Source organism: Microcaecilia unicolor, chromosome 6 (assembly GCF_901765095.1).
Source record: "Microcaecilia unicolor chromosome 6, aMicUni1.1, whole genome shotgun sequence".
Lineage (NCBI taxonomy): Eukaryota > Metazoa > Chordata > Amphibia > Gymnophiona > Siphonopidae > Microcaecilia > Microcaecilia unicolor.
Window position 1 is genome coordinate 85,337,573 of NC_044036.1, and position 242,807 is coordinate 85,580,379.

A 242,807-nucleotide genomic window follows, 5' to 3' on the forward strand; every position below is an offset into this window, starting at 1 on the left:
AAATGGCCTAGTAACTGTAGAGAAATTAAAAAGTCTCAATTTTTAGTCTAACGTCAATTGGAGATAACTCTAAAGCTTTGTATTGGGTGTACTGGTTCAGATAAGCATCTCCACTTTACTAGCCATACATTAATAGAAGCTTCTTATCTGTTTGGCATATTCAAGGTCATCAATTCATAGATCCAAACAGCACTGTTACTTTTAATTATGTTTAAATGCAAATTTTGGCCTACGCTATTTAACTGGGTATTGCATATGTGAAATATTTTAAATATTTAATATGGGGCCATTATTGTAGATAAGCAGAAAATCTATATCTGAATTCTCCTTCAGTGGATGCAATACTGGGCTGCTGAGGAAGTATGTTCCTCCTTTGAGGGCTGGCAGCTGAATGTGGCTTGGATACTTCTAGTTGATTCAAGAATGGTGGCTGTATGTTTGAAAAGGAAAAAAGATCTCTTATCCAACCTTCTGTAGCTAGGAGATACATATGCCTTTTTACATAGATGTCAAAAGATCGGATATCATCAGGAGAAACTGTGCCTAATGACGATCTGCTGCCTTACCTGGAACTTTCTTGCTGCCCAGATCTGTAATTACACCTTGCACTGGTACCAAGGGCTGCAGGGACCCTTGGAGGTGGGTGTGTGAGGATCAAGAAGTAGCAAACTGGAATGGACTGTAAAAAAAGAATAATGATAACTTCACATGCTCAGAAGGATTAATCATTCTGTATTTTCTGTATCTAAGAATGTAAGGATTTATACAACACATTGGAGTAAAACCCCAAGGTAAATGGGTTTATTTTTGTCTCACATGCCTACTGTGAAAGAGTAGATGATATCTTCACAGTCTGTATGTATTTTCACAGTATATTAAAATGCTACAAACCACAATAAAATGCCATATAAATCAAATCAAAAGACATAACACTGCTGGTGCTTTCAAAACTCAAAGTATACACACTCTGTGCAGTCCATTATTTGTCCTCACCCAGCTTCACCAACACTGCTCTTTGTGCAGTATAATGAAATCCAACAATCCTGCTTTGTGCATACCAGCAGTTAGCAATGCATCAAGTTGGGGCTCCTTTCCACCCTTCCCCTTCCAGGAGGAGTCCATTTGCTGCTGGTGAAAGAGGCAGAATGGAGGAGACTTCCGATTACCCCACTCCCTGAATGAATCCTGATGCTGCAGAATGGATTCTCTCATGAGGTAGCTGCCTGGCATGCCAAATGTCGGCACAACATATGGCTGTAAATGGTGGCGCTGCAAGCATTTTCAAAATTCACCAGCTGGGTGTGCCCATCTCATAATCATAAGATTAGCACTCTAACACCACAGGTTTTAAAAAGTTTACAGGGCAGCACTACAGCAGCACACAGTGTGGACATTTAGTATCCTGGTATGGATGCTGATGGATGATGACCTTTGATCTACACTACTTCCAATTCTCTGTCTCCAAGTTCTCTGCCTCATGCCTTCATCCACTAGGGATCCTCAAACTCTTTTCTCTCTTTGGTTTATTACAAAGAACAAAACAAACTGTGATATAGAACAGGACTGCATCTTAAAGTTCTGTTAATGATGACAACCTAAAATATTAGGCTTCCTTGCATTTTTCTCCCTCTCCATTCAGACGTGACCGATCATTCAGCCATTTAAGGCTGCCCATCAAAAGGAACGATGAAATGCAAAGAAAAAAATTCAAATACTTCTTACCAGCAATGTTATGCCACATCTATAACATATAGTGTGTGTATGCTTTAAAATGTATACAAATTCAGTATTTTTAATTTTACGAGGTCATGATTGGTTGAAAAGCTGGTCAAATGACCAAGAGTAGACTGCACTATTGCCTAAATACAAATTCAGAAGGTGATGCAAAAGGACAATACATCCGTGCCCATATGTTAACCTTCACTGGTCTGATGAAATGGCAGATGCAGCAGCATCTGGATTTGGTGAAAGCAAATACACATTTAAATAAAAAATAAATAGTGATTAATTATTTTGGATAATAGCTGTAAAATCTTGCCACCGGGACAGTAAAGCCTTTGGCTCCAAGTACTATATTCTGCAATCCCAGTTTTCTGTCTCCCGGTCACTGTTTTACTGATATTATCTTCACTCACTATTTATACTTACATTCATACAATAACTCAGATAAAAGAAATAAAAAAAAATCCTGATTGGATAATATACTTTTCGTCTATGTTATAACTATTATGGAATTAATTCTGCCCATCTGGGATTAACAGACTCATAGTACAGGAGACATGTGAGCCATCTACTTCCTGCATCCCGGAGTAGCTACATTCCAAAAGCATTTTAGTGTAAGCATAGACTTTCACTGTATATGGAAAAGTTAGAAGATTGCTTTAGCCCTACTTGAAACATATGCCCTTCTCAATTGTTTATATATATAAGTGTACCGCTACAGTATTAAAAGGTGAAATACACTTAAAACCCTGTTATAACATTACTTAGTGGGCTACACCGAAGCTCTGTACATTCCTTATTATCTTTTTAATTAAAAACAGGGGTACTGGCTCTTAGGAATCCATTACCTAGAGCAAGATACATGTTTAATTATTATTCCTCAGATAACATTGTTGCTTAGCTGTAACAGACGTTCTCTGAATGCAACCACTGAAAGCATATGGATAAAATCATCTGACGGTACCAGTCACAGAACACATTTCCAGAGCTTTCTAGGAAAGGACATTCCAAGAATGTGCAGCCAGTCCCATGCCTGATGCAATGTGCCTCAAGTCTGTAGTGAAGCAAATAAAGTCAACTTGGAAAGAGGAGGGACGGGAAGGCCTGTGCGACAGGTAAACTGCCGTCTTCAGAGAACATCTCTTACAGGTAAGCAACTTTGCTTCCTCTGAAGACAAGCAGTTCAGAGAGACAAAGGAATCTCTAGCAACGGTCCACCTTCACAAAAAAGAGGGAAACTATCATCAACCTGACAACAAAGAAAACTGTTTTTATTTTCAGAAGGGGGAGGATAGATATTAGAGCCCTATTTTTTTTAATCATAAAAATGAGTCAACAAAAGCTGAAGTTGGGCTATAACTCCAGATAAGTCACTGAATAAAAAAGTGCCCAAACTTGCTGTCATGCTGAAAGTGAATAGCCAAATAGTAATGTAGCATGAATGGGTGGAATGAACTCCAGGTCAGAACTACGCAAATTCTTTCTTTAGAGGTTGACCTTAGGTGGGGCCTCTGAAGCAGCCATAGTACTAATGTGGACATGCAATTGTGAGGTCAAACCTGCTTGGGCAGAAATGATATACAATCTATAATCTAATTAGATAAAGGGGATCATTTTTAAAGCACTTAGATTTACAAAGTTAGACAGTAACCTATAGAACTTTGTAAGTCTAAATGCTGTGAAAGTACAACTCAAAGTCATCTTTCACACAGTAATCTTAGGCTAGTTGGAAAAAAAGAGAACGAAATCTGGGTGGAGATCTTTTATCTACTCTACATAATGGGTGATGGCTGTCTTGTAAATCAAAGTGTGAAGAGCTTACTGGCAAGTGGACTTTAAAAAAAAATGTTGGTGGTCACTGAAATGTGATTAATGCAGAACCATGTCTGGGCTATACTTATACTTGTTCAGGAAGGGCAGCTCAGGATGAAAGGCAGGTGGTGTGGCTCTAGCCCCTAAATTCTATATATGGCTCCTAGTATTATGCACTATTTCTACATCGATTTGTTTGGTGCAGGAAAACATTATAATGAAAGCAAGGTGCCAACACTGCCCAAAAACAGCAGATCCGCATGGAACTACACTTACATGCCCTGTAACAGAATAGCATGTTTTTGCGCAGATTGAAAAGGGGGTGTAATGATTGGAGGGTTGTGGCAGGTCAGGGCATTCCCTTAAAAATGTGTGCACTGTTATAGCATTCAGGGGATCAGCACCTAACATGGGTGTAGATTCCGGTGCTATGCACTATTCTTATAAAGAGTCCTCATCTCAGATCGCCCTTTCTAGAATACCATTCAACGCTGATTTTTTTTTTTTTTGGTGCCATATACTAAATCTAGCCCTAAATGTAAAAAATATCAAAGCAACAGAATTACAGGGCTTACAGATAAGGAGGTCGCTCTGTGGGTTAATCCAGATAAAGGGAATGGGCCATCTATCTACACTAGTGTGATATACAGACTTTATTAGGGTACTCACTAAATTTATTTATGCAAAACTGTGTTGAAGGCTTTGATGAAATCTGAGTACATCACATCTAGCACTCTCCTTTGATCCAACTCTCTGGCCCCTCTAAGGCCAATCTCCATAAAAGGATGAAGGTGAAAAAGGATAGACTCAGGAGTAATCGAAGGAAAGGGTGGTGGATGTGTAGAACAGCCTCCAGGTGGAGGTAGTGGAAATAAAGACTGTAGCTGAATTCAAGAGAGCATGGAATAAGCATAGAGAATCTCTAAGGGAAAGGAAGGAATCGCAGTCAGTATCGACGAGCAGACTCAGTAGGAAGAATGGACTATGTGCTGTCATTTTCTTTGTTTCTGCATTTGACTGATTAAAATGGAAATCTATTACAACCTTACGCAGAAACTGTGATGGTGAAATTTATAGTTTAAGTTATTAAGGCTTGAGGTTATCAGACTGTGTGCCTAAGTTATGGTTCAGAGGTTCAAATAGGACTTTCATCAGCTGTGTTAATATCACATTCAGTTCCTATAATATAGTAGTGTGTGACTTGATGGAAGGATTTAACTAAATCAAGATCCAAATGAATCTTACAACTGAAGGTTGATAGAAATCAATCTTTCTTCTATGTATGTGCCAACTGCTGCACTGAGGTATATTCTGAATTAGTTTTGAATACAGACTGAAATGTGGATAAAGTATTCAAGCTGTTTTTGTATAGAGCAGGAAAAGTCTAGGTTTTGCCTTCACACCACACGGCAAATTTCTTCATAGAATTCAGAAATTCTTGAGACAACAGCTCAGAGAGACCACAAAACATAATACTTTGTTCTCAACATCCAAGCATTAAAAACAAGGGAATGGAGATTCGGGTAAACTGCCGTGGCTCTTGATACAAGGTTTAGAAAAATGTTCAATTTGATTCCTTACTGGATATATAAATCTCAAATAACTGGAAATCACAGTTGTCTTCACCTAGAGGCACCTAAGGAATTCAAAGTCACCTGCTTGCTTCTAAGTTTTATTAAGAGTTTTTGCCACTAGAGGGATCAGAGGATATAGAAGACCTTTTCCTAAACTGAGTTTGACAGAACAACTGGAATTCATAGCTGTCCTTCATACAGTTCTAGATCCAACAATTTTTTTTTCTGCTGTCAGAATCTTGGACCTAGAATCTACAGCAGAGGAAGTAAGGCAGAGGCACCCATCATACTAGGCCACCCTGAGGATCTGGGCCTTACAACCTCAACAGTTCATAAAATTCTCATAGCCCATCTCCATATGAGATATTCAATGGACTTTTAATTCTCAGTGTATCAAGTCACTCGAGGACTCCAGAAATGAATCTGAGTGACAGAGAAGCTCAGAGACTGTTTTCATGGCACTCTGATTTAAATTTGACCAAGAGTGTACCCGTCCACATTCAACCACACTTCACTGGATTCATCCACAAATGAATCCATGCTGGGTTAAAGAGCTTATCTAAATGGACTTGACCACTAGTGGCTCTAAGAAAATAAGTCTACAAATCAATTTTCCGTATGGTAGGGCAAGTCACATCATCTTGGATGGAAATATGTTTCAGAGATTCTTGACTTCAACATCTCCTGGAGGTGAAGCCTTAGTCCAAGACAAGTACCTAAAAGGATCTAAAGTACTGTATAAATATCTTGTTTTGATGTTATCTTCAAAGAGAGGAATAGTGAGTGAAGTAAAATTTGCTGACACAAGATGTTAAATCACAAGAGGACTGTGAGAAAGTACAAGAAGAACTTACAAGACTGGGCATCCAAATGTCAGATGAAATTTGATATGAGCAAGTGTAAAGTGATGAACTCAGGACAGAGCAACATAACCTACAGCAACATAATGCAAGGTTCCACATTAGGAGTCATCACCCAAGAAAAGGATCTAAGTGTCAATGTCAATAATATGTTAAAATCCTCTCCTTAGTGTGTAAAGAATATCATGTCTCTAGATATTGCTCCTGAATAGTGTGTACAGTTCTGATCATAACATCTCAAAAGAGAAATGGCAGAATTAGAAAAGGTATAGAGAAGGGCGACCAAAATGATAATGGGAATGGAACGAATCCCTTAAATGAAAAGCTAGAGCTTAGGGATCCTTGACTTAAACAAGAGATGGATGAGGGGAGACATGATAGAGGTCTATAAAATAATGAATGGACTGGAAAGGGTAGACATGAATTCCTTGTTTACTCCTTCAAAAAGTACAAGGACTAGGGAGAACACAATGAAGTTAAGTAGTACATTAAAACAAATTGGATAAAATATTTCTTCACTCAATGTATAATTAAGCTCTGGAATCCATTGCCAAAGAATGTGGTAAAAGCTGTTAGTGTAGCAGGGTTTACAAAAGGTTTGAACAAGATCATGGAAGAAAATTCCATAAACTATTATTGAGATGGACTTCATTTGCTCCCTATTCTTGGGATAAGCAACACAGAATCTATTGCTCTTTGGAGATCCTGCCAGGCACTTGTGACCTGATTGACCACTGCTGCAAACAAAATATTGGGCTTGATGGACCATTCATTTGTCCCAGTAAGGTAATGCTTATATACTTATTTTATGTACCAGTAAAAGGCACATCAGCAAACTTTTCCAATGTCTTCAAAAAGATCAGATATAAACAACCAAAAATTTCATTCATCTATAGCCATTACTACTACTACTTATCATTTCTATAGCACTACTAGACGTACCCAGCGCTGTACACTTGAACATGAAGAGACAGTCCCTGCTCGACAGAGCTTACAATCTAATTAGGACAGACAAACAAGAGATAATGGAATATTAAAGTGAGGATGATAAAATAAGGGTTCTGAACAAGTGAACAAGAGTTAGGAGTTAAAAGCAGCATCAAAAAGGTGGGCTTTTAGCTTAGATTTGAAGACGGCCAGAGATGGAGCTTGACGTACTGGCTCAGGAAGTCTATTCCAGGCATAAGGTGCAGCAAGATAAAAGGAATGGAGTCTGGAGTTAGCAGTGGAGGAGAAGAGTGCAGATAAGAGAGATTTACCCAGTGAACGGAGTTCCCGGGGAGGAATGTAGGGAGAGATGAGAGTGGAGAGGTACTGAGGAGCTGCAAAGTGAATACACTATAGGTCAATAAGAGGAGTTTGAACTGTATGTGGAAACGGATAGGAAGCCAGTGAAGTGTCTTGAGGAGAGGGCTAATATGAGCATAATGACACTGGCGGTGGTGGGAGGCGGGGATAGTGCTGGGCAGACTTATATGGTCTGTGCCAGAGCCGGTGGTTGGGAGGCGGGGCTGATGGTTGGGAGGCGGGGATAGTGCTGGGCAGACTTATACGGTCTGTGCCCTGAAGAGCATAGGTACAAATCAAAGTAGGGTATACACAAAAAGTAGCACACATGAGTTGTCTTGTTGGGCAGACGGGATGGACCGTGCAGGTCTTTTTCTGCCGTCATCTACTATGTATGTTACTATGTAGTCGTGCAGCAGAATTTTGAACAGATTGAAGAAGAGAGAGATGGCTATGTGGGAGACCTGTGAGAAGCAAGTTGCAATAGTCTAAGCGAGAGGTGATAAGAGTGTGGATCAGGGTTCTGGTAGTGTGCTCAGAAAGGAAAGGGCGAATTTTGCTGATATTATAGAGAAAGAAATGGCAGGTTTTAGCAGTCTGTTGAATATGTGCAGAGAAGGAGCGGGAGGAGTCGAAGATGACCCCAAGGTTACGAGCTGATGAGACAGGAAGGATGGGAGTGTTATCCACAGAAATAGAGAATGGGGGAGGAGGAGAGGTTGGTTTAGGGGGAAAGATAAGAAGCTCAGCCTTGGTCATGTTTAGTTTGCCAACCTTGCTTGACTCAAAAGTCAAAGCAATTCTTCTTAATCTTCCTGAGTGAGGCAGTCAGTGAATCCTTGCATTCTTTACAAGATGGAGAGTGTTAGACTCTTGTAAGTCTGCCAGAGTGTAATGCAGCATTGTAAGATAACATTTTGAAAGATTTCTCCCATAATGGTTTCAGATATATTCCTTGTGTCCTGGAGGAACTTTTAGGCTTGAGTTCCAGGCTTATTGGAACATTTCAGGGAAATTTGACCACACAGATCATATGGCAGTTGGGTTCAGTCAAATCTGCCTCTCTCTTGTCTTCCCTCTTTCCCCTCCTCACTTTATGGTGTGCCCTTTTTCCCTTATCTCTCCTTCTTTCATCTTTTTTTTAATTGGTTTTTGTAAACTGCATTGAACCCTTTGTTAGGCCCCATGTGGTATATCAAGCATGTGAAATAAATAAATAAATAGATCCTTCAGCTAACTGTCTTTTTATTCACTGGGAGTACACTGTGTGAAGTTTTCCATGCTCTTTTCTATATATCTTGGTAAAGAGGGTGGACAGGTATTGTCACCCAATCATTTAAGGCATTGGGTATGAGGAAGCTAAAAAGGGGTACTAGAAAAGACCCGATCATTTACTTATTAAAGGAAAGGTCACTGGACACTTTCTTTTTGCCTGTGGAGCAGCTAAATACTCTTCTTTAGAACATATCTCATGTGATCCATAATGGGCTGTCATGAATGCTTATCACTCAATTTATACTGGAAATGAGTTCTGAGGGTACACCAATCCACAAGCTGACTTTCAGCAATGAAAACTAGCTCTTAGGGCATCAGATCCAAATGTTGCTGATGGCTTGCAGAGGCTTCCCTTTCAGAAGCTACTTTCTGCAACAGGAAAGGCTATAACACGTGGATTTTTGGATGCTACAGAGTTGAATGAGTTGATGGTGTCTGCCCAATAGGCTACATATTCCTGGTGACTGCTACTGCTATTTGCCTCCTGAATTCTCACTCACAGATTTCTACATTGAAAAGCAGATGGGTCTTAGCAAGAGGACTCTGGGATATCCTTAGGGGAGCTAAAAACTTGAATCTGGACCTCTGGAAACTGGTGAAGGAACGACACTGAATGGTAACACTTTCTTCTATGTGCAGCCACTGTGAGGGGAGCACACTCCAGAATCTTCCTGTTGTTGGAGCCTGCACCAAATACCATCTGGGTCAATTAACCTTCTCCTTCAATAAGCCCTCAGAATAGTTCCTCCTTGGCTCTGTGCTGGAAGTTTCAGAGCCAAATGCACAAGATCTGTCTTGACCTTTGAACTTACACTTAAGGCTTCAGTGCTGAATCAAATTGATAGATCCAGACTTTTTCTTCAGTTCTTTAAGATAAGACAGTAATCTTAGCTTGTGGATATCAATGGGTCTTGGCAACATCTCCAAGCAATAGCTGCAATGGGTATCATCATGATGTTTGCTCACTTATGATAGTCGGTGATATACATCTTCTGCTCTGTACTGTGGGCAAAAACTTGAAGCTGCTGGTTGCACCATCAGAAAAACCAACAACGTAAACTCAAATGGAGAGGGCATTTTTGGAAGACATCCAAAAATGAAAAGAGCACCATCACATCACTGGTCGCCACATCTCAAGAAAGATATAGTGGAATTGGAAAAGGTGCAGCGAAGGGCGACTAAAATGATAGTGGGGATGGGACGACTTCCCTATGAAGAAAGACTAAGGAGGCTAGGGCTTTTCAGCTTGGAGACGAGACGGCTGAGGGGAGACACAATAGAGGTATATAAAATATTGAGTGGAGTGGAACAGGTGGATGTGAAGCGTCTGTTCATGCTTTCCAAAAATACTAGGACTAGGGGGCATGCGATGAAAATACAGTGTAGTAAATTTAAAACAAATAAGAGAAAATGTTTCTTCACCCAACGCGTAATTAAACTCTGGAATTCGTTGCCGGAGAATGTGGTGAAGGCGGTTAGCTTGGCAGAGTTTAAAAAGGGTTTGGACGGTTTCCTAAAGGACAAGTCCATAGACCACTACTAAATGGACTTGGAAAAATCCACAATTTCGGGAATAACATGTATAGAATGTTTGTACGTTTGGGAAGCTGCCAGGTGCCCTTGACCTGGATTGGCCGCTGTCAGGGACAGGATGCTGGGCTTGATGGGCCTTTGGTCTTTTTCCAGTATGGCATTACTTATAAGTACAATATATAAATAAATATTTACAATATATAAATAAAAAGATTTTAACATCTCATAAGTACATGAGATGTTAAAATCTTTTTATTTATATATTGTAAACCACTGATATTTTTGTTATCAAGTTCAAGTTTATTTATTGACTTACTACCCCGCCCATCAAGGGGATGCCTGGGCAGCTTACAGACAACATAGTATAAAGGAGGAGGGAGAAAAGAAGAAGAAAGGGGAGGGGTGGAACTAAAATAATTTATAGGAGATGGGGTAATAAAGGAAGTAGGCTCAGGCTGATCTGGTAAACTTTCCAACCAAGAAGTGGGCCAGAATATTTCCCAGCTCTAGTAAGCCAAAATGAAGATACCTGCAGTGAAACATAAGAACACCCATACTGGGTTAGACCAATGATCCATCTAGCCCAGTATTCTGTTTCCAACAGTGGCCAATCCAGGTCACAAGTATCTGGCAGAAACCCAAATAGAAGCAACATTCTATGCTACCAATCCCAGGGACAGCAGTAGCTTCTCCCATATCTACCTCAATAGCAGAGTATAGACTTTTCCTACAGGAACTTGTCCAAACCTTATCTAAAGTCAGATACACTAACCGCTGTTACCACATCCTCTGGCAATGAGTTCCAGAGCTGCATTACTTATTGAGTGAAAAAATTATTTCCTACTATTTATTTTAAAAGTATTTCCATGTAACTTCATTGAGTGTCCCCTTGTCTTTGTACTCATTCTACACCACTCAGGATTTTGTAGACCTCAATAATATCTCCCCTCAGTTGTTTTGTGGAAAATGAATGAACTAAAGGCTCACTGCATAGCTATAAGAGCTGCTTCAGTCTTCTTTGAAGGTCACTGGAAATGTGTTCCATGTGGGGCCTGTTGGTTGATTTCCCCTAATTTAAACATGACTACAATTAACTGCTTGTCTTCACAGAAAGTATTTTAATGGAGTCTTACCAATGGGTCACATATGCAAAAATGTGCATTGTAGACTCCAGCATTCTGGTAGTTACAACATATTGAACATATTACTGCTAAGCTGTGTGACTCAAATACTAAATCTGAAGAGCAAGACTTACAGGTAAATATAAACCTCAGGGGTGTGGGAACCTGGCATTCCAATTGGCTGACACTATATACTTATAGCCTTTTTACTTCAGAGGTTCTTTATCTCACTGGTAAAGACATTGGAATGTAAATGAAATGCTTATGTCAGCTCTGAGAACATTTTTAAGGAAAAACATTTCTTGAGCTGTAAGTCAGATGTATGATTGGTAGCTAACCACATACTTGGGTCAGCAGAGGTACATAGCAGACGTGAAGTGGAAGGGAAGGTAGCTGCCATTACTGGTACAAAAACCTGCTGGCACATGAATGGTAACAAAAAGCTCAGACTTGGATGACAGGTACACTCCAGCCCTTGCCAAGTGAAGTAACCTGAATTCATTCACAAAGTCACTGGGAAGGGTAGGATAACGATAGAGAAAAATGGCTAAATAGAATATTTGTTTTCTAAAAAATTTCTTTTACTATTGAAAAATCTCAGAAGAAGGTTTAAAATAGTACTAATTATTTCCAATACTGAGCACTTTGTATTAATACTGGTGGGTAAGGGGCCCAAGACAAACTATTGTCAGGTCACTGGTTGCCAGTAAATGTCCTTTTTAACTCTCTATTTGTATATCTTTTTCCAAAATATAAGCATTTAATTAGAGTCACACTGTCAGCTAGAGGGATCGCTAAAATAACTAAAGAATATAAAATGTTTTCTGTTTACAATTTGCTTTTATAGTAAAACAAAATAAAACAGAAACTAGTTTGGCTTTCCTGGAAAAGCCAAGAACAGAAAAGTAGAGCTAGATAGATGCAATACTGTATTAACGTAGGACAGTTTGGTGAATGTGTGGGCAAGCATTTATATTTCAACTGTGTAAATCTCATTAATGTAGACAGAAATTGCAATGGCTCAATAGCATGGACTCTAAAATATGCCTTCAGGATCAGGTCTTTCAAAGTACAACAGGGAATGATTCAGTTACACAAAAATTATTCATAGGCTGACCAGGTCTGTAAGTGGCAAAAAAAAAAAAAGACGGATGGAACGGCAGACCCTATTTCAAACAAAAAAGGAACAACTGAAACTTGAAGTGCCTGTCAAACCTGTTTCAGATGGAGATCATGAAATGAAATGTAGGGTCAAGCTATTAAATGTGAGATTTTGTTTTCTAATGTAGCTGTGGTAACATTTTATCCCTAGGAAAAACATAAATATGAACTAGCATAACGAGGTTGGCCGCTCCAAATGTTTCTATATATATTTTGTAAACTGAGTTTAAGCTGATTCAGTCTAAAAAAGCTATAAAAGCTGGTTACTCTTTAAGGAGTTTATCGCCTGAACATAAAAAGGAAGCTGTTACAGTCTAAGCTCTAGAAAGGCATTTTGGAATGCGAGCATGCAGATGAAAAAAACCCCCCATTTTGGAAGGAGGAATTCAGAGAGCTTTGTATGCAAGAGAAGCACCATCTTGACTTTGTAATATTTGTAGCTATGCAAGATTTTGATGGCTCCAATAGAGGCTTTAAAAGCCTGGCAAAAAAAATAAAGATGTCTCATAATATAGTGGGATCCTTGAAATGAGAAATGCTCAAGTGACCAAAGAGAAATCAGCCTAAGATCAAATGAGCTCTAATACAGCTGGCTATAAATAGGTTCAGATTAGTGTAAGAGGTATTCAAGAAGTTTTTTGTGTAAGGTCCTATTATACGAAATGGAAAACTGCTTTTTTGCAGCCAGTCAAAAGAAACAGGGACACTTCTGACATGCCAGATCTGCTATTTTCTCCCTTCTCGGTAACCAGGGGCTGGAGGTTAAGGTTGCTCTATATATCTGTTCAAGGGCTATTTTTCCCACTAAATAGGAAAGAGTCATTGGCAAAGAACCTTTATATTTTACCAAAACACTTCTATTCAGAAGAATAAAACAAAAACAAAAACAGAACCACCTAATTTTTCCCTCAAGTCAAACCTTGCTCTGATTCAGGGACCTCATAAGATTTCACTAAACCTTAGTCAATTTTTTCCATTCAAGTTAAACTTTCACATTTTGAGATGATATCTGCCAACTATGACTTATTTCTCTGTGAAGGCAATGATTGCTTTTGAAAGAAAGACCATGATTTAAAGAAATATCTAGCAGAAGCTCGAAATGGAGTAAAAGGTTGAGCCGATACATATAAAAATTGATCATAAGCTTAGTAACTCCTGCACCTGGACATTAATTCACATTCATCTCTTGGCTCTTGCCTGCATAGTGTCCTTAGGTAATTATCCAGATATGAAAATACGCACTCCTAGACCAGTCGTTCCACAATTAAAGCTAAAGACTGAAAACATAGAGAATCACTGTCAAAAGTGTTGCCTGCTATTACAAATCTGAAATAAACCTTGCAATGTCTAAGTAAGCGTATGCCTCTTCAGATCTAGATAGCACATTTAAGTCTTCTTGATTCAGGATGGGAAAAACAGCACCTATGATACCTAATGCTGAACCTTTTCTACACCAGAAAGAAGTTTTGTGTCCTCAGGGCCGTCTTTAGGACGCGTCATATCTACTGCACCCTCCTCACTATGACAGGATAAAATGTCACTGCTAACAAAGCTTCTGGGTATATCAAACTGCAAGAATTATAAAATATCTGCCCTGACAACCCTTTTACTTTTCAAATTCAAAGGAATAATCTTAGCTACATTTTGTAAAAAAAAGATTGGGGGGGGGGGGGGGGGGGAAGAGAGGTATGATCAAATTCAATCACCATCTTGTTCCAAACAGAATTCTTTAAGAATAGAGCATTGCCTAAATCCTGTTCGGAGCTCAGAATAAAATTCTTATCAGAGTGGTAATTCGAATATCACTATGTGGAACTGCCAACAAATGAAACCTCGGATTTGATGTAGGCTGACAGGCCAAGCTGAAAAAAAAGCTCATTCTGGGAGGAACAGCCAGGAGATCCAAGATGGCAGGCAGGCACTTTCTGGATTACCTTTGCAAAGATGGGCAAACAAATGGGCGGCCAAAGACAGAAGCCACTGGTTGTTGGTCTTATTGACTCTTTTTGAGGCAGCAAGAAAGCCATTTGAAGCGGAGTCCACTGGAGTTGTCTGCCATTGGGGGGAGGTCTGGAACACTTTCTGGAACCTGAGGTCAGCTTGAGCCCAGATAGGAGCTCCCCACTCAACTGGCAGCAACTAGCTCCCTGGTCAGCATGGATCAGTTCTCGCAGTTGAAGGAATCACAAAGGATCAGTTCAAGGGTTTGACACCAGTGCAGGAAAGTGCACCAGGGGGAGCGGTTTCAGAACAATCAGCTGGTTCAGCTGGAGAGGTGTAGCCTCTAGTCTGTCCAAGAATGAAACAGAAGTAGGCCTCAGTGCTTTGTGTGAAGCCTCACAAATACTGCCTGAAACTTTGTTGGTTAAGCCTACGGAGATGTCTTTGGAGTCAATTTGGCTTTCTATTTTGGACTTAGCCAAGATGATTCTTCTGATTATAAATGTTATGGCTCCCCAGAATAAGAGTTTGGAATCTAGGATAACTAAAAATGAACAGACTCAAGTAAACAGACAATGGGGCTCATTTTCAAAACAAAAAATTGTCCACCCTGCTTTTAGACATTTTGCTCCACAGTTTGTCCAAATTTCAAGGAGGCGTGTTTAGGACTAAAAGATAGACATTTGTCTGCAATAAAGGAACAAAATGAGAGTGTTTAGGGCCAAAATTAAGACTTTTTAGCTAGACCTATTTCAATCACGAATAACTGACCAAAAGGTGCCCTAAATGACCACTGGAGGGATTAAAGCATAACTCCCCTCCCAGCCCCCTACATTGTGACAGTGACAGTACATACCAGGCTCTATGACAGCTTCAGATATGATGGCCATTCCTACTATAGCAGCAAGCAGGTCCCAGGAATAGCCTAGTCGTCAATGAAGTGGACTGCAGAGAAGGGGACCCATGCCCATATCCTACTCTAATCGGTACACTTGTGGTAGAACCTGTAAACCCTCCAAATTACACTAAATACCTACTGAACCTACATATAGGTGACACCTGCAGACATAAGGGCTATTATAGTGATGGACAGTTGGGTACAGTAGGTTTTTGGTGGGGTTGGGGAGATCATCATACAATAAAGAGGGTAACAGTGATGTGTAGATCTGGGACCTTATGTGAAGTCCACTGCAGCCCCCTCCCCCTAGGGTGCACCACTGTTCTGCTAGGATATCTGTATGGCCAGTCTACTAAGAATGCTGGCCTCCCATACATCCCAAAGCTTGTTTTTGTGCATTATTCCCTTGGATTTTTTTTTTTTGAAAATGGTCCATGGCCCTGCAAGATAAACACACTAAGTATAAAAGTATCTAGCAAATGGCCATTTTCGAAATAAAAAGTTGGATGTTTTTCTGGTTTGAAAATGGCCACATTCGCTACTGGATTTAATCAGATTTAGATGTCATATCGAAAATGCCACTTAACATCTCATTGCAAGCTGCTTAATCTGCATGCATAAAAGATATTTCTAAGGTAAAGTTTAAAATTAAAGTTGTAATCTCAGATTTTTAAACTTTCCTCACTCTATAAAGAATTCTCCTAAGGAAATACTACAAAAGTATTGTGTAGAAGTTTTATGCTTAAAATTGGATATTATACCAACTATAGTTCATGCATACTATCTACCTGAGACTACATTTTCTGAAGTATTAAGCTCTGGTGAAATTACTGTAGACTCGTTAGAACTTAAAGAAGGACTATTTAATTCCGGTAATCCTACTGGGACACCGATTGCTACTTTCCTGGAATACAATGCTTAAATATTGCTTTAGACCAGAGATTTTCAAGCCAATCCTCAGGGCACACCCCATCCAGGCAATATTTTCAGGATGTCTCCATTGAATTCAATGGGGATATCCTGAAAACCCCAACTGGTTGGGTGTGCCCCGAGGACTGGGTTAAAAATCTCTGCTTTAGATTAAAAAAAAAAAAAGAATTTTTTTGGGAAGAAAATATTGATTTTCCCTGATGTTTCATGGCATACTCAGAAATGGTGTAAACAATTTCTGTTACTGAGACCTGAGGTGCTGTTTACTAAGCTGTGCAAACTTTTGTAGCGTATGCTAAAAATTAGAACGTGCTGATAGTGACACCCATTATATTCCTATGGGTGCCTCTAGCATTAGTGCATGCTAATTTTTAGCGTGCGCTAAAAGGTTTGCACGCCTACAGTGCGGTTTAGTAACAGTGCCCCTGGTGTCTTAATATGTGAGCCTTTTTATTTAAAGTTTCCTTGTACGTACATTGTGCACCATCAGTCACATAAATATCTATTTTGAAACCTACTCATCTGACTTCATTCCTGGCAGTAAAGGGATTGTTAGGTAACAGCCCCTCTAATGGGTCAGCTAATAGAGTTTAAATTTATATTTGCTCCCTGCAACTTGTCTTGTGGCTTGTAGTTTTCCTTTATTTTTCTTATAAACCTTCATATTTAGTATTGGATCTCCAAGTTATGGACTAGAGCTGAAAGTTTTTTGTGTTTAAATTTACTGTTCTTTTCCTATGACATCTCTCTGTACAAATTTAAAGTTACTTAATTGTTCGCATGCTCCAAGCATATATACGGACTCACCAGGAAGCAGAAGCCTAACAGAGATGGGTGGGGGGAGGGAGGGGAAGAGAACTAAGAGCTAGTTAGTGGATCACTAGACAGTAATTTAGGGGTCCTTTTACTAAGGCGCGCTGATAGGTGATGAATATAAATATTTTCTAAAATACATAAAGCGGTGAAAGCTTCCTACAGCAACATGAGCCTGCACTATGTGACCCAGTGGTGTGACTCTATTCAAATACATATCATTTAAGAAAAAGTTTTCCTATCCATATGTGATGGAAAACACAAACATTTAAACAAGTCAGATTTTTATCTGGATCGCAGCCAGGAATCACAGCTAAACATGAAGGTTAAAGAGGACGGGAAATAGGTGCTTTCATAAAAGCGTTAAGTACAAGGGTAAAACGTGATCATATGCAAGACCTGAAAAACTTCCGATTATTAACTTAATGAAAGAAGGAGTACCTCTGGATTTAAAACCTCAGTGCGGCAAGCGGTCAACCTTATCACAAAAATAATAACGTCAAGAGACAAATTAAAAACAAACAAAAACCTAGCCTTCTCTAACATGGTGGCATTGTGGAGTGTTTCAGATTTTTGTTTCATTTTGTAAATTATGGACCTGCTCAACATCTTTCCAATTGTATTCATGATTTAAAAGTCTACTGAAAAAGTCAACTGCCTCTTTCATATGTTTCTCACCAGCTGAACCAGTCTCTAATCTCTATAAAATAACCTACTGGGCCATTACTTTTTTGTGTCTGCTTTATGTTCTTGTCATCAATACTTGGGGGGCGGTGGTGGGGAGATGGGGGGACACGGTAATCTGCAATACTGTTTTAATTTGATATCATTTCTAATGAATTGTGTATACCTTTACACCACAGCAAACAATTTGAGTTACCTAATATACACCAACCTTCGACTCAGATTCAGTATCATATTTTAAAAGCAGTCCAGGATGGATGAATATTTTTTGACGGTGTCTACATAAGGTTGGAAATGGGACAATTTTCCCATTTGTGATCCCTGCAGGCTCACTACTACAGTACTTGAGAAGATTGCAATACTTATTATAGTTATGCTTCCCCTTTTGTGACTACTATATTTATTAGGGGTGTGCATGGCCAAAAGAAAGTTTGGTTTATACTAATTTCTAACCATTTTGTGTGTTCATTTCATCTATTCAATCTTTGCGTGTGCACCGTATATGTACTATAACTAAGTGCACAAATCAACTGTAGAACCATTCATAGATATACATGCATAAAAATGATTTATGCACACTTTAAACATTTAGATGCCCACATGAACTGAATGTATACCCACAAATGCACACCCCTAATATTTTTGTCTTTTTATTAAATTCTGGCACATACAGGGGTCCTTAACTAAGGGTGCGTTTTTTCTAGCAAAAAAAGGTACCGGTACTGAAATGGAGGGTCACCCTTCAGGGGTGGGGTGATCACTGTGGGACCCACCCCACAATAGCCAGGCCCCCTGCAACCAGTCACAGAATCTATGACAAGGCAGAATTGGTGTGTAGAGCCTGAGCTCTTTCAATAAAACTTGGGATCCAGGGTCAATTTTAGCAGATAATGGAAAAGGTGCCGGTACTCAGTACCCCCAAATACCCCCTCAAAAAAAGCCCTGGCTAAAGGATTTAGTGTGCATTAAGTGCCAAAAGGCCCACAGGCATTACAACGAGCTGCATGGCATTTAGTATACACTAATTGTTAGTGCACCTTAGTAAAAGGACACCAATAGTCTTGCTTGATAAAGAAGAAAAAAATTATAGTCTATGCTGGGAATGGAGGTACAAAGCCAAAAGTGGTCTGAAATTACATTTAGTAGACGCGTGATAGTTTAGTTATGGCTCAATTAATTCAGCTAACGTTGCTACAGATAATGCTGACTTACAAAAACCAAGCTTGCTTCCGTCTTATCGTACAGCAGATGTCACTGTAAGCCCAAAACAGACAAGCAGAAGGGCCTGAATTAGTCTGGGTATTAAAGCAGCAGTATTAGATAATTCTTTCAATATTTCAAATTTGCTCATTTTTTTAAATCTCTTCTCCCCTGTTGATCTGCTTTGTTTTATTTTGTTTGGTTAGTCAAACCTACTTTCTGCACACAGTCTTGGGTTTTTGAATTAAAAAGTATGCAATTTTCAATACTGTAGTACTCCCTATAAAGTGCTAATTATCTCTCAATGATACTTGTAAACAATGTAATGTCATTTACACTACACTCTCTCCCACCCACTGTCGTTTTTAATTGCTTGCAACTCTGTGCCAAATAACTTGGGAGGTAAGGATGTTGGAGGTCAATAACCTAGAATTTACAAAATGTACAAAAGGTGCACATTTTGAAACAGAAAAAGGAAGCATGCAGTTTTCTTGAAAAACAAAACAAAATAAAAAAACACTCAACATGTTATAAGAACAACAACAACAAAAAAAAAAAAACTACCTAGTACTGCTGCTTTTCAACTCAAAGTGTTAAAATAAGGGACCAACATATTTATCAGGGTTGAAATAGGCACCACAGATTTCTATAGGGTGTAACTTTCTGGAAAGTATGGTGACCAGAAAAGGGCATATGGAGGAGATACCATACTTTGTATCAGGAGCTTGTGCTCTCTGCAAACAGGTGATCCAAGCTGGAGGGGCCTGGGTAGCAAAATCTTTATCAACCACGTGGCACAATATGTGAAGCCCAAGAAGACAAGATTGCTTCCCATCCTGGATTAGGACTAAATATATATGGTACCCACCTAAAAAATGTCCCCTAACAATTTTTTTAAAAGTGCCAATCCCTGACATCTAAGGCGATTTATCCCCTTCACCCCCACCCCTCAAAAATGGGGGGGAGGAGGACTGAAGGAGGAGGAAAGTGGGAATCGCTTTTAGCACTTTTCATTTGATCCATGATTTTGGCAAAATCTTCTGTACTTTTCTCCAGTCCAGTGGGGAAATTTTAACACCAGCCCACTACTCTGGTGTTGATTGCTCACAGCAAGAGAGAGACAGTGAAATAATACTCCCTCCTTCACCTCCATTCTCACAGAAATGTTCCCTTTCAGTCTGGACCAGTTGTGGATACAGAGCCTTGAACTGTTTCCCCAACTATGGTTGTAGCTTCCTCCTGTGGGGGAGACTCTTCCTCTGCCTGCCCTCGTGACGTGACGGTCGTTTCAGGAGAAATACTGTGTGAACTTTCCAGTGGCACACACCCTGGGTGGTTCTTACGAAAGTGCTGGTTCAGGATGGCTTGGAAGGGGAAACTCTTGCCACAGACATGGCAGTGGAACGGCTTGTTGCCTGTGTGCTTGCGAATATGATACTCCAGCTGATCCTTGCGTGTGTACTTTTTGCCACACATGCGGCACACAAAGGGCGTTATACCCATATGGAGTCGCATATGCCGGTCCAAGCTGCCTTTCTGATTAAAGGATTTAGCACAGTAGATGCAGGTAAGGCGTGGATTGTAACGGAACCATCGTTCTGACACTTCCTGGTCACGAAGATATTCAACATACCCGCTCACTCCAATCATAGAAGAATCTTCCCCCTGTACAGAAATTAAAACACACAAAAGACACATTAGGAAACATCAAACATACAAAATTTGTTTTTCCTCATATTCCATAATGCTGCAATTTGTTTTCTATCTTTATTGATAATCTAAGAGCAAGGATAACTGATATTACTTCAAAATTCAAAGAACAGGCAAGTAACAGTGAGAACATAAGTACAAAACATCAACAATTTGACCCGAATGACCCCATCCCTACTAAATGGCTTACTATTTCTAAATCTGGCTTACTACCTTTACTACTATCAATGGTTAAGCAAAGCCTTTCAAATGGATGGGTACCTGATCTATGGAGCATTCTATCATAAAGTGACCCTTTCTACATCAGGGGAGGGAACTAGCTTGGAGTGTTAGGGACAATCTGCACCTTTAAGCCCATCATCGAGCCCTGAACCTGCTTCCAGTATACTGAGGCAGACACAGACTCGGATGTCCTATGATGACTATTTTGCTAAGCCTGACACAGACCACTCCTGGGCTTCTGAAGGGTCACTGCATTGGTTGGTGCTGACACAGACATCCGGTGAAGCACCAGCATTGATGGTCACCTGACAGGCAGTGCATGAGCCTCTAGGATGGGCTGGAGCAGTTCCATGGCTGGTGCAAGTGCCCTCACCGCCTCTGCACCATGCCCCGCAAGGAAGTGCCTTAGCTCCTCTTGGAGCATGGTTTATTATTTATTGCATTTGTATCCCACATTTTCCCACCTATTTGCAGGCTCAATGTGGCTTACAGACAGGCACTGGAAAAGACTGGGATGGTGCCAGTGTGGAGGCAGCCTGAGAAGTTGCTGGTGTTGAATTTTATTTTTTTATTTAGATTTTGCTCACACCTTTTTCAGTAGTAGCTCAAGGTGAGTTACATTCAGGTACTCTTGCTATTTCTCTGTCCCAGGAAGCGAGGTCCAGGTCATGGGGAGATTGGTGAGGCAGCACCGCAAAATCACAGAGGGAGAGAGCTCCTTCTAATTCCAATGCTTCTTGGGTGCAGATGAAGCCAATAAGCTCAGAACTCCTGGCACCATGTCTGGAGCAGGACCAAAGTTGATGATTCTTGGCCTTCACCCGATGCATGGCATTGCGGTCCCTCAGAGCCAGCGAGGATATGTCCTCGGTGTCAGCGCCGATGCAGACCAGTCTTGAAGTCTACCACCAGCGTCTGATGCTGAGGCAGGTGGTGTCATCCTTGATGCTGGTCCACTCCCAGTGTCCAATGTAGATCCAGAGACCATGGATATCAATGTTTCTGATGCTGAAGTTGATGAACTGGACTCGGAGGACACAAAATGTTTCTCCTGTCGGGCCTGTCTCACCCTATGTGCCCCATTCTGTAGAGAACAGTCAGAGGCATAATGATCAGGGTCTAGGCACCCCAAATACCAATCGTAGGGGTGTGTGCTAGAAATTACCCTTTTACAAGGCACATTTTTTTAAGCCACTGGGGGTCTTTTGGGCCATTGTGGAATAAATAACTGAAGCAAAAATCAAAAGGCTCAAGTATGCCTCACAAAAAACTCCCGGCCAGTGTTCAGGCCTAAACGGACCTCAGAGCCACGAAAATAAGAAAACTTCAAACTACATTAATCTGGACAAGGAAAAGAAAAAAACCCCCAAAAAATCAATGGTGCCCGCACATGAGGGGCAAGGACAAAATCAAGGACAAAGACGTGCTGAAGAGAGCTCACAGAATCATGACCTCTCTGCTGCATGGAAAAACAAAGTGCTGGTCCTGCACACATGTTGGGAAGGGAAGGCACTCACACATACAAGATGGGATGCTGTCAAAGGCTTCTTAAAACTGTAGAACGCTGGGTAGCAACAGCACCGGTCTCACCCATATGTGAGAAATGATATCCTGCTTATCCTTGGAAAAATAAATTCTTCATTAGAACAATACAACACTCCCTTCATTAGCTCCAGTGGAACAATTGTCCTATGTAGATGGGCAGACTAACAGAACACACGTTTGAGAAACTGCTACTATTGATACAAAACAAGGTTTAGAACAATTTTACTCAAATCTTTGTCAGTAGTAGCTCAAGGTGAGTTACGTTCAGGTACACTGGGTATTTCCCTGTCCCTGGAGGGCTCACAACTTAAGTTTGTACCTGAGGCAATGGAGGGTTAAGTGACTTGCCCAAGATCACAAGCAGCAGCAGTGCGATTTGAACAGACCACCTCTGGATGTCAAGACTGGTGCTCTAACCACTAGTCCACTCCAAAGATGATTTTAGATTTAAAATAATTTGTTGACTGATTTTGATTTGAAATCACAACTGGGTTACTGATTATTATTTCAAATTTATTTTGTATTTAGAGATTTTGATTTGAAATCTTTGTCAAAATGATTTTACCCAACACTGGCTGGCACCTATGATAGGCACTGCCACCAACTATTTAGCCCATATGCTCCTGAGCCCCTTCAGCTTCTTTGCTCTGAGAGAGGAGCAGTCTGTGGCCACCAGGGCCCATCTCTGTCCCCTGGACTAGAGGCAGCAGCCCTCTGGCTGCACGAGGATGAAAGGGGCCCCCGAGTGGATGCATGCCCTTGCAGAGGAGTGCCCATCTCCTTGGCGTTGACCCCCAACCAGGAGTAACCCCGGACTATGAAGGCACTGTAGACCCATGCCCAAACTCAAAAAATGTTCTTCCTTTCAGTCTGAAATTTTTGTTTTGTTTTACATAATATATTTATAGAACGAAAAAGAAAAAGGGATGTGAAGTACCCCATCCTCTCCTCCTCCCAATTCCCTATGGAGCTCCTGCAGCAAAAAGAAAAGAAAAAAAAGTGTGTGTCTCCTTGCTTGTACTTTATTCCCCTGCTTGAAGTTGATTGAAATTGTATATATATATTTCCAAGCACTAAAATACTAGCAAGAAGGAGGGAGGAAGTGACGTCACAAAGCCGAATGGACGCTTGAGACTTTAGCTCCTGCACTTCCCTGCGACATAATAGCTTCATCGGCTGCCATCTGCTCCTGATTCCCTCTCAGATTGCTGGCAGAAATTCGAGGCAACTTTTGGGTTGCAATGAGTAAAAGTTTGGCGACGCAACTCAGGGAGGGAGAACGATGTTCGGCGAGGGACCTGTTTCTCCCGCGTGGGACCGTTCGTCCGGATCAGACTTGGCCTCCTCACACGTTGACACCAGGCGAATAGCACCTAAAAAGGGCTTTTCCAGAGAACTGGCAAAATATTTGGATGAGATACGAGAAGATATCAAGACATCCAAGCTGGAAATTCTAGAGCACATGGACGCTATCAGAATTGATATTCATGATCTGGGGGGCCGAGTGGAAGTCCTGGAAGATCGCTTAGACGAACAAGAGGAGCGAGCTGGGCTGCTGGAATCTCGTGTAAAGCAATTGGCTGAGCAAGCAGAAGAGTTCCAGTATAAACTAGATGACTTAGAGAACCGAGGCCGGAGAAATAACCTCCGGTTTCGCGGAGTTCCTGAGAATGTCAATATGGAGGATATACCATCTATTGTGAGGACACTGTGTGTGAAAATATTGGGAGAAAGCTTGGAAGCTGAAGCTGTTGAGATGGATCGTTCACATACAGCATTTGGAAAAACTACAGATAACCGACCTAGGGATATTATATTATAAATGTGCGATTTACATCCTATGCTCTTAAGGAGAAAATATGGTTGAAAGCCCGCCAATTACCATCCCTCGAATACAATGATGCGAGGGTGTCGGTTTTCCAGGACTTGTCTTTGTTTACCTTAGCCCAAAGGCGGGCAATGAAACCAGTGCTGGAGATTTTGGTAAAGGAAAAAATCAAGTGGACTTTCCCATTTGCATTATGTTTCCCATTCAGTGGTAAACAGGTTCGGTTTCGCAGGATTGCAGAGGCTTGGCAGTTTTTGCATGAAGCTGGCCTGACTGGTTCTGCGGTACCGCCGGGCGACCTGGCTCCTGCGACAAGAGCTGTTACAAAAATGGAAGAGAGTATCAAAGAAGCCAAAGAAGCAAGGGAAACAAAGACTGTGGTTGTTATTGATAACCTGTCTGTCTCTGTCAAATTAATGATATAGAATGGGTGGTATAGTAAGGCTATAATATGTTCTCAGTGGGACCATAGCAGACATGGGAGGAATAAGGGTAGTGTGTGAGTGGGAGGGTGGTTTGATGATATGTGTTGAGGTGCATAATGTTTGAGTGGGGGGTGTAATTGGGGTATGTGTGAGGTGTGTGGGGGTCTATTTTGTTTGAGTGGAGTGCTTCCTGGATTTCCCAGTCAGGGCCTTGGGGCGCTGTCTGGTGGGGGTATGATTGTGGGTAGAGGGGAAAGGGGAGGTGGGGGACGGGGGTGGGTTGGGGTTTGGAGGGGAGGTTTTTTTGGGTTGCCTTCTTGGGGAAAGTCTTGTTTGTGCGGGTGGTGCTTCGGGGGGGGGGGGGGGGGGCTTCCTAGTTTAGGTGAGTTTTTGATGTACCTGCTAGGCAGAGATTTGACATGACTGCAGATTTACAATTTCTATCCTATAATGTGAAAGGCCTAAATTCTCCACAAAAGCGTCAGAAATTGTTTAAAGAACTAATGCATTTTCATCTACAGGTGGTGTTTTCTCCAGGAAAGTCATTTAAGAAGGGATCATGAGAAGTTCTTGTGCCACCCTCATTATCCCTCTGTATTTTGTGCTTCTGCATTAGACGGCTCTAAGGGTGGCCATTATGTTACACTCCACTCTACAGCTGCAGGTGGTGTGGGTGAAGAGAGACATAGAGGGGCGGTTTTTACTTCCCAGTGTGGTATTGGGAGACCAGGCTGTTACACTAGCTTCGATCTATGCTCCTAATGAAGGGCAGAAAGGATTTTTGACTTAAGTTGGTGGGTCACTAATTCTTGTCCTCAGGGGAAATTTATAGTGTGTGTGTGTATGGGGGGGGGGGGGGGGGGCCTCAACGCTACGCATAATCCAGTGCTAGATAGGTCGGGTCCATTGTCTGGGGGGAATGCCTTGCTCTCTCAGGCTTTGAGTGGGTTTGTTAGAGATTTAGGGATCTCGGATGTGTGGCGAGTTTCCCATCCGGGGGCTAGAGATTACTTGTTTTATTCCCATTCACATGAAACGTATTCTCGAATTGATTATATTTTTGTGGACGTCACATTGACACGATAGATGGTCTTCTGATATTGATACTGTTACCTTGTCGGACAATGCTCCAGTATGGGTCAGTCTTCCCTCGTTGGGTGTAGAGCAGAGGGAGAGGAGATGGTCGCTGAATACTCTTCTTTTAAAGGAGGAGGAAATTTTGGCTGGCTATAGAAAGCTTTTTCAAGAGTACATGGAGCTTAATGTGGACTCAAGACCTTCTCTGGGGATTGTATGGGATGCGCTCAAGGCAGTTTCCAGGGGATATTTCCTTCAGAAAGCTAGCTTTAGGGCTAGGCAGCAGAAGGCAGAGGTGGCTAAATGTTTAACACAATTGACTGTTATCGGAAAAGCATAAATCATTTCATTCTGTGAAAACGTTGAGGGAAATTCAGGCGTTGCGCCTGAAATTAGATCAGGTCTATTCCAATCAAAGTTCTTTAATGACCAACAGAAGTATTCCCACTTTGTTTTTAGTAATAAACCCAGTAGGACTCTGGCGCTTAAATTGAGGCACTCAAGAGTTGATAGAACTATCTTGAAGGTGAGGGATAGGGTGGGGGTGGGGGGGTTGGTGACTAGTTCACGGCAGACACGAGAGAAATTTCAGTCGTTTTATCAATCACTTTATACTTCAGAAACCGTGTCTAGTACTGAGGAGTCACAAGAATTTCTATCGGTATGTTCTTTCCCTACACTTACGTTAGGTCAGAGGGAGGCATTGAATGAGAAGATTACAGTGGAAGAGGTTGTTAAGGTGATCAAGGCCCTGCCACTTGGAAAGTCGCCTGGTCTGGATGGGTTACCAAATGAATTTTATAAGGCTTTTAAGGGGGAACTGGCTCCTATTTTGACGGAAATCATAAATGAGATTCTAGTAGGAGATGAATTTCCTGCTTCTATGATGGAAGCTTGGATACCGGTAATACCCAAATCGGGTAAACCTCTGAGTGTGCCTCATATCGTCCCATTTCTATACTAAATTCTGATATAAAAATTATAGATAAGGTATTGGCTAATCGTTTGGCAAAGGTTATGCCGGACTGGATTCATCCAGACCAGATGGGCTTCATTCCTCGTAGACAGGCAATGGATAATATTCGTAGAATGGTTAATTTACTCCATATAGCACAGAAAAGCAATCTTCCTGTTTGTTTATTAGGGTTGGATGCCGAAAAGGCATTTGATAGAGTTCATTGGCCTTTTATGCTCCAAGTGTTAGACTGATTTGGAATAGGTTTGGGTTTTATTCGGTGGATCCGGGCCTTGTATACCTTGCCTAGGGCCTGTGGTCGGGGTAACGGCGGTAACTCTCCAATGTTTTCTTTGTACCGTGGGACCAGACAGGGATGCCCTCTCTCGCCTTTGCTTTTTGCATTGGTAATGGAGCCACTTGCATTGTATATTAGGTCAGACCCTAATATATCAGGAATTCAGGTAGGTAACAGGGAATATAAATTGGCATTTTTTTGCTGACGATGTGCTTCTCTTTTTGACAAAGCCTCTAATTTCGTTACCTAATCTGATGAAAGGTCTGTCATTATACTCCGCTGTTTCAGGTTTTAAATTAAATGTGAGTAAGTCCGAGGCTCTTGCGGTTGGAATTTCTTGTTCGGTTGTGGAATTGCTCCAGCACTCTCTTTCATTCAAATGGGTTAAGGGAGGAATAACTTATCTGGGGGTTACACTCACTCCTCATCTTTCAGAGTTATTTTCGGCTAATTATCCTAAATTGTTGAAGGTGGTCAATAGGGATTTGGAGAGGTGGGATAAAACTGATTTGTCTTGGCTGGGTAGAATTGTGGTCTTAAAGATGAATGTATTGCCACGAGTGATGTATTTGTTTCAAGTTCTTCCTATTTGGGTTCCTAGAAGTTTCTTGGCAGCTGTGCAGGATAAGTTGGTCCATTTTGTTTGGGCCAATAAGCGCCCTCGTTTGCCTAGGACTTTATTTGTACAAGGATATGAAGAAGGGGGGTTTGGGAGTGCCAAATGTTTTGTGGTATTATAAGGCGGCTCAAGCGCGAGCGGCTTTTGAGTGGTTTCAGGATCAGCCCCATAAGTTGTGGGTGAAGTTGGAGAAGACTGAGGTAGGTTCTTGTCCGCTTAGGGCCTTGATGTAGATTCCCAGTAAATATAGGTTGTTGCGTAAAGATTTGTGTCCTTCAATCCTTTCAACTTTCACTTATTGGGATGGATTGTTTACTAGGCTGGAAGCGGTGTTATCTAAGTTGTCGCCCATAGCGTATAATCCACTCTTTCCCCCTGGTGTTTCGTCAGGAATATTTTGTCGATGGGGATCCTTGGGTCTGGTTTCTTGGGGTCAGTTATTTGAAGAGGGTAGTGTGCTTTCTTTTGAGTCTCTGAGAGAACAGTATATTGTTCTACCAAATTAGATTTTTGCCTATTGTCAATTAAGACATTTTCTAACCTCCAGGGAGATCCAGGCCACTATAGTGCGGGAAGACTCTTTTATTGAAGACCTTTGTGAAGATTCTAAAACAACAAATGGTCTTATTACTTGTTTGTATTCCTTTTTAAGGGGTAGGTTGGGTCCTAATCATGCTCACCGGGAGAGGTGGCAACAGGAGCTGGGGGTGTTTATTGATGAGGATGACTGGTCTTTCATTGAGAATAATTGGTCTAAGATCTCTGTCTCAGTCCCTTATCAGGAGAATGTAGTTAAGGTGCTATACCGGTGGTATTTGATTCCGGTTCGGTTACAGCACATGTTTCCTGGGGTTTCACCACTGTGTTGGCATGGGTGTGGCCAGAGGGGAACGATGGACCATATTTGGTGGACTTGTATTAAAATTAAGGCCTATTGGAAAGCAATACAACACAGACTGCAAAGGTGGATTCAAAGACCTGTTAAATGGTCACCGGAGTATTTTCTATTCTCAAAAAAACCACCAGGTCTTACAAAATCTCAAGTGCTGTTAGTCAGACAAGTAATGGTGGCGGCGAGAGTTGTAAATGCTGGTTGTTGGAAACTGCCTGCAGTCCCACCATTGACAAGGTGGTTAAATAAATTATGGTATATATGTGAAATGGAGAGACTCCGGGTAGTATGGGGCCATACGGAGGCGAAGTGGAAGGCTATATGGGAGCCTTTTCTGAAGCACTGTGAATGTTAAAGGGGGGGGAGGGGTGGAGGTGGGGTGGGTTGGTGAGGGTTGGGGGAGGGCTATAGGTGATGGAGGAGCTTGGGGGCAGGGGGCTAGGCAACATTGTTAAAAACTTCAAAAACTTTGGAGTCACTTGTTGAGTAGTTGGCAGATTTGGATTTCCTGTGGGATATGTATTAGTTAAGTGATGTTATACAGGGGTATTGATGTTCTATTTTTGTGATTTAACTCTGGTCAACATGTAAACAGTTATCTTTGATGTGCACTGTTCATTGTACAGGAACCTTTTTAGTTTTAATAAAGACTCTTTTCAAATTAAAAAAAAAAAAGTACTAGCAAGAAGCTAGACTCTTTTTTGCTTTAGGAGCTCCAGAGGGAATGAGGGGTGGGGGTAGGGAAACTACCCTTCTCTCCCCCACTGGCAATGGCCTTGCATACTTCCCACATCTTTTGAAACCACTGGACGTTTTCTGCTTCTGGGACGCTGATAGAAAAATAACTATTGCAAAATCAAACAGCTTAAGAACATAAGACAAGCCATACTGGCTCAGACCAATAGTCCATCTAGCCCAGTATTTTGCCTCCAGTAGTGGCCAATCCAGGTCACAAATACCTGGCAGAAATCTAGTTAATAGCAACATTCCATGCTAACAATCCCAGGGCAAGCAGTGGCTTCCCCCATGTCCATCTCAATAACAGACTGTGGACTTTTCCTCCAGGAACTTGTCCAAACTACTACTACTACTTAACATTTCTAAAGCGCTACTAGGGTTACGCAGCGCTGTACATTTAACAAAGAAGGCTATTCCCTGCTCAAAGGAGCTTACAATCTAAAGGACGAAATGTCAAGTTGGGGCACACTAGATTCCCTGAGTAGAGGTATAGTGGTTATGTGCCGAACCCAGATATCCTAACCGCTGTTACCACATCCTCCGGCAATGAGTTCAAGAGCTTAACTATTCTTTGAGTGAAAAAATATTTCCTCCTATTTGAGTATCCCCTGGTATTTGTACTTTTTGAATGAGTGAAAAATCGATTCACATCCACCTGCTCCACAACGCTCAGGATTTTGTAGACCTGAATCATATCTCCATTCAGCCTTCTCTTTTCCAAGCTGAAGAGCCCTAACCTGTTTAACCTTTTCTCATACGGGAGCAGTTATCATTTTGGTCGCTCTTCTTTGAACCTTTTCCAATCCCACTATATCTTTTTTGAGATACAGCGACCACAACTGAACGCAATACTCAAGGTGAGGTTACACCGTGGAGCGATACAGAGGCATATTATTATTTTTGGTCTTATTTTGCATCCCTCTCCTAATAATTCCTAGCACCCTGTTTGCTTTTTAGGCTGCCACCACACACTGGGTAGAAGATTTCAGTGCACTGTCTACAATGACACCTAGGTTTTTTATTGAGTACTGACTCCTAAAGTGGACCCTAGCATCAGAAATCTCGATTAATGTCACTCTATACATCCAAAATGATGCATATTATCACTGTGCCAAAAAAAAAAAAAGTTATTAAAAAGAACTGTGCCAACAACAATGAAACTGTTTAGTACTATAAACTATATACACAAATAGCTCATACAAAATAAGATATGATTTCAAATTTACTTTTATAAAGCTAATCCCCCCTTCTCCGATGCCCCTAGGCCTCCCCCATACAATGCTTTACTACAGCAAAAATAAAACAAAAAAATGTATTATAGTCTGGTTTGGTGAGATTCCATACACCAGAACAGATAGAACAACACAGTAAAGCATATCTTAGAATTTATCACCAAGTGACAGCAAAATATCATTGCCTCAGACTATGGGCCCTATGTGGTATGACAGTCCAGACTGGTTCTCAGATTGCTTGATACAATTTCCATTATGCAGGGTTATTACGCCCCACCTTACAATGTTCCATAATCATTATAGTATATAGTAGGTTGTACCACTGATTCAAAATAGGGTGTTCCAACAGTGGCCAGTTTAGCAAAATAGCTTTGCAGGCTAGAACAAACAAAATAAAGAAGCTGTTTTTGCTTTTCAATCGAAGGAAAGGTGAAAGCCCAAAAATATCAGCCAAAATTAAAAGTTGTGGGTACATGGGCATATTAAGCATAAGTTATGATAAATAAAAAACTGGTCACTTCTGCCCAAAGTTTTATACTGGGGCATGTCCAAAGAAGGAAACTTTAAAAAACCAAAACCTGTACCTATGAGATTTCAAAGAGGAAGAAAACAAACTGAGGCACACAACGTGAAACAGAGTTTTTAGATTACCCACTACACAGAAAGTGCAGCAGAGATGAAAATAAATGGCCAGTGGGCTTCTTAGAAAGATTGAACTGGGGTGGCCTCATAGAACAGCACCAGCATGCTCTTAAAGCTTTGTGTACTTCCCTTGGGGCTGGGCTCTGTTAGATTATATCATTATTTGTGTGAGAACTAAATATCCTGCTTATTTTCAGAGAATTCATTCTGTTGCCAAAAATTACATAATAATCTTAAAGTATGAAAAGAACTTACATTTTAATGTCAAGGAAAATTTTGATTTTGAATAACTCAAGTTCATATAATCTTGTGTCCTGAGCTTAAAGTGATGAAGACAAGCAGCAGCACAGGGCTCTCTCAAAAAGATAGATTTAGCTACTGTATAATTATAGTACAGCAAGAGACCCTCACTGGATGCCCACCGGAAGGGTGGGAAGGCCAGATTTTAGGACTCAGGCTGTAAAAATACCAGCCAGGTTTAAAAATCTATGACTGGCTGCGCAAGGACTTGCTTTTCCTGTAAGTTAATATGTGTCCCCGCTTGGGATCCATCCACTGGAATAGTGATGGGTCAATTTACATACCTTTAACAGCTAAAATAACTGAAGAAGTACCGACTAGGCCAAATAACAAGTACATGATTTAATATTTCAGAATCTGTAAAAAGCAGGTCTGAACAATGAGTCCTGACACAAACTGGTACAACTGTCACTTTAAATCAGATGAACAAAATGGAGTCTATTAGTTTTGTATAGAAGGCTACAGAGGTTATACAGGGTTCTTAAGATGGTGTGAAAGTATTGCGACACAGACAGATGTGGAACTGTTATCTCAAAGCTTCTCAAAACATGCTGATAAGACTGTGTGGGAAAGTATCATCTCAGAAATTGAGAGCTAGGTATCTCACCATTGACTTCTATGGAGAGTTTGTGTATAAAAGAGGGGACAATTTGCCATAGCTTTGGTATCCGCCCCAACGCTTATCTCAGACGGCGAAGCTCTGTCCGGTTGTACCCAGAATCTGTCTGCTGAATGTACCTGATTAAAGTCTGTTGTGCAAATAAAATCCTTATTCCAAATGATGATTTGTGGGCTTAACTTAATGATGAAAGGCTGTAAGTATAAATGCTTTTGTTGCATCCAGCAGCTATCTCTCACTGCATTGTATAACTTGTAATCTGGTTCCAGTTTGTCATAAGGCTGGTACCTTTTCCTTAGCTCTAGTGTCTCTCTCAGTAGCAACTCCTCTTAGAACTTCACAACCCCCTGATTGCCCCAGTTCTAGGGCTATTTAGGGATGGAGTCAGATTAAGGTCACCCTAGCCTTCTTGGGGAGGGGGCTTGGGACCCCTTAATTTCTAGACACTACCATACCTGGGAACTGGGTTGCTTCAATTCATCCATTCTCCCTGGAGACTCGCTCTTTGCTCTGTGTCGCTCAGTCATGGTGACCACACTGCCTGATGGACTAAATCTGTAGATAAGGAAAGTCAAAGTATATGAAAAATGGCCAGTGAGCACAATCAAGAGTTATCAAACCTTTTCTGCTGGTTAAAGGTTGATTTAAAGAAAAAAAAAAAAACCAACCCACAAACACTGAACCATGGACCTAAACCTCATTAGCTAAGCACAGTATATATTATAATTAGGGCTTCTAATTCTAAGGATTTATAAACTGCATGCCCGATATTCATATTCAAAGATGTGTATCTAGGAAGTAGCAACTGTTAGCTTTGTAAAAGAACCTCTTAGCTAAGTGGCAAATGAGAGGAAGCCCATAGGAACTGAATGGGCTTCCTCTCATTTACCTCGCAGGAATTGCTAATGTGGCTTTGTAAGAGAGGCCTTAAAAGTCTTAGCCACCAATATGTCAGCAGTATTATCTACATAGTTCTGCTGAATATCCTTCCAGACAACCTCTGCACTATCTGGACTGTGCTGAGGCAGTATGTGGGCAGAGCCACAAGTTATCTGAAGAGCAGCAATATTCAAATGTTGTCCTAATTTTATCTGGAGAGCTAGCCAGGTAGTAGCTTGAAGACTGAATATATCTATGTATAGCAGAAGAGTCGTTTGCGAATCTGTACAGCAGTGCTGAATATCCAGAATATTTTTTAAACGTCACAGCTGGTATTTAAAAAAAAAAAAAATACTGATTGCAGAATTTAAATAATAACCCAAGTAAATTTAAGTATTTATTTTTGAACCAACCAAGAGTTTTGTAAGGGGACTAAAATTCTATGCTTATCTGTGCTTTCATATTGCAAAATTAAATTTTAGGCACACATTAAGGTTTATTCCATATTTTGCATTCCCTTATTAAAAATTAGTGCACTCTCAATGCCCCTTACAATACCCACCTCTCATTTCAACCAACTAGCTCCCTTTCTCAATCCCCCATCTCAGTAGTTATCCCGTCAGTGACCTCAACACTATTCTTCCACTGGAGATAAGACAATATTTTTTTAATATGGAGCCGCCAGTATTTACCCAGAGAGAACAGATGGAGGACAAATCTCTCCTCATTTTCTCCTTTGTTGGTTTTCTGTCTGTGAGCAGTATAAAAGCCTTTGAGGACCATATCTTGTTTGGAAGTGAATTTCTGAGCTTCCTCTTGCTCTGTATAGTGGCAACTGTGGCTTCTTCGTGCTCAGCGCAATTGTGCTGTACTCATGCTCTGTGTGGCAGCTGATTCCACCAATTCTGTGTGGTCATGACTGTCTCATGGGGGAGGGGGTAGAGACATATCCCACTCTGATGTCATACAGTGTGACAAGTTAGGATAAGTTTCAGTGCTTATTGATTGTAACATGAAAACCCAATTTCCCCATGCTGAGCATTTTATTAAGGTTTTCTGAATCAGAAACCTTAATTTACTAAAGTTTTAGTGGAATTATATTTTTATATAATTATGAGGAAGGAAATACTCTACAAAAAGACAGAATAAACACAAAGAAAAGTAATGGGACAAAGTAGTATGAATTATTTATCTATCTTGTGGATATTTTATAAGCTACTGATCATGTTTATTTATCCTTTCAAACTTGATATTCTGAAATGCTCTTACACAGCTTTAATTTGTTAAGATAAATTAACTTTAAACATTTTCAGAGAAAATTTTCAACACATAGTAAGAACTGCTACTGTAGACTACTGGTTCTCAACTCTTTCACTCGTTTTCATGCTATCCACCATGAAAATGTATGAGAGAGATTTGCATAACAGGGGCAGATCAAACAAACAACAGAAGTAAATCACAGTACACCTCAATATACTACTCCAGGGGGAATTCTGCATAACATTTTTGAAAATTCTAAACACAGTATTTAAAAATTCCCTCCTGCTTTTTCCCTCCTCAAGCTCTAGCCTTCCCCATTCCATCTTTCACTCCAGCTGCAGTTCTTTCTCCCTCTTACTCCCACAGCAAGACCCCTAATTCTGTCTCCTCCCCTCCCCAAAGTCTTTTCTCCCAGGCACACTCCCCACCTCTCATTCTTTCAACTCCTCTCCCCAGTTATCACTGTGGGCCAGATGCATTAAACTTAATGAGCCATTAAGGAGCAAGTATGGCATGCACTACATGCTGAGCCATTTTCCCATCATGGTAGCAGCTAACGAAAACGGAATGCAGATGAGCAAATTAGTAACCCAATGTGTATAAATCGTATTGTAATGAGATGCACTACCCTTTTCCAATTGCCTAACTGTGGAAAATCTAATGGGAGGTCTGTACCTCTCGTTGGGGCTGTGCAGCCTCTAAAAACTTCTATAAAAATGTAACAAAAAAAAAAATCAGGAAAAAAGACGTCCAAGTGCTCGTCAAGGATGTCCTTTATGGACGTCCTTCACTGCCTAGCCACGTCCAAGTGCTCGCCAGGGACGTCTAACACAAACTGGACGTCTTCCTGCAGCTTCAGTGATGGGCGTCCTTCTTGGATGTGTTTTTCTTACCTCCAATTAGGAAGGACTTCTCTGAAAAAAAAAAGAAAAAAAAGGACGCCCCTGTTTTTCTTACCTACCTAAACTGACCACAACCACAGTTCTCTCAACAGTCCCCTCCAAGGTTGTTTTCAGCTTGTGCCCCCCCCCCCCAAAAGATCGGGACGTACGAGGACGTCCAAATCAAAACTTTTTGGATGTCCCTCCCTCCAGGTCTCTCTCAGTCAATCCCAGCGCGTTTAGACGTCAGACTCACAGAAACAGAAGCCTGCGCAGCCGCATTGGTCATCTACAAGGGCAGGCTTCTACATGGAATGTTGCTAGTGGAGGAGTAGCCTAGTGGTTAGTGCAGTGGACTTTGATCCTGGGGAACTGAGTTCAATTCCCACTGCAGCTCCTTGTGACTCTGGGCAAGTCACTTAACCCTCCATTGCCCCTGGTACAAAAATAAGTACCTGAATATATGTAAACTGCTTTGAATGTAGTTGCAAAAACCTCAGAAAGGCAGTATATCAAGTCCCATTTCCCTTTCCCTTAAATAACACAAGTCAGGATCCCTGGGGTAGAGCTAAACTATAAATGCTGATCCTTCAAATCCAAATAAACTTCAGGAGCTGCCCCTAGCATCTGTGACAACCACATTGTTTCTCTCCATACAAAGACAAGATAAGTCTTGTCATAGTGGTTCATGCCATGATAATACCAAGGCTGGATTACTGTATGCATTCTATACTGGTGTAACTAAAAAGACTTTGTACTAGCTCCAAAAGACAGCTGGCCTCGTTGAAAAGTGAGGTGAAGGAAGCAATTAGGGCTAAAAGAAATGCCTTCAGAAAATGGAAGAAGGAACTGTCTGAAAATAACAAGAAGCAGCATAAGGAGTGTCAAAGCAAATGCAAGGCGCAGATAAAGAAGGCCAAGAGGGATTACGAAAAAAAGATAGCATTAGAGGCAAAAAAGCATAGTAAAAATTTTTTTCGGTATATTAAAAGCAGGAAGCTGGCAAAAGAATCGGTTGGGCCGCTGGATGACCGAGGGGTAAAAGGGGCGATCAAGGAAGACAAAGACGTAGCAGAGAGATTGAATGAATTCTTTGCTTAGTGTCGGAAATTATATTTCAAGCGGACGAGTCGGAGAAACTTACTGACTTCACGGTAAACCTGGAGGACGTAATGGGGCAGTTCGGCAAACTGAAGAGTAGTAAATCTCCTGGACCGGATGGTATTCATCCTAGAGTACTGATAGAACTGAAAAATGAGCTTGTGGAGCTACTGCTAGTGATATGCAATTTATCCTTCAAATCGAGTGTGGTACCGGAAGATTGGAGAGTGGCCAATGTAACGCCCATTTTTAAAAAAGGTTCCAGGGGAGATCCAGGAAATTATAGACCGGTGAGTCTGACGTCGGTGCCGGGGAAAATGGCTATTATTAAAAACAAAATTACAGAGCACATCTGAGGACATGGATTACTGAGACCAAGTCAGCATGGCTTTGTGTGGGGAAATCTTGCCTGACCGATTTACTTCAATTCTTTGAAGGAGTAAACAAACATGTGGACAAAGGGGAGCCGGTTGATATTGTGTATCTGGATTTTCAAAAGGCGTTTGACAAGGTACCTCATGAAAGGCTACAGAGGAAATTGGAGGGTCATGGGATAGGAGGAAATGTCCTATTGTGGATTAAAAACTGGTTGAAGGATAGGAAACAGAGAGTGGGGTTAAATGGGCAGTATTCACAATGGAGAAGGGTAGTTAGTGGGGTTCCCCAGGGGTCTGTGCTAGGACCGCTGCTTTTTAATATATTTATAAATGATTTAGAGATGGGAGTAACTAGTGAGGTAATTAAATTTGCTGATGACACAAAGTTATTCAAAGTCGTTAACTTGCGACAGGATTGTGAAAAATTACAGAAGGACCTTACGAGACTGTGCGGCTAAATGGCAGATGACGTTTAATGTGAGCAAGTGCAAGGTGATGCATGTGAGAAAAAAGAACCCGAATTATAGCTACGTCATGCAAGGTTCCATGTTAGGAGTTACGGACCAAGAAAGGGATCTGGGTGTCGTCGTTGATAATACGCTGAAACCTTCTGCTCAGTGTGCTGCTGCGGCTAGGAAAGCGAATAGAATGTTGGGTATTATTAGGAAAGGTATGGAAAACAGGTGTGAGGATGTTATAATGCCGTTATATCGCTCCATGGTGCGACCGCACCTTGAGTATTGTGTTCAATTCTGGTCGCCACATCTCAAGAAAGATATAGTAGAATTGGAAAAGGTGCAGCGAAGGGCGACTAAAATGATAGCGGGGATGGGATGACTTCCCCATGAGGAAAGACTAAGGAGGCTAGGGCTTCACATCCACACAGGTGGATGTGAAGCGTTTGTTCACGCTTTCCAAAAATACTAGGACTAGGGTCATGCGATGAAACTACAGTGTAGTAAATTTAAAACAAATCGGAGAAATTTTTCTTCACCCGTGTAATTAAACTCTGGAATTCGTTGCCGGAGAACGTGGTAAAGGCGGTTAGCTTGGCAGAGTTTAAAAGGGGGTCAGACAGTTTCCTAAAGGACAAGTCCATAAACCGCTACTAAATGGATTTGGGAAAAATCCACAATTCCGGGAACAACATATATAGAATGTTTGTACGTTTGGGAAGCTTGCCAGGTGCCCTTGGCCTGGATGGGCCGCTGTCGTGGACAGGATGCTGGGCTCGATGGACCCTTAATTACACCTTCTCCTAAGAACATCACACAATGCGATACCTGGTAATGAGCCTTTTCTGGAGTAGCCCCCCACACTCTGTGATCACAGTACCAGAAAGACTTGTTGTCAGCAAGCAGACAATAGTTTGGCTCTTCTTGAAAACCTTTAATGGAAGAAGCAACTAGCTAGCCATCCACATGACTAACACCAGCTGCATATATATTGTAGCAAGACTTTCTTATCCACTCCGACTCTAGCTAAAATAATTTTCCTGCACCTTTTATGACTTCATGTGCCGTTTCTCCTTAAGAAGTCGCCCTTATTTCTATTTAACTCCTGTTAGTCTATCTTATGTCTATACTAGTAAATCAGGCCCGTTTGACACAAATGAAACGGGCGCTAGCAAGGTTTTTGTCGTAGTGTGTATGTTTGAGAGAGTATGTGTAAAAGTGACTGTGTGTGAGAGAGAGTGAATGTGCGAGTGTGTGTTTGTGACAGAGTGAGACTGCTGTGTGTGAGTGTGTCTGCTGTGTCCCCTGCCTCCCCTCCAGCGACCCAGCAATTCTCCTCTCTCCCCTGCTCCCCCTGCAGCCACCCAGCGATTATCCTTTTTCCTTGCCCCCCCCCCATATCCACCCAGGCATGCTGTTCTCTCCCCTGCCCCCACTCCCGCCACCCAGCGACTCTCCTCTGTTCCCTGCTCCCCCTCCAGTCGCCCAGTGATTCCCCTCTCTCCCCAGCCCCCCCTCCAGCCACCCAGCGATTCTCCTCTCTCCCCTGCCCCCCCTCCAGGCACCCAGCGATTGTCTTCTGTCCCCTGCCCCCCCTCCTCCAGCCACCCAGCGATTCTCCTCTCTCCCCTGCCCCCCCTCCAGCCACCCAGCGATTCTCTCTCCCCTGCCCCCCCCTCCAGGCACCCAGCGATTGTCTTCTGTCCCCTGCCCCCCTCCTCCATCCACCCAGCGATTGTCCTCTCTCCCCTGCCCCCCTCCAGCCACCCAGCGTTTCTCCTCTCTCCCCTGCAGCCACCCAGCGTTTATCCGTTTTTCTTGGCCCCCCCTGTATCCACCCAGGGATGCTCTTCTCTCCCCTGCCCCCACTCCCGCCACCCAGCGACTCTCCTCTGTTCCCTGCTCCCCCTCCAGTCACCCAATGATTCCCCTCTCTCCCCAGCCCCCCCTCCAGCCACCCAGCGATTCTCCTCTCTCCCCTGCCCCCCCTCCAGGCACCCAGCGATTGTCCTTTTTCCTCTAGCCCCCCCTTCACCCACCCAGTGATTCTCCATTTTCCCTTGCCCCCCCCCCCTTCCGGCCACCCACCCACCGATGCTGTTCTCTCCCCTGCCCCCCCCTCCAGCCACTCCATCGAATCTCCTGTCTCCCCTGCCCCTAATGATACCGGTGAAATCTCTCTGTTGCCGTGCACAGCTCAGCGTGCAGTTCCTGAACGGTGGATCGATCCACCGCTGTGCACCTACCCTCCCAGGCTCCCACCTCTGGTTGGTCAGGTTTTGCTTCTGCCCTCCCACCTCTGGTTGGTCAGGTTTTTGCGTGTGACGTACCCGGAAGTTCGGTATGTCACTTCATCAGATGGATGCAGGAATGCCTCAGCCACGGAGTCAGCTTCAGAACGTTGGAGGTGTGTTTTATTATATAGGATGTTTAACCTCCACTTACACCCTATGCTACCTGTTAAGATGTTTTAATGTATATTGTGCTGATGTAAGTAGCATACTATGCACTGTTATCTGAATATGTTTACTGGTATAATTTTCTATTGTGTACATTTGGCTTATTCTTGCTCTATACCACCATGGCTGAATTTCTTAAAAAAGGGTGGTAAATAAAGACTCATAAATAAATCAAACACCTTGATATGGAAAGTGCTCTAAGTGAAACAGACTCCATTTGTTCAAATGACAGCTTCATAAGAGAAGTTAAAATGAGACTAAGGTCCCACAAACAAGGGGCTTCTGCAGTTGTGGTCTGACATGAACTCCTTTCATGAAACATGACATTTTGGAACTCATTTTCAAAGACTTACAAAGTTTCACATGTTACTATGGAACTTTATATGTCTAACTGCTTTGAAAATGCACCTCAGTGGGTCACTGTGAAGCCAGAATACTATTGGAAAGAACATAATACCTGGGATCCAAATGGTGGAACTCAATATCAAAAGCTACAAGAAGCATCTCTATCTCCAGTTCAGAAAACAACTGAAAACATAGCTCTCCAAAAAATTCTATAGCTAACCACATAAGTTACAAATGACCTAAGTCATAACTGTAAAACACTACTGTAATTTTACTGTAAATTATAAGCCACTTTGAACTGAAACTTGTTTTGGGACATAGTGGGATACAAGAATGCATGCATGCATAAATAAATAAGAGATGGAAAGAGCAGACAAAGACATCTGGAGGCTGAGATGATATAAAAGGCAGAAGTACTGGCGTATAGTGGTAGATGAACACATAAGAGGGTTGTGACCATTTGTGAAACACCAAATGGAAAACCTTGCCCACTTGTATATAATGCTGTTAGTCCTAGAGTAGAGACTAAATCAGGGTTGTCCAACCTCGGTCCTCGAAGGCCGCAATCCAGTGTTTTCAGGATTTCCCCAATGAATATGCATCTATCTATGAATGAGTTCCTTAACCTCTTCCCCGGTTATTCTATTATAATTACTAGAACTAAAACCAGTTCCACAATTATCTTTATATTTCTTTATTTTCTTATACTCTGAATTCTTTATGTATTTATACAATTATAAAACAGTGCCACATGCCTATTATTCATTCACACCACCATTCATTCTCATTCGTGCCCTCGACGGGTTCCTATTAACCACTATTAGAAGGGTACACGTCAACTTGAAATACAATGACACAGTTTAAAGTCTATTATCACAGTCCTCTAATATGTTACAACCTTCTGTATGTTTGTAACAATTCTATATAAATAGTAACCATCATAGTCTGTAGAAATGTTCCCAGTCTCCATCTGCTGGTAGGCATGTATAAGCCCATCTGAGCCAGTCTAGATGGACACTACAGAATCCCAAATTTAAGGTTTTCACACAGAGTGCTCCATTTCTTTTAAAACTTTCTGATTCCACTGATATTTTTGGTACTTTGGCCAAAAACACTGCTGAAGAAATTGCTTCATTATAAAACCCAGACTCAAAGCACTTATACATCTATCTATACATACTATATAAAAGTAATCGTGTCTCTTAATGATGTAGCAAGAGTATAAAGTTCAACATTGGCATAGGATGCTAGAACGCAAGCTAAATAAAGCCACAGGAGGATGGCAGATGGCATACCATCCAAACTGCCCTCTGAAGCTGGATGTGGGGAGCAGAGCTGGACTGATGGAGACGGCCAAGGACAGCCACAACTGACCACGAAACCCAAGACAGCTTTAGCCAGGACACATATATGGAGAAGGGTGACATGACAGGAAAGGTGCCACAGTGGGAATAATTCTTGCACAAGAGGTAGCTCAGCAAAAACATGTGTCTCTGGAAAAGTCACTGTCTATTAAAGGGGGGGGGGGGGTAATAATTCACAGACAGACTGCAATTGAAAACTTGCAGGTATTGTTCAGCAGTTTGCAGTTTATTTTAGCTCAGGAGTTCTCAGCCTTCTGTTGTGACACCTGACAGTGTTCACACACCTTGAGGAGATCACACACCACCCACCTCACGAGTTTCTGCCCAGGTGCGATTTTCTACTTACAGCCAACTGCTTCCCTGCACCTCATCGGAACCGCTGTTCATTTTGCACCCAGTGCACTGTGTAAGTTTAGGGCCTTCCCCCCACTTTTCCTTACCAAGTCTTTGCCTGGCTTCTGCCTAGCTTCCTGTAGTGCCACACCTCCTTCACTGCTGGCAGTCGCTTCCTATGGGGTCACATGTGGCTCACTTATTCTCTCTCAGCTCTTCCATTGACTTCTTAGACTGTTTTTCTGGGGGCCAATAGCAGTTCTGGTACACATTCATCACTCAGCCTTCCAGAATCGCTACATGAGTGTTACTCAGACTGCCAGGCTTCACGCTCGCTTCACTGGCCACCATTGCACATGTGACATACACACCCTAGCCCGCTACTCGACTACTGCTTGCCAAGTTGCTCATGGAGAGGAGATAGCAATGAGCCTGGGGTCCTCTGATCATTCTGCTATGAAACTCTACCATTGTCATCTAATTTGTTCCTCTTTTCACCATTTGGGCACCATTTCTGGGGCTTAAATGGAGGGGAGTCCCCAGAACTTTTTTTTAGCTTTCAGCCATCTTGTCTGTGGAAACTCTAACGAATAAAATGATGGAACACATAGACAAGCATGGTTTAATTGGATAGAATCAGCATGGATTCAGCAAGGGAAGTCTTGCCTCAAAAAGTTACTTTATTTCTTTGAAGGTCTGAATAAACATGTGGATAAAGGTGAGCCGGCTGAAGTAGTGTATCTAGATTTTCAGAAAGCTTTTGACAAAGTTCCTCATTGAGAGACTCCTGAAAAAATACGGGATAGGAGGCAATGTTCTTTTGTGGATTAGGAATTGGTTATTTGACAGAAAGCAGAGGGTAGAGTTCAATGGCCATTATTCTCAATGGAGGAGAGTGAATAGTGGAGTGCTGTAGGATCTGTATTGGGACAAGTGCTATTTAACATTTATAAATGATCTGGAAATTAGAACGACAAGTGAGGTGATTAAATTTGCAGATGATATAAAACTATTAAAGGTTGTTAAAACACTTGCGGACTATGGTCAAGTTAAAACACAGTAAAATGCCATTCAAAAAATATAATCAACAATGTGCCAATTTTGCAGTCACTGTGAATGCTCCATGTCCACCCCCAGCTTTAAACACGAGCTTTCAGTCACATTGGGAAGTTCTTAACAGCCTTGTCAGCCAGTCCCTGTGGCAGGCTGTCCCAGATCATCTGCAGCGCTTCAGTTCAGTGATTGTGGCTTTGGGTGGAGCTTGTGATATGCCTCCTACATTGCTCCCCAGACAAAAGTCTATGCCACTGTGATGTCATTTAACACTAAATTGGTACTCCTTTTTTTCCCCCAAAATAATGGTCGTTTTACAGGGCAAACATTTTTGAACATGCAAAAATCACTGGGTGGTCATGCTAAAAAGTCTAACTTTCGCCATGTTTAAAGATAACCTCATTCCTCTAGGCACATAAACAGATATTAACAAATACAGCTATAAAATTTCAAGTTAATTCCAAGTGGTTGCTGAGAAAATAGTAAAAACTGGCCATTTTAACTACAGAGACTACAGGCAACAGCATAGGAGGGATCACTCCAGCCCCAGCTCACCACTGGACCACAGGGCTGTAAGGTAGGCCTGGGGAGGCAGCCTATGGTAGGTCCAACAGGGGGGTGCTCTTGTTACAAGGAGGGACTGAGCATTTCCAATTTGGGAGGGGTGGGGGCAGAACCGGCCACAGCAGGAATGCCGGATGCTATGGGGGAGGTAGAGAGAGGATTACTGGTCCTTTTAACCATCGGTTTATCTTCAAGTTCACATGTTTCCTCTAAAAAAAAAGGGGGGAAATTTATTTCTGTTTATATGCAGATGGGTTTATATTTGAGTATATTGGTAATTGATAATGGCAAGGATGAATTGACCTTTCTGGTCTGCCCCATTACTCCACTCCAGACTGCAAGAACATACATCCCCACTACAGATTATTTAATTGCTTGAAGAATATCACTTTTCCCGGGTCAGGTTGCTGTTGATCTCCCTCATTGGTTTCTATTGTTCCACATAAATGAGTATACATGTTCCTGTATGTAATCCAATAACCAGCAGCACTCCACCCATGTGTTACCACCAAAACTTGTAGTAATTTAGCAGCTGGTCATCTGGGTCCTGTAACCTTGCTGAATAGTACCAGGCCACCATCAACCTTCCAAACATCAACTTAATATGACAAAACTCCTCAGAAACCAATGCACACAACAATTGCTTCAAAACCTGAGCCATCAGTAAGCCATGTTTCATTTGCTTTTTCTTCTTTTCACCTTACTGAACAATATCCAGCCACTGATTGGTAGCAGAGGCGTTTCAGCCTGTTAGTAACAACCTAAGCACAAAGGTTCAACAAATCTCAGGCACCAGGTCAGCCTGATGCATAGAAATTGCCTATTGGAACCTGAGGTTTTGCGCTCCCAAGTTTTTTTTATTCTTAACTAGCTACTGCTGCAAAAACAAGGTTTCTTCTGCAGTCTGCACTTCATAGCTCTCAGAAATCTTGAGCCACATAGCACAGGAATGCCTATGCTGGTCTTGCAATCTCAAGGCTCACAAGATTTCTATAGGAGTTTCTGCATTGCACAGATCAAACCTACTAAGAGCCATGTAGTTTAGCCTACAGCATGAAACAGCAATAGCAGACAGCAACATTACGGGGAAGTATTCCAAGCCTGCTGATTGGCTAGTGATGGAGGAAGGCAAACTAAGTTTGTTAGCTGAGGGAGTAGGGATGCTGGGTGAAGACAAGTTCTGGGAAACAAGAGAAAGGGAGACTGGTGAGATCCCAGGGTATGGTGATACATGAAACAGTGCAGCTATCAGCATACTTGGAGGAGAGGGGGCAGAGAGAGGTGAAGCTGCTGGTTTCTGCAAGCATTCTGAGGGGTGCATTAATAGCCTGATTGGGATATGGAAGCATTAATCAAAAATACACAATGGAGAAACAATCTTAGCAAAATCAAGCCTAAAAGCAGAGCAGCCAAATTATCCAGTTTCATAAGGGAAACTTTTTGGCTAGGTCTGCTCTTGCACTTAAATTCCAGAGAAACAAGGTATTTGTAACTTCTGATTACTCCCACTGAAATCAGTGCTGCAGGTTCCATTTTGAATGTCAGAAATCCAGGACGGTTCCCCAACTAAGGTGTGGGTGCAAATGGAGAAGCACTGGATGGGCTCTGTCCCATTGTGAGCTGTTCCATGGATGCCTAATAAGAAGCTTCTGGGCTGCGTCTGACAGGTGCCAGGGAGGGTCCTCTTCAGACCTGGTACTGTGTATGGAAGCACTTTTTCCCTACTAGAACATGCATTCTGCACACAGTAATTCGATATGCCCCAGGATTTTGGGTGGGACGGGAGGATGGGGTGTACCGGACCTGGGAAGCTAAAGGGCTTATGCGCCTTTGGGTCAAATGTGGGAAGAAGGGAAAATTTATACTTATCAGGACCTTAAGGAGTATGGCTTGCCCCCACACCAGGTCTTTCACTATGGGCAACTTAAGGATTATATTTTAAGGAAAGCTAGAGGGGACCTTAGTTTGAATGAGACCATTTTAGAGAGAGCTATGCATGGTGGTGGGGGACAGGGCTGTATTTCCCATCTTTATCAAGCTTTACTGTTGGCCTACTCACCTTTAGAGTTCTATAGCCACTGCTAAGAGCGTGATTTGGGGGTCACATATGAGGGGGAAAAATGGGAAATGAGCTTTACATTTCTATTTAAATCATCTGTAAGTAGAGCATTGATTGAAAATGGCCACAAAATGTTGTATTGTTGGTATTATATACCGCACCATTTGCTGTGAGTTTTTAAATGTGGGACCAGCCTCTGCTGGCGCAATTGTGGGATGCCGGAGGATATGTACCATGTTTGGTGGACCTATCCCCTTGTTCAACCATATTGGCAGAATGTCCACTCATTGGTACAACAACTTACATGAGTCCCATATCCCTTCAAAGCTGAACACTATTTATTACATCATAAATCTTATGGGATACAACCCTCACAACAGAAGTCGACGTTCCATGTGTTCACAGCGGCCAGAATGATCTTGGCAGCGGTGTGGAAGACTAAATACTAAAACTAATTTTGCTCCTAAAATTGAAAAAACAGATGCTATGATAGAGTTTCTTAATTTTAAATAACTTGAGCCTTGATGAGGTTTGGGACTTTGAGCAGGCTGCCACTGAGACGTTCTGGATCTTTCTGATGTGTATTAAAAGAAGAAAAAGCATACTGATAAATTTTTCAGATAAGTGATATATATTGTTTTGGCAGAGCTCTAGCCCTAGAAACATTGTGTATTCAAAAAAATGTTTTTTTTATTAAAATTGAGTAAATTTAGCACTAGATTTTTTAATTTAACGTTGGTAGCTGTTTTTTCTGTACTGATTTTTTCTCCTACAAACAGAGGTTACACAGTAACATAGTAACATAGTAGATGACGGCAGAAAAAGACCTGCATGGTCCATCCAGTCTGCCCAACAAGATAACTCATATTTGCTGCTTTTTGTGTATACCCTACTTTGATTTGTACCTGTGCTCTTCAGGGCACAGACCGTGTAAGTCTGCCCAGCACTATCCCCGCCCCTCAACCACCAGCCCCTCCTCCCAACCACCGGCTCTGGCACAGACCGTATAAGTCTGCCCAGCACTATCCTCACCTCCCAACCACCAGCCCTGCCTCCCAACCACCGGCTCTGGCACAGACCGTACAAGTCTGTCCAGCACTATCCCTGCCTCCCAACCACCAGTCCCGCTTCCCACCACCGGCTCTGGCACAGACCGTATAAGTCTGCCCAGCACTATCCCCGCCTCCCAACCACCAGCCCCGCCTCCTGATCTTGACTAAGCTCCTGAGGATCCATTCCTTCGGCACAGGATTCCTTTATGCTTATCCCACACATGTTTGAATTCCGTTACCGTTTTCATTTCCACCACCTCCCGCGGGAGGGCATTCCAAGCATCCACTACTCTCTCCGTGAAAAAATACTTCCTGACATTTTTCTTGAGTCTGCCCACCTTCAATCTCATTTCATGTCCTCTCGTTCTACCATCTTCCCATCTCTGGAAAAGGTTTGTTTGCGGATTAATACCTTTCAAATATTTGAACGTCTGTATCATATCACCCCTGTTTCTCCTTTCCTCCAGAGTATACATGTTTAGTTCAGCAAGTCTCTCCTCATATGTCTTGTAACGCAAATCCCATACCATCCTTGTAGCTTTTCTTTGCACCACTTCAATTCTTTTTACATCCTTAACAAGATACGGCCTCCAAAACTGAACACAATACTCCAGGTGGGGCCTCACCAACGACTTATACAGGGGCATCAACACCCCTTCCTTCTGCTGGTCACACCTCTCTCTATACAGCCTAACAACCTTCTAGCTACGGCCACCGCCTTGTCACACTGTTTCATCGCCTTCAAATCCTCAGATACTATCACCCCAAGATCCCTCTCTCCGCCCGTACCTATCAGACACTCCCCCGCCTAACACATACGTCTCCCGTGAATTTCTATTCCCTAAGTGCACCACTTTGCATTTCTTCGCATTGAATTTTAATTGCCAAACCTTAGACCATTCTTCTAGCTTCCTCATTATAGTTTTTTCGGTCTGCCATTGAGCCAGTAATGAGCCCTATGGGGATACATACAGTAAAAGTCTGACTTGTCCCAGGGCAGTTGAGACTCAAGTTATTTAAAATTAAGAAACTATCGTAGCGTCTGTTTTCTCAATTTTAGGAGCAAAATTAGTCTTAGTATTTAGAGTTTTCTATTTGACCCTTCCAATAATTACCGTGTGTGTATACAAGTTGCAGTGTGGAGACACCAATGTGCACTTTATACTTGCGCAAGTTGGACTACTTGTATTTAATGTCAGAGTTAACAGCCATAAACAATAGACTGCTTACCAGCTTTCGTACGGTCTGGGACTTATCAAAAGTGAAGATCTGCTCCCCAAAATTAATTACGTGCAAAACTACATACGTAGACTATATTTTTGTTCCTTGTACCTGCAGATTCTGACAGTTATGTTTTTTAAGATAGAAATCCTATTGGGCATTAGTGGGGTGAGGGATTGGGGGTTGGGCACTGGGAATTTGGTTTATCTGTACTTGTTACTCTTTTAATTAATCGCTGTATCATGTTTTTTTATCAAAGTTTTTGTTAGAAAAAAATAAACCCAGGACGGGTCCAAAATCTCCTCCTAGAAATGGTTAATTTTGCACCTCTGTAGTGAAGCTGCAATAGACCTTGAACTTTTGTTTGGAAGTATGAGAGGGGAGCGAGAGGCTTCAGGCACTGGATCCTAAATTTCTGAGCTAGCTCTGATTCAAAGAAAGTGTCAAGGACTATGACTACCCTCTGGCATGACTAATAGTAGTAGTAAGCACCTCCTCATGTATCCTTCCATTATAATTACAAGTCTATTTTATAAAAAAATCCAGTGTTCTTGACTTTCTGTACATGGTTAATGATTATATATAGTCAAATTGAGCCTTCACATAAATGTTGTAACGGCTTTACAATCACTAAAATCAAAAATCAGGGTGTTACAAGAGAGTTAATGAAACACCACCTCCAGGGATGAGTAGTTATTTCCATACCTTGAATTCTTTAAGAAACAACCCCACAGGCTGCCATCTAAAGTGTCAACTGGAAGTGATTTTGGTGATCTAGACATATTACCAGGGTAAACACCTTTCTTCATACTGGCCACTCAATAGTCTTGAAGTGGTAACAACTTGACTGGGATGAAAAAAAAAAAAAAAAGGCAAAAAATTCTACACCTGCCAGCCTACCCCTTCCAGCGTGACACATAGAAAAGGAGAAGATAGAAGAAAAGAAGGTAGAGAGCAAGGAAAAATTAAGATAAAAACAGAAACCAAAATGGGGGGGGGGGGGGGAGGGGGGATCTCATCTGCACTTGACAGACATATTTTAAACCACAATTGAATTTTAACAACTCTTCTTCACCTAGTCATTTCTACCATAAGGGGTTGTACAGAAGGGATGGCTTTCTCACCTTTGAGTTCGTTCCTTAATGCTCACTTGTTTTAATTATTTCTAACCATCATTTTATTGTAAACTGCTTTGCTGTATATTTACAAATGTCAGCACAGCAAGTTGTAAAACTAAAATACTAATATGGATCAGAAAAGCTGAGCTATCTGACGTTCCTTGACACTCAGAAATATGCAGCAGGAATATGACCTTATTTAAACGGGGCACAGGAAACTTACCTGTCTACTTCACTGCTTGTTGGTCTGGCCACTTTGGCTCCCGATGACCCTAGAGTGTAATTCTCCTGTTCCACTGATCCATGGCCTGTTGTATCAATCACCATGGCTGTAACTTCCTCTGCACTGCTCCCATCTTCCCCAGAAGGCTGGTTCTCTGGCCCAAGCCACTCTTCCAAATTCTCCGTTTTGATACGCAGCCCTCCTAGGACCCTGACATCATCATCACTCCGTCCACTGCGGTCTGCCATCCCTGTCTCAACATACCACTGTCCTGCTCGATTAATCCGTAGAATAGGTTCCCTACTTTCTACATCAGAGCTCTGTTCAATTATTTGGGGGCTTGTGGACTCTTCTGGGGGGCTAAGCTCCTGAATGTCCAACACTGTGCTGACCTGCCCCCTCCGACTTCGAGGTGTGCTGTGGCGTGGTCTCAGGGATCTGTTTAAACTCTGTGTAACCCTGTGGGATTCTGGAGGTGCCTCTTGGTGTTTTGTCCTGCTTGGGCTTAACTCCTCTTCCACGTCAGACACATTAATTTTGAAGTGAATTCCCTCCAGGACCTGTGTACACTTATCAATGATGTGCTGCATCTGCAGGAAACTGGCTGCTGTTAGATAGCTGATGATATCTGCTAGCTGAAGGCATATTCGTCCTGTATAACAAAAGGAAAGTAGCTGCTCAAATACTGTAGGATTCTTGATGACCGAAAGGGAGACTGCACTCATCTCATTTAGGGACATATGGTCACGGAAGTAGGGCGAGCTGGCAGCCAGCACCACTTTATGAGCACGGAAAGCTTGTCCTTGCACGTTAACAACAATGTCACACAGTCGTCCTTGTATGCGCAGCTGGTTCAGATGGCTCAACACAGAATTGCTGAATTCAGGGATCTCCAGTTGGATGTTGCCACCCTTCTCCATGTTTTCCCAATTTAGGCATACAACCCTGCTGGTGAAAGAATAAATATTACACCACAGTTTCATAATCAATGGAATATATCTTAGAAAAATTAATACGGCCTATTTCCACTAAACTACAAAAGGTAGGCACAGATTTGATTAAAACTCAAATACTGATCCAACACAGACTTATAAAGAACCAGAAAATGATTTTCTCCACTTATGAAACACATTAGAAACCATTATCTCCTGCATTATCCCCAAAAACGTGGTTTAGATAAAATCAAATGTCTTTAAATTTATAATAAACTAGGATTACTGAATTGTCTCTTCCTTGTATCCTCTTTCACTGTAGTAGGGTTTCATTCCACTATTGTGCTTATTTTCAAAGCACTTAGACATACAAAGTTCCACAGGTTACCATTGGGCTCATTTTCAAAAGAGAAAAACATCCAAAAAGTGGCATAAGTCTGCATTTGGACATTTTTCTCACAAAAACTGCCAAATCAATATTGACAAAACCTATTTTTAGACATAAGTACATAAGTAATGCCACACTGGGAAAAGACCAAAGGTCCATCGAGCCCAGCATCCTGTCCCCGACAGCGGCCAATCCAGGTTAAGGGCACCTGGCAAGCTACCCCAACCATACAAACATTTTATACATGTTATTCCCGAAACTGTGGATTTTTCCCAAGTCCATTTAGTAGCGGTCTATGGACTTGTCCTTTAGGAAACCGTCCAAACCCTTTTTAAACACTGCCAAGCTAACCGCCTTCGCCATGTTCTCCGGCAACGAATTCCAGAGTTTAATTATGCATTGGGTGAAGAAAACTTTTCGCTGATTTGTTTTAAATTTACTACACTGTAGTTTCATCGCATGCCCCCTAGTCCTAGTATTTTTGGAAAGCGTGAACAGACGCTTCACATCCACCTGTTCCGCTCCACTCATTATTTTATATACCTCTATCATGTCCTCCCCTCAGCCGTCTCTTCTCCAAGCTGAAAAGCCCTAGTCTCCTTAGTCTTTCTTCACAGCGAAGTCGTCCCATACCCGCTATCATTTTAGTCGCTCTTCGCTGCACCTTTTCCAATTCTACTATATCTTTCTTGAGATGCGGCGACCAGAATTGAACACAATACTCAAGGTGCGGTCGCACCATGGAGCGATACAACGGCATTATAACATCTTCACACCTGTTCTCCATTCTATTTTTCTCTGAAGTCCGTCATAAGCGTGTCCAAATCTCAAGGGGGCATCTCAGGGGTGTGTTCAGGGCAGGACTTGGGCGTTCCTAAGACTTAGATGTTTTTCAGCCATAATGGAACAAAACAAAATCGTCCAGGACTAAAACTAAGACATTTTGAGCTAGACCTGTTTTTATGACAAATAAGGCACAAAAAGGTGCCCTAAATAACCAGATGATCACTGGAGGGAATCAGGGATGACCTCCCCCTTTCCCCCCAGTAGTCACTAATCCCCTCCCACCCCCAAAAAATGTGATGAAAAACATTTACTTGCCAGACTCTGTGACAGCCTCAGATGTTATACTAAGGTCCATTAGAACAGCATGCAGGTCCCTGGAGCAGTGTACTGGTGGGTGCAGTGCACTACAGACAGGTGGACCCAGGCCCACACCTCTTCCTATCTGTTAAACTTGTGGAGAAAACTGTGAGCCCTTCAAAACTCACCAGAAACTCACTGTACCCACATATAGGTGTCCCCTTCACCCGTAAGGGCTATGGTAGTGGTGTACATTTGGGGGTAGTGGGTTTTGGGAGGCTCAGCAGAGAAGATAAGGGAGCAATGGTGATATGTGTACCTGGGTGCATTTTACGAAGTCCACTGCAGTGCCCCTTAGGGTGCCCTATTGCTTTCCTGGGATGTGAGGGGGACCAGTCTACTAAAAATGCTGGCTCCTACATCCCAATGGTTTGATTTTGTGTTTTTTTGCACTTGGACGTTTTTTTTTTGTTTGAAAATAGACCAAAAAGACAAAACGTCCAAATCACAAAACCTTGTATTTTCAGAAAAAAAAAAAAGATGTTTTTCTGTTTTGAAAATGACCTTCTTTCTTATTCAGATTTTGGACGTTTTATGCAAAATGTCCAAAGTCGGACTTAGACGTCATATTGAAAATGCCCCTCCACGTAACTTTGTAAGTCTAAACTTTGAAAATCAGCCACATAGAGGGGCATACTCGAATGGGGCCGGCCATCTATAAGGGCGGCCATCTCTAATGACGGCCCCGTTAAGCGGCATACCCGACCGTATTATTGAAATCAGATGGCCGGCCATCTTTCGTTTTGATAATACGGTTGGGGCTGGCCAAATCTCAACATTTGGGCCGCCCTTAGAGATTGCCGCCATTGGTTTTCGCCGATATATGGAAACTAATGGCGTCCATCTCAAACCCGGCCAAATCCAAGGCATTTGGTCATGGGAGGAGCCAGCATTTGTAGTCCACTGGTCCCCCTCACATGCCAGGACACCAACCGCGCACTCTAGGGGGGCACTGCAGTTGGCTTCACAAAATGATCCCAGGTGCATAGCTCCCGTACCTGGGGTGATGAGCCCCCCAACCCCCACTCCCAACAATTGTACACCACTACCATAGCCCTTAGGGATGAAGGGGGGCACCTAGATGTGGGTACAGTGGGTTTCGGGTGGGTTTTGGAGGGCTCCCATTTACCACCACAAGTGTAACAGGTGGGCCTGGGTCCGCCTGCCTGAAGTGCACTGCATCCACTAAAAACTGCTCCAGGGACCTGCATAGTGCTGTCATGGAACTGCATACGACATTTGAGGCTGGAATAAAAAAATGTTTTTTATTTTTTTGGGTGGGAGGGGGTTGGTGACCACTGGGGGAGTAAGGGGAAATGATTCCCGATTCCCTCCGGTGGTCATCTGGTCAGTTCGGGCACCTTTTCAAGTCTTGGTCGTGAACAAAAAGAGACCAAGTAAAGCTGGCCAAATGCTCGTCAGGGCCGGCCTTCTTTTTTCCATTATCGGCCGAGGCCGGCCATCTCTTAACCACGCCCCGTCCCGCCTTCGCTACCCTACCGGCACGCCCCCTTGAACTTTGGCCGGCCCTGCGACGGAAAGCAGTTGAAGACAGCCAAAATTGGCTTTCGATTATACCGATTTGGCCGGCTTTAGGAGAAGGCTGGCCATCTCCTGATTTGTGTCGGAAAATGGCCGCCCTTCTCCTTCGAAAATAAGCAGGATAGTAACCTATGGAACTTTGTATTTCTAAGTGCTTATCACTTGCTTTCTTTCTTCTGAAATATTTTATTAAACATTAACATACTGTAGTTCAAGCATATAGATCTGAGTAGTTGTGCTTTCTCTGCCAGCGTATGCTCCCACAGAGCATAATCTCAGTTATATTTCAGTATATATCATTTATTTTAAAATAATCATAACCAAAATCAACAGCAGGAGACTGATTATTCAGGAGACATTCAGACATAGTATTCTGCATTTTCCCCATTTGTGAAAACCTTGTTATAATATACTGAATGTGATTCCAGCTATGAAACACACAGCATCAGCACATTTTGCAGTACACACAACCATGTATGTATGTATGTTTTTTTTTTTTGTTACGTTTGTACCCCGCACTTTTCCCACTCATGGCAGGCTCAATGCGGCAGGCAATGGAGGGTTAAGTGACTTGCCCAGAATCACAAGGAGCTGCCTGTGCCGGGAATTGAACTCAGTTCCTCAGTTCCCCAGGACCAAAGTCCACCACCCTAACCACTAGGCCACTCCTCCACTCCATTTCAATCCTAGAAGAGAGTCTGCCCCTCTCAAGTTTAAACTAAAGTTTCCAACAGGATGCTTTTGGTAAAGCTGATATATGAAAGTACAAAAACAAACATAAAATCAGATATTACAGCTGCACAGAAAGAAGCATTTTCTTTGTAAGTTTACTGACCACATGTACTCCGCATCTATGCTGTAATATCTGAAAATTCAGCTCCGGCATATTTGATCTTGGCAGACTAATAAAACTGTCCTCATTCTGGCTAACATTCACGAGAAGTTAGAAAACTGTAAGCAAGAAAAAGGTACAAATATTTTATACTGCTAAATGGTCAATGGGCAGTTACAAGACTACACAACTCAATTACAACTAGTGTGTCTGTTTTCTTCCTCTTCCTTAAGGACTTATACAATCCTAGTTGGGTTATCAATTCCAGTTTGATATTTGATGTACTGTGCTATTACACTACAGCCATACAAATGAATACTGTGACACTGAAATAAGTCAGGGCAGGACACAAAACAAGTAAAAGGAGCTAATCTTTATTTATATATTTAGAAAGAAAGTTTGCAAATAAATGCAAAATAAAACTATTGCAGTGATAAAACACCGCTAGATTAAAAAAAAAGAAAAGTTAATTTTTGTCTTTTGAAAGCTTATGTGATATCACCCCTCATCAGCATTAGGCATCAACAGCTGTGTAATTCCTACACTGCTTTCTAGGACCCTTCAAGTTAAGTCATGTTGTTTGGGGGCAGTCCTTACAAAGGAATTACTGAAGTCTAAACTTGGAAATTAGACTTCAATATGGTATAAAAACCCAATGTGAAACACAACTGATTTTGTAAGCTTAGTAATTTGCATATATATTCAAACTTAATACTTTAGGGTGCACAAGAATGCTCAAACTTGATGCCCTAAAAAGCGACAGAATGAAATGCATTTGCTTATTTTTTCTTTTATGCTCTATAAGTGAAAAACAATAGATAATGGACAGAAGAATAAAAGATCACATTGGCCCCTCTCTAGTCTTCCCAAACTGTAAAGAATACATCCTAGCTGCTAGCCATAAGGTGTGACTAATTGCAAAAATCTCTTCTCCTTTTATGCAAGCCGAATTTTGTTATCCTCCTAGGTCCTTTGCTATCTGAAGTAAAGGAGCATACAGCCCTCCTCTTACCTCCCTCCAGAACCTCATCTTTCTCGTATCTAAACAGTTTTCTTATAATTCAAATAGTCCATGCTGTTTAGTATCATATTGCTATATTGTTGAAAACGTCAGATTTTTAAAAAGTCTGTTATAACAATCTTAAAGGCAGGCTAATTAAGATGACCTGAAACTAAAGTGAAGGTATTACAATGCAGAGATACCAAGAGATCTGGCACATACGCCTAGCATCTCTCTTCACATGTATTCCAGGAGCCGGTAGCCCCTTCCCTCTCCCGCCGCTGTGGTCTACCATCTCTACTCCCTGTCCGTGGTCCGGCATCTCGTCCCCTACTCTGTCCACCCCCACCCACTATCCATCTCTTTCTCCCTCAATTACAAACCCCTCCCTCCATCCTACCTTCAAACTTGTCTTTGAGGTCGCCGGCAAGAGCAACCGTCCAAACTGTTTCCCAGCGGAGGCCTGAAGGCCTTTCCTCTGCCCCGTCCCGCCCCGCCGGAAACAGGAAGCTGCGTCAGAGAGAGCGGGGCAGAGCCAAGGAGGTTAGATTGACCTCCTTGGGCGGAGGGAAAGAAGTTGCGCCGGAGAGGGAACTGGCAGAGGTAGGAGAAAAGGATTTTTTAGGCAGGAATGGATTGGGCTTAAGTGAAGTGTGTGAGTGTGACCTTCTGTTGGTGAGGACCTCAGGCAAACTTGAAGGTAGGAACGAGGGGTGGGGTGTTGTTGAATATTTGTTTTCTCCACTTTGCCTCTAATCTATTACATCTAGCCGATTTCGACCTCTTTAATGTCCCAGTGTAGCGGTTATGTGGGAGCTGCGTGCGTGAAAGAAGGACCTAGGGGACCTATCCTTTCAAAACATTAAGGAGAGAGAGTTCCCGTCTTGTTCAGAGCCGCAGTTCACTATAAGGAGGTTTTAGCAAGTGGTATTCTTATGCAATAGTACCCAAGTTTTACGCAGGCATGAATGCATGGATTTGAACAAGTACTCTATGCACCCACCCTTACCACCTTTGAATTTGTAAATGCGAGACTTTTATATGTTTTACTGTTATTTGGATTTTGAAAACAAATGTTAATCGCTTTGAAAATAATTAATTTCTTAAAGCATTTTGAGGAAATTGATTTTATAAACTTCTGTTGGTGTATGTATGTGCAAGTACTCGTACCTACCTGCCGGTGTTTGCCGGGGTCTGCATTTGGATGGAGTTGTATGCTATTTAATTAAATATACGGGTACTTGCGTTTTATTATAGTACTAGTAAAAAAGGCCCGTTTCTGACACAAATAAAACGGGCGCTAGCAAGGTTTTCCTCAGAGTGTGTGTGTCAGAGAGAGACACAGAATGTCTGTGTGTTTGTGTGTGAGAGAACATGTCTGTGTCTGTGTGTGTGTGACAGAGATAAGAGTGTATGGGAGAGACAGTGAGTGTGTGCCCCCACTCCCACCTGTCTGGTCTCAGGACCCCCTCTCCACCTCCCTCTCCCCTGCCTCCCCCTCCAAGCTTCCATGTCCAGCGACCCTCCTCTCCCCCTCCAGCCACCCGTGTCCAGTGACCTTCTTCCCCCCCCCCCCCGGCGCATCAAACCCCCTCGCCACCCGCAGCTGCCACTGGTAACGCTGTCTGGCCGCTGCTGCTTCTCCTGTTGAGCAGCAGCGGCCGCTACAAAAAAAGAAAAAAAAGCAATAAATGTTTTTAAACCTGAAACGCGGCACCATAGACTGCCATCAGGCATTGGCTGTCAGCTCTGCAGTCGCTCCTCCTCTTGCCTCTCACGGCGCTGTGCTCCTCCGTGGTCTTACTCCAGGGGCAGTGACGTGGAGGCGAGAGGAGAAGCTGGACATCGATGGGAGAGGAGGGGAAGACAGGGAAGAGAGCATTGCTGGACATCGATGGGAGGGCAGGGGAGAGAGAATTGCTGGACATCGATGGGATGGGAGGGCAGGAAAGAGAATTGCTGGACATCGATGGGAGGGCAGGGAAGAGAGAATTCCTGGACATTGATGGGATGGGAGGGCAGGGAAGAGAGAATCGCTGGACATCGAGGGGAGGGCAGGGAAGAGAGAATTGCTGGACATCGAAGGGAGGTCAAGGGAGAGACAATTGCTTGACATCGATGGGAGGGCAGGGGAGAGAGAATTGCTGGAGATCGATGGGTGGGCAGGGAAGAGAGAATTGCTGGAGATTGATGGGAGGGCAGGGGAGAGACAATTGCTGGACATCGATGGCAGGGGAGCGAGGCGAATTGCTGGACATGGAGGGGAGGGCAGGGGGGAGAGAGGAGAATCGCTGGACATCGAGGGGAGGGCAGAGAAGAGAGAATCGCTGGACATCGAGGGGAGGGCAGGGAAGAGAGAATCGCTGGACATCGAGGGGAGGGGAGGGAAGAGAGAATTGCTGGACATCGAAGGGGGCAGGGAAGAGAGAATTGCTGGAGATCGATGGGAGGGCAGGGAAGAGAGAATCGCTGGACATCGAGGGGAGGGCAGGGAAGAGAGAATTGCTGGACATCGAAGGGGGCAGGGGAGAGAGAATTGCTGGAGATCGATGGGTGGGCAGGGAAGAGAGAATTGCTGGAGATCGATGGGAGGGCAGGGGAGAGACAATTGCTGGACATCGATGGCAGGGGAGGAGAGAGGCGAATTGCTGGACATGGAGGGGAGGGCAGGGGGAGAGAGGAGAATCGCTGGACATGGAGGGGAGGGCAGGGAAGAGAAAATTGCTGGACATGGATGAAAGGGGAGGGCAGGGGAAGGAGGAGACATACTGGACCTAGATGGGAGGGGAGGTCAGGGAAGAGAGATTCGCTGGACATGGATGGCAGGGGAGGACAGGGGGCAGAGAAGAATTGCTGGACATGGATGGTAGGGGAGGGCAGGGGAAGGAGGAGACATACTGGACATGGATGGAAGGGGAGGGCAGAGGATAATCACTGGACATGGATGGCAGGAGAGGACAGGGGGCAGAGAATTGCTGGACATGGATGGCAGGGGAGGACGGGGCAGCGAAGAATCACTGGACATGGATGGGAGGAGAGGGCAGGGGAAGGAGGAGACATACTGGACATGGATGGGAGGGGAGGTCAGGGAAGAGAGATTCGCTGGACATGGAGGAGAGGGAAGGGGAGAGGAGAATTGCTGGGCATGGATGGCAGGAGAGAAGAGACGGGGACAGAAGAGAATCACTGGACATGGGAGGGCAGGGGAGAGAGGAGACATACTGGACATGAATGGAAGGGAGGAGAGAGGAGAAGTGCTGGACGTGGATGGAGGGGAGGAAAGAAAAGAAAAAAGAAGATGCACATGGATGGAGATGAGGGAAAGGGAAGAGAGGAGAAAAACTGCACATGGATGGAGAAAATAGGCAAAAACTGGATCCACGTTGTACCTCCTCCAGTCAATTCCACGGAGGAGAACCCAGCTTTTACTTATGGATGTAGGGCAAGAAATGAAGAAGAAAGGAGGAAAGTAAATAAATGGAAAGGAAGCCCTGGAAACGGTGTTGAGAACAGATAGAGAGCAACAGAATCAGAGACTGGGACCAATATGGATAGAAAAAGAAAGTCACCAAACAACAAAGGTAGAAAAAATCATTTTATTTTCATTTTAGTGTTTGGAATTTGTCCAATTTGAGAATTTACATCTGCTGTCTTATTTTGCACTGGGTATACTGGAGCTGTAACAGCTTACAGAAATTATTTATAATGAAAAAAAAAAATCACCTGGGAGAGTGGTAAGATGGCGACCTGAAGTTCGTATGCCCAACGGCCCAGCTGCCCTCTGAAGTTTCATATTTTTTACGTAAATTTTCTCTCTGCAATTGCAGTTACCTTAACTGACAGGAAGGGGACAACCAGCGGTCAGCTGCCGATGGCCAGCGTTTTGTCCCCTGAGCAGCAAGTGCGGGACCGCTGCGCGACGAACTGCCCACAGATGAAAGGGTTGGCGAGTTCTTTGATTAGCGCCGGCCAAGGAGCGTCGATGCTCTTGGACCTGGAAAAAAAACAACTCCATTGCTCCCGAATTATTCAACCACCATGTCCAAAGGAGTGGAGGAGTGAGTTAGAGGCATATGCTGAAACGGAGGATGTTTACAGCAGAACCCAAATCGGCGGAACCACTCCTAAGCACCTAAGAGAAATCAACTTGGAGTTTTTGCCTCCCGTGGAGGTTACATTGAATACCATCTGGAAGGCGCTTCAGGACCTAACGGTGGCAGTAAATAATTTTGTTCCAGATATAATTTTATTAGAGAGTTACATGGACAATTTAACTGAACCCTTTGAGAGTGAAAAATTGATACAGCAAATGATTCTACACGAGCAAGAAGTGGTTATGATTTTGAAAATGATAATAGACCAGAAACTTTGAATAATAAAATGAACATTATTATAGACTAGTAAAAAAGGCCCGTTTCTGAGACCAATGAAACGGGCGCTAGCATGGTTTTCATCGTGAGAGTGTGTGTGTGAGAGAGACTGAGTGAATGTGCGAGTGTGTGTGACAGAGTGAGGCTGTGTGAGAATGAGTGTGTGTGTAAGAATGTGAGTGTGCGTTTGATATATGTAGACTTTGTGTGTGAGTGATTGAGGGAGAGAGTGTGTGTGTTTGAAAGAGTGTGTGTGTTTCTGTGTATGTGTGAGTGTTTTAAGCAGGTGGTGCATTCCCCTCCCCCTACCATGCCGCTGTTCTTTCCCCTCCTCTCACCGCCCCAGTCACCCTCCAAGTTCCAGGCCACCCTTCCCACCCCCCTCAGAGTGAGTGTATGTGTGAGTGTTTTAAGCAGGTGGCGCTGTTATGATTCTGCCGGTTTGGCTGAGGGGGAGGGGGGACGTCTCTTCTGATTGGCTGCCAGGGGTTGTGCTGACGTCAGGGGATAGTACTTTAGCCTGCAGCTGAAGAGTTTCTCTGCTTTTGCGTTACTTATCTGGTGGTAACAGGAAAGCCTGATAGAACGTGCTCTAGGTTCTGACAGGGATCTGTGTTGATTTAGAGTATTCTTTTCCTTCCCTCTGGGTTAGCTGCTGCTGCTGTGTGTGTGTGTGTGTGTGTGTGTGTGTGTGTGTGTGTGTGTGTGTGTGTGTGTGGGTAGCTCTGTAATCAGGGTCAGCTGCTCATTTGTTTAGTGGGGGCTGGGCATTGCTCGGGCTCTGGGCTGAGTGAGCGTTCTCCTTTGTTTGTTTGTTTTAAGGATTTCTCTTCCCAGTGTCCTGGCCTGCTGGCTCAGTGAGTTTAACCCTTTGTGTACTGTGTATAAGTTTGTGATGGTCTACTTGGACGATATTTTGATTTTTTCAAGGGCTGAGGAAGAGCACCAGGAGCACCTGAAGACCGTATTGCAGCGGTTGAGGGAGAACCACCTCTATGTGAAATTGGAAAAATGTGAATTCCATCGCTCCGAACTGCTCTTCCTGGGGTACATCATTTCTAACTACGGGCTGCGTATGGACCCCAGTAAGCTGACAGCCATCCTGCACTGGCAGCAACCTACGGGGCGTAAGGCTCTACAGCGCTTCTTAGGTTTTGCCAACTACTATAGGCAGTTTATTTGGAATTACTCGTCCCTGACTGCCCCTCTTACTGCCTTGACTAAGAAGAACGCTGACGCTCGCAACTGGTCGTCTGAGGCGTGTCAGGCCTTTGAGAATCTGAAACAGGCATTTGTTGGAGCTCCAGTGTTGCGCCATCCCAACCCGACAAATAAATTTTTCGTGGAAGTGGATGCATCATCGGTTGGCGTAGGAGCAGTGCTGTCCCAGGCCCACCCCAGTGGGAAACTTCTCCCATGTGCATTCTTCTCTAAAAAGTATACCCCTGCCGAGAAGAATTATGCCATCGGGGATCAGGAGCTATTAGCCATTAAATTGGCCCTGGAAGAATGGCGTCATCTGCTGGAAGGGGCGCAGGAGCCCTTCACGGTGTTCACGGACCATAAAAACCTGACTTATTTACGAGAAGCGAGAAGGCTGAATCCTCGCCAGGCCCGGTGGGCACTATTCTTCTCCCGCTTTGATTTCATTCTGACCTATCCAGCGGAGAAGAACATCAAGGCAGATGCCCTCTCCAGGTCCATGGAGGCTGACCTGGAGGAAGAACCCCTGCAGTATGTAATTAAACCTGATGTCATTGTGCCCGCGATGACGCTAGCAGTACCTGCAGGTATGACCTTTGTGCCACCCCGGCTGAGAGAAAAGACACTCCAATGGGGGCATGCCTCTCGAATGGCAGGACATCCCGGGATCCTGGGAACCAAGCGGTTCATCTCCCAGCAGTATTGGTGGCCTTCACTTGATCGGGATGTGCAGGAGTTTGTGGCTGCGTGTCCTGAGTGCGCCCAGCATAAGGCTGACCGTCGGAGACCCCAGGGGTTGCTGATGCCTTTACCGGTACCTGAGAGACCGTGGACCCACATTGCCATGGACTTTGTTACGGATCTGCCTAACTCTGAAGGGCACACAGTTGTCTTGGTAGTGGTGGACCGGTTTTCTAAAATGGCCCACTTCATACCCATGCCTACCCTTCCTTCGGCGGTGAAGCTGGCACAGTATTTCATCAGCTCTATTTTTCGTCTCCATGGTCTGCCAGAATCTATTACCTCTGATCGAGGAGTACAGTTTGTCTCAAAGTTCTGGAGAGCCCTGAATCGGGCCCTTGAAGTAAAGCTGAACTTTTCGTCGGGATATCACCCACAATCCAATGGCCAAACAGAACGAGTGAACCAATGCTTGAAGCAGTTCCTACGGATGTATGTCAATGAGCACCACAACAACTGGAGTCAGCTGCTGCCTTGGGCAGAATTCGCTCATAACAACCGAGTGAGCTCAGCCACGGGCGCGTCGCCCTTTTACATCGTATATGGACGACACCCGCGGATACCAGCCCCTTTGAAAACCAACTTGGATGTCCCGGCAGCGGTTGATGCGGTGACCTCGCTCCAAGCAATTTGGTCATCAGTTCAGAAAGCGCTGCGAGTGACCTCCACTCGTATGAAACGCCAAGCGGATCGGTCTCGCAGAGTGGAACCGCACTTCCAGCCTGGCGACTTGGTGTGGTTGTCCACGCGTAATCTTCGTCTGAAGATTCCCTCCTCCCGCTTTGCACCTCGATTTGTGGGCCCGTATCCCATTGTGAGGCAAGTGAATCGGGTCTGTTATCAGCTAAAGTTACCACCTACATTACGGGTACATAACACCTTTCATGTGTCCTTGCTGAAGCCTGTGATTCTGAGAAAAGGGGCTTTGCCCGCGTTGCCTGCTAGTCCAGCCATCTCAGCCTCCCAGGGGGAATACGAAGTCCGGGATGTCTTGGATGCAAGGCGCTTCCGGGGACATCTCCAGTATCTCATTGCGTGGATGGGATATGGACCGGCAGACAATTCCTGGGAGGACGCTACTCATGTCCACGCGCCAATCCTAGTCAGACGGTTCCATCGCCTTTTCCCTCACAAACCTAAACCTCGTGGACGGGGTAGGGGGGGCCCTTGAAGGGGGGGTGATGTTATGATTCTGCCGGTTTGGCTGAGGGGGAGGGGGGGACGTCTCTTCTGATTGGCTGCCAGGGGTTGTGCTGACGTCAGGGGATAGTACTTTAGCCTGCAGCTGAAGAGTTTCTCTGCTTTTGCGTTACTTATCTGGTGGTAACAGGAAAGCCTGATAGGTTTCTCTCAGAACGTGCTCTAGGTTCTGACAGGGATCTGTGTTGATTTAGAGTGTTCTTTTCCTTCCCTCTGGGTTAGCTGCTGCTGTGTGTGTGTGTGTGTGTGTGTGTGCGCGGGTAGCTCTGTAATCAGGGTCAGCTGCTCGTTTGTTTAGTGGGGGCTGGGCATTGCTCAGCCTCCGGGGCTCTGGGCTGAGTGAGAGCGTTCTCCTTTGTTTGTTTGTTTTAAGGATTTCTCTTCCCAGTGTCCTGGCCTGCTGGCTCAGTGAGTTTAACCCTTTGTGTACTGTGTGTATTGTATTCCTGCCTCTGCCAGTGTGTTTGTTTGGATGGGCCCCACTCCCTCTCGGGAGGGGAAGCGTTCTCTCTGATTGTTTGTTGATTTATGGCACTCTCTCTCTGCTGGCTCTACAAGCTTAACCCTTTATGTTCTGTGTGCCTCTGTCTACAGTGGGTTTGAGGCAAAGGCTTTCTGCCTTCCTTTGTGTTTGGTTCCTCTGGCTTCTGCCTGGGGCTCCTACCCTGGTGGGGAGGGGGTTGCTGTGTTAGTTCCCCTGTCCTGCGCTAGTCCCCTGCGTGGGCGTGGCCCGCTCTGGTCCTTTGTTTCCCCCTCTGCCCTATTGCTGGTGTTCAGCGCGTGTCTGGCATCTTGGGGCCCTCTGGGTTCTTTCACCCCTCCCTGTGTGTGATTGGGTTCCAGTTCAGCCGTGAGGCTCGCACGAGTGGCTCTGTCTGCGTGGGTTCCGGTTCGGCCGCGAGGCCCGCCTGTATGCCTATTTCCCTTCTTCCTGAGGGACTGGGGGGAGGGGTAGCTTAGGGGGTATTGTGTAGCTGGGGTGTGCGGTGGTGGGTCGGTCTCCCCTTGGCCTGGGTCGGCGCCCTGCTGGCCTCGGCCAGGGCCCAAGGGCTCACGACCAACCCAACGGATTACAGGCGCATTCCCCTTCCCGTTCTGTGCTCCTCTTCCTCCCCCTGTGCTCACCATCGACATTCCAGTCTGCTGTCCCTCCCCCAAGCCCCCCTCTTCATCCCAAGCCCTCCTCTCTCTTTTCTGTGCTGCCTCCCAGGCAGTGCATGCAGCATTCATGCATTGATTTGTGTGCTGTGCTGCTGCTCCTCTCTCCTCTTTCTGTCTCCGTAGGAGCGCAGGTACCAGGAAGTTGTTTTGAAGTTCATGTTCCTGTGCTCCAGGGCCAGTGAGAGATGAGTGGCTGCAGCGCAGACAGCCAATGGCTGAAGGCTGTCTGTGTTTCGTTTTTTGTTGTTGTTGTTGTTAAGATTAGCGGCGATCTTTGAGAAGGGAGGGTGGATATGTGAAACGGCAACCTCGGGGGGGGGGGGCTTGAGAGAGGAAGCTGCGAACTCGAGGGGGGGGTTGTGTTTGAAAGAGGCGACCTTTGGGGGGGGATGGGGGAAGCAGCGACCTCGGTCGCGGGCGTTTGGAGAGTGGAAGCGTCAAACTGGGGGGGGGGGGTGGAGAATTGAATAGGCGACCTTGGGGGGGTGTGACGAGGGGAAGCTGCGTACTTGTTTTGAAGCCTCCAAAAGTCCCTAGCAACGTGTGTGTTTGATGTGTGCTCGTCCCTCGCGTCAAACTTGATGACATTGAGGGCGGAGCGATGCGATTGGTTGAGTGTCATTGCTCCGCCCTCGACGTCATCACGTTTGACGCGTGGGCGGGGCAGACACAAAGCGATCTCACCCCCTTCACTTTTAGAACGTTGGGTAAGTGAGGCTTCATTAGAACGTTGGAGGTGTGTTTTATATAGAGATAATTAATATCGAGATTATTGTTTTTCCCAGAGTTCCGGGTATGACCTCCTAAAGTTTTCCTCAGAAATATTTCCTCAATTATTACTTTAAAAGGAGTGAAGCCTATGAAAACTGGGATTACTTTAATCAGTGGGATTTGAATTAGAGACTTAAGTATATGTATTGTTAAATAACTTCTGTTTTTTAAAAAAGAAAGAATGTGAAATGATTTGACTATAAACCGTATTGGCCTTGAAGAAGCCAACCAGATGATCAATGTGGAATAATTAATTACACAAGTAATGTCTGGGGATAATCAGGTTAATACCACTTTTTTTTCTCTGTTTACTGTTTAATTGATCTCCTTGTCTTGTTTCACTCTCCCTATTCAGTGGTCTAAGGAAGAGAAAAGAATTACCTGACTGAAATAATTCTTATGTATTACTTTCTCTGTATTTCCGGCAAGTTGTTTTATTGCTTGTAAAAATTTAAATGGTTATAAATAAAAAAAAATTTTTTTTAAATCACGTTATTTTTTTCTCCTTTACTAGTATAATATTTTCAATGATGTCTGTTTATATGTGCCATGGCTAGTATAAGGGGTGTGGCTAATGTGGGTGTGACTATAAAAGGGGTGGGGCCGTATGTGGTGACCCCGCCCATAATGAGTACCGGCACCTTTTTTTCTACAAAAAAAAGCACTGCATATATACCACAATTTAGAAATCCATCATACCAATGAAGGGACCGTGCGTACTTTCCAGTGCTTCGCCAAATTTAGACGAGCAGCATGCAAGGCATGGCGCACCAATAATGACTACTGAAGAGTAAGTCCCGCTGGCTTCCTACCCAATAAAAATACAGCTGAATGCCACTGTACCAATCTACCCAAACTTAACTGGAGATTGGACTTCCCTCCAGTAAGCCTGAGCTTTGGGACATGACCACCAGATGTGACCCATCGTCCCTAGTACTAAACAACCTCGCCAGCATTTAGGGGATTCATTGGGAAACATATGATGTAATCTCACCGGAGTAAGGTACCAACGATAAAATACCTTGATTGCATTTTCCTTTAAAGCAACAGCCAGAGAAGATTTTAAAAGTGCTTTCTCCATGACCAACCAGTTATCAGCAGGTATTGTAACCAGGGGCGTATCTGCGTGGGGCCTCAGGGGCCTGGGCCCCCGCAGATTTTGCCCTGGACCCCCTACCGCCATCAACTCTCCCCCGCTGCCGTTCTTACTTTTGCTGGCGGGGGACCCCAACCCCCGCCAGCCGAGGTGTGCTTCCACCTGCCGCTGCCGTAAAAACTTCTTCTTCAGCCGGCGGGGGACCCCAAACCCCCGCCAGCCGCCCCGCGGTGTTTAAAATTCATCTTCGGCCTCCGTGGCCGTGCTGCTGTGATAGGCGCTGTTGAAATCCACTTCGGAGTCTGACGTCGCAGCACGTACAACGTACAACGACGTCAGACTCCGAAGTGGATTTCAACAGCGCCTATCACAGCAGCACGGCCACGGAGGCCGAAGATGAATTTTAAACACCGCGGGGCGGCTGGCGGGGGTTTGGGGTCCCCCGCCGGCTGAAGAAGATGTTTTTACGGCAGCGGCAGGTGGAAGCAGACCTCGGCTGGCGGGGGTTGGGGTCCCCCGCCAGCAAAAGTAAGAACGGCAGCGGGGGAGGGTTGGCGGCGGGAGGGGGGTGGAGAGAGTCATTGGTGGCGGTGGGGGCTCGGCGGTGGGGGGGGGCGGCGGCGGCGGGGGGGGGGCTAAAATGTGCCCCTCCCTCTGGCTCTGGCCCCCCCTACCGCCGGAGTCCAGATACGCCCCTGATTGTAACACCCAGTTTCTTTTCCCAATTCAGCCTATGAAGAATATAGAGTTTAGTACGCCTAGCCAGAAACCCGTACAGGCATGTAATCAGCCCCTGAGTAGTCCTGGAGTCTTCACACAGATCTTCTAAATAAGAATCCTCCCTCACAATACATGTCCTGTAAACTGGGGTTTGCAAAAAGTGTTTCAGCTGGGCATAAGCGTAACGAACACTAGGGCGAAGCCGATAATTCTCCAAAAGAGTCTCAAATGAGAGAAATTCCCCCTCATCGTATAACCACCCCCACGTGTCCAAACCCCCCTGCGCCCACCGCTTAAACGGAGTCACCCGGTACCCAGTAAAAACAATGGGTTAACAATTGGAGTATGTCGTGACAGAGGAGTATTATTAGCTGTAAATATTAAGTCCCAATAATGAAAAGTGGCCAACACTGTGGGTAGTAACTGTCCGGTAATTCCCCTGCGTTTCTCTGGGAGCCACATTGTGTCCCAACCTGTGAGGTCCTATCAGATGTTGCTCAATACATACCACAATTTGTGTTCCGCCTCATGAAAGCACTCGATCGCAGAGTGAGACTGCAAGTTGCCTAAACAAAAAATACCACATCCTGGAAATTAGTGGTGAAAGGAGCTGAAGTACCAGCCTCCTCCCCCCTGCCTAACCCCAGTACAAACGCATCTAACACTATCCCCGCGGTCCCAAAACAAATAGGTAATTCAACGCTAGAAATACGCCGATGAGAAGGGATTAACTGAAGAGCGGGCTAGAGGAAAAGAATCAGGCTGCCATCGAGACCAGTGATGTCACTTCCTCGGCTCATTAATATTTTTAATATGTGTTAACCATGTACACGCCTACAATATCTCTATAGGTGCCTACGTGGTTAGTGTGCATGCTAAGTGTAGGCGCGCTAAAAACACTAACGCACCTTACCGTAAACAGGGCCTAAAGCTGTTCCAGTTGGGTAGGCAGTGGCTTAAAAAGTGAAGGAGAATTTTTTTTTTTTACTTATTTGACAGCTTTTTAATTTATATGAAAGCGTCCCATATGTAGATATAAATATCATGAAATAAAAACTGATTATCACTAAAACAGCTTTAAAAATTATTGTTCTATACAATACAGTAATACATAGCAAAATTTCAGTGAGGATATCCTATTTACTGATGGGTTCATCTTAACTGTTGTAATCTGCCTTGGGAAGCTCAGTTGATTAATAGAGCAAATAAGTTTGACTCGGCAACATTTTTGCTGAAAGGTTTACATTGGCTGCCAGATTTGAATTTAAAGTGCATGCTTTGTTTGTAAAGCTTTACATGGTCTCTGTCCATTTTCTACAATTCAGCTTTTATCGTTCCTTTATTTAGATTGTCTTCACATTTTTGCTCAACTTTGAGTTTAGGTTTTCCAACATTTAAAGGTGCTTTGCTGAAATGATTTCATGAGAACTCATTCTGGGCCCTGTTTACTAAGCCATGCTATAGGCACGCTAAGAATTAGCATGTACTAACACTAGAGACACCCATAGGAATATATGGATGTCCCTAGCATTAGCATGCGCTAAAAACGCTAGTGCGCCTTAGTAAACAGGGCCCTCTGTTATCAATCTAGCAATATGTGGAATTTGTTACCTTTGTTTATTCAAAAAGAGTCTAATTATGTGTTATTTAGGAAATTATTGAAGACATATTTCTTTGATAAATTCTACAGCAAAGAAAAATAGTTCATTTTTTCTTTTTATTATAATCCCTACTTGATACTGTGATCTGCTTGGTTCCTATGGATATAGGTGGGATATAAGTGTTGTAATGGAATGGTGTTATAAAGATTGGAAGTAAAATTAAGCCCTCCTTTCATTGGGACACATGGAATCACTTCTTCACCTTATCTCTTTTGTACAAATGGATTATTCTGTTTTGAGCATGTTTCAGGAACAAGTGGTCTTCATAACTCAAAATAATAAAAATAAATATTTTTTTCTTACAGATCTCTCATTTATTTAAACATAATTAAATGGGCTATAAGCCCCTGCTACAGTCCATTTGTTTTCTTATGTGTTGTCCTTATGATGAGTTATACTATGCCAAAACTGGAAATACAGTGAGACAGAATAATAGAATTCAGTAACATCCAAAACGTAACATTATAATTGTGTTTGTATTTGGGTAATAACTGAGAAAATGCTGTTAAAATATTTATGTGCCCTGTTTACTAAGGTGTGCTAGCATTTTTAGCGCATGCTAAAAACGTTAGTGCACCTTCAGCATGGCTTAGTAAACGGGGCCTTTATTAGAAAGCATGACGTTAACTTGGTTAATGTCTGCTGTATATCAACCAGTTGTAAATAGTAGTAATAACCAACATTAAGTGCATTTTTATAATATACCACTGCATTCCACAAAACAAAAGGAGCAGGTTCCCACAAACCATTTTTCTATTTTGATCTAGGCACAGGAAAAAAAGATTTTAAATGCTCTCAGGTTTCAACCTAATTCATGTTTATTATGGGATATAAATGTCATAAGTAAGGGCCTCCTTTACAAAGTTGTTCTACCAATTCTTGGTGCGGCAAATGAGAGGAAGCCCATTCAGTTCCTATGGGCTTCCTGTCATTTGACGCACGGACTCGCTAGCACGGCTTTGTAAAAGAAGCCCTATATAAATAAATAGAAACTTTGAATGTTGAGCACTTGATTCTAATAACATGATGTCTGTGTTTAGTGGCCCTTTACCAGGAAAAAAAAAATCTCTGCATGAATATAACACGTGCTAGAGTGTCCCTATAACCAGCCCCTCCAAATGAAACACTGATTACGATTTATAGCAAATTACTACTCTACCTATGAAATGTTATTCCGTTATTAAACTTCCTCTGTGTATATCCCCATGCTGCACAAGCCTGCATGTTTAAAAATATATGTGAGATTCAGACCTGCCAAGTCTCCCGCATTCAGCGGGTCATCTCCTGCACTTCCGCCAAAGCGTGAAAGTCTCCCGCTAGACACCACGGCGGTAGCTCCCCCTTCTACCCGGTATTCATTTCCTGGCCACTGCTACTTCTGTTGAGCAGCAGCAGCCGCAACCCAAAAAAGAAAAAAGAGCGGGCACACAGCAGCCTTCAGGCATCCGGTATCGGCTCTCCCTTTCCTCTCTTTGCACCTGTACTGGAGCAGGAAGTTGACATGGACTTCCTGTTCTGCTCCAGGGAGAGAGAGAGGACTGGCTGCAGAGACGACGGCCCATGCCTGAAGGCTGCTGCAGTGCTGCGCTTGGTTTTGTAATTTTTTTGTTAGCTCTTTTTTTTTTTTTGGCTGCTGCTGCTGCTCAACAAGAAAAGCAGCAGTGGCCAGGAAACGAATATCGGGTGGAAGGGGGAGCGGGAGGCAGGAGGTAGAATGGAGAGAGTGGGAAGATGGGGAGAGAAGGAGGGGATATGGAGGAGAGCTGGAGAAAGAGAGAAGCTGCTGGAAATAAGGGGGGGGGGGGTCCTGGCTGAGAGCAGAAAGAGGGAAGATGCTGGAGGAAGGGTAGGGAGAGAAACAGGAGAGACATTGAAGGATGGGGAGAGAGAGGAGGGACATGATGAATGGAAAAGGTAGAGAGCGAAACACTGGCTGGAAAGACGGGGATAGAGAGAGAGACGCTGGATGGAAGGGTCGGGAGAGGGGGTAGACAGATGGAAGGATAAGTAGAGAAAGAGGGAAGACGGATGGAAAGATAGAGAGAGAAAGACGCTGGATGGAAGGATAGGGAGAGAAAGAGGGAAGACGCTGGGTAGAAGGATAGGGAGAGAGGGGAGATGGATGCAGAGAGAAAGGGGAGAGACTGGAAGTATGTGGAGAGAGAGGGGACACTGAACAGAAAAGGGTAGAGAGAGAGAGACACTGGATAGAAGGAGGGGAGAGGGTAGATGGGTGGAAGGATGGGGAGAGAGAAAGGGAAGACGCTGGAGGGAAGGGTAGGGAGAAAAAGAGGAGATGCTGGATGGAAGGATGCAGAAAGAAAGAGGGGAAACACTGGAAGGACGGAGAAAAAAAGAGGGGAGCTGTGGGATGGAAAGGGGGAGAGGACAGAGTAGTGAAAGACTGGAGAATAAGAGGAAGGGGCATGGGGAGAACAAGGGTGAGGAAAAGATGAAAAGCCATAAGTAGATGAAATTAAAGAATGGATAGTAAGAATGAATTAAATCTGGACAGAGAGAGAGGCAGAAAATATTGAAGAAAACAAAGAAAAAGGAGAGAAAAATGACAAATGGACAGGAAACCCTGGCAAGAGAGTTAAGAGAAGACGAAGGAAAGCAGAATCCAAAGACTGGGAGCAACACAATTAGAAAAAGTAAATGGCCAGACAACAAAGGTAAAGAAAATAATGTTATTTTTAATTTAGGATAAAGTAATGTGGTAGTTGTGTTTAATAAAGTTTTAATAAATGCAAATAAAACACAAACTAGAAAATAAGGTGATACCTTCACTGATTTTAAAACATTTTTTATTAGCTTTCAGAGACCAACACTTCCTTCCTTAGGTCAGGAGAGGATACCATAACAGCATTATACTGATCTGAGGCAGAAGGTGTTGGCCTCTGAAAGCTAATTGAAAAGGGTATTAGGCTATTAAATATTTTCTGAAATGGCCGTGGGTTTGAGGTGTGCCAGGGGTGGAGCCATGTAGAGTGGATGGTGCCAAGGCAAAGTGGGATGGGGATGGGGCTGGGGGGGGGGCATGTACTAAAATCTCCCTCTCAAAATTTGGGACCCCTTGGTAGCTCTGGAGATTAAATAAAAATGCTACCAGCAATAAAGAACAACAACATTTTTCTGTGTTTAACATGGATGCAGCAGCTCATAGGTTTGTTTGGTTTGTTTTGAGAGTACGAGGATGATGGCTGCGTGGGGTGGGGGGGGGGGGAGAAGAAACAGAGATTTATCTAATTGACTTCAGCTTTTTGACGTCATCCCATCTCCTGTTTTTATCCAACCTCCTTGATGCCATCTCCAGTCTCAATCTTACCCCTTTGGATACAACTCTTATGAGGGTCAAGTCAAGGAGGTTGGTTAAAAACAGGAGATGGGAAGACGTCAAAAAGCTGAAGCCAATTAGGTAAATATCTGTTTCCCCTCCCCCGCACACCTATCATCCCTGTACACTCAAAACAAAGCAAACAGACCAAAGTTGCCAATTCTGCTGTAAAACCGCAGAATTGGGCTATTTCCCACTCCTCCCACCAGGATTTTTTGAAAGCAGGCGGGCCACGATTTTGTGGGCTATTTTTGTCGTGGGTTGAGCGATTATTATTATTTTTTTCTTCATCGCCGCAGCCGTATCACCTTCCTATTGGTCCCAATTGGACCAAGAGGAGGCAAGATCATGCCCTCTTTAAAATGCTGCCCACATGCATCTTTCTCTTTTTTTCTCTCTCTCTCTTTCTCTTTTTTTTTTCTCTCTCTCTCTCTCTCAAGAAAACTCTGACGTGGCCCGCGGCGACCGTGCTTTGACCAGAGGCACCTGCGAAGCTCAAGGCAGGAAACAGACGTTGGTCACGTATCATCAGGAGAGGGGGAACTGTGGCTGCCACCAGAGAGAAGGAGGCGGAAGCTGGTGCAGTGAGTAAGTCAGGTCGGGAGGAGGGGGAGGGAGTCCGGCTATGAGCTGCTTCATCCACGTTGCCATGCTTTATTGTTGGTAGTGTAGGCGGTCGGTGACTCAACTGTTTGGGGAGGCTATAGTGGGTGGGGTTAGGTTAAGTTCCTTAGTGTATGCAGCAGATGAATCCAAGAACTGGCAGGTTGTGTCCATCTACCAGCAGGTGGAGATAGATATTAGAAAGCTGAAGGCAGTGATACCAGACGGCCAGCTCCTCCTTCACCTCAATACATGTCTGTACATCTTTATCTCCAGCAGGTGGTGGACGGCTGTTCAGCAGCTCCTGGATTTGTCTGTTGGGGATATTCCTGGGTCCTGTGGGCCAGTTGCGTTTAGGGGTGTCTGCCTGGTGGTGCCAACTTTGGGGGCATACTCAGTCTTCTGGATCCCTTCTTCACCCTTTCCCCCCTTGCCTCCCCTCACCTTCCTCACCAGTAAAAAAAAAAAAAAAAAAAAAGCAGGCTCTAAGCATAACACAGAGACACTCTCAGTGAAGGACAAGTATGAGTGATAAGTATTCGAGGGAGGGAGGTTACAAAGGGCAAATGAGGGATAATTGGAAAAAATACCAAAGAAGCAGAATTATGGGAAGATGACCTTAGAGGTCAGAGTTGAAGAATACGAGATAAGTAAGAGAGAAAATATAAGGCATTAAGTGATTGGACAAAATTAAGCTTCAGTATTCTGGCTAAGTACATCTTGTACCAGTCAGATTCTGGTAGCTTCCAAAGGAAACAGAGAGAGAGAGATTTTATTTTTCTTATACTGACATTTAGACTGATGTAAATAAGAATTCAATTTTCTTTAACATCGGGATAAAATAATTTTTATTGTAACCATTTACTCTAATAACTTTTAGCATTATTATAAAAGAGAAAAACTGAACTCTGGAGTGTTTTTCCTTTGCCAGAAGGGCTTTCTTTCAGTCTCTTCTGAAGTTATACAGCCCCCCCCCTTTAGAGGCAAGGGGGGGCTATACAGTTCATTTAAAGAATGTGCTTAAATGTGGAGGAAAAACCCTCAGAAACCTAAGACCAAAAGTTGTCTAAGGTTTAGAGCGGGGTTACTGAAATCACAGGTAACTCACGCCCAGATTCTATCATAGGGTAAAAAACTCCACTAGTTTGTTGAACAAAAATGCTTGTTATTGTTATTATTTTGATTTACCAAGCATAAGAAATTACGGTGAATGAAAACTTTGTCCTTAACTTCTTTAAAGTTGCCCTTAAGCAATGCAATACTTGAAGTTAATGTCGTGATTATCTTGAACCGTAATTTCTTATGCTTGGTAAATCAAAATAATAACAATAACAAGCATTTTTGTTCAACAAACTAGTGGAGTTTTTTACCCTATGATAGAATCTGGGCGTGAGTTACCTGTGATTTCAGTAACCCCGCTCTAAACCTTAGACAACTTTTGGTCTTAGGTTTCTGAGGGTTTTTCTCCACATTTAAGCACATTCTTTAAATAAACTATTTTTGTTCTAGGGTCACAGCTTTTTTGGTATTACATTACGAACTTAAGACTCTAGCTAATACTGCAACAATGCAATTCTTTCGTTTTTTGGGGCTATACAGTTCCCCGAGCAGCCTTTTCCCCGTGCTAAAATGGCAGGAACGTGCGCCTTTTTGCTGGCGCGGCCCTCTTAGATTGTGAGCTCTTTGAGCAGGGACTGTCTTTTCATGTATGGTGTACAGCGCTGCGTATGCCTTGTAGCGCTATAGAAGTGATAAGTAGTAGTAGTATATCGGCTCTGATCCTGTCTCGCCCTGTGGCCTTGATGTGGGCAGGGGGAGGGGGGCGCTTCTCCTAAAGGACCTTGTGTTCCATTACAGACTGCTGGTACAGGGGATTCCCCTTTATTTTCTCCAGGCTTTGGTTTCGTTTATCAAAATCACTGTTGAGTCAGAAACTGTTCGCATGTAGCTGGGGCAGTGGCACAAATTCTTCTCAAACTGCTCCTACTATGCAAGGGGATCCAAGGGAATAACAGAACTACTTTAAGCTGCTTCTATATCTTCTGAGCAGGATCTCCTCTGCTCTGGGACTCTTAATTTGAACCTTTCTTCTTAAGAGAACTTGACCTCAGTAGCCCTTTTCGTGATTGGAGGAGTTTTTATGCCCATCTCGGGTAGATAGGTTCTAGATGGCTGTTTTCCAGAAGGAATCTGATAGTAACATAGTAGATGACGGCAGAAAAAGACCTGCACGGTCCATCCAGTCTGCCCAACAAGATAAACTCATATGTGCCACTTTTTGTGTATACCTTACCTTGATTTGTACCTGTCTTTTTCAGGGCACAGACCGTATAAGTCTGCCCAGCACGATCCCCGCCCCCCAACCACCAGCCCCGCCTCCCACCACCAGCTCTGGCACAGACCGTGTAAGTCTGCCCAGCACTATCCCTGCCTCCCAACCATCAGCCCCACCTCCCACCACCGGCTCTGGCACAGACCGTATAAGTCTGCCTAGCACTATCCCTGCGTCCCACTACCGGCTCTGCCACCCAATCTCGGCTAAGCTCCTGAGGATTCCTTCCTGCCTTAGAGTGCTGATTTCTCCAATAAAGCAAAATTACTTACCTGTACTGTGACCACCAGAGATTGGACCAGTATACTGAAGGATATTACAAGCTGTGTAATCGAGGACTGGATCTCAATCCACCGACAAACTCTACTGAAAGAAAGTTTTTGTGGCTATGTTCGCTCGATCCTTCTAAATTTCCTCAACATTTCTCTATTGGAACAAACACTTTCACCTTTGAATTCTGTTGTAGATGGTCCTGCAATGCGCCTTTGTTTTTTGGGGGGGATGCACGTCAGCTACTCTGGGGCTTCTCTGGGGCAGAGGGCTTCTGACCTCCCCCCCCCCCCCCCCCCCCCCGAGCTCATTCTGCTGCTCTGTATGTTGCAGAAGTCTGGTAGGGGAACTGACAGTTTCTTTTAGTTAAGCCTTTGGAGATTTCTGGCTTGTTCCCTGTTTCAGTCTCCACTGATGGACCCTGCCCCGAAGAAGGGATGTTTACTCTCCAGCTCAGCAGTAGGGTCCATTGCTCCCCTGTCTTCCTCTATTTGGAGGGAGTCTTTTCAGGGCAGTCTATTTCTGCAAAGAGGCAGCAGGTATCACCTGATCTGGAAAGCCATGTTTGCCTAAGGGGGTGCTTTGAGGGCAATAGACCTCACTGTCTGTGGTGAGTTAAGATTTTCTTATAGTTCCTGCATTGGCTAAAGGCTGTTCCTGGTGTGGGAAACAGTGAACAGCATCAGAGCAGGGCTCCTTGTGTATTGGGCCTCTGAAAGGGCCTATTTAGTATTTTTATTTATAGACTTTTCTGTTCCCTCAGTTTTTTTCTCTGAAGGCAGTTGCTTGAACTTTCCCTCACATCATTTGTGGAACTCTTTTTATACTGGCAGTACAGGTATTACCTATGAGCACACCACCCTGAGTGGCCTGATCGGCTCCTTTTCTATGGGGCATATTTAACTTCCCTCTCTCATATTGCTTGCCTTGACAAGCAGCTGTTTGCATAGCTATGCTACAGTGCCAAAAGTTAGTGGTTTCCCACAGCAGCTCTGCTTTTCTAGTTTTACTCTCTGACACTGATCAAACTATTGCATACCAACTCCAGCTTCCACTGTATCTGTGGCACCTCTAGCTAACTGTTTGTTGCAGTGTCTCGAAGGCTTTTATTTCACTTTTGCACTTTTTCTTTATATTGGACAGCTAGCTATATTCAGAGCTACTTCAATTTAGCATTCTTCCCTGCACTTCTCCCTTAGGAAGCGTTTCTTCTCTTTCCTCTTTGGCCCCCCTCATCTGCAGTTTCTCTGTTTGGCCGTTCTGGGCCCTCATGTTCAGTTCCAGGCTTTGCCTTTCAGCATGGCTATGGCTCCATTCACCTTTTCCTAGGTTTGGGAGTTTTGTGGCATTCTCCGCAAGGACAGCATCAGAGTGCACCTTGCTGTAGACGAGATCCGAAAGTCTATCTTCCTGGATCTTCTCAGAATCCTTGGGCTGTGTGGTTACCACATGGGACCAGAAAAAGGGCTCCTTTTATTCCTTTCCAGAACGCTTCACTTAGGAACTTACAAGCAGGGTTCTTGGTCGCCTATTGTTCGACGCGCAGAGTGTCTGAATTTTTAGCACAGCCATGCCGAGCTGCTTTTTCTGCAATTTGTCGAGTCTGACCTTGCTTTCGGTTCCTTCTTTCCTTTCCAGCTGTGGTTTGGTTTTTCTTTTTTTATTCTCGCTTTCTTCCTTCCTTCCTTTTGGGAGGGGGATTTTCATACGGAGTACACTGCGCTTCGTCTTCTGGATGTTCAGAGGGTTCTCCCATATTTGCAGATGTTACATGTTTTTTTCAGCATTCAGATCTTCTCTTTGTCGCTGTTTCTTGCCATTGGGCGGCAGCCTCTGGTCTGATCTAATTTTTTTTTCTCATTGGATTACAAATACTTTGTGGATTTTTTGGAAAGGTTGCATTCTGCCAGTGGCATTGCAGGCTCGTTTCATGAGATTGCTATCAACAAAACACATGAAAATGTGATTCCATGTGCCCCAATGCAGTTCTACTTCCCTTTAATTTCAATATATTCCATCATCTTTACAACACCAGGCTTCCCAAGGCAGATTACAATAACAGTTAAGATGAACCCATCAGGAAACAGGCTATCCTCACTGAAATTTGGTCATCTGTGTTGTATACAGTGTATTTATTTAGTTTTTAGTGTAGAAAAATGAGCACAAAATGCAGAGTTTAAAATTGATGTTTCTACCAGCTATAATAATTTTTTAAGCTGTTTTAGTGATATTCAATTGTTATTTCATGATATTTGTATCTATACTAGGAAAAAAGGCCCGTTTCTCAGCGCAATGAAACGGGCGCTAGAAAGGTTCTATAATGGTAGGGGGCCCCCTCCCTCCGTCCCTCCGAGCTGCTTGCCTGCCTCCGTGTGGTGTGACGGTGACCGTCAGACGTTGTTTGTGGTTCGCTCTGTGTGGGGAGGGGTTTTTTTTTTTTCCCCCTGCGCCTCCGTGCCTGTGCCGTTTCCGTTTCGGCCCTCGAGTGTCATTGCTCCGCCCTCGACGTCATCACGTTTTGATGCGAGGGCGGTGCAGACACTCAGGGGTGCACCGGATATCTCGGGCGCCTCAACTTCTGTGGAGGCTTCATTAGAACGTTGGGGTTGCCTTTTATATAGAGAGACGTTGGGGTTGCCTTTTATATAGAGAGATCTGGAAAGCTTTGAAATAAATGAAAAAGCTGTCAAGTAAAAAAAAAAAAAATCTTTTGTCCTCCACCTTTTAAAGCACTGCCTAGCCAATTGAACCAGGTTTAGACTTACTACAGATGGACCAACAATAAAGAACGACAACGTGGATACAGCAGCTCATAGGTTTGCTTGCTTTTGTTTTGTGTACACAGATGACGGCTGCGCGGGGAGTGGAAACAGAGATCAACCAAATTGGCTTCCTTGTTTACAGTGAATGGACTAGATATCACTTCTACTCCCGTCTATTAAACCTCCTTGGGTCAGGCTTCCTGTTTGTCTCGTGTGCTGCGCCTGCGTGGCTATAATCTCACTTCCGGGGACTATATAAGGAGACCTCGCGTTGGGGTTCTCCCTTTTCCTCCTAGTTGTGGTAGCTGTGATCTGAGGTTAGTATTATCGGCTGGATAGTTTTTATACTCGTCTCGCATTGATTTCCACTGTTACTTGCGGTGATCGCTTGTTGTTTTCTAAGGTAATATAATGTGTAAGGCGATGGGGTGTTTTGGGGGCAAGGGTGAGGAGGATGGAGGTGGATTGCGTGACTGGCGGTTGGGCCTTCCTCCTAGTCTGCTTCTTGAGTTTGGGTGTAACAGAGGATTTGAGTCCGCAGGTTTAAATTCGTGAGGGCGGGAATAGCATATATTGCGCTGGAGTTCATTTTTGACCCTCGATCGTGACCTTGTGTGTTTTCTAGGTTGGCGCGGTAGAAGTTCTTTATTTTGTTTTGTGTATTGTAGTTGTTGTTGTAGTTTTATTTAGGAAAAACTGTTTCAAAATACAGTTGGGTCGGTTGTTTGGCTTGTTTTGCCAGCCTTATATGTCGGCAGTGCCGCTGTGATGACCCTTATTTGCTACTCTGAGAATGAGATTTTTCTTCCACCTTTTCACGCTAGGTGACAACTTAGAACTCTGCATCCATTCTCTTAAGGCCATAGCTTCTGACACACCCTGGTGTATTTTTTTACTCGTATTTACTAGAGAATGATGGTGTCACGGAATAAGACCCGCGATCAAGTCCTTTGCTGGTAAGTACTAGATGTTGGTATAGCGTGAGTTATGGTTTTTACATAACATATGATTGCTTCTAATTGCTGACAAGCTACTTAATAATAAGCATAAACACGAATGAACGTGTCTTTTTCCTTGGATGGCAGGTGAATTAAATATCACAGGGCTATAGTGCTGCAACCAATGAAAGTGTTACTCAGTTTTTTTTTCTCTTAATGCTTTTAGTATCTTTTCAAAGCCTAAGGATTTGAGCGGTAGGTTGAGAACTAGAGGAGATCTGGGTTCAAATCCTGGGGGCTGATATAAAGCATTAATGTGGCATGGTTTCATTGTGGATATTGCACTGAAACATTACCATGGAATGCATTAGAGCAGTAACCCACAAACTCATTGCTATATGCGTTAAAAGCAAACAGCTTACTGTGTAAAATAGTAGTGTCTTCCATTCTGACACTAGTCCAACGGGCTGGAAGGTGTGGTTCTTTTTTTTTTCCACTTTTTTTTTTTTTTTTTTTGAATAGGCTTTATTTAACTTGGCAGCCCTCGGTGTGATATGAAACCTTTCTTGAAACCCAAATTCTTTGTATACAATATAGTAAATGAATTGCTCTTTTCAAGCAGTGTTCCTCATCTGACTTGTGGTTACATTCTATGTGCCCACGCCTCATATTTTGGTTGTGGCACTTAAGACTACACTCTGATTTTGTTCCTGTAATTTTAAAGAAAATACACACTACAGTAAAGTCTACATTATCTGATATAAATGGGACCTATCTGTTGTCTGGTAATAGGGAAAGCAATGTATAAACGAAGGCGGTAAAAGCAGGGTCCAGGGTCTCAGTGGTGTTGTCTTGCTGTAAAAGCAGCGTCCAAGTCTGAATCCAATTGTCTCAGATGCAAAACTTCCCTTTGTGCAATGCCAGAAAACAGAGGTCACCTGGGGGGAGGGAAGGAGGTCAAATAGAGACTGTACTGTATCCAGAACTGGATATCTGGAAGCTATAAGTAATTTGTAAACCAGGGTACAAGTAATTAAATCGGTATGGTGCTAAATCAGCTTTTGTACTTCTGCCAGACTTAATTTTAAAAGGGATCTTGCATTGTGCTCTTACACTTATTTAGGACACCATTATAGCAGTGTTTTCATAGCGTCCCACAGGTCAATCCAGAGATGAATGGGTTATGTCCCTGTACCAGCAGGTGGAGGTAGAACCAAGGTTTGCTATATGTGGACCTGTGTCTCTGTCTTAACCTTGGTATATTCTCTATTTCAGCAGGTGGATGGACATAATCCTGTGCTGCTCTCTGGTTGAGCTTCGTTCCTTTAGGTTTAGTTGAGCTGGCGTTTTTTGGCTTCACTCTGGTTTTTTGGGGGGTACATCTGGTGGGTGCCAGGTCCCTCCCCTCCCCCTTTCCTGACAGCATGTGCTAATTTTGATATTTTTGCTCTGCCTCAACTGTTTGAAAGCAGGGAGTTCATTATTCTACAATACAACTGGTGAGGAGACATCTATGAGTATTTAGTTATTTTGTTTTTTGGTTGGTGATTTTGTACTCCTTTCATCTCCAGGCTGGGATTCTTTGTGCTGTTGCTCGATGGGAGGAGCACGGTGTTGGTGGTTTCTGCGGCTATTTGATTGCTGTTAGCTGCCATTTTGTGAGTAGGCTTCAACAGTGGAAACAGGGTCCAGGAAGGATATTTGTTTCTCAGGCAGGTGCTCTTATGCTTCCTGGGCTGTCTGTCGCTCCCCTCAGGCTGTTGAAACTCCATGCAGGGGCGCTGTGGTGGCGGTTTTGGTTTCCCACACTCCTGGTTTCCACAGCTTTGGTGCACGGGCCGGCATTTCAAGGGAGGTGGCCTTGATGTTTTAAAGCTTAAGCTAGCCTGCATTGTGTGCGGTCTTTTCTGGTGCTGCTGCTGCCCAGTTAACAGGGACTCTGCCACTGGTTGGACCGGGTAGCCTTGTTTCTCTGGTCTCTTCAGGACCACATGTCGCCAGCTGAGCAGTTGTCTCGGCTGCTTCTGCTAGCGCTGGACGTTTAGCGTCTCTGGGCTATAGCCATTAATGTTTGCTTAGTTCCATCTCTGTTCTTGGAGTGTTGATTGGAATCTGTTTTAGCCGATGGCAGCTTGTCACACTCCGGAGCCTTGCCTAGCTATGTTTATGATCAGGCTGTGTGTGTGTGGTTTTTTTTGGTCTAGCCTCTGTTTCACCTATGGAGCTTGCCTAGCTCCAGCTCAAACAGTAGAGCCTGGTTTGCTCTTGGTTTCCGCCATGGGATCTTGCCTAGCTCTGGCTTTGTCCATTGAGTCCGACCTACCTCTGATTGCATGCAGAGAGCTTGTCTGACCCTGCTTTGGCCAACGACTAGAGACCTGCCATCACTTACTATGTGAATATTAAACCTCTTTGCTCTCGGGCTGATGCGCAGACCTCAGCTTTGACACAGTCACGAGCATTAGATGTCACCTGACCTGGTGCGTGCATGTGGCGACTTCTCAGCACACAGTGCCAGTGAATCGGAGACAAATCTTACATGTGTGCACCAGAGTTTTCCAAATTCTATTCCTTTCCTGCCTGTAGTGCTGTGGCTCAAATCCAGAGAGAGACTGAGAGCTGACCGGAATTTTCTTCTATATACCATTAAATTCTTGTGGGGATGATAAGATTCTATTGGGGATGGGTGGGGACGGGTAAGATTCCAGCAGGGACGGACGGGAATGGCTAAGATTCCTGTCCCCGTGCAAGTCTACCATGGACCCTTGCCGGGCTCTGGCTGTGTCTGGGCAGCCTTGCCTATCTCGGACGTTGTCCGAGCTCCTTGGCTGGGAAGTTTTGCCTAGCTCCGCCTTTGTCCGCGCAGCCTTGCCTAGCTCGACTTCGTCTGTCCTTGGCTAGCTATGGATTCAGTAGGGTAGTCTTGCCTATCCTGCTTCATCTGTGGAGTCATGCCTAGCTTCGTAAGAGGTGCCTTGTCAAGTTTTGATGGCATCTTTAGAGCCATGTATAGCTTCAGCTGAGGTGGGGGACCTTTCCTGTCTTAGCCCCCCACTGTGGAGGCTAATTCTGGCAGTGGAGGAGTGGCCTAGTGGTTAGAGTGGTGGACTTTGGTCCTGGGGAACTGGGTTCGATTCCCACCAGGCACAGGCAGCTCCTTGTGACTCTGGGCAAGTCACTTAACCCTCCATTGCCCCAGGTACAAATAAGTACCTAAGCCGCGTTGAGCCTGCCAGTAGTGGGAAAGCGCAGGGTACAAATTTAAAAAAAAAACCATTGTTAAAGAATTCCGCCCTCTTGGGTAGTACAGTCTTCTTTTCTGACCACTTCGGTTCCAGCAGCTGAGTTCGACTGCGTTGCCACTTCGACCATCGTGATGGTCATGGCTCCATCTGTGGTGGACTGGTCCAAGTGTGCTGCCTTGTGCTAGGGTTGGCGTTCCTTGGAGTGGAGTAGCCTAGTGTTTAGTGCAGTGGACTTTGATCCTGAGAAACTGGGTTCGATTTCCACTGCAGCTCCTTTTGACTCTGGGCAAGTCACTTAACTCTCTGTTGCCCCAGGTACGAATAAGTGCCTTTATATAATATGTAAACTGCTTTGAATGCAGTTGCAAAAACCACAGGTGGTATATCAAGTCCCTTTCTCTTCTCTGGTTGATCTCTTAGGCTTGTTTTCTTGGTCCTGGCCTGTTCCGCTGGGACCGCATTTGGGGCTGGATTGGTTTTGCCCATTCGGGTCTTGTGCTGACTAGCTGGTGACCTTTATTCTGGCATGGTTACCGGGTTAACCTCCATGTTGATGGGCCTAGCTCAGGCTCTTTCTGGGAGCGCATCGGTCATGCTGATTTCTTCCGCCTTACATGGTGTACACAGTGGAGGCTTCTCTATGTAGGGACTTCCTTTCTCCTGGTGGAGGGTCCAGACCTGGATCTTTATTTCCCTATACAAGTAGCTCCTGCTTGTTTCTTGGGCTTTTCAGCTTGGAGAAGAGACGGCTGAGGGGAGACATGATAGAGGTAAATAAAATAATGAGTGGAGTGGAACAGGTGGATGTGAAGCGTCTGTTCAGGCTTTCCAAAAATACTAGGACTAGGGGGCATGCGATGAAACTACAGTGTAGTAAATTTAAAACAAATCTGAGAAAATTGTTCTTCACCCAATGCATAATTAAACTCTGGAATTAGTTGCCGGAGAATGTGGTGAAGGCGGTTAGCTTGGCAGAGTTTAAAAAGGGGTTAGATGGTTTCCTAAAGGACAAGTCCATAAACCACTATTAAATGGACTTGGGAAAATCCACAGTTCCAGGAATAACATGTATAGAATGTTTGTACGTTTGGGAAGCTTGCCAGGTGCCCTTGGCCTGGATTGGCCACTGTCGTGGACAGGATGCTGGGCTCGATGGACCCTTGGTCTTTTCCCAGTGTGGCATTACTTATGTACTTATGGGTCATGGACTGGCCTAAGAGCTACCCTGCAGAGCCCTGCTCCAGTTGGGTTTATTTTTTCTGCGCATTCCCCGATGGTCCAGGCGGAGTCTGCCATAACCAGCTTAGGGTTCGCACTGTCATTTGTGTGTTCTTTTCTAGTAATCAGAGGCTGCGGCTGGATACGTTCCCTTGCCTGCTACCTTTGCGGTTGAGTCTTGCTGTTTGTTGATTCTGGTATGGGGGCCTTTCCTATGTGGGTTTTTTCGTCGTATGAGATTCCATGCAGGTGGTAGATTTTGGTGTTTCTTCCCTGGTTGAGGGCGCTCTGATGGTCGCCAGGCAGCGGAGATTTTGGTGTTTCTTCCCTGGTTGAGGGCGCTCTGATGGTCGCCAGGCAGCGGAGATTTTGGTGTTTCTTCCCTGGTTGAGGGCGCTCTGATGGTCGCCAGGCAGCGGAGAGTTTTTCCCAGTTCTAATTTCTCATAGGCTTGCCTGTGGTTTTCTGTCCTTGACTTCCTCTTGCTGGCTGTGTTCTGCATAGCCTTGAGAGTACTTCCCCTTTTCCTATGTGGCTTTTTCTGTTTTTTTCCTCTGTGGCAGCAACTATGGTGGTGCACTGATCGTCATCCGACCGTGGCATGCCTCTTTAGGGATTTTGGTGTTCCGCCCTAATTGTGTACTGCTCTGGTACATCCCACTCGTCTGGGATGCTGTGAAAGGTAAAATTCTTGCCTGATAATTTTATTTCCAATAGTCCCAACAGATGATCCAGAGGCCCCCCTCCCGTCATTGATGTTGGTTGTCTATAGTTTTATTGAACAAGCCATTTTGGATATTTTCCTCCGGCAGGAGCAGTGGAGGTGTTGCCTACTTGGGCTATATAGAGACAGGAGAGGGCTTTCATGTTGGATTTATTTCTTCCATTCCTTTGGTATTGACAATACTGAGATTAAGATGGAGGCACAGGTCCATATATAGTAAACCTTTGAGGTTCTCTCTGTCTTCACCGGCTGGTAGAAGGACATAACCCACTCATCTGGATTGATCTGTTGGGACTAATTGAAAGAAAATTATCAGGTAAGAACTGATTTTACCTTGGTCATCATACAGTTGCCTTTACTTAGTATCTGCAGTACCATGTAATGTTTGAAGTCTGCAGATACTTTCGTTCATATCTTGAGGTATGACTACTTTTGAATAAAGGCATCAAACTACTAGTACTAATTAAGCTGATCTCTGGAGCTGCTTTAGCACACTATTGTCTGCTTTTTAAATGGCTTGTATTCCTTAGCGTCCCTCCGGACCGGACCAGGATTGGACTGATGGGTTGTGCTCGCCTACCAGCAGGTGGAGACTGAGAAAAAACTCTGACTCTAGAGAGCCAATAGGAGCCCTGGCCATGTGACCTTAGCCTCAGTATTTTCTCAGTCTCCCAGCAGGTAGGAAGTGAGCCCATTAGTCTCTCTCCTTTTCTCTTTAGATATTACAGATATTTGTGATAATTCTTCTGTGCCTGGAATCTTATTTAGAGGCTTGACAGGGTTTCCTTTCTCTTCTTTCTTTGACAGCCTCGGGGGTGTTAAACTCGGGTGTCTCGAGTCCACCCCCCTTCCTCCCCATCTCCCTGGCTTAGCAGGGAAGGGCCGTCCCTTTCTCTGGAAAGGTGTACCGTCTTTGGGAGAGGCAGCCACTTTTAACAGGTAGCTGCTTTAAAAGAATTAAATCAAATAAAAGGAAATTCAAAGAAGCAGCCTTTCTTTCCCCAGACTTCTAACGAGCAGGCAGCTCCAGTGTTGTATTATGATTGAGGGGTTATAAAAAAAAAAAAAAAAAAAACAGAAGAAAATAATTCAGTATCTGTGACTTTAAACAGCGATTTTTCTCATCAGATTTAATTTCCTCCATTTTCTTGCGTTTTGGCGGCGGCAGTTTAAACAAATGAAGAAAAAAAAAAAAAAAGAAATGTGCGAACCGCGTAAGCGCGGCCACCTGTTTTTTCCGATATGGCTTAAAAGTTCAAACAGCTGCTGTCGGTCAGCGTCGCGCAGTTCACGCAGCCGGAACGTGTAAATTTTGCTCTCCCTTCAAGGTTTCTTCGGGTCCGGTGCTGCCTCCAGTTTTTTCGGGGCCTTTTTCGCCGGCTGTTGTTTCTTCGCCGTTCCACTGGGCTCCGCTTGTTCGGAGGTGTCGGGCGCGCTGTCGACGATTGCTACAAGGCCAGTGGAGCGAACGGCGGCCATTTTGTTTCTCCCTCCATCTTATCAGTCGGGGATCTCTCTGCTGAAGGTAAGGCTGCAGTTCATAGAGCAGTTCGGCTCCAAGATGTGTACACTTTTGTATGTGCTGAACGGCGTATTCTAAAATGCTCTTCACATCAGCAGGCAATATTTGGTTGAAAGGGGGCTCCTTTCATATATGAATATATAACAAGCTTTTCTTCTTTTAAATTTCTATGTATCACGGGGCTGTTAACACTAGTTTTTTCTGGTGCTCAGTCATTTTTCATTGCCTGGTGGAAAATCTACATCTTATCATAATATCATAATTCATTTCAAGCATTTTCCTCAATAGCTGTAGTATTATACAGTGTTTTAAGAACTTTAGAAACTTTCTCTATAGGCATAGAGTAAATTTCTGTCTTTCTCATTCCCTGGTGAATAGGACTACATTGTCTAAGAGTCAATTGATTGGTACTTTGCAATTCTGACCATAATATATTAGTTCCTTTCAAGCATTTTACTCCATGCCTATGATGTTATATAGTGTTTTAAGAACTTAACAGACACTCTCAATGGCTGTAGTGTTATACAGTGTTTTCTTTTTCCGACTTTAAGAAGCCTTCTCTAGAGGCATACACTATATTGTTCAGATGCCATGGGGATATATCAGCTCTTTCATATTCTCTGAGGGACAGTCCTGTCTACCAAGCTCCCAATCACTCAGCTGCCTTAGCAGGCATGCTTTATTCATGTCTTCCCTTCTTTTCCAACTGCCTTGAAGCCTCTCATTTTTCATTTTAGCTTTCTTCTGGTTTTTACAGGACATATGGTCACTTAGAGAATAAAGTCATCCTTTCACTTAAAGATAGTGGACGGTCCTCAAACCATCTACTCGTGTTTGTCTCTACTCTATCAGTGCAGCATTGGCAGATTATAAACATCCTGGTTTGGTCCAGTATGCCTATACATACCATCTGCTATCTCTTCCTCTTCCTTAGAGACCTGATGTTATATCAAGCTTTCTTGAATTCAGATACAGTCTTGTCTACACTGCCTTCACCAAGTGGCTGTGGCACAACTTCACTTTTTTCGTTACAGGTAATTTCCAAGTTTGTCCTTTTTCATTTTCATTCTATGCGCCTTCACTCCAGAGTGTTCTTCCAATTGGAAGGGGATTCACTCACTTCCTGTGTATTTATACCATAGGTACATAAGTATGGTTATGCTGGGTAAGGCCTAAAGTCCATCAAGTCCAGCATTCATATCTAATGGGCATAGGTACATAAGTTTTGCCATTCTGGGGAAGTTCAAATGTCCACCTTTCTACAGCCAGAACAGCATTAAAGAAAAGAAAAAAAAAAAAAAAAAAAAAAAACCTCTCACGAGAGTATCGAACAGAAATCTCTGCTCCAAAAGCAAGGCTTTGCAGTAATTCTGCAAACTAACGCATACAATATTTGCCATGGCTGTTCACCACTAGGAACACCGGGGACCCTGGGCCTAGGTTCGGTGTTTTAACCTGAAACAAGCTCAACATTCATATCTATTGGGTGTGAGTCTGGTACTACTACTACTACTTAACATTTCTAGAGCGCTACTAGGGTTACGCAGCGCTGTACAAATTAACAAAGAAGGACGTTCCCTGCTCAAAGGAGCTTACAATCTACATCTCAGTGAGGGAGGACGCATGACCGTGGTACGTGGATTAGTGGTATGTGGATTAGGGAGATCCAAGAAATTACAGGCCGGTGAATCAGACGTTCATACTGGGACAATTTTTTTCTGTCCGGAGCGTACTACCATAGCTGGTGGACTCCTATATTCAGAACTTTCTATATTCAGAACTTACCCAACTATGGAACGCCATAGAGATAGGGTTGGAGTTTGTAGCCCTATTTAACTGGTGTCCTTGGTCACCCTTCCTCTTCTCCTCAGGATCCAGAGAATGGCTAGTTTTTTGCTTATGCATTAACCGGTCATTTTCAGCAGTACTCTCTCTTCCGTTCTTTTATAGATCTAAGAGGATGTTCATTGCGCTCTTAGGGTCATTTCATTCTTACCTAGACGACTGCCTAATTGGAGAAAGTCTTATCAGCAGAGTTCTCAGGTCACGCACCGGGTGTTGCATTTCTTACAGTCTCTAGGTTGGGTGGTGATTGTAGCCAGGCCTCTCATTTGATCTCTCATTTGATCTCTCATCAGATATCTCTGATTTTCTCTTTGTTTAGTCAGGTTGGCGCACAGTCTTTTGTCTCCTCTTCAAACATCCCAGTTTATATTTTTCTTGGTGACCTTGGGCCTTCGGCCATTTCCTCGCTCTATTCTGCAGAATGCAATTTTACTTTCTAATGCCCAAGAAGGAATTTTCCTTCATCCTATTGCGAATCTCATGGTCATCAATCGCACTATTTAAGTGTCATCTAGTTATCTCAAGAACCTTAGTTCTGTCATTGGGATGCTTCGTGCAGTACACTTTTTGGCAGAAGCTTGTTTGTATATATTTTTTTTCTGGGGGACCTCAGCAATTCGTTTTACCTTCGGGTGAATTTTGTTTTCCCTACTGACAAACAAGGCGGAGAGAGCTATGTTGGTCCTTGCCATGGCAATGGGTTATGTCATCCGCCAAGGAGGAGTTAAGAGTATACTCTTGAGTTTGTACTCATTTTTTCTTAGTTGTGTCACCCTGCATTTAGGTGAATGGACTCTCATTTTTTTCAGCCTTACTTCCTCACTGCGACACTTCAGGGCTATCTCTTTTTGCCTTCAGGCTCACGAACATTTCTTGCTTCTTCCGTTCAGCAACAGTCTTGACGGAGACAGGGACAGATGCCAACGTCCAGCAGGGGTTTTTCAGCCTTCTTTATGCGTTTCTTCCATCATCTCACTAGGTGTTTACGCAGAACCAAGGCACCCTTCTACATCCGGACCCCCAGTCACTCAAACTTATGGCGTGGTTACTGGGTCTGCAACATCTTTGATATTTTCGCAGGAAGTACTTCAAGTTTTAATTGCTTCCAGACAGAAATCTACATTAAAGTCCTATGAATCAAAGTGGCGACGGTTCACTCTGTGGTACTCCTCTCGCCACTTCATTCCACAAACAGTATCCATTTTGCATGTTTTGGAATATCTTCTGCATCTTGCGAAATCTTGTCTGTCTTACTCATCCATTAGAGTTCATTTGGCAGCTCTATCAGTGATGCATGATACTGTTGACAACCGCACGCTTATGCAGCATCCACTGTCAAAGCGGTTTCTTAAAGGAGTCCTGCACCTGTACCTCCCGCTTCGTCCACCAGCTAGGTGAACTAGGTGAACAGACTCTTAAAGTTCTGTTTTCTAGTAGCCATAACTTTTTCTATAAAGTTTTCCTCTTCAAGCAGTGTTTCCCAGTAGCCATTGCAGCAAGTAGATCTATGTGTGGAATACTTCTACGGTTGGTAACTTCTTTTCGGTCTGCTGTAGTTTAAAGTTTTCACCTTTCCCAATCGTTTTTTTCTTATTGGTTTTGTCCTTCTAGCCAGTAGGCGTAAAAGTTTTTCAATGTTTCTAACCCGCTATATCGCGAAGGATCAAGGAAATGAGAATGTCTATTTCTCTTCTCGCTGAGAGGGCAGTTCCACAGCGTATTACAACATATTCCACAACTTCAGAAGCGGGCTCTATTCTTACTACGGCGATTTTTGGTGCTCTCGGTGCACATTGGTAAGTTGGCAACTTAGTCCTAGTTTCATTTTATTTTGCTCATTGGGACACACTACATGTTAGTTGTCGCCAGGTGGCCTATGCAGCATGAACATTTCTCTGCAGTTTTCATAGGGTCCCTCCCTTCAGATTACTGCTTTGGTACTTCCCATCAGTCCAATCCTGGTCCGGTCCGGAGGGACGCTAAGGAAGGAGAAATTAGATCTTACCTGCTAATTTGCTTTCCTTTAGTCCCTCCGGACCGGACCAGGCCCCTCCCATGTTCTCTCTACTCTTTAGCTTCTTTTATTAAGTAGGAAGTGTATTCAGTAGGAAGTGTATTCATTCCTTTACGATTCGTGGAACAATACTATATATATACAGAACTTTACGTGGTCTATACCACTTCTCTGGTGGTTGCTGGTGAGCTCAATTGCTGGAATCTATCTATAAAACCTTAAATACGCCATACCACTTCTCTGGTGAGTTGTGGCTGAGCTCAGTTGCTGGAATATCTATAAAACCTTAAATATGATTTACCACTTTTCTGGTGAGAGTTGCTGGTAAGCTCAGTTGATGGAATATATATAAAATCTTAAGTGGGCCATACCACTTCTCTGGTGAGAGTTGCTGGTGAGCTATAAGACAAGTGAGCCATACCACTTCTCTGGTGAGAGTTGCGGGTGAGCTATATTATGCGTGAGCCATACCACTTCTCTGGGGAGAGTTGCGGGTGAGCTATATTATGCGTGAGCCATACCACTTCTCTGGGGAGAGTTGCTGGTGAGCTATATTACATGTGAGCCATATCGCTTCTCTGGTGAGAGTTGCTGGTGAGCTGTAATACATATCGGGCCATACCACTTCTCTGGTGAGAGTTGCTGGTGAGCTCTGATACTTGGCATTGCCGAGTGCTTTGTGGCTGCTAGGATTCCATACGGCACAGAAGGTCTTTCTTTCTTTCCTGCTTTGTTATTCAAATACTGAGGCTAAGGTCACATGGCCAGGGCTCCTATTGGCTCTCTAGAGTCAGAGTTTTTTCTCAGTCTCCACCTGCTGGTAGGCGAGCACAACCCATCAGTCCAATCCTGGTCCGGTCCGGAGGGACTAAAGGAAAGCAAATTAGCAGGTAAGATCTAATTTCTCCTTAGCTGTAGCTTGTTGCCTGTATGAGGCTGGTGACTTGTCTATGAAGGTCTCTATCTGACTGGTGTAAGGTTTAGATTTAATGAAGATCCTTATTATCACCTTAAACACTTTTTCCCTTCCTCCTAGGACTGAAGGACTGAGCTTGGACTGCTTATATCTTCGAGAACCATTCCAGTGCAGGTAATGTTTTTGTGTTCTAGCTTCTAGGGTTTGTTAGATTGCCATAGGCAGTTGCAGGAATCTTCAGCAACAAACTAGACTTCACGATACGATTTTCACAGAGATAAACATTTACCGTGTTTCCCCGAATATAAGACACTGTCTTATATTAATTTATCCGCCCCAAAACACGCTAGGTCTTTGGGGGGGATGTCTTATTTTTCTGGGATCGTGGTCGCCCCCCACCCGAAGTCGCCGGGACCCCCTTCCACCCGTCACTCCGGAACTAACCTTAAACTCCTTTCTTCTTCGCAACGCAAGTTCCCAGCAGCAAGCAGGGCAAACCTCTCCTTCCTTCTATGCCCCGCCCTCGCCTGACGTACCGTAATGTCATGCGAGGGTGGGGCTCTCTGTGGCCCTGCTGCAAAAAAAAGTTTGCTAGGTCTTATTTTCGGGGGGAGGCCTTATATTTACAAATGTAGCAAAATCGCTACTAGGTCTTATTTTCGGAGGATGTCTTTTTTTCGGGGAAACACGGTAGCTTTTATTTCTGATAAGTGACTAATCAGTAGGGCTCTTTAGTGCTTTAATTCAGTAAACCGGAGAGTAGGTTTGTCTAGCTCATAGCTTTTTGTTGGTAACTCAGATGAGGTACATAAATATATCCCTGTCCCTAGATGCCTAAGGGGTTTATTCCTTAAGGTGGTGTGGTGATAACATGCACTGTTTGCCTGCTGTATAGCTTAATGTTGGAGTTTTTCAGAAGTTCATGTAAAATAAGTTGCAAACCATGCAAAACAGTTCATTATGCAGAAAGGTCATAGCACTAATTGCACACTTCTGCCCATATCTATACATTTTTGTGGCTACATAATACAGAAATGTTATGCAGAAGACAATACTGCATGAATCTGCACATAGAACACTGGGACACAGCATGTTAAAACTATTGTTAATAAGGCTATTGGGGGGGCAATGCAGAGAAGCATGCAGAAAAATTAAGATGCACACACTAGAACTTAAATACCAGGTTTGAGGATTAGTTGGAGTCCGAAAAAAAAACTGACTTAGAATTTGCAGATACTGTTGCAAGGATTCAAAGACAGAGGTGTGATGGTTCTGCCCACTGGTCCAATCAGATGAGAATTGTATTAACATATGTACTGGAATGACTTCTGTGCATAAATGTTTGGCAAATCTTTGCAAGGCTGACATTGTAGAATAAAATTCTAGCATGTTCCTAGATTGTACTGTAACTTTGCTCAGACATGCATACAGTACTAGCTGTCCTCCATGCAGAACTCTGTGCATGTGTCTGGTAGGCTTAATGTTGATTAGTACATTCTTTGAATTTGCATAAGATTTGCTTACTGTATTGGGAGGGAAAACTTCTCAAGCTGTTCAAGTGTTGGACTAATGCTCCTAGGGAAAGTTAACATGTACACCAGGGAACAAGCTAAAGGGGCTGATGTGGTAAAAATTCATGCCCCCTTGTAGTCTGATAATAGAAAGTTATGGCGTCCCTGTACGGAATCTTCTGGCCTGGTTAGAGAACAACACAGGGATGGGGATGAACTTTGCCCCACCCCTGTATTGTTTAATGCAGATAATGTTTTGTTTTACAAAAATGCTGGCCAAAACTTGCACAAGGGCTCTTAGCATTCCAGCTAACAGCTTTTTCTTGAGGACATTTTTCTGTTGGGGGGGGGGCGTTATTACAGTTGGCTTGTTCTTGTTTTCTATTTGTGATTTATAAACAGTTGTACAGCATATATTAATACTTAAAAATTTTAAATATAAAATCATAAGTGATCATGGCTTGTGCTGGCAGGGACAGGCCAGGGATAAACTCAGTCCTCGTGCCATTCTCTAATCCGTTCTTTATAACCTACTCCCCACACCTGATTTCTTATTGAAAAGTAGGCATCCCTTCATACCTTTTTTTTATCACATTGCATGTTCATGAGTATGTGTGGGTATCCCTCTGTCACTCTTCACAGCCTGCAGGCTTGTGAGTTCTGGGAATAGTGTATGCTGACTTGAATGCCTGTGGGTTCTGAGTAGGATGGGAATAATTTCTATTTCCATGGGAGTTCATTCGCAATTAATACTTTTTGACATGCTTTATTGGGACATTGTTTTGCATTTGAGGTTGATGCTGTAGAATTTCTCCATAACAGAGTGATAAGTTGTGTGAGAGGGGTGTTGCATTTGTGTTAAGAAAAAAATGGTTTTAAAATATTGTAGAGCAGCCAATAAGTTTTGTTCTGTTCTGATTTAGATATCAGCTGTGCCACAGTGATGACCCTTATTTGCTACTCTTGATTAAGAGAATGATGAGATTTTTTAATCCACCTTTTTCATTTTACTCTGAGGTGGCAATTTATGGCTCTGTATCCATTCACTTAGGACAATAGTTTCTGATGCACCCTGATATTTTCTTACTCTTATTTACTAGAGAATGATGGTGTCATGGAAAAAGACCAGAGAGCAAGACCATTGTTGGTAAGTACTAGACATTTAAATAGCATTGAGGATTGGTTTTGGCTGTTCATCTAAAATGCGATGGGCCGTGGTGTTCTGACCGTCTACCTAAATTTAAATATAGGGAAAGTGAATGACGGTCCCATAGGAACCAGCTTTTCAAAGTTATGGTACTAAGTTGAGCACCCGCCCAAGTCCACATACTACTACTACTACATAAAGGAAATTAAAATATGGGGGGTTGTGAGCACAACTGGCCAGGTTGACTTTAAGAGGAGTACAGCAGGTGCTGCACAGACAATGAGGGCTTGTGTGCGCTTTTTCAGGGAAGAGGATGCTGCTCTATTATTCATTCGAAACATTACTATTTTTAACCAGTCAGAGCAGCGACCTCATTTCTTGGATTTTCGCTTGGCTGCTCTGTGCATGCTCGACTGGCCAACTGTTTAACGATGGAATAGAGAATGCAAGTGAGCTACAACGAGCAGCTCATTTGCATTCCTATTCCTTGATGCATGCCCGTTCCTTACCGATTCGCTAAGGGAATCGGTAAGGAAAGGGCTTTAACGAGTCTTTAGTGCATCATGGCCTTAGTCCAACACCTCTGTCTTACTGTATTTCCACTATTCCCTATTCGAGACTCTATCATAGGTCTCTGCAATTTTAAAGTTTGTGGGGTGGGTGTTTTGTTGTTTTTTCTTTCAAGACCATGGCATCGAATACTAGTACAATATCTCCTGTTTCCTAATGTCGTTCCAGTAAAATAACATTAATTCTGGTCACTACAGAGCTGGAGGAGAAGGGCAAAATAGTTGTCTACCCTTGCCCAGCTGGCACAGAAATCTTTACTAAAAACTTAAACCACAGACAAAGTTAGAAAGCTGTTTAACTTCTGTCCTTTGTCTCTCTACTTGTTCTTAGTTGTCTGTCCTAGAGTTCCTTTCATTCAGCCAGTTATTTATATACCGCTTAGACTTAAGTGGTTTACAGTTTTTCATTTTACAGGTAGTGGGCTCACAGGGCAGCAGGAGGGTTAAGTGACTTGCCCAGGGTCCCAAGGAATTGCGGAGGGAATTGAACCTGGCTCCTCAGGATATCAACCCACTTCTAATAGGCAGCAACAGGAATTGAACCCAGATCCCCAGGTCTGCAATCAGCTACACTAACCATTAGGCCACTCCTCCCCTCTTCCTTATTTCTCTTTCATGTATATTTGTTTTTTTTTCTACAGCTTCTCATCTCATTTTCTTAGTCTTACTCCGTCCTTCACGTCTTGCCCCCTTTCTTACCTTCATGTCTGTTCTCCAACATGACACTTTTTCCCCCAGCTGTTCTCTTCCCAGTTTCCATCTGTCAGCTTCTCTACTGTCTGCAACTTGTCCTCTCTGCCTGTTTTTCTTCCTCTCTCCCAGATCATGTGTGTGTTGCCAGCAACCTCCCCACCCCCCACAAAGCACATGCTCTCCTGAGTTCCTCTTGCACTCACAGCCTGTCTACTCTTGTTCCACAGTCCCTCTCCACATCACCCAGCTTCTCAATTTACAGCTGCTTTCTGCCTCTTCAAACATCTTTTTCCCAGCCAGTAAAACCCTTTAAAGTCCTTCACCCCCTTCCCAGCCCCCTTTATTCCTCTCCCAGTAACTTCTGTCTTAACTATACCTTTGTTGCTAAATACCTGTGACAGGTAATCTGAATCTGTCTGCTGCACTTGCCTTTCCATTGCCTAAGCCAGGGGTAGGCAACTCCGGTCCTCGAGAGCTGCAGACAGGTCAGGTTTTCAGGATATCCACAATGAATATGCAGGAGATAGATTTGCATACCATGGAGGCAGTGCTTGTAAATTTATCTCCTGCATATTCATTGTGGATATCCTGAAAACCTGACCTGTCTGCGGCTCTCGGGGACCGGAGTTGCCTACCCCTGGCCTAAGCTACAGCAATGCCCTCTTCCCTCTGCAGTTTATTTGACATGGGGAGGTGGGAGCAATAACTAGGATACAGAAGCCCTTCCTGTGTTCTCCTGTAGCTCTGCAACTTGGAGCTTGCTGCCTCCAGATCTACAGACCTGCAGGGGAAAAATATTTTTTTTTTTTTTTGGGGGGGGGGGGGGGGGGGGTCAGGCACCCAAGGAACCAGCGCCTATAGACAGTGCTTACTGCTCAGATGACAGGGCTGTACTACTCAGTTTGACTTAATGTTCTTCTTTTAGTAGTGGTTTTCCAAAGCCTTAGACTGAGAAACAGGGAGGCCAGGATTCAAATCCTAGTTGCTATCCTTGTGATATTTGGTGAGTCGATTAACCTTCCATTTCCTTGGCCACAGAGATCCTAAAACCTGGGGCAAAGGAGGACTTTGGGGTACTGCTATTTGGCTGCAATAGTATAGGTGCTGCCTTTTGGACTCCTTACACATTGGCACAGGACCTCTGGGCACCCAAATGGAAGGTGTCTTAAAGTCCCCCCTTGCAGTCATAGGGATCTGAGCAGGAGGCCTTCTCGGCCAGCATACAGGTGCTGCTGACAGGGCAATCCTTTTGACACCAGACAAAAGTGAGGTGAATACAAAGAGCATTATTGATATCCAAGGACCTTTATTGTAGTCACATCAGCACACATTGATAACACTTTGAGCATAAGACAGAGCACAGTTCACCAGGAGGCACCTGTGAGAGAAGACAGAACGGGCAGCATCCTTCACAGGCACCACCTAGGGCAGCTATGATCTCTTGCAGCAATGGTCCTCAGAACATAATGGAGATCATAACTGCCCCAGGTGGTGCCTGTGAGGGAAGACACTGCCTTTTCCATCCTTGCATGTACCTTCTGAGACAGCAGTGCTCTCCATTAAGCTCAGAGACCACCCCACCCACAGCACCATGTCTCTGCCAGCCCAGACAGCAGATCACTTCTAGATGCTGCCCGTATGGGTACCCAAAAAGTCTGATGCCAATATGGCAGTGCTACAGTCACAGGTGCAAAAGTAGCAGTGCTCAGACTTGCATCATGCACCCCTGTGGTGAAAGGAAAATCTCCTGTACCTGCCTTGGAACTGCAATTGAATTATTTAATATCAAGTAGAATTAATGCCAAGAATAGTCTCAGAAATACGAGTATTCTATTAACATTTGCTTGTGAGTCCCCTATTCTCCTCTCCCACAATTTTCTATCCACAGTACTCTTGTGTGACATTCTTTCCTTGGGGTTTTTTGGTCGACTATTCAGTTATCCATTTGATTACACAATCTTGATTCAAATAGCATGTTGTGCTTCGGTGTAAATTCCTTGTATCCAGTCAAGGTATTGCCAAATGTGTGGATTTAGAGAATACCCTTAGAGTTGAATCCTGTCTTCCAGAACAAGGAAACATACATTGCAGCGAGGCCCCTGGTCAGCACTTCAGGAGGCAGGGTAGGGTAAGGGCCTGCCACCCCTTGACTGACAGGACAGGCCTGGGCCACCTTGCCTCTTCGCAGACTCCACCCCTTAGGTGCACAGACTTTCCAAGGAATGACACTTTTTCTGGGAGTTTTCTCCAACCAGCTTTTTTTTTTTTTATTTAACACTAAGCTCAAATACCAGGCTGACTCCTAGGCAAAGTATTGAGGAGTCTTCAGCCCAACAGCCACAGCATCATAGACAGGACAAAGCTCAACATGACCTTAACATCATGTCCCTTTGCTGTTCTATTTCAAAGATGAACTCTGTCCATGGTTATGGCATTAAAGGTACCTCCTTGGATCAGCTTCTGTGATTAGGCTGTCCTTCCTCAATGGGGCTGTGGGTCCTTCTTCCTGTTTCATTCTAAGGAGCTCTCTTTATGGGTCTTAAGCCCTTAAAATGTATTCTATTTGTAGCTCTCTGAGAATGCCCAGTGACACAATTTTTTGTAAACTGCAAGGAGCTCCATTGGGATTTTGGTGGGGTATAAGTGTGTCATGGAAATGCCATTTCTTTTGTCTCAGCTTTACCATGAAACAGGGAGCCAGTGCTCCCTCCTGTGGTATCTTTGTGACAGAGCATCACCTGTACGTGTCACAATGTGTAATATGTACTGTAGGACACTTCTGAAGTTCTGAAAAATCTAGCAATTTGTAAGAGCATAAATTACTTGTTTACAATTTAGAGGTCCTGTTTACTATGTGGAGCAGGAAGGTAATGGTATAAACTCAAATATAAACTGATTTTTTTGACCAAAAACTGCGTCTCAGCTTGTAGTCAGACCCACCCTCCCTCCTGGTGTCTGGCATTATTCCTGTTCACTTCTCCCACTTTCCTGCTGAGCAGAAGAAGCTGCCTCTTCTCCCCCCCCCCCCCCCCCCCCGTCATACTTGTACAGTCCTGGGTGAGCTGGGGCATGTGCCATGTTTGTTAAGGAGATGGCTCCAGCTCACCGGTAAGCCCAGGGTGGGGGGTAGAAGTCTGGTTCAGGGGAGAGGCAGGTGGCAGAGGAAGGATACCATGGGAGAGGGGGGAAGGAGAGGAAAAATTGAATAAAACCCCTTGAGTTTAACATCACATCACTCCCCTTTTTTTTTTTTTTTAAGAGGAAAAATATTCTGTTTATATTTGGATGGGTTTAAGCTAATTTGCTGTAGCTTGAGTTCAGCATCCACTTATAGAAGATAAATCTGTTCTGTTAATGATGAGTGATCTTTATCAATGGGAATCTCTCTGAAAAAGAATGAGAGAAGAACTTACACTGAAACAGTACAGAGTAACTTCTGTTGTAGCTGATTAATCAGACTGAGTTGATCATGTAACTTAAGTTTGGGATTTTGTTTTGTACAGGAGTATTGGATAGGGGAAAAGGACTCTGAAGGATGTGGAAGATCATCTACATGGGCCTGAGAATAAGACATGGATTCTAGTTTCTGAAGGTAAAACTTGTAACTGCTAAAACATATAATAAGCAAATGTATGCTGCCTGAATAGTTTTAGCTGTTCATGATTGGGTGTATTTTAGACTGCTTTGCTGTTCTTTAGCATTAGTGCCTCTTCAGCATTCCTAACTTATTTGCATGCCTCAGCCTTGGTGGATTTCTGGGCTTCCAGCTTATACAGCACTGGTCACCTACAATTTAAACTCCAGGGGGAATTCTGTGGTGTCAGGCAGCACAGCCGGTTTGTGGAATGGGAGGGGGTGGGGGCTCTGGTCTGAAGGTCTGTGGGATAATGGCATGGAAGCAGGAAATATCTGAGGTAGGATATGAAAGGTGCAGTGGAGGATTTAGGGCAGTGACTTTCAACCTTTCATCTTTGCAATCATTGTTAAGGCATACCACTGGAATCTAACCCATCCCCGCTCAGGTCCATTCCATGTCTGCAGTCCAGAGAAGGAAATGGTAAATGGATAGTCTGGGCAGAGACTCGAGTAACAGAAAAGCAAAGTTCCTTGGGAGAAAGCGGCGATATCCTCCCTATGGCCAGTAGGATTGCTGAAGTACAAAATAGCTAGGTTGAACATAGACATCTCCTCTCCCCTCTTGGTATTGGTGCCATGGACAGGAGTGAAACCTGGGTGCTGACTGACTGGCTTGAGCTGAGCTGATTTCATGTGATGTGGGGGCCCAGGTTTTTTCTATCACATATGCAGCATTCCCAGTGATGAGCTGGTAGGTATGCATGAGTCCAAACCATTGAAAAATATGGCAGCAAAGTTGTAGGACTATGGTTTCCAAACCTGGTCTTCGTCCTGAGAATGTATCTGCACAGGCCTTTCTGCACGTACATAGTATAACAAGGAACAATGCCTGTTCCCTTACTGAGTGCTGAGAAAGCTGCAGTGGTAGAGTTCATTAGTGTACTGAGTTCTCTGCAATAAAGTCCATAAGTAGCTTGACTATGTACAGGCTGTTCTATAGGGGGATGAGGGAAAAAGAAAACCTGGTATGGGAGATAGGAGGCAGATGGTATAAAGTTTTAAAAGGGGGGGGGGGGAATTCAGGATTTGAGAGAGTAAGGGAAGGAAGACACTACATGGCAGGAAGAGAGAGAAAAATGAATCCAGTCCAAAATTACTTGTATTCCAGGTATAGGCAGATTCAGTTCCAGACAAAGGGGCAGGTCAGATGGCTTTAGGACACCAGTGTAGTACGTGGTAGGCAGCACCCAAAGTGGAGCCTCCTGAAAAAGCTGTAGCTTCTGTTGTGCTGCTGTTGGTTCTGAAGTGTGCTTCTGTCAGTCAGCAGCACTAGCTCTGCTACTTTGAGGTGCCAGTTGTGATTGAAAACAGAAGAGCAAAGTACAGCCAGAACTGCTTCTATACCTCCCACTGAGTTACAAAGCTTCCTTGGTCCCCCTGTGGTCTAGGTGAGCTGGCTTTCAACTAATGTTCTTGTGCCAGGATTGGCTTGGATTCTGGTTCCTCTTCTTAACCCGGGGAATTCTGCATTATGTACTGAATTCCCCTGGATTAGCTCTAGATGCCTTAGCTCGTAGACTTCACTCACTAGTTAAGGGATTTTCTCCTTTTAGTTCTGGAATCTATTGATCATGGCCATATTGATTTGAGGCAAACCATAGCTCTTTTCAGACCCTTGTATAAACAATTTATGGCTAGGACTCCTGCCAGGGTGACTGCAGTTTCCATAGTGTCCTCCATTCTTGCTGGTTCATTGCTGTCAGAAGTCTACGTCATCTCCTCTCAGGTGGTATGCAGTGCCGATATTGAGCTGTCAGACCTTCCCTGTTTTTGCTTCATATTGTGCTGAAAATGGAAGGGATGTGTGAAATGAAATGGAAGAGGTACTTGTGCTTCTCCTACAGCAGGAGTTCTCAACCCAGTCCTCAGGACATTTATTTATTTTATTTATTGCATTTGTATTGCACATTTTCCCACCCATTTGCAGGCTAGATGTGGCTTACAGAGAGAGTCTTGTTATGGTTTTGCCATTCCAGGACATACCCAGCCAGTCAGATTTTCAAGATACCCACAGTGAATATACATAAGATAAATTGGTATGCACTGCCTCCATTGTATTCAAGTCATTTTGTGCATATTCATTGTGAGCAGGGACGTAGCCATGGGGAGGGGGGCTTTGTGCTTAGTATTTGTGACTGAGGCCAGTTACTGCATAGAGTTTCTATTTTAAGCATCTGTAATATTTCAGCTTGTTCAGTTTCCCAATAAGCATATTGATCTAGGTTCCACTGTAATATTTACTGTGTTCACTCTTCCTAGGTAGAGTTCTTGTTACTTCGTAAAGTTAGTGGTGTTATGGTAAAGTAGATTAGCTCTATAGGTCTGGGTAACTTTTGTAGGTTTTATATTACAAGTACTTCACAAGCTTGGAACTGGAGAGGGTTTATGGTTTTTACTGAAGACACCAAAATCAAATTTTTTTTTGTATGAGTTCCTGGGGAAATGCCCTTGTTCTGCTTTACATAAGACCATAAAAGCCATACTGGGGCAGACAGTCCATCTAGCCCAGTATCCTGTCTCCAGCATGGGCCAATTCTGGTCATGATATTAAAATTTCCAGGCTACATAATAATACAGCTTTATAAGAAGTTTATATTTAAGTTGAAGAATATGTGCCATTTTGGTAATTATTTTACAGGATACTATGATATTGTTGAGATGTTGACCAGACACAAGTCTACTATAATGGCAAAGTTTAAATTATGGGATAATGCTACTATATTTAAAAAGTCGGTGTTTCCCTACGTATGTATGGAGTTTGTTGATGCAGGACAGGTTTCTAAGTAAAAAGTCTATCAAGTGAACTCTGTGGCATTATTTAGGAGTATATCAAGAACTACTCACAGCTGTATGCCTAATACCCCCCCTCTCCCCCCAAAATATGTTAGGTCGGCTTATACCACTGATTGTGAGTATCCTGAACTTGACTGGGTGTCCTGAGGACTGAATTGAGAGCCTTGGTCCTTCAGTGATGGGCCACACTGTTTAGCATGTTAGACTTTTGAATGTAAAATCATGTAATACTACCTATATGCTAATGGTAATGTTCTCTTCCCATCATAGGAGCAGAATGGAAAAGCTCAATATTAAGAAGGTAAGGAGCATGCTTAACTAATTCAGTGGCCTTTCTTCATCTGGGAATATGGCTCCTGTTAATTACATGGACCTCTTCCTCTTTTGAGTAATTTCTGCCATTTCAGATATGCTTTAGCTCACCTAGTGGCAACTTAACTTTCTGACTTTCAGCTTCTGGTTTATGGGGCATTTTCACTTGTGTACAAACTAGCTGGTTTTTGAAGTATCCAACATTTTGCATATTGATCTGTGCAGTCAGCTAGCTTAATGGCTCTCATGCAGTATAGAGTAAAAACGTTTTCTTATCAAAAATTAGTATGCACAGCGTCAGTATCCTGTATTCTGAATATTTTTGTTCTCTAAATCACTGGAGGACGAATGTTAAGGGTAAAGCTTTTGTGATGAGGTGAAGGATGCAAATGATGAAAACATAGTTCAGCAGAGATTCTGTGATGAACTTAAGCTTGTCTTTCGCTCCTATCTGATGCATCCTTCAGTTACTACATGTTCCTGCTATCACAAGTGTTTTCACAAGACATAACACATTTTTGGTTGCATACACTGGTTGATTCCAGTGCAAGTAATGCTATGCAATACAGTTTGATCCATAGGGACTTTGACTATTCAGCATTGGAGCAACTTTTGTCATGGAGTTCACTGTGGGCTGTTCTTGCTTTACACCAATGTCAAGTATCTGAATTTGAATATGTGGGAGAAGGCCATAAGGTTTGCAATAGCATGAGGTGGAGTGGATAAAATGGTCTGTCTTAGCTGCAACTGCCACCCTAATAATAATTTATATAACACTACTTGTACACACACATAAGACCCTGCTGAACAGAGCTGAGCTTAAGACAAACAGCGTGAAATTGGTTTTTTTTTTTTTTTTTTTAAATTCTGGAAAGAATTAAACATGGGTTATAAACAGGTAGTAAAGGGTTGAGATTTAAAAGCAGCCTCAAAAATGTGGGCTTCTAGCCTGGAAACAGTGCCAGAGAGAAGCATAACATATAGACTAATAACCTATGAAGTCAAAGGAATCATATTTATGCCCCACAAAATGCTATGCCCAAGGTAATTCTTTTGAGTTTTGAAAGACACTGGATGGGGACAGTATTGTCTGTCTCTCCCGAGTTTTCCTCTGGCACGTTCTTATTCTTTTAGCTTTCTTTATCAATGCTTTACTGCCTTGGAATGTTAATTCTTATCCCCTTAAAACTGCAGTGCCCATTGGATGCTTCTAAGTTTTTAGAAGGGTACAATCCCCTGCCATGTTCTCTTTCCTGTGTAAATTTGCTCTGTACTAGACTGTTTTGTTAATAAGCTTTCTTTCTTATAGAGTTATGGTGGGAGCCTCAAAGATCAATCTAATACTAGAAAGGTACGTTTGAAAATGTAGTTCTTAACTTCACAGAGTTTCAGCTGACAGAGAAAGTGCCTGCTTTATAATATGCAATCTCCATTTTGAAGTTGCTAAGTGGATTATAAATGCCAGAGTTTAAATTAGATAAGATGTGTATGGTCTACATTCAATTTCTCTATGCAAACTTGATGGTAGTACAAATTGGGTTGTAGCTTAGCCCAGGGTAGGATGAGCTTTCTTGAGAGAAGTATAGAAATCTAGATGTGTCCTTGTAGATTCCATTTTCATATACTTATATATTTTACTGCTTTTTTTTTTTTTTTTTTTAAGGAATTACTTGGGGCAGTGCCTGTATATAGCAAGATTAGTATGGCCAGTTCAGAAACCAAATTCAGGGTGCTACATTTATAACAAATTTTGTAGGTAACTTATTTGTGTCTTTTTTTTTTTTTTTTTTTTTTTAATTAAGATATCAAGATGGTATACAGTACTAGGTCTACAGTTGGACAAAATTATGTCTATTGTGATAGCATAGAAAAAAGTGTACTATTCCCCAGGGCCACAATCCCAACTGTACAAAGTATGACTCTGCCCTTCCCCCACCACACCCCCACTTTTAAATTCCTTTCTTCCCAGTATACTTCAAAAGGTAAACACAGATAATTGCAGGACTTGTTCACGCTACTATGCTGCAAGTAACGTCAGTTAAGCTTAATCCCTTGAATGATGACTAATCATACTTGATGTTAGTGTCCTGATATATCACCTCTGTAATGGTGTATTGCTTTTGTTTTTAACTAGTACTTCTGAGGCGCAGGCTTCAGTGTTCATTTGCATTCATCACAGCTTCCCTCTATTATAGACTGGGTTACATTTAAACTGCCTCTTCATACTATATTACTCAAAACATAAACCTTCCTATATATTCCTATAGTTTTTAAATATCCGTATCTTAAAATTCAATTCATCATGTTGTATTTTAGGGGCCAGTGGCTGCTCTTGGCATAGTTCTGGGTTCTAATGATGGTGGGGTATCTGTGTTCATTTTTCAGTGTTAACCAGTTTGAGGGTAGGAGAATATCGGGTAAATTTTAGTTATGCTTAAACTTGGCAGCCCCTTGGTATGGAACCTTTATTCAGATCCAAAGATAACTGGAAAGGAATGGAGGAGAGAGAGCAGAATAATAAAATATAACAGTATGGGAACAAGTTTGGCGTGAGGAGGATAACCAATAAAGACAGCTCAAAATGGGCCATATTGGATTAGGGGTTCCATAAAGTCTCCAAAAAGTAAATGGATTTTTTAATGGGAGACAGCTCAACTTTGCAGTATACAAAACAAACCTACACAATATAGCAGTTAAGGAATTGATCCTTTCATGCTGCCTCTCCCTTCTCCACTCTTGTAGTTAGACATGGTCTGTGCCCACCCCTGACGTTGTTATGGTTGTGGCACTTAAGACTACACACTGTCAGAGCTGCCAAGTTACCCATTCCAGGAGGGGGACTTTTTATTTTGACCAGTTCTGGATTTCTGCCAACCTCATCCTAGTACATTATGGGACTTGGCAGCACTGACTTCAATAGGTAGCATTATGGACTTCCAACTATTACATTGCTTTGGAGTGTATATTTTTAAAACCAGGACTGACCAGAATGTCTCCTGGAATGGGTAACTTGGCAGCAGAGATTTGAACCTGCAATACAATACCTATTGAGAACTGGATTGCTGGAAGCTAAAGTAATTTGCAAAAGTAATCAGATCAGTGGCACTAAATTGGAGACCTTTGTGCTGCTGTTGGATCTAAAAGGATCTTGCACTGTGCTCTGAGTACACTTATTTTGAACATAGTAGCTACAGTGTTCATCTTCATGGAGTTGCATTTATACCCAGTACCTGAAGTATCATGTAATGTTTGAAAGTCTGTAAAAGCTCTTGGATTCATGTTTTGGGATATGACTATAATCACTTCGATGAAGTTATCAAGTATGTCTTGCAGCACTAGTACAAGTGAATTTTAAGTTGATCTGTGGAGCCGCTTTAGTACCCTTCTTTCTAAACAACCTGTATTAGCTGCAGCTTGTTGCCTGTATGATGAGGCTGACAGACTTGACTTGTCCATGGAGGTCTGTAATTAGCTCTATCTGACTCGGGTGCGTAGTGCTTAGGTTTTCTTAATGAAGATCCTTGTTGTTGCCTTGACACACTTTTTTTTTTCCCTTCTAGGACTGAACTTTGACTGCTTACGTCTTCTAGAGCCAAACCAGTGCTGGTAACATTTGTTAACCTTGTTCTAGCTTCTAGGGTTTTGTTATAGGGTCATAGGATGTTGCAAGAAAACTTTTGTAGCAAACTAGACTTCACCATAGGATTTCCATAGAGACAAATTTAGATAAACGCTTAACATTTATTTCTGATAAGTGGCTAATCAGTAGGGCTATTTTTTTTTTTTTTTGTTTTGTTACATTTGTACCCCGCGCTTTTCCCACTCATGGCAGGCTCAATGTGGCAGGCAATGGAGGGTTAAGTGACTTGCCCAGAGTCACAAGGAGCTGCCTGTGCCAGGAATCGAACTCAGTTCCTCAGTTCCCCAGGACCAAAGTCCACCACCCTAACCACTAGGCCACTCCTCCACTCTGTAGTTTAGTAAATTGGGGAGCCAGGTTTTCTAGCTTACTGCTTTTAGTCTGTAACTCTACATTCAAGTGCAATAAGTATTTTCCTGTCTCCAGAGGTCTAAAGGGTTTATGTACCAAAGTGTTATAGTGATAACATGCATTATTTTACTAATACTGTAACTTAATGCTATTTTATTTGTCAGAAGTGCATGTAAAATAAGTTCTCCGAGGACAAGCAGGCTGCTTGTTCTCACGACTGGGTGACGTCCGCGGCAGCCCCCACCAACCGGAAATAAGCTTCGCGGGACGGTCGACACGCAGGGCACGCCCACCGCGCATGCGCGGCCGTCTTCCCGCCCGTGCGCGACCGCTCCCGCCAGTTACTTTTTTTCCGCGACTGAGAGAGTTGTGTTTTCCCCTCTCTCTCGTTTCAGCCGCCGGATTTTTTCGACCGCGTTTACGCGGATCGTCGCTTTTGGCCTGTTCGGCCTCTTCTTCTTCTTCTTTCTCTTTTATTAAAAAAAAAAAAAAAAAAAAGAAGAATTTTGCGCGTGTGGAGCACGCGCTCCTTCTTTTCCCTCGCTTTCTAGCGGGGACGCCTCGTTGCGGCCTAGTGGCCGCTCGGTCGGTTTCAGTTTTCGTGGTGTGATTTTAGCCACCATTGCCGACTTTGACTTCGCCGACGCGATTTTTCCGTCGATGTCCTCGAAGGTCCCGAGTGGATTTAAAAAGTGTGGTCGCTGCGGCCGGCCGATCTCGCAGACCGACACCCACGCTTGGTGCCTCCAGTGCCTCGGGCCGGAGCACAATCTCAAGTCGTGCGTTTTGTGTCTCGGTCTCCGGAAACGGACTCAGGTTGCGAGGCAAGTTCTGCGGGACCGTCTTTTTGGAACTTGCGCCGGCCCCTCGACGTCGACCTCGACGGCATCGGTATCGAAGACCGGTTCTTCGGTACCGGTATCGATGCCCGAGACATCGGCACCGATGGCAGCGACCCCAGGAGAACAGGTCCCGTCGGCCCGCCGGTCCGCCGGCGAGAGTGGGGTAGAGAGACCGCGTGGGCAGTCGGCCCCGGTCACTCCCTCAACTCGTGAGCCACGGGACCGAACCCTGTCGGACCCGGTACCCCGAGACCGAGGGGGATCGACCTCCTCCTCCTCCATGCCCTCCGGCACCGGTGACGTGCACCGGAAAAAAGACAAGAAGCGCCGTCACCGGGAGCCCTCGGTGCACCCTGAAGAGGAGTCGACGCCGAAGCGTCATCGCAGAGAGGAGAGATCTCCGTCGGTGGTGGAGGTACCGACGCGTCGGGGTTCCGGCACCTCGGTGCCGTCTCCTGGCCCCCAGCAGCTTCCGGCACCGACACCCTTACCGGCCCCACCGCCTTTCCCGGCAGCGGGCCTGGACGAGTGCCTCAGAGCCATCCTTCCGGGGATCCTGGAAGGGCTGATGCGCCAGGCTGTGCCGGCGCCGGGGGTGCTTGCGCCCTCGGCGCCGATGACTGTGGCGCCGGCGAGCTCTAGCCCGGCGCCGGGGCAGTCGACACCGCCGCCGCTTGCGGTGCCGGTCTCGACAGCCACGCAGGTGGAGTCCCCGTCGACGTCGATGGAGGGAGCTCCGTCCCCGCCGGCGCGGGAGTCCACCGCTCGACGACACCGAGACCTCGGTGCCTCGACGTCGAGCCGGGCCCGGTACCGGACGCAGCTACATGAGCTAATGTCCGATACCGAGGATGAGGACTCGTGGGGGGAAGAGGAGGACCCGAGATATTTCTCCTCAGAGGAGTCTACGGGCCTTCCCTCGGACCCCACGCCGTCACCGGAGAGGAAGCTCTCACCTCCTGAGAGTCTCTCCTTTGCCTCCTTTGTGCGGGATATGTCTATAAGCATTCCCTTTCCCGTGGTCTCTGTGGAAGAGCCGAGGGCCGAGATGCTCGAGGTCCTCGACTATCCATCACCACCTAGAGAGTCCTCCACGGTACCGCTGCACAATGTCCTGAAGGAGACGCTGCTCCGGAACTGGGTGCGACCACTAACTAATCCCACCATTCCCAAGAAAGCAGAGTCCCAGTACAGGATCCACTCTGACCCAGAGCTCATGCGGCCCCAGTTGCCCCATGACTCAGCGGTCGTGGATTCTGCTCTCAAGAGGGCACGGAGTTCGAGGGATACCGCCTCGGCGCCCCCGGGGCGGGAGTCTCGCACTCTGGACTCATTTGGGAGGAAGGCCTACCAATCCTCCATGCTCGTGACCCGCATCCAATCTTACCTGCTCTATATGAGCATCCACATGCGGACCAATGTGCAACAGCTGGCGGACCTGGTCGATAAGCTCCCGCCGGAGCAGTCCAGGCCTTATCAGGAGGTGGTCAGGCAGCTGAAGGCGTGCAGAAAGTTCCTGTCCAGGGGGATTTTTGACACCTGTGACGTGGCATCTCGTGCTGCGGCCCAAGGTATAGTGATGCGCAGGCTCTCATGGCTGCGTGCCTCTGACCTGGACAACCGCACCCAGCAGAGACTGGCTGACGTCCCTTGCCGGGGGGATAACATTTTCGGTGAGAAGGTCGAGCAGATGGTGGACCAACTGCATCAGCGGGAAACCGCTCTCGACAAGCTCTCCCACCGGGCGCCTTCAGCACCCGCCCCCACGGGTGGGCGTTTTTCCCGGGCACGGCAGGCTGCACCCTATTCTTTTGCAAAGCGTAGGTACAACCAGCCGGCCCGAAGGCCTCGCCAGGCACAGGGACAGCCCCAGCGCGCTCGTTCTCGTCAACAGCGTGCGCCTAAGCAGCCCCCTGCGCCTCCACAGCAAAAGCCGGGGACGGGCTTTTGACTGGATCCACGGGAACATAGCCGCCCTACAAGTGTCCGTACCGGACGATCTGCCGGTCGGAGGGAGGTTAGAATTTTTTCACCAAAGGTGGCCTCTCATAACCTCCGACCAGTGGGTTCTCCAAATAGTGCGGTGCGGATACGCCCTGAATTTGGCCTCCCTGCCTCCAAATTGTCCTCCGGGAGCTCAGTCTTTCAGCTCCCTTCACAAGCAGGTACTTGCAGAGGAACTCTCCGCCCTTCTCAGCGCCAATGCGGTCGAGCCCGTACCACCCGGGCAGGAAGGGCAGGGATTCTATTCCAGGTACTTCCTTGTGGAAAAGAAAACAGGGGGGATGCGTCCCATCCTAGACCTGAGAGGCCTGAACAAATTCCTGGTCAAAGAAAAGTTCAGGATGCTTTCCTTGGGCACCCTTCTGCCAATGATTCAGAAAAACGATTGGCTATGTTCCCTGGATTTAAAGGACGCATACACTCACATCCCGATACTGCCAGCTCACAGACAGTATCTCAGATTCCGCCTGGGCGCACGGCACTTTCAGTATTGTGTGCTGCCCTTTGGGCTCGCCTCTGCCCCACGAGTGTTTACAAAGTGCCTCGTGGTGGTGGCAGCGTATCTACGCAAGCTGGGAGTGCACGTGTTCCCATATCTCGACGATTGGCTGGTCAAGAGCACCTCGGAGGCAGGAGCCCTCCGGTCCATGCAGTGCACTATTCAACTTCTGGAGCTGCTGGGGTTTGTGATCAATTACCCAAAGTCCCATCTCCAGCCTACTCAGTCTCTGGAATTCATAGGAGCGCTGCTGAATACCCAGACGGCTCAGGCCTACCTTCCCGAAGCGAGGGCTACCAATCTCTTGGCCCTGGCTTCGCAGACCAGAGCGTCTCAGCAGATCACAGCTCGGCAGATGTTGAGACTTCTGGGTCATATGGCCTCCACAGTTCATGTGACTCCCATGGCTCGTCTTCACATGAGATCTGCTCAATGGACCCTAGCTTCCCAGCGGTTTCAAGCCACCGGGAATCTAGAAGATGTCATCCGCCTCTCCACCAGTTGCCGCACTTCACTGCTCTGGTGGACCATCCGGACCAATTTGACCCTGGGACGTCCATTCCAAATTCCGCAGCCCACGAAAGTGCTGACGACGGATGCATCTCGCCTGGGGTGGGGAGCCCATGTCGATGGGCTCCACACTCAGGGTCTGTGGTCCCTCCAGGAAAAGGATCTGCAGATCAACCTCCTGGAGCTCCGAGCGATCTGGAACGCACTGAAGGCTTTCAGAGATCGGCTGTCCTGTCAAATTATCCAAATTCGGACAGACAATCAGGTTGCAATGTATTACGTCAACAAGCAGGGGGGCACCGGATCTCGCCCCCTGTGCCAGGAGGCCGTCGGGATGTGGCGTTGGGCGTGTCGGTTCGGCATGCTCCTCCAAGCCACGTACCTGGCAGGCGTAAACAACAGTCTGGCCGACAGACTGAGCAGAGTCATGCAACCGCACGAGTGGTCGCTCCATGCCAGAGTGGTACGCAAGATCTTCCGAGCGTGGGGCACCCCCTCGGTGGACCTTTTCGCCTCTCAGACCAACCACAAGCTGCCTCTGTTCTGTTCCAGACTTCAGGCACACGGCAGGCTAGCGTCGGATGCCTTTCTCCTCCATTGGGGGACCGGCCTCCTGTATGCTTATCCTCCCATACCTTTGGTGGGGAAGACCTTACTGAAGCTCAAGCAAGACCGCGGCACCATGATTCTGATCGCGCCCTTTTGGCCCCGTCAGATCTGGTTCCCTCTTCTTCTGGAGTTGTCCTCCGAAGAACCGTGGAGATTGGAGTGTTTTCCGACTCTCATTTCGCAGAACGACGGAGCGTTGCTGCACCCCAACCTCCAGTCTCTGGCTCTCACGGCCTGGATGTTGAGGGCGTAGACTTCACTGCGTTGGGTCTGTCTGAGGGTGTCTCCCGGGTCTTGCTTGCCTCTAGGAAGGATTCCACTAAAAAGAGTTACTTTTTCAAGTGGAGGAGGTTTGTCGTGTGGTGTGAGAGCATGGCCCTAGAACCTCGTTCTTGCCCTGCACAGAACCTGCTTGAATACCTTCTGCACTTATCAGAGTCTGGCCTCAAGACCAACTCAGTAAGGAATCACCTTAGTGCGATTAGTGCTTACCATTATCGTGTGGAAGGAAAAGCCATCTCTGGAGAGCCTTTAGTCGTTCGATTCATGAGAGGCTTGCTTTTGTCAAAGCCCCCTATCAAGCCTCCTGTTGTGTCATGGGATCTCAACGTCGTCCTCACCCAGCTGATGAAACCTCCTTTTGAGCCACTGAATACCTGCCATCTGAAGTATTTGACCTGGAAGGTCATTTTCTTGGTGGCAGTTACTTCAGCTCGTAGGGTCAGTGAGCTTCAAGCCCTAGTAGCTCATGCTCCATATACCAAATTTCATCACAACAGAGTAGTGCTCCGCACCCACCCAAAGTTCCTGCCGAAGGTGGTGTCGGAGTTCCATCTTAACCAGTCAATTGTCTTGCCAACTTTCTTCCCCAGGCCGCATACCCGCCCTGCTGAACGTCAGTTGCACACATTGGACTGCAAGAGAGCATTGGCCTTCTACTTGGAGCGGACACAGCCCAACAGACAGTCCGCCCAATTGTTTGTTTCTTTCGACCCTAACAGGCTAGGGGTCGCTGTCGGGAAACGCACCATCTCTAATTGGCTAGCAGATTGCATTTCCTTCACTTACGCCCAGGCTGGGCTGACTCTTGAGGGTCATGTCACGGCTCATAGTGTCAGAGCCATGGCAGCGTCAGTGGCCCACTTGAAGTCAGCCACTATTGAAGAGATCTGCAAGGCTGCGACGTGGTCATCTGTCCACACATTCACATCTCATTACTGCCTCCAGCAGGATACCCGACGCGACAGTCGGTTCGGGCAGTCGGTGCTGCAGAATCTGTTTGGGGTGTAAATCCAACTCCACCCTCCAGGACCCGAATTTATTCTGGTCAGGCTGCACTCTCAGTTAGTTGTTCTTCGTAGGTCAATTTCTGTTGTTCCCTCGCCGTTGCGAGGTTCAATTGACCTGGGTTCTTGTTTTGAGTGAGCCTGAGAGCTAGGGATACCCCAGTCGTGAGAACAAGCAGCCTGCTTGTCCTCGGAGAAAGGGTATGATACATACCTGTAGCAGTTGTTCTCCGAGGACAGCAGGCTGATTGTTCTCACCTTCCCTCCCTCCTCCCCTTTGGAGTTGTGTATTTCATATTTTTTGCTAGTCATTCAACTGGCGGGAGCGGTCGCGCACGGGCGGGAAGACGGCCGCGCATGCGCGGTGGGCGTGCCCTGCGTGTCGACCGTCCCGCGAAGCTTATTTCCGGTTGGTGGGGGCTGCCGCGGACGTCACCCAGTCGTGAGAACAATCAGCCTGCTGTCCTCGGAGAACAACTGCTACAGGTATGTATCATACCCTTTGCAAATCAGTTATACAAAATACTGAGGCTGATGCAGAAAGGTAACCATACACTACTGTAAGAACATAAGACACGGTATGAATCTGCAGATGTGATACTGAAACACAGCAAATTAAAACTAATGGTAATAAGGCTATTCTCTGCAACAAAATATGAGAAAAAAATACTCAAGGTGTCTATGTTAGAACTTGAAAACCTGGCAGGTCAAATGTGTAGAATGTTTAGTTGAGTATTCAGCGCAAGTTTTTTGTTTTGTGTGTTTTTTCCGTCTGAGTATAGCAGTTCCTGCAGACGTCTAAGACCGGAGGTAGTGATTCTGCGCATAAGTCCAAGCAGAAGAGAATTGTATTAGCATGTGTATTGGAATGTTATACACACAAAATTTGACATCTGTTATATGCACAAGGAATCTTTGCAAGGCTGGCGTTGATCTGCAGAATTAACATTCCAGCACGTACACAGATGTGTTTCTTCAACGAAGTGTCAGTACATGGTATTAGCTGTCCTCATGCAGAATCCAGTGTGCATGTGTCCAGTAGGCTTAACCCTGATTAGCACATTAACTGAGAGTCGGGCCTCTGACTGGGTGTTTTTCGGTGCGGCGACATGTTGGTCCCTGCTGAGGTGATGGAAGCGCTGCTCCTCCTATGGGGGTAGACGCTCCTCCTCGGGCCGCTGCACAGTGTGCAGACCAGTGTTCCCGAGTGGAGGAGGAGATCCTGGTGGCCTTTCTCTGGGGATAACGGGCCTGGATCAGCGTTCTGGGTACCCTGAGGGATCTCTTGGCAACTCCTCTCTGGCGGAGGCTGGAATTTTGGCCATTTTGTCTTTCGCAGTCAGGGAACGTGCTCTGCCAGTGGCAGAGAAGCCTGGCAGTCGCAGCAGGGTGCTTACCTGATCAGGGTATGCCTTTTATCCCTGAATTTGTCTTCTTAATGCATCATATAGATAGCTGGGTGGCTGGTGGACGTGATGATCGCCTGGTCACTTGCCTGCCTGGTGTGAAGGTGGCGGATCTCACGCGTCACCTAGATAGGATTTTAGATAGTGCTGGGGAGGAGCCGGCTGTCTTGGTATATGTAGGTACCAATGATATAGGAAAATGTGGGAGAGAGGTTCTGGAAGCCAAATTTAGGCTCTTGGGTAGAAAGCTCAAATCCAGATCCTCTGCTACCCGTTCCACGTGCAGGGCCCGAGACATGCAGAGCTCTGGAGTCTAAATGCGTGGATGAGATGACGGTGCAGGGAGGAGGGTTTTAGATTTGTTAGGAACTGGGCAACATTCTGGGGAAGGGGGAGCCTATTCCGAAAGGATGGGCTCCACCTTAACCAGGGTGGGACCAGGCTGCTGGCATCGGCATTTAAAAACGAGATAGAGCAGCTTTTAAACTAGAAACGGGGGGGGGGGGGGGGGGGGGGGGGGGGGGGGAGAGGCCGACAGTTGCTGAAAAGCGCATGGTTCGGGATAAGGTATCTTTCAAAGATATCACCAAAACAGGGAAGATAGGGTATCCTGATAGTGAGGTTGCAAAAGAGACCGTAGTAGATCAGGTGTCCTAAAATAAAAATAAAAAGTATTAAGCATGATGTAAATGGGAACAACAAAGTTTGAAATGTCTATATGCGAATGCCAGGAGCCTAAGAAATAAGATGGGAGAGTTAGAATATATTGCACTAAATGAAAAATTTGATATAATGGGCATCTCTGAGATCTGTTGGAAGGAGGATAACCAGTGGGACACTGTAATACCAGGGTACAAATTATATCATAGTGATAGGGTGGATCGACTTGGTGGAGGGGTAGCATTGTATATTAAGGAGATCCTTGAATCAAATAGATTGAAAATTCTGCAGGAAACAAAACACATCTTGGAATCACTATGGATTGAAATTCCATGTGTAAAGGGGAAAAGGATAGTGATAGTGTACTACCTGTCTGCCTGGCCAGGATGAACAAACGGATGCAGAAATGTTAAAGGAAATTAGGGACGCAAACAAACTGGGCAACACAATAATGGTGATTTCAATTACCCCGATATTGACTGGGTAAATGTAGCATCGGGACATGCTAGGGAGGTAAAATTCCTTGATTAAATCAAGGACAGCTTTATGGAGCAGCTGGTACAGGAGCCAGCGAGAGAAGGAAAAATTCTAGACCTAGTCCTTCGTGGAGCGCATGATCTGGTGCAGGAGGTAATGGTGCTATTCGGATTCGGTTATTACTATCCTGCTTCAGGCTCACAAGCGGTCTACTTGGTCTATGCCCGCGTCTGGCGTATATTTGAAGATTGGTGTGCGGAAAGGGGTTTGGATCCCTTTAGCGCTTCAGTGGGCAGCATCCTTGATTTTCTGCAGCAGGGGGTGCACAAGGGCTTGGCTTAGCACTGGGGTCCTTGAAGGTCCAGGTGGCAGCCTTTGCCCGCTTCCGAGGGCGCTTGCGCAATTCTTTGCTGGCGGCTCACCCGGATGTGGTCCGTTTTCTGAAAGGAGTGGGTCGCCCTTCCGGGCTCCCTGCCCTGACTAGGATCTCAATCTGGTGCTTGGGAGTGCTTCAGCATCCTCCCTTTGAGCCTCTTTGTCAGGCTTCCCTGAAGGATCTTACTGTGAAGGTGGTATTTTTGGTGGCTATTGCTTCGGCCCATCGCTTTTCTGAGCTCCAGGCGCTCTCTTGCAGGGACCCCTTTCTCTGTTTTTTGGAGATGGCGGTGTCTCTACGGACAGTGCTGTCTTTTCTGCCCAAGGTGGTCTTGGAATTTCAACTTAATCAGTCGGTAGTGCTGCCTTCCTTTCGTCGGCAGGACAGAGGGAGCCGGTATGCGTCCTTGCAGCTTCTGGATGTTCGAAGAGTTCTTATCCAGTATCTGGAGGCGACTTAACGAGTTTCGTCGCTCAGATAGATTGTTTTGTTCGGTAAACAGAAGTTGGGCCTAATGGCCTCCAAGGCATCCATTGCCCGCTGGTTAAAGGAGGCGGTGTCGTCCGCCTACCTCCTGGCAGGGAAGGCTTCGCCTTTGGGTTTGAAGGCTCACTCGACTAGGCGTGTGGTGATGTCGTGGGCAGAGACCTCCGGTAGACATTTGCAGGGCGGCAACATGGTCGTTGTTGCATTCTTTCAGCAAGCATTATAGGGTGGATGTTGCTGCACAGTCAGATGCGTCCTTTGGGGCGGCGGTCTTAAGAGCAGCAGGGCTGATGTCCCCACCCTCGCAGGGATTGCTTTTGAACATCCCACTTGTCCTGGAATAGTGGGATAGAACGTAATGGAAAGAGAAATTAGGTCTTACCTGATAATTTTCTCCTTCAATAAAGAATACAGCTTAGCACTAATGTGCCTGGGGGAAATTAGCGTGCATACCACAGCAAGTTAAAGGGTCTGATGTAAAAATTGCAGCCCCCTTCCAGTCTGTTTATAGAAATGTATGGCTTCCTTGTACCAATTACACTATCCTGGTTTTGGTTTCTTTATAATCTACTCCCTTTACCTAATGTTCTTTAAAAATGAGCCCCACCTGTTCCACTTTTATCACTGACAGTGTACATAGCGCAGGATCCATGGATATGGCAGAATTCTGAAGGGGGAGGAGGGTTCTTGGAGAAGTAAGAATTACAGGGTGCTATAAATGATGTGTACAAATGTCTGATCTGAAATCAGTTTGTGGATCATCTTTTTATACTGATAAAGACCCTGTATATTCGGCACTAGCCTGATATTACATTCTTTCAATAGGACAAGAGATTTAAATAAGACTTTAAACGTCTTGGGTTATAATAAAATGCCAATGTGAGGGTGTTAAAGACAGGGTTGTTTTTTTTTTGGTTACAACTGGATTAGATGAGTTTCCAAAATATGTTTGACAACTCTAACAGCTGGTCAAAACTGGTAGGGTGGAGGGGGAGCAGTCATGCTGATGGGGGTAGGACTTGAATGTACTTGGTCTTTTCCTGGTAAGAGGCCTGTTTTCTAATGACATGCTCTTAATTTCCTTTGCAGCAACTGAATTGTGCTGATGACCTGCCAGGTAAGGGTCTGTTTGTGCTCAAGTCAGTGCATCATCTTCTACTTGCCTGCATTTTGGGGGAGGGGGATTGGGGCAGAGCATGTACCCAAAATGAGAAGTCTCCCCATCCTTTTATTTCTTAATAGAAGTATGCTTTTCAGAGATAGTAGCTGTGAGCCTATTGAGCTAGGTCTCAGTCAATTTTGTACACTAGATTTGTCGATATTTCTGTGTGTTATACATTTGTTCAAACTCTGAAGTTCCTTGGGGCCAGATCATGCTGCATTTTCTTTTGGTTTACAGTTGGAGCTCTAGTTGAGCCATGTAGTCCCTTAGCCACTCTGGCTGTGTTCTGTTTTCATGCTAAAAGGGTGAACTTCTGTTCCAGTTTTCAGCTTCCTTTCAAAGGGCAGTAGGTGCCCTTCATGGAATTTTTGTACTTTTTTTTTTCTCTTCTTCACTGCTCCTTATGTCGGCATTTAATTTACCAATCTTGGCAGCCACAACCTTCATAGGCTGCTGAAAGCGTATGACTCCTGGCAGACACAGGACAATAATATTCTATATATTACCCACCCAGGTCACAATCCAAAACTTTGACTCTCAGTTTGGGAAGCTCTGTTTTAAGCCACAATCCTTGCCATCCCTATAGCATGTTGCTTCACAAGTAGAAATGACTGTACTTTTGAGATTGACAGGTATTGGATGATTGGCACTGTTGGAAACAGGATGCTGGGCTTGATGGATTTTTGGTCTGACCCAGTATGGCAGTGCTTTGAACTTGCTACTATATTCCTGTACATGCCTTGCATTTTCACTTCATAAATGAGTTTATTACTCTAGATGATAGAATATGGGTTTACTCATCTTTCAGGGAAGACTAAAACTCTGCTCCTGCCATGGAAAACTTCATTCCATTTCATCAAGCAGATCAAGCCATAGACTGGTGGTTTGTGTCCATCTACCAGCAGGTGGAGATAGTCTATGGATTGATCTGCTATGATTAATGGAAAGAAAATTATCAGGTATGATACATAATTTTACTGTATGGGAGAGAAAATGGCCTAGAGAGAGCACTGGGCTGAGCACCAGCTTCTGATACTGATCTTTGGCAAATCACTTATCTCCCATTGCATATTTCTCGGGATTGTAAGTGCTTTGGGAAGTGACCTATACTTGAATATTTACCACCATCCTGCTCACCAGAATGAGTCCACCAGCTGCTTACATTTGCAGTCAGCCAGCAGTGTCAGCGATTCACACAGGCCAGCTCCATGGCCTTCCTCCTGCCAAGTCCCATCCTCTCTACTGCAACTTTCTGCTTAGTGTCAAACAGGAAGTTATGGTAGGAAGGCTACGGAACTGGCCTTGGTGAGTCACTTCTGGCTGGCTGCAGGAAAGAGTGTGCTTACTTACCTTACTGACTCTGCTGGCGGACTAAAAATTGAAGGACAGCGGTGCAGGGAGCCGAAAGGGAGCGAGTAAGAAAGAGCTGACTGAGGAGGTTAGATTGAGAAATGGAGACGGCATGATGGCTGAAGTCCATGAGGTTAGTAATGTTTCCCCCTCCGCGCAGCCATCATCCCCGTTCACCCAAACAAAGCAAGCAAACAAACCATTGAGCTGCTCTGTCCAGGTATCATTCTTTATTGTTGGTAGCGTTTTTATTTGATCTCGCTTATATTTTCAAGCATGCCAGGTTGTGCAGCATATGGATGTACAAAGAGGAAGCATTGGTTTTCATCCAAATTAGTTCTAAATTGTAAATCCTTGTGTTAATTTGGAGGGGCTGGTTATAGGAACTCCCCTGTATTCATGCAGAAATATTCGCACCTAGTAAAGGGCCACCAAGACATGTTATGACTATCAGGTGCTTAACAATCAAACTTACTATTTATAAGTACAATTTTAAAGAAATCATTTAATTAGGTTGAGACTTGGGAGCTTTTAATCTTATCGATGTGCCTACATCAAAAGAAGATGGCATGTGGGAACTTGCTCCTTTTTTATTTTGTGGAATGAAGTGAGGCATTAAATAATGAGGGAATGGCTTCCTTCATGCAGAAATTCTGAGTCAGTCTTAAGTATGGCAGCATTGTCCAGTTTGAGGCTTGTGCAGATGGGAGTCTGAGCTTGTAGGGATGGGGACAAACTTTGTGTCATTCTCTACAGCACTTTGAGCATTTGATCTTTTATAATCTGAGCCACTTAAGGGTCATTTTGTTACTCTGAATTTGGGGGGGGGGGGGGCTGATTTGGAAGAGAGATATATAGGAACTGTGCTGGTGCTGCCTTGTTTCCTTCTACTTTTTTTTCTGCCCATGGTGTTACAGTGCCTGCATATGATGAAAACTATGTTGGTAGGGACATCTGATTAAATCATGATGTTTACCAACGTCTCTGAGCAGGTCTTTAGTGCTGAAGTTACTTGGGCTATGTAGAGGGTAACTGGTGTCTACTTAACACAAAGTCCAGATACCTATTTCACTGTTGTAGCAATAGGTTTCTTGACAAATCTTATGAGATTCATTAATTCAAACTGGGGTTATCTAACCTTCATGAAGAAGCACTTCCTGTTCAGTGTTAGGAGAGCGCATCTAAAACTGAGCTGTGTGAACTTAGTTTATGTGCTGATCTTAATTTTACTCTCTTCCCTATTAATAAGTTTCACATCAAAAGCTTCATCAGCATAATGGTCACTTTCTGGTTAGAAAGCAGTTTGTGTCAAGTGTCATGAATGTGTAAACTGACCGTCCACCCCAGAGCTAGCTGTACCTGTTTAAGGTGCTATTGGGCATTGCTAGATGTTTGTGATATCAGTCCAATTCCCCCCCCCCCCCCCCCCCACTAGATGTGCTGTATACAAAGTCTGTGAAACTTGCTATGCATAGTTTGAACCTAGGTATGTTGACCTTCCTATCTAATCTAGAATGTGTGAAATGCTTGCTTATCCTTTCCCATAAACAATCATTTAGATGAGAGCTCTTATGGGATAGAATTGCAACATTATACACTACTGCAAGTTCTAGAACTAAAATTGATTGCCATTATCTTGAAAAGCGTTCCTTGCTGCAAAAACCTACCATGTTTTGGCAGCCTCTCTCATCAGAAGTCAGCAGTATAGCTGATAGCATAACTAAATTACTGCAAGGAATCACCTTTGCCAACATATTCCTCCAGGAATCATTGAAACTAGCCTATTAAAATTTACAAAAAAACTGCTAGGTCATTGATTTGCTGAGGAATGCTTATCTCGTCTCCCTGATAATGTGCTATATGTGATGAGCTGTAGGTCAAAGATAAAAATGATAGACTGCAGTAGTGCATGAATGTTTTAAGGCATTATGGTAGTATTCTGACTCATTTTTCCTAGGCTCCCAGAGGATTCCTGTGTTTTCAGTTTCTATACTGATCAAATGGCTTAGTATGAGACAAACTTGACTAAAGAAATGCTTTAGGGGCTTACATTTATTTAAGTTTGTCCCTGAGGCAATGGAGGGTTAAGTGACTTGCCCAAGATCACAAGAAGCAGCAGTGTGATTTGAACCAGCCACCTCTGGGATTTCAAGACCATTGCTCTAACCACTAGGCCACTCCTGAACAGATCTTGAAAACATCCTTTCCATGTTTTAAAGATTTATTCAGGAGATAATCTCTCATGTAAGCCCCTAAAGCATGAACTGAAAACACAAATGGGTTATGCACGCCAACCAGCAGATGGAGACTTAAGAACAGCTGACTTCTGTGTTCACCTATAAGCATTCTGTACAGTCCCCAGAGAGTTGGTAGTTCAGTCACCAGTAGGTGATGGATGTGTTTTGCCTGTGCAGTTCTGGTACTAGGCTGCCTGAGTCACTTTAATTTTTTGTTTTTTTATTCTAGACTTTTATTTCCTCTCAGGGCTTGCCAGTCAGTTTTGTTGTGCTGGACAGGCCCTCAGTAGTTCTTGCTCCCTGGCGTGCCTTTTCACTACATCCCTTTGGGGCAAATTTGGTGTGAGTTCCATGGCTGCTTTTTGCTTTGCAGCAGACAGCCTTGAGTGCCAGTGTGGTCTGCTTCCACAAAGAAACTGAGTTCTTGCCTTCCCCTCACAGTGCTGATTTTAAGCAGTGTTTGCTTCTATTGGCCTTCATTTAAGGTTGGTGGTGAGAGAGGTTTGCCAGCTTTCAAGAGCCTTTCCTGTGGAAGGAAGCAGCCATGATAAACATGGAGAAATTGAAGAAATGCTTGGCCTGTGGGTGGCGCAGTTTTGACTTTGTACAACTGTAAATTTTGCATCACCTGCCGGGGGCCAAGACTGGTTCAGCAGCTCTTGGGTCACTCTAAACTGGAGCCTTGTGGGGATGTGGCAGAGATGCTGGGCGCACAGGAGGCATCAGTAGTGCCATCTGGGTTAGGGACAGTTGTTTTCACCTCTTGATCCCATGCAGTCTCTGCAGCTGGAGCTCATTGCTGGCTTGCTGAGTCAGAAGGGGCTCAGGAGTGAATTTTTCTCCAGAATTTATCCTAGCAATGTATCAAACATTTTGCATGAGGCAGAGAGGTGGTCGGACTGAGCAGGTACCGTGGGGATCCCATCTTCTCCTTCCCCCCCCCCCTCCCCCCCAAAGCCAAAATCAGAATGAGGAACAGGTCCTTGTGGAATTGGGGTTCCCTCTTTTTCTAAGTAGTAGTTTGCAGAAGAGAATGAACCGCTGAACAGCCTAGATGGAAGACTTACCTCATGGAGAAGATTCTTCTGTGCTGAGGGCTTTTCTATAGGGAGGAGTTGCATGAGCTCATCACCACATATCTGCAGTCCAAGTTTGAGGAGGATCCTAAATCTGCTCCATGTACTGTACACTGCTCAAAGGGATCAGGGAGGTCTTTCCTTCTCTCTCTTACCCAGAACCAGTGGAATTCCCCTGACATCTACGTTAGGGCGGCGCTTTCTATGGTCTGCTTCTACCCTATCTTGCAGCAAGATGGTCTTTATGTCATCCAGTAGTGGATGCCATTGTTTTGGTTTTCGCTAAGAAGAATATGGTTCTGGTGGATGGCAGTATAGTATTCAGGGATCCTCAAGACTGCAGAATGGAAGCCCTGCTGAAACAGAGCTTTGATGTGGCTGTGCTGGCAATACAGGTAGTTATATACAGAGATCTCATGGCGAGAGCCTGATTCAGCTGGTCCAAGCAGATCTTGGATAGGTGTTCAGATAATAACAGCCTCGGTGGACCAAAGAAGTGGCAAAGATTGAGATGGGGTCCTCGTGTTGTGCCCTGCATGGCTACCTTAGAGCGTCAGCAAAGTTCATGATTCAGTGTAGCGGTCACGTCTCTCTGGTTGCATGGATGGATGGCAGATGCGGCTCCTAAGTCAAAGCTTGTGTCAAAGCAAGGGATGCTTCCCAACTAGTTCATCTGGTGTAATCTGCAATTCAAGAACTGTATCAATCAATAGTCAATAGTAATGTATCTTTCACAGGTTACATCTCAGATGTGGGTAAACTCCATTCGAGATCCCATCCACAGGAGTTCTCCCTTCTGATTGGTTCTCTATCTCCTTCACACTATTCTGCAAAGCATTATCTCCTGGATATTCTGAGAGCATACCTAAGTCTTCAAATTAAGCTCTTACGTCAGGGTCTTGCCTCATTAAGACTGTTATCCTGGCCCTTTGCAAAAGTTGAGCGGATTTTGACTTTACTGTCAGGGAAAGCTTGAACCCCCCCCCCCCCCCCCCCCCCCCAAGGTTTATCCTGCAATTTCACTGCCTAGTCCAAGGATTTTAGAAATCTATTTCCTATATTTTTTCCATCTTGGAGCCATATATCGGCTTGCAGACTTCTGACCATTAGTGCTTGCTTGTAGTTAGAGTTTTTTTTCCTTCTCATTGTTTCCATGCTAAGGTCTGGAAAGATCTTTTAAAGACCAAGTTTCATATTCACAAACTTTGTTTCCTGGCAGTGTTTACAATATATTCCACCTCTGGGTATCGCAAAAATTTAACAGTTAAGGCCCTGGAGGGGATATTTGATCAGGCTTTGTTTGAGCGGGCACACTGGGAGCTCAGTCCAATTTCGAACACCGGTTGGATCAGAGGAAAATGTCACCCAACACCTTCAGAATAAATGCTGTTGGGTCAGGACCATCCATACCTTCTAGATTCATATATACGCAAATTCAATCTGCGTTGTCATCCATATCAATATTGTCTTGGAGTGCCTGCACATGTTTAGCTTTTGAGGCCACCAGTTCAACTCCCTTTTCGTGCTCCAGCTCCACACCATCAAGCATCCCTCCAACATATCCATTTTCTCCAACAATTCTGCAAAGCGAAGCTGCAGTTTTGAGACAACCATCAGACTGCAGCTTGCAATTATTGAAGAACCAAAGTGTATGCATTGTCATAGTCCGGTAGTTGAGCGCACAGCAGCAGTGTTTTGACTCCTGAACCAGCACTTCCGGTTGGTCACAGGGGACTGCAGACTCCCTGCTTGGAGGTCTTTTGCTAATATAGTTCTTTAATGGTAGGAGTACCTTTTTCTTTTGAGAACCCTAGGGTTTTTTTAGTCTTCGGCAGTCCTTAGTTCCACCCCTGCAATCCAGCACGGCAGCGAATTTTCATGGGGATAAGGTAGGGGAGACATGGAGTACTATTACATGCATCTGCCTAGCATGGTGGCTCCACTGGAAATCACAGTTTGAACCTTGCTTCAGTTCTACTGCCTTCAAGCCAAAGCTGCCTGCATATGCTTGGCTCAATGGTACCGAGCCTTGGGAGGTGGGCCAGAGCTCACAGACTGCTTCAGGAAGCTCTTTTGATGTGGTCCTTGGAGATGAGGATTCTGCTGGGGAGTGCTGCGATGCCTAGCCTAGCATGGTGGTTGCAGTCTTTCAATCTGTCTGGGTTAGGACCTTGGATACTCCCAAGTGGATAGTCCTGACTATGGATGCCAGTCTGTTTGAGCCATGTGGCTCGGGATTGCTGGATGCTGGAGATGCGTTGGGGTTGCTCAGTGGGCTGTACACAAAGGCAATTCATCTGGTGCTTTTGAGGCTCCAGGATCTACTTCAGGGGAAAGCCATTTGAGTCCTCTCTGACACTGCCATAGCAGTGGCTTATGTGAACCAACAGGGATATACCAAGAGTTGATTATCGGCAGAGGAGACGGCTATACTCCTGGGCTGGACAGAGCAGCATCTGGAGGATTTGTCTACGGCTCATGTAGCAGGTGTAGAAAATGTTCGGGCAGGTTTTTTGAGCAAAAATTTGCTAGAACTGGGGGAGTGGAACCTTGGACACTTGTGCTTTTGGCCTCTCGGTGCACAAGTGAGGGTTGTCCAGTGGTGGATCTGATGGCATCCTTCAACAATGCAAAGGTCTCCCATTTCATCAGTTGGAGAAGACATTACATGTTGGAGGGCATAAGATGCCATGACGCAGTGTTGGCCCTTGTTGGGTGTCATGCATGTTTTTGGTTATTTTTTTCGCCAGAGAATAGAGCGTCACATGTTGTGACAGTTTGCTCTCGTTGGGTCTCCTGTATTTTTTTTCCCCCTTTAGAGAATAGAGCTTCACAGAGAACTGGTGGTACTAGTGGCACCAGATTGGCTGTGACGTCCATGGTACGACCACTTGATGTCTAGCAATAGGCCTTCCATTTCAGCTGCCCGTCTCATAAACTTTTGAGTCATGGGTCAGTGATAATGCCTGACCCCTTCTACATTCTTCGTTTGGTACTTCCCATCTGTGCCAGTCTGGAGGATTGCTATAGAAGGATGAATTAAACCTTTCCTATTGCTTTCATTTGGTCCCTCCAGATTGGTACATGACCCACTTTGTTTTCTGTTGAGTCACGGTGCTTCTGGTTTGATGCTCCTATTTGGCTGTGAGGTGTTGGTAGTATTCTGTTGTAAGTACTAAATAATTTAAAAAGTCTTAATGTTACACTGGGAAGCAGCAGCACTGGGTGCCCTTAGAGGAACTCCCATAGTTAGTTTTCGGTTTCTTCTGCTTGGCTATTCGATTACTGTCTGTCTGGGAACTGCACAGCATGGTTATAGGTGAACTTGAAGTAGGTGGTTCTCCTGCTACGGTAGTTGGAGTGCATAACCCACGTGTGCTGGTCTGGAGGGACCAAAGGAAAGCAAATCAGCAGGTAAGGTCTATTTTTTTCCTTACCAGTATGTGACCAGAAGGGGTATTATTCAGCTGTCTGAAGACAGAAATAAGTTTTACATTATGCAGACAAGCAGCATTCCTTGTTGCTATTTTGCAGGTGTAGCATAGAAGCACACATAACATAAGCCATTTACTGATTCTGTGCTGAAATTCCTTTCCTGATCCCCCTGCCATGTATCCAAGGATCTTTTTCTCACATCACATGGAAGAACTTTCCCAGGGAGGCTAATAGTATCTTAAAATACCTTTGCATGAGGAAATGCTTGTTAATTCATTGTGAGCCACATAGTGTGAAAACCATTAAATAACTATTGAAAATTGAGCAGGTATATAGATTGGTATCAAGTTTAGAACAGTTTCATGTTTGGCAACAGGAACTTTTAAGTGACAGTATGATGGGTGTTCAGTCTTAACCAGTGTTAAATATTGATTCTGCCATATGAATCATGCTGATTTTAATTTCTTACCATTCCATCTGAGGTTACTTATGATGAGATGACGAATGCAGCTGGATTATTTTGTCATGGCTTTTTTTTTTTCCCATCCCATTTATAGGTGAAGAGGACTAATTGATTTCAACTGTGCAGAAGTTCAAAGGTTAATGTCTTTGTTTTTCTGGATGGAGGAATGAGTGCTTGATTGGATGAGAACAAATGATGAAAAGATCTTGAACTCTCTCACTGAGCCTCGGGATGACCAGAAAACGCCTGATCTTGTCCAACAAAAATTTTGTATCTTTCTTCAGTTTGTAGGCTGAGATTTTTAATGTTTGTCTTTTTCTTGCAGGATGGAGGTACTTCCAAGACATAATGGTGCAAGATGGCTAATAAGAGCAGAGAGTAACAGAAATTCACCATCAGTTCCAGGCACTGGGGCATCCTAATATCTGAAGCTTTAGTTTTATATGCATATTCACTTGACAGTGTTGTTAAGAATAACATTTAGTAGAAAGCTTTTAGAAATGCTGAAGATACCAGTTTGATATCTAGTGGAAGAGACCGTAAAAGGTTTTTTTTTGTTATACATCAGCTGTTCAGGTAACATCAGGAAAACATACTTTGAGTTTTGATTAGTATGGATTCCTTGGCTTTCAGTATGTCAAAACATGGATATCTGGTTATATTGATTATTGGGGGTGGGGGGGAGGTTAAACATTTCGTATGCAATAAAAGTAATCTTTTTATAAACTGAGTGACTCATGCTGACTCTTTAAAGTTGTGAAGTTTGGCTGTGATGGGTCTGTGCATTGCTAGCTGTTGGGGCTCTATTTATGAATGACAAATCCTCCCCCCCCCCTTTTTTTTTTTTTTTTTTGATTTGTGAGGCTGTAGCAATGTAACCAGAAACTTGGAAGTCAGCATTAAGATTTCTTTGGGCATGTATTTTTTTTTTTTTTTCAATTGCTTCACTGGAGAGCCTATCCTAGGCACATGTATCTTCATGACTCTGGGCAAGTCACTTAACCCATCCATCTGATTACCTGTGTCACTTCTAGTAGGGAAAACATAATAGGTAGCAATTGAACCAGCCTCTGGTAGGGCCAATACATCCTTAAAATACTTTTGAAGTAAGATTAATGGAGAAATAAGAACTTTTTCTCATACCTCTAGCCCAGTCTACCAGTCTAGACAAGTATTGTGGGGTCTCCCCCCACCCTTACTTAGCTGTTGGTGGTAGAGGAAGTGAACTATTCAGTGCCATCACCAATATAAGGGTGGTATGGGCTGGAATCATCAGTATTTACCCACCTCCAGCAAATGGTGAGGTAGGTCTGATTCTTCCCCCCCCCCCCCCCCCCCAATCCACTGATGGACTATGGAAATGCAGCCACACTAATGGACGACTGCATCATTTTAACAGCAGCTGGTGGTGATGCTCTCCCATAACTTACAGAAAGCTTGTAGAGCTTGCTCATATGTGGATACTTCTGTGCTGAGTTCATTCTCGTCCAGTTAGCTTAACACAGTGGTTCCTAAAGCTGTTCTGGAGGAACCCAGCCTGTCTGGTTTTCTGGATATCCACACCAAATATGCATGAGAGATTTACATACAAATGTCTTATGAACATTCATTGCAGATATCCTGAAATTCTGACTGGTTGGTGTTCTCCCAGGACAGGTTTGGAAACCAGTGGCTTAACTTCTCCAGTGGTCTGTTGTTTTGAGAGTTTAATCAGCTTAGTTGGATTCTCCCAATCCACAGTGCTCAGACCCTGGGTAGGAGTTCCATCCTTGAGGTACTGCAGAAGTTGCCAAGGGTGCTTCTGCTTCACAGGGCCCTATATTGCAGATGGTCCTGGCCAAGTGTGAGGTCCTGGAGAGGGTCCACAAGGTGCTTAAATTGACTACCTTTGCTGAAAGTTGAGCTGGAATGTCTGTTTGTATCTTCTTCTCTCCCCCCCCCCCCCCCCCCCCCCCAAGATGATGTTTCTATTATGGGATTACTGTAGCTAGAAGGATCATTGTTCCTGTGGAAGGGGCTTATGACAAGGTTGAACTGCTCCTTAAGCAGGAGTAGCCTAGTGGTTAGTGCAGTCGACTTTGATCCTGGGGAACTGAGTTAGATTCCCACTGCAGCTCCTTGTGACTCTGGGCAAGTCACTTAACCCTCCATTGCTCCTGGTACAAAATAAGTACCTGAATATATGTAAACCACTTTGAATGTAGTTGCAAAAACCTCAAAAAGGTGGTATATCAAGTCCCATTTCCCTTCCCTCCCCTTGTTTTCACCAGGATGGGGGGTCCAGGTGTCTATTTGCGGAGGTTGTCTCACAGGCCCTTCTGCTTGGATGCAACAAGTTGCTGGTGTCTGAGTTCATCATAGTTAGGAAGGCAGCTCCTGTCTCATCTACATACCTTTTAGATCCATGGTGTCGATGGTGGTTGCTCATAGATGGCTTTGGCTCTGGAGTCTGAATTCTTTTTGGGGAAGCTAATCAAAGAGCTGAGTGAGTTGAAAACCCTGTGCTTGCTGCTTGTTTGGTGTCATCTTTTATCTTTAGACTACAGTAGCTTTGCCAGTGTAGGTGCCCTACAGGAGACTTCCCACAGGTTCCATGGTATCCTATGGGGCTGCCCTTTCAAGGTGTACAAAGGGCCCAGGACTCCACCCTTTTGTCTGTTTGTGGATAAAGGGTAAAGAGGCAGCTCTCTAGACTGGTTAACTTTGACCTGGGCATACTGGTTGCAAAACTACTACTACTAAACATTTCTAGAGCGCTACTACCATGCACGATTAGCAACCATTGGAAGAATGCATGGGTTGTATCGTAGATGCTTCTCTTCAGTGATATTCTACTACTACTACTACTATTTAGCATTTCTATAGCGCTACAAGGCGTACGCAGCGCTGCACAAACATCTATTTGATGGTAGACTCTACTCTGTTGTAGGAACTTCAGTGTTTTGGAGATGTGGTGTTATACAAGGCTCATTTTTATATGATGTATTGAATTGATGTGAAGGTTCTGACAATAGAGAAATACATTTTATTTATTAGTTACATTTTTACCCCACATTTTCCCACCTATTTGCAGGATCAGTGTGGCTTACATAGTACCGTCAAGGCGTTTGCCCAGTCGGTTGATAACAAATACAAGTTTGTATAGTGATCGAATGAGGTATATGTGGAGGGTCGGAAGGGATGAAGATTTGTGTGTTGTCCAGTATGATCATTAGTCACGATGTGCTGCTGGGTGAAGAGGTTTATGTAGGATCTTTGGGGTAGGCCTTTTTGAAGAGGTTGGTTTTTAGTGGTTTCCTGAAGTTCAGGTGGTCATGAATTGTTTTCACAGCTTTGGGGAGGCCATTCCATAGTTGTGCACTTATGTAGGAGAAGCCGGATGCATAAGTTGTTTTTGTATTTAAGTCCTTTGCAGTTTGGGTAATGTAGGTTTAGGTATGATCGTGACGATCTGAATCTGTTTCTTATTGGTAGATGTATAAGGGCTATCATGTATCCTGGGACTATGCCATATATAATTTTATGGACCAGAGTGCAGATTTTGAAGATGATCTGTTCTTTGGGTACCAGTGCAGCTTTTCTCGAAGGGGTTTGGCACTTTCGAAGCGTATTTTGCTAAATATCAACCTGGCTGCTGTATTTTGGGCGGTCTGGAGTTTTTTGTGAGTTTTTTTTTTTTTTTTTTTTTGCATCTCACATTTAGACCTCCACTTGAGTCAACTGTTTTTCTTCTTGGTCTCTGCCATAGTGAAGAGAAATGGACCCTCCAAATGACTTGTTTATTGACAAGATGTAGTCTCTTCCCCCCCCCCCCCCCCCCCCCAATCTGTGTAATTCCCCTCTGCCCCTAATGATCTTTAAATTGTGAGCAACTGCACATAACAAAATTTGTTTTGGTTAGTGTTACTCATTCTGTTCATATGTAATACCCACCCCAATATTTTTGCCATTAGTGCAAGAGAGCTGGCTCATGCAGTGCACATTGGATCGTATATTTTAGTTTTTTTGTTAATAAGATTTAATCATACTCAGTAAGAACTCTGGTTATGCAAATGTTTAAATACAATGTAACATCACATTTAGTTTACCTTTTTTTCCTCAGTGTTCATTATCTTCTTCTCCTCCTCCCCTTACGCCCCCCCCCCCCCCCCCCCACTTGACCCCATACTGAATATTGACCCATGGATTTGGGTTTAGAGGTCCATGTATCCCACTGTAAACATTCACCCCTTACCACTCCTACCTCAACAGTAAACACCAGGTCCTTCATCCACACCTAACCCTTCCATCATCCTTTCTCGGTGATCCACCAAACTATTACACAAGGTACCTCCTAATCTCAAGTTTGATGTGAAACTCAGCACATTAGTGTGATCCTTGGGTGAAAGTGGATGTAAATTTCCAAAACATAGTAACATAGTAGATGACGGCAGAAAAAGACCTGCATGGTCCATCCAGTCTGCCCAAGACAAACTCATATGTGTATACCTTACCTTGAATTGAATTTGTACCTGTCCTTTTCAGGGCACAGACCATATAAGTCTGCCCAGCAGTATTTCCCGCCTCCCAACCACCAGTCCCGCCTCCCATCACCGGCTCTGGTACAGACCGTATAAATCTCACTTATAATTCCACTGTTATGAGGAGGATTTCTTCTCCTCCCCCCCCCCCCCCCCCCCCCCCCCAAAGAGGCTTTGTATACCCAAATGTAAGCACTAGCTTTCAGATAGGGATAACCATACCAAATCTTTCAAAGCGCTGCCCAAAGTCCTAACCTGTTAGCTTCAGAACTGTGTGGCCCAAGGTGTTTGCTCATCTATCCACCTCTGAAGTTCAGCAGAAGATGTTTGTTGTACTTGTAGTCCCTTTTAATGTCTTATATTGTCATATGGCCATCTAGATGGTTATGCCCAGCACAACTCTGGTCTGCCTGCACCCACTGCTTGTGCTCTACACTAGCACCCTCCTCCCACTGACTGGGTCACAACTTCCTCTGGTTCAGTCTCCTGTCAAATTATCCCCGGTGTTTTCTAGATCACTTGGAGGTCACACTCCCAGTGGTCCCACAAGTCCCAGAAAGCACTACAGACCCAAGCCACAAACCGCCAGGATTCATTCAGTCCAGACAGGTAGAGGCAACAAACTAAAAAAATTTAACAATAAGTGCAATCAGAAAACAAAAACAGGTAACAAATATAAGTTATAATATGGATTAATTATAAACCTACTAGTAAAACAGGCCTGTTTCTCGCACAAATGAAACTGGCGCTAGCAAGGTTATCATCAGAGTTTCAGCTTGGCCCCCTCCCTCTCCTCTGAGTTCCAGGCTCACCTCTCCTCCAAGTTCCTGACCTCCCTCTCTTTCCTGAGAGTTCCAGGCCTCTCCAAGTTCCTGGCCCCTCTCTTCTCCCTCCCTCTCTCCCCTCCGAGTGGCAACCCGACCTGCATTGCCCACCCTCTTCTCCCAGTCCTCCGCCTGTCCCTCACCTTCCTGTGTGCCGCCCAGAATTTAAAAGTTCTTACCTCGGGGTCCTTGCCTGCTCGCCTTTCACTGCTGCTGCCGGACCCCGAGGTAAGAACTTACAGGATGGGGGGGGGGGGGGAGGGCGATTCTCCAACATTCTGTGGCTGGCTGGTGCTGGTTTCCCTTCCCTCTCACTGCTCCGCCCTCTGACGTCATCACATTTAGGCGCGAGAGCGGACCAATGGGAATTGTGTTATGAACCCAGACATTGGAGGTGCAAATTATTATATAGGATCTAGGTGTCGTCGATGATATGTTGAAACCTTCTGCTCAGTGCTACTGCGGCTAAGAAAGCAAATAGAATGTTAGGTATTATTAGGAAAGGAATAGAAGCCACATTGTGTCTACATTTGTGGGAAAATGTGGGGTAGAAATGAACCGTAAATAAATAAAAGAAAAATGAGAATGTTATAATGCCTTTGTATCGCTCCATGGTGCGACTGCACCTCGAATATTGTGTTCATTTCTGGTCACCGTATCTCAAAAAAGATATAGTGGAATTAGAAAAGATGCAGAGAAGGGCGACGAAAATGATAAAGGGGATGGGACGACTTCCCTTTGAGGAAAGGCTAAAGTGCTAGGGTTCTTCAGCTTGGAGAAAAGGCGGCTGAGGGGAGATATGATAGAGGTCTATAAAATAATGAGTGGATTGAATGGGTAGATGTGAAGTGTCCATGCTTTCCAAAAATACTAGGACTAGGGGCCATGCGATGAAGCTACAATGTAGTAAATTTAAGATGAATTGGAGAAAATGTTTCTTCACTCAACGTGTAATTAAACTCTGGAATTCGTTGCCAGAAAATGTGGTAAAGGCAGTTAGCTTAGCGGAGTTTAAAAAAGGTTTGGAAGGCTTCCTAAAGGAAAAGTCCATGGACCGTTATTAAATGGACTTGGGGAAAATCCACTATTTCTGGGATAAGCAGTATAAAATGTTTTGTACATTTTTGGGATCTTGCCAGGTATTTGTGACCTGGATTGGCCACTGTTGGAAACAGGATGCTGGGCTTGATGGACTTTTGGTCTTTCCCAGTATGGCAATACTTATGTACATGGCATAAATGCACAAGAGGCAAGTCTCTTTCAGTTGAAAGGAAGCTCTGGAATGGGTATGTTTCCTGGGTCTTACTGGCTTCTGAGAGAGATTCCACAAAGAGGTGTTACTCTTTCAAGTGGAGGAGGTGTGCTATCTGGTGTGAGGGCAGGGCCCTAGATCCTATTTCTTGCCTTAACACAGCCCCTACTTGAATACCTTCTATACCTTTTCAAGTCTGATCTCAAGACCAACTCTGTAAGAGTTCACTTTAGTGCTTACCATTGCTGTGTAGAGGGTAGGCCAATCTCTGCATAGCCGATAGTTGTTTGCTTTATGAGAAGTGTGCTTTTGGCAAAGCCTCTGCCATGGGACCTCAGTGTTGTACTTGCCCAACTGGTGAAAGCTTTTGAGCCACTGGGATTCCTGTCTTCTAAAGTATGGGACCTGGAAGGTCCTGTTTCACCTCAGAGTCCATTCAAGCCTAGGGGTGGATCCACTTTACACTAAATTTCATTATAACAGAGTAGCATTCTGCATGCATCCTAAGTTCCTGTCTAAGGTTGTGTCAAGAGTTCTAGCTGAACCAGTCCATTGTTCTTCCACCATTCTTTCCCACACCACATTTCCATCCTGGCAAAAGCGCACTGCACACCTTGGACTGCAAGTGAGCATTGGCCTTTTCCTTGGAGTAGCCTAGGCCCTACAGCCAGTTCATTGGGAAATGCACAATCTCCAATTAGCTGGCAGATTTCATTTCATTCATTTCCTATACCATCCCCTTGGATTTTTTTTTTTTTTTGGTATGCTATAGTATTGTACTAATGGTCTCGTGCTCTCATGGCAGCCAGGAAGGCACTTACACATTTATTTATTTGCTGCACTTGTATCCCACATTTTACATGCTCTTACAACTCTAGTAGCATGCTTAAGCTTCACACTGGGTTGTATGAATGATGTCACCTACATGGGAGAATGACTGGCCTGCCCTCCTTGGAGCATACCTGCTACAGGTAAGTATCTTCATTTTACTGTTTGCAGATGCCTTGTAGCTCTCTTTTCCAGTGACTGACAATTAGCGGAGCAACCCTCTAACAAAAACTTCTCAGATGATATCAGGGTGCCTTTTGGTTTGGACAAATGTGCTGAGGCAACTTTTCTTAGAGGGAAATAGAACCAAACTGAAAACAAACTGACATAAAGGAACCTTACTGGGAAGGCAAATATAAACATCTAGTATTGAAGGAAGAAGTAACTCAAACATTAATGAAAGGATTAGAACAGGAGACTAAAATTGATATTGATTTGTGCATTAACATTACTGAAAAAGATACAAGCCATTAATCAGCTGGCAATTCCCCCACACATACTGTTTTGGAATTATAGACTGATCTCTCAAAGAGCTTGCAAAACTAAATTCCAACATGCCTATGAGTTCACTTATAAGAATCAGTATATACCAAGACTGTACATTCCTCAGCTGATGAGAAATGAGACTCAGAAAAAAAATATATACATACAGAGCTAAGGCTTAACAGCATCATAAGATCCAAATATGCAAAAGATGTTGAAATGTGTACACATGAAGATATGTCTCCATCATTAAACTTGGACAGTGCCAATGAGTAGAAGGAATGAGCCAGCAGCCCACTAGTCTATGTAGAGAAGAAAGCAACAGCATTTGCAAAAGCAAAGTTCATCAAGAATTAAATCGACAAATGCATAAATACACTGGGAAATGCAGTGTTACTCCAGGAACTATTTGTTTATCAAAACTGGACATGCTACAAATGCTTGGTCTTGCATTTTGGCTGCAAAAATGCAAGGGAAGGGTGCAGTTTAGGAGGTGAAGAACTTTTGTGCACAAAAGAGGAGTATTACGTGGGTGTGATCGTATATGATGATCTTTAAGGTGGCGAAACAGAAAAGGTAATTGCCATTAGGCAAAAGGAAGTGGTGATCCTCCTGTATAAGACTTTGGTGAGACCTCATTTTCAATGTGTACAATGCTGGAGACCACACCTTCAAAAAGATATAAACAGGATGGAGTCTGTCCAGCAGGCAGCTACTATAGTGGTCTTCGTCATAAAGTGTATGGGGACAGACTTAAAAATCTCAATATGTATACTTTGGAAGAAAGGCGGAAGAGGGGAGATAGACATGTAAATAATTATGCAGCATAAATGTGCAGGAGGAGAGTCTTAGTTAAAAGGGGATAGACTCAGAAGTAACCTGAGGCAATATTCTTCACGGAAAGGTTGATGAATTCTCGTGGCATGGCCTCCCGGTGGAAGTGGTGGAGACAAAAATAGTATCTAAATTCAAGAGAGCTTGGTATAAGTAGATGGGATCTCTGTGAGAGGGAGAGTAGATTGCATAGATGGGAGACTGGATAGGCCATATGGTCTTTATCTGCCTACTTTTTTCTATGTTTCAATACTGAAAGCAAGGTAAGTGGCAGGAGAGGCTCCTGCCTGCTTAAATTGTGCTCAACTGCCCATCTGCCAGTACTCAGCACTTAACTGGGTAGTGCTAGTGAATATTGGCACTATCTAGCCAACCTGAAACCAGAGAGTTGTTGAAGAGGAGTCTGCAATTATGCAGATGCTGGTGATATTCAGTACCAGTGTCCACATAGCTAACAGGATTGCCTAAAAGGTTGTTTGGTTAATCTCGGTTTGCTATCTGCTAAATATTGGCTGGTGCCTATCTTAATTTTGGGTAGCAGCCTCTAGTTCTGGACTGTTCCCTCTCACCTGACATTCTTCCATAGAATATAGCGGGTTTTGTGTTGTTACATTTGTACCCCACGCTTTCCCACTCATGGCAGGCTCAATGTGGCTTACATGGGGCAATGGAGGGTTAAGTGACTTGCCCAGAGTCACAAGGAGCTGCCTGTGCCTGAAGTGGGAATTGAACTCAGTTCCTCAGTTCCCCAGGATCAAAGTCCACCACCCTAACCACTAGGCCACTCCTCCAGCTTTCACCCACCCACCCTCAAAAAAGTATCAGGGAATTCCCCCCTCCCCCAGAGTATTGGGTGATCTCCCTCTATTTGTACCCTACTGAAGACTGATGCTAGAGATTGATAGCCATTTTGAAGTGGAAGCCAAGATGAGCAGAATTGAGTGGGCATCGCTCTTGTCCATTCTCTGCTAACGCACCAGGCATCAGAAAGGTCTGAGAGGGCCTAAGTAGTGTGGGAAGATCACTGTTGGGGGCTCAATTCTCTTTTTGGAGGGGGATGAGGCGAGGAGATTGATGCTCTTTCAGGGGCAGCTGGAATGGGGGGGGGGGGGGGGGTTGGATCTGGCCAGATGTACTTATGCAGGTCTTGGAAGAATATCGGCAATGACATCTGGTCTTACCCAGATATTTAATGCTGGTGCTCAGAAATGGCCTGATGTTGAAAATCCAGGCTTAATTCAGTCTGTGGCAGTAAGCAGCTTAAAAACTGCTGACCACCATGGGCTGAACATTAACTCCATGGTTAAGGAGAGGTGAATTGAAACTTAAGGATGAGTGACTGATAGTTGAAGCCCAGGACAGCAGATTGCAGATGAGATTATTCAAAGCAGGCATAGAAAAAAGAAACATAGACATCTATAGATTATGTAAGAAAGAGGTAGAAACACTCAACTCATAGCAGGCTGGCTGTGAAGTCCTGATGGCAGAAAATTTCTATAGCGAAAGGCACATTGTGGTGGTACATCTCATCCATTGGAACTTTGGAAACATTATGGTATTGCTGTACCAAAAAAGCATTGAGATCACAATTCAAAGAGAATTACAGAGAATGAAAAGGTATGACCACTTCAGACATTCCCAATCCAACTGATAAAAGGCTGGATGCAAGAAAACCAGACAAAGGAGTGAACATGAAAAACACATCAACAGCACTGATAATAGGGGGATAAGTTCCAAGTGATTATTCTGTGAATCATGTGGAGAAAAATAAAAGATATTAGACTACCCTGAAATGCAGTCAGAGACCCAGAAAATGTAGAAAAATATTTCCCATCATTTTGAGTGCCACAGGCTTGATTAATAGGGTTTCCAGTTCTTACCCCCCCCCCCCCCCCTTCTTTCACTTACACCTCTTTGTTCATTAACCCTGAAGGGTTTCCTTTTGCTGTAGGTCCTTTTTTTATGCCTTGGCCCTGGTAATGTCTAGGAGTCTTGAGTGCCTGGAAGGTGAGCCATGTTCGTCAGTGTGTTAATAAAAAAAAAAAAAACAATAGAAGCAGAGACTCCAGTTTGGCAGTGCTCCACAGTTTCCTTTTGTTTTATGCTCAAATTTGTCAGCATTCGGTTTGGTCTTGCAGGATTTTTGGCATCATATTCTGGCTCTCCCTCCTTCGGTGCCATGAGTGTGGAAAAATCGCACTGCATGGCCTGCCACAAACATCTGAATGCAGCAGGTGCATTCAAGCATAGTCAGGATCATGCAGTGGTTGGTCCTGTTGTGGAATCCTCTTCGGCGCCATGCTTCATCCTTGGAACAGAGCCAGGATTAGGCCCTGAATGTGCCCACTGCGACTGCGTCCAACGTGGTGATGGTCCAGTTTCAGCAGAATCTGCCACCATTTTGGATCCTGTGGCGGTTTCTCCTTGGCCCCTGTGTTTGGAGGCTGATCTCTTTCCTGTGGAGTCTAGGGGGCCAGTGGAGCTGGGGGAGTCTTCTGCAGTCAGATTTTCCTCTGTCCTTACTACGTACAACGCTTTTTGCCTCAGAGTTTGGGGAACCAGTCATCTCAGCACCCAGCAGGGTATGTCCTCCCTCCCCCTCTTCCAAGAAGCAGTATCTTGTCTGAGAAGGGGAAGGGGGGGGGGGGGGTTATTGGATGCATCTTCCTTCTGAGGAGGAGCAGTTTTTGCTGGATGATTTTGTGTCTGCAGACCCGGGAAGTGTAGATTCCTGGATGAAGGATGATGACCCTTTGGTGGTCTGAATCTCCCACCGAGAGGAGCTCCAGGAGCTAATTGTGGAGGTTCATAAGTTTGCGGAGGAGCAGTCAATATCGGAACTCAGAAAGTAGACCCTCTATCCCATCCCGGACCAGGATCGTGAGTCTCTGCACCTGATTATGGTGGATGTGGTAGTTTTTGCATTGACTAAGAATATTATGGTCCCTGTGGATGGTGGTGTGACCTTTAAAGATCCTCGGGACCACAGGATAGAATCCCTGTTTCAATAGAGTTTTGATATTTCTGTCCTCGAGGTGCAAGCATTCAGTTCTGGTTGCTGTGTCTCAGAAAAGATATAAGAGAAAAGGTTCAAGGAGTACCGAAAATGATGAAGAGGATTCAACTCTTCCCATATGAGGAAAGGTTAAAGAGGTTAGGGCTCTTTAGCTTGACAAAGAGATGCCTGGGGTGAGGGGAGGTCTATAAAATTCTGAGTAGTTTAGAATGGGTAAAAGTGAATTTATTTTTCACTCTTTTTCAAAAAGTACAAAGACCAAGGGACACTCAATGAAGTTACATGGAAATACTTTTAAAATAAACAAGAGGAAATATTTTTTCATTCAAAGAATAGTTAAGCTTTGGCTCTTGCTGCCGGAGGATGTGGTAACAGCAGCTAGCATATCTAAGTTTAAAAAAGGTTTGTAATATGTCAAAATAATATTGAGAAAAAATGTAAAATAAAGTATTTATGATTGTGAATATTAAGAAGTGCTAAGTTCACACATCAGTCATTATTAAAGTGACTGGTTGAGTAGATAACCATCATTGCACTGCTAGCATTCTCAAAAGCACAATACATGTATATGTGTGTGCTGTATTGTGGCTCAGGGCAAAATGAAATTTATAATGTTATGGGTTGTTATAGTGTCAAAAAATGGGAGATATTAACCCCTAAAGTTGAATAATTCTCAGATATCCTATATAATAAAACTCACCCTCAACGTTCTGAGGACACTGACGTCAGTGTCACTTCCTGCGGGCACTTCCTTCGGGTTCGAAGGGTTCGTGGTGGTGAAGCCACCGAAATCACTGTGTCTGGGCCCCGCCCTCGTGTCAAATGTGATGATGTCAAGGGTGGAGCAATGGTGTCAAAGATCGAGGGTGGCGCAATGGCGTCAGTGGATGAAGGTGGCGTGCTTTGACGAGGTGCGGAGCAATGGCGGTCAGTGGCTTCACAACGCCGAAGGGGTGGGTAGGAAGGGGGGGGTTCGGGAGGAAAACCTTGCTAGCGCCCATTTCATTTCCTCCAGAAACGGGCATGTTTTACTAGTGGCTAAATAAGCAAAACACAGGAAAATAATGTTTGCATAATGAATCCAGTGGTATGGATCAATATTGCACACATTGCCATGCTTTGCTTAGTTAACACCATACATCAAATTGATAGATGGTTATTACAAGCATTGTTTAACACTGATCCAACCCAAGTTCGGCCTTGCACTGAACACTGTGCCATACTTATCTGAATTACCTTGAATCATTAATACGGAGCACCAGCATGTGTGAAAAAAGGTAAGCACTCAGTCCAGGTTGTTTGATCCCACAAGCAATGTGAAAATATTAAAAAAAGAAGAAACAAGAATAAAATTTAACAAATCCCAATGTTAAATTGCCTCGACTCAAGCTGAGTTTTGAAAATCTTCATAAGGAGGAAATAAGAAATGGAAACTCCCACAGGCTCATACAGGGCAGTGGGTGTGCTCTGGAGTTCATGCATCCATTACGGGATGCCTTTGTGGAGTCTCCCTGACGTTCTCAGAAGGTGAGGGTTGTCCAGAAGACCCTATACAGGCTGTTGTATCTCAAGCCGTTTGTCCAGTTCCTCCCAGCTAGTGCGGGTGGGGATGCTATTCCACCTACTTTGTGGTTCCAAAGAATGAGGGCATCTTTCACTCCATTTTATATCTCATGGGAGTAAATCAGAAACTCGAGGTCCCCAGCTTTTGAATGGAGACGTTTGAGTTATTGTGCCTGTGCAGCTCCAAGATTTTCTGACCTTGGATCTAACAAAAGCCTATCATATTTTCGTCTGGGATGTCTCAAAAATGTCTTTGCTTTGTGATTTTGGGTCAGAACTTTCAGTTGTGTGTATTTCCTTTTGGTCTAGCAATGGCACTCCATACCTTTTCCAAGGGGGTGGTGGTGGCTGCAGCTCTGTGATAGGAAGGGATCCTTGTATACCCCTATCTGAATGTTATGCTATGTTAACCTGTATTTATATTCTGCCTATACCTATATAGTTTTTATTTATTTGTTACATTTGTATCCCACATTTTCCCACCTATTTGCAGGCTCAATGTGGCTTACATAGGTAAGGCGTTCAAGGATGGATTACAAAAGTAGTAAAAAAAAAACCTCTCCAGGAGCTACAGTTAGATAAACCAGATAATTAGCATATAACAACTATTTATTTATTTAGATTTTGCTCACACCTTTTTCAGTAGTAGGTCAAGGTGAGTTACAGTCAGGTTGACTGGATATTTCTCTGTCCTAGGAGGGCTCACAATCTAAGTTTGTACCTGAGGCAATGGAGGGTTAAGTGATTTGCCCAAAATCGCAAGGAGCAGCAGGTACAAATTTGAGAAATTATAGATCCCATATGATTGCCCAGTGGGGTTGGCATATATCACAGAGCCTGAACAACTCTGCATTAATGCCAACACCAAATGCCAGCGCTGTCCTAACCTAGACCTGGAGGTGGAATTAATTACATGCCCTTAAGGAGTGTGGTTTTAAGTATTGCTTTAACACTCGACTGCCACAATCATACAGAAATTCTTTCCATCCAGCAGAGAAGATTAATCACAGCACATTTTCAGGCATAAAGTTCTTCAAATCAGCAAAGATTGTAAAGTTACCTTTAGTGGATTTCAAGATAGCTGCCGTGTGTATTTATTATTGACTGAGAAACCCAAAGAAGTAACCCTGGATAATTTGTGGACATTAATAATGGACTTGGGGAAAGAAATTTGTCCACAGATTAAACAATTGAATCAAGAAGTAGCAAATTTAGATCTTAAGACTAAATGATATTGATTCTAGAGTGGATACTTTAAAAACTCAAAATGAGGATTAAAAAAAAAGAAATTAAAGAAACACAATTACATCAAGAAGTTATGATTAAAGATCTAATATCCCTTAGGAGAAAAACAGAGTTTCTAGAAAACTCAATAAGAAACAATAATCTTAGATTCTTGAACTTTCCTAAACAGACTTTGATATCCCCAAGAGACATGTTACGAAGATATATAAAGGAAAATTTGGGAGTAACTGAAGAGGCAATTCCTCCTTTTTCTCAAATATACTATTTGCCTTCAAAATTACAAACATTTCCCAATAATCCACTTGACATTTCAGAAATTCTAGAAGCCTCAGACAGCGAATTGGTAACACCATCAACTTTGATTGCAACGGTGGCGTTAACACCGGATAAAAACTGCTTATTTTATTTATTGTATTTGTACCCCACATTTTCCCACCTTTTTGCAGGCTCAATGTGGCTTACAGAGTATGGATATGAGAACGTCATTACATGTTTTATACAGACAGTTGATCATGAGCTGAGGTGAAAGAGGAATAAGATGGAAAGGTGTTAGATAAGGTTGTGTGAGAGGTGTTCTTTGGTGTATTTGGGTGGTTTAGGAATGATTTGGTTCATTGAGGGTGACTTTTGTAGGCTCTGTTGAAGAGATGTGTTTTCAGAGCTTTGCGAAAACTGGCTAGATTGGTCATGGTTTTCAGGGCCGTGGGTAGTGCGTTCCAAAACTGTGTGCTTTTGTACTCAAAGGTAGTAGCATAGGCCTGTTTGTATTTCATTCCTTTACAGCTAGGGAAGTTCAGATTGCGGAATTAGCAGGCTGATTTTATGGCATTCCTGGGCGGTAAGTCCACTAGGTTTAACATATAGAGTGGGGCATCTGCGTGAATGATTATTGAGATTATATTTCAGAATACAGAGAAGAATTTCCTAGGATTGAGGATAAGCGTGTTTCCTGACATTACCAAAGATATGCAGAAGAGACGCCAAAGATTCTTAATGATGAGACCCGGGGTAACCCAAATAGGGGCATCCTTCTTCCTCAGATACCCCTGCAAATGCGTTATTAAACATCAATCATATAAATATGTTTTCTTCTATCCCATTCAGCTCTCAGCCCTTTTAACATCTAAAGGAATTGTGACTAGAGAAAGATAATTGCTCTTTCAATAGTAATGTTTTTTTTCGGTATCACTATGGTACTCAGCTACAACGAATTCCTAAAATATATTGTTCTTAAATTTGTCAATATCCATATCAGTATATCTTGAATCCCAACATTGGCTTGAGTATTAGTTGGTTTAAAAAAAAAAGGTTTGACATTAGAAACATTTGTTTCCTTTCCTAATATGTATGGATTGTAAACCAATTTACTTTTCTGAAACAAGTAGATTTTTGCTTGTGATTATATAGTAAATAAATAAAAAAATAAAAAAAAAGTAAAGACACCTTTAAAGTCTCTCCCTTTTGGGATTTTTGTTGTTGGTAGGTCTTACTTAATAAGGACTTAATAAGGCAGGTCTATCCAATGGATAATTTAAAGCTAGATAGGTATATTAATTTAATATTGCAGGTAGCTCATTTTTCCTTGCTGCATATAATTGGTTCAATCACTTTTGTTCATATGACTTTAAAGGTATCTTTACTTTAAAAAAAAAAATTTTATGTATTTACTACTAGTTAAAAGGCCCGTTTCGGTAGGCAATGAAATGGGCGCTAGCAAGGTAATCCCCCACCCTCCCTCACTGTCTCACTCCATCCCCTCCGAGATGCACGCCTCCCTCCCTTCCTTCCTTCCGAGTTCCAGACCCTCCTCCCTCCCTTCCAGTGCAAGTCCCCCTCACACCCCTCCCACCGAGTTACAGACTCCCCCCTCCCTCCGATTTCAACACCCACCCTCCGCGTTACTGACCCCTGGACCCCCCTACCGCGACCCTCTCGACCCCCCCCCTTTCCGCCGAAAACCCTCCCCTGCCGCCGTCGCGTACCTGTGCTGACGGGGGACCCCAACCCCCGACAGCCAAAGTCCTCCTCTTGTCTGTGCCGGCGTTGCTTGCTGGTCTGATCAAGTTTCTGTGCTTGCGTCTGATGTCAGATGCACGCACAGAAACTTTATCAGATCATTCAGCAAGCAACGTGGTAGCCGAGAAGAGGAGGACTTCGGCTGTCGGGGGTTGGTTTCCCCCGTCAGCACAGGTACGCGACGGAGTTGGCTCGCGCTGCTATGTTGTGATTGGGCACTGTCGCTGCTGACGCATCCGGAAGTGGGAGACGTTGGAAGCACGAATGCCTCAAGGCTTATGTCCACACAGCTTCAGAATGTTGGAGGTGCATATTAAATTGGATACCTAGAGAATTGCACAACCTTGTGAACTTAAATTTAAAATGGAACAAAGGAGAATTCAGTGGGGTTAATTAACACCCTCCCCACCTAATAAAAGAAGAAAAGTTTTCAAAACAAAATCCATAATCTGATTAATCTAGGGAAGTCTGCTCAGGATTATGAACAGGTTGCTTTTCAGGTGGTGCAGGATCTGGAGTCATTTGGGGTTGGACTTCAAATGATCCAAAAGCAGTCTGATCCCTTCCCAGACTCTGGAATATCTGATAATTCATTTTCACACTTTCATTATGCTAATTATGCTGCTGATTACAATATTAATATTCATATTGACCTTATTAATATTTATTAATACTGGTCTACTTTTCAGTTGGAAACAATTTTGCCATTTGGCAACACTGAAACAAACATGAACTGCTGCATCCATGTTTTCTTCTCTATTGCTGGTAGTATTTTTATTTATTCTCACTTATATTTTTAAATATGCCGGTTTGTGCAGCATGCGGATGTACATAGCGGAAGTATAATAATGAAATAACTTTTCATAGAGAGAGTTGTAATTTGCTGTAGATCGTAATTAGTGTGTTATTTGGAGGGGTTACTAGCACAAAATATAGTTTATAACTGCTGTTTCTACCAGCTACAATATATTTTTTAGTAATATTCAATTTTTAATGCTATTTAGATCTAAATATGGGAAGCTTTCAAATAAATTAAAAAGCGGTAAAATAAGTTAAAAAAATCTTTTGTCCTATACCTTTTAATGCACTACCTATCCAACTGGATCAACCTTTGTCTTTTTACAGATGGACCACGCATAGGCACTTAGGCAGTCTCTGTATAATCTTTTTTGCTATTGTTTTGGGTGTACTAAAACGGTCGCAAGCTCCACCTACTGGCTTCCTATAACGGGCTAGTCTCCCCGCCTCCAGTTGTATGTAACATCCTTGGGTCAGGCTTCCTGCCTGTCTCCCGGCAGCCACGCCTATGTGTGGGTAGCTATGATGTCACCTCCGGGGACGATATAAGGCGACCTCGTGTGTTTTCTCTGTCTTTCCTCCTTCGCCTTGTGGTTGTATGTTGGGGGTTAGTATTTTGGGCTGAATGGTTCTTATGCCTGTTTCGCTGTAATTTGTGGTGGGCGGTTGTTGTTTTGTAAGGTAATATAGTGTGGGAGGTGATTGGGGTGTTTTGGAAGCAAGGGTGAGGAGGATGGAGGTGGATTGCGTGACTGGCGGTTGGGCCTTGCTCCTAGTCTGCTTTTTGAGTTTGGCTATAACGCAGGATTTGGTCCCACGGGTTTAAATTAATGAGTCGTAGGGCTGGTGTATGTTGGCTGAATGTCTGTGAGTTCCGAGTAAGACAGGAATAACTGATATTGCGCGGAAGTTCATTCTTGTTTAGTACCTCTTTTGACTTTTATAATCTCGTTTTTCTGTTTTCTAGGCTTGCGCTGTAGATGTTCGTAATAACACATAGCAATAAGTTGCTTTATGTGAGAGGGGTGCCTTAGCTTATTTAGGATAAAAGTTGTTTTAAAATACAGTTGGGTAAATGGTCGGTTGTTCGACGTGTTCTGTCTTGGATGTCGGCTGTGCCACTGTGATGACCATTATTTGCTATTCTTAATAGACTAAGAGAATAATTTTTAATCCGCCTTTTTATTTTACGTTTAGGTGGTAACTTAGAACTCTGAATCCATTCACTTAAGACCGTAGCTTCTGACACACCCTGATGTATTTTCTTACTCTTATTTATTAGAGAATGATGGTGTCGTGGAAAAAGACCCGAGAGCAACTTATTTGTTGGTAAGTACTAGATGTTGGAATAGCGTTGAGGCATGGTTTTTGCATAAAATATTATGGCCCTTATTTGTTCCGACTTGGCTACTTAATATAACAAATATAAGAAACATGAACGAGTGTCTTTTTTTTTTTTTTTTTTTTTTTTTTCTCCGTGGATGGCAGGGCTGTAGTGCTGCAACCAATAAAAGTGCTACTCAGTTTGACGCTAGTGCTTTTAGTAGCAAGCAGTAGGCTGAAAACTAGGGAGACCTGTGTGCAAATCCTAGGTGCTGATGTACAAAGCATTAATGTGGCATTAGCTTGGTTTTCTTTCTGTAGGTGTTAATTGAGCAATGTGCAATGGTTTCATTGTGGATATTGCACTGAAACATTACAATGGAATGCATTAGAGCAGTAACCCACAAACTGATTGCTATATGCATTAAAGTGAACAGCTTACCGTGTTAAATAGTGTTTTCTGTTCTGACACTAGGCTGGGGGGGGGGGGGTATGGTGCTTTTAGTTTTCCCACTTTTTGGTTGGGTAGCCTTTAAGTTGGCAGCCCTTGGTGTGGTATGGAACCTTTATTGAAACCTGAAGATACTGAAAAGGAATTGTGTGTGTGTGTATATGGGGGGGGGGGGGGGGAGGAGAGTGGCAGAATAACAAAACAACATAACAGAATGGGACCAAACTTGATATGGGGAGTAAAATAAGTGAAGATGCCAAAGTTAATAAGGGATTCTATAAAGTCTCCAAAATGTAGCTATGCACTTTTGTGGGGGAAGTAGCTCAGTAGCATAGAAACATTTGTACACAATGTAGTAAATGGAATTTGTTCTTTTCAAGCAGTGTCCCTCTTAAGACTTGTCACATTCTGTGTGCCTACCTCTCACATTTTACATAGTAACATAGTAGATGCAAAAAAAGACCTGCACGGTCCACCCAGTCTGCCCAACAAGATAAACTAACATGTGCCATTTTTTGTGTATACCTTACCTTTGATTTGTACCTGTCTTTCAGGGCACAGACCGTATAATTCTGCCCAGCACTATCCCCACATCCCACCACCAGCCCTGATTTGTTCCTGAAATTGTAAAGAAAATTTGCAATAGCAATACACACTACAGTAAATCTGTTATCCATTACAGGGCCTGTGGGGATGGGGACAAACTTTGTCCCCATGCCATTCTCTACCTGCTGGTAAAGTGTGTGCCTTCATGTCTATGCACATACATCTATAGGGTTTGGCATTAATGGGTCACTTAGACATGACCACATGTACAAAAATGACTTTTTAAATTACCCTTAGTGTCTGGCAATATTTAAGCTTCAAATAAGGCATGCTATTTTACATTTATATAGTATGAAGCTAATGCAGGGTTATCTGAAGTTTGTCCTTTCTGGCCCCAAAATGCTGTCAACTACCAAGTCTGTACAGGTATGCAGTACTGTTACCTTTCATAAATGCTGAGATGATGGGAGGATACTCTGTATTAACTGGATTTAAAAAAAATAGCTCCTTGATAAGACTAGTGAGCGTTCCCAACTTTAAAGAAGTTGTTCCTGCCCAGAACAGACCAAATTGATTTATGCATTGATCAGACAAGTTTGGAAATGTGAAACTATTGTGAAAACTAATGAGTAATTTGGTTTTATTCAGTTTTGCTCTTCAAGGCCTTTTTGAAGGTGTATGCTGTTGGTTGAATATAAACTGGTAAGTAAAGGTTTTTAATGGTGGAAATTTTTAAGACTTGGGGGGGCAGTGAAGGGGGTTGAATATACCTAAAGCCAAGAATCTAGTAACCTGTTTCTCTTTGAATTAAATTATATGAAGGTCATGAATCTTTTTCCCACAATTTAACATTTGAAAAATTGGTGTAAATAAATTGGATAGTCTTCAGTGTACATATCTTACTGAAGCCCGTGATGTACAATTTAAGAGTAGTGGACAGAAAAGATTTCTGAAAATCATCAACACTGAGGCTTCATGATACTAATAGTTTTGTTTTGGCAAAAATAATTAAAATAGACTCTAAAATTTGAATTTTTCCTTTTAGGTTGTACGTTTTTGGAGCTGTAACCTCATGAACTTTTGCTCGGGTAACTTTCCTTTTTATTTATTTACTTGTGAAAGGGAGTAAATTCCTTGTAACTTGAGGGAAACGGGCAGGAAGTTTTCATAGAATTTCCTCTTTCTGACAGATTCTATACTATAAGGCCAGTTAGGGTTGTGACAGGAGGACTCAAACTGTGGGCTGTGTTCTATGGACGCTGGGGAGGGTAGTGGAATAGTAGTAGGCTGAATCTGGCCAGCGACTTACCTAGATAGTGATTGACCTAGGCTGTTACTCAAGAGTGCATACACATGATATTCATGTGTTCTCCGAGGACAAGCAGGCTGCTTGTTCTCACGACTGGGTTGACGTCCGCGGCAGCCCCCACCAACCGGAAGAAGCTTCGCGGGACGGTCGGCACGCAGGCCACGCCCACCGCGCATGCGCGGCCGCCTTCCCGCCCGTGCGCGACCGCTCCCGCCAGTTCCTTTTTTTCCGCGCCTGGAGAGAGTCGTGCTTTGCCGCTCTCTCTACTTCAGCCGCCGGATTCTTGCGATCGCGTATACGCGGATCGCGCTTCGTTAATTTAATTTAACTTCCTTTTATTATCTTTTCTTTTAAAAAAAAAAAAAAAAAGACTGCGCGTGTGGAGCACGCGCTCCCCTTTCCCTCGCTTCCAGCGGGGACGCCTCGTTGCGGCCTAGTGGCCGCTCGGTCGGCTGGTTTTTTCGTGGTGTGATTTTAGCCACCATTGCCGACTTTGACTTCGCCGACGCGATTTTTCCGTCGATGTCCTCGAAGGTCCCGAGTGGATTTAAAAAGTGTGGTCGCTGCGGCCGGCCGATCTCGCAGACCGACACCCACGCTTGGTGCCTCCAGTGCCTCGGGCCGGAGCACAATCTCAAGTCGTGCGCGCTGTGTCTCGGTCTCCGGAAACGGACTCAGGTTGCGAGGCAAGTTCTGCGGGACTGTCTTTTTGGAACTTGCGCCGGCCCCTCGACGTCGACCTCGACGGCATCGGTATCGAAGGCCGGATCTTCGGTACCGGTATCGATGCCCGAGACATCGGCAGCGACCCCAGGAGAACAGGTCCCGTCGGCCCGCCGGTCCGCCGGTGAGAGTGGGGTTGAGAGGCCGCGTGGGCTGTCGGCCCCGGTCACTCCCTCAGCTCGTGAGCCACGGGACCGAACCCTGTCGGACCCTGGTACCTCGAGACCGAGGGGGATCGACCTCCTCCTCCTCCATGCCCTCCGGCGCGGTGACGTGCACCGGAAAAAAAGACAAGAAGCGCCGTCACCGGGAGCCCTCGGTGCACCCTGAAGGGGAGTCGACGCCGAAGCGTCATCGCAGAGAGGAGAGATCTCCGTCGGTGGGGAGGTCCCGACGCGTCGGGGTTCCGGCACCTCGGTGCCGTCTCCTGGCCCCCAGCAGCTTCCGGCACCGACACCCTTACCGGCCCCACCGCCTTTCCCGGCAGCGGGCCTGGACGAGTGCCTCAGAGCCATCCTTCCGGGGATCCTGGAAGGGCTGATGCGCCAGGCTGTGCCGGCGTCGGGGGTGCTTGCGCCCCCGGCGCCGATGACTGTGGCGCCGGCGAGCTCTAGCCCGGCGCCGGGGCTGTCGACACCGCCGCCGCTTGCGGTGCCGGTCTCGACCGCCACGCAGGTGGAGTCCCCGTCGACGTCGATGGAGGGAGCTCCGTCCCCGCCGGCGCGGGAGTCCACCGCTCGACGACACCGAGGCCTCGGTGCCTCGACGTCGAGCCGGGCCCGGTACCGGACTCAGCTACATGAGCTAATGTCCGATACCGAGGATGAGGACTCATGGGGGGAAGAGGAAGACCCGAGATATTTCTCCTCAGAGGAGTCTACGGGCCTTCCCTCGGACCCCACGCCGTCACCGGAGAGGAAGCTCTCACCTCCTGAGAGTCTCTCCTTTGCCTCCTTTGTGCGGGATATGTCTATAAGCATTCCCTTTCCCGTGGTCTCTGTGGAAGAGCCGAGGGCCGAGATGCTCGAGGTCCTCGACTATCCATCACCACCTAGAGAGTCCTCCACGGTACCGCTGCACAATGTCCTGAAGGAGACGCTTCGGAACTGGGTGCGACCACTAACTAACCCCACCATTCCCAAGAAAGCAGAGTCCCAGTACAGGATCCACTCTGACCCAGAGCTCATGCGGCCCCAGTTGCCCCATGACTCAGCGGTCGTGGATTCTGCTCTCAAGAGGGCACGGAGTTCGAGGGATACCGCCTCGGCGCCCCCGGGGCGGGAGTCTCGCACTCTGGACTCATTTGGGAGGAAGGCCTACCAATCCTCCATGCTCGTGACCCGCATCCAATCTTACCTGCTCTATATGAGCATCCACATGCGGACCAATGTGCAACAGCTGGCGGACCTGGTCGATAAGCTCCCGCCGGAGCAGTCCAGGCCATATCAGGAGGTGGTCAGGCAGCTGAAGGCGTGCAGAAAGTTCCTGTCCAGGGGGATTTTTGATACCTGTGACGTGGCATCTCGTGCTGCGGCCCAAGGTATAGTGATGCGCAGGCTCTCATGGCTGCGTGCCTCTGACCTGGACAACCGCACCCAGCAGAGACTGGCTGACGTCCCTTGCCGGGGGGATAATATTTTTGGCGAGAAGGTCGAGCAGATGGTTGACCAACTGCATCAGCGGGAAACCGCTCTCGACAAGCTCTCCCACCGGGCGCCTTCAGCACCCGCCCCCGCGGGCGGGCGTTTTTCCCCGGGCTCGGCAGGCTGCACCCTATTCTTTTGCGAAGCGTAGGTACAACCAGCCGGCCCGAAGGCCTCGTCAGGCACAGGGACAGCCCCAGCGCGCTCGTTCCCGTCAACAGCGTGCGCCTAAGCAGCCCCCTGCGCCTCCACAGCAAAAGCCGGGGACGGGCTTTTGACTGGATCCACGGGAACATAGCCGCCCTACAAGTGTCCGTACCGGACGACCTGCCGGTCGGAGGGAGGTTAAAATTCTTTCACCAAAGGTGGCCTCTCATAACCTCCGACCAGTGGGTTCTCCAAATAGTGCGGTGCGGATACGCCCTGAATTTGACCTCCCTGCCTCCAAATTGTCCTCTGGGAGCTCAGTCTTTCAGCTCCCATCACAAGCAGGTACTTGCAGAGGAACTCTCCGCCCTTCTCAGCGCCAATGCGGTCGAGCCCGTACCACCCGGGCAGGAAGGGCAGGGATTCTATTCCAGGTACTTCCTTGTGGAAAAGAAAACAGGGGGGATGCGTCCCATCCTAGACCTGAGAGGCCTGAACAAATTCCTGATCAAAGAAAAGTTCAGGATGCTTTCCTTGGGCACCCTTTTGCCAATGATTCAGAAAAACGATTGGCTATGTTCCCTGGATTTAAAGGACGCATACACTCGCATCCCGATACTGCCAGCTCACAGACAGTATCTCAGATTCCGCCTGGGCGCACGGCACTTTCAGTATTGTGTGCTGCCCTTTGGGCTCGCCTCTGCCCCACGAGTGTTTACAAAGTGCCTCGTGGTGGTAGCGGCCTACCTACGCAAGCTGGGGGTGCACGTGTTCCCATATCTCGACGATTGGCTGGTCAAGAACACCTCGGAGGCAGGAGCCCTCCGGTCCATGCAGTGCACTATTCAACTTCTGGAGCTGCTAGGGTTTGTGATAAATTACCCAAAGTCCCATCTCCAGCCAACTCAGTCTCTGGAATTCATAGGAGCACTGCTGAATTCCCAGACTGCTCAGGCCTACCTTCCCGAAGCGAGGGCCACCAATCTCTTGGCCCTGGCTTCGCAGACCAGAGCGTCTCAGCAGATCACAGCTCGGCAGATGTTGAGACTTCTGGGTCATATGGCCTCCACAGTTCATGTGACTCCCATGGCTCGTCTCCACATGAGATCTGCTCAATGGACCCTAGCTTCCCAGTGGTTCCAAGCCACCGGGAATCTAGAGGATGTCATCCGCCTCTCCACCAGTTGCCGCACTTCACTGCTCTGGTGGACCATACGGACCAATTTGACCCTGGGACGTCCATTCCAAATTCCGCAGCCCACGAAAGTGCTGACGACGGATGCATCTCGCCTGGGGTGGGGAGCCCATGTCGATGGGCTTCACACCCAGGGTCTGTGGTCCCTCCAGGAAAAGGATCTGCAGATCAACCTCCTGGAGCTCCGAGCGATCTGGAACGCACTGAAGGCTTTCAGAGATCGGCTGTCCTGCCAAATTATCCAAATTCGGACAGACAATCAGGTTGCAATGTATTACGTCAACAAGCAGGGGGGCACCGGATCTCGCCCCCTGTGTCAGGAAGCCGTCGGTATGTGGCGTTGGGCGTGTCTGTTCGGCATGCTTCTCCAAGCCACGTACCTGGCAGGCGTAAACAACAGTCTGGCCGACAGACTGAGCAGAGTCATGCAACCGCACGAGTGGTCGCTCCATTCCAGAGTGGTACGCAAGATCTTCCGAGAGTGGGGCACCCCCTCGGTGGATCTTTTCGCCTCTCAGACCAACCACAAGCTGCCTCTGTTCTGTTCCAGACTTCAGACACACGGCAGGCTAGCGTCAGATGCCTTTCTCCTTCATTGGGGGACCGGCCTCCTGTATGCTTATCCTCCCATACCTTTGGTGGGGAAGACCTTACTGAAGCTCAAGCAAGACCGCGGCACCATGATTCTGATAGCGCCCTTTTGGCCCCGTCAGATCTGGTTCCCTCTTCTTCTGGAGTTGTCCTCCGAAGAACCGTGGAGATTGGAGTGTTTTCCGACTCTCATTTCGCAGAACGACGGAGCGTTGCTGCACCCCAACCTTCAATCCCTGGCTCTCACGGCCTGGATGTTGAGGCGTAGACTTCGCTGCGTTGGGTCTGTCTGAGGGTGTCTCCCGGGTCTTGCTTGCCTCTAGGAAGGATTCCACTAAAAAGAGTTACTTTTTCAAGTGGAGGAGGTTTGTCGTTTGGTGTGAGAGCAAGGCCCTAGAACCTCGTTCTTGCCCTGCACAGAACCTGCTTGAATACCTTCTGCACTTATCAGAGTCTGGCCTCAAGACCAACTCAGTAAGGAATCACCTTAGTGCGATTAGTGCTTACCATTATCGTGTGGAAGGTAAAGCCATCTCTGGAGAGCCTTTAGTCGTTCGATTCATGAGAGGCTTGCTTTTGTCAAAGCCCCCTATCAAGCCTCCTACTGTGTCATGGGATCTCAACGTCGTCCTCACCCAGCTGATGAAACCTCCTTTTGAGCCACTGAATACCTGCCATCTGAAGTACTTGACCTGGAAGGTCATTTTCTTGGTGGCAGTTACTTCAGCTCGTAGGGTCAGTGAGCTTCAAGCCCTAGTAGCTCATGCTCCATATACTAAATTTCATCACAACAGAGTAGTGCTCCGCACTCACCCAAAGTTCCTGCCGAAGGTGGTGTCGGAGTTCCATCTTAACCAGTCAATTGTCTTGCCAACATTCTTCCCCAGGCCGCATACCCGCCCTGCTGAACGTCAGTTGCACACATTGGACTGCAAGAGAGCATTGGCCTTCTACTTGGAGCGGACGCAGCCCAACAGACAGTCCGCCCAATTGTTTATTTCTTTCGACCCTAACAGGCTAGGGGTCGCTGTCGGGAAACGCACCATCTCCAATTGGCTAGCAGATTGCATTTCCTTCACTTACGCCCAGGCTGGGCTGGCTCTTGAGGGTCATGTCACGGCTCATAGTGTCAGAGCCATGGCAGCGTCGGTGGCCCACTTGAAGTCAGCCACTATTGAAGAGATCTGCAAGGCTGCGACGTGGTCATCTGTCCACACATTCACATCTCATTACTGCCTCCAGCAGGATACCCGACGCGACAGTCGGTTCGGGTAGTCGGTGTTGCAGAATCTGTTTGGGGTGTAAATCCAACTCCACCCTCCAGGACCCGAATTTATTCTGGTCAGGCTGCACTCTGTTAGTTGTTCTTCGTAGGTCAATTTCTGTTGTACCCTCGCCGTTGCGAGGTTCAATTGACCTGGGTTATTGTTTTGAGTGAGCCTGAGAGCTAGGGATACCCCAGTCGTGAGAACAAGCAGCCTGCTTGTCCTCGGAGAAAGGGTATGATACATACCTGTAGCAGTTGTTCTCCGAGGACAGCAGGCTGATTGTTCTCACCTACCCTCCCTCCTCCCCTTTGGAGTTGTGTTTCATATTTTATTGCTTGTCATTCAACTGGCGGGAGCGGTCGCGCACGGGCGGGAAGGCGGCCGCGCATGCGCGGTGGGCGTGGCCTGCGTGCCGACCGTCCCGCGAAGCTTCTTCCGGTTGGTGGGGGCTGCCGCGGACGTCAACCCAGTCGTGAGAACAATCAGCCTGCTGTCCTCGGAGAACAACTGCTACAGGTATGTATCATACCCTATATCCACTTACATTAGAGATGGACAGGAAACCAAACTGCTCTAGGCTACAGATCCTCTGCATTGAATGCTTCTTATACTGCCATTTTTGGGAGAAAACCAAAATTGGGTATCTTGAAGTGATACTTAGTGTGCTGTGTAGTTGGTAACCAAACTCTCTGTTTCTAGCCAGTGCAGCTAATAACACTAGATGGGAGAAGGAAACTTTGCCTAACCGGAGTTTCTGCTGAACTTGAAGATTCAGTTAGTGATGTAAAAGGTTAATTTGGTAAGTATATGCATGAAATAGACTGAACATTGGCAGGAGTGAGTTTTTGTATATAAAGGGTGAGCTACACTGTTTTTTTGTGAAACAGAGGATGTACATGATGAAAACATAGTTCAGCTGATCTATGAAGAATTAATCTTTCGCTCCTATCTGATGCATCCTCCAGGTCTCTTAAGCAGAGTTATAAAAGTAGCAATATTTACCTACTTTATGCTTGTACACATCTGTAGCTGCCACAGGGATGCTTAACAGGGCATAAAATGAACCAGTTTAGTTGTGCAATTCTCTTGCACATAATTTGACTTGATGAATGTAGTCATAATCAGCAAGACCAGATAGTAGTAGTCTTAACAAACCTTTGAGATTCTTAAAGCACTTATGCTGTTCAGCAGTAGTACATCTAAAAACTAAGCTGACCCCTTGTTAACTTGAGTAAGTTTCATATCCAATGCTTCATAATAGCTACTTTTTGTTAGAAGGCAGTTGTCAAATGCCAGGAATGTGTATACCACCCTAGAGCTACCTGCATCTAAGTGCATTTGGGGAGTTGTAGATGCATTGATCAATCCATTTTTTTCCCCAGGCTATGCTGAATAGAAAGGCTAAAATTTCCCATGCATCATTTGATCCTAGGTATGTTGACGGTTGTATCTATTCTGGAATGTATGAAATAGTGCTGTCCAATTCATGATTTATCAATTCCATTTGGAAAAAATAGTCCTGATTCGAGATTTCCCCACCTCCCTCCCTCACCTGCTGTCACCCAAGCCACTGCTTCCCGGGCGGTTCACCTGCAGGCAGCTCTCAGATCCCACCTACCTGCCCTCAGCTCCCAAACAACCCTCCTTTCATTCCTGCCATCCTGGGGGGGGGGGGGGGGGGTTTAAATCTTTTACCTCAAGTCGCAGCGCTGGCAGTGAAACCAACCAACCCACAGCTCCGCCTCCTGACACCCTCCGCCCTGTGCCCCGTCTCCTCCGCGGGTTGTTGCCACCATTCCCCCCTCCATCTTACCGGGCCCGTGCAGCGCCTCTCACCTCTATGTGAAGGCGCTGCACGGGCAAGAAATCAGCTGACGCCTCTGTCTTCGCTCATTCTTCCTTCGCGTCTCTCCTTTTGGGCCCGCCCCCGTCTGACGTAAGTAACCAACGTAGGTTACTTACGTCAGACAAGGGCAGGCCTAAGAGGAAAGGACGTCCTCCTTTGCTCCTGGGCCCGCCCTTGTCTACCGTTAATAACCAATGTTGGTTACTTACATCAGACGGGGGCGGGCCCAAAAGGAGAGAGATGCGAAGACAGAGGCGTCAGCTGATCTTGGCGTGCAGCACCTTCACGTAGAGGTGAGAGGCGCTGCACGGGCCCGGTAAGAGGGAGGGGGGCCCGATGGAGGGGGGGAATGGCGGCGACGACCCGCAGAGGTGGGGCACAGGGCGGAGGGTGTCAGGAGGCAGAGCTGTGGGGTTGACAGAAGAGTAGAGAGGAATGGAGGGGGGGCCGGCCGGGGCTTCTAAAGTAAGGATTTCTTCATTTTGCTTTTTAAATTTATAATGCGGGGAGCAGCGGCGATCTCGGACGTGGTGGGGGGGCAAGGCCGTTCAAACAGGACGCTCCTGACGACCGCCTTTGCCCCCTCCCGGTCCTTTATTTTTTAACTTCTGGATTGCTTGGAGCGGGAGCAGCGGCGACCTGGGGCATCAAAGGATGCCTCTGGCACGTGTTTTCCCCCCCCCCCTTGTTCTTTTTTTTTTATTTTTTTTTATTTTAAGTTCTACATTAGAGTTTTTAGCCGGAGAGCCCTAACGAGAGGTACAGACCTCTTGTTAGATTTCTCAGCGTTTTCCTTTGTTAAACCAATCGGAAAACATTAGTGAATGCCATTTCAAAAGGGTTTCTACACTAATTGCTCATCTGCATTCCATTTTTGTTAGCTGCTACGGTCCTCGAAAAATGGGCTTTAGTACATGCAACGGTTGGCAATTTCTTCGATAAAGGGTCACTAAAGTTTTGTGCATCTGGGCCTAAAATAGGTCATGAAGGCCTTATTCAATAGGGTTCCCTGCTTCAAAGACCTTCCATATTTTTCAACCTCTGTCTTTTGTCAGAAGTCAGAGAACATAGCTGTTGAGTACAACTACTGCAGGGACCCATACAAGTAAATTTGGTTTTACCCCATCTCCAGCCTCCCTTTCCTAGCCAAGATACTTGAATGTGCTCACCACTGTTTTGACTTTTCATCTCAAGCTATTCTTGATCCACTTCAATCTGGCTTTCACCCTCTTCAACTGAAACAGTGCTTGCTAAAGGCTCCAATGACCTGTTCCTGGCCAGATCCAAAGGTCTCTATTCTATCCTCATTCTTAATCTATCTGCTGCATTTGACACTGTTGATCAAAGCCTACTCCTTGATACGCTGTCCTCACTTGGATTTCAGGCTCTGTTCTTTCCTGGTTTTCTTCTCTCCCAGCACACCTTTAATGTATACTTTAGTGGATCCTTCTCTATTTCTATCCCACTGTCAGTGTACCTCCAGAGATCTATCCTGGGACCTCTTTTCTCCATCTATAGTTCTTCCCTCGGTACTCTGATCTCATCTCATGGTTTTCAGTATCATCTTTACACTGTTGACTCCTAGATCTACCTCTCCACACCAGAAATCTCAGCAGGAATCCAGGCCAAAGTATCAGCTTTCCTGTCTGACATTGCTGCCTGGATGTCTCAGCGCCATCTGAAACTAAACATGACCAAGACTGAGCTTCTTATCTTTCCCCTAAACCAATCTCTCCTCTTCCCCTGTTCTCTCTTTCTCTGGATAACACTCTCATCCTCCCTGTCTCAGCTCGTAACCTTGGGGTCATCTTCATCTCTTTTCTCTCATTCTCTACATATTCAGCAGACTGCTAAAACCTGTCGTTTTTCTCCTATAATACCAAAATTTGCCCTTTCCTTTCTGAGCACACTACCAGAACCCTCATCTACACTTATCACCTCTCGCTTAGACTATTGCAACTTGCTTCTCATAGGTCTCACTTAGCCATCTCTCTCCTCTTCAATCTGTTCAAAATTCTGCTGCATGACTAAATTCCACCAGTGTTATGCTCATATTAGCCCTCTCCTCAAGTCACTTCACTGGCTTCCTATCTGTTTCCACATACAGTTCAAACTCCTTATTGACCTATAAGTGCATTCGCTCTGCAGCTCCTCAGTACCTCTCCACTCTCATCTCTCCCTACATGCCTCCCCAGGAACTCGTTCACTGGGTAAATCTATCTGCACCCTTCTCCTCCACTGCTAACTCCAGACTCCGTTCCTTTTATCTTGCTGCACTATATGCCTGGAATAGACTTCCTGAGCCGGTACGTCAAGCTCCATCTCTGGCTGTCTTAAAATCTAAGCTAAAAGCCCACCTTTTTGATGCTGCTTTTAACTCCTAACCCTTATTCTATCATTCCCACTTTAATATTCCCTTATCTCTTGTTTGTCCTAATTAGATTGTAAGCTCTGTAGGGCAGGGACTACAATCTTTCTTTATGTTCAAGTGTATAGCGCTGCATATGTCTAGTAGCACTTTAGACATTAGTAGTCATTGACATATTCTTCCCAAGAGTCATTGAAACTAGCCTATTTTCCCAAAGTTGCATTTATTAAAAAAAACAACCCTGCTTATCCCTTCTCCCTGTTACATTCTGTATATGATGAACTGTAGAATCAGGTCTCTGACTTGCCTCTCTGAGGATAAAAATGACCCAGTGCTGATGCAGACTACAGTAATGTATAAATATGAAGAATTATGGTAACATTCTAACTTAACTCTCTTTATTCCTAGGCCTCCAGAGGATTTCTATGTTGTGTAAGTCTTCTGTTTTAATACTGATCCAAATGGTTTAGTATGAGAACTCAAGGGCTTGTAGGAAGAGATCCCTTGCATATGTCTGTATTCTACAATAATGTAAACTCATTCATCTTCAAACAGGGTTAAAAGTTATACAAAGAAGCAGTTCTTTTGCTTTGCAGGCGTAGTATGGAAACACACACATTAGAAGCTACCATCTAGCTGGTCCTTCACTGAATCAGTGCTACAGCACCTTTTTCTCATTGTCACATGGAAGAAACTTCCCAGGGAGCCTAGTAGTATCTTAACCCTTTGTGGCATTTGCTTGTTCCTGAGGTCATTTAAAGCCACATACTGTGAAAGCCAGTGCCTAGCTGTTGAATAGTAAAATGAGCAGATCCTAAATTAGCAAACTAAACTTGATGCTATGTAAAGTGTGGGGAGGGGGAGAATGGTGACAGTAAGATAGGTGATGTCCAGTCTTGTAACCAGTGATGAATACTGATTCTGCCATATGAATCACACTGATATAACTTCTTACCGTTCCATTTCTGAGGTTACTTAGGTTGGTTTATATGACATGACTAGTATAGCTGCATTCTTTAACTTTTATTTTAAATAGCTTTATTTTTTTTCCTATCTGATTTGTAGGTGAAGAGGACAAACTTAACACTACAGAAGTCAAAGGCTGTGGTGGATGGAAGATAAGATACATACTGGGTCAGACAAGGGGTCTATTTAGCCTGGTATCCTGCTTCCAACTGCTTAGTCCAGGTCACAAGTACCTGGTAGAAAACTGCATTTACTAACAATATTCCATGAGTTTCTGGATGAGGACAAAAAATCTTTCACTGACCCTAGAGATGACAAAGAAAAACCCTAACTTTCATGGTTAAACATCTGCATTATAGCTCAAACATGAACAAACTTGCAAATTCAATTACTGGCACTGATACTTAATCTCTGCAGCTTTTGTGTGATATTCACATCAAATGTAATCCATAACCAAGTTGTAACAAATGCATTTCTATTCATATCTTATTGTAAGCCACACTGAGCCTGCAAAAAGGTGGGAAAATGTGGGATACAAATGCAATAAATAAAATTGTAATTTTCTAGTGGCTTTAAATATTTTTAGTGGTTGTCTAGATAATAGATTCAGTGGCAAGCTTTTAGAAATAAGTCTTCCACTAGTTATTAGAATCATTATGTAAAGTGTTATTACTTAAGTGTTGTTCTAATCAAATCTAAACCAACCTTTTCTTGATGTTACTAGATTAGTTGGTTTTCAGTATTTCAGGGGCTAAAAACTAGAAGTCCCCTAAAAAAAAAAAAAACTGAGCAAGCATAAGCAGTCCAATAATGATGTACAGTAGTTTTATTCATCTATATTCAGTGAAACCTCGATCTTCTTATAGCAATAAGACCTAATGGGCTGTGTTTCAGCATGCAAGCCTTTGGGTCCTTCTAAAGAGCAATATAAAGTCTAAACAGATTTAAATTATTGACCAGTCTTGGACATTTTTGGTGACTTCATTTGTGTTTTTAATATTTATATATTTTAGTAGTTCATGCCATGTCCATCTGGTTATACTGAGATGGGAGGGGGCTGTAAACACTTATACAATAAATGTAATCTTTTCATAAATAGCTTTATGCTGGCTGAGTTTGTTTCAATAATTTTATTGATGTAGTAAAGCCCGCCATACATAACAATCAGCAAATTCAGTACACAACCACTTGTCCCATAGCCAACAAAGCAAGAGCAATATAATTCAACTTCCGTCCACCCATCTCCCACCTCCCCTAGTCCAAGTGTACAAACGTTCATTGAAGTTGTGTAGAGAACCTGAAGTCCACTAATAAAATGCCCATCAGGAGCTACCCCCTAAATCTTGATCTCCAAAAGAAACTATATCAAACTATGAGAATACAATATGTTTGTCCTGTACCAGAGCCACAATTGTAAGGTGAAGAGCAGAAAAGGGGACCCCCCCCCCCTTAACTTGGCCTAATCTCCACCTTAAAGCCCAGGACCAACCCCACTGATCTATATGAAACCCAGTGGGCTTGTACTCTAATAGCCTCCAGCGACGTATAAAAGATTATGCCCTACCTCTATTCCCCCCCCCCCCCCCCCCCCCCCCAAAAAAAAAAATGTAGTTATTCTGGATATGGGTATATAAAATGCTTGCTCTAGCTGCCTGAGTCTTTAGAGCTTGATTGTGGTGAGACCACATTGCTAGCAGTTGGAACTGTATCCATGGATTACAAATTTTTTTCCTCCTGTGTGAGTAACTGGGGCAGTTATTTTTATTACAATGGCTTTACTACAGAGCCTTTCCTAGGAAGAGGACAGGCTACAAGAAGGTTCAAGATTACTTCAGCCTTAATTAAATGTAACTAAAGTGATACAATATATTACATGCTTCATGTTTGAATTTTTATAGTTCAAAATTGTTATAAGCAAAGTACATCAAGCACACAAAGGGGAAAATGTTATGTATTGGGATGAAATGAAATGCAAACCTCCACTTAAGCAGTGACTAACCTGAAGACCCACCTCCATATTGATTTAGACTGTTAGAAGAGCAAGCTTTATTAAAATGGCCCAATGGAAGGATGTGTCAGGGGGCAGTAACTGTTAGGCATCAAATTACCTATTTCTATTACCTTTAAAAGTGGACTAACATCTCTCTACTCGAGATAATTCAGGAATATAGCACCTTTGAAGTCAAAATGATATAATTTGATAACCACCAGCCAGCACAACAAAGATCTGGGCTTTCTATCCCACTATAAACCATAAAATTCTACTGCTTTATCTTTTATCTACCATACATATGTCTCATCCCTCCCTGTTTCTTACCCAACATCCATTCTCCCATTTCCGCTGAGACTGTCATTGGAATGCTTCTATTTTGCTTTATATTCTGATATTTGTCAACATTTGCTTATTTCTGATCTGAAGAAGGGTTACCTTTGAAAGCTAATCAAAAGATGTATTTAGTCCAATGAAAAAGGTATTTTTCTTTTTTTGTTTTGATTTATTTCTATTACCTTTTTAAAAGTGGACTAACATGGCTATCCCACCACTTTACTAAGATAAATACTAGAAATTTAGTAGTTGGATATCAAAAGAATAAAAACATGGATAAATCTACAAATCTTCAAATGCCTGTCTCATCAGTATATCACTCTAGTGTCCCTAGGTCAGGTAATGCGGATGGGCTGCGGAGAGTGCCTTCTCCTGCTTCCACCCACCCTACCCCTCTACCCACCCACCCCTAGAGTGACATGTCTTATATAACCTCCCTATCAACCCACTCATTACTTTACCTCACCCATTTCTATTCTTCTATCACCTTCTCCCACTACTCCAACCAGAGTTACACCTAATCACACTGACCACCCTTCAACATCTTCTGTCCTTCTGTGACTGTTCTCTTGTGCTTGACTGCTTAAATATTTTAAATTTAAATGCTTTACTTTTTGTCTATTAGATTGTAAGCTCTTTGAGCAGGGACTGTCTTTCTTCTGTGTTTGTACAGCGCTGCGTACACTTTGTAGCGCTCTAGAAATGTTAAATAGTAGTAGTAGTAGTAGTAGTAATGCGCAATGACTCGTAAAACAGCCTGTAAATAGTATTCATGTCAGCTGAATGTGAATCATTCAACTAATCATTCCAGACAGCTACGTGAAGGGGATTCTAAAAACACTTCCCCTCCAAGGAGGTAAGCGACTGCTGGTACCCTATGAGTAATATAACCAAATAGCAACTGAATCCAGGTATAAAAAGATCCACACTGAAATAATATACAAAATAAAGCTCACAATTAAAAAGTAGTGGCAGACCATTTGAAAAAGGAGGGACTGCCCTCCTAGAATTGCTAAAAATGTAAAATGCTGGCAAAAGCTACAGTCAAATTCAAAACCTTCCATTGGCCGTTTTATGCAATTCTAGGAGGGTAGTTTCTGTATTAAATGGTATGCTTTATTTTTAAGTAAGGCAGGCTTTGTTTTTGCTATCTCTTGCCTTTTAATTCATGTGCTATCTTTAATTATGTGAGCTTTAATTTTTCTGCATGGATTCAGACTGGATCTTTTTATACCTTTTTTAGGTGTCTGGATTTAATTGCTGGCTTATTTGGTTATAATACTCAGTGACAGCAGTCCTTACCTTCACTGAAGATTTGGATGTTTTTATTATGCATGTTTATTTTTGTTTAGCTGCTCCTTTATGATATTATGTTACACTATCTTGGCTGTTCTTATAGAATTTATATTGTATGTAGGTATACAGGCTGACCTAAAAAGTAACCCTCCTTGAGGGGGGGGGGGGGGGGTTGCTCTCCTTAGCAACTGCTTGTAATTTCAACATGAAATTTTTACAGCTTTATTTGTTACTATCTACATTTGTGCTGAGTGGAAGGAGTTATCTTTAAACATGGTCATAGGTTACACTTATGACCACCCAGCAATTTTCATGTGTTTAAAAATGTTTGCACTATAAAGTTACCATTTAAGAGGGGGGGAAGCAGGGTACTAGCTTATTAATGTCATAGTGATGTAGACTTCAGTAAACAATTTGAATTTTATAATAAAGCATAGGTAGGATGGCAGTGGCCAAAATGACAGTCCAGACATTTTGTAAGGAAGGGTTCGGAGCAAAGGTGCTATTGGCTACATATCAATCTCAGGAGCTGAGAAGCTCAGTACTGTAAAGAAAATGTGGCAGCATGACTGTAAACTTTGACAAATTGTATTGGTTGAATGAGTTGTGGTTAAAGCTCAAATTTTTAACGTGTAAAAATGGCTACATTCTAATGCTAAAATGTCAGTACTATTACCATAGCTTAAACTAATATTTAAGGGCTCTGTTTACAAAGGTGTGCTAGTTAGTGTCTTTAGCGCATATACAAAATTAGTGCCTACATAATATTCCTATGTAGGCACCCATACGAATGTTATGGGTGCCTACGTAGTGTGAGCTAAAAGTACTACACCTCTAGTGTGGCTTAGTAAACAGGGGCCCTTAATGTTTTAATGATATGTAAGCTTGATGACTAGGGGTCCCTGTTTACTAAGCTGCACTAAAGCTAAAGACACCTGTGGATGGCTCTAGCATTTAGTGTGCACAAAAAAGTTAGAGCCCTGTTTTTACTAAGCAGTGCTAAGAAAAAGAGAACTGCTAAACCCCATAAAGGGTTTAAAGTTTATCAGCCTCATCGTGTATGGTGTGAGTAGAGTTCTTAATTTGGTATAGTGCTCAAGTCACTCCCCCTGAAGCAGCCTGCCTGCCCCCCCCCCCCCCCCTGGTGAAATGTGGCTATAGTGGGCTATTTTTAAATAGTTTGCTCTTCATCTTCTCCGTTCTGTTGGTTTATGATGGGTGAATAAAACTAAATAGAATCACATTTTTAAAATACATTGTTGTATGTTAAAATGGCATTAGCAACCAAACTGGGCCCACCAAGTGACACCTTTGTATAGCCCCCTCCCCGCCTCTAAAGTGGGAGCTAAACAACTTCAGAAGAGACTGAAAGCCTGGCAAAAGCAAAACATTCCAGAGTTTAGTTTTTCTCTCATAATAATGCTAACATTTATGAGAGCAAATTATTACAATAAAAATTATTTTATCCCAGTATTACAGAAAATTGAATTCTTATCAGTCTAAATTTTAATATAACAAAAATAAAATCGCTCTGGGCTTTCTGTGTATTTCCCTGGAAGCTTAACAAATCTGACCAAGATGTGCTTTGTCAGATTACTGAAGCTTAATTTTGTCCAATCACTTAATGCCTTATATTTTCTCTCTTATCTGGTATTCTTCAACTCTGACCTCTAAGGTTACCTTCACATAATTCTGCTTCTGTGGTATTTTTCCCCAATTATCCATTATTTGCTGTTTGTAATCCCAAATCTCCCTGAATATCTTAACACATTTTCTTCACGGAAAGTGCTTCTCTGTATTAATTCAGAGCCTATCTGAAACAGAGGCTTTGGAGTTTATGGCCCATTATTTTAGGCCAAGCAAACCTGTCTGTTAACTTGGCCCTGAGAAGACACAGGCTATAGATAATTGATAAGGGAATAAGTTATATATATATATATATACAGTGGTGGAAATAAGTATTTGATCCCTTGCTGATTTTGTAAGTTTGCCCACTGACAAAGACATGAGCAGCCCATAATTGAAGGGTAGGTTATTGGTAACAGTGAGAGATAGCACATCACAAATTAAATCCGGAAAATCACATTGTGGAAAGTATATGAATTTATTTGCATTCTGCAGAGGGAAATAAGTATTTGATCCCCCACCAACCAGTAAGAGATCTGGCCCCTACAGACCAGGTAGATGCTCCAAATCAACTCGTTACCTGCATGACAGACAGCTGTCGGCAATGGTCACCTGTATGAAAGACACCTGTCCACAGACTCAGTGAATCAGTCAGACTCTAACCTCTACAAAATGGCCAAGAGCAAGGAGCTGTCTAAGGATGTCAGGGACAAGATCATACACCTGCACAAGGCTGGAATGGGCTACAAAACCATCAGTAAGACGCTGGGCGAGAAGGAGACAACTGTTGGTGCCATAGTAAGAAAATGGAAGAAGTACAAAATGACTGTCAATCGACAAAGATCTGGGGCTCCACGCAAAATCTCACCTCGTGGGGTATCCTTGATCATGAGGAAGGTTAGAAATCAGCCTACAACTACAAGGGGGGAACTTGTCAATGATCTCAAGGCAGCTGGGACCACTGTCACCACGAAAACCATTGGTAACACATTACGACATAACGGATTGCAATCCTGCAGTTCCCGCAAGGTCCCCCTGCTCCGGAAGGCACATGTGACGGCCCGTCTGAAGTTTGCCAGTGAACACCTGGATGATGCCGAGAGTGATTGGGAGAAGGTGCTGTGGTCAGATGAGACAAAAATTGAGCTCTTTGGCATGAACTCAACTCGCCGTGTTTGGAGGAAGAGAAATGCTGCCTATGACCCAAAGAACACCGTCCCCACTGTCAAGCATGGAGGTGGAAATGTTATGTTTTGGGGGTGTTTCTCTGCTAAGGGCACAGGACTACTTCACCGCATCAATGGGAGAATGGATGGGGCCATGTACCGTACAATTCTGAGTGACAACCTCCTTCCCTCCGCCAGGGCCTTAAAAATGGGTCGTGGCTGGGTCTTCCAGCACGACAATGACCCAAAACATACAGCCAAGGCAACAAAGGAGTGGCTCAGGAAGAAGCACATTAGGGTCATGGAGTGGCCTAGCCAGTCACCAGACCTTAATCCCATTGAAAACTTATGGAGGGAGCTGAAGCTGCGAGTTGCCAAGCGACAGCCCAGAACTCTTAATGATTTAGAGATGATCTGCAAAGAGGAGTGGACCAAAATTCCTCCTGACATGTGTGCAAACCTCATCATCAACTACAGAAGACGTCTGACCGTTGTGCTTGCCAACAAGGGTTTTGCCACCAAGTATTAGGTCTTGTTTGCCAGAGGGATTAAATACTTATTTCCCTCTGCAGAATGCAAATAAATTCATATACTTTCCACAATGTGATTTTCCGGATTTAATTTGTGATGTGCTATCTCTCACTGTTACCAATAACCTACCCTTCAATTATGGGCTGCTCATGTCTTTGTCAGTGGGCAAACTTACAAAATCAGCAAGGGATCAAATACTTATTTCCACCACTGTATATATATATATATATATAATATACACAAAGCTGGCTGATCTGCAAAACCAAACGGATCTATACTAAACACCTTTTATCTTATAATCAAACATATAAACGGCAAGTGACCATACTCACTTGCAAGTGCGCAGTACAGACTTCCCTCTCTGTCTTGCCCTCGCGTCAAGACGTTAGAGGGTGGAACAGAGAGGGAAATGGAGTTGAATTGTCGGATGCTGCCGCTGCTGCCTGGAAAGGAACATCGCGTGAAACAGCCCCCACCCCCTCGGCCGGGCCCCCTGCACTGACCTGACAGCGCCTCTCACCTCTGTGTGGAGGCGCTGTCAGGTCAGTGCAGGGGGCCTGGCACGGAGGGGGGAGGGAGTGGTGGTGAGGGTAGCTGGGCAGGGGGGAGAGGCCATGGCTGCTGGACTTGGGGTGAGAGCAGGGCACAGAGGAGGGTTGCTGGACATGGGGGAGGGGGAGGCCAAGGGAAAGAGGAGGGTCACTGGATATGGGGGTAAGGATCGGTGGACGGGGTGAGGCCAGGGGAGAGAGGAGGGCTGCAATACTCGCCCGTTTTTACAGGCTTAATGGCTAGTCATTGTATAATTGTGTATAAATATCAAAACCATGTTAAAATATCCTCAACTATTAACAACACAAAAGCACTGTTCATAAGTTAAACAAAAAATGCATAGTCCAAGTGAAATCAATACTTATAAATATAGGGGAAATGGGACTTGATATACCACCTGTGTGAGGTTTTTGCAACTACATTCAAAGTGGTTTACATATATTCAGGTACTTATTTTGTACCAGGGGCAATGGAGGGTTAAGCGACTTGGCCAGAGTCACAAGGCGTGGCAGTGGGAATCTAACTTGGTTCCCCAGGATCAAAGTCCACTGCACTACCCATTAGGCTACTCCTCCGCTCTGTATACACAGAATTCAAAGTATCTTCTAGAAGGTGTCTCTTCAACAGGAACCTTGTTTCATAACAGCTACAGAGTGCATGGGGACAGAAATTACCTGTCGCTGCTGGAATCATACCCATCCCCATAATAATTTAACCTGTCCCAGCTTGGGAATCAAGATGGCGTTCTGAGCAGTAGTGTGGAAGCGACGCTTTAGGCTGTCGAGTACTCCGATGCGTGGGCTCCGTTCACTATCCGAGAGATGGGGAAGCGGAAGGGGAAAACTGAGGCACCTACCTCCGTGGTCCTGCATTCGACGCCATCCACCCGCCAGACAACTCTCGACAGCTTTGGCATCGTTTCCCAGGTTTGATGGAATTCTGTTTCGATCAGCCCTGCTCTTTCGGGAGCGGAGCGCAGCATAGAGGGAGTCTCCCTAAGCTCTCCCTTATTTACAGCACCCCAGCGCTGAATTTTCCCCACAGGGGCCACAGAGAATGGAGGAGAATACCGCCATAGCCGTATGTTAAGTTTGAGGGGGAACTGGGAAACACTACAAAATATTACCTCAGAACTAATTAGAGAGAGAGATATTCAAGAAAGGAAAACTGAATGTTTGGAAAATAATGCTCGTAGGAATAACTTGGTTTTTAAATTTTCCAAAATGCCCATTGCTACCTGCAGTTGAAATGCTTAAGAAATACTTTAGAGAAATACTGGAGATCCCAGTGGAGGGCCTTCTGCCCATAATGAGGGCCCAGTAGCTATCAGGAATAAAGGGTTCCAAAGGCTCAACTCAAGATAATCCTAATCTCAATTTAACAGAATTCCTGGAAAGCTCTCTTGAGATTGTAATTGAAAGAACAACCTTAATCGTTACAGTTGCTCTGGAACCAGATAAAAACAATATATTTCGACTTTACTTTTGTCTCTTGAATGATTCTTTCCTTGGGGGTAAGATTCAGATTTTTCCAGACATTGCAAGAAATACGCAGAAAAGGAGAAAAGAATTTCTTTTATATAAATCTAGGGTTTTGAATTTAGGTGGTCTTTTGTGTTAAAATTTCCTTGCAGATGTATATCTTTAGAATCTGTTAATTATGTATTCTATACCCCACCAAAAGTTGTTGGAATTCATTGTACTTAAAGAAAAAGGGCAATATGCTGTAAAGTTGGCTGTCAGTTACTGTTGTCCCTAACTGCTCTGCAATTTGATTTAATTTTTCTTTATTGAATATCCTAGTATCTTGATTCAGATTTTGATATTGGGGACTAATTAATGGTACATTTCAATAATATATTTACTATATGTAAAATATGTTATCTATATATTTGCTTACTTTTTTTCTGGATTTCCAAAACATTTGTTTTAAATATGTAAATGTAAAAAAGTAAATATGAAATTAAAAAAAAAAAAAAAAGAATTTAACCTGTCCCCACTGAGTTCCACAAGCATTTAATGGTGCATAAAAAAATTCTGGTTGGCTCTTTCAGTCACTGGGTTTGAGATGTAGTACTGCAGGCAAGGAAGGAAAGAAGCTGGAAAACTGGTGCACACATGTAAGACTTGTTTCTAATTCACTGGCACTATGTGCTGAGAGGTCACCACACACATGTACCAGTAGGTCAGGTGACATCTGATGCGTGTGCCTATGTCAGAGCTGAGGTTTGCGCATTAGCCTGGGAGCAGAGGACTAACAGTTAACATATAGTAAGTGACAGCAGCTAAAAACCTGAACGGTCCAGCCAGTCTGCCCAATACTCACACATTATCAGTTCATAATTAAATCAACAATGAATGTGATATATACTTGATTATGGTCTTTCTTTGATGTTTCTGGGATATATTTTATTTATTTTATTGCATTTGTATCTCACATTTTCCCACCTATTTGCGGGCTCAGTGTGTCTTACATAGAAGTCCACCCTGCCCTATCCTTATGTTTCTATTGCTGGATTTGCCATCAAAGCCCACTCTAGCCTATTTGTCTTCTCATTTGTGGGACACTGACCTTAAAAGTCTCTCCAGCACTGTCCTCATGTTTCAGCCACTAAACTTGCTGTCTAAGCCCTTTCCAGCCAATCCTAAACCAGATTGCCATATATGAGACATACCAGATAACTCTGCCCAGTATTGGCTCTAGTTCATCACAGCCAGAGTCTTTCAGTTTTTTTTTTTTAATAACTTCCATTTTCTAATTAGAGACTTCATCCCACATCTTTTTGAATTGGCACCATTTGTGTCTCTACCACCTCCTTAATGGAGACTTTCCACATCTGTGCTGTTAAAGGAGGAGGAGACAGAACTCAAAGAACTTGGTACTCAGTAGGTGAGAGGCTGGTGCAAATGCAGCGCGCACTTCTATGGGAACCCTGCAGGAATGGTTTCCCCACAGGAACCCTGTTCCCATCCAAGTCTCTACTTCAGGGAGACCTTAAACTACCATAAAGGAAGTAAACGCAAATCTCATAAAGCTCATCCAGGCATCTCCAAATAAACATAACCTACTCATACTGTGGTACTCTTCAATATCTATATCAAAAACCTCTATCGCTGTCCCCCTTCCTTGGTACTTAAATTAGTGATTATTCCTTTAATATTTTATTAGCTAATTCTGGTCCCAAGGCTTCCTGATGGTTGGAAAATTGAGAAAATTTGTATAGAGAAGGAAGATAACCAGAGTAAGCTGGAAATGTTTGACACTTCTTTCCATAGGATGGAAAGTGTTTTGAGTTTTCAAATAAACCATAAAAACATCTGTGTTGTAAGCTCTCAGGATGTATTATGCCCCTCCTGCAAAAATAAGTTGGGTCTTTTCTGAAAAAGCTGTTCTGACGCATTTGGTGTGGGACTTAGGGAACTGACCTTACTAAATCTCAAGGAAATAGGTTATATGTCTCTATGAATAACAATTTCAGTAAAAGTGGAGGAAAAAGCCTCTGACCTTTAGTTGCTTCTGTGCTAAAAAAAAAAAAAAAAAAAGAGTATACTGGTGTAATTGGGTAAAGTGACCTCATCTGCAAAACACCATAATAAACTTGAATTGAAATGTGCACATTTCAAAACCAACAAGTACTTACATTATTTTTTGTCTTCCAAAAAACTGAAAGTAGACCTGGAAGAGGGAGTATTTAACTTTGTAAAAGCACTCTGTCAATCCACCCTCCCCCCCCCCCCCCCCCCCCCCCCCCCCCCCCCCCCCCCGATGTGGTTAGCAGTTTCTCTATAAACTGCTTCAGGGTCTGAGGATTGAAAAACTGAAACATAAGTATTGAATAGATTAGCTCAAAAATAAAATGTTAGCACGTTACACAACAAATCTTAAACCTGAGTTACTGAGAATATGCTGGACAACATCCTGGCAAATTTTTATGCTTCAGCAAAGATGATGCCACAGTTTCAGGGCACGCTTGCAAGTAGCTTCTCAAACTGATGTCATGTCCTCTTCTAGCTTTAACACTGACTTAAAGGGACAGATCCTCTCTTAAAGAAATGATGACAGGTCATGTGACATCATGTCCAAAGGAAGACGTTAGGCAGAGCTCCTCCAGACCCTTAAGCGTTTTCCAGCATCTTTACAAAGGCATCCGCCGAGACTTACCCCAAATTTGTGCATCAGAGATATTCAGGAACATCCTAGCTCACTTTAAACAAGTTGCGAGTGAGTAATGGCGGCAAAAACAGTGCACAGAGAGAAGGTGAGTGTCAAAAGCAGTGGAGACAAAATGCGGTGCCTTCCAGTCCCACGGGTCCTTCAGTTTTGTCAGTGGAGATGTCAGCGGTCCTGGAGGTTCTGCTGGAACGGCGCCTCTCCCCGATAGATTCTAAGCTAGAACGACTGCAATCCCAGCTGGAAGAAATTTCCCATGAATGTGTATCTTTTCAAACCCAGGCAAGTGCAGTGGAGGACAGGGTCACGGAGGTGGAGGGGATGCAAGCTCTTCTACAAAAAAAGGTGACAGCACTAGAAGCAAAATTGGAGGACCTTGAGAATAGATCGAGAAGGAATAATCTGTGACTAGTGGGCCTGCCAGAGTCCATAGAAGATAAGAATCTGATTGACTTTCTTGAGGAATGGCTCACTAAGGAATTACAGATATCAAGGAGCAGGGGCCCGCTGCGCATTGAACACGCGCACCTTGTAGGTCCTAGGCAGGGCTCTTCACACAGGCCGAGAGTGCTCATCTTAAGGGTGTTAGACTTCACCCATAAACAGGCTATCCTTCGAGCAACGCATACGGGGAAAGCGCTGATGTATGACAATCACCGGATCCTGTGCTTTCAGGATTATTCAGCTGGGGTCACGGCGCAACGCAGAGCATTTGCTCCAATATGTTCTAAGCTGTTTGCCCTGAAAGTGAAATTTGCTCTGGTTTACCCTGCTATCCTGAAAATCACACATAACGGATCATCTAAAACTATAATGGCAGTGGAGGAGGCGCAGGAGTTCCTGTCTACGGTGGAAAGTGTAAAGCCTGCTGGTTCCTGATAATGATATAGAAATGAAGGAATAAGACTGATTGGATTGAGAGTGGATGGCTTTTCAGCCTTAAGGCATCCCTGAGTGGAGTGGGGTCTCTGTCTAGGCTGGGAGGGAGTGCGATCATTTGAGCGGTTGGTATGGTCTCTGAGGGAATTTTGTGGGGTGGGGTATTATGTCTGAGTTTGGAGTGAATGGGGTGGATAGTGCGTGTTTTTTTTTCTTTTTTACTTTACTCAAATAAGTGTGGTAGGGATGTTGTGAGGAATTTTCTATATGGGTGGGTGCATGTCAGGGGTTAGGTCTGTTCAGATCTGGAATCGCTGGGGTGGCGTTATGTGATGGCTCCTGAGTGGGGAACTTATACTGGAGGTGGGGGGGGGGGGGGGGCGAGGGACAGGAAGGGAGGGAGGGGGAGGAGAGAGGGGAGGGGGTGGGATGGGAGGCAGGGTTTTTTTTTCTTTGTCCTTCTCTCTCTCTTTTTGATGGTGAGAGGCTGTGTTCAAGGGGCATTGAAGATCCGGGGGAGGGCTGGCTGGGACTCTCCTGCGAGGCATGTGAAATTATGTGGGCTTTGCAGATGGGCCTTTTCTTATTGGTATGACACATGGTAAAGATAGTATTGTGGAATGTGGAAGGCATAAACGGGCCCATTAAGAAAACAAAAATCCTGGAACACCTACAATGAAATCGTATAGATATTGCACTGTGGCAAGATACACATTTGCAGGCTTTGGAACACACTAAGCTCTGAACCTGGTGGGTGGGGGATTGTGTGGCAGTGGATGCCCAGGTAAGGAAAGGTGGGGTGGCAATTTTGGTTAGGTAAGGAGTAGTGGATAGGGTGCAGAAAATAGCGGTGGACCCAGGGGGGAGATTTGTTCTAGCAGAGGTGATGGTGAAACAGACCTTTTTAATTTGCAACATAGATGCCCCTAATCAGTATGACAAAACTTTTTATAGGAGGGTGACTAACCTTCTCCTACAACATTAAAAAAAATGCTTCTTGGATAGTGGGAGGGGACTTTAATGCAGTGTGGGATCCCATTTTGGATAGATCTAACCCAGATCCACAGGCTTCCTATCATACTAATAAAGGACTGAGACAATTGGTGCATGTGATGGATTTGGTTGATGTATGGAGGGAGCTCCATCCAACGGAGACAGACTATACTCACATATCTAGAGCCCACTCTACACAGGCCAGAATAGATTATATCCTGGTCTCGAAAAAGGATTTTAGTAAAGTAGTGAAAGCAGAGTTAGGACCCTATGTTATTTCTGACCATGCTTGGGTATGGATGGAGTGGTCCTTGGGATCTTTGGGAGGTGGCAGATATGGATGGAAGTTCCCCCTGGACCTATACAACAACCTGGGCCTTCAGGAGTGTTTGGTAAGCTGTTGGAAGGGGTTTGAGGACACTAATGCTGCCCATGAGTCGGACCCCATTTTTTTATTGGGAAACTGTGAAAGTGGTATTGCGTGGGGAGATAATTAGCTACTCCCATCATGTCAAGAAAGCTAGGGACAGAGAGATCTTAAGATTGCGCATGCAATTGCGACGTGCGCGGCAACAATTTGGGGTCTCTAGAGAGGGGAAACATTGCCAACAAGTTTTGGATATTCAGGTGGTGTTGAATTAATTGTTACACCAGACAGCGCTTAAATCTCAGTTATATTATAGATATTTGTTGTACAGACAAGGGAACAAGATGGGTAGGTTATTGGCTAGGTTGGCTTGCCCTAAGGGAGGGTCTCCAAAGATTCTAACAATTCAAGAGCGGGCAGAGAGTGCACTCTGATGAAGCCATCGGTGAGGTTTTTCGTGACTACTATCGTGAGCTGTGTGCCGCTCCTGCTGAGGAGGGATTACCCGGGGAGTTGTACCCAAATAATATGACTCTTCCTTCTCTGACTCAAGGAGAGAGAGACCTTGACTTTCTTTCATCTCAAGCAATTCTTGACCCGCTTCAATCTGGCTTTCGCCCCCTTCATTCAACCGAAACAGCGCTTACTGAAGTCTCCAATGACCTGCTCCTGGCCAGATCCAAAGGGCTCTATTCTATCCTCATCCTTCTTGATCTATCTGCTGCTTTTGACACAGTCAATCACAGCCTACTTCTTGATACACTATCCTCACTTGGATTTCAAGGCTCTGTTCTTTCCTGGTTTTCTTCTTACCTCTCCCAACGTACTTTTAGTGTACACTCTGGTGGATCCTCCTCTTCTTCTATCCCGCTGTCTGTTGGCGTACCTCAGGGATCTGTCCTGGGACCTCTACTCTTCTCCATCTATACTTCTTCGCTTGGTACTCTAATCTCATCCCATGGTTTTCAGTATCATCTTCATGCCGACGACTCCCAGATCTACCTCTCCGCACCAGAAATCTCAGCAGGCATCCAGGCCAAGGTTTCAGCCTGCCTGTCCGACATTGCTGCCTGGATGTCTCACCACCATCTGAAGCTAAACATGACCAAGACTGAGCTCCTTATCTTTCCACCTAAACCAACCTCTCCTCTCCCCCCATTCTCTATTACTGTGGATAACATGCTCATCCTTCCTGTCTCATCAGCACGCAACCTTGGGGTCATCTTTGACTCCTCACTCTCCTTCTCTTCACATATTCAACAGACTGCTAAAACCTGTCATTTCTTCCTCTATAACATCACTAAAATTCACCCTTTCCTTTCTGAGTATGCAACCAGAACCCTCATCCACACTCTTATCACCTCCCGCTTAGACTACTGCAACATACTTCTCACAGGTCTCCCACTTAGCCATCTCTCTCCTCTTCAATCTGTTCAAAATTTGGCTGCACGCCTAATATTCCGCCAATGTCGTTATGCTCATATTAGCCCTCTCCTCAAGTCACTTCATTGGCTCCCTATCCATTTCCACATACAGTTCAAATTCCTCTTACTGACTTATAAATGCATTCACTCTGCAGCTCCTCAGTTACTCTCCACGCTCATCTCTCCCTACACCCCTCCCCGGGAACTCCGCTCGCTGGGTAAATCTCTCTTATCTGCACCCTTCTCCTCTACCGCTAATTCCAGATCCCGTTCCTTTTATCTTGCCGCACCATATGCCTGGAATAGACTTCCTGAGTCGGTACATCAAGCCTCATCTCTGGCCATCTTCAAATCTAAGCTAAAAACCCACCTTTTTGATGCTGCTTTTTTTTCCATGAATATAAAGCCTTCATTTTTGAAATCTCTTTATGGTGTGTGTGATATTTGAAAGCTTTTCATTATTTCCTTGTCTAAGAAAGAAGAAATATTTAATAACCAATAGCCGTTATATAGAATAAATGCGAGAAATATTCCCTTGAATTGGCCATTCGGGGGAACATTTTGCGCTGCTCCTAGATTTTGTAGTATTCTTGAACAGAGAATTGGTGAAGCTTTCAGACATAAATAAGGAAAATTATGCACTCCACCTTCTGGTTCCTTTTTATTTAACACAAGTAATCACAATGACCCCTGGAAAACCAACTATTGCGCTTTCTATCTCTCAGTCTTACAATGCAATTGATTGTGAGAACAACTGGTTTAGACTATACTTGTGCAGCGGTCCTGGAATTTATGCTTTGTGTATTTGACTAACACCTTGCTTCAACTAACTCTTGTCACGTGGTGGTTTTGTCTTGAAGCGATATGCTTCTTCCTACTTCTTTGACTGGTTGCAAAGGGTTACTTAAACTCTATGTGAAGGTCAAATCTGCACTTTTGAATGTTTTTTTCTTCCATTTATCTTTTTCAAGGTACCTTTTTCTTGCATTGCAATCTGAATATGCCCTGCTGCAATTCAGATGTATAATATTTTTATACATTTAATGATTCAAATCCATTTTGACCTTTCTTATATTTCTTCTCTTAGAGAGACATTGATTTGGAATTTTTGGTTATACATTAATTTTCCCAGTACATTCTTTTTTTTTTTTTTAGTCTATTTTTATCTTAAACACTTCAGGGTGGTTTTCTAAATTTTTATTTTTATACTCGATGCCTTGTTCCTTACCATGCCTCCTTTCTTTGCCCCTTCCCCTGGCCCCGCCGCTGACACACCCCCATTTATACCCACAACCTGCCTCCCTCTGTTACCCGCCTCCTCACCCTCCCTTGTCTGAATTCTCCCCCTGCACTGCTCGTTTTCTGATTCTTGTATTTACGCACTTGTTCTTCATGACTCTCGCTAGCATTATGACTTCTTTCAATAAATTAACCACATAAATTGCACTACTGGTCTGTTTAAGTTTTGCCTTTCCCCAAATAAATACAGAAGTCACCTTGTCGTCTCCCACAGAGGGAACCACCGTCAGCAAAGAAGAGCTACCCCATAAAGTATCTGACCTGAAGGCTATATAGCTGCCAAGGATCGTTAGATTAAAGGACAGATGAACGGACCTCAACTTTACCCGGTTTGGGCTACAAGATATCATTGTGCAAGGATTTGTACAGATGCATCAATTAGTCCATGGGGGAAAAAGAGAAGCACTCCACTTACTGGAGTTGCAAGAAGCTTTGTCCTTTGTCCTTATGTCTGAATCATCTAACTCGTAAGTCCTGCAGGCCTCCTGCAGCTAAGGGCCCAACCCTTGGTGAATGGTAGTCATCGCAGGTGAAGATTCCGTACCTACTGGCGATACAGTGCAACACAATGCCCACAATTTTGACTGTTTTTGTGCATCATGTTTTCCTGAACCTGTACCTGCATACATCACCATATTAACTGCCTACATCCTCTTATTACCTATCTGTCCCAATCTGTCTTGCACATTATGCAAGCCAGAAGTGGGGATATAATCTGCGGACCCTGTTCCTTGAACAATATGAGATTTTGCCTTTTGACCCCAATTAATCAGGAGATAAATAATTTCATTTCCACTATTGCTATTAATGGACTCATCTTTCCTTCAATTTTATTTTCCCATGTTTAATTACTTCAGTCGAGTCCTTTTTAAATGGCCTTTATGGTTTCCCTTTTGGTTTTATATTTAATTAACAAGTGTATTTTCATGTTAACATGTTTCTTGAAATACATGTATTACTTCTGCTTATTCAATTCAGGCTGCCAATGTCCACCAAGAGATAGCAATGTATTAGCAGATATCACATGTTATAGAGGCTATAGATATTTAGGTATCATACAATACCTTGAGACTAACTTGTTCCTTTGCCAACCTCTGACTCTTGATGGACTAATTATTATTGTGCATGCCTAGGATAACGACATGGAAAAATCCAAGTTTGTACACCGCAAGTATTACGTCTTCAAAATCTATCCAGGCCCAAATGATGTTAGATCCCCCAAGGTCGTGGCAATAATCTTTACACCTTGCAAACTACTGGACCACAAGTCTCAAGACCAGCCACTTCCTTCAGCTGGTCAGCAGCGACTGTCACTTCTACTGATTCCTTGCCCAAGTCGCTGTGAAAATCCAGCCGTTAGATCTTCCAGATTCTTCAGCGCTTCCACCACCTCAACCATGATCGATGAAAGAGAATTCAGAACCAACTGATACTTAATTTGAGATTTACTGTTGCTGTTTATGGACATTATAGATTCATATCTTGTTTTATTTTCAGTTTAGCAGTAATCCTGTCTATATATTGAAAAGGTTTTATTTTTATTTTCCTATTATTTCCTTTATTGTTCTTATTGTTTTTCTAAGAGTTTCCCCGTTATTTCTGTTTATGTAATTTAAATTGAAGTTGATATTGCTCAGATACAAGGGTAACATCAAACCCTAATACTGGCTAAGATATCATAATGTAGGTGTAAACCCTGTTAGTATCAACCAGTTATGCAATTGTTTAACTCTGGTGTAGGCTTACTTAAGTTGCATGTCTTTCTGTAGGTTTGACTAAGCTCCAAGTGGGGTAACGGATATATAAAATGCTTCCCATACTTCCAGGTCATTATGCATATGTCAAGATCTATGCATGACCTTTGTTAATATAAATTTTCCTAGGATTGACCATTTTTGCTGTATGAGGCAACCTCATACTTGCTATCCACTTTTTAGTGCTCATGATTGGATGCCAATGATGAGTAATAGTAAGGTCCAGGAATTCCGACCTGTTTAAGGATTCTGAATACCTACAACCTAAAACAGCCTGCAATCAGAGTACTAACCATATATTTGTTGAGCCCATGACAATGCTTAATCAAAACCACTATTCCTTCTGAGGACCACTGAGATAGATACATTAGATTATCTCCCCATGCACTATGCAACAGATACAATAGAAGCCATAGAAAGACCTGAAAGTGTTTATTAGTATGATCCACCTGAAATTGCTATTACCCACATACCGATACTTCATGAGATTTGTCCCATTCATAAAACATTTCTCACTACAGGTTTGAGTAAGTCTCAAGAGAGGTGACATCAGGATTAAGGCCAAAGGGGTTGGGTAATATAAAGGGAATTCCATACGCCCCAAATAATATATCACCTGAGAATGAAGTTTCCTATCTTGCACCATACCTTCTAGCAATTTGTAAGACCAAAACTCGCCCTCTCGTTTGATAGCTTGCCACCTTCTGGAATGGATGGTGACAAGCTTGACGAGCTTTGTGTCACCCCTCCCCAGATGGGGTGACAAGTGGGGAATGTATAATTATAGTACAGCAAGAGGCCCTCACTAGATGCCCACCGGAAGGGTGGAAGGCCAGATTTTAGGACTCAGGCTGTAAAAATACCAGTTAGGTTTAAAAATCTATGACTGGCTGAGCAAGGAATTGCTTTTCCTGCAAGTTAATATGTGTCCCAGCTTGAGACCCATCCACTGGAATAGTGGTAGGCCAAGTTACATATCTTAAACAGCTGAAAAGCACTGAATAGGCCTGAGAATCAGCTGATGGCCTTATAGCAGAGAGCCTGCAAGAGCAGGACTGCTTGGTGAGTCTTATTGAAACCAGGTACAACTTTCAAATTGAGTGCAACACTTAAGATGTAGAAAATAATGACAAAAATGGTAAAAAGGTTGGTTTCTAAGATGGAGTCTGTCTTTGTAAAATGGCTCCCAGAATCACAAGATACAAAGACGCAGATCTCTCTCAATATTAGGAAAGAGGTTTTACAAGTGTTGAAATTGGCATTATGAAGAAATCTTAGAAAGGAGGGGCAGGTGGGCACCTGACCTGTGGTTAAGTATGATTCAGAGATGAAGAAAGAATAGAAAAAAGTCCCTCTCCAATTGAGTTGTATGTACTGAAAATGCTATATAAGAGCTGGCCATCAGAGCTATCGTCGGAGTCCCTCCCCAACTTGACGCGGACAACGGCGAAGCTCTGGCCGGTTGAACTCAGAATCTGACTGATGCATGTACCAGCTTGAAGTCCTGATTTGGGTGAGAATAAAAGACTATTTCTTTCACTAAACTGCTCCAGTCTCTGTTTCAATCTCTTCTCTTTAAACTGTTTCACAGACACACAAGTAAAATTCTATCTCACTATTCTCTAGTCTCTGTGTTAATTTCTCTGTTTCATTTCACACCTTATATCACATAAATAGACTATCTTTTAAACTCTAGTACATCATGTGGGAGAATAGATGCCCTAGGATGTCCTTGGAAATTAGGAGCCAGAAAACAGAGGGCATATTTAGGAGACTTATTATGAGCCTTCTGAAACCCTCTCTCCATATCCGTGGGCAAGGGTCCTGCGGGGGTCTAGAGAGGGGTAATTAAAAACAACTCCTAACCCTTACTCACTTGTTCAGTACCTTTATTTTATCATCCCTACATTAGTAATTCCCGTATTTCTTATTTGTCCTGTTTGTCTGTCCTAAGATTGCAAGCTCTGTCGAACAGGGACTGTCTCTTCATGTTCAAGTGTACAGCCCTAGTTACAGTTGGTTCCTTCTTCCTTTTTCCGAAGGATTTTCTTTTAGCTCTAATAGCTTCCTTCACCTCATTTTTTAATAATGCCACCTGTCCTTTGGTCTTCCTCCTTTTTTAATACACGGAATATATTTGGCCTGGGCTTCCAGGATGGTATTTTTGAACAACATCCACACCTGATGTACATTTTTCCCCCTTGCAGCTGCTCCTTTAAGTTTATTTTTTCACTGTTCTCCTTTTATCATAGTCTCCTTTTTGAAAGTTAAATGCTAACGTATTGGATTTCCTGTGTATACTTACTCCAAAGCTAATATTAAATCTGATCATATTATGATCACTGTTATCAAATGGCCCCATCACCTTTACCTCCCGCACCAGATCATGCGTTCCACTAAGGACTAGGTCTAGAATTTTTCCTTCCCTTGTCAGCTCCTGTACCAGCTGCTCCATAAAGCAGTCCTTGATTTTGTCAAGGAATTTTAAGGTGGGCTTTTAGCCTAGATTTGAAGACGGCCAGAGATGGAGCTTGACGTACCGGCTCAGGAAGTCTATTCCAGGCATATGGTGCAGCAAGATAAAAGGAACAGAGTCTGGAGTTAGCGGTGGAGGAGAAGGGTGCAGATAAGAGAGATTTACCCAGTGAATGGAGTTCCTGGGGAGGAGTATAGGGAGAGATGAGAGTGGAGAGGTACTGAGGAGCAGCAGATTGAATGCACTTATAAGTCAATAAGAGGAGTTTGAACTGTATGCAGAAACGGATAGGGAGCCAGTGAAGTGACTTGAGGAGAGGGCTAATATGAGCATAGCGACACTGGCAGAATATTAGTCATGCAGCACAATTTTGAACAGATTGAAGAGGAGAGAGATGGCTAAGTGGGAGACCTGTAAGAAGCAAGTTGCAATAGTCTAAGCGAGAGGTGATAAGAGTGTGGATGAGGGTTCTGGTATTGTGCTCAGAAAGGGCGAATTGTGGTGATACTATAGAGAAAGAAATGACAGGTTTTAGCAGTCTGCTGAATATGTGCAGAGAAGGAGAGAGAGGAGATGAAGATGACCCCAAGGTTACTGGCAAGGATAAACATGCTGTTGAACTGGCTTGTAATCTATCACTGTTGGATTCCCTACATATGCAGAAAGAAGCCTGGAATCATGTTACAAAGGCAACCATTGTGAACTGCTACAAAAGGGCAAGCTTTGTTAAGGATGTGGAGAGGGACTAAACAGATGGAGCTGTTGCCAACGCGTCAGATGAACAGGTTATTGACATCCCAGCTGGTGTTACTGAAGAGGAGTTTCATCGCTATGTAGCTGTTGATTACGATCTACAAACAGCTGACGACAGCACTGATGTCGATATGTGCCCACACGCAGGCAACAACGGCTGATGATGAAATGAACCTCCTGTCACTTTTGCAAGAGCGCTGGAGAGTCTCAACATCGTGTGGGCCTATCTGGAGGCCACTGGATGTCAGTGCTATGACAGTTTTTACCGTCTGGCAGACGTAGTCTATGGAACTCACAGACCCAATAGTGTACAGAGGACTATAACTGATTACTTCAAGTATGCCTGTCAGTTAACGGAGACTGTATACTATACGTATAATAAACAGTACTGTACATATGTTTATCAGATGTCAAGCTTCTTTGGGTCACAACAGTTAAGTGCACACTCCGGTTAACTGCATACATTTCTTTGGTCCAGACCCTTGCACTTAAGCGGATTGCACTGTATAAGGTTTGTAAGGGTCTTTTTACTAAGCTGCGCTAACAGATTTGACTCACGCTAAATGATAAGATGCCCACAGAAATATAATGGGGGTCATATTTATTGCATGCTAATCATTAAAACACCTTAGCAAAAAGAACCTTTAGTCTCTTCTGTCCACTGACAGGGGATTTGCCACAGGGATCTGTACTGGGAAAGGTGCTATTTAACATATTTATAAATGATATGGAAATCAGAACGAGTGAGGTGATTAAATTTGCAGATGATACAAAACTATTCAAGGCTGTTAAAACACATACGGACTGTGAAATATTGCAGGAAGACCTTAGGAAATTGGAAGACTGGGCATCCAAATGGTAGATGAAATTTAATGTGGACAAACGCAAGGTGATGCACATTGAAAAGAATAATCTGAATCATAGTTACCTGATGCTAGGGTCCACCTTGGGGGGTCAGCACTGAAGAAAAAGATCTAGGTGTCGTTGTAGATAATGTGCTGAAATCTTTTGCTCAGAGTGTGGCGGCAGCCAAAAAAGCAAACAGGATGCTAGGAACTATTAGGAAAGGGATAGTGAATAAGACCGAAAATAGTACAATGCCTTTGTATTGCTCCATGGTGCATCCACACCTTGAGTATTGCGTTCAGTTCTGGTCACTGTATCTCAGAAAAGATATAGCGGAATTAGAAAAGGTTTGAAGAGCGACCAAATGATAAAGGGGATGGAACTCCTGTTGTATGAAGAAAGGCTAAAGAGGTTAGGGCTCTTCAGCTTGAAAAAGAGATAGATGAGAGGAGATATGACTGAGGTCTATAAAATCCTGAGTGGTGTAGAAGGAGTAGAAGTAAATCGATTTTTTACTCGTTCCAAAAGTACAAAGACTAGGGGACACTCGAGGAAGTTACATGGAAATACTTTTAAAACAAATAGGAGGAAATAGTTTTTCAGTCAACGAACAGTTAAGCTCTGGAACTCTTTGACGGAGGATGTGGTAACAACGGTTAGTGTATCTGGTTTAAAAAAAGGTTTGGAGGAAAAGTCCATAGTCTGCTATTGAGACAGATATGGGGAAGCAACTGCTTGCCCTGGGATTTTTAGTATGGAATGTTGCCACAATTTGGGTATCTGTCAGTACTTGAGACCTGGCTTGGCCACTGTTTGGAAAAAAGGATACTGGGCTAGATGGACCATTGGTCTGACCCAGTTATGTTCACTGACTTTTAAGTGTGACTAACTCAGGGATACAGACCACTGTTATTAGGGACTGCTGAAGGACAAGGTCATCCTCTGTGTACACTCTGTGGTTTCAATTTGATAGACACATTTGTTTTCTCTTTCTAGTAATTATAGCTAATATATAAAAATAAGCAGATCTTGACTCAAGCAGTTATGAAAAATCAAAAGAACTGATTTTATTCTTTAATAAATCAACATAAAGCAGATATTTAATGACACTCTTAGCCTTTATTACATTAAAAAATCTATAAAGCCTGATGGTGTTGGTTGAATTTGTGCACCGTAGATTTCCACATTGTATATTTTGGGCCATCTCTTGGTAGAGGGTTCTTTTTCTACTATTTTTTCCCATTGGATTAGTACATTTCAGATCTAATGGTGAAGATGGAAACTAAAATTTCTCTGGCTTCAGATAATTTAGAGTTTATAATTTCACATCTGCTGGAGGCCTCAGTAGTGAAAATGGAGAAATCCTTTATACATTAACAGAAGATGGACTCTACCCTGCAGCTTGAAAAGTCACACAGAATCCACATCCAGACATATGCTACCACATTGCTCTTTGTATCCCAGACATCTGGTTATGGTCTGTAAGGTGACGGAAAACAATGCGGCTAAGCCTCCAGCGTCGTTTCACACCTCGTGGTCGGGATGTGAGGACACACCTATTACGGATCCTCACAGGACAGCTGTCTCTTGGCAGGGCTGCGATCTCTTTATCAGCTTCTTCCTGTGACAACAAGAGTGGCAAGTCAACATACTCTAAGACTTAGAGGTAGATGCACTAAACGTTTTTCATCGTTAAATGAGCCCTCAGGGAAGAATTTCCTATCCTTTCCATGCACTTAAGCCTATTTTCCGACGACAGTAGCAGCTAACGAAAACGGAATGGAGATGAGCAATTAGTGTGAAAACCCCATTGAAACGACATGCACTAACCTTTTCCGATTGCCTTTACGCAGGAAAAAGGCAGGAAAACTAACGAGAGGTCTGGACCTCTCGTTAGGACAGCTCCGTGGCAGGAAAAAGTGTTAAGTGAAAAAATAAACAAACTTTGAGCCAATCCCAGCGCATTAGCAGAGCTAAAAGCGCTGTGATTGGTCCAAAGGACCTCAGAAAACACATAAAAAAATAAAAATAAAAAAAGGATCGGGAGGGGGCAAGGGCGCTCATCAGGAGCGTCCTGTACGGTCGGCCTTGCCCCCCCCCCGCTGCTCCCCACTTTCCGCCGCTCCCCCCACCCCGAAAAAGCAAACTTCTAGAAGCCCCTGCCCCCCTCCCTTCCTCACTACTCTCTCACCTCAGCTCCGCCTCCCGACATCCTCCATCCGTGCCCCGCCCCCTTTTGGGGTCGTCGCCGCCATTCCCCTCCTCCATCGGGCCCCCCTTCCTCTTACCGGGCCCGTGCAGCGCCTCTCTCCTCTGTCCGAAGGCGCTGCACGGGCAAGAAGAAAGCTGAATCAGCTGATGCCTGCCTTCGCCTAGCTTGGATAGAGCGTCTTTCTCCTCCTGGGCCCGCCCCTGTCTGACGTCAGTAACCTACGTAGGTTACTGACGTCAGACAGGGGCGGGCGCAGCAGAAGAAAGACGCGCCATCGCAGGGGCTGCTAGAATTTTGCTTTTTCGGGGTGGGGGGAGCGGCGGAAAGTGGGGAGCAGCGGGGGGGGTGGGGGGCAAGGCCGTCTGTACAGGACGCTCCTGATGAGCGCCCTTGCCCCCTCCCGACCCTTTTTTTTTATTTTTGTTTTTATTTGGGAGCCATGTGCTTGCGATTTGACTGTGTTTTGACTGTTTGTGGCATGCGCAGAGCAGCTAACATAACGCTTGGCTGCTCTGCGCATGATTTGGGGGCCGATTAACGATGTGTATTGTGATTCTTTGATACATTGTACGTTTCACTACCGATCTCAGCATGTGTGACTTTTTTTTTTGGTGCATTTTTCGTTATTTTAAAATCGTTAGGGACTTTAACGATTTTGATTTTTTTACGTTTGGTTGCTGCATCTGCCTCTAAGATACCATTTTACTAAAGTTAATTAGCATGTGGTAACAGCACAGCCATTCTAACAGAACACTGTGTTATGGGGTAGGAAATGGGAATGGACTGCACACTGCAGGTAGTCATTGTACTTTATGATGCAGTGTCACTGGTGCAGATACTGTTGAAATGCTTACCTCCTCCTAAATAGTGCACAGATGCTATGTGTAAACATATTTAATGGTGTGGTAAAGTATTTTTCTGTGCAGTAATTGTACAGGGACATACTGGGAACACATGCTTTGCGCTTAGCAAAAAATAGGTGCAAACCTAGAACACTTTACCAAAAGGGCATTTTGGTGTTGTGTTATTATTTAATTTCTTATCACCTACAAGTCCGAAAGCTATTGAAGCAATGTACATGCACAGAATATAAAACGAATAGGAAAATTCACTATTTTTTCCTTGAAAGAGACTTCCAATAGGAAATACAAACATACTGCAATGAAAAAACCCACCATTTTAGAACTGGATGTTCTGCAGGCTGGGGGAGGAACTTGCAACTTAACAAAAGGCAGTTCCCGAGAGTCTTTGGGTTTATTTATTTGTCAAGTGGAGAATAAAACCCACTAAACAAGAAAAATAGCTTCTCTGCCACTACTGTGAATTTTCCAACTAGGGTAAAAACAGTGGCTTCTGCCATATTCACAGAAAAGTTACCCTTTACTCTCTTCCCTTTTTGCTTTTGGTCATTTTTTGGAAGTATGGAATAAGACAGAAAAGGTTGACTCTAATACCAGGTCTTTTACCTGCAGTTCTTTGGGGAGAATGGTGTTTTTCCGCAATGCATTGATTCTCAGTCGTTCATCTGCGTACTCGTAGGCCATCTGCCTTCTCTTGACATCACGCAGCATCCTCCAGTCCACATAATAACTTCTTATCTGGACTGGGTTTTCAGCTCCTGGCCAGGGAAACAGCTGAGACAAGAAAGTAAGGACAGAATTATTTCAGAAGTAAGGATTCATAACCCGATTTAGGGGCTGATGCTCTAAACATTTTTTTTTTCAATTGTGTTTCTTCTTTTATTTTTTTTTTAACTTTCATATTTATTGGGTTTTCAATATTCTATTATACATAGAAAAAAAACAAGGGTTTACCATGAAACTGTAATTTATTAACATGTTTACCACTAAATTTTAAAACAATTACCCTTTAAACCCCTTCCCCCAGAAGTATTATCCCAATGAAAAACTACTACTCAGTCACAGTGATGTACAGAATGGTTTGGAATGACAAACTAAGGGGCCCTTTTACTAAAAAGACAATAGGGCTACTGCTGGGTTTGTGTGCAGCAAATCCACCCTGGAGCCGGCCGGTAGTTCTGGGTCTGCTGCACACCATTTCTGGTGCTAGGAAATATATTTTTTATTATCTAGCACTAGTGGGATTACCATCAGAGCCCTCACTGCCCCCTAAATAGGAGGCAGTAAGGGCTCCAGCAGTAAATGGCTACGTGGCAAATCTTTTAAAGTACTGAATGGCCACTTACTGCCTCCTTTAAAAAAAAAACCCTGTGGTAAAAGGTGGCCTTGGTGCATGGTAATCCCATGTGCAGATGCCACTGTGGGCCACCTTTTACTGCCGCTTGTTAAAAGATCCCCAACTAAAACTTTTTAAAAAACTTATTATTTAATAAATACATAAACGGTAATCTAAGCACTCAAAAAAGCCCAACTCTCCAGGATGCGGACTAGAGAATGACACGGGGACAAAGTTTGTCTCTGTCCCCATGGGCTCTGTCCTCATCTATAGAAGCCTCGAACAATTATGATTTTATATTTAAATCTTTTTATTGAAGTATAAAAAGGAATATGCTGTGCAACTATTGTGTATAAATTACAAATAGAAAACAATAATAACAGCAAGTAGCTATAATAACCCTCCTCCTCACCACCACCCTCTACCCTTCCAACCCCAACAATAGCTGATTTCTACTACCCCAAGGAATCCTAATCCACCCTGTTAAAATGTCCAGGGGTACAAAATACAACCCGCTCGGTATGGTCTAAAGGGGAGAAATATGCCCTATGAAGCACTGTTATGATTTTTTAATCTGTGGATGAATAAGAAGTCATCAACAATATCAAGATTCAGTCTAGCTCTCCTGTTTTCCACAGTCCTTCCTGCAATAGAAGATGTGTTCTTATGTTTCAACATTTTTTTTTTTATTGAGAAATCAACCAATGAAACATTTCAACATTCTCTATATGTTTGACTTAAGTAAACAGCAATCAGAACAATACAGAGTAAGAAAATCCCTCCGCAAGTTTTTAAGTATCTTCCTCCCTCCCATAGTAACCCCCCCATTCCCAAATTTATACACCAACCTATTCAAGAGAACTGAGTTATTGCCCACCTGGTATAGCAACAGGATTTACACCTTCCAAGAAAGAAGGGTTTTGTGTGTCAACCATATGTTTGATGACCGACTAACCATCAGACTATAAGTTTTATTAATAACAACCCACTTGAAATGCGAACATATTACTCTACCTCTCTATACCCCATGCCACCATGCCCACAGACTCCTCCCATTCCCCTTGCCCATATGGCCCTCTCACCAAGACCTAAACTATCCCTTTAATCGGTCCAACAATAACCTCTCAATAGACTCCAACCAACCAACCAACCAACCAACCAACCAACCCACCCTCCCTCCCCGAACCCCAAACTACCGCATATACCGGACAGCTGTGACTCCTAAAGCCACTATATCTTGTTCACTATTAAACTACGACCCTTAGGACTGAGAGACTGCAGAAAAGGATCCCAGATCTGAAGAAACCTCTTCCTATGGCCCAACGACCCCCTTGCCGCCCTCGCCTCCCATGTGGCTAGCAGATGTATTTGATTCCTCCAATGCCAAAACTTAGGAGGATCCGAAGATGTCCAATACTGCAAAACTGTTTTCCGAGCCACTAAAACCAATTTACGACACAAAATACTAGCCAGTCTAGGCATGGGGCGGAACGCCCTGAATTTATCCAACAGGAATTGAACTTCTAATCCTTGGATCGTACATCCCACCAATTGAATTAGATATTTTCGAACTTGGGCCCAAAAATTATGCACTTTAAGGCATGCCCACACAGCATGATAGAAGGAGTGAGGGCCTTGCCACCATTTGGAACATGCCGTGCCTCCATGCCCTCCCATATGTGCCAACTGAGCTCTAGTCATATATGCCCCCTTAGTATCACCCTGTAACCACACTCCTCAATCTTTCATCTGTTGTAATGCCTCTCAACGCGGTAGCCACATCCCAATCCTTCAACAAGACACCTATATCCCGCGCCTAACTATTTTTAATACTAGTGTAATCTTTGCCTGGTGACTTCCTAATCAGCGATCTATGAAGTCCTGAAACTGTAAGCTCATCACTCGGCGTGTCTTGAAAGAATTCTCTAACCCGTACCCCTAAATGAAACCCCCCCACGGATCCCTCTAAGGAGACAATCCACCTTATAATTGAAAGAGAAAAACGCCTAGATTTCGACCCAAATCGGGAGATAGACGTTTATCTCACAAAAACGAATAAATCGGTGTAATGGAAAGGCGATTTTGGACGTTTGACTGCACTCCATCGCGGAAGCGTACAAAGTTGACGGGGGCGTGTCGGAGGCGTGGCGAAGGTGGAACTGGGGCGTGGTTATCGGCCGAGAAGAGATGGGCGCCTTTCGCCGATAATGGAAAAAAAGTATGCGTTTGTAGCTAGAATTTAGGGCACTTTTCCTGGACCCTGTTTTTTCACGAATAAGGCCCCAAAAAGTGCCCTAAATGACCAGATTACCCCCAGAGGGAATCGGGGATGACCTCCCCTGACTCCCCCAGTGGTCACTAACCCCCTCCCACCACAAAAAATGATGTTTCACAACTTTTTATTTTCACCATCAAATGTCATACCCACCTCCCTGGCAGCAGTATGCAGGTCCCTGGAGCAGTTGTTAGGGGGTGCAGTGGACTTCAGGCAGGTGGACCCAGGCCCACCCCCCCCTACCTGTTACAATTGTGCTGCTTAATGCTTATTAGTCGTCCAACCCCCCAAACCCACATGTAGGTGCCCCCTTCACCCCTTAGGGCTATCATAATGGTGTAGACTTGTGGGCAGTGGGTTTTGAGGGGGATATGGGGGTCTCAACACACAAGGGAAGGGTGCTATGCACCTGGGAGCTCTTTTACCTTTTTTTTTGTTTTTGTAAAAGTGCCCCCTAGGGTGCCCGGTTGGTGTCCTGGCATGTGAGGGGGACCAGTGCACTACGAATCCTGGCCCCTCCCACGAACAAATGCCTTGGATTTATTCGTTTTTGAGCTGGGCGCTTTCATTTTCCATTATCACTGAAAAACAAAAACGCCCAGCTCACAAATTGTTGAATAAAACATGGACGTCTATTTTTTTCGAAAATACGGTTCGGTCCGCCCCTTCACGGACCCGTTCTCGGAGATAAACGCCCATGGAGATAGACGTTTTCGTTCAATTATGCCCCTCTATATAATGTTTTATCTGAGCATAGGCAAATCTATTCCAAGACTCTCCCACCCGAGTCTGCAACTCCACGTACGAAACAATAGTACCATCATCCCCCACTATGATCCAATGCCTTAATCCCTGCCTTTTCCCACTTAACAAATACCGAGTCCCTATATAGGCTCAAGATTGAGATCCTCATGGAGAGCACTAAAAGGTGGCTGGGAGAGTGGAGAGATCTTCCTTTGACCCTGCTGGGTCAGGTAAATCTGTTGAAGATGGTTCAGTTCCCCCATTGGCTGTATGTTCTCCAGGTGCTACCGATCAGGATTCTTAAGAAGGATTTGAGGAGTCTATATCGGTTAATCAGTGGTTTTTGCTGGGCAAAGAAAAAAACAAAGATGCGCTTGTCAGTTATGCTGGGTGACTGGAGGAGGGGAGGCTTTGGTCTTCCCAATTTGCAACAGTACAACCAAGCATACTTGCTTCGTCATCTGGGAGACTGGTTCGGTCAGACACAGATCTACACACCTATAGAACTGGAGAGTTTATACTATGCACCTTATAAATTTTTCTGACTACTACATCTGCCAACGTCGCAAACACCTTCTCATCTGAAAAGAAGTGTGTTACTAAGGCCATTGCAGGAACTGTGGCGCTTCTTGGTGGGGAGGCTGGGGGCTAACCCTTTAATGTCTGACCAACTTACCATCAGAGGTAATGTGGCTTTTCAGCCAGGCATGGATAGTCCAATCTTTGGGGTATGGGGGGGAAGGCATTTCATTACTAAAACATATTTTGAACAGGGACGGGCAGTTGATCTCATATGAGTGATTGCAGGACTGGGTGGGACAGCAATGGGGTAATAGGTTTGCGTAAGTACATAAATAATGCCATACTGGGAAAAGACCAAAGGTCCATCGAGCCCAGCATCCTGTCCCCGACAGCGGCCAATCCAGGTCAAGGGCACCTGGCAAGCTACCCAAACGTACAAACATTTTATACAAGTAATTCCCGAAATTGTGGATTTTTCCCAAGTCCACTTAGTAGCGGTCTATGGACGTGTCCTTTAGGAAACCATCCAACCCCTTTTTAAACTCTGCCAAGCTAACCGCCTTCACTACGTTCTCCGGCAACGAATTCGAGTTTAATTACGCGTTGGGTGAAGAAAACGTTTCTCCTATTTGTTTTAAATTTACTACACTTTAGTTTCATTGCATGCCCCCTAGTCCTAGTATTTTTGGAAAGCGTGAACAGATGCTTCGCATCCACCTGTTCCACTCCACTCATTATTTTATATACCTCTATCATGTCGCCCCTCAGCCGTGTCTTCTCCAAGCTGAAAAGCCCTAGCCTCCTTAGTCTTTCTTCTTAGGGAAGTCATCCCATCCCCGCTATCATTTTTGTCGCCCTTCCCTGCATCTTTTCCAGTTCTATATCTTTCTTGAGATGCGGCAACATAGGTTTGCCTATGTACAGCTCAAGAATTATGTTTTATCCTTGGATAGGATGCAATTGGGAACACATTTGGGGGGCTAAAATTTGAGAATTTTTTCAAGAGGTTGAGATCCGCGGCCTGTCTGTTTCCAATCTGCGTGGGGCCCTAATCAAGGGGATACCAGATAAAGATTTTACATGGTTGAAAGCTAGATGGGAAGAAGATTTGGGGGTATCATTGGGAGACTGGGATGTTGCTGATACGTTAAGGGGGATATTCTCGCTCACTACAGAGGCGAGACTGAGGGGGTGCGGATATCGAGTAATACTTTGAGCATATTGGGCTAAAGCGCAGCTTTGCACATGTGGTCGGAGAGGGGGAGTTGAGCTGTCCTAAATGTAAACAACAGAGACAAACTTATATTCATGCGATTTGGCAATGCCCTAAAAGTCTTTTGGGGACAGATCAGGGGCTTTTTATCTTGGATACCTGCCCACACTGTCCAAGGGATGGCGGAACAATTATTACTAGATAAGCGGGGTGCGCTCCGGCCCCTCAATAGATACAGCAACCTTTTATGTCGCAAGCTTAGCATGGTGGCCAAAAAAGTGATCTTGCAATATTGGACATCATCAGACCCTCCGGCATTCTGGCACTGGTGTAACCAGGTTCATATACTAGCCACCTGGAAAGCTAAGGAGGCGAGTGGCTCCTACAAACGTAAACAATTCTTTTTGAAGCTCTGGGACCATTATTTGCAAATTCTGAGTCCAAAGGGCCGCAGTCTCCTTGTAAATAATTTATAACGCTAGGATCTGGTGGCCTGTCGGGTAGGGTCCTTTCTGGTGATAGGGTTGGGGAGTCACACTTGGCTATTTAGATAGACTGGTACTGGGAGGGAGAGGGTACAGGAGGGGGGAGGAAGGAGACTACGGACTTGGGATGTGGAAGTGGAGAGAGGTGTGTTGGGAGGAGTAAGGGGGGGAAGGATTTAAGTATATGGCTGATCGGGTACAGGTTGGGAATGGGGAGCACAGCTAAGGGGATGGTATTTCATTCCTGTGGGTTCCTCATGATATACTTTGTAACTTTCTTAACCATCTAGTTGCACTGTAGATAATAGTGAGGGGTGGGGTAGGATGGGGGAGAAAATGGATAGCATGTGGTTGATGATACAATTGTCTTGTTCATACTTATTTCAATCAGACAGTGATATTTGCTATTATGGCCTTTGGTGTTTATTGTATGTTCAACTTTGTTGTAGCACCAATAAAAATATTGAAACATACACACTCCTGACTTTCTTTCACCATTACTCAAACCAATTTATTATCCTATTTCAATAATATCATTCAAGTATACTCCACACCGAACCATGCGCTCCTGGGTGACTATCGGCTCCCCCCCCCCCCTTTTTGGTTTAACCCATTAGTGCCTAATGTTCCCATAATAAGTCATATGGTAACAAATTGATTTGTTCCCATATGGGAACAATGGGCACTAATGGGTTAAAAGCTGTTCTCTCCTTTTTAAATGTTAGCACCAGCAGCCTGGTTCCATCCCAGTTAACGTGGAGCCCATCCTTTTGGAACAGGCTCCCTCTTTCCCAGAATGCTGCTAAGTTCCTAACAAATCTTAATCACTCATCCTTGTACTATTTTCTCATCCACGCACATACACCTAATAGTTAGTGGCCTAGTCCAAATAAAAGCAGCAAGAAAAACAGCTCAGCCGCTAGATTCACACACAGTAGTATACCTTGCTGCTTTTATTTGGACTAATCCACTATTAGGTGTATGTGCTTTTGGGACCTTAATAATTACAAACCCCTGACGCAGCCTCTAGAGAGGCGAAATGTGGCCATGTCGGGTTGTATTTTAAGTGGCAAGAATAAAAGCCTTTCAACCTTTGTTCTGCTTTTGTGGACTGCATTGTTTTACCTGCAGAACTCTGACTTTCTCTTCTGCATTTCCTTCCAGAGGAACCAGACAGTCAGGTTTTCAGGATACCTGCAATAAATATTCATGAGTTAGATTTGCAAGCAATGGAGGCAGTGCATACAAATCTAACTCATGAATATTCTGAAAACCTGACTGGCTAGGGTTCCACCAGGACAGGTTAGGGAACCATTGCTATATGGAAAGAAAATGAAATTTAAAAAAAACAAAAAGAAACTTAGCAGCGCGACAGTAACTCCAGTAATTGTGAAGTAAGGTCAGTGCCGGGCAGACCTCTACAGTTTGTGCCCCATTTATAGCTAGACAGATGGTCTGGAATGGATTTTAAAGGCGACTCCAGTAGTTGGGGAGTAAGTCCAGTGCCGGACAGACTTCTACGGTCTGTGCCCTGAAATGGCAAGGACGGATTAAAATCAAGATATGTTATATCGTATCATATGCTATGAGTTTATCTTATTGGGCAGACCAGATGGACTATGCAGGTTATCTGCAGTCATCTACTATGTTATGTTTCTCTCCTTTTCTTCATCCTAGGCCTCAGTCCCCAGAGAGTGGCCAACAAACTAACCTGTCTTGTTCCCCGCAGCATACAGCTCAAAATGGAGGCTGCCATTACTTTCCGTCTGCGCCAGTATTGCCGGATCTGAAACACAAAATTATTGTAAAGAAATTTTGACAAAAGAAGTTGGCATCTTATAGACTAACTAATTTATTGAGGCCTGAGCTTTCATAGACTACAGCCCACTTTGTTGGATTTATTTTCCAATTATCTTATGCTGCAAAGATGGAAAGTCATAAGAAAGAAAATTATTAAACAAGTTTAGAACTTATGGCTACTTAGAAAAGCACATTTTATGAAAAAAAATGTTTTGACTGATATTTTTTGATGGGAATGCAGAGCTATCAAATTATCCAGTTCCAGAGGTTTTTCGTCAGTCCTGGTTTTAATCTTACATCCTAAAGCAGTGTGGTATTTGTAGTTCCTGATTCTCTCCACCAAAATCAGTGCTTCAGAATCCATAATGCAGTGTGATGGGGCTGTCAGAAATCCAGGACTGGCTTAAAATCTCCCTCCTGGAACTTGGTAATCTGTTGATGAATATTCTATACCTGAGTGAAGTGGTCACAAAAGCAAGCAGCCTCTGATCTGTTATGGTTCACCTATTCCTGCAACAGTTCTTTACATTTTTTAAAAAAGTTTTTAATAGAACTAACTTTTCATAAAACACATTAATGACTTTGTATGGTTCAGGGGTTCTCAACCCAGTCCTCGTACAAACCCACCCTGTTCCATACATATTCATGTGGATATCCTAAGAAGTTGTCTGGTCGGAACATACCGAGGACTGGGTTGAGAACCCCTAGTATATAGTTCCATGGTGCAATTACAGGTCAAATATTGTGTGCAATTCTGGTTACTACATCTCAAGAAAGATAAAGCAGAAAAGGTACAGAGAAAAGCAACCAAAAATGATAAAGGGGGATGGAACAACTCTTCTATGAGGACAGGCTAAAGAGACTAGGGCTCTTCTTCAGCTTAGAAAACAGATGGCTGGGGGAAGATATGATAGAGGTCTATAGAATTAAGAGTGAGATGGAACAGGTAGATATAAATCACTTGTTTACGCTTTCCAAAAATACAAGAAACTAGAGCGCATAACACTGGGGTTTACTAAGCTGCTAGTATGGCTGGCTGTGCGCTAGTGCAGCTTAGTAAATAGATTCCTTAATGAATTTACTAAGTAGTACATTTAAAACAAATTGTAGAATGAGCTCTGGAAATCATTGTCAGAGAATGTGGTAAAAAGCCATTAGTGCAGCTAGGTTTTAAAAGTCAATAAATCATTATTAAGGTGGACTTTGGGAAATCAACTATTTATACCTGGGATAAGCAGAACATAATCTATTTTACTTTTCTGAGATTCTGCCAGATACTTGTGATCTGGATCAGTCACTGCTGGAAATAAGATGCTGGGCTCGATAGACCTTTGGTCAGTCCTAGTACAGGAATACCTATGCTTTTTACTTTTCCCCACTTTTGACTCTGCTCTCCCCCTCAAGCTTCTTCCCTCCCTCCAGCTGTTCCTTCCTTTGCCCTTTCCCTGTTTCCTTTATTCTTCCAATTTCTAATTGCAATGACTGGTTCCCCTCTTGGCTGGGCCTGACCTGAAGGGCTAATGTCCTTACTCCAGCTGCAGTGGCAGCAATTCCTCTCAGTCAAACAACAATAATTTTAACTGTCCCATCCTCTCCTCAGGCCACCGATTAGAAAATGCTACTACATGTCAGCATGCAATGGGACCTATTAGAGGCCTACCAAAACTGTCTAAAAGATTTCTGGCCGGAACAGAAACTTCAGCTGAAATATCACCTGGTTTCGGTCAAAACCGAAATTAAAAATGAAAGTTTGGTTGTATGAATGAGAACCAATGAGGCGCACTGGGCAATGTCAGAGCTTGCAGACAGCAGCCCTCTGCTTCTCGCTCAACTTTTCACTGCATCGTACCCTCGGGGACAGGGGGGGCACATATAGAATCTTTACATTATTTGTGGGATACCCCTTCCCTTCTACAAAGCCCTCCATATATTATTTCTCCCCCAAAGCTCTCATATCATCCTCTCTAGCACTCAGATCCTTAGATTGGCCTCCTCTTGACCCTCCCTGCCCTTTTATGATATCTTGCAGAAGTGACAGTGTGCAATCTCCATATTATATTCATTTCCCTCTAAGAATTGCTGCATCCTAAGATAATTATTACCTATATCTGTTCATGTTAAGTCATTGTAAAACCATTATATGATGTATTTTACAAACTGTTTACAAATCTAAACAAGGGACTGCATTTTGTGCATCACTCGGAATACATATTTAAATAGTAACCAGCTCATTTTAATACATTTGCATATGATTTCTGTTGTCTGCTACCACGAATGGTAAAAAGCATGCACAGCCACTTTGTTTATATGTCACTGAATACCGTACTCACTAAAACCAGCAGGAACCAGCCAAAAATCCACTTTACTGGCCCGGTAAGTTCTGTGCATTGGGCCCTTGATGTCGTATCTCCACAGAGAGGCTGATTCTTAAAGAGTTTATCATCCCAAATTTACAGACTTAAAAAAATCCTCCTAATTTTTTGTATCAAAAGCATTTATTTGGAGCACACTATTTACCATATAAACTACTATGCAAGATTATAACTATTACTTATAATCACACTATACACACACACACAAAAAAAAAAGAATGAAAAGAGTACCCCCCCCCCCCCAGACTATTTTACAATCTATGGAGGTCTATTGGTGTAGTCAGGGCTGGAGTGATCCCCAGTTGCAAGTAGAACCGACATGGGCAAGAGCAGAAGTCTCCAGAGATTGGCTACTGTAGCTTCTAGTGGCATTTTGAGCGCAAAGCCAACATAGGCAGGGACAACTGGGGATCATTCCTACCCCGACTATATCCCTAAACCATCCTTGATTATAAAACCACCAAGGGGGACATCTTCAGATAGGCAGGGTGGAGAGGGGGGAGGGAGAGAGACAGAACAAAACACAAATTTTCAGCTTCCACAGAAAACACCTAGTCAGTTTCGACTGAAACCAAAAGTGGGCAGAAAAAGGATCTGGGGTCAGTTTTGGCACCATAATCGAAACTGAAATTCAATCAGCTTCTAGATTTACTAATAACGCATCCTAACTGGTGGCGCACATTAATTAATCTAGAACTGGTGTGGCGTTTCTCGGCTTTCCCAATTCCCTCCAGCACAGTGCACTCCAAGGAGCCTCCTTGGTGCACACAACCTAACTATAAAGCTCTCATCCAAGGCCAGCTCAGCCTATGGACCAGGTGAGGCTCTGGTCCAGTGTAACAGCACTAAAGGGCGCCAAATTTTTCACTGTATTTTCAAATGTAAGCCACATTGAACCCGTCTGCTTGGGATAATGTGGGATATAAATGTTAAAAAAAAATCCTTTATCCTTCACCTTTTAAGACACTGCCTATCCAGCTGGATGGTTATGGCACAAGGAAAGCAAGTTTGGTCCTGTAAAGACTAAGTCAAAATAACCTGTTCCTTAGTTGGGCTCTAGTATTAGGGAAAGGAAAAGGGGATGGGACTTGATATACTGCCTTTCTGTGGTTACAATCAAAGCGGTTTACATATTATATACGGGTACGGAGGGTTAAGTGACTTGCCCAGAGTCACAAGGAGCTGCAGTGGGGAATAAACCCAGTTCCCCAGGATCAAAGTTCACTGCACTAACCATTAGGCTACTCCTCCACTCCACTATTACCATATTTAAAAATGTGACCATACCATGCCTCTGTGGTTATGTTCCACTAATAAGTCAAATGATTAGCTGGCTTTCTTGAAAAGGATTATATAACCTCTGGATGCATGACTAGGAAACAAAAATATTTATTTATTCAGTATCACAATTCTTAATGTACAGCCACAAAACAACCTTTTTGGGTGGATAGTATTCACAATGAGCTCCTTTTATTACGGACCAGATAGAAGAGATAATAGTGTTCAGTTTTGGCACAGCATAAGTCATGACAAGAACAAAACAAAAGAAAACCAATGGACTATATTGCCCATTTAGTTATGTCTAAACAAAAGAAATCTGCAAGAAACAAAATATTTATTTTTGACATCAATAGAAATCAAACAAAATAAAACATGGAAAAGAAAATAAGATACCACCTTTTTTTATTGGACATAATACATTTCTCGATTAGCTTTCGAAGGTTGCCCTTATTCGCCCGATCGGAAATAAGCAAACGTGGTAGATGACAGTATATATAAGTAAAACAACATATTCAATCATTCTGACTTCAAAGGTCTTACGTTCCTGTATTGTTTTAAAGTTACCTTTCAGGATTCTTACTATGAAGTCGCTGGTACAATGTAGAAAAATTAGCACAAAATACAGAGTTTATAACTAATGTTTCTACCAGTTACAATAATTTTTAAACTGTTTTAGTGATATTCAATTTTTTATTTCCAAATATATGGGAAGCTTTCAAATAAATTAAAGAGATGTCAAGCAAGTTAAAAAAAAAAATCTTGATTTTCTTTCACCTTTTAAGGTACTGCCTATCCAACTGGAACAGCTTTGGACTTTACAGATGGACCACTCATGTGCAGCCCGTTATTTCTAATAATCTTTTCTTCGTTGGCTTTACCTTTTTCTTTCATATGCAGTAAAATCTCGGAAGATCGGCCCTGTAGCCGCGGTAGCGATATTGAAGAAAGGCTGCCTGCGCCTGCGTTGCGGCCTGCACCGTCTGAACAGGAAGTTGCGTCAGAAGAGGGCGGGACAGGTCAAAGGGAAGGCCCGGTGCAAGTACCTCCTTGGAGATAGCGGACCACGTGCGTGAGGGTGGGCGCCGGCAAAAATACCAGACCAGTAGGTGTTGGAAAGGAGCGGGAGGCAGGCAGAATGCAAATTATGAGCCGTTTGACGTCATGGGCTGGGGCGTTTGGTTTGGCGCCCTTTAGTGCTGCCGCCGGCGTCGTGGACTACAGCCTCACTGATGATCCGGTCCTGAGTAGGGTGAATGAAGGAGTTGACGTGACGTTTGCGTGGATTTCTCCGGAAGATTCCAGAGCGCCGGGGAAACCGGAAGCGTGCGCTTCAGGAGTTGTACGCTTTTCTCCACTCTTTCACTTCACATTTCTGTCTGCTGAGCTTGGTGAGAAGGAATGGCGACTGCTGTGCAAGAGGTGAGAAGGGGAAAGGAAAGTGGGTCTTTATGTATCTAAAGTTGTGCTTCTAGGTGATCAGTGCTAGCTTTAATTAGTGATCTAAGCTAATATTATTTGCCAGACATTTGGGGGAAGAGATGGGATGGTTGTATTTTTCAGTGTTTTGCGGTTAACGGCTTCTGAAATATGCCTGATTGGAAACAAGGTTAGAAGAGTTATGTAGCCTGGGTTATCATCTCTGCTTTCTTTAGGAGCAGGAGTAGTTTTGCATCCAAAGCAAGTGTTTCAAGAACTGAAAACACCTGTACTCTTGATGAGTGATGTCGGACAGTGTTTGTTGATTATAGCCTTGAACACTTTTTCAGAATCGGTGGTGGATGTATGAGTAGATAATTAGATAACCTTGTGCGCTAATAAATATTGTTGGTATTACAAAACTTGTATTGGCGCTCAGAGTTGTATACTGATTCACCTGTGTACATGATGGTGTTTAAAAAAAAAAAGTATTCTAATAAAACTATGTGCATAAAATATAGCCCTCTGTTGCTAATACCAGTCATAATTCTCTGTTTCTACTAAAAACCTGGCGGCAGATAAAGGCCAAATGGCCCATCCAGGCTGCCCATCCTCTGTAACCCTTAACTCCACTTTTTCCTAAGGGAACCCATGTGCTTGTCCCATGCTTTCTTACTCTGACACGGTCCTCATCTCCACAACTTCCACCATGAGGCCATTCCATGCTTCCACCACCCTTTCTGTAAATTAATGCTTTTAGATTCTTCTTAAGCCTATTTCCTCTTAACTTTATCCTATGCCTCCTCATTCTAGAGTTTTCATGTATTTGAAAAAGACTCTCTTCCTGTATGTTAATACCCCTGAGATATTTAAATGTTCCTATCATATCTCCTCTTTCCCTCCTCTCTTCCAGCATATACATGTTGAGGTTCATAAGTCTTTTTATGTTTTGTGTCCAAGGCCGCTTACCAATTTTGTTGCTACTACTATTCATCATTTCTAAAGCGCTGCTAGATGTACGCAGCGCTGTACACCTGAACATGAAGAGACAGTCCCTGCTTGACAGAGCTTACAATCTAATTAGGACAGACAAACAGGACAAACAAGAGCTAAGGGAATATTAAAGAGAGGATGATAAAATAAGGGTTCTGAACAAGGGTTAGGAGTTAAAAGCAGCATCAAAAAGGTGGGCTTTTAGCTTAGATTTGAAGACGGCCAGAGATGGAGCTTGATGTACTGGTTCAGGCAGTCTATTCCAGGCATATGATGCAGCAAGATAAAAGGAACGGAGTCTGGAATTAGCGGTTGAGGAGAAGGGTGCAGATAAGAGAGATTTACCCAGTGAACGGAGTTCCCGGGGAGGAATGTAAGGAGAGATGAAAGTGGACAGGTACTGAGGAGCTGCAGAGTGAATGCACTTATAAGTCAATAAGAGGAGTTTGAACTGTATGCGAAAACGGATAGGAAGCCAGTGAAATGACTTGAGAGGGCTAATATGAGCATAATGACACTGGTGGAATATTAGTCATGCAGCACAATTTTGAACAGATTGAAGAGGAGAGAGATGGCTAAGTGGGAGACCTGTGAGAAGCAAGTTGCAGTAGTCTAAGCGAGAGGTGATAAGAGAGTGGATGAGGGTTCTGGTAGTGTGCTCAGAAAGGAAAGGGCAAATTTTGCTGCTGATATAAAGAAACGGCAGGTTTTAGCAGTCTGCTGAATATGTGCAGAGAAGGAAAGAGAAGAGATGAAGAAGACCCAAAGGTTAAGAGCTGAGACGGAGGATGAGAGTGTTATCCACAGAAATAGAGAATGGGGGAAGAGGAGAGGTTGGTTTAGGGGGAAAGATAAGAAGCTCAGTCTTGGTCATGTTTAGTTTCAGATGGCTGTGAGACATCCAGGCAGCAATGTCAGACAGGAAAGCTGATACTTTGGTCTGGATTCCTGCTGAGATTTCTGGTGTGGAGAGGTAGATCTAGGAGTCAACAGCGTAAAGATGATACTGAAAACAATGAGATGAGATCAGAGTACCAAGGGAAGAAGTATAGATGGAGAAAAGAGGTTCCAGGACAGATCTGAGGTACACCGACTGACAGTGGGATAGAAGTAGAGGAGGATCCACTAGAGTATACACTAAAGGTACGCTGGGAGAGTAAGAAGAAAACCAGGAAAGAACAGAGCCCTGAAATCCAAGTGAGGACAGCGTATCAAGGAGTAGGCTGTGATCAACAGTGTCAAAAGCAGCAGATCGAGAAGGATGAGGATAGAATAGAGACCTTTGGATCTTGCCAGGAACCGATCATTGGCGACTTTAGCAAGCGCTGTTTCAGTTGAATGAAGGGGGCGAAAGCCAGATTGAAGTGGACCAATTCCATCCTGTTCATATCTTTCTGTAGGTGCGGTCTATAGAATTGTACACAGTACTGTAAATGTGGCCTCATAAGAGACTTATAGAAGGGCACCATCATCACCTCTTTCTTCTTGCTGGTTGTCCCTCTCCTTATGCACCCAAGTATCCTTCTGACTTTGACTGTTGCCTTTTCTACATGTTTGGCTACTTTAAGGTCATCAGACACAGCCCCAAGTCTTGCTCTTCTTTCATACACAGAAGCACTTCACCCCCTGTATTGTACTGTTCCCTCAGATTCTTGTGATCCAAGTGCATGACCCCGCATTTTTTAGTATTAAATCTTAGTTGCCAAATATCGGACCATTCCTCAAGCTTTGCTATGTCCTTCCTCATGTCATCCACACCCTCTGGGGTGTCAACCCTGTTGCAGAGTTTGGTATCATCTGCAAAGAGACAAACCTTACCAGATAGCCCTTCCGCAATATCACTCACAAAGATGTTACTAAGAGCCCGCCCTAGGACCAATCCCTGCGGTACTCAACTGATGACATTCTTATCTTTAGAGCAGTCTCCATTTATCACTACCCTCTGTCTCCTTCCATTCAACTAATTTTTAACCCAGTCAGTTACTGTAGGTCCCATACCGGGGGAATTAGTTTATTTATGAGTCACCTGTACAGAACAGTGTCAAAGGCCTTGCTGAAATCCAAATACACCATATCCAGAGCCCCTCCCATGTCCCAACTGTTTGGTCATCCAGTCGATCAGATTCATCTGACACGACCTGCCTCTAGTGAAGCTATGTTGCCTGGGATGCTGCATTCTATTCAATTTGAGAAACTTCACAATTCTCCGCTTTGGAAGCGTTTCCATTAGTTTACTCACCATAGAGGTCAGACTGGCAGGTCTGTAAGTCCCAACCTTCTCCTTCCACCCTTGTGCAGAGGGACCACATCTCCCTTCTCTGGTCCTCTGGGACCACACCAGACACTTTAGAAAGCATTGAAGAAAGTCAGCGGAGCCGCCAGAAGTTCTCAGAGTTCCTTGAGCACCCTTGGATTTATCCCATCGGACCCCATCGCTTTGTCTACTTTGTGTGTGTGTGTGTCTCTCTCTCTCTCTCTTGTTACCCCCCCCCCACCAGCCTTCACTGAATACACTCCATGAATTAAGTGCAAAAAAAAAAAAAATCAAAATAATGCAATAGTATTCAGGAAATATATACAAGCTCTCTAGTCCATCATCTGTTCCAGTGAACAGTTAAAAACAAAACAATAACAACAAAAAAAACCCCCAGTTTGGCACTAAAGAAACTCTGAAATTCAAATCCTAACATTAGCCATTGTAGGTAGGCATGATATCAACATCAGCTCTGAAATCTATTTAGGAATGATTTTAGGCATATAATTATCGTTTGGGGTTTTTTTTTTTTTTTACAAAGAAAGCAATTTTTAGTGATAGCACCCTGCCAGACACAGTCTTCACCCTGTCTCGTTCCCCTTACCCCTGGCCTGGTCAGTGGGACATTTGAGCTTCAGGGTTGTGAGGGCCCCTTGGGTGGGCTTCAGGGGTACACCTGGTGGTGCCAGGTTCCTCCCCGATATCAGTGGTGCTGTGCTCCCTAGTCTCAAGGTATATAGAAATCTCCTGCCTTGTTTGAAAAAAAAAAAAAACCAACATTTCAGGCCAAGCATTTAATATTGGTTAGCATATCCTTTATTGCATATCAACAGTGTGATGCAAGAACTCTTATTTACACTGACAAGTTTATCCAAAACTTTATCCAATAACACCAATGCATTCGCCTATATTGTTCAAAGAGGGGAGCCCTGAGACTCTCCACACCTAGATGGTCAAGATGGAGTAAGCATATTGTTCATTTTGACACAATAGGATCTATGGGTAAAAAAACCCTTTAACCAATTTAGAATGAATCCTGTAGTCCCAATTTCCTCCAATAAATATAACAGAACTTTGTGATCAACAACATCAAATGCTGATGCTAAATCAAACTGAATCAACAGAACTTGATAGCCTCCTGCTAGCCAGACTTTCATCTCTGAAACTAAAGTTCTTTGTAAAACCTGATTTAGTCATACAGTATCTCGTGAGCATCAAGATCTCATAAGCGGCTGAGTGACAACAGAGTAGAGGAGTAGCCTAGTGGTTAGTGCAGTGGATTTTGATCCTGGGGAACTGAGTTCAATTCCCACTGCAGCTCCTTGTGACTCTGGGCAAGTCACTTAACCCTCCATTGCCCCTGGTACAAAATAAGTACCTGAATATACTGTGTAAATCACTTTGAATGTAGTTGCAAAACCCACAGAAAGGCAGTATATCATGTCCCATTTCCCTTCTCTTGTAAGATCATAGAGGGTTAGGTGTCTGTGGGATCTGAACTACTAGAGCTACTTATCCACTCTAAACAGGCTTTATCTCTCGAGGCATTGTAGTAGGGAATTCACCATATTGAATAGGTTTTCAGCTTAATAAAAAAAAAATAGGGTATAGATTTTAGTGTTGTTAGGTGGTAGTTTAGTTGAGAGGTGACAGCTACTCGAGTTATTATTAAAGTGGATTTGCTTATAGATAATAGAATTCTAGTTGTGTTGATCTTGAAGGAAATGGAAAGCAAAGTAATCTATTAAAGGGCCAATAAAAAGGATGCTTTTTTTTTTTCACTGCACCATGCTTTTCTTCAAATGGTACTGTAGTATTATGAGAGAGGAAGGTTTTATTCTAAAGCAGAAATATTGTGGGAGGTTTTCATAGGTCCACTCTGAGATGGATCATGGTTTGTTTATACAAGTAAGAAGTGGTTTGTTGGCTTGAAGTAGCTCAAATGGAATGTCCTTTTTGTGCCTTAGAACATATCTGTTCCTTCTCCCTTTGCTTCTTGGCTGAAACTCTGATCTTTTATGGTCCATCCATCATTCAGATGGAGAGGTAGTATAGCCCTTAGGCTAAAACGTTAGTCATCACCCCCCCCCCCCCCCCCCAAAACCACACTAGAGGTTTGTGGCCTAGGTATTCTTTGATTGGTTGCACGTTAAATCTCATATTGGCAAACAGTAGCACCAAGCATGCTAAATAGTGTCATGTGATGAAATAATGTGTCAAAACTAAGGCTGCATATTTAACACGTTAATGGGTTAACAATTTAACTTCCGTTTCTCCCCCTCCTATAGTCTGACATCCTCCTTCCAGCATTTCCCTGTACTCCTGCAGTGCCCCCTCCCCCTATGGTTCACTTCTCTCTCTTTTCCTCTTGGCAGCCACCAGCAGTTAATGTTGACTGAGGTGGCAGCAGCAACATCTGGAATTGCTTCAAAGTACAACTGCATTACATCTAACAATTGTTCTGGTCCTACAGGTAAACCTAGAAGTGAGCTGGACACTTGAATACAACCCCCCTGCTTTATGCTTAGATTCTCCCCTTTTTGGAGGAAAGCATCTTGGTTTATATTCGAGTATATGTGGTAAACAGACAAAAGACCTGATGTGTTTAAAACAGTTTTTCTCATATTTTGACACTAGGGAGGGAAAATTCTTGGTAGAAAACCTCGTAGGAGGTAACTTGTTAAATGTTAGCATGCTCTGATTCATTAATAACTGATCCCCATAGTGGACAGGGGGAAGGGGGAATGGGATTTGGTCATGTCTTGACTCTTTTCTGTGGATGAGGGTTCTTGTGATTCTTTTTTCTTGGTTTAAATGTGCATTCTTTATTCCAGCTTCAGAAAGACCTGGAAGAGGTCAAGCAACTGCTGGAACAAGCGACCAGGAAACGAGTTTGTGATGCTCTGATGGTAGAGCAGCGCAAGCTGGAGACAGAAATTGCCAACAAGGAGGCACAGCAGAGGCGGACAGCAGAAGAGTCCACAGAATTATCAAAACCAGCCACAATTGTTACACCTGTCGCCACTGGTTACACAGTAAAAATTAACAATTATGGTACCAGTACTTCTTTTGTATCTTCTAAATAGCTCTCCAGTACAAATAATAGTGGTGGTGCACCACAGAGGTATTCAGTCAGGCTTCTGCTGAAGGAGTCTTTTAAACCAAGATTCACCACTTACCTGTTGAGCCATTGAACTGTCATTTTTGTACCCCTCCCCCCACCATGCAGCTGGTATGGCACAGTGAGTGTCTTGCCTCAAAGCTCTGTTTGTTTATTTTTTTATTTATTGCATTTGTATCCCACATTTTCCCACCTCTTTGCAGGCTCAATGTGGCTTACAATACATCATGGATAGTGGAAATGAGGAGAGGTTAAATATTTGGAGTTACAGAAGGGTTTGGGTTGAATGGTAATGGAATACATAAAAGTAAGAAACATATAAGGCATTAATTTACATTCATGGTGTAAGTGGGAGTATCGTTTATAAGGGATGTAATAGGTTTTAATTACTTAGAAAGTGTTAATTTCTTCTAATCTTTTGTCTTCAGGATGGGATCAGTCTGACAAGTTTGTGAAAATTTACATCACTGTAAATGGGGTTCACCAGATCCCTGCAGAGAATACTCAGGTCTCCTTTACAGAGAGGTGGGTAGTAACAATTACTATTAATGCGAACCGGGGAAAGACCAATTTTCTTCCCTGCTCTGCTACACTGCTTCAATAGAAAAAAAATGCAAACAGGCTTGTAAAAAGGCATTAAGCTTAAGCTGGTGCAGTGTAGTAAAATCAATCTAAATCTTATTTCTGTGAAATGATTTGTATTTCATACATTTTATGTGTAATGTAGCTTGCCTCCCTTATAGATAACCAGCCCCACTTGCCTTGATCACAGCAAGTAGTAAATAGGTTAAAAAGCACATTGCTCAGATTTGATCACTTGTAGATGAGTGTTAAAATGTAAGAGATACTGTGTTAGAAACATTTCTCTGCCAGAAAATGTAAGGTGTAACTTTTATGTCATTTTATATGCCGCCTTTCAGTGGGCACAACCAAAGTGGTTTACATATATTATAGTCAGGTGTTTTCTCTGTTCCTAGTGGGCTCACAAGAGCACAAGGAGCTGCAGCGGAATTTTGAACTGGGCTCACTTGTTTGTTAGCCTGCTGCTCTAACCATTAAGCTGCTTCTCCACATTCTGATGTGGTACAGTAATATGGGGAGGACAGTGATGTACTTATGTCAGCATATATGTAATATATACGCAGTTCTTTGTATATTGTGAATGTTAAACTTTCACATATCCTTACCTGAGGATCACAAAAGAAACTTGTTCTTTTTAAGGTATCGCTGGATATTCTTTTGTGTGAGTCCGTTGGTGTATTTATTTTAAAAATTTTTTAAAGCTAATACAGATTTTTAGCTGTTGGGTTTGGGGGAGGGGGGAAGAGAGGGAAATCACTAGTATTATCACAAAGGTCATAGGCATGTTTTGCCCTTAGGCAAAATTAATTATATAAAGTTAATTGAAATTTCATTATATATAAACAATAAAATATTTAGGATATTAATATTTAACATCCCTAGTTGTGCACTAGTGTTGCCAGATTGTGGATGAATGTGAAAGTTTATTCCAAACATATTGCTGATCTGCATTATTTTATTTAACTGCAACCTAACTGTCCCCATGACGTATCCTGGGGGTAAAACGTGGCCAAACTGGGTTTTTAATAGTAATTTTAGTGTACTTTGTGCTAATACTAGTGATTTTTCACATTAGCTTTAAGCCTCTGCGGGCCTGATGTGCAAAGCTTACTGTGGTTGCAACATTTGCTTTAGACCGGAATGGCGCTGGTCTCAAGCAAACATTATTTAGCGTGTAATGAACAAAGGGGTCCAGTGTGGCTTTAACAGCTTGCCATAGCTACAGAGAATCCAATGCAAATGGTATTAAGATGTCCTTACTATTATAACGAGTGAGCATTGCTCATTAGTATTATAATGAGCGATCATTCTGTGCAACGTTTCTGGCAGGTCAGGAGTTGCCTTGTGTGAGGGCAACTCTACCCTTTTCCCACCAGCAGCAGCACAAATAGGCTGCTTTTTATTCTGTCTGGTTTGGGATCCTAAGAGCCACAAGATTTTGAGTAGCCTAGTGGTTAGTACAGTGGACTTTGATCCTGGGGAACTGAGTTCGATTCCCACTGCAGCTCCTTGTGACTCGGGGCAAGTCACTTAACCCTCCATTGCCCCTGGTACAAAAAATAAGTACCTAAATATACTATGTAAACCGCTTTGAATGTAGTTGCAAAAACCACAGAAAGGTGGTATATCAAGTCCCATTTCCCTTCCCCAGTTTAATAATCTTTGGTCTGTTACAAGTCCTTTTTTTCGAACACTCCTTTGAAATGAGTCCGTCCTTTTCTTTGAATCCTCATTGTACCCTGGAAGCTAAAATGGAGAGTGCCGACATCAAAGAAATACAGATACGGGTAGAGTCCGATCCCAGTATTCTGCAGACCCCAGACAGGAGGGTCTGATCCTGGGATCATGGAAACATGATGTGTCCTGTAGGCAAAGAGAACCCTGTATTTGGCAATCACAGCCTGGATCAGGGCCTGGCAGAGTGTGCAGTAGCGAGACAGTATGATTCCTGGGCATGTGCAGAATGTTGATTTCTACCAAGCAACTGTTCTGGGTATGTGCTAGGTGCTTTCCTTACGAGCTGCTGCTGAAATTCTGTGCGTATCATTTTATATACGATTCCCTTTCAGCATCGGTTGCTGTTTAGGAATTGGTAAGTTCAACAATGACTGATCATCGAAGCCTGTGTACTTCAACTTTAGCAGTTGTCCATTCATGATATGATGTGAGTTTCTCTAGACAGACAAGGGGCTTTTGTTAGTATGATAGATCTTGACTGGTCTCTTGTTACTTTGGTAGCACTTCTTTCTTGGACTAATCTAATAAAGGCTTTTGTTGACCACCTATTCCAAAAGGTCCTAAGCAATGTGTAAAAAGTCTGACAAAATTGAATGTAAGTAAACTTTCTAAAAAAAAAAAAAATCTTCAGTTAAGATTAATCATTAATGATAATTTGGATACTAAGATTAATCATTAAACTGATAATTTGGATGCTAACCTTTTAACAAAAGCTGGTAAAATTATCCAGTGCCATTGGTTAACCCATTAGTGCCCAATGTTCTCTATGGCTTATGGGAATATTGGGCACTAATGGGTTAAGTCTGTCATTGTCTTAGTACACCACCAATAAAAACTACTTATAAGATATTGTGTACTACTCTTTGGTGGTGGAGAGAGGGGCAGAGTCCGGTTTAAGCATCGTTGTTTTTGGTTTTGACCAAAATCAGGGGATGAATTCATCTGCAGATTTGGTGTTGGCTGAAATCAAGGTGCTTGTTGAGCTCTACATCTTTGTATGTACCTTGCCTTAGCTGGTGTGGATTTCTCCAGTGAACATTTTTAGAAATTTATACCTTTCTCCCAACATTTCATAGGCACAGTACCTCCAAAATGTCATGTCCTTCTTCTGTTCCTCTGTATTCCCTGAAAGTATATAATGCTGTCCTTGAAAATAGCCATACAGATCGTGGCATCCAATTTTATGCTTTTCCTAGTCAACTTCAAATGAAGATCTGTCCCCATCAATTAAGAACTATCCTTTGAGCTTCTCCCATTTCTTGAAGATCAATGAACTATTCCCAGAAGAGAAGCCCTATGGAACATAATAGGAGTTAAGTTGACTCCCGAGTGGCTCATAAGCACTATCTTATTAGACTTCCAGACCTTAAGCGTGAGTCTTGTATGTGTATTGATGATGCAAACAACCTTTTTTGGTAACGAGACCATATTAATTTAGTTGTTCCCCTCAGGTGCTGCCAAGTCAACTGCTAACTGAGATTTTACTGGGTCTCTGTGCCACTTGTTAATGGCCATCAATTGAGCCACTGCATAATATTTTTAAAAATCTGGGATTGCCAAATCTCCTTTGTTTAGTCTGGTACAAAATGTCCACCCTGGGTGGCCAGCATTACCAAATATACTTAGATTTTCCTCTAGATTTTTTCTAAACATTACTTCTGGAAGTTGAATTGGAAGGGTTTGGAAGAAATACAGAGGGAGGGTCATCATTTTAATGCTTGCTGTTCTCCCTAACCATGACGATTGAGCCTAGCCCATTGTTCGAGCTCCTTATCCAGTTTCTCCTTCAAAGGTTTGTAGCTCATATTATTAATGAAGGATGTACCACTATTCTTGCTTCTAGCTATTAATACCTCTTATTTAACCACTCTGTTTTTGGCTAATATATAGTGATGTGAAAAATTCTTTCCCCCCCCCCCCCCCCCCCCCCAACATTTCCCCTATTACATGTGTGTTACACTAGATGGTTTTTGATATTTTAAACACAATTTAAATTATTAAAGGAACTGGAATAAACATGTAACAGATATTTTATTTTACATCGTTCCTTTACATAAATGAAGCAGTAGTTATCCAACACCCATATCACCCATGTGAAAAGTAACTGTGCATTAGTTATTCAGCCTGTTTCTATAACAGTGCTGCCAAGATCAAAGGATATTCCAGAAGTCATGAGAAAAAAAAATGAAGTGTATCAATCTGGAAAGAGTTACAAAACCATTTCAAAGCTCTGAGACTCCAGCAAACCACAGTTAGCTATGATCTCAAAATGGAGATTACTTGAAACAGTGCTTCCCAGGAGTGGCCAGCTTACCAAACTTACTCCATGGGCACAGCGACAATTCAGCTGGTAAATCACAAAACTTCACAGAAAAACATCTAAAGAACTTCAGGTCTTTCTAGCCTCGGCTAAGGTCAATGTTCATGATCCTACAATAGGAGCAAGTGGGCAATAATGGGATACATGGGAAAGCAGCAAGCTGGAAATCAGTTATCGAAGAGTAACATTTCATGAAGTGCTTATATACCGTGTTAGCCTACTAAAGTTCAACATGGTTTACAGCAAAAGAAGCCAGGCCATTCCCAGGAAAGTAATGTTGAATTAAATTATCCCACAAAGCATACTTATTAGTTAAATACAAATTGCTCATCTCACACTTGTGAATACACCTGGGTGATTCCCCCCCCCCCCCCCCCCCCCAGCTTTTTAGAATAATTTATGTAATGTCAAAATGTAATATACTTATTGACTGTAAAGCTCAATAGCCTGCCATATTTCAGTTCTCACACTAACAGCATGAGTGTTATGTGGGTGGCCTCCCTACCTCAATACCCTTAATATTTATACACGTTATCCTAGCAGCCAAGGGCTTGGTGGAAAAGGCAAACAAGTGATAAAGGACATGTGTTGTATTGTGCTTATACCCAATGGGAAAAAGTCAGAATACCCACCATTGATTTTCATACTTTAGGATTCTGTACCTTGCTGTTATTTAGGCACAAACACCATATACTCCTTAACATAAAAATCTAGTGAACTTGGTGAAAAGCTCTTTGTACATCAGTAGTTAAGAGGGATCGCCATGTGTCTGTGCCTCCTGACAAGTTTAGTATGTTTCTGACCTGAGTACCAGGCATAAATCCGGCCTTGTGGCCATACACTAAGCTCCAGATAACCTTATTTGATCTAATTGCCAGAATCTTCTCAACCTAGATGCAGAAGTACTAGTGTAGTGTTATGGGTTGAAATGAACCGCATAACCTAGTAACCTAGTAGATGACGGCAGAGAAAGACCTGTACGGTCCATCCAGTCTGCCCAACAAGATAAACTCGTATGTGCTACTTTGTGTATACCTGACATTGATTTGTATCTGCCATTTTCAGGGCACAGACCGTAGAAGTCTGCCCACCACCAGCCCCGCCTCCTACCACCAGCTCTGCCACCCAATCTCCGCTAAGCTTCTGAGGATCCATTTCTTCTGAACATAATTCCTTTATGTTTATCCCACATATTACTGGTCTTTGCCCCCTGAATTACTTCCTTGAAGAGCACCTGCAATGGACCAACCAACAGTTCTCCAAATGTTTTTGTAAAATGTTTCTGAAATAATCCTAGTAACAAATCTATTTTAAGTGCTCTAATGCCCCTCCCCCACCTCCCATTCCACCATGATTACCCTTTCCAACCCTTCTGCTTTCTTCCCAGAAGAGAGCATCCAGGGGGAAACTATCTCATCTCTATAGCCTCTTCTTCTGAATCTTGCCATATACAATTCTTTATAAAATCCCAGAAAAGTCTAATACTCGTCATTAATCCTCCTAATGGAAACCCTTGTATTTGTTGTTAGCCTTTGTTTCTTCTGGTTGAAAAAACCCTACTTGCCTTGTCTTCTGTTTTTCCTTTCAGCATTTGGACATTGATTTCTTCTACTCCCATAGCCTCTAGTTTACCCCTCTTCTATCAAATGAATCTGCAGCTGGCTAGGTGGTGGTTTGTCTTCATCCTCCAACTTGTTTAATAGTATGATGCAGGTTATCTTATCTCCTATGCCTTCTCTTTTCTTTGTCATTGTCTCCCACATTATTTTTATTTATTTTTTATTTTTGTTACATTTGTACCCCGCGCTTTCCCACTCATGGCAGGCTCTATGCGGCGGGCAATGGAGGGTTAAGTGACTTGCCCAGAGTCACAAGGAGCTGCCTGTGCCGGGAATCGAACTCAGTTCCTCAGTTCCCCAGGACCAAAGTCCACCACCCTAACCACTAGGCCACTCCTCCACATTAACAACCTAACCAGATCACTGCCTTAACTCCATTCAAAACTGTAGCCAATAATTATTCCCTCAGTGATACATACACTTAAATTTCTCCTTAAGCAATTTTACTATCATTGATCTTCCAGCATCTCCTTCTATAGTACAGTTCATCCTGACAGACTTCAGCAGAACTGCAGCATGATCCAATCAAATGATTGTTATTATGTAAAGTGTGGTAACCAGACTCTGATCCAGTAAAAATCAATTCCATATCATCATGCTGATCAATCCATAGACTGGTGGGTTGTGTCCATCTACCAGCAGGTGGAGATAGAGAGCAATCCTTTTGCCTCCCTATATGTGGTCATGTGCTGCCGGAAACTCCTCAATATGTTCTCTATCTCAGCAGGTGGTGGTCACACACAGCAGCAGCTCTGGCTAGGTCTCCAAGCCTAATCCTTAGGTTTTGTTGAGTACCTGGGGTTGAGGGCTCTTCTTGAGCAAGTGCAAACCTGGTGGTGCCAGGTCCCCCTTTTCTCCCCCCTCCCGCTGGCTCCGTTAAAAAAAGAAAAACAAAATTTTGAACGTCCTTTAAGGGCGTTTATTTCAACGTTTATATCAGCGTTTATTGCAGCTGCTGACTGGGACACCAGTTCGTTACAGGTCGGAGCGAGAAGCAGGTAATTTTTACCTTTTGTAGCGGGCAGGGGGTTCCCCAATCGGTCTCCACGTGGCCTATGGCGTCGGAGGGCGAGGGCGCGAAGAATCGCTCCCTGGACCGCGTGTGCGCGTCTAGCGGGGGTTTCAAAGCCTGAATTGCCTTTTTTGGGCGTCAGTTTGGAGGCCGGTCTGTGTCCCGGTTCTTCCTCCGGTGTGGCGGTTTTTCCCGCCATAAACGCCCATCCCCCGTTGCTCGCGCCCCCCCCCCCCCCCCCCCCCAAATTTTGGCCGGCCACTCTGCTCAAATGGCTTCTTCTTGGGCCGCCCTCTAGTTGGGAGACGTTAATGCTATGGTCGCCCTTGATTCGGGCGACGGCAAGAAAGTGGCCAAAGTTAAGCGCCATTTTTCCCGCACTGCTCCTTTGCGGAGTTTCGCGCCGGACGCCATTTTGGATGCGCAGCATGTTTCTCCCCCGCTCTTGCGAGCGCCGGTTGAGGGTGCGTCTAGGGCCGTGGCCCAGGCTGCAGACGTGCACAGTCTGGGGGGTTTCTCCCCTGAGTTCATTTTGCTGCTGCATCAGGCTTTCCTTATGCAAAACGCTGCCCCTGCTCCCCTGTCCGATAAAGGGGTTGAGGCCTCCGGAAGCAAACACCCTCGGGTGGATTTCCAGGCCCTAGAGGACTCTGTCTCCTCTGATGTAGATGAGGGCAGCGTATCTGAGTTCTCCCAACGGTCCTTTGGGGATTCCTTGGAGGAGACGGATTCCCGCTCGGATGGAGCGGATGACCCCTCTGCAGCGCAGATCTTTCGCTCAGAGGATTTGCCCAACCTGTTAGTGCAGGCCATGAGCATTTTGAAGATTTCCTCTCCAGAGGACGTCTCTCCCTCAGCCTCTGCTGGCTCTGCCATTATGCTGGGGACGAAGCGCCCGCCTAGAACCTTCCATGTGCATGAGGCCATGCACACCTTGATTTTGGCTCAATGGGATTTCCCATAAGCGAGCCTGAAAGTGGCTAGGGCTATGTCCCGCCTCTATCCTCTACCTGAAGGTGAACGGGAGGCCTTTCTTTGGCCTACCGTGGATTCTTTAATCACTGCGGTGACTAAGAAAATGGCGTTGCCGGTGGAAGGTGGCACGGCCCTAAAGGACGCCCAAGACAGAAGATTGGAGGCTGCTTTAAGGTCGTCCTTCGAGGCGGCTGCTTTAAGTTTGCAGGCCTCAGTTTGCGGCTCCTATGTGGCCAGGGTGTGCCTGACGATTGTGCAGCGGGCTTCCCCCTCGGATCCTTCCTTGAGGGCTGATTGGCCGGCCCTGGAATTGGGTTTGGCCTACTTGGCAGACTTGCTGTATGATGTCTTGAGAGCCTCGGCTAAAGGTATGGCTCAGACAGTCTCTGCACGGCGTTGGCTTTGGCTGAAGCATTGGTCTGCTGACCACGCCTCTAAGTCTCGCCTGGCTAAGTTGCCTTTTAAAGGCAAGCTGCTCTTTGGGGGTGAGCTGGACAAAATTGTGACCGATCTCGGCACGTCTAAGGGCAAGAGGTTACCGGAGGTCAGGGCTCGGGCCAGTGGTGCCCGCCCCGGTTCCTCCAAAGGACGGTTTCAGGAAGCCCGTCGGTATCGCCCGGGCAAGTCGGGCTCCTCTGCCCCCTCTTTCTTCAAGAGGAACTTCTCCCCCAAGCAGCATTCCTTTCGCGGAGACTGCCGTCCCGGAGGTGCGTCCTCCGGTCCTCCCCCAGGGTCTCATACCCAATGACGGTGCCATGGTCCATGGCCCAGAGCAGATTGGAGGACGCCTGTCCTCGTTTCTGGGCGAGTGGACCAGGATAACTTCAGACGCTTGGGTGCTGGAAGTCATCAGAGACGGCTACAAACTAGAGTTCTGCCGACCCTTAAGAGACGGGTTTGTGCACTCTCCCTGCAAGTCTCCAGTCAAAGCTGTGGCAGTGCAGCAGACTTTGGACAATCTGATCTGCCTGGGTGCGGTCGTTCCGGTGCCAGAAGATCAGCTTGGCAAGGGACGTTACTCCATTTACTTTGTGGTACCAAAGAAAGGAGGTTCTGTGTGGCCTATCCTCGACCTCAAAGGGGTCAATCGGGCCTTGAAAGTTCGGCACTTCCGAATGGAGACTCTCCGCTCTGTTATAGCAGCAGTGAAGGCAGGGGAGTTCCTGGCATCCTTGGACATCAAGGAAGCTTACTTGCATATTCCCATCTGGCCTCCATCAACGCTTTCTGCGTTTTGCAGTCCTGGACCGACACTTCCAGTCCAGAGCTCTCCCATTCGGGTTGGCTACTGCTCCACGGACCTTCTCCAAAGTAATGGTGGTCATCGCGGCCTTCCTACGAAAGGAAGGAATACAAGTCCATCCTTATCTGGACGACTGGTTGATCCGAGCCCCCTCTTATGCAGAGTGCGGCAGAGCTGTAGATTGGGTGATTGCTCTTTTGAGCTCCCTGGGGTGGATCATCAACTGGGAGAAAAGCCAGCTGCGCCCGACTCAGTCCCTGGAGTATCTGGGAGTTCGTTTCAACACCCAAGTGGGCAGAGTGTTCATGCCAGACAATCGGATTGTCAAGATTCAGGCTCAGGTGGACCAGTTCCTAGTAGCCTCTCCTCTTCGGGCTTGGGACTATGTGCAGCTGTTGGGCTCTATGACGGCCACGATGGAAGTAGTGCCCTGGGCCAGGGCTCATAAGAGACCATTACAACACTCTCTTCTGCAGCGCTGGACTCCAGTGTCTGAGGATTACGCTGTGCGCCTTCCCTTGGACCCAGTGGTGCGCAGGGCGCTGAGCTGGTGGCTGAGGACTGACAAGTTGTCCCCAGGAATGCCTCTTTTGACCCCGGAGTGGGTTGTCGTCACGACGGACGCCTCTTTGACGGGCTGGGGAGCCCACTGCTTGGGAAGGACAGCGCAGGGGCTCTGGTCTCCTGCAGAGGCAAAGTGGTCTATCAACCTCCTGGAACTCAGAGCCATTCGGTTGGCGCTTTTGGAGTTTCTCCCGGTACTGGCGTTGAAGCCAGTACGGGTCCTGTCGGACAATGCCACGCCTGTGGCCTATGTCAATCGCCAGGGAGGTACCAAGAGCGCCCCTCTAGCCAAGGAGGCCATGAATCTATGCCAGTGGGCGGAAGCGAACCTGGAACAGCTGTCGGCGGCCCACATTGCGGGAGTCATGAATGTCAAGGCGGACTTTCTCAGTCGCCATACCTTGGATCCCGGAGATTGGCAGCTATCGGCTCAGGCGTTCTTGGACATCACGAAGCACTGGGGCCAGCCGAGCCTAGATCTGATGGCGTCATCGGCCAATTGCCAAGTGCCGCGCTTTTTCAGCAGAGGACAGGACCCTCGATCTCTGGGAGTAGATGCTCTTCTCCAACAGTGGCCGACACAGGAGCTTCTCTGTGTTCCCGCCCTGGCCCATGTTGGGCAGGGTGCTAGACCGGGTGGCAAAGCATCCGGGCCGGATAATCCTAGTGGGTCCGGACTGGCCCAGATGTCCCTGGTATGCGGACTTGATCAGGCTCTCAGTGGACGGCCCTCTGCGGCTGCCAGCGGAGCAGGGCCTGTTGCATCAGGGTCCCGTGGTGATGGAGGATCCCTCCCCCTTTGGTCTTAACGGCCTGGCTATTGAGCGGCAGCGTCTGAGGAAGAAGGGCTTCTTAGACAAGGTCATCGCCACTATGCTGAGAGCGAGGAAGCGCTCTACTTCTACTGCTTACGCTAGGGTTTGGCGTACCTTTGCATCGTGGTGTGAGGCAGGCTCTCTTTCTCCCTTCACTGCTCCAATTTCTTCAGTGTTGGCGTTCCTGTAAGAAAGTCTGGAGAAAGGCCTGTCGCTCAGTTCCCTTAAAGTCCAGGTAGCGGCTCTGGCTTGCTTCAGGGGTCGCCTGAAGGGTGCTTCCCTGGCCTCGCAGCCAGATGTGGTGCGCTTTCTCAAGGGAGTGAATCACCTACGCCCTCCTCTGCGCTCAGTGGTGCCTGCGTGGAATCTCAATTTGGTGCTAAGAGCCTTGCAGAAGCCGCCTTTTGAACCCTTGTCGAGGGCATCTCTGAAAGACCTGACGTTGAAAACAGTCTTTTTGGTGGCTATCACTTCAGCCAGACGGGTTTCCGAGCTCCAGGCGCTATCATGTTGGGAACCCTTCCTGCAGTTCACTGAGGCAGGAGTGTCTATTCGCACGGTGCCTTCCTTCCTGCCCAAGATTGTTTCTCGTTTCCATGTGAATCAGCAGCTCTGCCTACCCTCCTTTCGTAGGGAGGACTACCCAGAGGAGTACTCTGCTCTCAAATATCTAGATGTGATACGAGTCATCATCAGATACTTGGTAGTGACCAATGATTTCCGGAAGTCGGATCATCTGTTTGTGCTGTTCGCAGGTCCTCGTAAGGGTCTGCAGGCATCCAAGCCTACAGTGGCACGATGGGTCAAGGAAACCATTGCAGCGGCTTATGTGGCCGCGGGGAAGATGCCACCTATCCAGCTGAAGGCTCACTCCACTAGAGCACAGGCGGCCTCGATGGCAGAGGCCAGGTCTGTCTCCTTGGAAGAGATTTGTAAGGCGGCAACTTGGGCATCAGCTCATACCTTCTTCAGGCATTACCGCTTGACTGTGGCTGCTCGGGCGGAGGCCCGGTTTGGAGCTTCAGTGTTGCGGTCAGGGATTTCTATGTCCTGCCCTGGGTGAGTACTGCTTCGGTACATCCCACCAGTCTATGGATTGATCAGCATGATGATATGGAAGGTAAAATTATGTATCATACCTGATAATTTTCTTTCCATTAATCATAGCTGATCAATCCATAGCCCCTCCCAGATATCTGTTCTGTTTATATTCTGGTTGCATTTCAGGTTCAAGTTTTAGTCCTCTGTTCCTGTTCAGGAGGATCTTCGTGTTCAAGTTTTTTCGATGGAATTCTTCTGGAGTTGAGACGATTTTGTGTTACAATGAGCTGCTGCATTCCTCTCCCCTCCATTTTACGGGGCTGGATTGAGACCTAAATTCTGCCAGCGATCCCTCCCGCTTCGTGCAGCTGTAGGGCAGCTTTGTACCCCTCCCGCTTCGGCGGTGTTGGGGTCAGTCAGCTCCTCCCGCGGTTGTGGTTGCAGGATAAGCCAGATCCCTCCCGCATCGGCGGGTGTGGTGTCCCTCCCCTGCTCCGCGGGGATGAGCTGGACGGATTCCCCTCCCCCACTTGTGTGGGGATGAGCTGGGTTGATTCCCCTCCCCCGTTTCGGCGGTGGTGAGCTGGGCAGAGTGTCCCTTTGTGGGTGTAATTCTCTAAGTGCTGAGTCCTGCGGATGGAGCTTTGATATCGACATACTGAGGAGTTTCCGGCAGCACATGACCACATATAGGGAGGCAAAAGGATTGCTCTTTATCTCTACCTGCTGGTAGATGGACACAACCCACCAGTCTATGGATTGATCAGCTATGATTAATGGAAAGAAAATTATCAGGTATGATACATAATTTTACCTTCTAGAGTAGGTCATAATTCCTAGAGTCTGGGTGTATCATATGCCAGGTATCCACCAGGCTAAAGGTGTCTCTCTCCCCCCCCCCCCCCCCCCCCCCCAAAAAAAAAAAAAAGTATGAATCTTAACCTTTAGTTATGCCTTTTTCCACTAACTGGGGTTTTTTTTTTCCCCATCCCACTCTTTTGTCCATTTCAAGTGCCATAATTATATATATGTCTTCTCCCATCAGAAGTTTGCCACCCCTGGAGTGCCCAACTTTTCCTCCTAGTTCCTTCATTAAAAAACAACAAAAAAAAATTGTGGTGCTTTTGCCAAACATAAAGAGTAAAGGGTCATGGATTTGTAGATGCTAAACAGATACAGAGACGGGTGACAAAAATGATAAAGGGGATGGGATGATTTCCCTATGAGGAAAGGCTGAAACGGCTAGGGCTCTTCAGCTTGGAGAAAAGATGGTTGAGAGGAGCTATGATAGAGGTATATAAAATAATGAGTAGAGTGGAACGAGTAGACGTGAATTGCTTATTTACTCTTTCCAAAAATACTAGGACTAGTGGTCGTGCAATGATGATACAAAGTAGTAAACTTTAAAACTAATCAGAGAAAATATTTCTTCACTCGACATGTAATTAAACTCTGGAATTCGTTGCCATAGAATGTGGTAAAAACAGTTAGCTTAGCAGGGTTTAAAAAAAGGTTTGGCTAGCTTCTTAAGTCCATAAGCCATTATTAAAATGGACTTGAGAAAATCCACTGCTTATTTCTAGGATAAACAGCATAAAATGTATTGTACAGTTTGGGGATCTTGCCAGGTACTTGTGACCTTGATTGGCCACTGTTGGAAACAGGATACTGGGCTTGATTGACCTTTGGTCTGTCCCAGTATGGCAACACTTATCTACTCTGTTTTAAGGTATTATTGGGGTACCTGACACTTAGTGTAAGTTTTATAACAAAAATGGGTCCCAACCCATTGGTTAGGGAAGTGTTAGAAGTAAATGTATCACCCCTTGTCCTTGGATCCAAGCCCACTGTGGAGGAGTGGCCTAGTGGTTAGGGTGGTGGACTTTGGTCCTGGGGAACTGAGTTGGATTCCCACTTCAGGCACAGGCAGCTCCTTGTGACTCTGGGCAAGTCACTTAACTCTCCATTGCCCCATGTAAGCCGCATTGAGCCTGCCACGAGTGGGAAAGCATGGGGTACAAATGTAACAAAAAATAATAATAAAAGAAACTACACACCCAAATATTATAAAAATAGGGTCTCATTTACATCAGCAGCAAATGACATAGAGTAAACAGGAATAAAAACAGACAATCCTGCTGCAGAAATAGCTTGAAGTAAACGTATGTACATCCCTAGTTAAACAAGTATAAAGAATCACTGTAACCCCAGGGCACTATGCAAGGATGCTTGCAACAGATACAGCCCGATGTAGTCCTTCAGAGGTCAGCATATTCTTCAGCTGTCTGTTGGTTCCAACGCAGATCTTGCCCCTTGGATGTGGTGTTGGCACAAGGCAGCTAACCTTGCAAGAACTGCCTTTTTATGGAGAAATCGGGAGCCTTATCTCTCTCTCTGACATATGTTCTATCCTTGAAGAACATAAACAAGTAGCTCCAAGTGTCCTCCATTGATGTAGATTTTGATAAGAGCTTGATTGTCCTGGAACATCGTGACCTTATCAGCAACTTCTGTCCAGTAAACAAGTGGAGGAGCTATTCTGTTAAACTGGATGTTTCCACAATGTCTTAGTCTTTATAGAGGAAATGCCTGAATTTGCATATTATAATCAGGTTCTTAATGCTGGATGGTACCATGTATGGGTGGCTGTGCATAGTGCTACAGTAGGGCTTCAGTAGCTTTGCTCCTGCAGATTTGATATACTGCCCTTTGATATATAGGGATTTTTTGCCCTATTTTTATGTCCGTTTTTAACTGAGCTTGGTCTCTTGTGTTGATGATTTTCTGACCCAGAGAACAGTAGATGTGAGATAAGGTTCTTAAGTCTGCTCAGTGCCACCATTGAAGCACTTGGTCAGCCCTTGACAGGTGGGAGAAAGTTATCAAGCTTAGTGGTTTATTGTTTATTAAAACTTTTTTTTAAAATTGTGTATATATACTAGATAAATGGATTTAAGCCGTGTTCTAAAATATAAAAGGAAAGATTACCATTGCAAAGTAAACCAATCAAATAAGAACTTGCACACAAGTGAGAAAAGTACAATAGGTATCCCAGTCGCTCACTTCCCGCGGTCCCAAGACAAGTCAGGTTGAAAAGGAGTTTTTAAGTAGGGTTTTGAATTTAGGGGAAGGCATTCCAAAGTTTGGGAAACAAAAATAGAAGGCTGAATGTTTAGTAGATCCGTTGTGTGCTTTCTTGGAATTAGGTAAGACTAATCTTTTGAGAACCAAGGGAATGCAAAGAGTGGAAGGCGTGCCCAGGTAATAGGCTTTGTGAGTTAAATTCCAAATAACCGTTTAAACTTTTGTGTTTTGATAGCCAATGCAGTCAAATGAAAATATGATCAAGCTTGTTAGGCTTGCAAAGAAGCTTGGCAGTGCAAATTTGAAGATGTTTAAGTTGAGAGGGGAGATGCCTGTGTACGCCAGATTACAGTAATACAAACAAGACATTAGGGAAGCATATATAACTGAAGAGAAAAATTGTCTGAAGATAATGGAGTGTGCAAAGAGAGGTAAATCCAGATTCTCTCATTTTAGAGGTCTGTGGCTGTTTGGCTACTGTTAAATGAAACCTTGTATCTGAATATTTTTTTGTGGTTACTTTCCGTTTAATGTTGGGTTTGAGTGCTTAGTACAAAAAATTATTATTGCATTTTGGCAATAGCACCTCTACAGTGACCTTAAAAGAACAATTTTGTGTGTGCGCATATGAATACATAGGTAGGGGTATGCATGTGTATTGGGGGCTCTCAACCCAGTCCTTGGGACACACCCAGCCAGTCTGGGTTTCAGGATATTCACAATAAATATGCATGAGATATATTTGCATACAATGGGGGCAGCATATTCAAATTTATATCCTGAAACCCAGACTGGCTAGGTGTGCCTCAAAGACTGGGTTGAGAACCCCTGTGTTGGTTTAATCCATGATGCCTGTTGAGCAAGGAGGCGTATTGGATTTTATTCCAGGTTTATCTTGGTTGTATGATTTACAGTTTCGGGAATACTTAATCGTGTATATAAAATAATTACTTCCAAGGTCAAGCACAGTAATATTCTTTAGCTAGATATCAAATCATCAGACAGATTTCAGTATACATGGAACTTCAGTGGACACATGAGTATAAATTGCCATTTTATCCTATGTTCAGGATTCTAATTTCTGGTTTCTGTTTAACAATCTAGATCCTTTGAAGTGCTTGTGAAAAATCTGAATGGGAAGAATTACTCCTTGACTGTCAACAATCTTTTGAAACCCATATCTGTGGAGGGCAGCTCTCGAAAGGTGTGGTACTGTGCACTCCAGTATACTAGTTTGTCAGTGCTTCATTGCCAGACCAGACACCCTTGTTTCTGTGATGCAAATGCTACTAGTTGTTTCTGATAATTCTCATGACCTAAAAAAAGATATAGACAAGTATTTGGACCTGGCAGCCACCATCCCCCATGAACAAGATTCTGGTGGTATAAGGCACAGATGTTCCTCCCCAGCAGATGGCTTTCTTCCAAACTAGGATTCTACCTGGAGGAATGACAGTTATGGGGATTTGGTGCAGTGCTCACTTAATGCTTGCACAGCTGTTCTGGAAACAGAACTTTCAGACCTATAGTACTGCCACTGAGACCATGATTTCCTTATATCCTGCTTGTGCTGTTACTGCTCCACCAATCCTTCCTCACCTCTGCCATTGTCCCTAGTGGCTCCTGCTGCCCCCTTCCCCCCCCCATTTCAATTTCTTTCCCTGTTGTTTATATTTCTTCCAGTGCTGCTGGTGTTGCTTTTAGGGCTTTGGAGGAGTAGCCTAGTGGTTAGTGCTTGATCCTAGTGGCTTTGATCCTGGGGAACTGAGTTCGATTCTCATTGCAGCTCCTTGTGACTCTGGGCAAGTCACTTAACCCTCCATTGCCCCTGGTACGAAAATAAGTACCTGAATATATGTAAACCGCTTTGAATGTAGTTGCAAAAACCTCAGCAAGGCAGTATATCAAGTCCCATTTCCCTTTCCCTCTTTGCCTGGTGCCTCATGTAGTAGGTATACTGTGCTTGCTCAGCACGAAAAGGCTGGATTGATGCACAAAGGAATGGGGAGGCTAAAGGGAGAGCTAAAAACACAGATTGCAGGAGAGATGACGGGGGTTTTGCAAAGTCATCCTTTTTGCTTTTTAATTAAGCTTGTGTCCTGTTTCTTGAATTCATTTGAACAAGCCTTAGCATTATGCAAAGTGGTTACATAACAGTAATGAACATATTTCATGCAATATGAACAGAGCCCTCTCCACCCACTCCTTTCCTCCCCCCCTTCCCTTGCCAAAATTAGTGGCTAGGTTGAGTATGCTGCTAGCATATATCTCAAAGTACAACAATTAATCAGTCCAGGAAACTTAAGTGACTTAAGGTAGCTCATGGTTCCCATGAAAACTTTGTTTGAAATCTCCACTATAGACTTGAAGAATTAAACACATGCCCAAAGAGAGATCAAAATTGTTTCCCCAGGCACCATTCTGCCATTTCTAAAGACTCTGTTCTCTAAAATTGACGACATGAGATGTAGGTTATAATAAAAAAGGAAAAAAAAAAGTATACATCTTTCAACATATGTATAAATGAATAGATAGTAAAGCTGTAGGAATAAGTTAAAGGACGAAATTAGAAGTAAGTTGACCAATTAATTGGTACTGCTGCTTTAAATATAAAATGAAGTTCCTTAGCATTCCTGTAGACCAGCCTACACGGATGGGTTATGCACTCCTGCCGGTAGGTGGGTGAAGAATGAGAACTACAGAATTCTGGTGGAGCTTATAAATTAGCTGTGCAGTCTTGACTGATCTGGTAAGCCTGGAGATTCCTAGCACTAAGGGGGGGGGGGGGGGGGGAAATGATACTGGGTTTAGCAGTGTTTGTAATTCATTCTGGCTCTTAATTTCTCTGCTTCTTTCCCAGGGTTTCTTTGCTGTTGGTTGGAGCTGTGGCCCATAGGGGTCATATTGTACCCCAAGGGTGTCGAACCTGAGTAGCTGGGTCCTTCTCCCCTTTCCTCCCTATACTTCCTGGTTCTTTGTCCCTGAGGAGTTCCTTTTGTTTTCTGGAGGTGTTGGGGTTTATTTATTTATTTATTTATTTATTTTGTCTCTCTGTCTAGGGGTGTTTTCCTGGGAGGTGAGCCTCATCTTCCTACTTTTTTACTCAGAGCAAAGTTTCTGGTTTGGCAGTGCTCCAGTCTTTTTGTTTTGTGCTCAGTTTTGGCAGCACCCAGGCTTTACCTTGCTTGCAGGTGGTTTTCTCAGACCCCCCCCTTCCTTCCGCAGCTCCTGACAACTAGTTTTCAGTTGAACTATAATTCCTTCTATGGAGGCTTTCTCTTCTGAGCCACTTTTATTCTGAGTTCCTTTTGGATAAGAGAGTTAGAGTATATAGTACTAAATGATGAGGTAGATATAATAGGCTTCTCGGAGACGGTGGAAGGAGGACAATCAATGGGACACTTAGAGTACAAATTATATTACAATGATAGAGGGGATCAAATTGGAGGGGGGGGGGTAAGGTATATCTTAGAGAGAATTGAATCAAAATAAATATTCTACATGAAACAGCAGGAGTATTCTTCTAGGGCTGTACTACTGTCGACCAGGAAAGAACGGACAGATGAAGAAATTATGAAAGCTGGCAAATTGGGTAACAGTATAATAAAGGGTGATTTCAATTCCCCCAATATTGACTGGATAAATGTTACATCAGGGAGTGTTAGGGAGAGAAAATTCCTTGATGTAATAAATTATGCTTTTTGGAGCAAGTGGTCCAGGAACCGATGAGGGGGAACCATTTTGGATCTAGCCCTTAATGGAATGCAGGGTATAGTACAAGAGTTAACAGTTTTGGATCCACTGAGAAAGTGATCATAACGTGATCAAATTTGAGTTACTATCTGGAGTGAAGCCACAAAGGAAATCTATTGTAGCAGCATTTAATTTTTGAAAGGGCAGCCATGATAAAATGAAGAAAATGTTTAAAAAGAAGCTAAAAGGATCAGCTTCAAAGGTTAAGCCTTCAAATCTGACATGGACATTTAAAAATACCATCTTGAAGGTTGGAGGGTAGCCAGTGTAATGCTCCTTTTTTTTTTTTTTTTTTTTTAAGGGTTCCAGGGGTGATCAGGAGATTAGACTGGTAAGCTTGACCTCAGTGCTTGGTAAAATGGAAATTATATAGAATACAATTAAGTAACACGTAGTCTCAGCATGGTTTCATCCAAGGGAAGTCTTGCCTCACCAATTTATTTGAAGGTGTGAATAAACGTGGATAAAGGTAAGCCAGTTGATCTAGTATATCTAGATTTTCAGAAAGCTTTTGACACAGTTCCTCATGAGACTCCTGAGAAAATTTAGAGTCATGAAATAGGAGGAAATTTTCTGTTGTAGATTAGGAATTGGTTATTTGACAGAAGGGCGAAATGGCCATTTCTCTAAATGGAGGATTAGTGGAGGTGCCACAGGGGTTTCTACTGTGACTGGTGCTAATGTTTTTTTTATTTGTTTGCTTTTTTAATTTATAGAAGAATTTAAAAGAAAAAAAAACATTAAATAGCACTGGTCCCAGTAGAGATCCCTACGGCACTCCACTATTCGTTGTCCCTCGTTTAGAGAAATGACAGTCTGGAAATCGGAACGACAAGTGAGGTGGTTTAAATTTACAGCTGACACACAACTATTGAATGTTGTTAAAACAGATGCGGACCTGAAAAATTGCAGGAGGACCTTAGGAATTGGAAGACTGGTCATCCAAATGGCAGATGAAATTTAATGTGGACAAATGCAAAGTGATTAACATTGGGAAAAGCAACCCAAATCAAAGTTACCTGATGCTAGCGTCTACCTTTTGGAAGTCAGCACCCAAGAAAAAAGATCTAGGTGTCGTCGTAGACAGTACACTGAAATTCTCTGTCCAGTGTATGGCGGTGACCAAAAAAGCGAACAGGATGCTAGGAATTTATTAGTTAAGGGATGGTAAAATAGACCGAGAATACTATAATGCCTCTGTATTGCTCCATGGTGTGACCTCACCTTGAGTATTGCATTCATAGTCACTATTTCAAAAAGATATAGTGGAATTAGAAAAGGTTCAAAAGAGAGCAACCAAAATGATAGAGAATGGAACTCCTCTCATGAGGAAAGCCTAAAGAAGTTAAGGCTCTTCAGCTTGGAAGAGAGACAGCTGAAGGGAGATACAATTGAAGTCTACAAAATACTGAGTGGTGTAGAAGTGAAATTGGTTTTTACTCTTTCAGAAAGTAGAGAGACTAGGGCATGCAGTGAAGTTACATGGAAACACTTTTAAAAACAGGGAATATTTTTTTCACTCAACGAATAGTTAAGCTCTGGAATTCTTTGCCAGAGGATGCAGTACAGTGGTTAGCTGATCTGGGCTTAAAGGGTTTGGACAGGTTCCTGGAGAAAAGGTCCATTGCTTGCCCTGGGATTTATAGGTTGGAATGTTGCTACTATTTGGGTTTCTGCTAGATACTGGTGACCTGTATTGGCCACTGTTGGAAACTGGGCTATATGGGCCTTTGGTCCTGACCCAGTATGACTTTTAAGTTCCTTTTGTTATGCCATGGAGAGGGCCTCTTTGGCTTGCTTGTGTGTGATTTTTTATTTTATTTAATTTTTTTTTATTGGTATTTCTGCTGTGTTTCAAGTTGAGTGCCTTTAGGCTTTTTCTCCTGGGTTTCAGTTCAGTTTGGGGTGCCTTGTTTGGCTCTAGCGCCTGTTAAAAATACAAAAAAAACCTCCTAAACAGAAGTAGAGCAGAGGCTTTTTGATACCGCTGCAGGAGATTTAGAGCAGCGGGCTGGTCCTGTTTGCATGCCTTTGCTAGTCCAGTTCGTGTAGATGTTAATAATCATAAGAATGCAGCTGTTGGGTTCTACCCTTGATGCTCACTTCTTTGGAACTTCCATCCATCTAGGCTGATCTGGAGGGACGCTATGGAAGGAGGAATTAGACCTTACCTGCTAATTTGCTTTCCTTTAGTCCCTACAGACTGGTCTAGAAACCACTTGTACTGATATGATCTGGCCTTCTTTATTTTTAGCTGTTATCTCTACAGAGATTTGTTTTGGTGTACTTCCTGTGGGGGGGGGGGTGCTAGACAAGGTTCAACAGTAGATTCCTCTGTCACCGCTCTAGCTATTTGATGCAGCTGCTTCCTTTGCTGTACAGTGTTCTTTTACATCATGTGGGATTTTGAAGCCATGGGAGAGAACTACTACTACTACTACTTAGCATTTCTATAGCGCTGCCAGGGTTACGCAGCGCTGTACAAGTTTAAACATGGGGAAGGACAGTCCCTGCTCAAGAAAGCTTACAATCTAAAGGTAACAAACTATGTAGTCAGTGTAGGTATCATGAATGGGGAAGGTGGTTAGGCACCAAAAGCAAGGGAGAAGAGATGGGGCTTTGAGTAAGGACTTGAAAATGGGCAGGGGGGGTTGGGGGGGGGAGGTTTGTTGGTTCTTTCTGCTGTTAAGGTCATACTGACTCTGGAAGGACTGCACAGATAACTTACAGGCTCCACCAGAATTCTGCTGTGGTTCTCAGTCTCCATCCACCTGCTAATAGGAAGGCATAACCCATCCATCTAGGCCAGTCAGGAGGACCAAAGGAAAGCAAAGTAGCAGGTAAGGTTCTAATTTCTCCTTCTGAGGTGCTGAAAAATAATCTAATGCTTGTTAACATCAGCACTTAAATTCTGTCACATGAGACAAGTAAACCAATTCCTCCCCTCTCCTCTTTCATCTTACTATAGGTCAAGAAGGATGCAGTTCTTGTGATGTGCAAGAAGGTGGTTGAACACAAATGGGAGTATCTGACTCAGGTTGAAAAAGCAGAGCAAGGAGAAGGAGTGAGTACTACAGTTGTAGAAATTGGGAGGTTGTGTTGGGGGTATAAGTACATAAGTAATGCCATACTGGGAAAAGACCAAGGGTCCATCGAGCCCAGCATCTTGTCCCACGACAGCGGCCAATCCAGGCCAAGGGCACCTGGCAAGTTTCCCAACGTACAAACATTCTATACATGTTATTCCTGGGATTTTGGATTTTTCCAAGTCCGTTTAGTAGCGGTTTATGGACTTGTCCTTTAGGAAACCGTCCAACCCTTTTTTAAACTCTGCTAAGCTAACCGCCTTCACCACATTTTCCGGCAATGAATTCCAGAGTTTAATTACACGTTGGGTGAAGAAAAATTTTCTCCGATTTGTTTTAAATTTACTACACTGTAGTTTCATCGCATGCCCCCTAGTCCTAGTATTTTTGGAAAACGTGAACAGACGCTTCACATCCACCTGTTCCACTCCACTCATTATTTTATATACCTCTGTCATGTCTCCCCTCAGCCATCTCTTCTCCAAGCTGAATAGCCCTAGCCTCCTTAGTCTTTCTTCATAGGGAAGTCGTCCCATCCCCGCTATCATTTTAGTCGCCCTTCGCTGCACCTTTTCCAATTCTACTATATCTTTCTTGAGATGCGGCGACCAGAATTGAACACAATACTCAAGGTGCGGTCGCACCATGGAGCGATACAACGGCATTATAACATCTTCACACCTGTTTTCCATACCTTTCCTAATAATACCCAACATTCTATTCGCTTTCCTAGCCGCAGCAGCACACTGAGCAGAAGGTTTCAGCGTGTTATCGACGACACCCAGATCCCTTTCTTGGTCCGTAACTCCTAACGTGGAACCTTGCATGCCGTAGCTATAATTCGGGTTCTTTTTTCCCACATGCATCACCTTGCACTTGCTCACATTAAACGTCATCTGCCATTTAGCCGCCCAGTCTCCCAGTCTCGTAAGGTCCTCTTGTAATTTTTCACAATCATGTCGCGAGTTAACGACTTTGAATAACTTTGTGTCATCAGCAAATTTAATTACCTCGCTAGTTACTCCCATCTCTAAATCATTTATAAATATATAAAAAGCAGCGGTCCTAGCACAGACCCCTGAGGAACCCCACTAACTACCCTTCTCCATTGTGAATACTGCCCATTTAACCCCACTCTCTGTTTCCTATCCTTCAACCAGTTTTTAATCCACAATAGGACATTTCCTCCTATCCCATGACCCTCCAATTTCCTCTGTAGCCTTTCATGAGGTACCTTGTCAAACGCCTTTTAAAAATCCAGATACACAATATCAACCGGCTCCCCTTTGTCCACATGTTTGATCAGTCTGATCTTAGCACTCGAGCTGTGGGGATCTTGCTGTATCCTCTTCTTTCCTCCCCAGTCTAAATCCTACTCTGGTTCACGGTAGGTGCATTCACACCTTTCAGCTCCCCCCTCGTTTGCTTAATAGCACTGTCCAGTAACTACAGAATCTGAAGTTCAGGGGAGCAGCCAGTATGTAGGTCAGATTCCCCCTCCTGTTTGTTTAGGTTCTGCAAATAGAACAGGATGTTTGTCTTCTTTTTGAGGCTATATGTGTGGTAGTTGGGGACAGCTCAAGGTATGGAGAATGTCAAGGGTGCCAAAAATCTGCCTTGCCCGCTCCTCTGCTGTGACAACTTCCTGTCCCTTCCACAGGGGCTGCCAACTCCATTTCCCTGTTTCCTAGTGTCTCACTGAGTCTGCTGCAGCTCCCTGAAAGAAGTGTGCCTGAGTCTGAATGACCCTTGCTATTTCTTTTAATACTTTGCCAGTTCTGCTCACTCTGAAAGCATAAGTCAGGGAGAGGGAGAGACCAGCAAGGTATTGAAAGCATGCCCAGGAGCAGGAACCCCGACCTCTGAGTGAAAGGACTATTTGTAGCTTGTGAGGAAAAAGCTGCAGAGAATTTGTGGTGTGGGGTTTTTCCAAGATGAAGTCAAGATCTTCTTTACAGTCTAGAGTGTTTTGAAAAAAAAAAATAGAGCTGTTTTTGGTGGGCTTTGTTGGAAGGTTCATGCTGCCTTGCTTGTTCAGAGGAAAAAGGAATGCACTCCAGAGTCAAGTCAGTTAACGTGAGTAATTTGCTAAGACTGAAGCCAGGCGACTTGGATCATTGAGGCAGAAAGTAGTGAAGATAGTCTACTTCTTTTCAGACTTGAGTCTTTCTGCTTAGATAAGAATACAGCTGTCTCTCTTTTTGCTGTACGAGCCAGACAGTCAAAATGGGTAATGGAATAGCATCGTAAGGTAAAGTAGACACATATGCAAACAACCGATGGGTGAGGCCAGTGATGAGATGCCCAAAGACGAGAACATGAGGAAAAGCCTGAACTACTATGTTCTAATAGGATAGAGTTCATATAGCAAGGGTACCAAACTTGAAGAGCACTGTTTCCTTTGTAAAGGAAATCCAGACTTGTGGGTTATGCCCATCGACTAGTGGATGGAAACAGAGATAGAAAGTAGTTCTGTGTGTGATCTGCCCTTAAGGGTACTGTGCTCCCATAGAACCTCGGTATTCTCTCTCTCTCTCCAAGGAAGGTGGTGTACTGCAGCTCCTTAGATTTTCAGCTTTCCAGAATGATTTATTCCAGTCTAATTCATTTGGAAATCTGAGTGAAAGGACTATATTTGTAGCTTGTGCGGGGAAATAATGGGTGGTTCCAAGTTCTTCCCTACTTCCCCCCCCCCCCCCCCCCCCCCGGTCCTACCCTGGGCTTTTGGGGTTGAGGAGCCTCCGCATGGCTATGTTGACGATTATGCCTGGTAAGGTCTTCAGGCCACATATCAGTTGAGTCTGGGGAGTTTTCCTGCTAATAAAGGGCAATAATCAGTGGTACTGAGTCCCTTCCCATTTCCCTGCCACCACCTGAGCTTATTCAGTTTGTACTTCAAAACATCAAGTATTATACAGCCTCTTATGTTTGTAGTGTCGATACTATTTGTTGGGACTTTATCTGATAAACTAATTGTCTCCATGAAAGTACACCTTTCTGTGGTAAATTTGTTTTTCCCACTGGAGATATTTCTTAAGATTTCAAACTAGTTTGCTGTTTATTTTCTTTCCATGCAGTACCGGTGTTTGGTGTGTTTGCTCCCCCCCCCCCCCCTTGCAGGGGATATTCTTTTAGTGAAATCTCTATAGTGAGAGGTTTTCTGTCTGGCCCCGTTGGTACAGATAAGTGCGCTGCATGTCATATGTGATATATAAAAGAAAAATAAAGTTTTTTTTGGTTAAATAAATGATATATAATGGGTAAATATTGACAAAAGGGTTTTTGCCAATGATAGATTGAGGTCTAGTGTGGACAGCCCCGAGAGAGCTTTGAGTGCTAAAGAAGCATTCCACAGACTGGGTCCGCTAGGGTACTGTATTACCACAGACCTCTGAAGCTTTTCCATTTCTTTTTACACAAGTTGTTTGTGAGTTCAGTTTGGTATCAGCTGTATTATCCACTTAGGGTTGGATAATAATTTGTACAGCGCTGCGTAACCCTAGTAGTGCTCTAGAAATGTTTAGTAGTAGTCAGATAACCGTACAAAGTGAAAAATGCAGCATTATTAGTTGGGAACACCCCGTGCATAGTGCTAAATTAAAAAAAAAAAAAAATCAGAGTGAGTGCAGAAATAAGTCAGTTAAACAGTTACCATAGAAATTGAAAATACAACATTCTACATATAAAAGTGTCTGGGTCAAGAATACCCTCGAGGGTGACAAAAAATAGAACAGCAGACGATGTCCAATTATTGTGTCTTTATTACAACATCTGAGACGCGACACAAGTCGTATTTTGGCCAAAAAAGGCCTTCCTCAGGATTCTAAAAACACATATATACAAGAAATCAATAAAGACAGGAATAGAACAATCAATGAAATCTTGACACAGAATAAATAAGTAGACATAGAAGTGACAGCCATAAAATATATGTATGTATACTCTTATTGTACAGGAATGATAATGTAAAAGTAAATTGACAATATAAATATAAAATACAGTAAAATATACAATATTGTACAAAAATAGTGCGTTCTATTGGATGTATGGGATTCTTAGCTAGCCTTAATAAAATGCACATGATGCTTAATACCTGAAAAAGAAAGAACATCTTAAAAATCAGAAGTATATTTTATGTATGTTATATAGATAAAAAAAAAAGTGTCTAAAACTATGTATCTAGGTAAAAGAGGGGATAGCATAGGATGTGTAAACCTAAAAGTTATGGTGAATGCTTAGATTTGGAAAAGGTGAAGAGCGAGAAGATAGAAATAGCATAAACCTCTGCAACAGGGTTACTGAGGTGGTTGATCTACATATAATAAGTATGCGTATTGATATTAAGAAATATATATTGACAGATATGTAGGAATACTGTACTCTCTTTTTGAATTATAAGATTTGTATAAAAAGGTTTTGGGAGTGACGTGAATACTGTACGTGTCCTCTAGATACAAGTGCGTGCAATCTATAGAGTTAACATACTACTGCTGAAAAAGCAAATATTATTGGGTTATGGCTAAAAATGCAGTGCCGGTGTAAAACAAACCTTTTGTGAGCCCTCAGTTTTTTGTTTTTTTTTCAAGTGAGAGAACAAATTGAGAAACTAAACCGTAAGTGTGCAAAGCTAATATCGTGTCTCCGTTTTATAAAGTCAGAGAAATTGAATAAAATCTCTATAAACCTGGAGGATGTAGTGGCGCAGTTTGACAAATTGAAGAGTAGCAAATCTGCTAGATGGGATTGGTATTCATCCCCGAGTACTGATAGAATTGAAAAATGAACTCACAGAACTATTGTTAGTAATATGGAATTTATCTTTAAAATCAAGCATGGTTCCAGAAGATTGGAGGGTGGCCAGTGTTATGCCGATTTAAAAAAAAAAAAAAGTTCCAGAGGAGATTACTGTAAATTATAGACCAGTGAGTGCAATGTCGGTGCTGGGCAAAATGGTAGCGACTAGTATAAAGACCAAAATTACTGAGCATATTCAAAAGCATGGATTAATGAGACAAAGCCAACATGGATTTAGTGAAGGAAAATCTTGCCTCATCATTCTAGTCACTTAACCCTCCATTGCCCCTGGTACAAAATAAGTACTTGAATATATGTAAACCGCTTTGAATGTAGTTGCAAAAACCTCAGAAAGGCGGTATATCAAGTCCCATTTCCCTTTTCCTATTACATTTCTTTGAATCAGTGAACAAACGTGGATAAAGGTGAGCCGGTTGATACTGTGTATCGAGTTTCAAAAGGCGTTTGACAAAGTACCTCATGAAATACTCCAGAAGAAATTGGAAAGTCATGGGATGGGAGGTAGTCCTGTTGTGGATTAAAAACTGGTTAAAACATAGAAAACAGAGAGTAGGGTTAAATGGTAAGTATTCTCATTGGAGAAGGGTAGATAGTGGGGTTCCCCAGGGGTCTGTGCTGGGACCACTGCTTTTTAACATATTTATAAATGATCTAGAGATGGGAGTAACTAGTGAGGTAATTTTGCTGACGACACAAAGTTATTCAAAGTTGTTAAATCACAAGAGGATTGTGAAAAATTACAGGAGGCCCTTACAAGACTGGGAAACTGTGCGTCTAAATGGCAGATGATTTTTAATGTGAGCAAGTGCAAAGCGATGCATGAGGGAAAGAGGAACCCAAATTATAGATACACTATGTAAGGTTCCACGTTAGGAGTCACCGATCAGGAAAGGGATCTAGACGTCGTCGTTGATATGTTGAAACCTTCTGCTCAATGTGTGGGGGCGGCTAAGAAAGCAAATAGAATGTTAGGTGGTATTAGGAAAGGAATGGAAAACGAAAATGAGGACACTTAAAAAAGATGTAGTAGCGTTAGAAAAGGTACAGAGATGGTCGACCAAAATGATAAAGGGGATGGGACGACTTCCCTATGAGGAAAGGCTAAAGCAGCTAGGGCTCTTCAGCTTGGAGAAAAGACGGCTGAGGGGCGATATGCTAGAGGTCTGTAAAATACTAAGTGGAGTGGAACGGGTAGACATGAATCGTTTGTTTACTCTTTCCAAAAATACTAGGACTAGGGGGCACGCAATGAAGCTAAAAATAGTAAATTTAAAACGAATCTTAGAACATATTTCTTCACTAAATGTGTAATTAAACTCTGGAATTCATTGCCAGAGAATGTAGTAAACGCAGTTAGCGGGGTTTAAAAAAAGGTTTAGCTGGCTTCCTAAAGGAAAAGTCCATAGACATTATTAAAATGGACTTGGGGAATATCCACTGCTTATTTCTAGGATAACTGTCAAATTATTGCGGTGTCAATCCACTAAAGTTATCACATATACAAACAAAAAATAGTAGAGTATAACGCAAAAGTGCCATTCGGGGCAAGTCTCATATGGTCACCAGGGCTTTCATTACACCAATAAGGAACCCCTATTCCGTGACACATTTAATCATAGACATCCCCCAACCTTCCTCAATGTGCGGTTCAATATTTCCAATTATACAAAAGAATGTTTTAGGTTTTAAAAAATTTTTGGATTAGTGATCCTTAATTTCTAATTTTCTTCATTACCACTGTTCACTGTATTGCTGCAGTACTTCTTTAATCCCACACATATTCTTACTCTTATCAACCTATGTCCATTAAGGTGGATATGCTTATCAATCAGTGCTAACGAGGTAACTTTACAACACTTATCTGCGTGCCCAAGTGTGGCTGCAACCCCGACAGGCGCCTGTCTCGCAATTATAGCTTTATCAAGGGATAATATCACACCGGACCTGTAGAAGCAAGACGAGTTCATTAGCATACTCCTTCAGTATGGCACCCCTGCTAATATAATCCAACTCATAGCTTACAGTCTTTCTGCCTCCTCGTCAGCCTACCACCATGGAAAGAAAACTATGGCGGCAGTGTCTTTTAAATGGTACCGGAAGCACCCAACCCTTAATGGAATTCCAGAAACTGCTAATAACCATCACATGAAGCATCCCCAATGCAAATACGTATTCAACCCCTTAGGTTCTACAATGTCGAGATGATAAATCCAGAAAATTTCCTGCTGTAGTAATTTTCCGTTCCGATCACCTCCTCTAGATATTGGTATTTATGGTTCGCTTATATCCCATATTTTCCCACTCATGCAGGCACAATGTGGCTTACAAAAAGTTAAGTAAAATTACAAGGTAGGAGACTTAGAAAAGTATACAAGGAGTAAACAGGGGGAAACAGTATCTAACAGTATGAATCTAAGCAGGGTAAGGGTCAGGGAGGGCGCATCAATCAGCGGTGCAAAGTGGGGAGTAAGTCTTAGCAAAGAAGTAGGTCTTCAACAACTTCTTGAAGAGGGTGTGGTCCGCTTGAATTTTAAGGTGCTGCGGGAGAGCATTCCAGTGTTTAGGACTCCAATGCCGGAAGGACGAGGTGACATGACATGATCGATCACCATGCATCGTAGGGCATCTACTGTGTGGTTATTTTTTATACAGTGCTGCACTAGGATAAGCAGCATAAAATGTACTGTATTGGGATCTTGCCAGGATCAGTTGCCATATTTATAGCAGCCTTTAGCTTTGACCACTGATAAGTACATAAGTAATGCCACACTGGGAAAAGACCAAGGGTCCATTGAGCCCAGCATCCTGTCCACGACAGCGGCCAATCCAGGCCAAGGGCACCTGGGAAGCTTCCCAAATGTACAAACATTCTATACATGTTGTTATTCCTGGAATTTTGGATTTTCCACTTCTCTTACGCCTTCCCACGCCAACAGCTCCTTCAGGTATTTCCCAGTTTTTCTAAATCATTACATCTGAAATCCAGTACTTTGTTTTGTACGTCCGCACTCCGCGTTTGCCCTTATATCAAACTACATTGTGTGGTGATCACTATTAGATCCAGCATCAACCCCTTCCCTCGTGGGTTCCGTCACCATTTCTTTGATCAAGGCAGTTTGACAGGTGTCCACAATCTCCCTACTTCTTTCTGATTCTGCAAACAGGGCTTTCAAGCCACATCAGACAAGTTGAAATCTCCCAACAGTAGCACCTCCCCTTTCATACCAATCTTTTGAATATCTTCTATCAGATCCTTGTCTAGCTTCTCCATTTGTGCCGGAGGTCTGTAGATAAACCCCCAAGTGGATACAGGTTCCATCTTCTCTTTCTAGGATGATCCATAAAGCTGCTTCCTTTCCCCAGGTTCCCCGCATTTCAGCCGCTCTGATATTGTCTCTCACATACAGCGCCACTCCTCCACCTCTTCGGCCTTCTCTGGCCTTCCTAAAAACAATATAGCCTGGTATAGTCACATTCCATTCATGGGAATAATTGAACCACGTCTCTGTAATAGCAACAATATCCAAGTTTTCTTCAAGCATCAGGGCTTGCAAGTCTTGAACCTTTTTACCTAGACTATGAGCATTTATGCTTATTGCTTTCCATGTGCTTAGCGAGTTTAGGTGGTTTTCTATATTTACATGACCTTTCCCTCTGCCATCATGTTTATTCTGGGGGTGACTTTCTGAATTCCCTTGTTTCTTTTTGTCAACTCCCCCCCCCCCCCCCCCCCCCCCCCCGCCTTCTAGTTTAAATGTCTAGAAACATACTGTCTGAATTTCTCTCCAAGGATCCTTTTCTTGTTACAACCTGTTATTTTTCCACTTATTACCCATTCTCCTATGTATCTAAAACCTTCTTCATTACACCAAGACTCAAGCCACTTATTGACTTGTCCTTGGAGAAAGCAAAGGTATTCTCTGTGGACAGCAGGCTTCATATTCTCACAAACCCTCCCACCTCCCCTTGGAGTTGTCTCCTTGGTTATTTTTGCTTTATTTTTTGCTTTAGTATTAAACTGAGGAGACCACGTTTGCTCAGCGGGCGGGAAGGCACTCGTGCATGTGCAGTGGAGTATGCCTTGCGCTCCACAAAGCTCTCTTTTTAGCTGTGGCAAAATGCCAGACCAGGCAGCGTGGATCGGTGTCAGCCACCTGTGAGAATATGAAGCCTGCTGTCCTCGAAGAATGCCTGCTACAGGTAAGTATCTTCGCTATACTGCGGGTATAAAAATTGTTTTTATGCTTGGCTGTTAGTAGGTACATCCAGCATCAAGTCTTAAATTTGGTGTGTGCTAAATTGGTACATATGTTAATTTATATACATTTAGGTTAGGCTGTTCTAACACACATTTAAATTTTTTTTATTTATTTATTTTACTAAAACGTGTGAAATAAGCCAAAGAAATCTAATGTTTAAAGAAAACTTCTTTAGCCAGTTAGACTTGGTCAATTATGATTGGTGAACCCTGTTGCAAGGCAGAATTGTTTGTTTCATTGCCCAGTTGTATGCTTCTGGTACCTCCTGGCTCCTGAGTGTCTGTTGCTAGGCTTACTTTGATGCCTACAGTTCACTAAGAGGTCAAACTGTAGTAAGGGTGAAGAAACACCAGCAACAGACACTCAGACCTTGCAACAGGGTCCACCAATCATAATTGGCCAAGTCGATCATCCTAACTGACTGCAGTTTTCTTTAAACCTGTTATGAAACCTGGCCTCATTCTTCCACATCCTAAAAAACATTCCTGTTTTTTAGTTTTCTTGAATACAGTTTTATAACACAATGTGTTCTTTATTTTAAAAAATTGGTGCTTTTTGAAAGAAGAATCACTTTTACTACACTTGTATCAAGGGTGTAGTGAAGAAATCACAGGCTGCTGCCCGCAAACATTTGAGGGCATTTTTGCAATCCTTATATGAAGAGACTCCAAAATGAAAACTACATATTCTGATAGAAGGAAATCTGCTCTTTCTAATGGTGCTGTTGCAGGAATTGATGCATGAATTTATGATACTTCAGGAGTCAGACAGCACACCAGAATGAGAGAGAAATCTTCTTTATTTGCCAGCAAACAAAGTAGAACATCAGCATTAAGTCTCTTCTTCTCTTTCTCAGCTCTCTTTGTCTCTCTCTCAGCTCTCTGTGTCTTCTCTCAGCTCTCTGTGTCTTTCTCTCAGCTCTCTGTGTCTTTCTCTCAGCTCTCTGTGTCTTTGTGGCTTCTGTCTCAGCTGCTTCTCTTCTTATGCTGTCTTCTCCTTCTTCTGTCTGTTCCTTCTGTCCTTCTCTTTCTTCTGAGCTCCTTCTGACGTAACCTGCTTCTTCTCCCACTTAAATACAGTTCTATCTAGCCTAGCCTAGCCCCCTTACTCTCCAATTGGTTAAGGAATAGATTGATTACCTTGCCTCAACCAATCAGTTCTATACAAATATCAGTTACATAGGTTCCAGACATCCTAAACTGACCTGGGGCCCCTTACACCAGACATTTGGTCTCCAGAACTCCTGCATGTTATTATGATTGATTTCTCATCTATAGCTTAACCTGGGTTCCCTTAGAGGATAATGGATATTCTTACATTTATTATTCTCATATTCCTAGTACTAACTGCTAACTAAACTCTGGCATTCATTAAAGGGGTCAAGGGCCAATCTTACTTAATAGCATACATATCAGGTTATTACTTTCAAGACCATTTCTACATTTTACCTATAATTAATCAAGGAGAAGAGAGCTGACTAGTCCTGACCTCTTTCACCTATCAGCTTATACATTGAACCAGCCAGAACTGCAGATAACTTAAAACACATGTTGGCCTCTTCACTGCAGTCCTTGCTTAGAAAGTCAGACAAAGAATTGAACAAATATTCTACATAGAAATTACAGAATAAAACATATTCTAAAATAAGCATCCTTATAAAACATATTCTAAATATCAAGAACTTCTAAATAATATTTCAGCCTATTCCTTAAACTACAATGTGTCATATGTCTGGCTCATGCCTGCTTGCAAAACTATTCAATATGCCTAATAGTATACAGATGTTGAGCTAGCATTCATCATTCACAAGGGTGAAAGAAATTCCTGTCTCTGACCTTTTTAACCTTTTGCTCGGCAAGCTAGACATTGAAATAATATGAACCATCTGGCATTTCTTCATTTGCAGGGCTGAGAATTTAAAATAGTATTTGAGCACCTTTAAACAGAATTAACCCTTAATATGATTTCTTATATATATTATGCCCATGGCTGCCTCATTCCCCCCTTTGAGACTAAAATCAGCTTATGCAGAGATAAGTCTCACTACTCAAACTCTGGAGATTATAGTGATCCTAACTAGGAATAGACTTATGAACCACCATTACCCTACTTGTTAAGGTCCGACGGCATACTGCCGAAGCACATGAGGCCAGGAAACAAAACAACAACCCTGCTAAAACTAAGACTATTAGGGAAATAAACAAAGGACGTATCCAGGAGGTCAATGACCACCACCAGGAGGTAAGGTCTAATCCTCCTCGGTAATCCTCCACATTAAGGCTGGCCAACTGTAGGACTTTATCCATGGCATGCCTAACTACATGCGTCCTATTTATGACAATAGTACAGCACTCTGAAGAATTTAGCACTGTGCAGAGACCACCCTGGGCTGCAAAGAGATAGTCAAGACCCATACGGTTATACCGAGAAACTATACTTAATTCATTAATTTGATCCTGCAATGCATTGACTACCACATTCAGCTCATGAACTAGAACATGAAGTAGGGATTGAAGTCTCCGGGTGGCCATACCTAGTTCAGTAATACCCGCTACCGGGCCCCCAATTGGAATCCAGGCCGTGGCAGAAAGGGCTACAAGTCTCTTTTTAGTCAGAGGATAAGTAGAGTTAATATACTGGAGGGCTAATTCAATCGCCTCATCCTCTGTGGCAACGGAGGAGGGTAAGGACAAGGCCTCTCGCTTAGAGCGGTGCGGGGATGGTGGCTTGAGAAGAGGAATAACTTTAGGAAAATAATTCAAGGTTACCAATACACAAAAATCATATGTGGGGGAAGAATCATGTGGAGGACATTATCACAGAGCCAGTAATGACCAAGGAGAGGGCGACGAAAGTTCCCAATAAATGTAGGCACAGGATGGAGATTAGGATGCCCATAATGCGAGCCCCTATCCCAGGGGGAACGAAGAAGAAATGGAGACTTTGTACACCATAGGTGCCAATCCCCAATTGTGACAGACCGCTCATATGATGCAACCCCTTCATACCCCGGGGACTTATGAAAGTAGAAAATAGGATGGGACACTATAGTCTTCTCAGTAGTATAGTTAGGAGCCAGATAATCACCTTGGTCATAATCTACAGGTATGGTAGTAGGGCACATAGGAGTACCTGGAGAAACTACCCACACAGGTTCCTCCTTCTCTGGGAGAACATTAGTATAGTTACAGGGAATGGGAAGAACAGTTGAGATGTCTCTTGTTAAACAAAACACTCCAGAAGCTGGATAGGGAGACGTAAAAACTGGCGTTAGAGAAGAGTCAGAGGGGGAAGTAGCATTATAAAAGGACCACCAAGTATAATCCTGGCTCCAAGGGCCTGAACTCGAAAAGTAGGGAGGTATAAGAGCTGGGAGTTGCACAGGGACAGGAACAGCTGGGACATCTGTGGTATAAGGAGAAAATCGGGAACACACAATACAAGGGGAAGTAATCTTTGCCTGGCTAATTAGTTCCTGGACAGAGTGTAACCAAAGGTTGGAGCGAGTTGGGGTTTTAGGAACAAGGAGGCAAGGAGTAGAAAACAACAAAAGCATCCAAACTACTAACATTTTCTTTCTTCCTAATCTAAAACAAATACAGCAAACTAATTAAGCAATAATATTTCAACAGTCTGTGCTAATCACAGATTACTCTCATATAATGTTCTCAGTCTTTGAGTCTTATACCAGTTGGGATAGACCCTCAACTGACAAGGATCAAGCTCTCAAATTCCAAGAAAGCCAGAATCTGGACAGAAAGAGTCTCAGTGTGAAGCCGAAGTTCAGCCGCTCCTGCAGTATGCAGTTGACCCTTCTTTTCAGCTAGTAGATTCTTTGGTTCGGGTCAAGCGCAACTTCAATGGCTCCGCTGGATCACTTTCTGCTCTCCACTGTCTAGGCTCCGTCTGATCCGTGCTGGGCTCAGTCTGGTCAGCAGACTTAATTCGAGACCAATGGACCCATGGAGTAATCCCTGCGACCTTCACAGCTGCAGGGGTAGAAAGCAAAACAGTAAAAGGTCCTTTCCATCGGGGCCCCAAAGGCTGGAGCCTCCAGTCTTTCACCCAAACTCTATCCCCTGGCAGGAAGGAATGTACCTGAGCCTGGAAGGGGACAGGGTTTATTTCTCTCACATAAGACTGAAGCTCAGAAATTATCTTGCCCAAGAGGGCTACCTGCTCCTGTACCTGGGCAGACCCTAAAATCCCTATGTCTCCCTTAATTCCCTGCAAAATGGCTGGGGGCTTCCCATACACAATTTCAAAGGAGAGAGGGCTGTTCCTTTAGTTGGAGTGCATCGGAGGCGGAAGAGGGCTAGTGGCAGTGCCTGTGGCCATTTCAGTTGGGTTTCCTGACAAATCTTTGCTAGGCTATTTTCAAGGTTCTGTTTGCCCGCTCAACCTGCCCTGAACTCTGGGGACGATAAGCACAATGCAATTTCCAGGTAATGCGCAATGCGCGGGACAGGGCCTGAAGTGTAGCTTCAACAAAAGCGGGCCCATTATCTGAACCTATGGCAAGGGGCAGTCCATACCTGGGGATGACATCCCTAAGGAGGGCTCGAGCTACTTCTGTGGCTTTCTCAGTGACTGTAGGATATGCTTCCACCCACCCGGTTGATATTGTATATCTGGATTTTCAGAAGGCGTTTGACAAAGTGCCGCACGAAAGACTCCTGAAAAATTGCAGAGTCATGGAATCGGAGGTAGGGTATTATTATGGATTAAGAACTGGTTGAAAGATAGGAAGCAGAGAGTAGGATTGCGTGGCCAGTATTCTCAGTGGAGGAGGGTAGTTAGTGGGGTCCCGCAGGGGTCTGTGCTGGGTCCGTTGCTTTTTAATGTATTTATAAATGACCTAGAGATGGGAATAACTAGTGAGGTAATTAAATTCGCCGATGACACAAAATTATTCAGGGTCGTCAAGTCGCAGGAGGAATGTGAACGATTACAGGAGGACCTTGCGAGACTGGGAGAATGGGCGTGCAAGTGGCAGATGAAGTTCAATGTTGACAAGTGCAAAGTGATGCATGTGGGTAAGAGGAACCCGAATTATAGCTACGTCTTGCAAGGTTCCGCGTTAGGAGTTACGGATCAAGAAAGGGATCTGGGTGTCGTCGTCGATGATACGCTGAAACCTTCTGCTCAGTGTGCTGCTGCGGCTAGGAAAGCGAATAGAATGTTGGGTGTTATTAGGAAGGGTATGGAGTCCAGGTGTGCGGATGTTATAATGCCGTTGTATCGCTCCATGGTGCGACCGCACCTGGAGTATTGTGTTCAGTACTGGTCTCCGTATCTCAAAAAAGATATAGTAGAATTGGAAAAGGTACAGCGAAGGGCGACGAAAATGATAGTGGGGATGGGACGACTTTCCTATGAAGAGAGGCTGAGAAGGCTAGGGCTTTTCAGCTTGGAGAAGAGACGGCTGAGGGGAGATATGATAGAAGTGTATAAAATAATGAGTGGAATGGATCGGGTGGATGTGAAGCGACTGTTCACGCTATCCAAAATACTAGGACTAGAGGGCATGAGTTGAAGCTACAGTGTGGTAAATTTAAAACGAATCGGAGAAAATTTTTCTTCACCCAACGTGTAATTAGACTCTGGAATTCATTGCCGGAGAACGTGGTACGGGCGGTTAGCTTGACGGAGTTTAAAAAGGGGTTAGATAGATTCCTAAAGGACAAGTCCATAGACCGCTATTAATGGACTGGAAAAATTCCTCATTTTTAGGTATAACTTGTCTGGAATGTTTTTACGTTTGGGGAGCGTGCCAGGTGCCCTTGACCTGGATTGGCCACTGTCGGTGACAGGATGCTGGGCTAGATGGACCTTTGGTCTTTCCCAGTATGGCACTACTTATGTACTTATGTACTTATGTACTTATGTACAGACCATGACCAAGAGGTATCGGAGCCTACCGCTCCTGGGCATTTCTGTGAAGTCTATAACTAGGGACTCAAAGGGTGTTAGTCCCCTAGACTGAACTCCTGGTGGAATACGGGGTCCCTGACGGGCATTATTCTGGGCACAGAGAGTACATCGGGCTGAGGCAGTGGCAACCAGACTATCCAATCCTTCCAGCACCACTACTCGACTGAGTAGGCGGGCTAGTGCTGTTTTCCCTAAGTGCGATAGGTCATGAGCTTGAGACACTACAGGCCAAGCTAGTGGCGTGGCACCAGAACTCTGGTATCAGGGAGATGTAACCAGCCATCAGGTCTCCTTACTGCACCTTCCTCTTGAGCCCATTTCTCTTCCATTTGGGTATACATAGGTGTCCATTCTTGCAGTCGAATTTGGAACAGGGGAGTCACAGTACTTGCTGGGGGTCCTCGAGCAGCTTCCTTGGCCACCCGATCAGCATGGCGGTTCCCTCGGGCCACTGGAGTATCTATCCTTTGGTGTCCCCTGCAGTGAATAACAGCTACCTTCTTAGGGGCCCACAGCCTCTAGCAGCTGAAGTATTTCAGGTCCATACTTAACAGGTTGGCCTGCGGCATTTATGAGTCCCTTTTCCTTATACAAAGCTCCATGAGCGTGTAAAGTTGTGAAGGCATACTTGGAATCAGTATAAATGTTGGTTACCAGTCCTGCTGCTAACTCCAGAGCTCGTATGAGGGCCACAAGTTCTGCTTTCTGGGCTGAAGTTCCTTGGGGCAGGGCTCTTGCTTCTATCACCTTGTCTTCTGTCACCACAGCATAGCCTGCCAATCGCTTAGAGTTCTCCACGTAACTGCTTCCATCTGTGAAATAAATTACATCTGGGTCCCTCCACGGAACATCTTTAAGATCTGGTCGACTGGAGTACACTTCATCCATGGTTTGGATACAATCATGATCCGGAGGTCCCTCAGATGCTGGCAAAAGAGTGGCGGGATTAAATGTAGCCACTTTTCCAGGTGTATCCGTGGATTCTCACACAACTAACTTGGTACTTAACCATGCGGTTATTTGTAAACCAGTGGTTGCCCTTATACTCCATGAGGGTAAGAACTGCGTGGGGGACTTTAACAACCAGTTCTTGCCCCAAGGTCAGCTTGTCAGCTTCCTGGACCAGTAAGGCTGTTGCTGCAATGGCCCTCATGCAGGCTGGCCATCCTTTAGCCACTCCATCCAGCTGTTTAGACAGGTATGCAACAGGCCTCTGCCAGGATCCCATCATCTGGGTCAACACTCCCAGAGCAACCCCCTGTCGCTCATGACATACAGTGAGAAAGGTTTCTCCACATCAGGAAGGCCTAACGCAGGGGCTTGGAGTAGGGCTTTCTTTATGGCAATGAAGGATTGTTGAGCTGTAGGTCCCTATTCAAATGGTTCCTTTCACCCCCCTTTGTGGCTTGGTAAAGGGGTTTCGCCATCAATGCAAAATTTGGAATCCAAATTCTGCAGAATCCAGCTGCTCCCAGAAACTCCCTAACTTCTCTTCTGGACTTGGGTTGGGGAATTGCAGCAACTGCTTGCTTCCTACTGACATCCAGTCTCCGACTTCCCTGGAAATACAGAAGCCCAGATACTTCACTTCTGACTGACAAAGTTGGGCCTTTGAGCGTGAGACCTTATAGCCTGCATCCAAGAGTAACTCCAGCAATTCTCTGGTAGCCTCAAAACACTCTTCCTGGGTCACTGCTGCAATCAGGAGGTCATCTACATACTGGAGTAAAACTCGCCTGGAAGGCTCAGATTTAAAAGTCTTAAGGTCTTGTCCTAGGCAGTCCCAAAAATGGTGGGGAGTTCTTGAACCCCTGTGGCAGGCGGGTCCATGTATACTGAAGCTTCCTTCCTGTTACTGGGTTTTCCCATTGAAAGGCAAAAGCAGTTGACTGGCGGGGCCACCCGAATACAAAAGAAGGCATTTTAGGTCTAGTGTCGTGAAATGGGTAGCTCCAGAAGGTATCAATCCTAGCAGGACATATGGATTAGGCACTACAGGGTGTAATGAAATAGTGGATTTGTTAACCACCCGTAAATCTTGGACTGGCCGGTAGTCCTCAGTCCCTGGCTTCTGAACTGGCAACAGTGGCGTATTCCATGGAGACTGACAAGGACGAATAATTCCATGGGATAACAGACGATTCAGGTGTGCTTGGATCCCTTCCAGAGCCTTTCTGGGAATTGGGTATTGGCGAAGATGGATTGGCCGGGCATTGGAAGTAAGTCTACATGGACAGGAGGAATATTTCGGGCCAACCCTGGGGGATTATCTTCTGCCCATACCCCACTGACCTGAAAGCTGTCTGCCAGGGGTAGGTCAACTTGGCCCTGCGACTGATGCAGCCGCCATTCTTCTTCAAGGGGGCAGCAGAAACTCAATACCCTTAGGGCTGGATATCGGGGGCCGAAAGGAGACCGAAGTCTGGCCATCAGAGTCAAAGGAAATTTGGGCCCTAAGCTTGGACAGCAGGTCTCGACCTAACAAAGGGATTGGACAGTCTGGCATACAGGAATTCATGAGTGACTGTGTGTGAGCCTAACTGGCATCTACGGGTCGTCAGGAAGGGCCTCCGGTTCTGCACCCCCGTGGCTCCCACCACTCGGACAGTTTTTCCAGACACAGGCGCTAATCGCTCCGTCAAACAGAATGTTCAGCTCCTGTATCAATCATAAATGGAATTGAGCGGCTCCCTATAGTTAACTTGACCAGTTTGTAGGAACCCGGTCTGTCCTATCGTCCCATTCTGCCATCTCGGCTATCCCGATGATGTCAGATTCAGGAGGCTCATATCTTCCCTCTCGAACTCGGCCTCGGCTTCCTCAATCTCCTGGTCCCCTTCTCAGTCCCTGGCGCCTCTGGGGCATTCATCTTTCCAGTGCCCTCTTTCCTTACAGTAGGCACACTGATCCCTCTCCAATCTTGGTCTGGGATTCTCCCCCCTTGGCCGGGATTGATTGAAGGAATCTCGGGCCTGGCTGGTGGTCCGGGGTCCCACTTTGGCTTCCCATTAGCTAGAGGTCGACCTCGATTAAGGGTGGAATTAGTAATGGCTGCCGCTAAAAGGTCGGCCTTCTTCTGCATCTTCCGGTCAGCCTCTCGACGCACCTCCTGATCTCTATTAATGAAAACCTTGGTTGCGATCTCAATTAGCTGGGTGGTATTCATCCCTGCGAATCCCTCTTGACGCTGCAACTTTTCCGGATATCTGGCATACTCTGGGCCACCAATGCGCTATTCACCATTCTCTGGTTTCTAGGGCTTCAGGATCAAATGGGGTGTATGTTCTGTAGGCTTCAATTAGTCGCTCTAAAAGGCCCCAGGGATTCAGTTGCCCCTTGGAGAATTTCAGAGACCTTTGCCAGATTAATGGCCTCTTTATGCCTTTCCTCATACCTTCCAGCAAGTCCCGGCAATAGCCAGACAACAGTTCATAGTGCTGCCCATTATTTGGATCCCAAACTGGAGCTGCGACGGAAACCGAGCTCTAACCCATTCCTCTAGGTTCTGTGTCCCCTCGGGGGCACGCGCTCGCGTGATGGCCTCAGCATTTTGCAAAATCTTCCGCCTCTCCTCAGTTGTGAAGAGGGTCAGGAGAAGTTGTTGACAATCAGTCCAGGTTTGGTTATGGGTGGCCATAATGCTAGCCACTAGGTCCACCACTGCCTGAGGCTTTTCAGTATAAGAGGGGTAATGCGTCTTCCAATTCAGGAGATCGGTGGTTGTGAAGGGTACATACTGATAGGCCTGTGCCTGTATAACCTGACCCTGATTATTAGGATCCGGTCGAGTGGTAGTTACCTGACGGAGTGGCAGAACTCTCGAGGCGGTGGGAATGGAATCTGAGGTAGAGCTAGGAGCTCCCCCCTATCATGCTCAAAGGTGATTGCAGCAGGTCTAACCCATTCAGGGGAGGTAGGTTGAAACCCTGAGGGATGGGGAGGGGTACTCATAGACTGAGAGGTGGTCACAGGTGAGTCAGTCCATTGAAAGGGATGCCGGGCCCCTGATGAGTGGGGAGGGGTATTAGAAGGAGAGGCTGGGCTGTCAGGAGTTGAGGAGTCAGGGAGTGGAGCCCAAAGCGGGTCTTCGAGGTTAACAGGGAGGAAGATGTGGCAGAGGAGGGTAGAGACTGGCTGAAAAGTCCAACCTAGGATGGGTGGGGTTCGCACAGTGGGGAGGAACTATCCGGAGAAGCCTGTACTGGAGAAGCTTGGGCTGGGCGGCGTGGATCTCTAGGGGCGGCACGGAACCCCAACAATGGCCATAAGGTGGTGGCTCAAGATCTGGGGGTCATCAGAGAGTATGGGTTTCTCAGACAGGGTAGGGGCGGAAGCCACCGATTGGGTGGTAGGCTTCCTAGGGCTCTTTCCCTCTTCTAGTTTAGATTTTCTAATCTTTCTTTGAGCACGGCCTAACATGAATTTTACTGGGGATCCCATATAAGTTTTCAACCAAGAGGAGGGTCAGTCACAAGGCTATCCCAGGAATCTATATAAGGGAGTTGTTCAGAATATTCTGGTTCTCCTACAACTATGCTGTAGACCTTCCGGATTACTTCAATATCTAAGCTGCCACTAGGGGGCCACCCCACTCCCATAGATGGCCACTCAACTTCACACAAGGTTCTTAAAGTACTTGAGCTTAAAGTCTGTCCATAGTCATTAATTAAAAATCCTTTTTAAAATTCTTAAGCATACAATCTAGGGGGGTAGCAATTTGTCTAGATGATGTCCCACCCATAATGCTTACAGTTACAACACACAAAGAGGGGGGGGGAATTTTGAAAGTGCAGTAAGGGGTCCGCACTCTCGAGACACTAGGTAGACAGACAGCAATCGCTTCCTTCCGTCGCTGGCCAATTGAACTCGCGTTAATTGGAAACGCAGCTATAAGAAGTCCGCACTCGTTTAACATTCACGCATCACACATTCCATACAGAAAATCCCACCCAACAATTTCAGATTTCTCAGATACAGATAAGCTTAAGCGGTTTCGCTTCTAATCTCCACTAGACTAGAAGGTACTAGGGCCTTCGCTGAGAGTTGATCAGGCTCTCCTTCCCCCCAATTTTTGAGGGGCTGGTTTACAACTTTCTAGCTAGAATTATAATACAGAATACAAAATACATACCCGGCGAATGTTCTCCAGTCAGTTGGGTGCTGGGATTAATGCAGGATTCAGAATCCCACCGCTGCCACCAAGAATTGTTGCAGGAATTGATGCATGAATTTATGATACTTCAGGAGTCAGACAGCACACCAGAAGGATGAGAGAATCTTCTTTATTTGCCAGCAAACAAAGTAGAACATCAGCATTAAGTCTCTTCTTCTCTTTCTCAGCTCTTCTTGTCTCTCTCTCAGCTCTCTGTGTCTTTCTCTCAGCTCTCTGTGTTTTTGTGGTCTTTGGGTCTCAGCTGTTCTCTTCTTATGCTGTCTCTTCCTTCTGTCTGTTCCTTCTGTCCTTCTCTTTCTTCTGAGCTCCTTCTGACGTAACCTGCTCTTCTTCCCACTTAAATACAGTTCTATCTAGCCTAGCCCCTTACTCTCCAATTGGTTATAGAAGATAGATTGATTACCTTGCCTCAACCACAATCAGTTCTATACAAATATCAGTTACATAGGTTCCAGACATCCTAAACTGACCTGTGACCTGGGGCCCCTTACCCAGACATTTGGTCTCCAGAACTCCTGCATGTTATTATGATTGATTTCTCATATATAGCTTAACCTGGGTTCCCTTAGAGGATAATGGATATTCTTACATTATTATTCTCATATTCCTAGTACTAACTGCTAACTAAACTCTGGCATTCATTAAAGGGGTCAAGGGCCAATCTTACTTAATAGCATACATATCAGGTTATTACTTTCAAGACCATTTCTACATTTTTACCTATAATTATCAAGGAGAAGAGAGCTGACTAGTCCTGACCTCTTTCACCTCATAGCTTATACATTGAACGCCAACAGAACTGCAGATAAACTTAAAACACATGTTGGCCTCTTCACTGCAGTCCTTGCTTAGAAAGTCAGACAAAGAATTGAACAAATATTCTACATCGAAATTACAGAATAAAAACATATTCAAATAAGCATCCTTATAAAACATATTCTAATATCAAGACACTTCTAATAATATTTCAGCCTATTCCTTAAACTACAATGTGTCATATAGTCTGGCTCATGCCTGCTTGCAAA

General features: G+C 44.1%; 2 protein-coding genes, 2 long non-coding RNA genes and 8 other non-coding genes across 25 annotated transcripts; 10 read left to right on the forward strand and 2 right to left on the reverse strand.

Annotated features, from left to right (window-relative positions):
• Positions 1–591: 591 nt before the first annotated feature.
• On the reverse strand, positions 592–54,980 carry ZBTB37 (zinc finger and BTB domain containing 37). Of its 6 annotated transcripts, XM_030205836.1 has the most exons (6): positions 54,895–54,971; positions 53,498–53,613; positions 48,658–49,605; positions 32,369–32,468; positions 19,959–20,476; positions 592–679 (listed from the first exon to the last, which is right to left on the reverse strand). In XM_030205836.1, the coding sequence occupies exons 2-5, from the start codon at positions 53,500–53,502 to the stop codon at positions 19,985–19,987; spliced, it is 1,545 nt and encodes a 514-aa protein (XP_030061696.1). In that variant the 5' UTR covers positions 53,503–53,613; positions 54,895–54,971; the 3' UTR covers positions 592–679; positions 19,959–19,984. The 6 variants fall into 6 exon arrangements, with proteins under 6 accessions (XP_030061696.1, XP_030061697.1, XP_030061695.1 ...); XM_030205837.1 differs by lacking the exon at positions 592–679 and having other exon boundaries at positions 18,541–20,476; positions 48,658–49,602; XM_030205835.1 differs by lacking the exon at positions 592–679 and having other exon boundaries at positions 18,541–20,476.
• Positions 54,981–55,172: 192 nt separating this feature from the next.
• Positions 55,173–123,269, forward strand: LOC115471764. 5 transcript variants are annotated; one of them, XR_003942412.1, is made up of 11 exons: positions 55,175–55,194; positions 77,631–77,677; positions 89,264–89,317; positions 91,755–91,801; positions 96,567–96,655; positions 99,763–99,793; positions 101,114–101,155; positions 103,365–103,410; positions 114,040–114,067; positions 122,768–122,809; positions 122,999–123,269. It is a non-coding gene; the product is annotated as an uncharacterized LOC115471764 (long non-coding RNA). The 5 variants fall into 5 exon arrangements; XR_003942411.1 differs by lacking the exon at positions 55,175–55,194 and adding an exon at positions 76,997–77,038; XR_003942414.1 differs by lacking the exon at positions 77,631–77,677 and having other exon boundaries at positions 55,173–55,194.
• LOC115473616 lies at positions 96,410–96,488 on the forward strand. The gene has a single exon (XR_003942708.1). It is a non-coding gene; the product is annotated as a small nucleolar RNA SNORD79 (small nucleolar RNA).
• Positions 100,185–100,267, forward strand: LOC115473629. Its single transcript, XR_003942721.1, has one exon. It is a non-coding gene; the product is annotated as a small nucleolar RNA snR60/Z15/Z230/Z193/J17 (small nucleolar RNA).
• Positions 113,663–113,729, forward strand: LOC115473595. The gene has a single exon (XR_003942692.1). It is a non-coding gene; the product is annotated as a small nucleolar RNA SNORD78 (small nucleolar RNA).
• Positions 116,378–116,459, forward strand: LOC115473625. The gene has a single exon (XR_003942717.1). It is a non-coding gene; the product is annotated as a small nucleolar RNA SNORD74 (small nucleolar RNA).
• Positions 122,624–122,695, forward strand: LOC115473624. The gene has a single exon (XR_003942716.1). It is a non-coding gene; the product is annotated as a small nucleolar RNA SNORD47 (small nucleolar RNA).
• Positions 123,270–140,572: 17,303 nt separating the features above from the next.
• Positions 140,573–154,943, forward strand: LOC115472714. 5 transcript variants are annotated; one of them, XR_003942547.1, is made up of 9 exons: positions 140,617–140,733; positions 141,335–141,381; positions 142,723–142,798; positions 143,021–143,074; positions 143,418–143,460; positions 149,948–150,047; positions 150,631–150,680; positions 153,871–153,894; positions 154,528–154,943. It is a non-coding gene; the product is annotated as an uncharacterized LOC115472714 (long non-coding RNA). The 5 variants fall into 5 exon arrangements; XR_003942546.1 differs by lacking the exons at positions 140,617–140,733; positions 142,723–142,798 and adding an exon at positions 140,573–140,610; XR_003942545.1 differs by lacking the exon at positions 142,723–142,798 and having other exon boundaries at positions 140,611–140,659.
• LOC115473597 lies at positions 143,279–143,345 on the forward strand. Its single transcript, XR_003942694.1, has one exon. It is a non-coding gene; the product is annotated as a small nucleolar RNA SNORD75 (small nucleolar RNA).
• On the forward strand, positions 150,136–150,209 carry LOC115473630. The gene has a single exon (XR_003942722.1). It is a non-coding gene; the product is annotated as a small nucleolar RNA snR60/Z15/Z230/Z193/J17 (small nucleolar RNA).
• LOC115473622 lies at positions 154,363–154,435 on the forward strand. The gene has a single exon (XR_003942714.1). It is a non-coding gene; the product is annotated as a small nucleolar RNA SNORD47 (small nucleolar RNA).
• A 23,042-nt stretch (positions 154,944–177,985) lies between the features above and the next one.
• MRPS14 (mitochondrial ribosomal protein S14) lies at positions 177,986–192,974 on the reverse strand. Its single transcript, XM_030207143.1, has 4 exons — positions 192,865–192,974; positions 188,245–188,319; positions 180,565–180,732; positions 177,986–178,507 (listed from the first exon to the last, which is right to left on the reverse strand). Exons 2-4 carry the CDS (start codon positions 188,287–188,289, stop codon positions 178,325–178,327), a joined length of 396 nt encoding a protein of 131 aa, XP_030063003.1. The 5' UTR covers positions 188,290–188,319; positions 192,865–192,974; the 3' UTR covers positions 177,986–178,324.
• Positions 192,975–242,807: the final 49,833 nt, after the last annotated feature.

Excerpts from the sequence above, each read along its gene's own strand:
- ZBTB37 (XM_030205836.1), bottom strand. Across the intron at positions 32,469-48,657 it reads ACAAGCAGTGAAGTAGACAG|ATTTAGTCCATCAGGCAGTG; the intron begins GTAAGTTTCCTG and ends CCTTATCTACAG. Across the intron at positions 20,477-32,368 it reads TGAAGCAACCCAGTTCCCAG|GGGGAAGATTCTTCTATGAT; the intron begins GTATGGTAGTGT and ends ATTTCTGTACAG.
- MRPS14 (XM_030207143.1), bottom strand. The coding sequence starts at position 188,289 with ATGGCAGCCTCCATTTTGAGCTGTATGCTGCGGGGAACAAGACAG. Across the intron at positions 180,733-188,244 it reads TGCTGCGGGGAACAAGACAG|CTGTTTCCCTGGCCAGGAGC; the intron begins GTTAGTTTGTTG and ends TTCTTGTCTCAG. Across the intron at positions 178,508-180,564 it reads TTCTCCCCAAAGAACTGCAG|GAAGAAGCTGATAAAGAGAT; the intron begins GTAAAAGACCTG and ends TTGTTGTCACAG.